Raw genomic sequence first — 238,931 nt, 5'->3', positions numbered from 1 at the left:
GCCAGATGTATGAAAACCTCAACTCTGCAACATTCAGGGTTCTAGCTTTTGGAAGATAATCTGTAAGAAGCCTATAGACTGGGACAAATTACTTCCTGGCAAAACAAGTCTTTGGGATCTGTTTCATGAACTAGAAAACCTGCAAGATTTCTGGGTGCTTGAGCAGGACTATGATATTCTTTAAATAATTAAGATAAATTAATAAATTTTTACATGAGACATTTAAACAAATCACAAGATAAATTAGATATATAATTCAATCAATGAATATCAATTATATCAAGAAAATAAAATACAGGCCAGGCGGTGGTGGCGCACGCCTTTAATCCCAGCACTCGGGAGGCAGAGGCAGGCGGATCTCTGGGAGTTTGAGGCCAGTCTGGTCTACAAGAGCTAGTTCCAGGACAGGCTCCAAAGCTACAGAGAGACCCTGTCTCGAAAAAACAAAAACAAAAAAAAAAAAAAAAAAAACAAAAAAAAAAGAAAAAGAAAATAAAATACAATGACTTATTTAATCATTTTAACACAGGAAGTAACAAGAGTGTAAAACAAACTATATAATAAATATTGTCCCATTCTGAAATAAACATATGATTAACTGAATTCAGAGAGGAATAAATAAGTCTTTCTTAGATGTTTTTCTCTCTTGTAGATGAGGTAATCATGTTTCACGTCTACTGCATTCCTGGCCATCACTTCTGGATGGCAGTCACACTCAACCCCAGGAAGAAAACCATACCAATCCCAACTCTAAACTCAGTCCCAACCCCAAGCCCATCCCCAACAACACTAACTCCAACCCCAACACCCACTCTAACCTGAACCCCCACCCCAACAGCAACCACACCTCAAACAAAAGCCTCAATTCCAACTCCAATCCAAACCCCTACTTGAACAATGACCAGAACCCAATCCCATCCCAACCCAAACTCCACCCTCAACCTGACCCCATTCCTCAACCTCAGCACCAACCAGGTCCCTGCTTTCATACTAACCCACATGCAATGCTCATCCTCCTCAAACCAACCCACTTTTACCTCAGACCAAACTCAAATTCTAATCCCCCACTTTAACCCCCTAAACTTAACCCCAACCCTAACTGTGACTCTATGCCCATCCTAATACCCAACCCAAACCCAATCTAAATTTCAAATTCAACCCCAGTATCTTTCCTGACACTAGCCCCAATCCCAACTTTAATACTGGCCAAACTCCAAACCAACCCTATACCCAGCTGAATACCAACCAAAGGTGTGCCCCAAATACAGTTCCAAATACAACTTCAATCCTAACTGTAACCTCAACTTCAACCATAATCCCCAAACTCAAACTCAAACCCAGCCACCACCATAACATTAATTAGAACCACAATTTTAAACCTAATGTCTTAATTAGGATTACTATTGCTGTGATGAGACACCGTGACTAAAGGCAACTTGGGGAGGAAAGGGTTGATTTCATTCACAGTTCCATGAAACAGTTCATCACGGCAGTGAGGGCAGAAACTCACACAGGGCAGGAACCTGGAGGTAGGAACTGGTATAGAGGCTAGAAATACACAATGGAAAAAACAGCATCTTTAATAAATGATGCTGGTCAATCTGGATGCCTGCATATAGAGGAATGCAAACAGACCCATATCTACCACCCTGCACAAAATTCAAGTCCAAGTGGATTAAAGACCTCAACAAAGATCCATATACACTGAACCTGACAGAAGAGAAAGTGGGGGATGGCCTTGGACTCATTGGCACAGGAGACAACTTTCTGAACAGAACACCAGTAGTATAGGGACCAAGATCAATAATTAATAGATGGGACCTCATGAAGCTGCAAAGCTTCCGTAAGGCAAAGGACACTGTCATTTGAATAAAACGACAGCCTACAGAATGAGGAAAGATTTTTGACCAGTTCCACATCCAATAGATAACTAATATCTAGAGGGTCTAGAAGACGCATAGATCTCCCTCGGAGAGGAAATAAAATAGATTTTTTTTTTTTGGGTGAACTGAGGGTACAGGAGCAACAGGAACCAGAGGATCAGGTGGGGAAGGTTATGGGAGATAGGGTTGAGGGAAAGAATTTGAGGAGAAACAGCTGGAATTGAGGGGCGTTTGGGGATGATCTGAAAACTTAGCACAGTGGAAACCTTATAAAATTATGAGGGTGATCCTAATGAGATCTCCTAATAACAGGGGCTATGGAGTATCAACTAGCCACCTCTTGTCACCAAATGAGGCTTCTGGTAGTGGGACTAGGTTGCATCTAGTTGAGTTGTTAACCAAGAAAGTCTCACGGAAATTCCCAAACAATCCAGGCTGTTGCTAAGACAATAGATTGCTCTCCTCAAACTGTCCACATTACTGAGGACAATACCCACAACTCAGTGAAGACAACTCAATGAACACAGAGAAGTTGATCTGGTGCTTATTTAGAACCTTCACCCCCATTTTAGTGTCATTGTTATTGGGAGGTATTCGGCATGCTAGCAAAGAGAAACAAACACCAACCCAGTCACAAAACATTTAACTTGCAATCTGTACACCTGCAAGATATGCTAGGGCAATAGTGACACAGAATGTATAGGAGAAACCTATCAATGTCTCGTTTGACTTAAAGCCCACTCCACAAGACAGAGCCCATACCCACCCTGGCTTGTGTGACCAAAAACCAAAGACAAGATAGTATAGAGACCAAGGGTAAAACCTAACACTACTTCTCTAAAAACTCACTTTGTAGACCAGGCTGGCCTCAGAATCACAGAGATCCACCTGCTTCTGCCTCCCGTGTGCTGGAATTAAAAGTGTGTGCTACCAAACCCAGGTTATTCATTCTTATAGTGGGAGGGGGCATGTGTGTCACAGAGAGCATGCACAGGGCAGAGAACAAACCATTTGACTCAGTTCTCTCCTGTAGTGTCTGTCACTCCAGCTCCAGAGGATCCAACACGTTCTTCTGGCCTCCAACCCCCCCACCTCTCTCTCTCTCTCTCTCTCTCTCTCTCTCTCTCTCTCTCTCTCTCACACACACACACACACACACACACACACAAGTACGTTCCAGAACAGCCAGTGCTATGCAAAGAAACCCTGTCTCGGAAAGCAGAAAAAAAAGGACACTATCCAACTTGTTGAGCTGCCTGCAGGCCGGGTTCCCAGCTTTTGTAAGCTGTCACCCATGCTGGAGGAGTAGGCTCTGGCAATGTAACTGTCTTTGAGTCGTTTCTGCTTCTATAAATAACCCCTCACTCATATGCCTGAGAGTAACTCCAACAGGACTCATGGTCCACCAAGTTGAACTTTGGTGGTTTCCACTCTTTGGTCTGTAGTGGACTCCCCATCTGGGATGAGTAGATTTGTGTGTTGTGTGTGGAAAAAATCTTGCCATACAAGATCACATCGATTCTTGAAAACAGTTGAGAAGTGGTGATTTACCAGAGCCCAGGAAATGAAGAGCATTTGTCATGTTCTGTTACCATCTTTGGGCATGCTGAGTTATGCTATAAAGGTATGCAGTTTTAATTTTGTTCCATATTACCTATCAAGATAAACTTTATTCCCTTTATTTTAAAAGGTCTGTATGAAAGTTTGATTTTGTATGTGTTTTAATTTGTTTTCAATTAGAGGATTTTCTTGAATTTAAAATCAAATGCATGCCAGGTGTTACGTCGCATGCCTTTAATCCCAGGACTAGGGAGTCAGAGGTGGATGGATCTTATAAGCCAGCCTGGTCTACACGGTGAGACCCTATCTAGAAATAAAAACTAAATTAAATTAAATGTGTTTATAGAGTCTCTAAGCCATGACTTAGTATGAAATACTGCTCAACCTAGCCTACCATTCCCTGAAACCCTGTTGGCTACACAAGCCAGGAACTTTCTTATTAGTGAAGATCCTAATCATGTGATGGGCAAGAAAAGTGTGTGTTCAGGCGTTAGCACCAAGCATGGGCAGGAACAGTGTGCATCCAGGCATTAGCATCAAGGACATCCTGGAAGTCATAACAGTTATGACTTTCTTAGTTTACGGATCCTGGAACAACATATTAATTACATTCTTGAAAAACGTTCGATTCCAGTAAAATTACACATTAAGCCATTTTCTAGGTGTTACTTTAAAAAATAACTATTTGTGGCAGCTTCTCCCAGGACGAAAACAAACCAATCATAACGTAGTAATATCATTTCCCTTCAAGGTCAGTGACTTTCCTACATATCAGGCCTCTTAGTGTGGTGTTTAAAATTTGCCAATATTATCTTTTGGAGGGGGGTGGTAGGTTGCCACTGTAATGGGCTTGCCTAAAAATTATAGAAAGTATACATTTTTTTTTTTTTTTTTGGTTTTTCGAGACAGGGTTTCTCTGTGGTTTTGGAGCCTGTCCTGGAACTAGCTCTTATAGACCTGGCTGGTCTCGAAGTCACAGAGATCTGCCTGCCTCTGCCTCCCGAGTGCTGGGATTAAAGACGTGGGCCACCACTGCCCGGCGAAAGTATACATTGTAAAGAAAGATTAGGGAGCTAAGAAAAAGAAAGGAAGAGATTGATTCCTGATTCACCCAGATGTAAACAAGCTTTTTCTGCCATGCCTTCTCTGTCACATTGGACTGTAGCCCCTTAGACCATAAGCCCAAGTTAATCCTTTCTCCGTTCAGTCATCTGATGGTGGTTGCTACTTCTTACCAGCCTGGGAGGGATGTGGATGTGACCCGACAAACTGACTGTGGTACTGTGCCCTCCAGCAGGGACCCAATGGTATCACCACACTCAATGACGAGCAAGCCTGTAATACCTGCATGCCAGAGGGAGACGAACCAGCCGGAATTTGGCTAGTCTCCAGGTATACCATGAAGCTATAAACTACTTGAACTATAGGCAAAAATGAAATTTTCACTGTGATTTAGGAATCAGCAAGTTAAACAATTTAAAAAACAGATTAAATCAAAGGTAAATTTTTGCCATAAGTACCAATGACAACTTTTTGGGGTTATACTGCTTTTGTCAGAGGCCTTATCCTGATGCCGAGATGAGGCTCTAGATGATTCAGTCTGTGGTCTGTAAAGACCAGTTCCATGACAGGTATCTTGGTGCCACACCCCCTGAGTGCGTGCGTGGATTTTCTTTTTTTTTTTTTTTTTTTTTTTTTTTTTGAGACAGGGTTTCTCTGTAGCTTTGGAGCCTGTCCTGGAACTAGCTCTGTAGACCAGGCTGGTCTCGAACTCACAGAGATCCGCCTGCCTCTGCCTCCCAAGTGCTGGGATTAAAGGCGTGCGCCACCACCGCCCGGCGCGTGCGTGGATTTTCAAGAGACAGTGTTCCAGGCTCATGTGAAAAGCTGTTCTTTCCCGTCAGCTTCCTCTACCCAGCTGGCAGTCACCGGAATGTCTGCTGAAGGTGACGGGCTGCTGTGGTATGTTGACAGGACGAATGATCAAGAGGTTATCCATCAAGTCTGAAAACGGAGCTCACCAAGCTAAGACCCTAAAAGAGAATGTTCCAGAAGATGGAAGAAATGCTGGCAAGAAAGTTAAAGTTGAGCAGAACAATGAGCCTGTACCAGCTCTAGTTCTGAGTCGGGGCACCTGATACTGTTTAAGAACAAAAAACAAAACAAAACAAAACAAAAAAACAAAACAAACAACAACAACAACAACAACAACAAAAAACCCGCCAAAATGAATTTTTAGGAGCCGCCGCGAAGCAGTTTGTAAAGAAACATGCTGCCACCTAGTGGCCCTGAACTGGCGCAGCACGCTTTGTACCTGCCAAGACTGAAAATGTACAGAGAGCTAGATGTCTTGTTTCTGACGGAAAGAAGATACAGTTTTGGCATTTGAGAACAAAGGCAAGAGTGATCAGGCAATGACAGAAGGGGCCATTTAATGGGAACCCTTAGCAGCATGAAAAGGCCCCATTAAGGGCAGCTCATTTGTGAATGCAATGGCTTGTCGACTGAACTTAGACTTTCTGGAGAGACTTGGTGGTGAAGGCACGGCTGTTAAGAGAGAGGACAATCTCAGGAGATCTTGTCCATTTCCCCTTTCCAGGGGGATCTATGTGTGTTTCTCTTAGGGTTCACTTTGTTACTTAACTTCTCTGGGGTCGTGGTCTTATGTACTACACATGCAGACATAGGGGCGTTCGTGAGCCCCTAACTGCTGGATTCGGTTTTAGTTCCCAGCGCATACAGAGGACTGCAAATCTCTACTCTTTCTGTGAGTTTGCCCCCAAATAAATAAACCTGTGTTATACTCCATTCTGGGCTAGTGTGGAACTATTTTACATCGCAACAAACATTGATGGAAAAATATCAATAAAGAACTGGCAAACCAAATCCAAGAACACATCAAAAAAATCATCCACCATGGCCCAGTTGGCTTCAGCCCAGAGATGCAGGGATGATTCGACATACGAAAATCTGTCAATGAAATTCATCATATAAACAAACTGAAGGAAAAAAAAAACCAACATATGATGATCTCATTAGATGCTGAAAAACCTTTGACAAAATACAACATCCCTTCATGATAAAGTCCTTTTTAAAATGTTTTTTTTAAACAAGGATTTATTTATCTATTTATTATGTACACAATATTCTGTCTGTGTGTATGTCTGCAGGAGGCCAGAAGAGGACACCAGATCTCATTACAGATAGTTGTGAGCCACCATGTGGTTGCTGGGAATTGAACTCAGGACCTTTGGAAGAGCAGGCAATGCTCTTAACCGCTGAGCCATCTGTCCAACCCCCATGATAAAGTTCTTGGAGATTCCAGCACTCGGGAGGCAGAGGCAGGCGGATCTCTGTGAGTTCAAGACCAGCCTGGTCTACAAGAGCTAGTTCCAGGACAGGCTCCAAAACCACAGAGAAACCCTGTCTTGAAAAACAAAAAAAACAAAAAAAACAAAAAAAAAAAAGTTCTTGGAGATAGAATGGATACAAAGAACATACCTAAACATAATAAAGGCAATATACAGCAAGCCAACAGCCAACATCAAACTAAATGGAGAGAAACTCCCAGCCTCCCAGCAATCCTACTGAAATCAGGAACAAGACAAGACCACAGACTGAATCATCTAGAACCTCATCTCAGGATCAGGATAAGGCCCTTGACAAAAGCAGTATAACCCAAAAAAGTTGTCATTGTACTTATGGCAAGAATTTACCTTTGATTTATGGAGAAATAATCTGCTTTTTAAATTGTTTAACTTGCTGATTCCATAATCAGCAGGTATTTCAATAAGGACATTCCCCATGTTTAAATTTCAGTTCCCCAAATTAGACCATTTAACACCCCATTTTTTAAAAAAGCATTGAACATCATAGAACAAAGAACAATACCAAAAAGATCTCTGGTGTTGAATGTCTCCTATCAGCAAGTACAACAACTGGTATTTCAAGGACTGCTCATTCAGTTTTTGTTTTTTTTTTTAACTTTTTAATTGATTTTTATTGAGCTCTATATTTTTATCTGCTCCCCTCCCTGCCTCTCCCCTCCCCCTTCAGCCCTCCCCCAAGGTACCCATGCTCCCAATTTACTCAGGAGATCTTGTCTTTTTCTACTTCCCATGTAGATTAGATCTATGTAAGTCTCTCTTAGGGTCCTCATTGTTGTCTAGGTTCTCTGGGATTGTGGTTTGTAGGCTGGCTTTCTTTGCTTTATGTTTAAAAACCACCTATGAGTAAGTACATGTGATAATTGTCTTTCTGTGTCTGGGTTACCTCACTCAAAATAATGTTTCCTAGCTCCATCCATTTTCCTGCAAGATTCAAGCTGTCGTTATTTTTTTCTGCTGTGTAGTACTTCATTGTGTAAATGTACCACATTTTCCTCATCCATTCTTCGGTCGAGGGGCATTTAGGTTGTTTACAGATTCTGGCTATGAAAAACAAGGTTGCTATGAACAGAGTCAGGCACATGTCCTTGTGGCACGATTGAGCATCCTTTGGATATATGTCTAAAAGTGGTATTACTGGGTCTTGAGGAAGGTTGTTTCCTAATTTTCTGAGAAATCGCCACACTGACATACAAAGGTGCTGTACCAGCTTGCATTCCCACCAGCAATGGATAATTGTTCCCTCTTCCCCACAACCTCTCCAGCATAAGTTGTCATCAGTGTTTTTGATCTTGGCCATTCTTATAGGTGTAAGATGGAATCTCAGAGTTGTTTTGATTTGCATTTCTCTGATGACTAAGGATGTTGAACATTTCCTTAAGTGTGTTTTAGCCATTTTAGATTCCTCTGTTGAGAGTTCTCTGTTTAGGTCTGTACTCCATTTATTTTTTTTATTGGATTATGTTGTTCTTTTGGTGTCCAATTTCTTGAGTTCTTTGTATATTTTAGATATCAGCCCTCTGTCTGTTGTGGGGTTGTTTAAATTCAGTTTACAATAGCAAGTGTTTCACACCAGCCTTAAATATGCATGTATGCAAATTTATATGTAATATGTTTGAAATATTGGCAGTTAGAAGGGCACAGGATATAAGAACACATTTTTATTAACATGAAATTATCTAGCAAGATTTATTGAATACCAAAAAATTAATAGTTCAGATTTATGTAAATCAGTGTTCACATGAATTCATTGTAAATTGTATGGATTTTACACCAAGTAAGCCTACTAATGAACATTTGATATGTAGTATTAGAACAATATATTTATTAAAATTTTTGTCTTAGTTCAAATTTCTATTGCTGTGAAGAGACACCATGACCATGGAAATTCTTATAAAGGAAAATATTTAATTGGGGCTAGCTTACAGTTCAGAGGTTTTAGTCCATTACTGTCATGAAGGGCTGCAGACATGGTGCTGGAGAAGGAGCTGAGGGTTCTCGTCTGGATCTGCAGGCAGCAGGCAGGAAGGAGAGACATTGGGCCTGTTCTGAGCATATGAAACCTCAAAGCTCACACCCAGTGACACACTTTCTCCAACAAGGCCACACCTCCTAATAGCACTACTCTTAGGTGACCAAGCATTTAAATATGTGAATCTGTGAGGACTATTCTGATTCAAACCACCACAATTTTCATAAAACTATCTTTTACGCACTTCAGATAAAATCATGCCATAGTCCCTTAGCATAGTTGCACTTTGCTCCCACAATGAATGACAGCTGTCGTTTGTACACATTTGCCATCTTCCTCTGCTGTAGGTCGGAAGTCCAGACTGGATTTCACAGGGCTGAAATCAAGGGCTGCATCCCCTCTGGGGGCTTTAGGGAAGAGTCCGGTCCTTTTTACTTCTAGCTTCTAGGACCTTCCCACAGTTCTTGAGCATAGCATCTATCCTCTGTCTCCAAAGCTGAAAACGATGCATGGAATCCTCATGTCACATCTTAATGGTCCTGCAAACTCAGCTGGGCAACTCCCTCACATTTTAGAACTCATAACCATAATTGTGCCCCTTGGGGTGGTATAAATAAGATGCCCCATCTCACCTGTTAAAATGGCTAAGATCAAAACCACAAGTGACAGCTCATGTTGGAAAGGATGTGGAGCAAGGGGAATTCTCCTCTTCCTCCTCTCCCTCCTCCTCCTCCTCCATTGCTGGTGGGAGTGCAAACTTGTACAGTCACTTTGGAAATCAATATGGCAGTTTCTCGGAAAACTGAGAATCAGGTCTACCTCAAAACTCAGCTATATCACACCTGGGCATATACTCAAAGGACACATATATCCACCCTTCCACAAGGACACTTTCTCAACTGTGCTCATAGCAACTTTATTCATAATAGAAATTGGAAACAACCTAGATGTCCCTCAACCAGAGAATGGATAAAGAAAATGTACATTTACACAATGAGAACTGTGAACCACATCAATGGCCAGCATGGCATGATCACCCTAAGGGTGCAGTTGCCCTTCACATACTTTACTTTAGCGGTAACCAGCTCTCCAGTTGGACTTAAGACTTGCTCAACAAGAGGGCAATCGTGCCTGGTACTGAAAGCCTCGCTAAGTAGGCTAGCGCTAGTGAAGTCATGATTATTGGAAGAGAATCTAAAACCACTAATTTAATAATTCAGTACAGTCTGTAGCAACAATCTATAAACATTTGTCCTTAAGCCACAGATAAGTGCAGTCTTCAGCCCTCACCAAATGAGCTTTCTTTGTGACAGATGGAGACCACTACAGAAAACCACAGCCAATCAGTATGCAGCTGTGAGCCCCAGTTCTGACTCTCAAGCTCAGGAAACACTGTGGAAGAAGGGGCAAGAAGATTGTTCAGAGCGGGTGGGAGGATCAGGTTGTTACCGTGAGTTGTGCCTTCTGTTTATGCCGGTGAAGTATCACCAACATGACTGCCCAAATGTGAGCTAAATGAGGACGGCAGTAATGGACACGCCTAAGTGGATGAGGACAAGCCCACAGGGCTCACTCAGCGCTCCACAAAGAACTGTAGGCAATGGAAGAAGGCTGGAAGTGGTCTTCCCCAGGGAAGAGCTCACCAATCGGCTGCCCGGTGCAAAATAGTCAGTCCTGGAAACACAAATAACACTGGACTGAACAGGTTATATTTAGGAATATATATATATATAGTATATATGTGTGTGTATATATGTTTATTCATATATATATGCATGCAATAACAATTATTCAAAAAAGAGGTAATGGATTTGAAGGAGAGTGAGAGGGGATATCTATGTGGGAGGCTTGGAGGGAAGAAAGGAAGGGAGAGATATAATCTAAAAAGGTGTGAGCTCCCAGCTGCTGGAGTCACCTTTTGATCTGCTTTCACTTCACTATCCTAGACTCTAACTCTCTGGAACGGTGTGCTGTGGTTTCTCCACCAGAGAGCCCAGTCTACGTGGTCTGTCTACCCACTTGCAGTCTTTCTATCTGTGAGTGTATCTATTCTTCCTTTCTTTAGCGCCCCAGTCAGGCCCAAGTCCTGGAGGTGAAGCATGACATCTTTATATATGAGATCATCATCAAATTAATATTAAATTCTATGGTCAGAAAATTTCCATAAGGGCACTAATATGCTGGAAAGCTAAACTATATACTTAATGTCTTATTGGAAAACTGTAACAGGATAAAGGGATTTAGCTAGAGTTCAAATGTGTCCATGTGGGCGTTCAAACAAATTTTGAACTAGCTTTTGTAAAATTAACAATTTCCCTTTTATTGACCCTTTCCTGGAACACAGCAGACTGACAAACTATCTGTTACATACATTTGGCACAGAAAGAAGACAGACTAGAAGGTGGCTATGTAGCTTTTATTCATGACATTTGAATCCTTAAGCTCACACAGAAATTTCATAAATATTCTTTAGATATATCTAGCTCTTCTAATTGATTTAATTATGTTAGCCTGTTTTCTTACAGCCAAATCCTTAGCTGAATCATAAATGGAATGGAAATATAGTTAACATTTTTCAGATGTACTTAAAAAGGAGGCAGGAAAACTTTGAAAGCAGAATACTAGAAGCTAGTAAAATAGCTCACTTCATTAAAAAAGATTCATCTTCTACATTACACATTTTTTTACATATTGAAAATTTTTACCCATATTTAATATTGCCCAGAGGAAAATAGCTTGTTATAAAATTTTTCTGCTAAACATTTTTAAAACCAGACAGGAATTACTAGTTTCTTCAAAACCAAAATAATCAAAGCCAGAATGACAATATTACCCAAATGATGTCTTTGCCATCTCTTGAAGACACGCTGCGTTCTTTTCCTCATGCCGAGGGATTATTGGAAGCTATGTGTTTTCACCCGTGATGATGAACTGACTAAGCGTGGACCAGCATAAATCAAATCCCTTAATGTTTTCCAGCTAAGGAAAATTCCAACCAAATCCAGTGTGTTATGATGAAGGATATTAAAAGCAGGGAGAAAGGAAACTTGGAATTGCTCAACATAACCTAGTTAGAGTTTCCTATGGTCAAAGGAAATAGATAAGAAAACCCAAAGATTTCTCTTATAGCCAAGTCTAGGGAAAACACAGCAGGGTCTGGAGAAGGCATGCGATAATGCTTATCAGATTCACAGTGTGCAGTGTCTATAACACAGACAGAGGGAGAGCTTTTGGGGTGGGGGAGGGAGCTTCTAGCTTAGTTCTTAGTGGGAGGATGGCAAAGCACCTGAGAGGAGCCACAACTGCATCGATTGAGAAGGCAGGCTGAAGGACCACTGGTCTTCGGACATTTCATGACCGTGCAAACGAAACTCTCATCACTTAGCATTTACTGATGCTGCTGTCCAGTCCCTGGACCTTCCTGACAGGCTGGAGCTCAAAGGGACTAGCTGGCTCGGGCTGGATGGAAAGTTTCCATGGCTGTGACGTCATGTGGGTCATACAGAGGGTTCTGTAGACCTTCTAAGCCTGGATACCAGTAAAAGGAGAGCAGGGTCTACCTGGGATGTTGCGGCATGTTTGGGGAATAGGAAGGATGAATTAGGGATCTCTCAAGTTCCTTCCATTCATCCTAACTCTGAGGAAAGAAATAAGAAAACATTCAAGGAAGAGAAGATCAACAGCCTAAGAAGCAGAAAAAGAATTGAGATCCGCAATTTAGTCTAGATTTAGGAAGAGCGTTGGTCCCTCTGTCACGATTTGGCTGAACACAGTAGGAAGTAAGAGGCAAAGGAGGCCTGGATGAGGGGCTTGGAGGTCACTGGGGGACAGAAATGGAAGAACTAAGGTTCTGTTTCTCCAGTGTGACCCCAGTTTAAACCGTTACCCCAGAAGGCAAATTGAAGATATCTCACTAGATGTTTGATATCAATATCTATTAGGACAAAAATGTAAGGCTTGTGACCGCAGAGTGTGCCTAGACTTGTGGATATGTTCTTTATTTCAAATTATCAAAATCTTAAAAAAAATCTGATTCCTAATCACCTCTTTTGGAGAGGCACAACCTGCTGTGAAAGTTAAGATGTTTGCCTCCCCCAAATAATTAGTAGTCACCTCACCCTCAACAAAAACATATGAGCAGTTGGATATGGTGGCACACACCTTTAATCCTAGCACTCAGGAAGCAGAGGCAGGATGATCCCTGTGAGTTCAAGGTCAGCCTGGTCTACACAATGAGTTTCAGGACATTCAGAACTATGTAAAGAGACACTGTCTCATAATACATGAGCTGAGCTCAATGAGGAAACTATGGGTCTGTCTGAATGGGAAATCACTAAAGGAAACACACACACACACACACACACACGCACACACGCACGGACTTTGCCTCTGGCTGGAGGATCATCACACGCCCATGAATCAGCATTCATATGTATTGTCTGCAAATGAAAAATTCCTGCTCCTTTTCATCTTAAGTGGAAAGGTTGGACTCCTTTTACACGTCTTCGTCTTCCATGGCAAGGGATTTAACATTGGGGTCAGGGGACCTCTGATAACACTAAGAAGTGAAGTAGACATGTGGAGCTTCATATTCTATAAATGGTGCGTGTATTGAATCCCAGAGCGTAACGACGAATTATGCAACTTGATTGGTCCAGGCAGCTAACCCTGAGCCCACTGATTAGTCTTCCATTGGACACTCACATTTTCTAACATGATGCAAGGAGGGTGTCTCATCATTGTGAACATTGTTACCCTCATCACTGTGAACATTGTTACCCTTATCACTGTGAACAATGTTACCCTCATCACTGTGAACATTGTTACCCTCATCACTGTGAACATTGTTACCCTCATCACTGCCTCCAGAATATGGGCACACCCCATAAACAAACCAGCGCTTATGTTCTTCAGGAATGCCAGTCACATACATTACTAAAGACAGAACACACACACATACACACACACACACACACACACACACACAGAGGAAATGATCATCTATCAATGGAAATGAAGACAGTGACACTTAGATAAAATGTGTAGTTCTTGATTACATCCTAGATTTTTTTTTAAAGGCAAATCAACGTCAAAGAATCTTCTGAGGCAGAATTTGAATATCCATTTCAGGCTCTTGGAGCTGATGCCACTGAAGACGGATAGGATAATGTCCTCATTACTAACAGGAGGGGTGACAGAGTATTTCAAAGCTTTATGATGACTGTAACTTGGTTTTGTGGTGAGAAAGAAACGAGGTGATACGCTAACACTTGCTGCACTTAAAGGATAGGGTGCTCGCAATCTTTCAACTGTGAACTTTCCTGAAGTTAAAACAAATGCAGAAAATCAGGAAGAAGAAGGTTAAAAGACAGAAGCAGGCCTGAGCTATCCCAGGGGCTGCAGGGATCGTCTGTTCACAATACAGACGTATGGAGGATAAGGTTAGGCCAAAGGCTTCAAAACAGCCCAAGAAGATTTTTCTTTAGAATCAGCCAAACAAAGTTTTTTGAAATATGAACACCTCATCCTTCTAAAAAGCAGAGCAATTGACTAGACTTTCCTCCAAGAGTGGACTAGTGCAATTAACAATACAAGCCAGAGAAAACCATTCTAAGAAGTTAAAAAAAAATGGATTTTTTAAGGTGGATAGAAATTTCACATACACAAATAACTGAGAGAAAATAATTAGGAATAAATGTCAAATGTTTTTAGTGTCAGGCTTCCTCATTGGCTAGGCACTACTGAAAAGCAGGCACTTATTCATCCTCTCACTGCATGAGCCCTGTAAGTTGTTCAAGGTACAAAGCAGCAGAGACCTCAAGGCCAAGGCTACCATTTCTCATTGTCACCATCCCGCACAGCCATGAACTGTGTTACTCTGTATTGCACAGGTCAGGGAGTCAGGGCTTTGTTTCTCTAGACCCTTAGCCAGATGCTTCTAGGCCTATCTTGGTCTCTAAAGGTTACTTCAGGAGAAAATAAAAAGTTCCTGTAGATCAGAGCAAGTCAATAACAAAAAGACGTTAGCAGTGTTGGGTTTCGTAAGACAGCATCCGCGAGACGGGAAGTAAGGGTTGTCCTAAACATGGTCCCATTATGTACTCCATATAGTCAGCCTTGTCATCATTAGGCAAAGATGCTATGCTCTCTAGGATTTTGTGGCAGTCACAGATGGCTTTAACATATTAGAGATACTAGGTAACATCAGATTAGCTTGGTCGTCTTCTGTTATTACATTAACTGCAAGAATACATTCATATCTACTTCCCTCCACCAACAGATACTTTATTAAAAATCAAACGTCATGGGAAGTATGAGTACTTCTTAGTCAAGCTGTCAGAACCACAGCTTTGTGAACGAATCAGAGAAGGCAACATTTCATTTCCTCAAGCTTCCAAAAGCAGGAGCTTGCACAGAGCGGTTGGTTATTCTGATGGCCGGAAGGACGCCTTGGCTTTGAGGAACACCTTAGCAACTGTAGCACACCTACTGCACAGAAATCAACTCTGTGTCTTCCTAGAACATAGAGATGGAAGGACAGTGGGCAAGAGAAAAACACACACACACACACGTGCACACACACGCACGCACACACGTACGCACACACAGAGTAGAGAATAGAGAGGAGATGAGAGAGAGGAGAGATTGAGGAAGAGATGGAGAGGGAATGGGGAGGACGGAGGGAAAACAGGAATAGAAGAAGGGAGACTAGGGAGGAGGGAAAATGTCGGCTGAGTTCAGAAGCTCTGGGGTCACGTTGGGAAGGCTACAGGTCAAGTGTATTGATCTACACGTACCAAATATCAACAGTCTTGTCACTGAAATCCTAACATTATAAAATGTCTGGTCAGCCAGGACTCCTCAATAAAGAACAAACACTGCACAAATCTGGCTCAAGGACCCCAGTGGTCATTTGTGACTTTAGTTCTCTCTTGTGGGAAATGGGAAAGTATATCTTTGCTGGACTGTGGCTACTAAAATCCATCCTGACCAGGGCAAACTGGTAACGCACCAGTTTATTTCCAGACTCTTCCCAGAGGTTAGCAGATGAATGGCCTGTCTGGGGCACAGATCATGCCCTCCATCAGATGGTCCCTGGTGAAACCGCCCACGAGGGAAATGCCATGGATGCTGCCAACAGAACTGCAGGCCCCTCCCAGCTTCAAGCCCCGTACAAGGTTAAGCCACAGGCCCAGAACCTGGGCCTGCAGGGACTCAAGGAGAGGTGGGACAGGAAAATGGTATTATATATGGGAGTCCCCAAATTTGATTGGTTCTTAGAAACATCAAAGACAGAGACGTTAGTCAAGAAGTCTGATAAGACATAAAGCAAAAAGAACAACCAAAAAACTCTCAGTCTCAAAACCTGAGTTCCAGTGAAGCCTAGGGGGCAGGCCACAGACATGCGTGACGTGGTTGGAAGTGCAGCGGCCGCTCCTGCACTATCCTCAGCCTAAGGGGTCAAGGCTGGTCCTTCATGCTGTGGTCTGCCTGGCCCACAGGCCCTGGCTAGCAGCACTTAGAGGGTTAAGAGCACACGAAGTGGATAGGAGACATCTTTTGGAAGTCCTTGTGGGGCTCCAGCTTTCCTGCTCCTGGAAGCAAGGATCATTTCAGCCAGAGAGGGCCACTTCCTGTCCCACGGGGACTCCTGGGAGAAACTGTTCCTTTCTTCCGGTAGATGAGGTGGGATGTTAGTGACACATCCTGGTTGTCATCTCTTTCTGGAAAGCAAGGAAAGAAGGGCTGTTAGGGGACAATAAACAGAGCAATGACAGAAATACACTGCGGCATTTCCCTGGAACCTTTAAACAGAAAGTGGCAAGCCCGAGCCATGTTCCATTTGGTCTGGTAGGCTTGAGTGTTCTCTCTCTCTCTCTCTCTCTCTCTCTCTCTCTCTCTCTCTCTCTCTCTCTCTCTCTCTCCCTCCCTCCATCCTTCTATCCCTCCTCATTTTCCTTCCTTCCCTTTCTCTCTTGAATTAAGGCTGTTTAAAATATTATACTCTCTTGTCACAAATCCAAGCGACTTGCTTTTTCTGAAAAGAAAAAAACAAAGCAAGACGTGGAGCCCCTGACCTCTTGGAATTGAAGCACAGCCTTCCTCTCTGGATAGAGAATGGCCTCCAGTGTCCATCCCCATCCCGTCCAGTTGTCTCTCCAGGGAGAGCCAAGAACAACTTGTCAACTGGTATGATAGCGGGTTTGGGTTGACATTTTTAGAATAGAAAGCACCTCCCATTTGACTACATTTCAATCACAGATGGAAAAAAACGAAGAATGTGATCATGTACAAGTAGAAAACAGCAAGGAAGAAGAAATGAAGGAATGCTGGAATCTGGTCTGCAGTCTACCTAGGCACATTCCTTGACTGGCTCTTCTGGGAACTTGGGATCCCAAATGGGTCATCCTTTCTCCTCCTTGAGACTCTGCATAGGCTGGCCTACTTCTATCTCGTTCCATTTCTACCTTCTTTACCTGGATGCCAGCCATTCCTCTTTCCAGTTCAGACATGGTGACATCCATTGGCTGAAAGACCTCATACCCACCTTTGGAGGTGGCCACGCCTTTCACCTGTGCACACCTTGACTGTGGTGCAGGGTGTACTGACTTTGGGTGGGCGGTAGTTTCAATGATAACGGCTCCCCTAGGATAACGTCCTTGAACACCTTGTCCCAGTTGCTGAAACTATTTGGGAAGGGTAAAGGGATGTGGATCTGTTGGAGAGGTGGTCCCACTATAATGAGAATCATTAAATGTCAGGAAGAAGACTCATCACATCTCCACACAGGCTTTCACCTGGGTTTGTATCCCCAATCTTTCTCACAATGCTGGCACAAGGGAGTTCTTTCTTCATCTTCGAGACCAGTGTGGGCTGCAGGACTGAAAGAGCCTTGAGCTTGTCAGCATTTGGGGAAGACAAGACTAAGGCATTTTAATTAGGTGGGGAAGTTCTGAGTTCCACTTGCTGCAGAATGGAATCAGCTGCTACATCTCCTGAATGCTGACCTGGGTCATCCCAGACAATAAAAGAGCAAACACCGGAGTCAAAGGAGTTAGCACGGGAGTGGCCTGGTGTTCAGAACACTGTTTGAAAACCATACAGACTGTGTGGTTAAAGAAATAATACACAGAGTTATCTAGGTACTTTCTCATTCTTTAATTACACACGAGCAATCTCATACTGCATGGCAGCCAGCAAACGAATCCATATGCAGAACTCCTGATGATCATCTCCTTGTGCTTACCAACTGAACCACGTTCTAGGGGACGGGGCTCATGTTCTCAAGGACTCCAGTCTCCGAAGGGGGAAGAAATGTGGTGGAGCCCAGGCTGAAACGTCACTGAAAGTATTGATTTACTGAGAAAGACATGGAGCATCGCTGGAACCGGGTTCAGGCATGTCGCAATCTCACTTTCGCCCCCTTGTCATCCACCCACCTGAATTCTAAGAGCATCTTGTCTTAAATGTCTGTTTGAGGGGACATCTTCTCTCAGTCCAGAACAAGAGGTAACCCTCTCGTCCCCCTTTAACAGTCACAGCACCCCTTTCCACCAGCGGGCTAGTCTATCGCCGACTTTGTTTCTGCCTCCTGGATCATCCCATCCAGGGTCCTAGAGACTCTGAGTGAGCAAGGCTGTGGCTGCTATGTGCTCTCGAGTGCCTGGGAATCCGGCTTCACCAAAGGCTTGCTCAGTCAAGCAATGCATAGGCCCCCAGTCTCTCCACCTGTAAGATGTAGTGTGATAATGGGTAGATCAGGGAAGTGTAAATGGGTTAATAGATGCACAGACTCAATACATAGTCATTTCCTCCTCTGACGGCTTTCTATAGAGATCGGGGCTCAGAAGCACAAACATGACAGCAGCCACTCCTTGCTGGCAGGAAGCGGCCTGGGGAAAGAGTTTTCCGTTAATAAATACCCTAATGTGGATATGAAGTTTAAAGGCAGGGGAGAGGTGAGATTGGCCTAGGGAGCTGGATGTGTGCTGGAGCAGAAAGCTCATGACCATAGCAGGGTGTGGACAACAAGAATAGACACACAGAGAGCCAGGCACCTGCAGCAAGGAAAGGAAATAACCCGAGAGAAGCGACTCCCGCCCCCAAATCTACTGTTCCCTTCCCAAGTTTCCAGAGACTCTTGAAACTGGGCACGGTGGTATACAACTGTAATCCCAACACTTGGGAGGCAGAAGCAGGAGGATTACGAATTTGAGGTTAGCCTGGGATATAAACACGCAAGGAAATGAAAACAAAACCATTAGTTCATGTATTTTGAGTTAGTATTTAATAACAGATGGTGCCGTTAGAGAGAGAGAGAGAGAGAGAGAGAGATTCCAAGGGTAAACCCGACTGCCGTTTTGTAACTAACCCTATACTTATTGGCAAGGGATCAGTGCTCCAAGGAAGAGAGGAAGGAACTTCCGATGAGTGCCCACGAAGTGCTCAGTGCTCCGGGGTGGCCTTGTCATGTGTACGCAGACACCTGAGAGGGAAGGGCAACTGTTGTTTGGTGGAGGAATCCTACTCTTGGAGCTGAAATGGCTTGGTCCAGGGGAACTGCAGCTTAACCAGGGGCAGGTGCTTCTAAAAGGCTCTCTTGCTCAAACCCATGTTCTGCGGGAAAACCTGCAACCCTGGCTGTGGCTTCAAGAGACACATGCGCACTGTGCTGACAAGGCCAGAGCGTTAGAAAGAAGATCGGCTTACAAAGCCACACGGAAAGGGGCAGGTGTGGGATTCAAACTGAAGCCAGGACTTTCCACACGACCAGGGGATTTAGCTTAAAGCCTCTGAGCCAGTAATAAATATGCATTGGAGTGATAACTTGGAAGTTAATTGACTCATATATTAATTATAGATGGCGGCAAGTTATTTCTGAATTTTTCACCTGACCCCATACCCCCACCCTTGGAGCTGCAATCCTGCAGCTTAGGCCAAACCAGGCTTTCGTGCCCCTTCCTGCCCTCTTCTCCCACCTTCCCCCAGAGCTTCCCGTAGTCCCATAGCTCCTTTGGATCATCATGGCTTTTGTGACACCATTCCCCAACCCTTTCCTGTGGATGAGATCCCTCCTTCTACAGCTCGGGTGTTCGGTTCTCGCCTTCTCTGAAAGCCCTGGTACCAGGCACTGAGTCTCTCCGCTGGCTTAGCCAGGCTAAGCCTCTGTCCCCGGTTGAGTGCAGTGATTTGACCCACTGAATGGCTCCATCCTCGCTGGTTTCCTTCCTGAGTCCTGGGGATGCCCACCAGGACTGGCTTTAGTGACACTGTCCTTTTCTCTCATCCATGGGAACGTGTCAAAACGCTAGCAGTACTTTTTCCTCAGCTAGACTGATATCAGTATGAATTAGTAGCTGCCATAGGGGGAAAAAAAGCGTTAAAACAATCACGCTTCTCAGAGTATGGACGCTTAAAACATGGAAGAGTTTCTGGAGAAAGTGGAGGGAGGGTATACACATTCAGAGAGCATACGGTCTTCTCCGAGACCTGTGACTCAGGCTGTGGAGAGTTAGTACTGGGCTTTTTCTCACCACAGTGTGAGTCCCAGCATGCAGAAGAAACGCTGAGATGTTCTTAAATTCCTCCATGGAAACCACGGTTGTGACCATAGTTGACCAGTTGGAAGACACTGTTCTTGCTACCACACTTAAAACGCGAGTTCGAGACTCACACTGGCGGAAGGAGAGAACTGACTCTTTCAAACTGTTCTCAGACCTCCACAAGCTCATATTTAATTTCTCAAAGTAGACTTTAAGGCTGTATTCTACTACTTTGCCACTTGGTGGCACCATCGAACTGTTTAAAGAACCGTTCTCCAGGCATGAACTTGGCTTTCCTCCACCAGCTAATTGGCAGGGTAAAGACATTCCTTCATTCCTTCCTCAAGGGGAGCGGGCTCAGCTCAGTATCTTCCACTCAGGGAACTCTTTTAAGGAGACGTCCCCATTGCTGGTCGTGCGGAATGTCACTGTATATAGCAGGCCGTCCAAACCTGCAGTATTGCTTAGGGTGGTTTCTTCAGGGGAGATTTTTCTGGCAAGTCTCTGGCAAGACACTCTATTTGGCTTGTTTAGGAAGAAAATCACAGCATTTGGAGGTTTGTGTGTTTGTTTATTGGCTCGGCTATTCCACTCCTGGGCACACGGATACAAGCACATTCCTGTTCAGTGCTGCTCTATTCACAAGAGCAAGGAAATGGAACCAGCCTAGAGGTGCGTTAACAGCTGAAGGGACATCGAAAATGTGGTGCATATATTGAAGTGGAATATTATTCGGCTGTAAAGGAAAATGGCATTTATGAAATTTGTAGAAAAATTGGTGGATTTGGGAATTAAGGTAGATGTCAGAAAGATAAAAACCGCATGTTATTTTTTCTTATACACAGCCTCTACATTATGTCCATATTATACCTTTTCATCTCATTCATTAATTGCTATCCCCTCCGACTCCCAAAAGCATGGGGATTAGAAACATTAGCCATCTTGAAAACCCCATTTGTGCCATGGGTATTCCCGCCCCTCCTTTATTGCCCATTGCTGCCCAGAGCTCTCTTCTAAGACTGACCTACTGTCTCCCTAAAGATGGTTCCTGGTCACATGCACTCATCCATACTAGTATTAGCCGGAGGGAGGCCATTCCTGTCTGCAAACAAGGGTAAGGGTGCATCTGACTATGTGAGACATTGGTGTTACAGCACCGCAGACAACAGGCAGATGTGATTTTGGATGCTATAAAATCAGACTAGACTTTCCCTTAGCCCCAAAGACTCAGAAGGCCTTGCTCTGCCTTGCAGCCATTGTAGCCATTGCAGTCACACTGCATCCAAGGGTAAGATGACGTGCTCTCTCCTCAGTTCCTGCTAGCTTCCTCAGCGGTACTGGCAGGGAGACACTGTGGAGGCCCAAACAGACATGAGTAGCCCGCACATCCCTTCTCTCCTTCCTGTGGGATGTACTAGCGACTTTGCACCCAGTCCACAAGGACCTCAGTATCTACATTCCTCGCATCATAGCAGCCCGGCACATGCGTGGTCTCCGCACTTGTTCCTTTAGTACTGAGATGCTCAGAACACTCCAGTTCATCCTTCCAAGCCCTGCTTAGAGTCTTTGAAGCTTCTAAGTCTAAGCCACCTGAATGGGAGACAGAGCAAGTCTCAAAAAGGAGAAGAGATCCCACAGTGAAGGAGAGGACGGGTCTCAGGGTTGCTAAGCAGGTTGCCGGAAAGCTGGCGAGAAATAAACAGAGAGCCAGTCAAATGTCAGCTGCCGGCTAGAGTGATATACGGCTAGAGTGATGTACGCAGAGAAAGAAAGAAGTTAAAAGTGAACAACCAAAACATAAAACACCCTACACAATCTCCCAGCCAGCTCCCGCCCAGGCTGGAGGCAGGCAGAGGCTTGGCGGTGGGACCACAGCTGTCCAAATGAGGCTGGCTTCCACTTCCTGTGGTGAGGATTTCTCTTCTCGCTTTTCAGAACCCAAGTAGCTGTGAAGACCAGGGGAAATAACATTGGTTTTTGGGCAAATGCCCTCGGTAGTTCCAGAAGCCAAGTTTTTCCCACCTCACTTATGGGAACACATGGGTAAGTCCATGGGACTTGCTTGTCCACCCTGCAGGGTGAGGTGTTTTCATGATACCAGTGAAAGCTGAAACACTGTAACCTGCCAGGGTGAATGTCTGTCATTTCCTTCTCTGAGCTCAGAGATCTTCCTTCTGGTCCCCAACCAGGCAGACTTTCTGGCAGGAAGCTTCCATTTAACTGCAGTCCAAATGATCAGCAGGTAATCCCAGATTATGGGGCCCACACATTTGCACACAACTATTTTTATAATGCAACTATGCCCATGGAACAAGAACTCGGAGAGGGAGAAAAAAAGTACTCTAGTAGGAAACTGACACTAGTCACTCTAACACATGTACATCTACACTCGCACACACACACACACACACGCACACACACAAATATACACACATACACACACGCACACACACAAACATACACACATACACGCACACACATACATGTACATACAAACACACGCACACACATACATGTACACACAAACACACACAAACATACATACACGCACACACATACACACGTGCACGCACACACACACATCACTTGGCAGACAGCGATGGGTGACGAGCAAAGCAGCCTAAGGAAGAAGGGGTGATGAAAAAGGACATGGCCAGCCAGCAAGCGTCTCGTGTCCTCACCAGGCGCATCTGTCTTTCCCTACGTGCCAGACACCCAGACACCGTCTGCGCTGTACAGCATCATGCAGGATGTCATGGTGTGTGGTCTTTATCCTACTCTGCAGAAGGAGCCGGGGGTCAGCATTTTGGCATAGTCACATACACAGTCATCAGGACAGCAAGTCTGAAACTTCTCCATCTGTCCCTCTCACGGGTCCATCGGCTGTATCCCCAGGCCTCACGCCTTCTGAATCACACACTTTCAGCAGAGCCTGAGTCAGTGGCCACCGCACCTCTGCACTAGCCACAGGGTGGGACCACTCCCAGGAAGCCCAAGGTCAGGCCTGCTCCCCTCCCTGGCAAGCATCCCAAAGTCTGAGATTGCTGAATAAATCAGGAGAACAGTCAGACTATAGAAATTAAAAAAATAAACAAAACCCAAATCCAAAATGCTCACAAGACTAGATGAGATGCAGCCAGTGTGTCAGAATTAAAAATGTCCCTTCTGGTGAGTTTGTAGGGATGTGGGTGGTGATGGAGCCAAACAAAGTCAAAATAGCAATGCAGCCGGCGAGAGCTCCCTGAGCAGAAAGGACAATATTTATTTCATTAATTCTGTTCCTAGCCACCCACATTACTGACACAGAGCGTGTTTCCTTTACACAAAGGTAGGTGTAAGCATGGACACATACATGCAGACCCTCAAATCCATACATACAGAAGAATGGACAGATAAACACACATACCCTCCACCCACCAAGAAAAGGTACTTATAGCCGATGCAAGAACGAAACTGCTTTTCTTTTCCCGAGCTCTATGCACATTAAAAAGACGTGACTTTATGTAAACACAGTCGGCGCTTGGTTTACACAGATTCACAGAAAGGAAGAGCTGCAGAATTTTGAAGCGCTCTCACGGAACCACAGGGTTATGTATGAGAACATGGCTGGGTGCCTCCTGCAAAAGACATGATGGCTACACCAGAGGAAGGGGGTCTTAGAATCCCGCAAAGGAAGGGAAGCCCTTGAGCGCCATGCCTGTGGTGGATGACCTAGGTCAGGTCAGGACTATGGAGAATCAGGAGATTAGCCTGGGGGTGTTGTTGAGGGATTATCTAGATTAGGTCATCTGAAGTGGGAGAACCCACCTGAATTGTGGGCAGCAACACCATTTCACGCACTGGCGTCTTGGGCTGAAGGAAAGGAAAAAGCCAGCTGAGCAGGAGAATCCATCACCCCCTGCTTCCTGACTGGGGGTGACTGCCATGTGCCCAGCCGCCCCAAACTCCCCCCACTACATGGTGGACTGCACCCTTGAACCCTCTTCTGTTAGGTGTTTTGTCACAGCGATAGGACAGTAACAAAGACACTGGGTCATGGCGTCATCACGCTCTGGCGTATGACGCCTTCACGTTCTGTTCTCAAGACCCTCCTCCACCCCCGCCCCCCACCCCTCAGACCCCTGAAGCACCAGAGTGCTTTGCGGCAGCATTCTTTCTAGCATTGTGACTTTCTCTGCAGATCAGCCCTCCTGGCTCTTCCACTGACTGAGACAATACTAACCCCTGACCAGGACAAGGCAGTGACCAGCCACGATCTTTGCTCTGAGCAATGCTATCTGTGACCCAGCCTAGCACATAAGCTACCCACTGTGGCTTTTACCTATGGCCTTCTCCCAATCCCATTTCCACTCGCTCAGTTTCCTCAGAGTTCCCTAGTGTTTATTTCTCCAGTCATAGCAAGAAGCCATCTTGGCTGTCTTGGAGCAGAGCAATACAGGGGTTGCAAGGTCTATCTATGTAGCAGTAATGGGGCCACTGACCCAGGTGAGGAGATCCTCGCCTGGGATCCTAGCTCGTATTCCTTCTCCCAGCTACAAGACTGCTAAACTCATTGGTCTTCACAAGCTGGACTTTGGTGAAATAGTGCTTTTGTTTGTCACTGGTTCCATTCTGGGATGACTGGACGTTCTGGTGTCTGTCACAAGTCTAGCTTCCTCCTCCCACACACTGCATTCACCCCCACAGCTGGATTGGCTCCTACAGATGCTCAAAAGGCCCCCATATTTTGAGGGGTGAAATAGATTAGATTTCTACACCGCTCAGTGTTCACCTATGGGGCCTCCCAGATCCCAGAAGCCAGACCTGGGCTTCTGTCATTGGCTTTCCATCAGCAACCAGAAAGACACCGGAAGCAGAATTCCATCCCCTAGGGGGGCAGCTGCAGGCACTAGGGTTTTCATGAATGGGATCAACTTTAGTGAACTTCAAGAAGCCCTGATCAGTCACTGCGGAAGTTTTCTGAACTTTGGGAGCACCGGTGCCTGGAGGAAGAGTTTACTTCACTTGGAAAAACAAAGAGTTTCAGAGAAGCCATCAGCCTCCTTGAAGGCATTACAGGACGGAACCTGCTAGAAGGTCATGAGACCTGTACCGGGTGGCTGATGAGACGTGGGGGAGGGGCCTCTGCCTTGGTGAGTTCCTAATTTGTGAAGTTGGCAGTTTCTTAGCAGGCCCATGCCTTTGGCTGGCGCAGTGTTGTTTAGACTAAGTAAAGAGGCCCAGAGCAAACTGAAAATTTTCATTTTAATAAAATACGATCATCAGCTACTTCTCAATTTGCAGTGGGGTTCTTTCCCAAAGAGCCTATCCTAACCTATAAACACGGTGAAAAGAACTTCACACACCTGACCTACTGAACATCTGGGTTAGCAACACAGTGGATCACAGAGGATGTGATCTGTGCCCTGTTGCTCACGCACGTGCAAGCACACACACACTTGTGCAGAGCTGAAGCTCCCATTGCCTAGCATCAAAAGAGAATAAATATATCATCAGCCTGCAAGAAGACCAAAGCTCAAAATTCTAAGTATGGTTTCTAGCATACAGTCACACAAATTCCAAGTATGCCGGTTTGATGAGTAGCAAATGCAATGTTTCAATCTCCCACAAGGGGCCTTTTGCATGTGTTTATGTGTGTGGTGTGTTGGCATGCTTGTGTTCATGTTTTGCATGTCTCTGCAGGCCTGAGGTGTCCTCATTTGTTCCCCACATTATATACTGAGATAAGGTCTCTTGCTGAAGCCGGAGCCAGCCGTCTTGACTAGAGTGGATGGATAGCCAGCGGCTCTGGGGAACCCGTTTCCACTTCTGTCTCCTGTGTGCTGGGATTACAGCCATCTGGCCCACCCTGTCTTTCTGTGGGCTGGATCTGAACTGCAGTCTTCACACTTCAGCAGCAAATGCTTTACTGAACAAAGGCTCCACCCTGGAGCCTTTAGAGCCAATCACCATTTGGTCTGACATTTGGGCACAGACTCTCCTCTCTGTGGGTGACTATTGGGCTATTTTATAGAGAAGCTGAGCTGGGACAGGTCAGTGACTTGTCTGAGGTTACATGGCTAGGACTTGGCAGAGCGAGAATTTAAACCCAGATCATCCAGAGCTTGTGGGTGGACAAGCCTTGGAAATCCGTTTTCCCTCTATATCAGGGACCAGAAAAATATGTGATCCAAATCCAGCTCATGTCTGCTTTCCCATGTCTACAATATAAGAACATGTTTAGTTTTTCAAATAGTAAAAAAATTAAAGGACTATTCCACAACATGTGATTATTATATGGAATTCAATTTTTTTTTTTTTTTTTTGGTTTTTCGAGACAGGGTTTCTCTGTGGTTTTGGAGCCTGTCCTGGAACTAGCTCTTGTAGACCAGGCTGGTCTCGAACTCACAGAGATCCGCCTGCCTCTGCCTCCCAAGTGCTGGGATTAAAGGCGTGCGCCACCAACGCCCGGCTGGAATTCAAATTTTTAAAGGATTTATTTATTTAGACATTTAAGGGGTTTGTCCGCATTCATGTAAATGCAACACTGCGTGTGTGTGTTGTATGCATGAAGGCTGGAAGAGAGTTAGGGATCCCCTGGAACTGGAGTTCCACAGTGGTGAGTTACCATGTGGGTGCTGGAGCTGAACCCCAGTCCTCTCAAAGAGCAGCCAGTGCTGTCAACAGCTGAGCCATCTCTCCAGCCCTTGGAACTCATGGAACCCAGCCATTCCTAGGTATCTGTGTGTGGTCTAAGACTGTATCCATGCCTCAGTAGCACAGTGGAATAGAGACAGAGACCACAAGACCATTACAGAAGATGCCCAAACTCCTTACCAGGTCATCACCATCCCCAAGGAGACTCTGTGGTTTTTAAAGTCCATAGGGTTATAAGTAGGTACCCAACTTGTCTTTTCAAAATTAGCCTGGCAATAAATATCCAACTAGTTCTCTTGTCTGCAGAGATCAGTGACGTCATCCCTGTAGGAACACACACCAGAAGCAGGAATGACCTAGACCTGTGTTTGTGGCCTGCAGGCATCTGTGGCTCCAAGAGTGTGGGACAGGCCCTATTCTCAGACTCACCATTAATGAACTATGAAAGTAAAATTAATTTTTCATGAAGGAAATGTGTTTTAAAGTGTTAAACAATTTTTACTTGTGGCTTTGTTCATTTTAAATTTTGATATTACAAGGCTAGAAGACTTGTTAATTACAAGGGCAGTGCGTGATTCTGAGGTCACTGTTTTACTCCATACAGAAGAGAGGAAGCTGGCAGCATCAAATGCTTCAGTCCAAGGGAGAAAGAAAGACATTCTTGATTTCCTCTCCATGTATTTCTTCAGCCCCCAACAAACAGCAGTAAGAATATAAATCATGGATTTTCTTTTTTTGAAGACAGGGTCTTTCTATGTGGGCCAGGCTGACCTTAAATGCTTGATCCTTCTGTCTCTGTCTCCTAAGTGCTCGAATTGTAAGAGTGTGCTTGCTACCTTAGGTCCTGAGGGGCCAGGGAGAGAGTTCAGTCAGTACAGTGCCTGCTGGGAAAGTGTGAAGACCCAAGGTCATGTCCCCAGCATCCAGGTAAAAAAAAATCTGGGTACGGTAGATTTGGAAGGATTGCGGTAGATTTGGAAGGATTGCGAATGGACCAGTGTAATCTTGGAGATCATTGGGCCAGCAGCCCCGCTGAATCAATGAGCTCCTGGTTCAGTGAGAAATCCTGCCCCAAAGGTGCCCCAAAGGTGGTGGGACTGAGGCCGGGCTGGAGACATGGCCAGTGTAGACAGCACAGGCTGCTCTTCCAGTCCTAGGGTCTACATGGTGATTCACAACATCTATAGCTCTGGATCCAGGGGACTTGATGCCCACTTCTGTCGTCTGCAAGCCCCAGACACACAGCTGGTGCACAGTCACACATGCAGGCAAAACAATCATAGGCATAAAATGATTACAAAAGTAATATGGAAAGAGATAAGGAAGACACACGTACCCTCACGTACATGCATACATACCCAGATGGTTATACATGACACATATGCACATATGTATACACACACTCACACTGAAACCTATTGATTTTGAAACAAGGTATTAAAGATGGGTATAATGATGGCTGTACAACAGTGAGCATGAATGGGTATAATGATGGCTGTACAACAGTGAGCATGAGCAATGAGTCTAACTGATTACACTGAACTATACATTTGAAAATAGTTAAGATGCTAAATGTTACCTGATGCGTGTTTTACCATAAAACACTTAAAATAGATATTAATTAAAAAAAACAATTCTCAAGTTTCTAAAAACTTTTTATATAAAGTTTCATTAGAAGAACCAAACAACAATATCCAGAGAAGGATTTGAAGCTTTGTTGCTAAAAGGTAAGCATGTTATGTGTGAATATGGTATATGTAGTGTATATATGTGTTTATGTCTAAGCACATTCTCAAGAAAATACTCACATTCCACCAATTCAATCCCCTCTCTCACTGTCTCCCATTTTAGGAATGCAATACAACAAGCACCCTTGCAGCAGCAGCAAAGAAACAACAATAATTAACTCCAATATCACACATCGGTGTCACCAGAAGAAATATCTGCAGCCCTGGGCCCCTATGAGGAGTCCTCTGCTGCACACGTGCAAAGGCTGCCGTAACCTGGAGGCGCAGAGTAGACCTAAGGAAAGTCAGGACCACAGTAGAAACCCAAGGCTAACATGGAACCGAGACACAGGCAGGTGTGCCAATCTCGGTGAAAGTTTTCCTCTTCAGTCTAGAGGCTGTAACATTAAAGCCGAGTGTGGATCTGGCCAAACATCTTTCTCTAATCCTATTTGCTAATGTTTTCCCAAGATTAATAAGATAAAATCCCTCAGCATGTGCTTTGAGTTGTTTGGTAATTTCCACCTGCTCCTCGGGGCAGACACGGCGCACTGCACGGGGCTTCTGAAGGCTCTACTGTCTGGAAAACACACAGCAACAACAGCTGCTTATGGCCTGGGACTGGTGGCGATGGGGGTCAGCTCTCTATGTGCCAATCAGCAACACTGGGCTTCTTAAGTGAAGCGGATGACAAAGGAACAGCGTGCTCCTTGTCCTCTGTCGTCTGCAGCAATAGAGTCACTGCAGATCGGCAGTGGGGCTCTGGCATGCGACGGGGCGGTGTGCAGCAGGTGCCAACTCCATCAAACAGCCATTGTCGTGTTTCATCTCAACCCTGTATCCTCGGCCATCATAAACCTTACACACACACACACACACACACACACATTTGAACATCTTCTTAGAAGTTATGTGTTTTCAAGGTAAGAGAAAACTCTAAAATTAACATTGTAAGTACAGATGCCACATACATATGGCCAAGTCACAACAGGACAGAACTTGTTTTGCAAACCACAGGCTCTTCTTTCGAGTTCAGTGTGCAAACTGTCATTCCTAGTTCAATCTGAGATTTAAAATTAGAATGACTACCTTCATGGGTGGCTGCTATCTAAAATTCTGGAACACTGACATAAAATGTTGCAGTCTCAATTTCCTTCGGTTTGGAAACAATGTGTCCATCGTGAATCGTCTAGAGTTGCGCTGGAAACAGAGTATACGGGAAAGGCAGTAACAACCTGTGTCATCGTGGGGCCGGAACCAGAGGAAATTTAGGCCTTGCCCCCCCAAGTCTAGGTGATTAATAATGATTTTAGCAACAGGTACCATTTCTCTGTATTAACCACTAAAGGATGTGGTTAACAGAAGAGGGAGAACCCTAACCTGGACTAAGGCGTCACACAGAGTGAAAGTGAGCCATGGTTTGGCTCAGCCTTACCATGTCCTATAAGATAACTTGAATGAGAAGGGCCCCTATGAGCTTTTATGTTTTAGGACTTGGTCCCCAGTTGGTGGAACTATTTGGGAAGCAGTAGGTGGCCTTATTGGAGGAGGTGTGTCACTAGGACTGGGCTTTGAGATGTAAAAAGTCTCATTCCCCTCCTTGCCTCAGAGTCAAGATGGGAGTTCTTAGCTGTTCCTTTGCTCCACCTAACTCTAACCCTTTGAAGGTGTAATTCAAATTAAATCCTTTCATTTATAAGTTGTCTTGATCATAATGTTTTATCACATCAATAGAAAATGGACTAAAACATGCTACCATTAAAAAAAAAACATTTTAATTACTTTTACACTTTCAAGCATGTCTCTAAAATCAGACCATGTTTACCGCTGTCTCCCAAGTCTCTCTCTTACGATCATATCTATTGTTTTTGTTGGTGACTGACTGGGAATAACCAGGGCCATCTGTGCAACCATGGGTTTGGAGCTGTCTTTGGAGAGTGGTGGGTTCATAAGCAAAGACCGTGATTCCCCCCTCCCAGAACCTATCAATAGTTAATAGTTCAGAGGTTAGGGGTAGGACCCAGCGAGCCCTTCCCTGACTGACTGTTAACGGGGCTGTCCTGTGGCCCAAGTGCAGGTCGCCACAGCTCTGAGGTAAAGAAGACAACGGCTGTAGGAAGTGCAGAGAACGGCCATTGAACCTGGTTTTTGGCTCTTGCATATTCCCTCCTATCCTGTTACTCTACCAGGAGATAAGGTAGAACCATTTGCATGTTCGCACAGTAGGACAGTTTACGCTGAAGGCAAAGGCCCTGAGTGCTCTCTTATTGTCGAGACTTGTACGCGGTAGGGGGGAACCTAGAGTAGGTGAGGTCCCAGAAGCTTCGAGGCCTGAGGACGTGAGGATAACTGCTGTTCACATAAGGAGACAGAAACACCAACTAGCTATCAACTAGACTAGGTATTGGGTGTAGGGTTGATCCTGAGGAAAGAGACAGAGAAAAGGAAAGTAAATCCAAGTTTGAAAACAAGAGAGACGGGACCAGACATCCATGAGGCCCTCCTCAGGCTCACATACCTTGCTGACCTCAGTTTTACTAAATTGGGAATAGTTGCTATTAGTTCTACAGTGAGAGGCAGGTACTACCTGCATTACAAAGACCTAGGAGCTTTTGAAAATCTAGAGTCATGACCAGCGATGTAGCTCAGTTGGCAGAGCTCTTGCCTAGCATGCATGAAGTCTAGGGTTCAGTCCCCTGCCTGATATCACTTGGGAGGTGGAGGCAGGAAGATCAGAAGTTCAAGCTCTTTCATGGTGATGTTAAGGGCAGATCCTTCAGTGGGCAGAGGGTTTGATACGTAAGTAGAATCTAAGCTGAGCATGGCAGTGAGGGTACCAGGAGACAGGCGGGTCCGAGGACTCACTGGCCAGTCTGTCTAGGCAAAATGGTAAGCTCCAGCTTTAGTGAAGGACCCTGTCTCAAGAAACAAGTCAGACAGTGACAGAGGGAGGCTGGACATTCACACACAGGTGCACCGGCACACGTGCCTCCCCTGTACTCTCACACAATATGACCCTCAGCTATCTAGGGAGTCGGATGCCAACTACACAGGCTACACGACATCCTGCCTCAAAAGCAAACCCAAAACCACCCAGGAAGGCGGCGTCACGAGCCCCATCTCTGGCCTACGGAGCCAGAACTTTTAACAGCAGCCCCATGCACCTATCCTTTATCCGCTTCGCAGGCACTCTTTTTTTTTTTTTTTTTTTTTTTTTTTTTTTTTTTTTGGTTTTTCGAGACAGGGTTTCTTTGTGGTTTTGGAGCCTGTCCTGGAACTAGCTCTTGTAGACCAGGCTGGTCTCGAACTCACAGAGATCCGCCTGCCTCTGCCTCCCGAGTGCTGGGATTAAAGGCGTGCGCCACCACCGCCCGGCTCTCCCCAGGCACTCTTACACAGGAAGTGGTCGAGAATCATCGCCCTCAGTCTCCCTGGTACCCCCACCCCTGAGGCTCCATGACAGCCATTACTAGGCGAGCTCTACTATGTCTGAGCCAGCCCCTGGAGATCCTGACCTAATAAACTGGAGATACTCCCAGGTGAGGGACAGTAGAGAGGCTCACAAATACTCGTAACTATTGCCAGAGGCCCAGGAGAACCGGCCTGTCAGCACCTGGACAGCTGGGGTGGATGAGAACTCTGGACTCAGGTCTTGGGACCATTGGGGCTGACAGAGAGCTGAGATGACGAGAGGCCTGACCAGAGTTTAGCATCCCCTGAAACTGCCCACAGAGGCCTTTCCAGCCAGGAGCCACAGGACCTGTCCATGGTGTCTGTTTTTAGCTCTAAACTATATATTTACATGAGGGCCTGAAGCTGAACAACACTGGAAACTTCATTGCCGGAGGGGTCCTCTAGTCTTTGGCTAACATATAAGCCATTTTTGTTATTATAACAAGCCCAAAACTGGAGGTTTCCTAGTTGTCCCTTGGAGATAAGTTTTTTTCCTGTCAAAACATTGTTCTTGTGAAAACTGAACTTTTAAAAAACAAGTTGGACGCGTTTACCGAGTATATTCTTAAAATAAAGTTGATTCAGGCATGTTTTATCTGCAGTAAAATGCTTCTATTTAAACACACAGTGTGATGAGTTTAGACAGATGTTTGTTCCCTATAAACATGCAGCCATGCCACAATTAAAACACTTCCATCATTCTTGAACATTCTGTTATGTCTGTGCAGTCAAACCGCTGGCCCCAGCTGTGGCCCCAACCAACCACTGATCTGTGACCCAGTGCTCTGCGTCAGCCTGTTCTGGAGTCTGATGTAAATGGCCTCAAACTATACGCCCTTTTGGTGTCTGGTTTTTTTTGCTCAGCACAATGATTTAAAGATCTACTGATAAGCATGAATTACCACCAGCGAATTTCCCTAACATCCACTGCCTCTTGGGCATCACAGGTAAGCATGCAGGCCAGTAGGATCGTCAGGACCCTACGTCAGTAGGAAGCACAGCATTCTGGAACGGAAAGCAGGTTACTGCAGAATGAATGGGAAGTGAGACAGCAAGTTCTTTACAAAAGCTGTGCTCGAGACTACAGGGAGATAACGGGAGTTCTAACTGAGCCGGAGGATTTCCAAAGCAATGGTGCTCGATGGGAGAAGAAAAGGAAAGGTAGGGGTCAAAAGTAGACATCACCGGCTTAAGAAATGCGATAGTTTAAAAACGTATCTGAAATTCCTCTCTTTAAGTGATGGGGCTTAAGCATGAGCTGGCCTTCATAATTCACTGCTGGGCAGCAAAGGGTGCACAGGCCACTTTCTCATCTCTGACACCAACCACGGTGGCTTTTGTCTTGGTTGCTCTATATAGGGGAAGAACAGTTGTTCCCAGGGAAATAACAATTAAACCAAGGCCTGCAGAATGAACAGGACATGGATCCTGAGGGACTTGCATGTACAACGAGTCATAGGTAAAAGCATGTGGCCCATGCAAAGGAATCTGGGAAATTCCTTTTGGAGTGATCCACACATCTCTTTCTTCATCCAAATCCAACCGCATACATTTATCTTTGTTTATGTTTCTAGTTACACTCAAAGTCCCAATGTTATGGGAATCTCTTCATACTAATGTGAACGGCTAATATCTGTTAGTACCACGTTCCAGTCCTATGAAATGGTTTGACTGTATATTTGACCTTTATGTGAAATATGACTTCATGGGAAGAGGTCCTCACATCTCACAGGGGGACCCATGGTAGTCCCTAGGTTAGGGACTCTCTGTAATCTTATCTTCATGGTTTTATTACAGTGGGGCAGATGACTGACGAGTGATGATCCAGAGTTATATTTCCATAAGTGAAACCTTTCTTCATGCAAGTCCCGAGTTGATATTCACTTGACACTTTTTCAAGCCAAGGAATCTAGCCTTATCTGGCTGGGAAATTTGAACCAGTGCCGATCACACAGAGAAGCCAGCATTTGGCAGGCTTGGGTATGGGCACTGAGCCAAACCGCCTATCCCGTTTTCATATAAATGTTGAAGATGATGAATTAATCCCCGCTGTGACTGACGTCTGCAGCAGTTCCCAACACCAAACAACACAGAACAGGAAAAGAAAAAAAGAAAAGAGAAGCAGTAACTGTTTGATGTCCCAGAAACCAATAGTACTCCCAATATTTTGAGCACTTCTCTGACAAGGGGGATTTGATGGAAGACCCAGGGAGAAATGCTGAGCACGTGGTTTTGAGTTTTATCTACAAACTGGAGAGAAGTAACTGAGCAAAAACAAACAGACCGTATTAGGAGCTTTGGAACTAAATGGAAACGGCTCCCTGCCGCAGCCTAGGAACAGTTCTGGGGACACTGGAAGCCACTGTGTAGGGAGGGGTAACAGTGGGCTGTAGCACGTTAGTGTTGAGGATAGAAGCTCCGAGTCAGTGATGCCGGACAGACTGCTTCACCGCTGGGACAGTCATGGCCAGAGTCACTGCACACATGTGACCTCGGATCTCTTGAAACAAGGGTGTTACAAGCAAGAATTTATTTTTAACTCTTTCGTTTAATTTTAGCTAAAGTCACCAGTGGCTTGTGACTACTATGTTGGTGACAACATCTAAAGAGCATTGCTCTTTAAAATCAGGAACTTCTAGCTCACCCTGGTTAGTTTCTATTGTCAACCTGACACATTCGAAAGTCACCAGGGATGTGACAGTCTCAACTGAGACATTGTTCAGATCTGACTGGCCTGTGGCTCATGTTTGTGAAGAGCTATCTTGATTAATAATTGACACAGGAGGGTCCAGTCCACTGTGGGCAGCGCCATCCCTAGGCAGGTGGGACTGGGCTGTATCAAAAAGCCAGCTAAGCATGAGCCAGGGAGTCACATTCTGGCATGGTCTCTGTTTCTTGCTTCCAGGTTCCTGCTTTGAATTCTTACCCTGACTTCCCTCAGTGCTGGACAGTTACTAGGAAGTACAAATGGAAATAAGCCCTTTTCTTCCTAAGTTGCTTTGGGTCCATGTTTTTATCACAGCAATAGAAAGGAAACCAGGGCAAGTTAGATGCATGATCCTAGTACTCAAGAGGCAGATGCAGGAAGACCATGAGTTCTAGGTCAGACTGAAGTGTAGAGTGAGACTCTAACTGAAAACAGCAAGAAGCCAGCAAGCCCACCCTGAGATTTTTCTTAAAGAATGAAGATATATCTTGTTTAATTATTACTCTGTGCTTGACTTGGTGGCTGACATGCGGCTGTCAGTTTGTTTGTTTATAAAGCTTATTAGCAGATATTCAGTAGAAGTTAGATCACATAAGACACTGGAGTTAGTATTCCCCACAGGGTCTCCATGGAGATGTATACCCACAAAGTGTTCTGTACCGAGCATGCATATTCGTGCATTAAAAAAAGCCAGCTCTGCAAACAGTTTCCTACTGTTCACCATGGAACCTCCATTTGGCATCCCTTAGATCGAGCAGCTTCTGCAAAATATACTTTGGGAGAGGCTGCAGTAGTCACAGTGGGACCGAGACGAAACCTCCTAGGTAGTTTCTAGGAGAAAGGGACCCTTGGTTTTCAATATAAACCCGCTGATCCAGTTTACTGGGTGGTGTAGAATATACCCTTTCCTAGCGCAAGCCAAAAGTAGTTGCTGACCCGTTTCCTTCCAGGGAACAGTGGCAGTGGGGCACGTGATTCCAGACACTGCCAGGCTGCTATCATGAACCGAGTAGGCCTATAGACCTGGAAGATCACTGGCAGCTGGGAAGCAGAAGAAACCACAAGCTAAAACAGAAGTAGTTACAAAAATGTATTAGTGTTTTAAAAGATTTTTTATTTTATATTTTAGGCCAAAAGGTTAGATACGGAGAATGTGCTGTGATTAGAATATCATCCTCCATACCAAGGATGCACTAATCCGAGATTTGAGGTACCGTGAACCAGGCCGGGTACGACTCCCGCAGGTAGGAAAGGAAAATATAAAGCATGAATCTGATTGACACTGGGGTAGAGACAGCTTCCTTAGTCACTCCTGGTTTTGTGTTTTGTAAATATTTGTTATTAGTAAAGAGGGTTAAGAATTAATGGCAAGGAAGAATAATGTCAGCAAATTTTTCCGTAGCTGTTGTCCATACACTTATGCTGAAATCCGATAAGCTTTGTAGAGGTCGAACCATGATTCGGATGAATTGTTTTCAACAAATCCCTGTTTGTTCTCTTTACAACTTGAAGTTGGAAAACAACAACAGAGGTCTTTTCAGAGCAAGTGGAGGAATCTGAACCTTTTATTTTCATTTAGTTTTAATTAACGTTAGTGGCCAGCCAGGAGAGAGGCCAACTCTGTTCTTGGTCCTGGCACCGAGGCTGGGTGAAGCTTCGGTCTTTGGTGCTGAGGTCTTAATGGCATAAAGCTTGATTTTTTTATTCTGATACATAAGTGATTCATGTTTGTAATAGAAAGCCTGGAAACCCCGAGGAATTATGTATAAGAAAGCTCTTTCTGTAGTTCTACTAAGAGAAGACCACAGCTGCCGACCTGGCGGCTACACTGACAGCTTCAGTGCCTGATGGGCTGAGGCAGGGAGACCCCAGATTTGCAGTCAGTCTAGGCTGCATAGCAAGACCCTGCCCCAAAAACAGAAACAAAAGTCTCCTTCAAAGCCAAACCCAAGTCTTTCAAGGCAAATAACAACGAGAGAACTACTTCACTTATTGCTGTATTGCCTTCTTCTTTATGGACATAAGGTTATTATTGACTCTGGAGTAGGGCTTCAGATCCTTCAAATCGGTTTTCATTGTTGAATACTATGTGCTATGTAAGTCTTCAGTTGGCATCATTTCGACTCTAACAAAATAATTTAGGTTGTAAAATAAATCAAACCACATCTCACCTATGATTTGATTAAAAACAGAACAATGTGATACTTCCCCACCTCACAACCAACCACCTACCATCCTACAAACCAGAACCCAAAGCTCCTGGACATCAATAGGGAAGAACTCATTGCTCTAGCAAAAATGTGTGAGTGATTCTGCACAATGCAATTAGTTGACAATAATTCTTTGCTATTTTTCAAAGACACACTTAAATAAATCTGCCAAAGTTCCTAAAATGATCCCTGGCAGGCACTCTGGCTCACCTCAGGGTACTTAGGCTGCCGTGAACACACTGATGTTACCCTGTAGACACACTCTCTCTCTCCTACATGAATCCACGGACACAGTGCATCATCTGAATTAGCAAAGTCTCATGAAGGCACACTCAGCTTTTCTATGGGCCAAGCACATCTCTCTGTTGCCATGATGAACTTCCAGGTACAACGAGGGAAGGTCATCTTGGACAAGAGATGGCAAGCCTGGTGGGACACAATGCCAAAGATCAGAATCTCAGTCTATCAAGCCTGGGCCACTCTAGAGTTGATGTCCTTTGAAAATGGGGAAACTGAGACCCAGAGGCATTACAAACCTCACCCAGGGTCGCACAAGTCATGAGGTAACACAAGAGTGGAAATGTCTCTCTACAGGCTGCAGCTCTTTCTTCTGCACTGGCTGTGTCCAAGGTTGAGCCATTCGGCTGGAAGTCCCGGAACCGCCTGACACGCGGCTGTCTGGAGGCTTCTGCCCAGATGATGCTCGGAAAGAAAGGATCCTTTGAGAAGCCCCACAATGGCTCTTCACCACCAGCTATTCAGGCAGCGCTTGGCTCACACCAAAGGCTCTGCTGCTCTTCACTCTGCTGACCTGATCTTGTGTTGCAGGTCAACCTTGGTTACCGGACCCAGCCAGGCTTCTCCAGGGGGAGTGGAAGCCTGACCTGGCCATCTCCTAGGGGAACGGGGTCAGTCCCTGAGTGGATCAAGATGAGACCCACTTCACGAGACAAGGCTTTCTACAACTTTGGTCCTCACATTATTTTTTCAAAGCTCCCACGTTAAAGTGGTAGTTTGGGTGCTGAAAACTATGACAGTGGTTAGGTAACAGGTATCTACCTAATGAGGACGGACTGAGTGATGAGCTTTGGTGTAACTCAATGTCAGTAATGAGGGATGGTGAAGCATGGGACCACATGTTCTCCCGTCTGAGGTAAAGGGTGAAGAGATGAAATCATACATATAATAGCTCAGCAGAGGGGCTGGTGAGATGACTCAGCAGGTGCGGGTACCTGCCACCAAGCCTGTCAGTCTGAGTTCGATCTCCGAACCCCAGATCGTAGAAGGAGAGAACCAGCTTCCTTAGACCAAGCTGTCCTGCAGCCTCCCCATGGGCCCTCTCTGGTCCCGTCCCATCAGACTCACAGAAGATGTGCTTTAGCAAGATCTTCAGCTGACTCCTCTATACAATGGAGTCTGAAACCAAGTCCTCATTTCGACGATTATTGTAATTCATGCATCCAGGATCAGGCTCTTAGACACCCATTTCAAAACACCACCCCGGGGAGCTTACGATGCACGTGGTGTGTGTGAACCACCTTCCTGATAACTGGAGATCTCCTGGCCCCAGCAGCTGGGGTAACCTTTGCTTTTTTGGCCTGCACCTCCAGGAGGCATCTTTAATGCCAGAGATAAGGAGTCCTGGTGAGCGACTAGGAGGGCCTTGCTTGTGTCAGGTCATTCAGGGGTCAGCAGGCACATTGGGATGAACTAACCCCCTCCTGCCTGTCACCAGCTTCTCACAGGAGCCTGTCAGCTCTTCAGTCACAGCACAGTGCTAACAGCCCTCTTTGAGTTTGCTTTTGTTTTTAGTGAAAGGCCATCAAAACCCTGTGCTCGCTCTTCTTGCTTGCTAATGATAATTCTGATTAGATCAATACTATCAGCTGACTCCCAGGGCAGCCAGGGCCAACGGCAACCTCCTTATCCAATCAAGGCCTGGCCCATTTCCCAATTACCAGCACCATTTAAGCTTCCTCTCCTACAACTGTGAACTTGCTTGAATTCGGTCATCTTCAGATGAGAAATGGATTATCTTGTCATTCCACCAGCCATCCCCTCCCCGTTGGACAGCAAGCAGAATGGCATGTGTTTCTCTGGGTTCCCAGGCTGCTGGCTGGCTGAGAGGCTCTGTTAGGTCTCAGCTGGGGCCATCAGGCAAGCTCTGGAGGTGGAAAGTCCTAATGGCCTTCACTAGTCTGGCCAGGGCAACCTCTTCCCAGTGTCAAAATTTCAAATTGATTTCCTACTCAGAGCCTGACAGGATGAACAATTGCCCCAGTTCGCTGCAGACCAAGGTTTTCCCAGGTCTTCCAGCACTCGGATAGAGAGGGCCGGCTACCTGGGGTCTGGGGCACCAGGACACTGAGGCGGGATGAGAGCATTCAACATTTCCCAGGTGAGTTCATCTGTCATCTGGGCAGAGAATGTCGAGGTGTTGTAGCCATTTTATTCTGTCAGGTCTATAGTTTAAACACACCCCTTCATGGCTCTGTATCTTAATTTGCTTTTATTCTCTATTATAAATCAGTCAGGATGAAGCTTTAGTCCCCATAAATGTGTTAAGTGCAATTATGAAATAAGGTGGTACCAGGGAGGAATGGCTCTATGTAATCCTTCGTAACAGAGGTACCTCATCCTTAAACGACTCTTCCCAAATTACAAACAAAAACCAAAAAACATTTCAAGTATTTATTATGTACCAAGCATGGGCAATTCAGGACTATATTTTATTTAGTAGCTGTCCTCACAGGACTGACAACCCAAGGGAGATACAGAAACAAAGACAGCTAACTATGTTTGCTCCGAGGCTACCTAAGGAATCACTAGGATGGATGAAAAGTCACGAGAATCAGGGAAGGGAGAAGTGGGGTTGTACTACTTACTGAGTACTAATTACTGTGAATTCATTATCTGACTTAATAGCTAACATTTCTTAAGTACTGACTGTGTGTTGCCTTAAGTACTGACTGTGTGTGCCTAATCTTTAATTTTTGTAATTCCATTATGGGGACTCCGTGAATGAGGAAAATGATGGCTTCAAAAACTGAGTGTCTTGTTAAAGGTTACAAGTTAGTAAGCGAAGGTTTGGGGTTCGAGCCCTGGGGTTGGGTCTTACGCTGGCTGTGTGTGATTCTGAGTGTCCTACCCTTGTGAGGTCCTGGACCCTCCACAGAAGCCATGTGCTAGATGCTCCGCTGGCACTGCTCCAGTGCGATCAGCTGACCCTTGTCACGGAAGGCTGTGCCCACCCATGGGAGATGGGAAGACCCAGGTGAGGCTCCAAGTTCCCCCCTGTGGAACGCTAAGCCTGACTCCCCCAATGGCCCACTGACGTTGGAGGACTTCTGGGAACGCTGCTGTTTTGAAGGAAATTGGCTGAACAAATGCTGTCCTTTGACCTCTTGCTGCACTACACTCTGAAGAATGCACGACCAGAATTTGAAGACAAAGTCCTGGTTATTCATCCTCTGGGGATGCAGAAGATACTCGTGATTGCATATTTTCTAGGCTTTGTTGTAAATGTCCGCCAAACACACCTCTCTTATATAAACCATAATATCTCAACAATTTGCTTTGAACATATAGAGTAGCTGGACTATCCAAAATAAAAATACACGGATTTGGGGGCAGTGAGATGTTTCAATGAGTACAGGCCTCTGCCACCAAGCTAGATGTCCTGATCCTGGGAGCCAGGATGAAAGGAGAGAACTGACTGCCACAGTTGTTCTCTGCCTCCCACATATGTGTGCACGTGTGTGCAGCTGCGTACAAAAACTAACACACATCTAAACATAAGCACACTCCCCCCACAATAAATAAGAGTAAGAAAATACTGTACCGATTGAAGCGTATTGATTTGATTGATATGCTAACTCTGATTATGTTACGTACTTTGCAACTCTGCAACATTAGACGTAGAGTCAGGTAATTCCAGCAACATCAACGAACACTAGGTCATGAGTGCCAAGCCACAGGTACAAACAACACTCTTAGTGATCTGCCCAGCAGATGAGCCTGGCACGATATAATTGCTATGGGTTCTTAGAATTATTTTATTCTATGTGTGTGGGTATTTCTCCTGCATATATGTCTGTGCACCGTGTGCATACTCAGTGCCCACAAAAGACAGAAGAGGTTGTCGAATTTCCTGGAACTGGTGTTGCAGACAGCTGTGAACTGCCGCGAAGGTGCTAGAAGTCAAACCCGGTCCTCTGGAAGAGCGGCCAGGGCTCTGAACAGCAGGGCTCTGAATAGCCCCTGTTGTTGCTATTTTGGGAAAAGGTTCTCTCTACAGCGCCTTGATTGGCCTGGAACTGACCATGTAGACTCAAAATTGCAGCAATCCTCCTGAGGATGCCTCTCGAGTGTTGGGATTACGGGCATGCATCACCACGCCTGGCCATCACGTGATCACTAGACTCATAAACATTCACGGTGTCCAGTCCTGTACAAACTTGGGGGGGGGCACCCACTACTTCTTCTCTTGTCACTTCTACTAACAGCTCCCAGTGAGAACAATCATGTTTTTTCTCCCAGGCCCCCAAAGAAGTTCTTTCTAGAATACTGACTTATTCAGAGTCTGGCTGGGAGGCTGCAAGACGGCTCCTGGCACTACCAGGTTCTCTGGCTCCTGGGGCCTTTCTTCAGGAACAGAATACAATGGAGAGAATTTAGATGGCAGAGAAAGACTTTCTCTCCTTGCTGATTTCCCCCACAGTAGCCTTTATGCTTCTGTGCACAAGGGAGAACTTGACGCTCAGCCCTGTCCATCTAACGTCTCTACGTTAACTAAGCATAAACTTCTGGTGGCCTCTGCGGACTTGTTCCTGTCTACCTGGGTGTGGCCCAGCCACAGCTGCTTTTGTGTCTCTTTACTCACAACCCCCCCCCCCACGTCCTTGACATTTTCTGAGATTAGCTTTATCAACAGTTTCCAGCGCTCACACTCCCGAGTTGTTTGCACAACCTTTTACTCTCGGGCTGGTTATTTACGCCCAGCAGTCTCGATACTGAACAAACTAGCAAACCCACCACCAACGCCTTTAGCCTTATTTTCACAGAAGTCCTACAGCGACGCTCAGAGATCACTTGGTGGCTGTCCCGAAAGCTTCCTGAGAACCCAATGGAAAGAAAGTGAAGATGACCACCTATTCTTTAGCCAACAACGTGAGGGACATCTCAACTGCATGCAAAGTAAACGGTTTGGTGTGTATTCCGGGGTGTAATTCTAGACCACGAATTAGACTCCTAATTCATAGCAGAAGATCCACCACCATTTTCTTCACTAGACATAGATACACTACATGTAGAGCTAATATGGCTTTCATTTTTTAATCTTTATTTTATTTTTGCATTTTGCTTCTTTAATCCCTGGGATCTTGCTGACCTCGAGAGGGACCCCCTCCCACACACACTAGTTAATACCTGAGAAAGCAAACTGTTGACTCACAGTTGTACACAGACACACAGACACAGCCAATATAAACCAGCCAGTCTAGAGCCCACAGCCAAGCACCTCCCACATTAGGCTGTCAGACCAATGACTGCAGGGCAAGTAACAGGCGGACTGAAGGGCCTGCGTGCCGGAGGCTGCTGAGATCCTTCAAATGAGTATACCTTACACCGGTTTGTCTGCCCGCTCTGGTTCCTCCCCATCTGCTGCTTCCCCACACAGTTGGGCTCAGCTCTTATTAGGAGGCTATGTGAATATAACACAGTATCTTTCTGGGCATAGTCATGTGAGCTGTTGATCTCAGATACCCAAATAATAATAAAACATCACTTCAATTGTGCAGACAAAGAAAGGAGGGGAAAGAGGAGGGCAGACACCTGGGCTCTTTTGGTCAACATTCAAAAAGACTCGGATAAAGCTTGTTTGGCCAACTGTATTTAGCAAAGCTACATTTTTAACTCTCTCAAGAAAAAAAAAACATGATTTTAATATAAAGTAATGTATCCTACTGGGTAGGGAGGGACTCACTAGCGTCACTGGGGCTACCTGTGAGAACAGCATCCACATTAAAGTGTACCTGTCACAAAGGTTTCGAGGGTCTTTGATCTCTCGAGCACATGCTAAAGCCAATGGTGAAAGGTACTTTTGAAGAAAATAAACACAGGGCACAGAGGGACAGCTCAGTGGTTAAAAGCACCTGCCGCTCTTTCAGGATTCAGGTTGGATTCCCAGCACCCACGTGGCAACTCACAACCACCTGTAACTCCAGTTCCAGGGGAATTGAGACCCTCCTCTGGCCTCCACAGGCACCCTACCGCTCACACGGTGCACTGTGCGTGCATATATGCAAGCAAAACACACATACACAAAACAAAAATAAATCTCTTTTAAAAACAATAGAACAAAAGCAGACTCCACTCATCCGTATTACAAAGCTAGAGCTTAATCTCAAATGTTCTTAATCGCAAATGATCTACCCATGATGACTTCACCCCAGGGGATTTGGGATAAGGAGCAAATTCCCTATGACACAGAACTCTTCCTTAGGACTTGCTTTTCTCGGTGTCTGACTTTGTGTGCCCAGCAGCCGTCAGGCAGCAGGTGTTCAATGATCATTTACTGACTAAAGAAAGTAATGTTTCTGAGCATCACTGTCACTAGTAGTGACAGACCACAGAAGTGGCTCAGTCCGGCGGTGGTAGTACACGCCTTTAATCCTAGCACTTGGGAGGAGGTAGAAACAGGCGAATCTCTGAGTTCAAGGCTAGCCTGGTCTACAGCTCAAGAGTTCCAGGACAGCCAGGGCTACATAGAGAGACCTTGCCTTGAAAAACCAAAAACCAGGGGGCTGGAGAGATGGCTCAGCAGTTAGTTAAGAGCACTGGCTGCTCTTCCAGAGGTCCTGAGTTCAATTCCCAGCAACCACATAGTGGCTCACAAGCATCTGTAATGAGATCTGGCGCCCTCTTCTGGCCTGCAGGTATATATGCAGACAGAACACTGTATACATAATGAATAAATATATCTTAAAAAAAAACACACCAAAAACCAAAAGAAAAAAAAGTGTCTCTATGATTTTAGAGTTGAGTATTAAATCTAGCTTCCTTGGCCCAAATCATTATATAGGAATAATATCAACACATTATCACCTCCCGGAGAGCAACTTCCGACATTTACATGGTTGCAGTAGACATTTTGATGCACTCTGGCTGGCCCTTTGATGATCACTGAACATTGTCTAACTCTGCAGCTCCCTCCTATCCCCCCCCCCCGCTTTCCATAGCTCTCACGTACTGCCGAGACACTTACCAAGGGCTCGAGCTCTTTGCGGTCTATGAGGTTCATTTCCGTGACGAAGTAATAGAAATGTTTGTAGCAGGTGTTGACATGCGCCTCTGCCCCCATCACAATGACCCGGTCAAAGTGGTGGATGTAGACATGGACGAAGACCCGAAACAGGCGGCACAGGATCTTCTTGCAGATCTGAAGGAAGTTCTTTGGGAAGGGCACACCTAGAGGAACAGAAAGAAAGATGTATGAAGACACTAGGAAGGGTCTTTTCGACCCTTATTTCCAAGAAAAGAAAAATGGTGGCTGGGGGCGGGGTGCTGCAGTGGGGAGGCGGAACTGGTACTCCTTACCACCAGAGAGGACCCCAAGGGAAAAAGTACTGTACCTGATTAAAGAGCACAAGTGGGTGGCTGCTCAACTCCAGTCACCAGTGGCCAGAGGAGAATGAAGGCTCACTTGGGATTTTTCAAGGTAATTTCAGAAGTCTGGAGTTTTATGTAAACCCGTTGCCTTTTAAGACGGCTAACAATTCATCAGAAGTTTTGAAAATTCCTGCCGTTAAAACAAAACATCTCTCTACCACTAGATGTACCTCACAAAGCTGCCCATTTACAAATTTCCATTCAAAGTGCGTTTCCCTTCCAAGGTGGACAATTCACAGACGGTGTGCGCCCCACTCCCTCCCCCCATCTCTTTGAGGGGCTATGTTTTCGTGATGCAGAGAGAGCAGGTGGCTGGAAGAGGCCCTCAAATTCCCCAGTCTGGTGACCAAAACTTCCAGCTGGGTGGAGGCAGCAAGCAGCAGACTGGCACCTCCCCTCTCCCTCTGAAAGCTACGCACACTCTTGCTGTTTACCCTGCCTTTAGTAGGAACCCAGCTGTAATGGACTTCAAAGTCAAACAGACTTTGCTTGAATTCCTACTCGCCTCCCACCCCCTTCCCAGCTCTATGACCAGGGCCAGTTATTTAACCTTTGGTTTCTCAGCTCTAAAGGAGGGGTCAGAGCAAGGCTTTTCTTGCTCTGCGGTGGGGAGGGTGTCACCGTGTGTAAGACTATCCTACAGTGCCTAGAATATAGCAGGAGCTCACAAATGGGGATGACCCTATCCCTCTGCATCCAGTCACTGTTATGAGGAAAATTTCCTTGTCCAGAAAAGACAGGTGAGATCACCAGCTTCCAGATCACTGTAGAGTTCTATCGTATGGATGCCCCAGGTCCTCAGAGCCTGCAGTCTGCTGTTCTCGCTCTACAGGAACCAGGGGCAGTTATCTGCCATGAGACGCTCTGTCAGGGGACTCTCCTGGTATCCTCCTCCCTCCAGGGCACAACAGGAGAGACAGAATCTGTCTGGCATCGGGTTGTGATGGAATCTGCCTCTCCAGGTCCCTTTGAGGATACCAGCTCTTCTTGAAAGTCAAAGTCAATGCATTGAACAAACTCAGGGAGAATGTGGGTGCAGTGTGGTGGCTGATCGATGTGGCAACAGGTGCTAGGATCCACGGATGAGGCAAACCCAGGGCAAAGACGGGGTGGGGGCAGCTACTTGAGTTTTAGAGCTTTCTCTGGTGAAATAGGGCCACTAAACTGCCACTGAATACCGAGAGAGAGCACCCAGAATCTTCCAAAGAGTATCCTACAGATATGACGGACTTCCTCTAAGACAAGTGAGGGAAGCTGCAGAAGACTGAATAAGCCATCATTCCCTGTAAGGTAGTTTAATTATTCCCATTTCACAGATGAGTAACGCAGAGGCTCTGAAGTATTGGCTATAGTCACACGACAGGGTGGCTGGGATCTCAAATTGGCCAAATTCTAAAACCCAAAGTACAGGTACCTTTGCAGTTTGACTTGCATTGAGACCCGTAGGAGACATAGCACTCAACGGCCCAGCATAATGAAGTATTTGAAATTTACTCTTCAACAGCACAGGGGCACAAACAAGCAAACAACGGATGACAGAGAGGGTAGGGCAGGAAGAAGTCCACGGCATCAGGAGATGCCATCCCAGGAACAGGTCAGCAATGGATACTTAGTTGCCAATGGGGAGGGGTGGTTTTGGAAGAACGGAGAACTTTGTAATGTAGAATAAGTTTGTCTAGCCTGTAGGGTAGAAAGAAAGAACGTGAACGCTGCATATTTTCCATAAGCTTTTCATGTGTATGTCTTGCCTAGAGACTAGTTTTACAAACGGTGGAAGTATTTCATACTTCGGTTCTACTTTTTAAAGTCTCTGGCACAAGGGAGGCAGGGAATGTATCAACCAAAGCAGATCAAGAAAGAATAGTGGTCTTGTTTCAGTAATACGTGAACTCAGCACTTCCTGTTTTAGAGAGGGGAAGGCCCACAGCAGAGATGGGAGCTTTTTTTGCCAGTCATTGTATAGTTTTGACATGGGATGCTGCGTGCTGTTTCTGAAAGAAGGGAGAACTTTGTAATGAAGAACATTGTCAAGCCTGTAGGGGAGGAAGAAAGAATTTGAAATTTCCTTTTCTTAATCATTAACTCTATTATTCTTTCAATCAAGGTTTCCAGCTGGTAAAAGAAAATTCAGTCACTGCATTCAATCAGAAAGGTATGTTGACAGTGTTCACCAGCAGTCTCCGCTGCAGCAGAGGCATGTATTAGGACAGGGATCGCCAGCAGTCTCCGCTGCAGCAGATGCATGTCTTAGGGCAGTGTTTACCAGGAGTCTCCGCTGCAGCAGATGCATGTCTTAGGGCAGGGATCACCAGCAGTCTCCGCTGCAGCAGATGCATGTCTTAGGACAATGTTCACCAGCAGTCTCCGCTGCAGCAGAGGCATGTCTTAGGGGTTTGGAGTTAAACTTTGACTTTATGATAACCCAGCCAAATGTGTAACAATCATTCTGAACAGGTAGATAAGAATTGAGATAGGAAATGAGAAAGATGGCTGGCAGATCTCCGTGACTTACAGCTGATAACTGAGTCTATCTCTCATCCTGTGACTCTCAGATTAAAGCCGGGAAATCTTAGGATTCCAAGAAGAGAACATACTCAGATGAGTGATCTATGAAGAAGCGACAGACAAAAACCCGGGACTTGGATGACCTTGGGTCCTCTGATGGATGACCTTGGGTCATGCGGTGTGCAGAGGTCTTCACAAATGGACCAGTACTGAAGCAGAATTAGTGAACCTAAAGTAGAGCTAGGATGAGCTCAGATTCCAGAATGAGAGGAGGAAGCATGTCCGGGCAGAGGTCAGGATCCAAGGCACTCACTCAGGAGGTTCCCAGCGGGACTCTGTTCCAGGCTGGGAAGGAGGCAGGCAGGCCAGAGAACTGGAGCAAGAGTGAGGTGGGTCTGAGGGCTGGGTGCTGACGAGACAGCTCTGCAGCCCTGGCTGCTGATCCAGAGGTCTTGGTACTCTGTCAGGAGCCAGCATCCAAACGAAGCCCTGCCTGGTTTATGAATTGTCTAACCACAACGTCAGATCTCCCGGCCACATTCAGAGAGAGAGCTAAACCTAGCACAGATTGTAACTTCTCGGGGGCCTCTGTGTGCAGACTTCCCTTTCATCTCTGACTTAGTAAATCTCTTCTCTCCCAAAGAAAATTAAATAAAAATTCCAGGAAATTCTGAGCTTTAACCCATTTTTTTCTTGCTTGCTTTTTCTTTCCTCTACCCTCCCTGCTACTAGTTCCTTTTCAGACTCTTCTAAAGAAAACCAAATTGTGGCTTGTGTGATCCCTCTTTTATAAACGAGAGAGAGAGAGAGAGAGAGAGAGAGAGAGAGAGAGAGAGAGAGAGCGCTTCAGAGAAGACAGAAGGCTGACAAAGGGTTTAAAGGTGGACAAGACCTAAACACAGTTTCGGAGCTATGAGATGTTCATTCTTTCCCCTGGTGAGAAAAGTCAACGCTTGGCAATGAGACTGTGGCTGTGGTCAGTGGTGGCTGAAACCTGGGCTCTGGAGGGGCAGAGCAGGAGAACCTGTCTCTGCAGACTTTAGAGAACTCTCTCCAAATATAAGTTCCGCAAGCAACCTGTTGATTCCTCCGCCCTTGTAGACACCTAGACAATGACTGTTCTTCCTTATGGCATCTGCTCTCTTTCTCTTGAGGTCTTCTTGTGCAAGTCACAGACCATAGCACAGTTATTAAGAATCCTGCTTTGGGACTATGCCTTACATAAAGACAGGGGCTGCATCAGTCTCCCCCACAGATGATTTGTTATTGCCCAGCATAGAGCCTGGGCAGGATGGCTATGAATTGTTTAAATGATTCTCCGGGCAGGGTGGAGCTCTTCTGCCATGCCTGACAGTGGCGTCAAAGCTTGGAAAGAGACAGGACCAACTCAGGGCTTCCAGAGCTTCCAGGACTTGAGACGAAAGGGGTTTGAACTCAAGTGTGCAAATTCTAGAGACCGTTGCTTTCCACCTTGCTGGGAAGCTTCACAAAGTTCTCACGGCTCCTTTGATCCCATCCAATTGGCAGGATCAAAGAAGCAAACTTGATAGAAGATGAAGGTGGAACACGGTAGCCTGGCTTTTATTTACTTCTCCAAACCTGCGTGTCGGGGCTAGGGCACTGGCTAAACATCTGGCTTGGACATCGATCGTACCTGTGTCAGATTCCAGCTGTGGAATCTTCATGCTGCTCACCTTGGGGCAGGCTATTTTAACTCCCAGGAGACTTAGTATCCTTAGCAGAGGGATGGTGACCCTGCCATGTGTGGTTGAAGCTCAGAGCAGGCAGACACAGAGAAGGCCCACGGTGATGGTGCCAGGTGGTCCAATTGCTATAGCCAACTTCTCCTTGTCACAGTTCAGATGCTATCAAGGGAGGCAAATGAACCAGGACAGGTGAAGATGCTCTTTCCCCAACAACAAAGCTTTTTCTGAAAAGCCAGTTTGGAAGAAAACTGATATGGGGGCGTACCATATGAACTGTCCAAGGAGCTTGTCATGAAACCTAACGCCCCAGTTGAACCCTTAGAGACCCCAATCTCATGTCAGTCACAACTAGAAATGTCCACCTTTCTCCTCGAAGCCACCCTGCAGGTTTGAGGGCATTTGTGCTATCCTTTTTGTCTTTGGAGTCCAGTAATAGGAGTGTGCACGTGAAAATCCCTCCACAAGTCATAAAAATCACTCATTCTTAATAGCTCACATAGAAAAACAATATCCCACACATGTGAGAAAAGAAAACAGACTTCTTCTGGCAGCAGCGCTGGGAACACACCATTTCCAGAATTCTTGCAAGACACAATGCCGCTGGATCAGGAAGGCGGGAGAAACGAGCACAGATGTTTCTTAAGACTCTGCATCCTCTCTTTGTTTACTCGCTTGCTCTTCCCACCCAGCCGCATTGCCCGGCCTCCCGAAAACAGTTCTCATTCTCATCCGCAGAAGCCTCCCATTCTCAGGATGCTCAGGCGCTCACGCAGCTGCAGGGACGGAGCTCTCTGAGCAGATGTTTTGTATTATCTCGGTGTGCGCCTCGAGAAAGTGTCTGTTCGCTCTGCCAAAGAAAACAATTGCGTGGAGCAAGACTTTGTTCTTCTGCCTAAAAAGAAAAAAACGTCCCCAAACAAGCTGACAGCTGCAAATGGTTAGAAAGAAACCGGCCACCCCTCGACTCTTCATGTCCCTTTCTCTCCCCTTCCCCAGCCCCTTTGTGTTGCCCTCTGGTCTCTCACAGTGGTTGGAGCCAAAGAAAGGGGAAGATTAACATGTGATTATATGTTTGAAACAGATTATTAATTCGTTCAGACATGCTATTTGCCAGGCATAGAAAGTACTGTTTCAGTCGTACAAAGGAGCAACTGTAAACACAGTACGCATCTTCCGCATCTCCAGCACCACTACCCAGCTACTGCAGGCTGCCCCTCACCCACACATGTCTCCTGGACGGTTGCCTCTGTTCTGGACTGTCACAGTATAGACACAGACCGGGGAAGATTCCAGAAAACTGAAGCACAGAAGTGATCGGAAGAAATGAAGGAAAGACGGAGGCAGGCAGGCAGGCAGGCTATTTCTAGGTAGCTTGGGAAAGGAGTGGTGGCCTAGGAATGTGATCTCAGCACACAAAAAGGATCAAGACCTTCTCTTGGATGTGATATTTGAGTACCCTCACAAATAAAATATCCTTTATTCACTAGGAGAGTCTTCCATTTTTGTGCGAAGGATCATCAATACCACACCTTGTCTAGGCGGTTTCCATTTCTAAACCCTTCGCCCCTCCCCCAGCTCATGCCACCAGCATTGCTACCTGCAGCACCTCCTGCAAGGTGCATGCAGCTCCCCTACCAGGCCCCCTTATTTTATTAGTGCAGCTCTCTCTCCACCTGGCAGGTGGGAAACCTTCCTAAGGGGCTAACCGGACCAAGACCTCTGTCCGTACAGAACTCTAAGGCCACTAGCTTCCTGCCTCCAGGGTGAAACCAAAGCTATTAAATGTGATTTTACACACATGCACCTCTCTATCTGCAGAGAGTCACCTCTGGATCTTACAGTCTGCAGTTCTACTGCAGCTCTTAGGAGCCAAGATTCTTCCGCTTGCGTCTGACTCCAGGCTTAGCTAGATTTCTTGCCACATACCAGAGTTTTGGTTTGGGGGCTTTGTGTTTTCTTTTGTAGACAATTAGTTTTATATCTACATGTCTGCCTGCATGTCAGTATGTACAGCACATGCATGCCTGGTATCCATGGGAGCCAACAGAGGGCAGTGGATCCTCTGGGATTGGAGATGACAGAAGGTGGCGAGACGCTGTTGAAAAAGCCAGGAACCGAACCTGAGTCCTCTTGCAAGAACATCAAATGCCCTTAACCACTGACCCATCTCTTCACCAGCAGCCCCCTTCAAGAATAGGTTTTAAAAAATTGAATGATGTGTATTCACAGTGGAGAGGGCACTAGAGAGCAGTGTCTGAGGAGTGCCATTGAGCTGGAGTTATAGGAAGCCGCGAGCCACCTCACGTAGGTGCTGAGACTCGCAACTGTTCTGTGCATGAGCAGCCCAGGCTCTTCACCTGTGAGCCAGCCCTGCAGTGCCCCGTGGATTGTTGTCTGGCTAACTCCCATTTGCTATACAAACTTCAACTAAAGTATTATTCCCTCCAGAATGTTCTCCCGGCTCACCCCACCCTCATCTAGTTGCCTAGCACCCTGTATTTCTCCCATGTTCGTACTTAACATAGTATCTTATATTGTCCCCACCCCCCACCTTTGGTTGCTCTTTTCCCTAGAAGACTACAACATTTGTAGCATCAGAGAATGTATCTGTTCACAGTTACATCTCTGTCAGCTACTGTAGCCAGCGTGCGATGATTCTCAGGAAGCATTCATTGAGGAAATACAAGTTATGATCCTCCTCCTCAAATTCACATGGTGAGTCTTCACTGTCCCCAAATGATAATATTGGCAGGGGATGGTGACAATAAGATCAGGAGAGAGGCAATTTCATAAATGGTCTTAGCCCCTCCCTAACCACCTTGGTGTAGCCGGGCATGGCGGTGCATGCCTTTAATGCCAGGCAGAGGCAGGCACATCTCTGAGTTCGAGGCCAGCTTGGTTTACCGAGTGAGTTCCAGGACAACTAGGGCTACATAGAAAAACCCTGTCTCAAAAAACAAAACAAAACAAAAAAACAAAAAACCAAAACAAAAAAAAATTAAACAAACAAAAAAAAAACAAACAACGAAAGAAAGAAATCCTCATGTGATGTCATAGCAGACCGCTCTGTGAACTAGGATCTCATCAGGTGTGCACGTGCGGTGCCAGGTTGCACTTCCCAGCCTCTAGAACTGTGAAAATGAAGACATGTTTCTTAGCCCCATTTTCAGGTATCTTTGCTTACTGCAGCCTGAGTGGTGAATGAGTAAAACAAGTGAACGAGAGGGCACGTAAGCGGGAGTGATATACAGGTAATGAACGCTTACTTCTGCAACCCCCAGCTTCGGCCCTCACCACAGCCTGAGAATTACCACTAATGAAAAAGCCCCTGGAAACTGCCACAGACATACATTGACCTTGTCACGTCCGAGGCAGTTGGCTGCAGTGAAAACTAATCCACAGTTCTCGCTCAGTAGTTTGGAGAAGCGTTTTCTCTCACTCAGCCTCTCCCTGTTAGTGAGGAGAGGCATTTCCTTCCACAAACCATGCTTCAGTTATATTCAAGTGCTTGTTTGTATCTGGACAGAAAAACCTCAACATGCGGAATTCCAGGGCTTCTAACGTTTGCAATAATACAGGATTGATTGACAAATAACCCGGGGACACATAGTGGCAGAGGGGAAGATGGGGGGGGTAACTAATTTTTGTAATTTATTTTGCAGTGTTAAGGACTAGACCCAGGGTCTTGGATGTGCTGAGAGAGTTTTATAAAACTGAAATATAATTTGACCTTCTAGGAAAGGGAGGAGGGTCCAGAAAGAACAGTGTGTAGGGCTTTCCAGACCCAAAAAACAAGAAGTTAGTCTGAAGTTGGAACATAACTATTGGGAATCTCTCTAGATGGAACTTAAGAAGGTTCAAGTTAGATGCATGGTACGCTGCACACACAGGCTGAGGGAGGCTGTGACTGTCCGGTGCACAGACTACAGTGCACACACAGGCTGATGGAAGTTCTTTCCCCCTAAGCAAGCAATGGTGCCATTTGTCTACACATGAGATCAATCAAGGTAAACAGGCAGGAACCAGAGGAAACCAAAGCTGCCCTCTCAGATCTGACTGGGCAATGACAACTGGCCCTCGTTCACGGGCTAAACTGTGTAATTTAACCAAGGGATTTTCTTGGATGTGTTTTGATCCAAGAGTTACATATTAAAAAATTCAAAGATTATAAAGGAACACTAGGAAAATGGGAGGCTGTAATAAGTGGAAGTGGTGTGGACTTTGATACCCAAAGGGAGAAGATCAGGAAATCTAGATTTTCCTGATGCCTTCTTATCATTAAGTGTTGGTTAATATTAAAAAAAAACTTTAAAATATTCCCAGTATTTTATTTATCATCATTTACTTTTATATATTTGATTCAGCCTGGTTAAGTATAAGCTTTTGACCCAATTTAAAAAAAAAATTAACACAGGGCTACACCAGTAATAATAGCATGCAGGACAGAGGCAGAAGATTACACCATGCTGGGTTCCACAGAAAAACCCTGCCAAAACAAACAAACAAAAACACCAACTCTTCTTGATTAATAAGGAACATGAGCTGCTTCTACAAGTGTTGTAGAATATTTAAGGCTGTAAAGATGTGTTACCTTTGTTATGCAGCATTTGTTTAAGGATGCGGAGATGTGTTGCTTTACCTGCCTAAGGCACCTGATTGGTCTAGCAAAAAGAAGAATGGCCAATAACTAGGCAGGGGACAGGTGGGGCTGATGGGCAAAGAGAAAGAGAGAGAGAGAGAGAAGAGAGAACAAGGGGGAAGAGAGGGAGACAGCTGGGGTTAATCAGGCAGCTGCCAGTCAGACAGACATGGAACAGGACAGACAGAACGAAAGGTAAATAACCCCAAGGCACAATGCAGATGAAGAGAAACAGATTAATTTAAGGTATAAGAGGTAGTGGGACAAGCACAAGACAAGGCCGGGCGTTCGTAACTAAGAACGAATCTCCGTGTCATGATTTGGGGCTAGCAGTCCAAGCGAAAGTCTTCTACATACACGTCTGTTGCCAATATATTTTCTAATACAAGGAACAGGGGACTCCACGAAGAAACAGAATGGCATAGGAACTGTAAAAGATGTCCTGGCACACTTTAAAGCACCAGAAAGAAGGGTGGTCCTCAGTAAGAACAGTGATGGATGGAGAGACCGTCAGGGACTGAGGGCACCTGCCAACTTGAGTTTGATTTCTTAGAACTCATGATGGTAAGAGAGAACCAACTCCTGGTGGTCTTCCTGTGACCTACACACACACACACACACTAATAATAATAATAATAATAATAATAATAATAATAATAATAATTCAGTTAGGGTATGTAAAAGAGACACAGGAGCCAAGGTATACTCTGACCAGCAAAATCAATATAGAAGCACTGGATTATAACCCAAGGTATAAAATAAACATCTCTAAGGCCATACTGATGTAATACACAGCTGAATAATAAATCAGGAGTTTGCAAAGTATCTGTGTTGCAAGAGTGGAAACAATCTATGCAGATGCTATCTGGAGGCAGAGGAGCCTGAGTGTGCTCCTGCAGAGTGTGGTCTGGATGGCGGACGACTTCACACATAGTCTGGTGGGCTATGAACTCAGTTAACGTCTCACTTTCTGATTCTTCAGCTGACAGACTAGAGCTGTGACGGGGATCAGTGTGTCTCAAACCACTTCCTACAGCACGAAGCGGCTGCTGATCTGGTAGGAGGCACAAGGGGTCCTCTCTTCATCCTTCCCTCTACCAACAGCCAATGTTGAAGTTGAGAAAGTTAAATTTGCAACCTCCTGGCCAAGGTAACGTCTAAGATACAAACAGAACTATCATTTTATGGCCCTGAAACTTAAGTAGATGGCTGTGGCCTCTCAGCACTGCTACCCAGCCCACGGTCACCCAGGGACAGCTAAACATTCCCCTAGTGGTAGAATCTTCCTGGGGCTAGAGTCCTCGGGCTAAGCTCTTGCTCTGCCAACAGACTGAGAAGCTGCTTCTATTTCCTGTTCGCTCTGAAATCCGACAAGAACTCCCAGAGAACCTGAAATTCTACTCCCCGCCTTTCTGAGACATGGATGCAGAGGTCTGGGTGGAACCTGTCACATCAATGTCTGGTTTCTAATAATATTAAATAACATTGCTTGTCAAGTATTGGCCCTGACCGTCCAGGACACTGAAAGATGATATTCAACTGTGAGGGCAGGTTTGAGGAGTGTTCCACAGCCTGAAGTCAGAAGCACTGGGTTCTCGGACCTGAGGGAGATGGTTCGGTTAGTAAAGGCTTGCTATGCAAGCACAAAGACTTGAGGTCCATCCCCAGGAAGCACGTAAAAAACAAACGGGAACAGAGAAACAGCTGTATGTGTCTGTCACACCAGGGCTAAGGAGTTGGAGACAGGCCAGAAAGACGAGCCAGATTTGCGAGCTCCAGGTTGTCAAAGACCCTTTCTCAAACACAAAACAAACAAACAAACAAACAACACGGAATGTGACTGAGGAAGATACCAGACTAGACCTTTGTCCCCAACACATGTATACTCTGCAACCCAGCTCACATTTGTGCATACACACACAGATGCACATGAACACATGTATATGTACATGCACACACACATATGCACGAGCAAGCTTATAATTCTGTTTTGCTCATTCCACCTTGAGAACCTTGAGCACATCCTCTCGGCTTTCTGAGTCCAGCTGTTCAGATGGGTGCAGAAGTGACATGGTGCGTGTGGACAGTGCAGCAGAGACCCTGGCTCTGTGGGTGTTACCTTGTTATTGTTGCTGCTGTTGGGGACTAGGTCAGTTCCTGTATTGTCCCTGGATGGCTTTACAATATGATGAGTAAGAAAAGAAGTAGGGGGAAAAAAAAAAAGAAAACCGGAGGAAAAAAAGTCAAGGCACGCAGTCACTCACAGCTGTGAAATGTGTGCTCCCTTGCTTCAGACTCCAGGCCAATTCTCTGTCTACACTTCCCTAACTAAAGCCCCAGGCACAACATAATACAGGGTGTGCTCCAGTCGGTGATTCCCAGGGCCCTGATTCACTGTTTCTCCCAGAAGCTAAAAAGGATATAGGGCTTTCAGGAAATCTGAGCCAAGGTCCCCCTCACCTCCCCTCCACTCCCATAGCTTTCGGCAGACAAGGAACACCTAACAAATCAATGCACATCACGAGTTTTTCTGTGCTGACTCAGACCGACAGCTCCTTGGCTCCTACCTGAGCAAAGAAAAGTCAAGACAGATTTCCCTGGACCTTGCGTTCCCGAGTCATGATTAAACCTGAAAAAATCGTGAGTCAGTAGTGAGAGGCAGCTCTCCAGCATGCCAGATGGAGCGCTCAGGCCTGGGGCTGGGCACCCCGAGCGACAGTGACAGTCACACAGAAGGTAAGCCCGGATGGATCCGTGCCTTTGAAACTACATCCTGCAAGTTTTACAATAGTGTTTCAGGGGTCTTCCAGAGATGCTGAAAATTTGGGGTCCTCTACCTGCCCACCTGCCCCCTCAAGCTATCTCTCCCTGACTTAGGTAGCCCTGGTCTATCTGTTCTCTGTTACCTTATGTGGAGGGCTGCCAGGACTCTTAATTTATTGATGTCTGTAAAGCCCTTGAGAATTTTTGAAGGCATTTTCTGCAGGACGGGCCCAGAAATTAAGCATGCAACGGCAGATGCCAATATTGATTGCCCTAATGGGCTCTGGCACAGGAAACACACTTAGAGTTAATTGCCGTCTGAACCCTTCTGAGCGAGCACAAGAGCTGGCCAGGCCTGGCACTTCCTCAAGCACCTACTTGCAGCTGCTGGGATAAAAGCCTAGCACCCTAGGGGGTGGATGCTGCCCATCAAACATCTTAGAGAAGGGTGCCTTGTGGCCTACACACAGCAAAGGAAGAAGGTTTTCAGGCATGTCTGGGGAGGTTTGCACACCATGAGCTGTGGACCCCCGGGTGTCTTCACAAAGTAGCAAGAAGCACACAGGCTGTCCACCTGCTGCCCTTCTTCAAGCGTGCACACGTTCACAGCATGGCGGTACCCAAGGGTGGAGTGCTTGCCTATGCCACCTCTCTTGTGACACCGCAGGCGCCCTCTGAATTTATTTATCTACAACCGCAAAGCAGCCACGCTCATTGCTCTTTGTGAGCGAAGTTCAGAAAGGAATGCATCTGGACAAAAGGAGAGGCATGCACTCAGTCATTTTTAAAGTCGCTGTGCTGTGTTGGCTACCTGACAAAGGAAGGCATTTCTGGTCATTTTCAGAAGTGAAGTCGTGATGAGTACCTGATTCATGGCTTCCTCCCCCCCCCCCCCCCCCCCCCCATTTTTCAAGACAGGATTTCTCTCTGCAGACCTGGCTGTCCTGGAATTCACTCTGTAGACCAGACTGCCTTGAATTCACAGAGATCCGCCTGCTTCTGCCTCCCGAGTGTTGGGATTAAAGGTGTGTACCACCACGGCCCAGCAATCTTGCCATTCTTACAGACACATCGGAGAAGACTAATTCCACAGGGCAGAAGAAATTTCTGGTAGCAACAGTTACCCATTTGGGCACCAGGTCTGGAAGTGACGCTTGTCAAACTGGAGCCAAAGCAGGCAGAAGGAGCTGCTTCACCCACAGTGCTGCCTTCTCAAGAGTAGCGTGAAGAATTGCTTCCTTTCAGTTGCTAGAATGTATAAATACCAGAAATGTCTATCCTTAGAGAGAATCACCACATGGAAGCTCTTTTCAAAGGAATTTAAAAATCTACGTGCATAGCACACAAGGGTCACAGGCAGCCCTGAGTTGGCTGTCATCACATTCATGATGGCCCTGAAGTCTCAGTCAGCCTGGGGTCCACCGATATTTTATTAGCTACAGGAATTACATTTTGAAGAAAGACATCAGCTTATCTTTTCCGGGGAGTAAGGCAGCAGACAAAGTATCAGCTCACAACTGGTACATCTCTCATCCGAGCGCACACTGTAGCCTCGCTCTTGGGGATACTGGGGTGCGGGGAGCGGAAGGCTCCTCCCTGCCCAGCCTTGTCCAGTCAACACACCTGCAGTTTCACAGCTGCTCGTGGCTGCCACTCCAAGACAGATGCTTGGGTTGGCTTCCCCACAATCTGGAAATAGCAGCAAAATGAGCCACAGTGCTTCTGGGTACCAAAAATACAATTACAAGCCTGGGAAAATGAATCATTGTCATTTAATGGAAATCTCTAGACTAAATGGGCTTGCTAACAAAAACTGAACTTGGATGCCGCCATAGGACGGAGCGAAAGGAAAGGGATGCATGAGAAGATGAACAACCCGTCATTTAAAGTATTTATTGCCAATGTATACCATGATTAGCAAAATTCTACAGGAATTCCTTTCTTCTTCTTTTCCTCTTCTTCTGCCTTCCTGTCCCCCCCCCCATCCCTCCTCTCCGCTATCTGGTTTTTACATAGTTAAGGTGCTTTCAAATTCACTATGTAGTTGAAGCTGACCCAGAACTCCTGATCCTCCTACGCTCATCTCCCAAGTGCTAGGATTATACATCTGTGCCACTAACCCCAGCTTTTTATGTGAAATTTCCACCGAAAGAATTTTTTATTGAAAGAATATTATAAATTCTTAAATATATTAAAGGATGAAAAATGACGAACCTTAACAGGCAAAATGTTTTACACACACTGCTGTAGCCCCCATCCCACAGTGTCTCTCGCCAGATGTCTACGTTCCCTTTGGAAACAGCAGAGGGAAGAGCCTGGACCAGAAACAGCTCTGCCACGTAACGACCTGTGTGATCTTGGGTAGCTCACTGTACCTCAGCAGCTTCATCTTTAAAATGTGATGACAACAGTTCCAAAGTCTTAGTGAGGACTGAATGAATATTTTTGAGACACTCACATAGTCTCATGTGCATTGGGGGGGCATGTTTAGAACCAGCCATAGCTCCCCAGGGCCTATAGCATCTCCTTCCCTGATTGTATGCAGACTTCACAGACATCCCTTGGGAAGCAAAGCATCTGCCCTGAGCAGCACAGACCCCAGAAGCCCCTTCAGCATGTTACTGCTTTTGAAGTAACCCTTGCCCCAAGATTTTCTTCCTCATTTAATGTACTGTCTTCCAGCCTCTCAGAGTGGACTTTGCAGGTGAATTTAATGCCATTTAAAATGTTAATCCAGGCCAGCAATTAACAAAACCCTATAATGTCCTGGTGATGGCATCTCTGGATTTAAATGTTCCTATGAGTGTTGCCTATGAGGGATTTGAGGACATCCTGGAGGAGGAAGAGACTAACAGGAGAATCTGACGAATGTCGTGCTAGCAATAGTTGAAGCGGCTCATGGGTGAGTGTGTGTGTGTGTGTGTGTGTGTGTGTGTGTGTGTGTGAATATGACATGCGCTCATGGTGGACCTGGGCAAAAGGAGACATACAGATAAATGCCATTCCACGAAGGGTCCCCAGTATGGCCCTCCAAGGAATCTGATGAAATAATTTTCTAGTTTATGTTTTAAGTGTTTTGTTTTCAAGCACTGTTTTATATTGTCACGTACTAGCCATTACAGCGACCCTATGAACACGATCTCTTCTTTCCATAAAAGGAAACCAAGTTTTGGGCAGTCATTTGCTGCACAAGACCCCAGCCTGTCAGTGCACAGGCGGAAATGGAAAAAAAGTCTCTGGGAATCCATAGTCCACACTGTATACGTCTATGCTAAGAGACTCTGCACACAGAACAACATAAAACACAGAAGAAAGACCTTAAGCAGTCAGAGTGGGTTGTGTTTGCCACTCTCCTTCTGCTCGAAATGCAGTTGGCCAGTCCAGGTTCATATCTGACTGCTAGAAGGGAAGAAAATAAAGGCTCTGTGAAATACTTGGTTCACTGATTCCTCCAGAAATGGTGCCTTTGCTGGGCAGGGGCAAGGGACTTTCTATACTGGAGCTTCTCTCAGAATGAGCTGGTCACTGTGTCCCCTGAAGGGATGCCCTCCTTCTTCAGCCGGTCTGCTGGACCAGACAGAGAGCAGTAGCCAAGAGTCCTGTCGTCAGGCCTCCTTCCTGGTAAGTCTGGCGAGTGGTTCTCCTGGAGGCGGTTTTGTTAGAGCTCACTTTATTAGTTACCACCAAGAGCTAATAAAACATGTCAGGAAGTCTCTGTGAGCTACAAAAACATTTCCAAAGGTCACTGCCAACACTCCGGACTTCAATGACTTTTTAAAGGGAAAGAAAACAAAAGCAGAGAGCTAGGATTTCAAAACACAGAGTAGGGACCACAAATGGGCTATAGGGGCTGACAGATCCACTCCACAGCAGCCCTCGAATGAGTCAAGTACAGGAGTCAGGAAGAAAAGATCCAAAAATCTCAGCGTGCCAGCAAGGACAGTGGGAAGGGAAAGCAGGACACACCAGTTTGATCACAAAAAAAGATACAGTCTCATCCGTTAGTATCCCTAGCGGGCTGTCTTCCAGACCTCTGCAGATCCCAAAGGCTGATGCTGTTCAAGTAACTTATGAAACAGCATCCCATCTTCACATATCCCATGAACATCCTCCTGTGTACTTCAAGTCACCCATATATTATATATAATGCAAAAGTTATGTAAATAGCTGTATTGTTTAAGGGGATATTTGTGTTTAAACAAGAGTACTTATTATTGTTCTGACCACATTCTCCTCCATGATTGGATGGATCTACTGATGCAGAAAGCTAATGTGTTTGTCTTGCTTACTTATATTTGGTTGGAAGGCATCTAATCAGTACCAGTTACATCTACTTACACTTCCATTGCCTACAATAGACTCTTTTTTTTTTAAAAGATTTATTTATTATGTATATAGTATTCTGCCTACATATATCCTATAGACCAGTGAGGGCACCAGATCTCATTACAGATGGTTGTGAGCCACCATGTGGTTGCTGGGAATTGAACTCAGGACCTCTGGAAGAGCAGTCAGTGCTCTTAACCTCTGAGCCACCTCTCCAGCCCCCTACAATAGACTCTTTTATGAGCGAACTATGTGGCACATAAGTGATTAATCTCAGATTCACCACAGTGTATCAGGCATTTTTCTTAATGTATGCTCTTTTATATTATAAAGGTAAATAAAGTTTAAAGCTTTTCATTTTATTTATGCATGTGGATGTTTTATCTGCGTGCCCATCTGTGTCTCTGCATGTGAGCACAGTGCCCGAGGACACCAGAAGAGGATGTTGGATCCACGGGGACAGTGGAAATTCACCCTATTTGTGTTGGGAGTTGAAGCTGGGTCCTCTGGAACAGGAGCCAGTGCTCTTCTCTGCTGATGACTGCAGCCCCACAATTTAATTTTTAAAAGTAGAAAAGCATAGAATGGAGAAAAAAAATCTTCCTAAAGTGTCCAGGATGTAGCATGTAATTTTAAAGACGGCGTATGGTTCGATGCCCATTGTTTATTTTTTGTGTCAGAAGCCATACAGGTGACTATGACCTGCACAGGGTGGGAGATACTGATAATCACTGAGCTTTCCATTGACCGTTGTCCAGAGAGCCCACAACAGAAGGTACAATATCATTTTTTTAATTCTGTATTATGATAAAATTGAGACTTGAAATTCATGCTTTGTTTTGGGGGTGATGGGAGGTCATCTGAGGATCCCAAAGTCTTACAGAAGCGTCAGGACCTCTGAATCGGGAGGTGACGGCCAAGGGATGCAAAGCTTCAGTTAGATAGGAGAACTCAGTTCCACAGGTCTGCTGCACCGCATGGTGGTCAGTAGTAATGGAGAACACACCTGAAATTCCTAACAGTTTCAGTAGTTTTCTCGCTTCGAAAATAGTAAGCATGAGGGTGACGGATGTGATAATTAGCTAGATGTAAGCATTTCACATATATGATGGTATATAATCAAATATATATAATTTTACTTGTTGATCAAATAATTAACTTAAAAAAGAGGTCCTGGTACTCGCTCCAGCAGCAATATACTAAAATTGGAATGATACAGAGAAGATTAGCATGGTCCCTGCACAAGGATGACACGCAAAGTCATCCATATTTTCAAAGATGAACATGGTATGTACTCACTCATACGTGGATACTAGCTGTAAAGCAAAGGATAAGGAGCCTATAGTCCCTGACCCTATAAATAAACAGCAAGGTAAACCCTAAGAAAAACATAGACAGCTCCACCTGGAAAGGGGAAATACAAAAGATCTGACAAAACCGGGAGCATGGGGGTAGGGTAGAAGAGAGGGCAGAGGGGGAGGAGGAGGGGAGAAGGAGAGGGTTGAGGAGAACTTGAGGGAACAGGATAGTTGAGTTGGAGGAAGGGCAGAGATGAGAGTAAGGAAAGAGATATCTTGATTGAGGGAGCCATTACAGGGCTAGCAAGAAACCTGGCTCTAGAGAAATTCCCAGGAATCCACAAGGATGACCCCAGCTAAGACCCTAAGCAGTAGAGGAGAGGGTGTCCAAACAGGCCTTGCCCTGTAGTCAGATTGATGAATATTGTAAAGGTCACTATAGAACCTTCATCCAGCAATTGATGGAAACAGAGACCTGCAGCGGAGCACTGGGCTGAGCTCCCAAAGTCCAGTTGAAGAGTGGGAGGAGTGAGAATATGAGCAAAGAGGTCAAGACCATGATGGGTTCACCCACTGAAACAGTTTTCCTGAGCAGTGTAAGCAGTTGGCAGCCCACCAACTCCAGCCGGACAGGGAAGGAACCAGCATAGGACCAAACCAAACTCTCTGAATGTGGGTGACAGTTGTATGGCTGGGGCAGACTGTGGGGCCACTGGCAGTGGCACCAGGATTTATCCCTGCTGCTTATACTGGCTTTTTTGAAACCCACTCTCTTTGGAAGGATACCTTGCTCAGCCTAGATATAGTGGGGAGGGTCTTGGACCTTCCCTAAAGCAATGTGCCTTACCCTCTCTGAGGAATGGATGGGGGCATAAGGGGAGGGAAGGGGAGAGAGTGGGAACTGGGATTGGTATGTAAAATGAAAAAGATTGTTTTTAAAAAAAGGAAAGAAAAGAAAAAAAAAAAAAAGGAGAGAGAAGAGGTCACTGTCCTAGACAGAGTGAGGTGGTTCTATTGGGTCCTGAGGCACACTGCACATGGCCATCTTCTGAAATTTATTTCAGACCTCAGCAGGGAATGAAAGTGACTCAGCAAATGCTGGGATTTAGTCAGTGACTGGAGACGCCATAGGGCAGAGCTGCTCCTTCCATTCCGCACCGCTCTCTTCTCTTTCTTCTCCCTGTCAGTGATTAAGATAGCAGAGGAATCCAAGAGCTTGGGCTGAAGCGGGGGTGAGCTCAGTGGTGTAGCCTGCGCTCAGCACGCTGCCCATGTCCAACCCTGGGTTTGATCCCCAGTAACAAAATCCGCTAGTCAGCTCCACCAGCTTCCTCCCTCTAGGTCCCCTCTGGCTGCATCTTCACACTGAGGATAGCACAGGGCCTGTCAGGGTCACTTGGAGGACGAAATGAGTGGGCACATGGAGAAGGCAGGTGTTTGCTGCATACTTGCAACATACTTGAGACCTTATCAACTCAGCTTGCTTTTCAGGCTCAATGAACGGTTTGCAAGGGCCCTTTAGGTGAGCTTTTTCATCACCGATTGTCTCCATGTGGGGCTGGTGTGAGAGGCTGTCCCGCACTGCGGGGTGTTTTATCATCTCTGTCTGGGCACGCTCCCAAAGGTGACAGAAAAAGTGTCCTTAGACAAGCTGCTCATTGCAAAGCCACTCTCGGCTGAGACTCTGGCTTTAGACCACTCTCTGATTGCTCATTAACGGCTCCACTTTTTCTGACAGGTCGTCCAGAGATAAATGTTATGGTACATTGCAGCCTGTGCGCTAGCTGAGTGGAAATTGCACCCCCCCACACACACACCCAGGAGGTGCCCTGCTGCCATCCTTGCTTCCTTGCTGAGAAACAGAAGCCAGTGTCACCCAGTGAGACAGAGACAGATGTGTCTCAAATGTCCCCCCATTTACCACCTGGAAAGTGGCGCACCACCCTCATCTGCGCCTTCTTCCTTGGCAGATAGATGATTTGACTCAGAGGGTTTCCCTGCCCAGAAAAAAAGAAGCCACCGGGAGCATGGTTCTGAGCCTCAGACATCTTCACAAAAACAAGACAGTAATTCCGACCTTATGGTTATTGTTCATAACTGGAGGATATGGCGAACATAAATATTCAGTGCAGAGTCTGGTATAGTACAGGTGTGCGGTCCTTCATCCTCCAGTCATAAGGAATCCCAGGGGGAGGGGCGTGACCTAATTAGAAAGCAAAGATGAGGATGCAAAGAGCTGAAGGGCGAGCCTGGCAGTACATAGAGAAGGTAGATCGCCACTGAGTTTGAGGCTAGCCTGCCCTATCTATCAAGTTCCAGGCTAGCCATGGCTACAAAGTGAGGATCTTGTCTTTAAAAACAAAACAAAACAAACAAAAAACTGAAGGGAGGCGAGGAGGAGGAGGAGGAGGAAGCTGCTTATACACCCCCCCCCCCCTTACAATTGAAGAATAGCTGGTCGGAGGAAGACGAGAGCATCTTGGAGGATCTTGATACTGACTGTGTAACATCCCAAATAAAGAACAAACAACCATCAATCACTGCGGTGTGTTTTTGAGGTGGTGTGTGGGTGATCTGAACTAAGATATCTGAGAGATCACTGGCGAGCTATTCAAAGCGTGCCTAAAATGTCTTCCACTTTCACCCCAGCCTCTATCCTTAGCTTTTCGCAAACGGAACGGTATGATTCTGCGGAGAGTCAACTGGTTTGCTTTTGCAAAATGGCAATCTCCTAGAGTTCCATCTAAATTTAGGGGAGGAAACGGACTCTTTAAAATATTTAAAATTCCTCAGTCGAGGTCAAATGATTTAGCCTTAGCTGTGGGAGAAAAACTGTAAGGCAAGCTGCGCCTGAAAGCCCACAGGAGATGGGTTATTATAATTGGCGAGAATTCCATTCTCCCTCGTCTTTCCTTCATACACCCAAGATGCAAATTTATAGAGCTCCCAAAAGACCCCACAGCCAAAGAGGCAGGTGCTTTATCTCAATTCCCAGCAGGACTCTGAATTAATCACGGGAGGAAGGTCCACCTCATCTGCTAATAAGCTACTGAATGAGACAGCATGGATATGTCACGCTGGGCAAGACAAGGGGGCGGGCTGTGCAGCACTAAGTGACAAGTGGGAATGCAGGCCAGGTCATTAGGATTGGGTGCCAGTGGGTACCTCCAGCTCATCCCTACCTGGCTTTCATGTTAGGGAAAAGCAAGAACTGGGGAGACAAGTTAGCCTCCCAGGAACTCAGCTGGGAGGCAAGTCACTGAAAAACTGCTCCAGAGTATTTTATTTGACAACTGTCTCTTCACTGATGGGCCCTGGAGAACCTTCTGGAAATCCAAAGCTTGGAAACTACCTTGTATGTTTTTTTTTAAAACCCATCCATCAGTCAGAAGGACAGGACAAACACTCCCAAATTTGTAGATTCAACCTTATCTCTTCCCCAAGTCTCAAGCTTCCCTTATTGACTGCCAACAGATCTGTCTCCATAGCATAAGCATATCCAGTTTATCATGTCCCGAAATGAAATCACATCTCTTGACTTAGTCACTCCCAGGTGTCAGGGTGACTCGTGCGTGGACTTGCTTTCCTAAGGACAGGTGTGAGACTGCTCGTGTCTTCAGGCTGTTTGCAGCATGAGCCTAACCTGAAGACGACTGTTACTGTGGATGGGAGGCATGGCCAGACGTCTGGGTGCAGGGACAGTCCTTCTAATGCTGCAGGAGGTGCGTCTCTATTCTACATAGGCACTTACTTCTCTCATCCGCTTTCTTTTGCTTATGGTTGCGATTTTGCCTTACCTGCTTAGGAACTTGTGTTTTAACTTATATGTGACAAGCAACTAATCTACTCACGCTGGATAAGTCCCGTGGCCTACTGTGAACAAGGCATGATACCTTAGAACAACGGTTCACAATGCATGAGTTGCAACTCCTTGGGGGTCACATATCAGATCTCCTGTGTATTAGATATTTACATTACACTCCATAACAGTAGCAAAATTACAGATATGAAGTTGCGATGCAATAATTTGACTCCTGGGGGTCACCACAGCCTGAGGAACAGTATTAAAGGGTTGCAGCTTTGGGAAGGTTGATCACTGCCAATGACAAGACAGAGCTGGGGCCAAGCAGCTGAAGGGTGGGGACTGAATGCTCTTCTCTTCCCATGGGCCATGTGACCTCACTTCTTCTGAGCCCCATTCCAGTCCCTGGAGGTCCTTTTTCCTCTTTCTCATTCCTTGAGACTAATTACTTCCCATAGGACTTGAAGGCAAGCCTTGAATGGCAATCTAAGCCTGGATTTAAATCACTTCCTAGGCCTAAGAGAGGACTCAACTCTTCTTCTGGGTGGCACATAAGCCACATGGCACAAGCCAACCTACTACTTGACCTGCCTCAGGCCAGGTTGGATGGGCTCTTAGGGACAGATGCCCTATCACCTGAGACTCTGAATAGACAAGCAGGCCATCTGGGAGGGCCCACTGTCTGCAAACAGTCTAAATATCTTTAGAAGCATATGTCCCCTTCACCCTACTGGGGAAACCTGCCATAGACACTTTTTCCTCACCCCTCACCTCTGGCAGTTCTCCCAGCCTTCCACTCTGTTAGCATCCAAGAACCATGCATAGCATATCCGGATGCCAAAAATTAAATCCTCTTTATATAGTAATGAGAAATTAAAACCATTAGAGGGACTTCAAAGCAAGGGACGCAAAAGCAAACATATGGGTAAACCACATGGTGAACGCAGAGCTCTGTCTTTCTGATACCAGACTCTGAAATACAAGCAACACAATACTTCCGGGAGGCAGGCTTCATTTCCACAATGACATCCCAGCACAGGTGGGCAGTGTGCTCTTCCAGCTTCCTCTGCTCCCTTCCAACAGCCTGGTCCCTAATGTGCAGGCACCGCTCTGGCTTCTGCCACCTTGTTCTCATGGCCCGCGAGAGTGCACCCAGATTCTGTTCCCGCTTTCTCATCTATCGAATGGAAATGATAAAACCCTGCAGAGTTCTTGGGGATATTATCAGTGAATTTATAAAGCATATATTCCTAGGTCTGGCATATGTGTGTTGTCAGTAAACAGGAACTACTAGATTGATTCACACGAGACTGATATTTTGGTAGATCAAACTAATATTATATATATGCTTTCCCTAGTAGAGGAATTAACATTTTTATTATTGTCATATATTTATGTATCTCCCCCACTAAAGAGTGAGCTCTTTGACATCAGGGATTCTGCTTGTCTTACTTCCCACACGGCCTCTGGCACAGATGTGGTAGATAGTAGGTATCGCACTATGTTTGTTGAATGAATGAATATTATGCTTTCAAGCTGATGATGATGGTGATGATGATAAAGCTGGTTTTCTTAGGTTTCTATTGCTGTGAAGAGGCACCATGACCACAGTCACTCTTATAAACAAAAAACATTTATTTGGGTGGCTTACAGTTCAGAGGTTCAGTCCATTATCATCGTGGTGGGACATGGCATCAATGCAGGCAGACATGGTGCAGAAGAAGGAACTAGGAGTTCTACATCTTTGATGCTCAGGCAACAGGAAGTGACCCAGGTGTCACACTGAGCAAAGCTTGAGCAAGAGAGACCTCAAAGCCTGCCCCACAGTGACACACTTCCTCCAACAAGGCCATGCCTCCTGCAACAAACCCACACCTCTATAATAGAGCTACTCCCTTTTAGGGAAATTTTCTTTTAAGCCACCACAGAGGTACATCTGGGGATAATTGCTGAAAATATTGTCCTTTATCTCATTGCCTGGTACACATTATCAAATAATTAACGTCTTAAGGGAACAGATAATCAATTGATTGAATACATTTTCAGGCAGTATATAGGAAGTCCAAAGAAACCATGAAGTCATGAAAATTGCTCTGGCCCTGGTTTGGGTTATTGTCATCAGCTTCATTTCCACCATCCCAGAAGGCTGTTGGGTGTTAGAGCTCCTTTAGTCCCACGGTCTTCCAGGTAAACCAAAGATGACATGGTGACAAGCCAGAACCGGAAAGAGCTGTGGTGTGGAGATCCAAGCCACTACAGTCTGCCCAGGAACAGCTGACAGCTGGCAACCGTGCAAGAGCCTTTGGGGGGGGGGACTCTTCTAAGCTACCGTGTGTGGTTCATGACACTCACCATGCTTTGTCCTATGGACCTGTGAGGCTCACTCCCTGAGTCTCTCACCAAGCATTCAAGAAGGGAGAACGGTCCTAAGAATAAAAGTAAATAAAAGATCCTGTCTATTGCTACCAGGGAACTAAGAGAGGCTTGTGAGCATGGATTAAACAAGAAGACAGAAATGTAAGGACAGGGGGCTGGAGAGATGGCTCAGAGGTTAAGAGCATTGCCTGCTCTTCCAAAGGTCCTGAGTTCAATTCCCAGCAACCACATGGTGACTCACAATCATCTGTAATGAGGCCTGGTGCCCCCTTCTGGCCTGCAATCATACATAATAAATAAATAAATAAATATTTTTTTAAAAAAAGAAATGTAAGGACAGAATTACGGTGAAAAGGGAAGGAATTAGTCCTTCTATAGGAACCGTTGACATTTCGACTCAGATATAAGGACAGGGGTGTCTAGTTTTGACAACACATGAGGAAGAGAACATCGTGGAAAGGTAAAACAATCATTTAAAAGAGAAGCATTTACTTTAAGCTACTTAAACTTGAGGGATTATAAATTTATACACACAAGGATAAGGGGGAAAGGAAAGAATTGCCGAGGCCCACAAATGCCCACTGAAGTTACCCCCACCACTGTTCAATGCATACTAGCCCCTACGGTATCTGACAGGTCAGGAAGAGACACGGTTAACCTGTACTCTGCCATCTGAGTTTAGACTTCAAAACAGAGGGTCGGATAACCAGACAGACGGAGGTTTTTGTGATTTCTCCCAGCAATGGAGCGGGTCTTTTCAACTCAAGCCACTGTTTACAGAAGCCTTCCCGCAGGATTATAATTACGGGGTTTGCTCAGCTACAAAGGCTCCGAGTCTTCCATCAAAGGAAGAGGAAACAAGTTACTCAAGCAAGCCCTTTCACACTTGCTGGTCAGCGGAAGTCTAGTGGCCTGCAGCAGCTTGAATGGCCAAAGCAAAACCACCTAGGTACACAGAGCTTGCCGGCTGAAGTTCTCATCTTACTAGTTCACTTGGAGAAGTGACGGTCTGGAGAGTTAACAAGTCTTGAGCTCCCACTGAATCACTTCACCCACCCACACAGACTTCCACTTGCTCCAGGGAACGCGGTAGGTCTCAACTCTCTTTAGATCAAGAAACAGGAGTCCATAGGACCTCAAAAAGAGACCATCTTGGCACTGGGAAGTTGGCAGAGGCTTCAGGGAGCATCTCTGGCAAGACAATGGGATCCTTAGGATTTTTGTTTTGTTTTGTTTTTTATGGGGGGCTGGAGAGATGGCTCAGTCAGTGGTTAAGAGCATTGACTGCTCTTTCAGAGGTCCTGAGTTCAATTCCCAGCAACCACATGGTGGCTCGCAATCATCTATAATGAGATCTGGTGCCTTCTTCTGGGCTGCAGGGACAGGTGTAGGCAGAACACTGTATACATATTAAATAAATAAATCTTTAATAATGTCTGTTTATGACCAATATTGCTTCCTTGCAACTTCATCCCTTCTCCCTCCCTTCCCACCTGGGGCATAACTGTGATACTCACACCCTACATTCTCTGATAATCTATTTCATCTCTGGGACTTAGGACCTGGGACCCAGCTGGATCCTGACTTCCCTCTTTGCTACCCTCACTGAGTACTCACAGACATTTTCATTTCTAGCAGTTACTGTTGGACAATGATCCTGGTACACAGTGCGACACCAACCGCTCAGTGACCATGGCACTTCTGAAAGAATACAGTGATCCGAGAGGAGACCCTGCTGGATTTCTATCTATCCCATGAAACCTCCGCAGAGAAATACAACACAGGTGACCGAGCGTCTGGAATCACAGATGTACGGTTTCTCAAACGACTCAGCAGGTTCTTCCAAGTTGACAAGGCAGAGAAACTGGGGATAAAATCATTATCTTCCTTCTCAAAGAAATCTGTTCCAGACCTTTCAACATCCATTCACTGGATATATAGGATTAAATTAGGACTTAGTCTTGGTTGATACAGAGTACCCCAAAATCTACATTTCTGCACCTGGATAGATGCATTTTACATCACTGTCTGAGCAGATGGAAAACAGAGCCTTGCCTTGACGTTAACTTCATTTTATCCCTGAAACATTAGCATTGCACTAACATTTAGGGTTAGATGAAGCTAATTTTCCCAGTAATAAAGTGGTAGCTATACCCACAGGCCCACCATCATCACTAGTCACTCACTAGTCTTGACTTAGCGTCCTTCATTCAGCAACCTCACTGTGCCTACTCTGGTTAAGGGCCTGCTGGCCGGGTAACTGAGAAGTTGAGACCAGTTTCCTGAATCCCTTCACTCAGCACTTCCTCCAGTACTGATGCCAAGGAGAGCACTGGCTCCAGGATGCACTTGGCTTAATGGATTTTTGTAGTATTTCCCCTTCCTTCCTGTGACAAAGCCCGAGTTTAGCATGAAAGCCGCCCGGTTTCCCGAACTAGTACGCTGAGTGTCTTTCGGAACTCCACCATGCTGAAGACCCTTGCTCACCGTGGACTTGCTTAGCCCCAAGTAACTCTGGCTGGTTTTGCATACGCAATCCTCATACAGCTTTGGAAGACAGCACTACTTTTCTTCCTGTGTTACAAGTGAGGCTATTAACTTAAGTCAGCTTACATAGGCAGGGAGTGGTGGGCTGGAGTTCATGCATTCAACAGATTTTAACTTCTTACTAAGGTCAGTCACAGTTCTAGGGATCAGGAAACATTCGTGAACAACATACCTAAAACATGTCCCCACAGGGCTTGATCCCAAAGCTGATTGTTAGATCTCAGCTCTTGAATCTCAGAGCTGCTGTTCCAACTGCGCAGAAAGAACTGCAGTAGTGTTTGAATATCTGGGGGCTGGGAAGATTATAGCGGTATATTATTTGTGTTTTATTTATTTATTTTTTTAAAAATTTATTTATTTGTAATTTATATACATTGGTGTTTTTGTCTGCATGTATGTCTGTGTGAGGTGTTGGATCCCCTGGAACTAGAGTTACAGACAGTTGTAAGCTGCCATGTGGGTGCTGGGAATTGAACTCGGGTCCTCTGGAAGAGCAGTCAGTGCTCTTAACCACTGAGCCATCTCTCCAGCCCCTTATTTGTGTTTTAATAAATAAAGCTTGCCTAAAGATCAGAGAGCAAAGCAGCCATACTAGTAGGTGATACAGGCCAGGGAGTAGTGGCACACACCTTTAATCCCAGGACTCAGGAGACACTCCAAGCCCAAAGTTCAAGGCCACCCTGGGCTACACACAACGAATCTGTTTGAAAGAGAAACAAGAGCTCACACAAAGGTGATCCCATCACTTGGGATCACATGCCCTTAAACCCAGCACGTGAGAGGTGGAGAGAAGCGATAGGGCTGGGCGGAGAGAGGAATATGAAGGGGAAGAGACAGGGACTCAGTGGAGTGTGGAGTCTGAAGTTGGTGGAGAACATCGCAGGATCACCCCTTTGTCTGAACCTTGGTAAGACCCTTCTAGAGGCTTGGCTGCTTTTCTTTTCTGATTTTCAGCTTGAACCCTAATACCATTCTCTGAGTTTTTATTATTCGTGTTACAGAAGGATGGCTCAGTGGGTAAAGTACACAAATTATGCCACTGTGAAGCCCCACACTTTAAGTGTCTCGAGCCCACAGAGAGCCAGATGCAGTAGTCCATGCCTGTAATCCCAGCGCTCCTGTGGCCTGAGGGGAAGTGCAGACAGGGGCTCCCTGTTTACAGGCCAGCTTGCCCAGGCTGCAAGGGCAGCAGCAAAACTCTTCCTCCAAGGTGGAAGGTAAAGTCCTATACCTGAGGTTTCCTCCAGCCTCCATATATACACTGTGGCGCATGCATGCCCATTCTCTCCCTCCCTCCCCCTCCCTCCTTCCCCTTTCCCTCCTCCCTCTCTCCTTCCTTTCCTCTCACTTTTACACACACACACACACACACACACACACAAAGTGAAAAGAATTTAAAGTAACTGCACTGAGATGCCAGTTCACATTTAGAAGGATAGCTGCAATGAAAAAAAAAAGGATAATAAATATTGGCGAAATTATGGAAACTGGAACCCTACGCATGGTATGTATAGTGACGTGACATGAAGAACGGCTTGGCGGTTCCTCAAAAATCAAATACAGAGGAACTGTAAGCTCTAATAATTCCACCTTTAGATATAAAGCCAAAAGAACTGCAAGTGGGGGCATGAACATATATCTGCATACCAAATATTCAACACAGATTTATCCCCAATTGCCTACAGGTGGAAATACTCAAGTGTCCATCGACAGATGAATGCACAAACAAAAGTCTGGTGTAGGTACACCGAAAATGTCACTCGGTCGTTAAAAGGAAAGACACGCTGACACCAGCTAGAACTTGGATGAACTTTGAAGTAACTACAGTTAGTAAAGTAAGCCAGACCCGAACGGGACAGACATGAGTCTTTATGTGCGGTGTCCAGAACATGTGCATTGTCTGCAGACAGAGCCTAGAACACAGCCAGGCGTGGAGGGGACAGGGCTAAGGCGTGATCATTTAGTGGATATTGGCTTTCGGTGAGGCGGTGATGAAAACACTCCAGGACTGGTGGAGACAGCTGAACCATGCTGCATTTGACGCCATGAATTACACCCCTAAAACAGCAAAAACTGTACACCTCATGTAAAATGTATTTTGCAATGAAATAAATGAAAAATTTGATAACAGATGAAATCATCCCGAGAACAAGCAATCAGCACGCAATCACAACTCTATAATGTCATTTAATTTAATAAAAATGAAATAAACATTTCTTCCCAAGATGGAAGACGAGGCTTCTGTAGTCTTAACCCATCCTTTAACAAGCAGGCCAATCTTTCACTTCTGATACAGTGGACAGTACATGTGTAGTGAACACAGCATGCTAAAGATGTATGGGGGGACACGGGAGTTAATAGAAATAAAATAGTAGCTTAAAAATGAGTTAGCCCTCTTTAGGGGCAGACACCAGAAGCAAGTAATAGCATTTCTGGTCTGTCTCCTATACCCCAGCTACAACCCAAGTGGTGGCCCAAGTAAGTGGCAGTCAGCTCTGGCAGAAGAAGGAAGTCCTGGGAGAGGAAAGGAACTTTGCTGGAGCTCCTTTGTCCCGTTCCCTAGCGGGAAGAAGCTCAAAGGAAATCCTGGCCCAGCAGAGAAGTGGGGAGCACATCGGAGGGTTTTCTTATCTCGGGAATGTTATCTTTATCTTGAGCTTGACTCTCTCTAGCACTCAGTTGGGTCACCTTGTGCTTTAAAGTCACACTATTACCTCAGGGTGCTGAGAAAGGCTCTCAAAATTCTTAATAAATAAGGGAAGACAGCCCCAACTGTGTTTTCCAAAGGATAGTAGGAAACCAAGAATGAAATTGCGTCTGGGCTGGTTCAGTAAAAGAACCAGTTTAGCTACACTGCTAGGTTTGTTTTCAAAACTTACTCTTGATTATTCTGAGCAGCATAGATTAGAGAAGGCAAGAGTGACCTCAAAATGTTAAAACTGCAGCTGTAAAGGTCCACAGTGTTCCAACAGAGGACTTCAGCAATGGCCATGAAGGGCCAGAGAGATTCTGTCTAACAGGTGTTAGTTAGCAAGGACAAGCAGTAGGATTTGAAGGTGGACTGGAAGTGGAGCGGGGTGAGAGAGGTATCAAGGGTGTTTCCAGGTTCTGGGCCTGAGGAACTGGGCACAAAGGCTCAGAGCTGCGGCTGGGAAGCTCTTTTTGAGAAGTGAGCTTGGCAAAAAGAGGAGGGGGCTCCTAGTCAATCCAGGCTTTGGCAAGTTCCCAAGGCTATTTGAAAACAGTTCTCAACAGTTTTGGTTGTTTTGAGGTTTCTCAATGAACAGGAGGGAAAGGTAAAAATCTGAGATGTGTTTTAAAGACTGAAATATGCGTTGGCTGGAGTTAGGTGTTCATTTAGTTTAGGAACAAAGAATTCCATATTTCTAAGCTGAATGTGTTTGTCTACCCTTACCGACAGGTGCCAACTTCAGCAAGCACTGCCAAAATGGTCAGAAGACCTTGAAGAACCATCATCAGAGTTCAGAGTACAAACATCTGTCTAAAGCCGGAATGCAGCTGAGGAGGGGGTGAGGGGTACGTATGAGCACCCATCTTAAGCTCAGGGCTGGTCAGTGGGATGACCTGAGGATTTCCCACAGGAGATGAGACTCACATCTCACTTCAGCGAAACTAACGGGAGAATTTGGTTTAAGCTGTCAGAGTCTTGAATAAAATGCAGTTTTTCTTGACTCCTACTCTTGAAGCTGTAGGCCCCATGGCCCCGGATTTAGCGATAAGGGGCCAGGTACACACGGTGGCTTTCAAAGTGCTGCCTCGCTACTTAAACCAAGCAACACAAACATTTGGAGAGGTCAGAAGTCAAAGGCCCATAGGCCTTCCAAGCAGCTGCATGTGGGAACTGCCACGCAGATCTTCAAAATGCTTATCCAAAATACAGACAGAGTCTGTGAGAGGCTGTCTGAGCTGTCTGCACTGTGGGTGCTGACTGCTTCTCAGTCAGCCCTCATTGTCAGCTACATTCAGAGAGTTGCTCCTTCAGTCCCGGTTGAGCTGGCCTAGGTGTGCTTCCATTAGATCAGCCCCACCGTCTCAGTGGGTGGGCGCATCCCTTGCAGTCCTGACTTCCTTGCTCATGTTCTCCCTCCTTCTGTTCTGCATCTGAACCTTAAAACACCATTTTTCAAAATCAGTGGCTGGGTCTGTATTCTCTGAGCTTTTTCTCTTATTATTTATTCATCTCTGAAATGTTCTTTTGTTCATGAAAGAAAAATGAATGTGATTAATTTTCGGTAGGCTTATTTTAAAAAAGAAGAACGTTGCATTGGATAGCGATTCAATATCACAGCAATTGTCTCCGATATGCCTGCAGAACACCATCGACTGTGTGAAAAAGATCGTCACTTTTCAATTCCAATGGAAAAGGTGCTGGCTGATTCAAACGGATTTGGCTGTGGCCTAAAAACTTGCATGCTTTGGGAATAACAACATAGGCATTTTGGGAGGGTAAAATATGTCCAACACCTGACTTGGTGACACTTCTTATAATTCTGCTGCTGTAGTGTGACTGAGATCAGCAGATGTGCTGCAGTTGTTAACAGAACCAAAGTGTCTTCTGCAGTCAAGACAGCTAAAGACGGATTTTATTTTGGGGTTTCCAGGCACTTTAAATATATCCTTCTGTATCTTGCCAACTATTTTCGGGGGAGCTGTGCCATTTAAGTTTTCCTTGTATGATGATCTTTGTGACAGGATGGATATTAATGGTGAATTCTGAGACTATGGATGACTTTGAAAAGACCAGACATGGAAGAGACGGTCTAGCACTGGTTGGCACACATCTACCACAAGTCCACTTGGCCTTTACTTTCCAGTAACAGAACCAACTAGCTTAGGCCAGAAGCCTTGTAATGGGGTTAAAAACTTAAATAATCAGCCTTGCAAATTAGTTTTCTTTGCCTTGAATCAATTTTTTTTTTTTTTTGTAAATTGACATTATATATCTATGTCCTGGTAAGTTTAGAAAACAATGGCTAATCACTTGTTATCTAGAAGGATGTTAGATACTAGATAAATCACCCCACACACAAGTAATGTAAGACTTCTGTATATCTAAGGTTTTAGTTTCAGCCAGAAAGAGTCCTGTCAGGATATTCACAAAGGGCCTTAGCCAACAAACACTTGTAGTACTCACTGGGTCTGGCAGCGGTCGGACTGGTGGCTCAGGGCCACCCATTCGACCTTTGTGAACCTTAGTTTCCTTATCACTAAGTTAAGGGGAAATCCTGTTCTGCTGACTTCACATTATAGCTACAGCCATCGAAAGGAAGGAAGAAACTGTGAAGTACCCCAAGCCATCCAGTCACCATTAATCAAACTACTGCAATTGAATATACTAACTTCTCCTGTTCCATAAACAGCTTTGACCCCCTCCGCCACACACACACACATTGTAAGACTATAGATTCTTTCTCTTTTTATTTTTATTGATTATTTATTTATTTAGGTTTTTTTTCGAGACAGGGTTTCTCTGTGGCTTTGGAGCCTGTCCTGGAACTAGCTCCTGTAGACCAGGCTGGCCTCGAACTCACAGAGATCCTCCTGCCTCTGCGTCCCGAGTGCTGGGATTAAAGGCGTGCGCCACCACTGCCCGGCTCTTTCTTTCTTTTTAAAAACTGCTGGTAGGACTGCCATTCTAAGTCAGCCTCCTCCGCTTCCCTGACCCTGGGAAACACACGAGGTACTCAATGAGGAGTATTAAAAGAGAAAAGAGGGTAAGCTGGGTTATGACTCTAAGTGCTGATCTCTTTAGGTGAGTCACAGCACTCGGCACCGTGGAGCAGCTTGTTTTCTGTCTGTTTTCACAACAGACGATACGCGCTGCTGACCCTTTCAAACATTCTGCCTTCTCGTGGCAGACACAACACTTTCTTAAAAGATTTTTTTAATGACACTGAGTCTGTGCTCATCAGATGAATATATCAGACATTTAACTAGACTGCTATAAGCCAAGTGCTTTCTAGGTGTTTTGTGGGTTTTAATCCACTTAGCCTGTATGACCATTATACACAGGAAATGGTAGGATGGCCAGTCTGAGGCGAAGAACCGACGACACAGAGAGGTCACGTTACGTTCTCAAGGTGACATAGTATCATCTGATGGAATTAGACACACATCTCCAGCCTCCTGACAGTTCATCATCATCCATACTGAATTAGCCTCCTGACATTCCCTGGGTTTATGAATGAAGAAAAATGAGGAAGGAGTACTTAGAACTGCTTCTGTGGTTTCTTACATACCCTAAGAGTGAAGCCAGTACATCTAAGAGAAAACGGATTGTGTTGGCTTAAAGGTTCATCTCAAACATCTCAGTAGCAAGAAATGAATAAAGCCAGGTCTTACGGCGTGCTGCACAGGGCAGAGGACTAACGTGGTTGAGCTTAAACTAGAGGAGGACAGATAGGGCAGGTCCACAGGGAGAGAGGCAGTTCAAATCAACGTTTTTGTTGCTTTTCCAGCTTCTCATTCCTCACTTTTTGTTTGTTTTTGCTTTTTAGAGACACTGTGCTGAGACTTTGAACATAGGGTCTCACCACATCCTTCTAGTAACTCTCAGGGGGTGATGTTAGCTACATCTTCATGTTCCTATGGAAACACAGAGGCTCACTGAGGCTGGAGCAGGGTTAGGATTTCAACCCAGGTTGGGACTATAGCCCACAGTTGGAATCTGTTGAATTTGATATAAAGCTACCTATCCTGAGTGGTGCGCAAACTCGATTTTCTCAGTGTCAACAAGTACCACACAGGAAGAGAAGAAAGCCGCATGTTGTTTTGTTTCCATTCTTGCTTGGCATAAGAGGGTAGGGAGGTATGTACTTTGAGGGGCAGGGAGTGGTGTTAGGGTGGAATACAGTTGTCCAAGCCTGAAATTGATTGAGATGTCACATATGTTAGCAGAGGTCTAAGCAGGTGACCAAACTGCTGTAGGGGACTTCTGAAACTAATCTGAGGATGTCACTGCCAAGACCCGCCATGGCATCTAGCTTACATCCAGGCAGCTGCTGCTCCTTCTCCAGACTCAGCTGCCAAGATGAGAACACACATGATGGTTTCCCCTGTCTCAACTCAGACTCACAAGGGAATGGGAGGCTGTCCAGGTTTACTGGGACTCCTTTTTCTCACTTGTTCTTCCCAGCATTCTTCTGCTTATATTTGGAGCAGCAGAAGAATAAACTTTCAGAGAGAGAGAGAGAGAGAGAGAGAGAGAGAGAGAGAGAGAGAGAGAGAGAGAGAGAAGTAAAGCCATTACAAGTACAGAGAGGTGGGGGAAAATGGAATAAGCAGGACACTTGATTTTGCTTACTTTTGCTTTCAGAGTCCCATGCTTGTGCAGGGAAGATGGAATTTGTAAGAAGACACCAGATGATCCTAGGTGCCGACTTTGGCAGAGGAGGTTAAGTTTGCCAGGAGCAAAGATAGAGTGAGGGCAATAGAGTCTCCTGGAGTAGAACACAGCATTCTAGGGCAGGGAGTGCAGAAAGCCCCAGGGCTCGATATCTCACTGCTGTGTAAAAGAAATTGGGGCCCTTCAGTGCTATCTCAAGACTGCTAGTCTCGTTTCTCCCTCAACCATGAGCGTGTTCACCTGGGTAAAAGAGAGTTAATGTCCAACAGCAGGAACATTTACAGTGCCCAGTGTGATACCAGTGCGGAAGCATCTCCAAAGAGCTTCTGGTTAAAACTGAGGGAAAGGGAAGGAAGGGCCAGCACTGGGGCACGGCTTCCCTTGCAGACAATTCCCCATGGCTAGTGTCAAGCATTCTTTAATAGTGACCAGTCTGAAGAGAGGTGTCTGCACAGACAAGCAGTCTTTTTATAGCTAGCTACGTCATAGCTTAGCTACTCTAATAGGGCTTTAAGGTCAACCCAAGCTGTCATGTCTTTTGGCAAATAAATGTATAAAAGCCACATTTCATAACACGTGTGACTCTTCTCTACTCTATCCCCGGTTCGAATGCATAAAAGGGATGTGCAGAATAATAAAAATTCAATTCCTGTTTCACCTGGTCTTTGATATGGTTGGCGCTTGTGTTGCGGCAATGGGAGGTGTGGTAGTCCTCACTGCTGCAACAAAATAACCGATGAAAGCAACTCCAGGAAGGAAGGTTAGCTTAGCTTACACTTCTACAGTACAGTTCTACAGTACAGTTCATCAGACAGCCGCAATAGAAGTTGAGGTTGTTGGTCATTGTATCCACAGACAGGAAGCGAAGAGAGATGAACAGCTGGTGCTCAGCTCCCACCCCCACGCCCCTTTATTCAGCCCAAGGATCCAGCATATGAAATGGAGCTACCTCTATTTAAGGGGGGTATTATCCCTCCTCACTTAAACTTTTATGATAAACTGGATATGTAACAGTGTCTTCCTTATCTTCCATCTTGGAGAAAAACTCTTTATAAGATATAGAATACAAAAAAGAGGTTAAACATCAGGATATTTTACGGTGAGATGTTTATTTACAAAGAGGTGAAACAACGGGATATTCTAAGAGGAAAATGAAACACTCTGTCCTGCAAGAAAGCAGTTTTCTAGATCTTGAAAACTGGAAGATTTTCAACTTAAGACAGCAAGTAAATAACTCAAAACAACTTCAGGAAGTCCCCGAGACAGACCTAATTCACTGGGTGCCCCTTTCTCCAACAGTATAGAAGTAATAAAAACTGCTGAGAAAACTCTCAGAGTTTCCAAGCCCAGTCTGGGAGAATCAGAGACCAGCTGAAGTGTCCAGAAGCAACCAAAGCCAACGGAGCCATCTGGGAAAGGCATTCCAGCTTACAGAACTGCCTGCAGGCTGTGCAGAAGTGTGCTCCAGGTCTCCAGCGTTGGTGAGCTGTCACCTGGGCTGCAATGGGCTTTGGCAGTGCAGCTGTCTTTGAGTCATTTCTGCTCCTGTGAGGAACCCTTGACCCATATTCCTACAAGCAACCCAAATAAAGCTCATGGTCCACCAAGCTGGGCTCCTTGGCTTGGAGGAATGGGTGTTTGTTTACACTCAGGAATAGTGCCCCACAGCAACACCCTCACAGATGTGCCCAGAAGTTTGCCTCCTAGGCAATTCTAGAACTGTCAGGTAGAAAACCATAACAGATAGATAATGGATGCCTTTAGAATGCCAGTCTACCTGTCCTAAGTTATTCTTCATCACGTCATGAGAAAGCCTCGCCTAGGCTGACCTACCTACCCTTTTGCTCTTTCTGATTCTGTCTTTGCTCCCCTTGGCACGGGTCATGCTCATATCAGGCTTGCTAACTCAGCCCACATTGCCTAAAATTGGTTGTTACCTCCATGGACCTGGTCAGAGCCCAGCTCAGCAGATGTAGCTCTACCAAATGGTTCTTAGCACATTTTTAAGTCCTGGTTTGGGTCGGTTTTACTACCACGTGGATGACAGTAGGCACAATGCCTCCTCTGATGCAGCCTCTGTCAACTGCGTATTTGTTCAGTTTGATTCTAGTCTGTCTGTACCTGCAGTATTTACTGAGGAGCTACCACAACCAGGCACTGTCAAAGGGACAAACCAATGGCTTTGCTATTAAGGGACATTTGATCTAACAACTCAAGTCATTGTTTCTTACATGTACTGGACATAGGGGGGTTCACCAGAAGGTAGTGTCAAAATTTACTGTCTTTCCTTGTCTGAGGTGGGGCTTCATACCACATTTTTAACAGTCTTCCAGTTGACCACAGTATAATCGTACTTGAAGTAGAAAGTAAGTAGGAAATTGCATGACCAGGTAGAGAGGTCAGGGAAACCAAGAGTCAAAGGATGAGACTTGGTCAGAACTGAACGGTCACATCTGTCTGGAGACATGGCGGGTAGCAGAGGCAAACGATAAACAAAGTGAAAACATTATTTCCACTCACTGAAGTCCTAAAACCCGAACCGAGGGAAGCATTTTATGATAATTTGCTGATATGACGTACTGATGGTGAATGATAACCTAGCAGAGATGATGGCTGCAGAGTGCATCCAAAACAGCTGGATATAAGGCACTGAGGTTCTCAGGGATGTCCAAGGCTTCCACGCTTGCCTCCTCAAGGAGACCATGGAAGCTAGGACGATGGGAATCAGTGTAGATAAAGAACTAACTGTGTGGGCTATTTGGCGCTCCTACGTAGACTGGTTCAAGTCCTGGGAGCTTTGCCAAACTAGGAAACAGCAAAAAGTCTTATGAATGTCAGGGCTGGGTCACCTGTTCCTTCATGGACTGGGACCCTACTAGTTAAATTTAAGTATATTAGATGAAGGAAATGAAACATAACAATCTGTTCTCTTTCAGGATTTTGTTCTAGATTCATATATGTATCAGGAACTCAAAGTAGGAAAATCTGTACAGGACAGCCATGATCTTTAGGAGGCATCTCCATTAAATCTGTGTCACGGATGTCATGACACATAGGGAAAGGCCCTGAGTAAGACTTCATAGACAACCAGGCTTGGTAGTACTTGACTGTAATTCCGATACTCAGGAAGCTTAGAGAGGAGGAGCGTGGGTTCTAGGCTATCATTGACTCAATAAGGAGTTTCAGGCCAGCTTGAGCTACATAGTGAGACTCTGTCTGAAAAATCAAGCCAGGGGGTGGAGAGATTGCTTGGTGGGCTGGAGTATTAATACACAGGCATGGTGAACTAAGTTTGGACCCCAGTACCCATGTAAGAAGAAGCCTGGTGTGAACATGGAGGTGTCTGTGACCCCAGCACTGTGAGAGATTAAGACAGGAGGATCACTGGGGCGTCTTGCCTGCTTGCCAACGACAGGTCCAATGAGAGACCCTGTGTCAAGGGAGTAAGATAGTGGGGAATAGCACATCATGTTCTTCTCTGGACTTTGTACAAATACATATACCTGCAGACACACGTGAGAATATAACACATACATTACACACACAGACATTCATATTTCCTCTCTTTACACACACACACACCCCAAACCAAAGTAAATAAAACCTCAACTCTTGGTATGGTTTACAACTCTTAAGACAACTCAAGGCAAATTACTTGAAAAGTCTAATCTAATTAAGACAAAGTATCAATACAAGCCACCACAGCCCAACACAGAAGTATGTCCACGGAGGAAGGTGGAGAGTAGCCGCTCATAGCTGACCGACATCAGCCAATATGTAACATTACAAGGAAGCATCAGAATGCGGGCAGACTATCCTAATAATATTCTAATCACAGAGCAATTCAGACTGAAAATTGGCAGAAAAAAAGCCACCTTAAAACCATGAAACAGAGTCAATTCTTAGAAACTAAATACAACTCATTTTCTTGGTTTGCTATGGTGCTTCGTTAGTCACAAGAGGAAGAGTCTGGGTGTGTCGCTGGAGAGTTAGGATCTGGGAAAGGGAGCAAGAGACTCTATGGCTGTTCACAGATGGGAATCTTAATACTGAGGGCTCTCGAGGAAGATACTCAGTCTCCGTTCAAGGTCATGAACTTGAGGCTTCATAGCACTGACTCCAACAGGATCACTCTGGATCAAGTACTCCTGCCAGGTAAAAAAGCACCAAGGCCTTTCCTAAGGATTATGGTGAACTTGGGAATTAGGGATGTGAGTAGAAAGATCAGAACCTGTTGCCCAGTAGTGATTCCCAAAAGGTTCTCTGGAGTCTTTTGTTCTAACAGTTTCCAGAAGAGTCCCTGAGGGTGTCAATTATGTGTTCACAGCTTCTCCGGGCTGGTACTTAAACTTACCAGCCCTTTTCACCTCCCTGGATTTAAGGAGACACATCCTCCGCCAGGTACACCTTTTCACAGCGAAGTCACGATGGCGAGGCTTCTGAGTTCCCAGGCAATCCTTCTGGTGCTGCAGATCTTAGGCAGCTTCTCAGGGGTTGCAACAAAGAAAGCGGACCCCAGAGGAAGGTGCTTTTGGAGCCTTTGATTTCAGACCATGTACCCACAGGCAGGAGGAACGAACGTCCCCAGTGAGGAAGGCCACCTCCCCTTGTGGAATCGTGGTGGGACGCACCCCACAACGTTGAGCAAGGCTATTTACTGGCACTATTTGAGATTCTTTGTTGCTATCTGAAATAATAATAATAATAATAATAATAATAATAATAATAATAATAATAAACAGACTTGGGAACATGGACACCGTATATCTCCATCTGTACCATCATACCATATTTTTTTTGTTTTTGTTTTTTGTTTTTCGAGACAGGGTTTCTCTATGGTTTTGGAGCATACCATATTTTTTACAGTTAAAATAAAAACCACCAAGCTGAGGCTGAGGCAAAGGCAGACTGTGTCCAGGTGGAATTCAAAAGAGATGGAACATTCCAAAGCGGTCATTGTGAAACCCTAAAGCTTGTCGAGCCGCTTTTCTTGCCTGCAGAGAATTTTTGTGGTTGTTAAGTATTTTCTGTGAACACAGGCGAGCGAGCTCCCGGTTTTTACCGAGGAAACGCTCACCTTCTGAACTTTCCCCTTCCCACCATTAACCTTGAGAGTTCTGTCGCGGTTTGTTAAGCTGCTTTCCAGGCTGCCAGGAAAAAGAGAATTTCCCGGTAATGGATCACATTTCACCTGATCCTCTTAAACCCCGACCAACTGGCTAGTGCTAATTCAGCCATTCCTTAAAAAGGTTCCTCCAGTTGGGAACAGCTGAGATTTTTGTAAAAACGATAGAAAAATTGACTCTGGAAATGGAAAAATTCTACTTTTTAAAAAAGGAACACATTTCTTAATTTAAAAAAAATTTTTTTTTTTTTGGCTTTGAAAGGCCATTCTCTATCTATTCTCCAGGGATGTGATACTAGTTAACCCTAAGATTTAAAAATATACAAACAAACCCCATGAGCCACATTCAGAGAATCAAAAGTTAAACAAACAGCATTATTTGTCTCACTTAACTAGAGATGTAATGCCGTCGGTTTGTTTTGGTGTTAAATCTCATTCCAACCACCTTCCAAGTCGGCCCAAGGCTTAATTACCAAAGTTGAAAGGACAGTGAGAAAGAAAATGGGGACTGAGGCCGAGGAACCCCTGGAGCTTCACGGGTATCCGAGGAGATCCAAGGCCATCAAGAGGAGAGATTAAGCACTTTCTAGAAAAACAAGGCCTCTCTAGGGAAGACCGGCTTGACCGCAAGTGACAGCAGGAACAGACTACTACAGAGAAAACACCAGACCACCAATAAATCCGGCTCAAAAAGCACAGCACAGGTGGGGGTGCTTGCACTGTATCCCCCACCCCCAACCCCCGTCCTGTCTTCAGCAGCGCCAGGTCTCTTTCTCCTCTCCTTCAGTGGGGTCTGGTACCACGGGAGGTATGAAGCTGGGAATCCAGGGATTCTGAAATGCAAAGCTCCGGAGACAGCCCCAGAGGGAGAAGAGAACATTCTTTCCCAAACGACACCAAGCAGATTTAACTAAATTTTTCATACATGAAAGGTCACTAAAGTTGTGCTTTTCCCATTAAAGGCTGTATACAACCAATCAACATGAGAGACACACACAGTCCCATGTACCAAGAGATCCCGGGCACGTTCAATGCCGCCGCCTCACACATCTGGCTTGCCAGTGCCATCGGGCTGCTGCTGCACACCCCCAGTGGGTGGGCATCACAGGGCAGCTAGGGTTAGAGCCCAGCCAAATGCACTTGTGAGGGCTGGGGAAATGAAACGCGATTTGGAAACAAAGGCAATGCTTAATAGCCATTAGGAATGAGATTCAGCAAAGCAAGCAACATCAGACAACCAGCCACGACTTTCAGAGAAATAAAACAGGAGTGGAGCAGAGAAGGGAGAAATTAATTAAAGAGAAGCAGGCAACCTGTCATTAGCGGAGTCAAAGAGAGCGTGGGCAAGGCAAGGTTTCGCTCTAATAGTCATTAATGTGACTGATTATGACCAACCAGCCAGAGAGGCGTGCTCACACAATTCTAACACCTGTCTGCCTTCCTCTCTTCACTTCCTCTGCTACCATCCTCCCTTCCCCTTCCCACTCCTCTTCTCCTCTTCTCCTTCTAACCCCCTCTCTCACCGAGTTTCTTTCCTGTGTGGCAGAGGCAGTAATAGCTCCATTGTAGGATCACTGCCATATGGCATGTTAGAATAGTTTGCAAAATTAAAAGTCCAACTAGCATTGCCATATTGGCAAAGCTTTTCTTTTCTAATTATTTATTTGTTGTGTGTGCCGCTCGCAAACACGTGCTCCACAACATGCACGTAGAGGTCAGAAGACAACTTTCAAGAGTTGTGTGGAGCCTGGGGACTGAACTCAGACGGCCAGGCAGCAAGTGCCTTTACAGGACGAACTGTGCTGCTTGCCCAAGCTTTTAATTGCATCCACTCCACCCCCGTTTCGAAAGAGCAATGTCCATGAGGAGCGCTTCAGCAAGGCCTCACCCAGTGTTCTTCACAGGGTAACCATCAGTGTGTCTCTTCAGCCAAGGTTGCGCCCCCTAACCCATGTCTCCCGCTCAGAGCGGGGCCTTCACTGGCAATCTTTCCCGGCAGGAGAAAGCCGGAACTGCGTGAGCTCTGCTATTCTAGTCTCATCCCCTTTCCTCTAAAACAGTTTGGGAAAAGGAGGTTCGCATGAGGTTCAAGTCAAAGCTCCGCATTATCCAGTATCCTTTGAGTCTTCACAAATGGTGTAGGAGTGTGTGTGTGTGTGTGTCTGTCTGTCTGTCTGTCTGTGTAGAGTGGGGGAGTGTTGAAAGGGGGGCAAACTTAAGGCTCCAAGAATGAAATAAAACGGGAATGGGAAAACCAAAATATTTTCCCAAGTCTACTGAAAACAGGAATTTCTCTCCAGTTACTTTCTCAATCTGTGTGGAAAACAGAGAAAGATGTCAGAGAGAAGATTTAGAAAGACTTTTTTATTTTTCTCTTTGAGAATACTGTCTTTCCTTCAGAAAAAGTAACATTTTCCTTTTAAAAGTATTTTTAATCGAAATTGCTGGTTTTCAACCAAGTGTCCTCAAAGATTTCAATCAGAAATCATTCCGTCCCCGTCCATCTCTTTCATCTCCAAACACATTTTTTTAACCTACCAGGCCCAAGCCATAGCTACTATCATCGCTTATCTTAAGCAGCAAGATGATTTTGCATACGGATTACAATCACCGTCAGAGGCTCAGTGCACACAGGGATGCAGAACACAGCACAGACGTCAGGGAGGGCCAGGGAGATGGCACAACAGGAAAGAACACTGGAGTTTTGATTTCTACCTTAAGTGAGAATTATTTCCCCATCTTTCGCAGAGCCTTGGATACTAAGTGAGCCTACAGACCACCACTCCTACCCTATAAGCTAATCAAGTCATAAAACTTCCCAGAAGCCAACAGCTAAGGAGGTACCATGGCGAACTGTCAGCCCCCTAGAAGTACTGTGACTTACAGACAGGGACGAAGCCTTTCTGTGCCCGCTGAAGGACACAGGAGTTGTCGTTTACAGTTTCAGGGCTGCTCTCTCCGGACTCTTTCTATCACACTTCTGCCTCTCATGTGGTTCTCAGAGGTGTCTGTTAAGTTTTCCAAAGATGCTATCTATGCTCTTCCCACTTCAGGGCCTTTGCAAGTGTGCCTCTTGATTTGCCCCAAATTCCACTCACTTTCCCTCCTATTTTACCTTAAACATCACTTCTGGGGTGTCCCTCTCCATTACATTGTGTGTGTGTGTGTGTGCATGTGTGTATGTGTGGGTATATCTGTGCCTTTTGTAACTGACACATGCATCTTCCTCTGGCAAACTTCTCTACTTCTATTTATCTATGTTCACTTGCCACTTTGTGCAAGGTGCGTGGAACATGTAGCCGGCGCTGGCTCTCGGCACTGAAAAGAAGGCATTCTTGCTCTCAGAAGCTTTCTCCTCCTGGGGTATCTTACTCCACCACAGGACCGCCGGGTCCATGAGGAGGCACGTTTGCTTTGTTTGCCCCAACCCCTGCGTTTAGCACCCTAGCTGGGTGGCTGCCACAGGTGAAACAGTAACTCTGCTGATGTGTAACTAGCCTTCTGAAGTTACTCTTGTGCAATGAGTACAGCTTCTCAGTCAGGCAACTCCTGCCACACAGCTGTGTTCCTAGGAAAAGATAATCGCTCAGGTTTCAGTTCCAATGCGTATCTGGTGTGTATGCATGTACAAGTTTGTGTGAGGACTCACATGCATATGAGTGCCCATGCACGCAGAGCCTAGAGGCTGATGTCAGGCACATGTGTGCAAATGTATACAGAGCCTAGAGGCTGATGTCAGGCACATGTGTGTCCATGTATGCAGATGCCAGAGGCTGATGTCAGGTATATGTGAGCACATGCATGCAGAGCCTAGAGGTTATGTCAGGCATATGTGTGTCCATGCATACAGAGCCTAGAGGTTATTGTCAGTTGTTTTCTTCAATCACTAACCACTTTGGTTCTTTAACTAAATCTTTTACATTTTATTTTATTATTTTGCATGCATAGGTGTTTTGCCTCTATGTATGTCTGTGCACCATGTGTGCTGTATCTCTAGAAGCCAGAAGAGAGTGTCTGTTACTGTTGTGAATAGCCACGTGGGTGATGGGAATCAAACCTGAGTCTTCTTGGAAGAGCAGCCAGTGCTCTTAACCACTGAGCAACTCTCTAGCTCTACCTTACGTTTTTGAGACAAGCACTCTCACTGAACCTAGAACCCACTGATTCAGCTAGATTAGCTGGACAGCAAACCCAGAGGTTCCCCTGTCCTCACCTCCAAGTTCTAGATTATAGGTACAAACAACCACACCAGGCTTTTTTATGTGAATGGTGGGGTCTTGGGTTCTCATGATTGTCTGACAAACACTTTACCAACTGAGCCCTCTCCCTAGCCCCTAATGAATTTAATTTTTTCATATGACTTTTATTAAGGAATTATTGATTATTTTGTCTGTCATTAGGAATAAAAATGAATAATGGTACAAGACAAATAATTCCATTGTGAAAAATAATATTAAGAAGGTTAGGAGCTAGAGGCAGAGCTCAGCAGGAGAATGATTGCCTCCAGGTGCAAGAGCCTGAGTTCATTCTCCAGCATCAGAACAGGAGAAGAAGGAGCTGAATGTAGTGGCTCATGACTGTAATTCCAGTACTCAGGTGGCTGAAACAGGAGGACTGCCATGAGTGACGTCAGCCTGAGCTATGTAGTAAATTTCAGGTTAGTTAAACCTGGGCTACACAGAGTCTCATTTTTTTTCTCCCAAACCAAACAAAAGAAATATGAGAAATAGAGAAATATACTAGAATATCCCATTATTCCCGTCAAAGACATGCTCTCCAAGGAAGAACAAGTTTGACTGAGACCGGAATTAAGAAGCAAGCCACCAGGGCTAGGGATGTAGTTGAGTTGGCAGAGTGCTTGCCGAACATGTAGGAAAGTTGGGGTTGAATTCTAGTACCACATAACTGGGTGGGTGCCTGGATTCCTAGCACTCAGAAAGTGAACATGGGAGAATCAGAAGTTCCAGGTCATCCTCTCAGTGCCTTAGTGACTTTCTGTTGCGACACTAAAACACTATGACCGAGGCACTTCAAAATAGAAAGCATTTAATTTGGGGCTAGTCTATGACTATTATGGCGGGGAGCATTGCGAGGCAGGCAGGTATGTCACTGGAGCAATAACTGAGAGCTCATATAGCAATCAATCACAAGCTCAAGACAGAGAGAGCTAACTGGAGATGGTGTTGGGGATGGTTTTGAAGCCTCATAGTCACGCACCTCCTCCAACAAGGCCAGGCCTCATAATCCTTCCCCAACTGGGGACTAAGTATTCAACCATACAAGTCTATGGGGCCAGTCTCATTCAAACCACTGCATTCAGTTACACAGCAGGTTTGAGGCCAGCTTGAGTTTTTTAAGACACTGTCAGGGGAAGGAGGAGAGGAAGAGAGGAAGAAAGAGGGAAGAGGGGAGGAGAAAGAGGAACAGCTACCTAGGAAAAGACACAGGCCCAAGCAAACCAGACATAAGAAATGGGACGTTCAAAAGTGTGAAAGTGGAAGTGGCAAGGAGGCCACGTGGTGGGGAAGGAGCAGGAAGAAGGCTAGGGTGGCTGGAATCTGGGAGGCAGGACGAGATGTTGCAGAGGACCACTAGGGAGCCTGCCCAGGAAGGGGTCAATAGGCCGAGATAAGGGTTTAGGGTTTTATTAGCTGCACTAGGAATATACTCAAGGTTTTTCTTTCTTTGTTTTTAAGCAGAGAATTAATTTGATCTGATCATGCATCAAAAATAGTTATTGGTTGTGTGGAAAATTAGCTCATGAGTTGTGCCCCTGTTGGCACTAAGACCTCTTAGAATCTCAAAGATATTTAATAAGGAAGTGAAATGAATCTGACGTTGAAAACGTGGCCTTTATTAAGGCATCGCCTCACTTTAGTTCCTCTTGGTATTTTCAAGCCACTGACAGCAACAGGTCATTTCCCATCTTTCCCAGACAGTAAAAGGGCCACAACTAGTTTCAACTTTATTTCTTTTATATAGTCTATTCATTGATGATACCATAGATGCGATCCATTTGACAGATATGTAAAGGAAAGACAGGAAACAGGGTGTTTCCAAAAAACCCCTTCCTCACTACAAAATGTGTAACACTGTCATCAGAGCTTGGCAATCTGAAGGTCACTGGGGCGTCTTACACCTGTCACACTCATTATTCAAGGAAGGCAGAGTCATCCTCGGGGGTCACATCTGCTTGTCTTACGTTTAACTCAGTTTATCTCCAAGAAGAGGGCTCTTGGGCTTGTTGGTGGTGTATCTGTTTCGTTAATGCCATTATAAATCTACTGTCGTGTCCTTAGTCTAGAACCTTCTTCAGGTAAACAGCGGCAGCTGCTGCTGCTGCATGGGAGAGAGGTTTCCATGGGAGGCAATAAGGAAGCCCTGACAGATCCAAGAGTGAGGTCAGGGCTAGGGCCGTCTTGACGGGAAGTGAATGAGGGAGCCAGAGTCGAGGTCAGGGCTAGGGGCCGTCTTGACGGGAAGTGAATGAGGGAGCCAGAGTCCATTGGGCAGAGTGCTGAGGCAGGGGGACAGAGTTTGGCTGAGAGTCAGTAGGGAGAGACTGGCAGTGAGGGGAGAGGCTGGGTCATGGGTCTAGACACCAAAAGTAGGCTTCCCAAACTAGGCGAATCTTTGATAAACCAAATGTCCCTGCTTATTTGATAATTTGCACAATTCGCTTTGAGAATGTCTCCTTGTCATCTTACCTGGAAAAGGCTAGAGTAGTTCCTATTTAGTTCCCGTTTCTTATGAGCCAGCAGAGTGCCACAGCAACCTGTCACCATCTAGTCACTGGACAACACCGGCCAGAAGAACATCGAGCTCCATCAGGGGACTGAGAAGTTACCTTAGCTTGAAAGCAGGAGACTGACCTTGCCTGTCTGCAGGGGCTTTGTTCTTCCAGGGTCTGTTTCTGGAGGCCTCACTGAGTTGTTGATATATATAGCTTCTACTGGGAGATACCCACAACAGCTTCTCTGGAGAACTACAATACTGTAGATCTCATTGCTGGTATGAGCTGGTAAGTATGCATTTTCTATGTGCAAAACCCAAGATACCTTAGTGTTTGGAGCTGCCTAAGGAAACAGTTGACCGGTTGAGCAGTCAGAAGAAAGGCAGACTGAGACGGGACATGGGGCTGAGGGCTAAAAGTCAGAGGCACTGAATTTTATCAGTTCTCTTGACTATGAGGCCACCGGCACTGTGTGTAGCTAGTGGGCACATCCTCACTGTTTGAAAAGCTACTGTCCTCACTTTGTCCTAACCAGTAAGATTTTTATCTTCAACCCCCTCCCCCCATACAATCAACTTAATAGCACATAAACAGCTATTGAACCGTGTGTTTCTCCTTATGAGTGGGAGGTTACATCCCTGAGAGAGGCCTCCTAGGTTCATCAGAGCCTGAGTAAAAGTCCATGTATTCAAGAAAAGCAAGAGCGCCAAGACATGACAAAGAAGCCCTTATCTTACCCATGCAGAGTTTCTTGTTCAAGGGCCCTAAGTTCAGTGTGAGACACTAACCCTATTTCTCAAGCTCCCCTTTTTTTCTTGCACGCTTCATGCAGCTGTCCTCTTCAGGTACTCTCTGTATTTGTTTGAGTATACAAAGGCATGTAAGTACACGTCAAGAATACTCATGGGCCAGATGTTCCTGGGAGAGCGAAAAAACCATGAGAGTGTTGGGCATTGTGACCCATACCTGGAATTCCAACATTCACGAGGAAGACTGGAAGATGATGAGTTCAAGGCCAGCCTGGACTATATCGAAAGTTCAAGGCCAACCTGGACTACTATATCGCAGCAAGTTCAAGTCCAGCCTGGGTACTCGGTGAGACTCTGTCTCAAAACAGAAGTGACAAAACAAAATCCAGCCAGCCAAACAAAAACTCCCCAGCGGAGTCTGAAAAACCTATGCCAGGCCTTTTAAAAAACCTCCTCGAGCCTCACTCGGGGCTCTCATTTGGAAAAGAGGCAAAAACTATTTTTCTTAAAATATTGGAGGAAAATCATTGAGCACTGAATAACATCTAATCCATAAGACACACTCAAGGGATGGTAGACATCATTACTGTGGCAAGTGGATAAAATGAAAGTGAACACAATCGTCTTAGCAAGACAAATGTAAGATAGGCCCCTGACACCAGCAATCCAAACACCTCTAATCGACAGACGGCATCCGTAAACCCCATTAAGAATGGTCTGTTTGGGGGGAAATGCCTATTCATCCGCCTGTAATAGTAAGCAATGCAGCCGTGTCTGTCTATCGCTGACAGTGTCTCCTGTTCATAGGGCCTGCTTAACGCTGAATTAAACAATCTGTGCCCATGAAGAGAGCAAGGTCGCAGTTAATCCCATAAGGCAAACGCTATACTTTCAAAGTGGGTTACGCTGATCTTGGCTGATGCTTGACATTCTACAAAAGTATGTGCTGTTTTACAACGAGAGAGACTCACGACCTCGCTGTCTCAGAAAGCTACCATAAATGTAAATACTTACTGCATAAAATTTGCAAGATGGCTAACAGTGGTGGTCTCTAGTGTACTCTCTAGTGTATAATACAGTAATTACACCACAGTAATGCCATTTAAATTTTAATATGCTTCCAACATGGACATCAAGTACCAGCGATTAGTGTCTAGTCAGGACTTCTCGGCTCATTAGGTTAGTATGGACGTGGCATAAAGGAAATCATAGAACTCGTATTTTTTTTTTTTTTTTTTTTTGGTTTTTCGAGACAGGGTTTCTCTGTGGTTTTGGAGCCTGTCCTGGAACTAGCTCTTGTAGACCAGGCTGGTCTCGAACTCACAGAGATCCGCCTGCCTCTGCCTCCCGAGTGCTGGGATTAAAGGCGTGCACCACCACCGCCTGGCCAGAACTCGTATTTTTTTTTCAGAGGTTAATTAGCATCTTTCTTTTTGTGGTCCAAAATAATGTCTGTGGTGGGGAGACACCATGATTGCACAGGTGAAAGGAAGTCAGCATGGCTGAGTGAGCACCACACAATGTTATGCCCATGAAAGGGCTCTTGAGTTAGTTTAGATTATTAGTGTGAAGCACTAACGTCACTGTTTAGCCTAGGACACACTGTGAGATCCTCAATGCAGTCTTAATGTATACTCACTCAGTCAGCACTGTCAAGCGTATACCAGGCAGGGGACGACCTTGCTTGCTTTATATACAGCTGGGACTCTCAAAGCACTGATCCTGGGAGGGCCTTTGTGGATGTTGTGCAGGAAAGTTTCTGTTCAGAATTGCTTCCCTTCTCCTTTCCTCTCATTGTTTCTGTATTCCTGAAAGAGGAACTCCTGAGGCCACCGCTATATAGCCTGGGAAGGAGACCTTGTGCTCTTGACTCTCCTGCCTCTCTCTCCTAAGAGCTGGGATGGCAGCTGGGCCACCATAGGCTTAGTTCAGGACGGCTTTCTATCTGAGTTGACGAGGTCCTGTTGCTTCTTATGTGGGTCCCTGAGGGTCCTTCCAGAGCCAAATCCCCCCTTTCCCACTACATATTTGGGGTAACCCTGCCTGGGATAAAAAACAGTATATCACAATAGACAGGACCACAGAAGTAGACAGGAAGACCGGACATGAAAGACTTTCGGTAAGTCAAATACTGTAACTCTTCCCGATTAAAAAAAAAAACATTTTGGGGGGAAGTAAACTTTTTTTTCATTAAAAAATTATTATATTGTATTACCATGCATATAATGGGCTTACTGTTTGTAGTGAATTAATGTTTTATTTCTAAACTTTTAAATTTTAATTTCTAATATGACAATTAATAAATATATATGTTAGTTAATATTTCTGAAATGGACCCAAATCTAGACATACCTGAATCTCAACTGAGAATTGTCTCCATCAGACTGAGTGTGGGCATGTCTGTAGAGCATTTTCTTAATGATTGATGTGGGAGCGCCCACCCCACTGTGGGTGGTGCCACTCCTGGGCAGGTGGTCCCGGACTGTGGAAGAAAACAAGCGGAACAAGCCACCAAGCAGTGCTCCCCAGTGGTCGCTGCCTCTTGACCACTTTGGCCTCCCTTGATGACGGACTGTGTAGCCTGTAAATCAGATAAACTCTTTCTGACCAAGTTACTTCTGGTCATCGTGTTCATCCCAGCAATAGGGAGCAAGCCAGGACAGCATAAAACCCACAAAATAGTTTAAGGATTTCCAGTTGGTTTTGAATGTATGAAGACATCTTGAGACAAAAACTGAGAAGGAATGTTCTGAATCTGTCTCATTTAAGTGTGTGTGGGTATTAAGATATGTGTGTGCCGCTGCATACATACAGGTGTCAGAGACCAACTTTCAAGAGTTAGTTCTCTCCTTCCACTGTAGTTTCTGGGGGCTGAACTCAGCTGCCAGGCTTGCACAGCAATGCTTTTATCCGCTAAGCCATCTCGGCTGTTCATCTGCCCCACCTGCCTGCCTCCCTTCCTCCCTCCCTCCCTCCCTCCTTCCCTCCCTCCCTCCCTCCTTCCACCCTTCCCTCACTTCCTTCTGCAGCATTACTCTCCTGCTTAGGCTGGCCTCAAGCACATAGGCATCCTCCTCAGCCTCTGGAATGTGAGAATACCAGGAACCACATTTAAATGTATAAAAATTCTGATCCCTTTTCCTGCTTCCATCTTCAGACTTTACTGCCACCCAAAATGATACCATGTATCATGTCTTCCCTATGTGCCAGTCATGCGCCTATCTGCCCCAAATCTCAAGACTCTTTGCCAAGGACAATGGGAGCCGTTGACGGGACACTTGAGAAGGACATCCAATGCTCCCACCCGCTCCCACTCTGGGCTCAAGAAATACAGCACTTTCTCCTTGGTTACGCATCCTGGTGAATGCACTTGCAGTATGCTCCTGGCATCTGCCGGGCTGTTTACACTCCTGGCTATAGTAATAATCTCTCTCCCTCTCTCAATCTACTGTAAGTGGTGGCTTCCTGTTCCTTTTGTCCATCAGTTTTAACATAGTGTAACTGTTTTGTCTCTTTGAACAAATTTGTGCACATTCTCCAAGTGAATTCTTTTTAATATACTATCTGGTGAGGGGTCTGTTCTCCTGCCTTAAATGTAAGCCTTAAGAAGTTGTGATATGCTGGGTGGAGGTGGTGCACATTTTTTATCCCAGCACTCGGGAGGCAGAGGCAGGAGGATCTCTGTGAGTTCTAGGCCAGCCTGGTCTACAGAGTGAGTTCCAGGACAACTAGGGCTGTTACACAGAGAAACCCTGTCTTGGGGGAAAGAAGTTATAAAGTTATGATATAATGGTTATTTTTGGTGGTCAACTTGACTACATCTACTATTAACTAAAACAATAACAACCAAAAAAATAGGGTACACCTGTAAGGGATTTCTGCTTAATTTGAAGTAGGAAGATCTACTTCTAAACTGGACTAAAGACAAATACCTTTAATCTGGGCCCTATCTTCTGCTGGAAGCCTATATAAGGAGATGGAAGAAGGAAGAGTTTGATCTTTGCCTGCTTGCCCTCGCCTTGCTAGCAAGTCCTTCATTTCACTGGCCTTAGAGCCAGCTTCTTTAGGATTACAGCTTATACTAAGACCAACTGAAACATCCAGCCAGTAGACTGAGCAACTTCTGGATTCTTAGACTTTCTGTTCATGTGATTGCTGGACTAGCTGGACCACAGCCTGTAAACATTTTAATAAACCCATATATATATATATACCTGTACGTACACACACACACACACACACACACACACACACACACACACTCATTCTATAAGTTCTGTTTCTCTGGAGAGCCCTGACTAATACAGGGGATTTCCTGGTCTGTAATTAATTCTAAACATAAAACCATGATGGAAAACATGTTGGTGTCATTACTATACATGAGTAAAAATTGAGGCTCGGGGAGAATGAATTTGTCTCACAGAGGTGGGTCTCAGACTCTACCCTGAGTCAGAATTACCTGGAAAACTTCAAAACACAGACCTCTTCTATACTACTTCCAGAAATTTCTGATTTAAGAAATCTAGGGTGGGGCATCACTTACTTTTCTTGAGAGTTCACAGGCAAAGCCAATGTTGCTGGTCTGGGGAGCCTGTCGGGGACCTCTGCCCTCGATGGTACAAATGGTGGGCAGTGAGCCACCGTATGCCAGATCTTTCCCCTGTACTTTATAGTAGAGTAGTTGACTAGCTCAACAGTGGGAAGGGGCCCTAACATGGCCACACACAACTCACTCTGAGATCGGAGCCCAGACGTGTACCCAACCATTCCTCCAGTTAGCTCTTATGGTTTCCAAGTTTTTCATTCTTCTTTTGCTAGTGTAATGCCCTCTCAAGCTTTAAAGATGCGCCATGATCTGGTACTGAAATTATCAGGGTGAAAGGGTGACAGACAGATCCAACTGTATTTGTCTTGTATTACTTTACAGATTTTCAACCCTGGTCCTTCTTACTAAGTAGTTAAAGTTAGTCCAGACAAGCACCATGAGTCCTGAATGTCCATCATTCTTTCGATATATTCTGTTATACACCTATTCTAAAACATACCTCCTCAGTTGCCTCAAGGACCAGGCACTAAGGTTTCAAGACTCAACTCCTGGGTCTTCGATAAGAAAATGACATTTCAGTTTGGCTTTAGTAGACCATGCCTGATCATGCCCAGAATTATCTTCACTTTGTTAGCCATAACAATAAGCTGGACTTCAGGGGTGCCTATGTATATATATATATATATATATATATATATATATATATATATATATATGCATGGTCTTTTTCCTGAGTTGTTAAATGGCCGTCCTTTAAAAGCAGGGACTGTATGCTTTGAGATATTGCTAATCAATGACAGTATTTCTCCCAAGTCTCATGTCAGAAAGGCCCATAAAAAGACTCTAAGAGAACAAAGCCCCCTGAGATACACACACCCCTCGTACCACTGGGTGTCTCTTTACGTAAGTGAAAATGTCCACTTTTTACTGTTCTCATCTTTGTGGCTGGTGAGAAGACAGAAGAAAGCAAACATAAACTACCCTATAGCCATGTGGTTTCATCAACCTCTGCATCTTTCTTTGAGTGCTTGGATGGAAGAAGGTGAATTCTTTCAACACAATCATGAAGGTTCTTCCAGGAGCATTTGTACGTTAGAGGCAGACATGGAAATGTGCATATAAAACCCCAGCTAGGAACGAAATGCTAGGAAGGAGGAGAGTGACATTACTTTGACCCCCTTTGTCTTTAAGTCACTGTGTCCTTTGAGCAAAGGAGCGCTATAATGTCACTGGATGCGGCTTTGTCGTTGGGCAAGTCTGGCTTTTCAGCCTGGGTCAACCATTTACTACAAAGGTAACTTTGGACACTTATCTATGTTTCTTCATTTGAAATGAGGACAAGGATAATTATTAACTAAGGCTGCTATGAAGATTAGAAAACATATAATGAAAGACTCAGCACACCAGTGGACCCAGATTAGGATAAATTAAATTTAATGTAATTATTGGTCAAATTTTGAAATTCCTGCCTTACATAAAAATGGAGTCTACTACCTTCAGCTGATATTGAAGTTTCAATTAAGTGAAATCCTAATGGATGTGGTTATATTTTCTCAGATTATTCTATGTCACAATCCTTACTTTTTCTTACATTGGAAAAGAAACAGAGAGACAAATTTCGGTAGACTTTTCCTTTATAACTAAGCAGTATAAACTACAGATACTCGGGGGTCATCTCTTTTCGTCACTCTGAGAGGGAACTTTGCCAAAGTTCATTCAACAGTGAACTCTCACACTAAGTGCTGAATACGCACCACGTCACACATTCTCAACACAAAGAGCGTCGGCTCCTACTGCTCCTTGCCAGGTGAAGAGGAAGGCGCAGGGGATGCTAGGACAAAAGGCGAGCCCCGAACCAGCATGCTACTTCTGGAATAAAAGCAAAGCGAACACACCCTGTGCTCCGACAGTGACTGCCCGCAGATGGTTTCCTAGGGAGCTGGAGTCTGTTGTTGAAATATTTGCTAGTATTTCTCTCCAGAGACATGCAAAGGCAGTTGAGTTGGCCTCTGGGTAGGCCTTTTTGTTTCCACCGAGAAAGCCAATAATGAACGGTGTCTCTGAAGGCCATCACAGGTGAACACTGGGTAGTTAACAACAGTTCCCAGCTCCCCCCTCGGCTCCTGGCGGCTGGGGCAGGTGTGGCAGTTGAGACGACTAGATGTCATCCTCAGGTATCATGGTGCCTGGGTCCCTTTGTGTTGCCTGCCACAGGCTGCTGCCATTTTGCATTAAGATTCCAGCACTTCAGCGGAATCAGAAGCCAGGGAGAACCTGCCGCTGCCAGCAGATCTACAGGACACAGGAAATGGAAGACAGAAGGAACTGCTGACTGTGGGCAGGCATTGCTCCCAGAATTCCTCACTGTCCTGCTGGTCACCTGGGCTGGATGCTGAGGAATGCCAAGAGCCCATGTTTCTTCAGAACAAACAACTCCAGTTTCTCTTTCCTTAAAGACACACATTCTAATTTCTAAAGGCATGAACTAAGAATCAATGAGACATAATACTAAAAGGAATTCATGTGCTAAAAGGATTCTTGACCAATTCTTGAAAATGGCTCAGCTGGTAAAAGCCTTGCTGCCAAGCCTGGGCACCTGAGTTTGGTCCCAGGAACCCACATGGTGGGAGGAGGAGAACCAGCAGCTGACCTCTGACTGCCACAGATGTATGGTATCACACACACACACACACACACACACACACACACACACACACACACACACACAGTCAGCCACCCATACACTCACAAATAAATAAATGAATGTAAAAAATGAAATATTAGCCCAGTCACAAAATAAATGCCACTTCCTCACAATTCTCAGGATGCTTCTTTCCTTTAATGTCCTCTGCCAATCAGGTTCCATTTCCACAGGAATAATTTTTTGACTAGTGGGCTACCTCATGCAAAACGTTCTTCTGTCTGCTGCCTCCTGTGAAACACGCCTGTGCCGGCTGGTTGTGGACGTTCCTGCCTCACGCTGTGCAAACCAAGAATAGCCATCCAGTCTCACAAATGTTTACCTTTGCATCTACTGTTTCCGTAGAACAAAGCAAAAGATGGATGATCAACCCCATGGCCAAATGCAAATGCTTGCGGGCAGCGAGGCGTTCGTACCCTGTGCTCTCTCACCTCCGTCTACCCCATGAGTCTGTTTGATCACTGAGACTGTGTGGTATCAAGGAAACTGACTTCCCAGCATCTCTTCTCCACTCCCAACAGCATGCCAGCTGTAGCAGGCTGCGTGCAACTGAATACCCCCAACGACTCTGTGACATGGGTGCTTTTCTGTCTAGTCTATCGACGAGAAAGCAGCTTTGGGGGACTTAACACTGGCTAGTGTAAGTTGCTAACATTTCAGGCAGCTCCATTCTCAAACTGGTTCATCTTTCTGTAGCATCACTGGACTAGAAGATGTAAGGAAAGCTTAGTCATGTAAATGGATAGAATTCTCAATTAGAGTTTGAAATTAGCACAATCCAAGCCCTACCTGCAGAGGCCCTCAAAGATAACATAACCCAGTGCACACACAGGTATTTTGAACACAAAGTCTGTCAGCCACTTGCCACAGATGGAAGCCTAGGGCAGGTTTACAATTTGACTTCTTTCAGAATGGCAGCCTCAATTGAGCCGCTATGCACTACCTAGAGGACAGGTGGGATGCTGGTGATGAGCAGAAGGGAGCCTTCTAGAGTCAGGGCCCTGCTGAGATGCCTTCCAACTTCAGGCTGACTCTCCATATCTCACTGATCTCCACAATGCAGCCTTGATTACTCCATCCAGCCAATGAACAACGGGGCAAAGGCAGCAGATGCGCAGATCCCCCACTCAGGTATGGCTTGAGTTTTAAGTCTCTGGCCTCCTCTTGGGTATCAGCTATCCATCCCATCTCCCTTCCCTGCTGGTGCCGAGATGTAACCGGGTGTCACCTCAGACATGGCCATTAAAATTACATAGCATAGGCAATAGAGAGCTCCGTGCGGTTCAGGTAATTAGCCCCGGTTTCCAGGCCCTCTGGGCTCTGTTTCCAGGCCCTCTGGGCTCCCTCTCTGGGTCTCCTAGCATACCCCTGGGGGGGGTGTTGGGGGGCATCTCTTGGGATTTGTTGAGTGGGGATGGTTATTTAACACTGTCCTCATTAGCTCAGCCACCAAGTCAGCCACAGTATCGGGTTCACTGTGTGGGGGGAGGGACTTGTAGCTCCACAACAGACCATCAGTTCTCCAAGGGCTGCTGGCCAGTTGCAGCAGAGTGCAGTCAGCTGTCTGTGCATGTTGTCCATGAACAGACAACTGAATAAACTTGGGTGGCAACAGAATCAATGGGGGGGGGGGCAATTTTTTTTAAAGGAATAGGATCTTCGAATGTCTATGTTAAAGCACTCAGTATAATCTACACAGACACAGAGCCCTGGGTGTCTTCAAGTTTCTCCCTGTGACCCGTGAGAGTCTGCCTCTGGGCATCCCCTAGAAGAACGCACTATAGTCAGGAGTAAGCCAGGGATGTTGCTGATTCTCGGCAAAGAACACTAACAGACATGAGGGGCTGGCATAGTTGAGAACATGGGTGCCCCAAATGTGTTCTGTATTGTTTTATGAAATACCGTGCGAGTTACTGATGCTTTTGAGTCTTAGTTTTCTCCTATGAGAAATGGCAATGATAGTCTAAGCCTTACTTAGTTTCCAGGTTAAATGACAGTGGACGCCAGAAGCAATATGTATTCAGAAAATGGCAGCTTTACTGCCATCCCCTCCCAACTAGCAAGTTCTTAGAGCCAAACAGTTTATTGGAGCCCAAAAGATTCATCTCGTAGCAAAGCTCTGGAAGCTCTTGCCCATTCACAAGCCTGTATGGGGGGAAACAGGATTCCACCATTGGCAGCGATTCGCCTGTAAAGCACAAACAAAGCCAACGGCCACAGACATGCTTTGACAGCGCTTAACCCCTCCTTCAGAGATGCAGTCCAAGCCTCTGTGCTGAGCACTGGCTTTGATGAGTAGACCTTCCTGGGTGTAAGGAGTGGGCTCCGCCCCTGCTTGTCCAGCGAACCTGCGCTCACATTCTGCTGAGGCTAACTAATTTGACACAGAACACGGGCAGATTTAGCACTCAGTTTTCTGGAAATCGAGAGGGAGACCCTGACTGGCGGCAATTTCTCCAGAAATTTAGGTGTTCTTCCCTGAAGCCAGGAGTTGCTCTGACTCCTGGAGTTTTCCAAAGGTTGGAGAGAAGCCCTTAAGGGTTTGAGATCCTCATCACATCAACAAAGACTGACAATGTCTGTAAATCTTGCTGAGTCTACAAGTCTCTATTATGATTATACAGATATTGTTCATAAACTGTCTAGCAATTTCCAGGCGTATGGATGATAGTTGCGGATATGGGAGGGAAGGAAAAGGAGAGGGGAGAAGAGGAAAGGAAAGCCAGTTAGCACAGGAATATCTTCAGTGTCCTTTATACCCCAGGTTCTAATGTGACCTCCCGCCCCCCAGCACTCCGCCACGTTGCCTCGGTTGATCCCTAAAAGAGCCTCACGAGGTCAGAATTATACCCTTGGTTCCCAAACAGAGAAATGGAAGTTTAGAGCTAGCACGACCCAGCAGCGCGTGAGCAGCAGAACGAGTTGATTAAAGCCAAGCAGTGCTTTCGAAAAGCAGGCTGCAAATACATCTCCCCCACACGTCCTGTCTTGTCCATGTCATACAGAACGACTTCAAAATCTGAAAACGCAAGCGAGACATCCAATAAGAAATGGAAGGTTAGAATGGAAATGTTAAACATAACTCTGACTTCTCAAATCCCAAGTCTGAGATGCTCATTGCTGCATATGTTTTTATTTATTTATTCTTGCCATGGTACATTGGAAAATGATGAAATCTTAGGTAGGAACTGAGCGAGACCATGGTGGCTCATGCCTTTGATCCCGGCACTCAGAGAAGGCAGGAAAACCAGGTGTTCCAGGTCAGCCTGGGCTGCACAGCAAATGTAGTCTCATGAAACAGGTGGTCAAGGGGATACAACTCTTTCCCCAATGCACTTAGAAAAATATACAGAGTGATTTGGAATAACTAGACATCTGGGCATTACGTAAATGGCTTGAGGACGTGGACTCTGTCTGCTTTGCTCTCAGGGTAACTGAAACAGGACTTGATCCCAGGCATGCACACACTAAGCACTCATGGAACAAACGAGCGAATGAGTAACAGCCAATTCGTCACGGGTCATTGTGGACCAAAGGATGAGCTGGCCTGTGGCCAGTCTCAGAATGGAACGCAGGGCATTTGCAGAACCTGATTGTATTTGCTAGACATCTTAGTGCTGACTTTTGTTTTCTTCTAAAAGAGCAAAAGCCAAAGCCAATCATTTTTAAATTAAAAAAAATTAATGAAATTTTCTCTATGCTAATCATCCTCCTAAAACTATTGGTTGAGAATCACCCAGTATGGGAACTAATGATATATTCTCTGAATGGTAGGGTATGGTAAGCATATAGAATTTTCGCCACCCTTGCTCACACTGACTTCGAAGTTAGGTATCATCTGTAACAGTTCAAAGAAAGTCCCTTAGACTCCTGACGACGAAGATGCAATAGTCACTCCATTGAGCTGTTGCAAGGACTACGTGAGATTAGCAGTGGCAGCTACAGTGCAGGCGCTGCAGACATGAATTTGCTTTCCCCCTAACTTTCACTAATCTTCCCTGCTGACTCCATTTATTCTAAAACTGTAGGTGTAGGTGAGATCATGCAATTGTGTCTTATGAACTCTTATTCCGCCTTTACAGAGACTTTTCCAAAACCCATGAGTCAGAGGGCTCTGTTGTCTGCTTTTGTCTGAGCATCAGCTCTCCGATGTTCAATCCTGTTATATAACAGGGAAGCAGGGAAGCTGGAACCAGAACAGAGAGGCGCTTTTGTAATTAGGCAACAGTGTTTCTTTTTAGTCTGTGGCTTTCTGTTTTCTGTTTGGGTTGTATCTTTAAGAAGTAGAATCAAAGGGAGGTGGTCCTTGCTTCTGCGGTTACTGCTCTCTTATAAGACTTCAGCAGAGACATCTGCTGGGTTCCCACCAACGGAGGCTGGAGGAGAGTTCAAGGGAGGGTGGAGGGGCCTGTGGCTGACGAGAGGCTGCATGTGTTTGTGTCCCCCATCTGAAAAAGCTTGACTTCTGGCAGCACGCGATCCTAATTAAACAGGAATCTAGCCGCAGACGAAAGGCTGGCTTTCTTCAGTTTTCAGTGGAGATCAACAGCTGTTTATATCCTTCAATACCTAACTAAGGGCGAAGCCGCCACATCTGTCGCTGCTTTCCGGTTCTACTTCCTTGGATCACAGTGGGGAGGTTAGTTTGAACCCTGCTTGGTTCCGGGGCAGGAACACTGACACGTGCCCAGGATTCTAATTCTCAGCAGATCGCTCCGTTTCTCATCCTCTCAGGATCAACTGTTTGCCTAAAGTTTTTTGTTATTTTATTTTATCCGGACACACATCTTGATCATTTCTGAGGGAAGACTCATAACAACACAAAGATCAAAAGCGAGGCAGTAGGATGACTTGGAAGGAGGATGACGGGGACACGGTGGAGTGCACTGGAGGAAGTACATCTTCTGAAACACAGCACAAATACTCCGCTAACACCTGAGAACAAACCTTGGCTAAGTAGGACGCCGACCAACACTCATGATGATGGTGGATGCTGGAGCTTTTCACTGACCCCTCGCTTGCCATGTTAGAAATGTTAGAGAATGAAGCCAGGCAGGAGAGAGCTTGCTTTGTACCGTGAGAACTGGTTTTGGTCTATATGTCAAAACAAAACAAAATAACCCAGAGTGATGGCACATGCTTATAATCCCAGTGCTGGAGAAGCAGAGATGGGTGAATACTTGAAGCTCATTGGCCCAACCAGCCTGGTCTAACTGGTGAATTCCAGGTCAAAAGAGATTATGTATTAAACAAAGGTAACCAGGACCCGAGGAGGGATGTCTCAGGTTGTTTTACAACACATGTGTGTGCGCGCATGCACATAGAATCACACATGCAGACATACACAAAAGAAATAAAGGAAGTGTCTTAGATTTTTCTTGCTATGAAGAGACACCATGACCATGGCAGCTCTTACAAAGGGAAGCATTTAACTGGGCTTAGCTTACAGTTTCAGAGGTTCAGTCCCTTATCATCATGGCAGGGAGCAAGGTGGCATGCAGGTAGACATGATGCTGGCTACACCTTGAGCAGGAAGGCAACAGGAAGTAGACTGTGACAGTGTGTGTGGGGGGGTGTCTTGAGCATAGGAAACCTCAAAGCCTGCCCCCACAGTGACATGTTTCCTTCAACAAAGCCACACCTCATCATAGTGTCATTCCCTATGAACTTATGGGACCAATTACATTCAAACTACCACAGAAAACCTCATGGAAACAAGCGCTAGGAAAACCAGAGGGGTGGGGTGGTGCTTTGAATAGGTATGGCTGGTTTGCTCAGCTGTTTTTGTTTTCTTCTTTAAAGATTCATTTATTTTATTTTATGTGTATGGGTATTTTGCCTGGATGTATCTGCAGAGTATATAATTTATGCACCACGTGCATTGCCTAGTGCCATGAATCCCCTGGAACTGGAGTTATAGACAGTTTGAACTGCCTTGTGGGTACTGGGAATTGAACCCAGGTCCTCTGGAAGATTATCCAGTGCTCTTAACTCCTGAGCCATCTCTCCAGTACCTCAGCTGCTTTCTTCTAGAACCCAGGAGCACCAGCCCAGGGGTGGCCCCACCCACATGAGTTGGGCCTGCCCACATCAATAACTGATTAAGAAAATGCCCTAAAGGCTTGTCTGCAGGTGATCTGATGGAGGTAGTTTCTTCATTGAAATTCCCTCCTCTCAGGTGACTCTAGTTTGTATCAAGTTGACAAAAAACTACCCAGTAGAGTGGACATTTCTCAGCAGAAGACATGTAAGTAACCGACAGGCATATGAAAAAGTAAGACATATGTTATTTATGTATTCAATCATCAAATATACAAATGGATGCCTGAATAAAAAAAATGTGGCAAATATACATAATGGAATATTTTTCAGTCTTTCAAAGGAAGGAAATCAGGCTGGAGAGATAGCCCAGTGGTAAAGAGCACCCACAGAGGACCCACATGGCGGCTCACAACCGCCCATAACTCCAGCTCCTGGGAGTCTGGCATTCTCTTAACACACATAAATAAAAATAAGGAAGTCTTAAAAGGCAATCTTAGCCAGGTGTGGTGACACACATTTATGATCCTACCACTTGGAAGGCTGAAGCAGTCTAGGCCAACTAAGGCTATAGAGTGAGTTCCAGGCCAACAGGCCTACACATGGGAACTTGTGCCAACTTTCTCTCTATCTCTCTTTCATCACTTACAATAATACGTATAAAATTTATGAATTGTGGACGAACTTAGTGGGGGCACACAAATGCAAATATCATACTATCTTGCTGCCCTATCAAAAGGCCAAGGCAGTTTCTTTATTCAACCAATGAAAGCAACACATAGACAGAAGAACCTCCTACATCACTATCTTACATGTAGAATCTAAAAATGCGGGGCTGGAGAGATGGCTCAGCGGTTAAAAGTATTGCCTGCTCTTCCAAAGGTCTTGAGTTCAATTCCCAGCAACCACATGGTGGCTCACAACCATCTGTAATGAGGTCTGGTGCCCTCTTCTGGCCTGCAGACAGAATATTGTATACATAATAAATAAATATTAAAAAAAATTAAAAAAAAAAAGAATCTAAAAATGCCTAGTTCGTAAGAACAGAGTAGAAAGGAAGTTACCAGGGACTAGCGAGAGATTTTATTCAAAGGATAGAAAATTTTAGCCAAAAAAGGAAAAAGAACAATTGTACAGTATAGTAACTATACTTTTTGTTGTCTGATGTTAAGTTACAGGTTTTAAAGTCACATTTAAGAAAATTATTATTATCATTATCATTATTATTGGCAGGGCTAAAGGTTTAAACCCAGGACCTTGGCCATGCTGAGCAAGTATTCCCCAAGATCAGGGAAACTGTGTTTTGAATATTTGAATAGAAACCCAGATAATGCTGACTAATCTATATAAGTTAATATTTCCTTAAAATTAAAAATGCTAGCTGTAAATAGTGGAACAAGCATCTAATCCCAGCATCAGGAGGGGAGCAGGTAGACCCCTGTGAGTTGGAGTCCAGCCTTGCCTACAAGTGTCAAACAGCCAGAATCACATAGAGACCCTGTCTAAACAATAAACACATGACACCTGTGAATGAATTCCATTTTAAGAGGAAGAATAAAGTGCCACGTCAAGCATGGAAACACACACACCGAAAACTCTTTTATCGGGGCCAGCAGGTAAAGGTGCTTTCCCACAAGGCTAGTAACCTGGTTCTCTTCTGGGATGCACTAGGCCGAAGGAGAGAACCAGTTCTTGCAAGTTGCACTCTGACCTACACACACACACACACACACACACACACACACACACACACACCTGGTATTTGCCTTTACATACACGCAGATAGACAAAGTGTTTAAAATAACACACTTTAAAGTACTCTTCTTGGAAATTCCTAAAATGCACATTGACATACTAAGAACCCTGTGCTGAAAGACAAATCCTCAGCTTCCTCTGAATTTCCTGAACTTGTTTTTTTCTCAGAAGGAATCCTGCTAAGACTCCTCAGAACACCGATGCTATGGAGCAAAGAGACAGATAATTCAATCTGTGTGCAAAATGATGAAGGAAACACCTTGAAAAGAAAGCGCTATTATTTTCTATGGGGAACACGGAGACATCCAGTACTCCCGAGAACACAGTCTAGAATCACCTGTGATGCTCTCCATTCCCCAAACAGATATCCAGAAGCTGCCTCCCTCTCAAGCAACCCAGGGGTGCTGTACTGAGATATTCGCTCTGCAGCTCAAAGTGGCCATGGCGGCAGTGCCCAGAGTTCGGAGTACCCTGAAGCCAACACCAGAAGGATGATACCAAATCATTCTTGCTATATTAGACACTCTGCACATGACATAACAGTTCCTCCTAGCACAAGCAGCCTCTCATAGTAAAATTAAAGTGCATGAAGATAAGAATGAAGGATTTCCCACCCTTCAGAGATGTGGAATACCTACCCAGGGGGGTTTCTGGGAAATTCCTAGGCAATACTGAACACCTCACCTCCTTTCTGGCAACAAGGGACAGGAGAGGAGAGCATGAAAGGACTAGACAAGTTAAGGCAAAGCCAGGACCCTGACAAACTGGTTTATGTGTTGAATACTTCAAGATGCACCATACAAAAAAAAAAAAAAAAAAAAAAAAAAAGTACCAATCAATTTATGTCCTTTTTTTCCAGTATAAACCTAATTATTTCCATACATCCCTTCTCAACTTGGGGACACCTCTCCATCTTCAAAGATTTCAACAGACTTTATCATGCGCTTCCATGTGCATACATCACGTACTACACACGTTTCTTTGTCCTCTCCCGATAGGACAGGTCATTCATCTTGGAAACGTCCGTGAGTGCCCATGCAGGCTCCTAGCTCTCTGCTAACAACTGGAGACATGGCAAAAGAAACAAGAGTTCTCATTCCTACTGCACCTTGGATGTGAAGCAATGAATTCCACACCCAGCCTGTCCATACACAGGAATCCAATAGCTAGCCATGCAAAGAGGAAGGAAAGGCTGAGTCCAAACCCTTATGTTGTATGGTTGATAGCACAAAACAAGCCGAAATATCTGCATTTCAAATGTTCCAGTCTGTCTGGCAGTTAAGAGAGTTAACAGTATAGCCTGGAAATGCAGTAACCGTGATTAGAAGAGAGGCAAATGCCAGGATCTTTATTTCCCCTGTGGGCTTGTTGCCCAACTAATTTGTAGATTTTTAGTCTTAAAAAGTTAATACCAGCCGGGCAGTGGTGGCACACGCCTTTAATCCCAGCACTCGGGAGGCAGAGGCAGGCGGATCTCTGTGAGTTCGAGACCAGCCTGGTCTACAAGAGCTAGTTCCAGGACAGGCTCCAAAACCACAGAGAAACCCTGTCTCGAAAAACCAAAAACCAAAAACAAAAAAAAAAAAAAAAAAAAAAAAAAAGTTAATACCAACAGTAGTCACATCCCAATCAATGCAACCTTGCACGTCAATTAGCCAAAAACCAAAAATCTTACCAGGCTGAGTAGAATCGGAGTCTAGCCCTAAGAAAGCCAAGAAGATCCTATCTAACATTTTCCTAACACTCTCAAGCATGTAGAATGTATACCACTGGACTCCATAAAAACACAAATAGACGGGCCGTGAATGACCTCCACCCAATTTAATCAGATTCATATGTATCAGATATATAGCTGATGGAATTTCGGGAAACATTGACGTGGGTGCGATATAGTATTCAAAGAGAGTGTAAGACTCATACTGTGAAAATTTTATCACCTCTGGACGGAATGGGACAAAATACCAAAAAACACACGTTAAAATTTTGAGGCACTCACCAACACATGTCGGAAATATGTCCTCATTGTTGATCTGGACTTCAATCCAATCCATGAGCAGGTTCATGTACTGGGGAGCTGGTAGTGCAGTTGGCTTCTTATACTTGAGGTCATCCTGCCACCGATACTCATACTTGGGACCCCCTGACATCACGGGGCAGGTCCGCTCAGTGCAGAACTCACAGATGGTGCCGTAGATGAGGTTGATGCGATTGAAGAAGTCCACCACGTGCACAGCCACCCAGTCATTCTGGTCCTCCCCGCTGGGTAACTGCACGGCTGCTCTCAGGTCCACACCCGAATTGAGGGATGCCTGAGCTCGTTTATGCAGCTCAAACCTCTGTGTGCCAGGTTCAAATTTCCTCTTGGGCCGGAAGGTCTTGTCCTTGTTGAACACCTGCTTCAAGGCTATAGACATGGTCTCCTCCTTGTCTTCCTTCCTTTTGCAGGAAGCAAAAAGGCACGCGGGACTTTTCAGTGAGAGATCACAGCCCAACAGAGTTTTCCACTGCCAGCCCTCAGGCCCCAGTCTTGCAGCCTGCAGTTTAACTCGATTTTAAATGGCTCCTTCCATCTTCCTCTTGAATGATCTCCAAGGGAACCTCATGTTCCTTCCTAAAGGCGGAAAAGAAAAGGGAACTTATGAGTGCTCAGTTTGCGTGTAAGAACTAACAAAGGCTTAGGGAAATTTCCACCTTGCACTCCTGGCTGTGCTTAGTTCCTATGGGTCTAGTATATGAATGCGGAGGTTAAGCTATTGCCCTGCGGGTTGCACTGGTACTGCGAGCTATGCAAACAACTAAAGAAGAAAGGGTGCTACCCTTTTGTTCTGTGTGGTCTCTGTCAAATCCTTGCTGGCACTTCTCTGATCCAAAGCTAAGGGCTTTTCCAAGGTGCCAAGAGTGTGTTGGGCAATGATTCAGTCCTATTGCATGTCTACTCCTTTTTGGAGACTAATGAGTAAGCATAGATTGTCTTTGACTTCACAAAGAGAGATGGTGGGGCCAGGTGGCTATCATACCAGGAGCCTAAAAGGAACCAGGAGTCTGCATCTGCTAGACCTGCAAGGAGTGATCAAAACAGTCATTTAAGCCCCTGTGGGTCATGTATAATGCAGTTGAGAAAGCTGAACTGCAGAACTGAGAGAGAGAGAGAGAGAGAGAGAGAGAGAGAGAGAGAGAGAGAGAGAGAGAGGGAGGGAGGGAGGGAGGGAGAATGAAAGGAACAAGGAGAGGGCAAAGAGAAAGAATAGGAGAGGGGAAGGAGGGGGAGGGGAGGGAAATGGGAGGAGGTGGAAATTTTTAATAAATAAATAAATTTAAAAAAAGAATAGGAGAGGGAAGGGGGAAAAGAGAGGAGGAAAAGGAGGGAAGAAGGAAGGGGGAGAAGGAAAGGAGGGAAGGAGGAGGAAGAGAAGGGAAGGAGGGAGAAGGAGAAGAGGAGGAGGAAGAAAGGAGGGAAAGGGAGAGGAGGGGGAAGAGGAGGAGGGAAGGAGGTAGCGGCTCCAGTGGCTATTGAAACAGAGAAACAAACAGAACACACGCCCAAGTTGCCATGGGGAGAACACAGGAAGAAAGAGGCTCCATTAGCTCCAGGCAATCTAGGAAACAGTCCCGTTTCTTACCTTTGAAATACATTTGTTCTCGCAGGATTGATCGAATAAATCGATTTTTAAATTCTGCTGACTTTAAGTTAGTGGTTCCTTTGCAAGGAGCCCTGACTATGACAGCCGCTGTCACCTCTACAACGCGCCATCCTTTATGTTCCTAATACCACTCCCAGGAGCCCTTTGGAACGGAGCTGTCCAGCAGAACTTGCTCTGGCAAGGTACATGTTAGATGCACTTGTGTTACAATGTGGCACCCACCATCCACATGCAGCCTTGAGTACTTGGATGTAAACAGTGTGACTAAGGAACGGAACTTTGTAATCTATCTTACTTTAATTAACTTGAATTTATTTGGCCGTGCATATCTAGTGGGTGAAAACTTGAAAGCCTAATGTTGTCCATTATTTCATTTGACTCTCAAAACTCTAGCAAAATCTACAGAGTCATGGAAGATGTGCAGACTCACAGCAAGTATTCTTCACGGATCCCTAGGTGACAGAATTACTGGCTAGACAATGTCCTGTGGCTAGCAGGAGGCACAGCTGGCACCAAATTTGGTTTGTTGGCCCCTTGTAAAGACACCTTCCATGCGATCCCATACCCTGTGCTGTGATGTATTTTATCCTGCCTTTCCTACCGGTTTATGAAGCTCCCTACCCAGAGCTCAGCCCCCGTTCCATTTTATACACACATTCCCCAGAAACTGCCAATAAAGGGTGGGTTGAGGTGAAGGCGGCCGTGTGGCCTTGACACAAAAGATTATAGTAGTTCCACTTGAGCCAAACCACAGCAAAGTGACCCCAGAGCTGAGGCCAGCATCAGAAGAGCCGGCACAGAATCTGTCGCAGAGGACTGGAGGACGAACTCTCTGAGCTGCCTCTTCACACCCAGAGGGGTTCCGGCACTTCCCACGTCTGAACATGACTTGTTAAGCCATCAACACAGGAATGAGCTCCTGAGATATCTTTTCGAAATTTTAAATTAGCATGCACAGTATTAGGTCCCATCATGGCATTTTTCAAACAAAATCAATTTCTGTTAACTCTCCCTGAGAGCTCAGATGCCCTCCCACAAGGTTTGCTCTCTGCTCAGCATAGCCATGGTCCTGCTGCCAGGTGCCTCTTCCTGTGTCACCCACAGCCCAGCACTCACATCCCTCTCTTCCCCCACCCTTTTCCTAACAGCTTTGCCCTGTAATGCCACATCTGGGAAGTGGAACTCTATTTTCCTTTCTCATGGCAGTAAGCATATGCTCCCTGCTCCCCCCCCCCCCACATACACACAAAAGATCCATGTGGAAAATAGCACGTGACACCCAGCCTGAGATCTTCTATGAAGTCATACTCCAAAATACTCTGGTCTATCAACTACATGGCTATCAACACAAAAGTCTTCAAACTCTAGAGTGCGGACAGGTGCAATTTCTTTTTAAATGAAAACCTTCTGATGGGGAAGAACTTAGGTAGGTGGGGGAAGACGGAACTGAATTCTGGGAGGAAGAAAGCAGAGTCGGGGAGACGCCATGGATCCGCTGCCAGAGTAAGACATGCTACCGAAACTTAGCCGGTAAGCCACTGCCATGTGGCGATACACAGATTGGCCAAGCAGTGGTTTAATGCATACAGTTTTTGTGTGGTTATTTTAGGGCTAATCTAGCTGGGCAGCCGGGACGAACAAGCGAGCCCTCCTCCAGCACTTTGCCCCTGCATGCACATGAAGCTTTCTCACTGCAGCGTTTTAAAAAATCCCACAGACATCCTCAGATGCATGTGGAGCACCTCATATCAACGACCAGAGGACGTGCAGAGCATGTGGAGAGCTGGTCTCCTGGCACTGAAGCCATACCATCACACATGCAGATGTGGGCAGATATGAGAATGCCTCTGCTGGTTTGATTTTTTTTTTTTTTTTATTTACAATGGAGTTGTTCTGAGGAGTTGGCCAGGTGAGTTTCCCACATGTAAAGACAAGGCCGGCCAATCGGGACGGATGAGAAAAGATCCATCACACCTCTGACCGCGAAATGAGCGCATCTTCCACATACTTTTCAAGGTCCCAGAGCTTTGTTGGTGTACACACCCAAGAGTTTTAAAGTACAAAGGATGGATGCACCCAGCCTTCCTTTCCAACCCCTGTCCGCGTGGAGACCCTGCCCACATTGTATTCTTCCATCCCATTCAATGGTGCAGCTATCCAGGCTTCTGATCTCAGACATTTGTGAAACTGTCTGGAGGATCAAAAGTTCAAGGCTAGCCTGACTAACTTAGCAAGTGCCTGTCTCAAAAGTTTTTATAAAACAAATGAAAGGTTAGAGATGTAACTCAGTGCCAGGGTACTTTCCCAACAAGTACAAAGCTCTGGGTTCAAGCCCCAGCACTGTTATAAAAACCAAACATAGTGCTTATTACACACTAAAATGGAGACCTGAGGTTATGTTTAAAGACAGGTAGACGCTTCAAGGTTTGTACTTCAGACAAGCTCCAAATGACATCAGATCTGCTGATCTGTACACAGACGTGACACTGAGTATCACAGATGGGGGTATGTTAAAAAAGAAGGCTCTCTGGCTTCCTCCAGACCAGCAGCAGATCTAAACCTGCATGTTAACAACATCTCAGAAAAAACGTGTGAAGCCCTAGGTAAGACATGGTGGGCTGGACCACTAAAGGGATGAAGACATAAGCTTGGTGTTGTGATTTTGCCAACAGTTTGTTCATATACAGAGTCTGCACTCGAGTGTGCATGTGTTGAGGAAGAGTGAGAAGACCCAAATGTTTTCAGCTCAGCAGCTTTGCATGTGGGGGATGGAGTACAGGGGGTGGGGGACATTCTGATCTGGGTAGGTCTGGACAGCAGACCATCAAGCACATTCAGGCCTCTGGGGAAACCATTGTGTGATATCACACAGAGAGTGGCTACTGCCACTGCAGCTGTATGCCAGAAGTTTCTTAGGCTAATAATGACATAGTGGTTATTCGCTGTCTTTGTCCAATGTCCAGAAAAAGGAAAAAAAAAAAAAAAAAGAGAAGGAACAAGCCATAAGTTTGAGCCCTGGAAAGTAACACTAAGAAAATTCAGCTATGAATAGCATCCATTGTAGTGCTAGTTTTCAATAAATATTTAAAGCCAACTGCTCATTAACTGAAAAACATTTACTAAGGCCCATTTATTTAGAAGACACAGGACTAGGGAGCAAGGGTGCAGAATTAATTAAAACTCGGCCTCCAACTATGAAGACCTCACAATTCAGTGTTCAATTTGGGGTCAGTCTAAACGTTTGCTTTTCGTACCCCAAAGTCTAAGACACAAATGTCCCAATGCCGTTCCTTCAGTGTGTCACTTGACTTAGGAATGAAGAGGGCACAAGGTCTCTGGAAATAGAAAAACAGAAATCCAAACAAAAAGCGTAAAACTGACAGCCACTCCATGTGTTCTCCATATTTTCTGCTTAATAGATCAACTTTAGCAATAAAACAAATGCCCAATAAAAATATGCAGAGAGAACTCTGCTGAGCTGTGGGGGGATGTTGACAAGGTAGCTAAGCAACGCTGGCAAGGAAATGGGGAAGGAAGTTCTTATTTTTCTTTTCTTATTGATGTCTTCTGCCACATTAGTTGAAAAATCAGAGTCCTTGCCAGGGATCAAGAAAGAAATGGAACAACTCTCCCACTGACTCCTAGGAAATGCACCTTCTCTAGCAGCAACCTCTTCTAAGGGGCCATCCCGGTGAAGCAGAAGGGTGAGAGTGACCGAAAGGAACAAAGCTGATTGATGCTATCAGTCAGAAGTAGATGGTGGGGGAGACATCTACGATGTCATCTCTGAGCTGGAGGGTGCCTCTGGGCATAACAACTGACTACAGACAAGCCACAAGAAAAATGCCCCAAACACCCCACACAGAGGAGGTACAATCTGGCTCTTGCCTTGTTGGGTTCTAAGAAGCTGGGATGGCGATGGGTACAGACTTCACGGAAGATTTGTTGAGCACAGGAGTAAACAACAGTGAGGAAAAAAAAAACATTTTGCACTAAACCAGAACCACAGAAGTTAAACCAAATTGCAGCTCCTGACTGGAGTATTTTAGGGATCAACCTCAGCCTGGGTAAGCTCACAGTCAGTGACTGGATTTGAATGTACCAGGGATGCTCTGTAGTGACATGCCAGTGTCTCCCTCAGGACAGGACACCTGTCCACTTACCTTTCTATGGCTCCTCCTGTCCTCACTGCTATTTGAAATTCTGTTGCAGAGTTAAAGAACAAGTCTGGCATCGCTCTACCAATATATTCTCCTCTCTGTGGCTGGACCAGTCTACAGAACTTTGCTCTTCCTCTGTCAGTACTGAGTAAATTAGGTTGTAAGTGGTGGTGGTAGTGGTGGTGGTGGTGATGGTGTGTGTGTGTGTGTGTGCACGAGTACACTTGTGTGCTTGGAGGTTTGAGAAGGATGTCAAGTGTCCTGCTTTATCATGCTCCATCTTATTTGAGAGAGTTTTCACTGAGCCTGGAATGAAGCTGTCACCCAGCAACCTCAGAGCCTGTCCTGTTTCCATCTCCTCACAGCACTGGGCTCTAGCATCCCAAACAATCAGACCGCTTTTGATTAGGGTGTCTTAGTTGTCTTACTATTCCTGTGATAAGATGAGATACCATGATCAAGGCAACCTACAAAAGAAAGTGGCTATTGGGGCTTACAGTTTCAGAGGGTCCATGGCAGCAGGCAGGCAAGTATGGTGCTGGAGTAGTAAGTAGCTGAGAACTCACACCTCGAGACACATCCATAAGGGGCGGATGGGATGGGATGCAGAAATCTTTTGAAACTTTTAAGTCTTCCCTTAGTGAGAAACCTGTTCCAACAAGACCACACCTTCTCACCCTTGCCAAACAATTCCACCAAATGGGGACCAAGTATTCAAATAGATGAGCCTATAGAGGCCATTGTCATTTACCACAATGAGTTCTGGGGATTTGAACTCAAGTCCTTACATCTTCACAGCAAGAATTCTTATTTCCTCAGCCACACACAGCCCTGTGTATTTATAAATGGATGTCGCCTGCTATTCGGAGGCTCCTCTAAAGGATGTGTTGGCTGATTTCTTTCTACGAACTTTTATGTATCCTTGCCTGAAAAGTAGCTTTGCTACCCCATCCCATCCCCAACACACCTTCCGAACTCAGTGCTGCTTCATCCATGCGTTTTGTTTGTTTGTTTGTTTGTTTGTTTTTGATTAGGAGAGAGAAACACTGATGCCTCTCTATTCTTTTCAAAGACATGCATGGCTTCAGAAACCAGTGTTTCTAGACACAGATGAATGAGTCAGAATGGGTGCAGCCCTGTATAAACCTGTCCCATGACTCTCATTGCCCATCATCCTCAGCTCTTCAATGGCCACTCATACTCCTTGACGTTTTCTCTGTTTATTTACTTGGTCAACAGTACAGACATTCTAACATTAAAAGTTTGAGTATCTCAAAAACGAATGTGTCATGTGCCACCAATGTTAATTGCTCACGTGCCACCAATGTCAAAGCATCAACGCTGTAACAGCAACAACAACCACAGGAGTGGGTCAGTGCAGGGCAGGTGGCTTAGAAACAACCCACAGTGCTGCAAATGATTCACCATTCCCCAGACTCAGAAACAGCACTGTTCAAAAGGGGACCCAGTGCTGAAAAGAGAAGGAATGAGATACAAGGAGAAGAGGTTCAACACACTGCACATCACAGTCCACAGAAGACAGAATTTTATCTATGTGAGTTCTTAAAGGCCTTGTGGATGCCGGGGGGAAGGGGGTGGAGGTGGGGGGGGGTAGCTGGGATTACCAGAAATAAGGATGATGGGGACTCTTTGGTCCAACCTTACATAAGCCTGATTACTGCAAAAGCTCAGTTGGCCATTTGGATTTTATAAAAGATATTCTGATAATTTTATTACACAGAGAGAGAGAGGGAGGGAGGGAGGGAGGGAGGGAGAGGAAGAGGGGAAGAGAGAGATTTTGAGACAGGGTCTCACTATGTAGCTCTGACTGGCCTCAAACTCAGAGCTCCACCTGCCTCTTCCTCCCACGTGCTAAGATTAAAGGAGTATACCACTATGCCCAGCACAGGTTATTTAATGTCTGCTGGTGGTTTGTTGTTGTTGCTGTTGTTGTCTGTATACATGTCTGCACACCACAAGAGGGCATCGGGTCCCACGGGACTTTGGTTATAGACAACTGTGAGTCGACCTGTGGGTGCTGGGAGTTGAACTCAGGGCCTCTTAGCCCTAATGATTTTATTATCATTTTAAAGAAAGTGAAAAAGACAAAAGTTTCAAGTTGGTAAAACCTGTTATATTATTTCCACACCTTTCGGTTCTCAGGAAAATACTCATTTTGTGACTTTAAAAAACACGTGACTTACAGGGCGGTGGTGGCGCACGCCTTTAATCCCAGCACTTAGGAGGCAGAGGCAGGTGAATCTCTGTGAGTTTGAGACCAGCCTGGTCTACAAGAGCTAGTTCCAGGACAGGCTCCAAAACCACAGAGAAACCCTGTCTCGAAAAACAAACAAACAAACAAACAAAAAAACCAAAACAAAAAAACCCACGTGACTTTAAAACACATTATCTATGTTGAGGAAAGTAGGAGGAAGATTAGCAAGTGTGGCGGGAAGATAAAGGTAATATAATGGCCGAAATAAAAAAATGAAGGTAGGCAAAAAATGTAAGCATTTTTACATTTTGAATTACAGGTATTTAGCCGGTAGCATGACAACTCAGAACCTCAACAGATGAGACGAAGTTTGCTGTCAACTATCATTTTCCTCTCTGTTTTTGAAACAAGGAATGACAGCTGTTTCTTGGAGAAGTATGGCTTTAGAGCAAAAACGTTCAGCCTTAAGAAAGTCAGTTCCTGTGACTGTCAACAGACATATTTACCCTCGGCCATGCTAAGTGAAGTTGAGTCTCAGGGGCTGGAAAAGTTTTATTCCTGGTTTGAGGGGAGCTGATGTGTGACATCTGGAACCACTGCAGGAGATCTTTGAAGGGGGCAGGGAAGCCAAAGCAGGCGGAAAGACTGGAAATTGGAAAATGCAGCTCTCATTTTCAAAAGAGCACAGCGCTCAGCTTGAAGGGGCAGGGGAGAGTTAAAACCGAGTTAAACTCTCAGCTACAACTTTGACAGTTCAACTTTGCATTCGCAGGCAAAGTTTCAAGGCAGTCAGGGCCATTGCAGGTTGGTGGGAGACTCGCGGAAGGTGTGTTCAGGTGTGTCCAACTTGCGGTCCACCTGAGACCACTCCAGCACAGTTAGGAGTCACAGCCTGGCACATTGTCGAGGGCAAGGATGTCTCACTGGATCAAAAGGTGAGACAGTCCCGGGAGTGGATTCTGCACATAGCAGGTACTTTTAAAAAGTGTTACTGTATCATCTGATTCACATCATGATGCGGATTTTCATGCAAAGTCAGGTGCTTAGGGAATCAAACAGACCCAGGGGTCTATCTTAGGATACTGATTCTACCGAATCACATCTCAGTGAGCAGCAGGCTCAGCCAGCATTGATTGACAACTTACTGGTTATTTTAACTGTCACAATCCAATGCACAGGCCTTATAATTAGTCCTATTTTACACTATTAAAAAAATGGGAAGACAAAATATGAAAACTTTATTGCACAAGCTGGGTGCAGTGACACACTTTTAATTCCAGCCCTTGGGAGGCAGAGACAAACTGATCTTGGGGAGTTCATCCCCTCCCTGTTCTATATAGAGAGCCCCAGGATAGCCAGGGCTGCCTACTGAAGCACTGACTTAAATGACAATCAACAACAACAACAAGAAACCACTGGTCTTTGACCCACAAGCCAGCTGGATGGTTCAAAAACAAAGAGAGCAGAGGAGCTCACTCCTGCTGGCTGGTGTCAGGGAAGGAGAGGGGAGAAGCAGGTGAGCCCTGCCTGCTGTCCTTCGCTGCACAGAAAAAAGAACTGCAGTCCTGAGTCAGCTGATCCTGAGTCAGCTGGCTCCGGCTTTGAACAAGGCGCCTTTTACCAGCTTCCGCTCTGCCTTTGTTAAAGATAATGGTGATATCTTTCAAGGTATTGTGGGAATTAAGAGCTCCTGTCTGCGGGAGCTCAAACACACGGAAACAGCTACGGCAGGCACAGTGACTGGCGCTGAGGGAGCTGCACCTTCAGACCCAGCACCTGGGAGGGATACGCGGTGCAGAAGGTGCTTCCGTGCAATGCAGGTGTACTCTGGGAAAGGCAGAAAGGCAATGGGGACCTGGAAAGGCTCGAAAGAAGAAATCAAATGCTTCCTTCTTGTTTGATTTGGGTGGGCTTTTAATTATCAGGCCAAGGGAAAGAATATTAATCTGAGCAAGATAACCTCAATATTCTCCTATACTTAAGATACATTTATGGGACTGGAAATGTGGTTTAGTTAAGAGCATATACTACTCTTGCAGAGGGCCTAGGTTCAGTACCTAACACTCAAAGCAGCAGGTGGTTCACGACTACCTGTAACTCCAGCTTCAGGGGAATGTAACACCTTCTGGCCTGCTCAGATACTTGTAGTGCACATGAATTCACACAAGCATACAGATATGCACATACATTAAATATATACTATAAATGTATATATTTAAAAAGCCCTCATTATGAGGGCTTTTCGGTATGTTTTGTCTGTAAGAAAATCTAGTGTGCATGGTTTATGGCATGGACTTGGGTATAGCAGGGCAAATTATACTTCTCCTGCCCTTCCACTAATCCTTCAAACACACTTCTGAGATCTTCACCTTTTTTGCACAGTGACATGCCGCACGTAACCATTAAGCACAACCCAGCTGCAACCTCCTGTTCCAGCAGGAACAACTTCCAGCACTGTCTACAAAGTTTCCGTTATCAGAAGAGAGGCCGTGCTGGAGGAAGAGGGCCACACAGCCTTAGAAACAGGAGCGAACAGACAGCGGCCGGCACTGCACTCTCTGATGCAAACAGGTAGGAAGCAGAGAAGCCTGAGCGAAAAGGGAGACAAATAATTCATGGGCCATCCACTCTAGCCTCCCGAACATGACCATAACAAGTAAAACAAGGAAGAAAACGGAGCCCAGCAGTAACTGGCAACCCCGTGACAACCACAAATGGCTGGGGGTGGGGTCAACACCCTAATTTCGGAGCCACGCAAAGATGCAGGCTGGCGTCCACCTGAGGTACCACTAGAGGTATCACAGTGTGTTTGGGGGAGAAAGCAGGTAAGGTTAGTAAAGACAGGCAAGCACCACGTAGAAATGCATTGACCCAGATTTCTCATGTTACGGGGTCTCAGGCTTCCTGACACGCAGGAGCGCCAGCCATCATCTAGTCTGTTCTCTGACTCATGCCCTGTAAGACTTCAGAATCTCAGCCTCCAATGCACAAAGTCTCAGACAGTACCAAGGGGCAGCATCCTTTGCTCACCTGAGGTGTTTATGAAGATGAACTTTCCCCCAAAGTCCACTGCCAGACCACCTCTGCCCTAGCGTTACCTCGGGGGAAGGTGTTTAGTTGCTGACTATGAGAATAACAAACTGGGCATGCTCAGTGACTCAGCCTTACTTTTCTTCCCCTCAGGAAATGTCTACCTTCAGGAAGTATGCTATTTCCTGCTGCCCAGTTCCTGACGCTGGCATCGAAGAAGCCACTGTGTCTGCCACTGCAAGGAGAGATATAGGTGCATGGGATTTGGGTTCCCAGGCTACAGATCCAGGGCTGTATTTTCTGCTTGATTTGTTCTAGTTTCAGTTGCTGTGATAAGCAGGGCCAGCAGGACCACGAAACAGTTCATTCGCCTCACTGGGTTACAGTCCATCATTGGAGGAAGCCAAGGGAGGAACCTTGAGGCAGAACTGAAGCAGACAGCTGAGGAACACTGTTCATTGGTCTGCTTCTTCTGGCTTACTCAGCTACCTTCCTTATACAACCCAGGACCACAATTGCAGAGATGGCCCCACCTAGAGTAACTAGCAGTTAAGAAAACGCTCCAGAGACCAATCTGATAGAGGCAGTTCTTCAGGGGCGGCTCCTTCACAGGTGTGTCAAGTTGGAAACATACTAACTGTGGTACTTCTGGAAGACATAAAGTTGAGGTCAAGTGTGTTGGTGCACACCTGCAATCCACGGGCTGCAGTGGCTGAGAGTTCAGCAGCAACCTGGTCTACATAGATAGCCCAGAAATAAAATAAGTAATAAATAATAACTAAAAAAAAATGGATATTTTGGTTTTTTTTTTAAATTGTTGTTGGTGGTGGTGATTAGTTTTTGCAGGACTGCGAAGGTCTATTTTTGCTATTCTGTAGTTTAAATTAGTTTACCATCTGCTTTTCTTACCAGCATCCTCAAAGTCAGGTGGAAAGAAACGGTATTCCTTGTCTATTGGGGGTCCCGGAGACTCCGTGTGAATCTCTACAGACTGGCTTGGCCACACAAACTTACCTGGTTCTCAGCAGAGACTTGGGACAAAACTCAGGGAGGACTTGACATTGTCATTTACTCGCCTGTGGAAGCTTGGTCGCCACCCAATAGGAGCACAGTTTTCCCACCAGTTAAGACCTGGTCACAGCGTGTGTTTATCCCAGCTGCTGCCCAGCTGCCAGCACACTGGGTGGGAACACCCAGAGTACCACTCAATCTGTGAGTCAACTCCAGGTCTCACAGGCCCATCTGATCCGGGACCTCCACTCAACAACCTGGTACTGGAAGGGACTGGGGAAACCTTTCAGCCGTCCAGGTAAGACCACTCCTCTGCTCTGCCTCAGTTTTCTCCAAACTCTCTCCGCTCCAGTCAGTGGTGAAGCGGGAGGCGGGAGGCAGAAGAAGAAAAAGGGATGGCTGGTGCGTGCTGCACGTATCCGGCTGGCAGCATTGTCTGGTCCACTGCACGTATCCGGCCGCAGCATCTGGTCCACGCACTCATGACTTCACACACCACTACACACTTCACTTCCTGTGGCCAGTCACTTCTTAGATAACTCTGACACAAGTACCTCACACGGGACAGCACAAACAGAACTCAAGAGCCTTTTGTGGTTCAACTATTTTTCTAAATAATTGCTGATCAAATACCAGGCAGATAAAGAGTTCTTTCTCCTGTCAACAGAACCACCCGCTCTCTTACTCCTGATTCACAGTCTACAAAAGAAAGCCTTTCAGAAAACAGACGCCTCCTGCAAAGACATGCTGTTTTTCAGGTCAGTGCAAATAGCTGCATATTTTCACGTTGCAACACAGGGTAAGAAGTCAACCCCTCCGGGCAAATGCATGGCTCAAGACTTGAAAAATACAGGAGAAGGGCTGGGAAACGGCTCCGTGGGTAAGAACACGTACAAGCACCAGGACCTTAGTTTGGATCTCCCAAACCCATGGAAAAGCCAGATATGGCCACACACACCGGCAACCTCATCTCTGGGGAGTAGGGCCAAGAGAGTTCATCACTCGGGGTCAGTGGCCAACTAGCCTAGCGGAAATAAAACACCAAGCAACAGGGAGCTAGCTCCTCCAGGTTCAGAAAGAGACCCTGTCTCGAGGAATCACGGCAAGAGCGGTAGAGCGGAACAGAGAGATAGCTCTCCTTCGGCCTTTCTGCCCAAGTGCACCACAACCCCATGCATCACACATGCACCAGCAAACCCTTAGGGTAGATCTTTGTATAGACTTTCTGTGGTGCTGTGGTGATTTCTATAGGGAGCCTGCCCCCTTTCCTCCTGCTACTTCTGTTACTGCAAAGCCCACTGTATGATTGGTTGCTCTCTGCTGGTTCTTACTGCTGCATCTGCCTTTCCTCCCATCCCTCCCCTGCACCTCTAAACAGCATCCTGATAGATACAGTCTCCCTGGAGCTCTGATCCTCCCACCCACTCCCACAAGAATGACAGGGAATTGTTAGTGATAAGATTTCACAACAGGAAGGTCTCTTGAAAACTTGTTTAATTCAATCCAACTTCTTCTTCTTCGTCGTCTTCTTCTTCTTCTTTTTTTAATTTTTTTTTTGTTTGTTTTTCGAGCCATGGTTTCTCTGTGTAACAGTCCTCACTGTCCTGAAACTCACTGTAGACCAGGCTGGCCTTGAGCTCACTGCCTCCCAAGTGCTGTTAAGGGTGTGCGCCACCACCGTCCAGTTCAGTACAACTTAATTTGTTTAAAATAAAACCAAATACACCTAATAACCAGAAGTGAATTTTTATGTGCCAGCAGTTATGACAGACCTGGGGCTGAGACTTTAAACTAGAGGCTAAATTCAGTGTTCTCGTTCTGCTTCTTCAACACTTAAGGGGAGGGTGAGGAATAACACCCCTCAAACTGCCCAGAGTGGCTTCTCCTTAGGTAAGAAGGTAAGCACCGATTGGCTGGCTGATTGATTGACTTAGAGATTAAAAACAAACAAACAAACACACACAAAAACTCTGATGGTTTTTAAGCCATTAAAGCAACATAGCTCCCCCCACTTCAAATGAAGTCATACAGAGGACATCTGGGCTATAAAGACGTATCAAAATTCTCCGCTCAGTCACGGCAGCAGAAAGTCCAGCCTCTCCCAGCTCTTACTCACACACCTCCAAGAACCGTGGAGTCCTCCGTTTTCCTCTGCCCTTGCCCAGCCTCCAAGGCCTGTGGAGTTTCTGCCTCCTATGAACGACCTATCTTCACCGCGGCTGTGAGGAAGCGGTTCCTGGCTGCTCAGCCCTGAGGACAGCCTGTGAGCTTTTCCTCTCCAGTAGACAGTTGAAACCATTCTCTTCTCTCACTCCCAGCTCCTCAAAGTGTTGTCCATATCTAATCAGAGCTCACCTGCGCTCCATCAATCCCCAACCATAAAAACACTTTCAGCCACGCCCTGCCTCTTGAGCAGACAGCAATTCTCTCTGGATCCTTCCATGAGCTGACTTTGTTCCTGGTCCCCCTTTCATTGCTAATTTTTAACCCTTGCTCCTCTGTAAATGTTTGTGCTTTGACTCTGTTCTTGAATTGTACTTTTCCCCAAGCCCTGACTCTACTTTGCTTTTTCCTCTTTCGCTTTTCTCTTCTTGACCTCTGAGGACTTTGATAGACAGTGGGAGCTGCTGAATTGAAAATCTGTAATCCTTGTTCACCCTGAAGCAACTTTCTACTAACAATCAAGTAAGTTTCCTTGGGTCTCTGTCTCTACAGCCTTCGAAATGCAGAGATCACCTGAGGTGCGTATTTATTTATTTTTAATATTTTATTTATTTATTATGCATACAATATTCTGTCTGTGTGTATGTCTGCAGGCCAGAAGAGGGCACCAGACCTCATTACAGATGGTTGTGAGCCACCATGTGGTTGCTGGGAATTGAACTCAGGATCTTTGGAAGAGCAGGCAATGCTCTTAACCTCTGAGCCATCTCTCCAGCCCCTGGAGGTGCGTATTTATTTATTTATTTGTTTGTTTGTTTGTTTTTTGTTTTGTTTTTCGAGACAGGGTTTCTCTGTGGTTTTGGAGCCTGTAGCTCTTGTAGACCAGGCTGGTCTCGAACTCACAGAGATCCGCCTGCCTCTGCCTCCCAAATGCTGGGATTAAAGGCGTGCGCCACCACCGCCCGGCTCTGGAGGTGCGTATTTAAAACGCAGCCGTCTTAGGTCCTCCGTCCCCTCTCTGAATGTACAGACTGGAACGTTTTCGTAGGTCAGGGGGCTGATACAGCAGGCCTGTGCCAACACTCAGACATCCAGGAGAACGGGCAGGACGAGAGTGCCGTAGGAGGACCGGAAGTTCCAAGAGAAAGAGTGACAGCTAAAGGTTATGGAGTGTGGGAGGGCTAACCTGAGCCACACTGAGAACTAAGTCTGGTCCCCCGCTGCTGGTACGTCACCTATATCACCCATGGCAGAGACAGCTCAGCCCTTTCTTGTCCTCTGCGTCTGCTGGTCCTTGATTTCCTACAGACTGGACGCCGTATTGTACTCCTGACAGCAGCATGTTGGGATTTGGTTCCCACAGCTGCTGGCTCAAGCTTATTACATCACATCATTAATCTTTGCCTAGATCCTCTTCAAAACAGAGCTAATGAAGTTACCTGCCCTGGTGTGTTCTGAGAGTTAACATCATCCCAGCAAAGCATTTGCCACAAAGGCAGGCAGCATAGGTTTCCCTTTCCCCTCTCTCAGGTAAGAGTCTGGGGCGAGTGTACCTCTTGGACGTCAGTGTTGCTCAGCCAAGATGGAAGATGGTAAGTGAAGGCCAGCAGCTGATCTGAAACACTGTAGGCAAGCAGCGCTCTCAGTAATTATAGAACAGGGCGAGCCACCTTGTTCCCCAACTGGGAAGAGGAACATCACTTTTCCTCTTCCACCCAGCTGGCTGACACCTCCCTTCAGCCAACCACAGTCAAGGAGCCAACCAGTGGTCCCCGGGGGCAGGAACACAGGCTAGGAGACTGCCTTGGCAACCCGGGGGAAGCTGCCGGGAGAGTTTGTGTTTACTGAACATTTGTGTTTATTATTGAAGACCAGGAATTCACACTCCCATGGCAGCACCAGCAAAGCAAGCTCATCCTGAGTCCCGGCATGCTTTTAAAAGGCGAACCATCTTCACTTTGATTTTCTTATGTAACCACGATGGGTAGACTTGCCAAAGAATGTTAAAAATAGGACCAAGGAAAAAAAATCAAAGAGAAAAAGTGCCTCACAGTTTCTACACTAACACTGGCATGGAAACTGTTGCCTCACAAAATCGAGGTGGGTACGAGATTCTTCATTGTCTAGGGGAGTTGTTTGGGGTTTTCTCCTTTATTCTTTGTTTTTCCCACACTACTTGTTGGTTACAAGTCAGGGTGCCACCACTCTTCTGAAAAACAATAAAGGCTGCAGGAGAAGAGAAACATCCTCAAAAGTCTCCAGAGGCCGCAGGAACTTTGCCAAGGGAAGTGTCTACTTCAGGGGAGCCACAAAAAAAAAGCTGCTGCAGAAACCAGACTCAGCCAAACCCTGCAGCGAGGACTTGCTTTGTTTTGGGTTCAAGCAAGAGTCCAGGAAACCACATGCATTGGCTTCTTTTCCATTTAAAAGTCTACACCCACCAATACCAGGTGATAAGGGCACCTGCTTTAGGGTACCCATTGTTTGTTCTGGAGGAGGTGAGAGGTTGCCCTGGAGAGCATCCAGCGCCTAGCAAGGAGATGCAGGCAAGCGCTAGGTACAGGTCCATCCTCTTCCAGCTCCTCTCCTCTCCTTCCCTAACCACTGCTCCTTCTCTCTCCAGAGTCTCAAAATGTAGCCCAGGCTGGCCTAGAACTCACCAATGATTTGCCTGCCCACCTCTGCTTCCCATGTGCTGGGATTAAAGGTAGGTGCCCCTATACCTGGCCTCCTCTTCTCTTTAAATGGTAATTCATCTTTTAAGAAAAACATCTCTGGAAAGATGTCATAGGTTTCCACAAAAATTAGGATGACTCAAGCCATTTTTGTTCCAATTTTAGTCAATAAAAGCCTCAAAGACCCAATATAAGCAAAAGTGAAGACTTCAGAGTGCCAGAAAGACAAACAAGACTGTCAGACTTGCATTAGAAAAAACAAAGTGTCTCAAAGCCACTTAAGCACATCTCAAATGCAGCTCTTTCCAGAACTGAGCAATATACAAGCATTTGCAAACATTTATATTTTAAATCAGATAGCTAGTCCCAGACGCTACAGATTTCTCAGATTCTAAGTGACTATACAATGAGCTGGTCTCTAGTTGATCCCTTCTGATACACCCTATTCCAGAGCAGCTTCTAGAAAATGACAAACATTGACAGAGCAGGGCAGCGTGGCCAAGGAGTCCTGATTTATTTCAGCTTTGAAAGGTTTCTACACTTGGCTTCTAGTTTCTTCAGGGAATGCAATCCACACGACTCAGCTTGCTGTCTGAATAAAGTGCATGCTTTTCTCATCTGGCAGAGTAATCTTGGGAAATGCTGAGGACAACCTGTCTTCGAGTCCGAGAGAGGCAACCCGGGGAGAGTCAGGTCATGCTGGGACACGAAGGGTTTAGGAAGCTTTGCTCTCTGGACACAGCTTACAGGACACAGACATGGAAGGGACAAGGTTCTAGTTTGTAGGGCACCTAGAAAGGAGTGGCTTTCTTTTGTTACTGAGGTCTCATTAGGTAGCACAGGCTGGTCTGGAACTTGCTGTGTCAACGGGGCTGGCACTATGTAGACCACGCTAGCTGTAAACACAGGGATTCACCTGCCTTTGCCTAAGGACTGGGATCAATGGTGTGAGCTGCCACAGCCAGTTGGAGTGGCTTTCTAAGCAATCACAGGAGAGATGAAATGACACCCTGAGACCTAGGTTTTTTTGTTTTTTGTTTTTTTTTTTTTTTGGTTTTTCAAGACAGGGTTTCTCTGTGGCTTTGGAGCCTGTCCTGGAACTTGCTCTGTAGACCAGGCTGGTCTCGAACTCATAGAGATCCGCCTGCCTCTGCCTCCCAAGTGCTGGGATTAAAGGCGTGCGCCACCACCATTGCTCGGTGAGACCTAGGTTTTTAAACTCAGCCTTATTAAAAGGAGCCACATGACCTTTTGGCTTGCAATGGCTGAACAGAGAAGTGGACTGCAAAGGCAGAATGTGTGGTAAATTGTAACTCCTCCACCTATGTTAATCCTTACACAGGGACTGTTGATGAAAGTCCCTATCAAGATGGTCCCCCAGCTTGATCAGAAGCTGTTCAATCCCTCCCAGCTCCATAACTTGCAGACAATAGGAAGGGGGAGAAAAGGCAGCTTGCGATTCACTTGGGAGGTTTTTAAGGTAGACCAAGCCCAAAGGTGGGGCGCATAACCTAATAGCCACAGTAAATAATATCCTTTGGTATTTACATACTAAAAGTCTTAATCCTGGATGTGGTAGTGTTTGGAGATGAGGTCTTTGGGAAGTAAGCATCTTACAAGGGATCCCCTTCATAAGTGGGACTGGCTCCCTTACAATAGGGACGCCAGAGAGCTCTGTTGCCTCCAAGAAGGCCCAGCTGAGAATGAAGCCATGTTATCATCCTAATCTTGGAAATATAGAATTAAATTTCTGTTGTCCATAAGTCATCGGGTTTAGTGCACTTCGCTATAGCAGAATGAACTACAGCCCATAGACATTTGGAATGATAATTCCCATTTTTAAGTATAGGGCGGAGATGTGTTTAACTTTTGAAAGCTACCTCAAATTGCATGGGAAGAAGACAGAGGAATTCTTACATTAATTTGTATTTCTCCCAACAATCTTGGAATAAACAAAAAACAGTAAAACTTAGTTTGTGACTTATGAGGAAACCCATGTACTCCAGGAAGCCCATGAGCCCCGAGGATTTAGCAGAGATGACTCAAGTGGTATTTCCCTTGACATCACAGGCCCACCTGACTCCCAGCCGGGCAGGCCGAATAAACCTAACCCAAAGCCGGTATACAAGTAAAGACAGGGATTTTATTTCATGGCCCAGTCCAGGTCATCATAACCCAGACTAGCTACGAGGATGACAAGGATGGTATGTACTGGTTGATACTTTTGTATCATACGACGCGTCACTATTTCCCATCCTAGAACATTTTGGAAGGGTGGGAAGAAGGAAGTCGAGATAATTGTGGTAAAGTCTGTAAAAGGCTGTTTCAAAATCTCTCCCTCTCCGAAAAGGAAATAGCAGGAAAAAATATTCAAACAAAATGAACTAGAAGTCTGCAATGAAGCTTTTGGAAAGAAAGGTGATATATACGAGGCTTTCACTTAAGACTTAGGGTTTTATAGATCTTAGGGTCACCTCAAACTTACTAGGGATGGCCTTGAGCTTCTGATCCTCCTGTCTCCACTTCCCAAGTGTTTACATTACAAATGCGGGCTACGGTGCCATCCAGATAAAATCTTAAAACGTGAATGTGTGCACGGTGGTGCACATACACATCTGTGTGTGTGTGTGTGTGTATGTGAGTCAGAGAACAACAGGTGTCTTCCTCAATTATTTCTCCACCATATTTTTTTTTTTTTTTTGAGACAAGGTCTCTCACCAAACCCGGAACTCACCATTTCTGCTCGATCAGCTGCCTGGGAGCCTCTGAGGCCTGCTTCCCTATGCTCTCCAGCACTATTATCAGAGGTGTGTACTGCCAGGTCCAGCTATTAACCGGGGGCTAGAGATCCGAATTCAGGTATTTATGACTATGCAGCATGCACTTTATCCTCAAAGCCATGTCCCTTATCCCTTAAAATGCTTTTGGCTCCCTCGGCAAACCTACCTATTGAAGACAAGTGTATAGGGTTATTGTTGCTAGCAGGTTTCTAAGATGGAACTCAGTGATCTGGGTCTCCAGTATCTACAACCTAGTGCAATCCTCTGCTTAGTGGGTGTGGACCGGTGGCTTCCTTCTGGTGACTGGAATACCAGCAAGACGAAACAATTCAATGATTGGGCTGTAAGAACTGTGGCTTCTGTTTGTTTAAATACTTTTCCACTCTTTCTTGCTTACTTTGAAAAAAAATTAGCTGTCATGTTGTGGTTCTACCAAGAAACTCACACGGCAATGGACCTACCAGTTACCGGGTAGTGAGGAACAGAGGCTGACTAGGAGTTGCGTCCTGCTGGCAACCGTTGAGAAAGCCAGACACAGCTTGACACTTTCTCTCAAGTGATCCTATACCCAAGAGTCAGCGAAGCTGTGCCGTCACTCTAGGCCTGCAGAAATTGTGAAATAACCAGGTGTCGCTGTTAAGCCACGAAGCTGAAGGGGCATTGTTTTCCTGAAGCAATAGATACACATACCTATTTAAGCTTCACTGATGACAGCCACTCACAAAGACAGAGATGACACAGAATACCCGCAGCGATACTGAAAGAAGTCCACAAACACTGGGGTGGGGAAGCGGGGGATAGTACAAAACAACATGCTACTTCTAAAACACTCCTGTGAATGCCAGACAAGCTCCTCACCCAGTTCCAGCCTCAGAAAGAATTCTATACCAGGACAGATTTATATATATATATGTGTGTGTGTGTGTGTGTGTGTGTGTGTGTATAAACACACACACACAGATGCTCATTCCTGATTCTCCTCCTTCACACTGCTTACCCAGTCCTTCTGTAAATTATATAGCCTACCTTTTAGTTGACATCACATCTCATGCTCTCATACCACCTACACAGGAACTACTCTCACATGAACCACCCCTCTCTGCCTTCCCTGATTCCAGGATAGACTTCTCTGTATTTGCCTTTCCTCTACCATGTATTTCCACATCAGGGAACTTTAGAAATCCAAGTGAAATCAGGCCACTGCCCTCTCTGAACCCTGAAAGGCTTCCCACCATAATCAGAATAAAAGTCAGAGCCGTTCTGTTAATTCACGAAGCCTGGTATACAGATCCTATCCCTGACCTCGCTCCTGCTTCTCCGGCTCGCCCATTATTCACTTGCCTCATCTTCACCGCCTTCTTCAATGTTTCCACAGCACATAAAATCTGCTATCACTGCAGGGCTCTGTTAGTTTGCTAGGGCTTCTGTAGCACAGCATCAAAAAGTACTTGGCTTCTAAACTGGAAAGGCACTGTCTCATTTATGGAAATCTGAAATCCGTGCATTGGCAAGACCGTGCTCTCTCTGACGGTGCCAGGGAACATCTGACCTGTGCCTCTCTCCTGGCTTATGCAGTGGGCTGGCAATCCCCAGTGTCCCATAGCTTGTAGACTCATTGCTCCAATCTCTAGTCTCATCTTCACCTGGTGTTCTTGTGAGCCTATATATCTTCAATCATCTCACTTCTTATGGAGACAGCTGTCGTTTGAGATTAAGGACTCATTCAACTCCAGTGGACCTCACTTCTATTTCTAAATAAAGTCACGTTCAGAGGTACTGCAGGTTAGTTTTTCACCGTGAATTGCAGGTGGGGAGCATAATCGGACCCATAACAAGAGCCTGTGCAATAACTGTTCCCTCTCCCTTAAAGGAAACCACAGTGTGGCTGCCACAGGAATGTGCCTTAGAGTCTTCTAACTGACAGGGAGCCTAAGGGCCAGGAACAGCTGCTGTGCCTCCCAGGGGCCACTCCTAGTGCATGACTTGGCATGGCGAGGACACCAAAGCAAAACTGCCTTGGAGAGAAGAGAACTCACCCAACAGGTGGCTTCAGCTCCAAGACACTCCAAAGCCTTGGCAAAATCTCAGGGCAGTACCACATGGGATGCTTCCACTCACTTTTCCCCTTCCCTTATGGCAGTATGTTGGATTCCCCAGTGTCCCCAAAGCTAGTTCCTCCTTTCCTCCCACGTTCAGACAGCACATTCAGGAGGACTTTGCACTTCATCGCACACTCTTTAAGAGTCACTTTGAAATTCTTGGTTAATATTTAAAAGGGGGTTTAACAGTTTCCTTTCACACTGGCCTCAGATCTTAACTAAGAGCTTGCTGTTGCAGTTTGAACATAAAAATTTCCCCAGAGGCTCATCTGTTTCAAACAGTTGGTCCTGAGCTGGTGGCTCTGTTTGGGAAGGTTGTGGATCCTTGAGGAGGTGGAGGTTGGATCGTCCGCCAGGCCCACTTTCCGTTCACTCTGTATTTCATGATTGCAGATGTAGGTAGCATGACTGGCCTCCCCTCCTGCGAGCATGCTTTCTTCGCCATGATGGACTGTATCCTCTTGAACCATGAGCCAAAATGAACCCTCCTGCTCTTACTGCTTCTGGCGTTACCACAGCAGTACAAGAAAAGAAAAACTCTCTTGCATTGTTAATCCCATCTTGGTGCCTCCTTCTTGGAGAACCTGAGCTAATCTCTCCAGTATCTGCATGATGCCTCATCTCCTTATGCAAGCCTTTGACTAAGGGTCCTTTGCCATCCAAAATAAAATACAGTCATCCAACCTGGTTCTTCTTGCTTCATTTCCATGACTTCATCTGATTTTATTACATTTTTACTTACTGATCCTTATGCCTTTCTTTCGAGGGGATCAAAAATTTTGAGTTGTTCGTGATTGCACCCTAACAACTATAGGAAAGCCAGGAACACTATAGGCAATTAATAGTTTGTGAATATGTTTACTTTATAAAGAAATAAATGTCAGACTCAATTCACCAGCATCCCCCTTCAATTCCAATCATATAAAATAGAACACAGGGAGGCCAGCATAAGAATGTACCTCATGGGTTGGAGAGATGGCTCAGAGGTTAAGAGCATTGCCTGCTCTTCCAAAGGTCCTGAGTTCAATTCCCAGCAACCACATGGTGGCTCACAACCATCTGTAATGGGGTCTGGTGCCCTCTTCTGGCCTGTAGGCATACACACAGACAGAATATTGTATACATAATAAATAAATAAATATATATTTTTTAAAAAAGAATGTACCTCATAAACTTGGAAAGTCAAAGTAGTAGGCCCGACTACTTTCAGCCCTGTGCTGAGACTGAAATTCCCAAGGGAGGCCAAGTGATATTGCCCTTAGCAGTGCAAGGAAAGCAGGCCTGAATGACAAAACTACACCATCAGAATTCTGGAAATCCATCTACATGGAAATAGAGTTAGAGAAACTACGATCGTCGCCCAGGAAGCAGGCTAAGTCTGTATTGTGTCTTGTCACAGTCTCATATTTAAATAAAAAGCATATCCAAAGAGTTTGAGGAGGTCATCTACCAAGCACCAAGCCAATGCCATGCATAAGCATGTCACCAAGATTTACACTGTTTAGATTGCACAAGAATCCCGAGCCAATACAACACCACAAAAATGTTCCCTGGACCAGGGAACCCCTTCGCAGAAGCAAGCTCACATTGCTTCGTAGGAATACTTCCTTCCATAGCTCAAAGTTCACGAGGCTCCCTCAGGACAAACCATCTCTACTAAACAAGTCAGACAAAGATCTGAAAAAGCCAGACGAGAAACCACATCCACGGTGAGCCATACAAATAGCACCCCACAAACTGAGGGCCGGAGAAAAGCCACCACCTGCAAGATCTACACACTAATAATGCTTACAACAAGTCTCTAACCAAAAAGAGAAAACCTAAGAAGCACTATGCTCGCTGAGAAAAGGAAAAAGAAGTAAATAGAAATCTTTCGTGTTTACATCTTTCTTTTTAAATATTTATTTATTTATTTATTATGTATACAATATTCTGTCTGTGTGTATGTCTGCAGGCCAGAAGAGGGCGCCAGACCTCATTACAGATGGTTGTGAGCCACCATGTGGTTGCCGGGAATTGAACTCAGGACCTTTGGAAGAGCAGGCAATCCTCTTAACCACTGAGCTATCTCTCCAGCCCCTCGTGTTTACATCTTTATTTGATTTGATTACATCTTACTTATTTGTGGGCAGTGGGGCTGCATTGGGGGCGATGTCAGTGAGTCAGTGCGTGGACATGTGTGGAGAGGAACAACATGAAAGTTATTTCTCTCCCTCTACACTAGGTTCCAAGGATTGATCTTAGGGTGGCAAGCAACTTTAGCAGCTGAGTCATCATGATAGCTTGTAAACAGAGTTTAAAAAATACAACACAAGCCAGGTATTGTAATCATAGCTGTACCCCTAGAGCACTGAGTCACTGAGATAGGAGTGTTGCTTTGAGTTTTAGGCTAGCCTGAGCTATGTAGGGAACTCCAGGCTACACACTGAAACCCTGTCTCAGAAATATAATAAACAAAGGAAAGAGAAAGAGGAAAAACACAATGTGATAAATTGCATGTTAGCTGCAGTTGAAAGAAAATCAATGTTGTGGAAGGCAGACCTGAGGAAAATAACTTTTCTTTTCCCTCTCTTCTTTCTTTCTTTCTTTCTTTCTTTCTTTCTTTCTTTCTTTCTTTCTTTCTTTCTTTCTTTCTTTCTCTTTCGCTCTCTCTCTCTTTCTCTGAGACAGGGTTTCTCTGTAGCTTTGAAGCCTGTCTGCCTCTGCCTCCCCAAGTGCTGGAATTAAAGACACGCTCTGCCGCCACCACCACCTGGCATGTGCACTGATTTTAGAAAAGAAGCTCTTGTAGGATTCTAAAGACACGGAGCCCAAAAACACAGGGAAAGTTAGGATTAGGGTTGGAAGCACAAATGGGAAGAATGTGATTCCCAGGATGTAAAGGTATAGATGACTTCAGAATTTAGAGGCTGGGAAACACGTGTTGTACCCATTAACAGCTGACAACCTTCCGAGTGCCTCTAAGGGAAAAACGACAAACCCAAGTGACGATAAGAAAACAGGAGAGGAGAAAAAACATCAGGAATTGTGGCGCAAATGTGAGGCATAAAAGATCCCGCAGAGCTGGGCGGTGGTGGCGCACGCCTTTAATCCCAGACAGGGTATCTCTGTGGTTTTGGAGCCTGTCCTGGAACTAGCTCTTGTAGACCAGGCTGGCCTCGAACTCCCAGAGATCCGCCTGCCTCTGCCTCCCGAGTGCTGGGATTAAAGGCGTGCGCCACCACCGCCCGGCTAGGAAATCTGATTTTTAAGCTATATTTTCCTTTAAAACACACACACACACAAACACACACACGGCAGGGACAAGAGGGGAAGAAAATTTTAAAAAATGTTAATAATTCAGTCCACAGACACAAGAAGATAAAGCTGAACAGACACACGGGGAAATGCACAGTAAGTAAAAGCTACAGAGAAACCCTGTCTCGAAAAAAAAAACAAAAAACAACAAACAAAACAAAAAAACCATCAAGATGAAAACAAAGAGTCAAATCAAAAGAACAGCCCTGGCGAACCTCCGCTACATGAATGGAAGCCATGTCTTCTGCTCAAGAGCCACCGGCGGCCTCACCCTGTAATTTCCACCCTGCTCAACCTTATCATTTGGCTGAGAGACCTAACATTACCAGATAGGAAAAATGCTGGATAATTCAAACGTAAAACACATGCAGCCCCGAGTGGTCACTCCAAACCTAAAATAATGTCTGGAGTTCCGCTTACTTCGACACTTCTCTGGGCCTTCCTGGATACCTGGACTTCGCAAGTTGTTCGGGAACACTCGTGATGTTAAAGGCACCCCACAAGCTGGGAAGCACGGGAAAGAGAAGGAAGACAGAGAAAAAGAGAAATGAGGAGGAGGAGGAGGCACGAACAAACACTTCTGCTTCTTACTTCAGAGCCCTGGGGAGGAACCAATGTTGCGGGAGCTGGCTAAGGCATCAGACAACCAAGACGATATTTACTTTTCTTCTGGTTTGATGGGGCTGCGGCTGGCAAGTGAAGCAGCCGGGGTGGGATTGGACCCTTTCATGTGCTAGGAGCTGCCTTGCCGTGGGCCTGCCTTAAACAGTGGCTCTGCCCAAGCAGGCATTTCAGTTCCGGGCGTCTTTCGGCTGAGCGCCGAGCTGCTCTGCACTTGTTCTCATCGCTGTTGTCTCTCGGTTCACTTCCGCTATTGTCTCTCGGTTCACTTCCGCGGTCTCATATCTGCCTACACGCCTCGCGCCCTACACTCTCCTCTCGTTTCCTTCTAATTTCGTGGGTCCAGAACCACTCTGGAAGTTGCACCTGTTCCCTCTTTTAATAGGCACAGCATGCATTTTTCACTAAATCCTAAAGTGACCTATATACCTTTACACCCTTTCGATGTGTGCCTCCAATCCTAACCCTAACTTCTCACCAATTTTCAGTCTATGTGCCTTTAGAACCCTACATGTTTTTATTTCTTCTTTATAAAGTTAATGCACAAGTTCATTTAACTATCTTTTACTTCCTTCTGTCTTAATTTTTTTATTTCAGTATTATACCTTTCTATATTTTTCTTTAAAATTGTATAACATTTTTTCATACATATATTTTGATCATATTCTGTCCCCTCCCCAAACACCTTGCAGATCATCCCACCTCCTTACCCAACCAACAACCCTACTTCATGTTCTCTGACTCTCCATCTCTTTCAAAAAACTAAACACAAAACAAAAAATGAAAAATAAAAATCAAAGCAAAACAAAACTGCACACACACACATGCATGCACGTGCACACATGCACAATAAAACAAAAATGCACACACGCATGCACACACACTCGCACAAAAACAATAACAAAAACCAAAAAACCATGGCATCTGTTTTATGTTGGCCACCCACTCCTCAGCGTGGGGTTTGCCCTGGAGTGTGAGCGATATCCCCAGTGTCACTCCATTGGAGAAAACGGATTTTCCTTTTCCAGTGGGTACCAATTGCAAACACCTTCTTATTTGAGGGTGGGATTTTGTCCACTTCCCTTCTCAGGGCTGGGGCTTTGTCTGATTTCAACCCGTTCAGGTCTTATGTCAAGTGTCACTGATCTCTGTGAATTCATATATGTATCAGTCCTGTTGTATTGGATGATATTTTTCCTTGGCATCATCCATCACCTCTAGCTCTTTTTGTTTTGGTTTTCAAGACAGGGTTGCTTTGTGTTGTGTAGCCTTGGCTGCTTGGATCTCACTCTACAGACAGGGCTGACTTCAAACTCACAGAGATCCGCCTGCTTCTGTGTACCCGAGTGCTGGGATTAAAGACATGCTGCCACCACCTCACTCCCTCCAGCTCTTGTGATCTTTCTTTTTCCCTTTCACATAGATCCCTGAGCCTTGGGGGAGGGGTTTGATGGAGACACCCCATTTAGACCTGAGTGCTCCAAAGTCTCTCACTCTCTGCACATTGTCTAGTTGTGGGTCTTTGTGTTGATTACCAGCTACTGCAAGCGGCTTCTCTGACGAGGGCTGAGTAAAGCACTAACCTATGTGTATAGCAACATGCTATTAGGAATCATTTTATTGCTATCTTCCTTCAGCACAATAATAGTATTTGGTTTTCCCCTAGGGTCTATGATCTATCTAGTCTCAGGTTCTTGGCCACTTTATTAGTCTCAAATATGGGTTCCATGTCATGGGCCTTAAACCAACCATAACCTTATGGTATGGCCAGACTCCTGAAGACACAACTTACTGAAGTCATTAAATACAAAGAAATCGAGCTGGTGCCCAACTAAAAGCTTCACCCCTACTGATCAGTGTCTGCAGTGCTAGAAGGTACTTTGCATGCTACCAGAGGAGAAAAGTGACCATCAACATCACCCAGTTACCAACTCTGAGACTTCCTGCGTGCAGGGCATACTGGCACAATAACAAACGTTACCGGAGTAACCAACCCCTTTTTGACCTTTCTGCATGCTTGCAGCAACTTTTTACAAGTCCTTTTATTTATTCGTGATGTATTTCTATTACATTAAAAACTTGATTTTGTGTATATGCGTGTGCACAAGCAGGCTGGTGTACACACTAGGACACTTGTGTGAAGGTCAGAATACAACTTGCAGGGGTCATTTCTTTCCTTCCACCATGTGGGTCTGAGGCATCGAACTCAAGTCGTTAGGCTTGATGGCACCTCTTTGCTTGGTGCACACATAAAGATTTGATGGGTTTAGGAGAGACTACTGTCTCTACAGTATAAGAAAAATACAGGGCCGGGTGGTGGTGGCGCACACACGCCTTTAATCTCAGCACTTGGGAGGCAGAGGCAGGTGGATCTCTGTGAATTCGAGGCCAGCCTGGTCTACAAGAGCTAGTTCCAGGACAGGAACCAAAAAGCTATGGAGAAATGTCTCGTAAATCCAAAAAAAAAAAAAAGAAAAGAAAAAAAAGAAAAATACCAGGAAATGTCCCAAGATTGAAGTAAATGTCTACAAATATATGATAATTACTTCTTTGCTAAATCTATTATTCAAAAATATTTTATTTTATATGAAAATAATTCACAGGATAATTTTCTTATTTTTAAGAACTCTCGATTGTATAACTCCTGAGAAATCTGAGCCAATCACAAATTGAATGAGATACTTACAGCCCAATGATTTCAAAAAGCAAATTGTAAACACGCTTTTTATTGCCCAAAGCAAAAATTGCATTTAATGTGGGGTGTGGGTAGATGCTGGTATGTTTGGAATGTGTGTGGGTAGAAGTGAACCTAGAGCCTCGGGAAGTCTCAAAGATCCGGTCTCCTTTGTGGTTTGAAGGTGCAGAGGAGCTAGAGAAAGTGGAGCAATGCCAGGCAATGTGAGATCATGGGATCATCATGGGATCATGGCGGAGGGGGTCCATGCTCAGCTGCTCAACCTCCGCGAAATCTTTAATAAAGTTACAAAGCCAAGAAAATACTATGCCGCTGGAAAAGGATCTGACTTTCAACCCAGTCCAAGTTCTAGAGGAAGGAGGGGCCGGCTTGATTTAAGGGCAAGGACAGAGAACAAAGGAGATCAGGGTAGGCGAGCTGAGCACTCAAGGCTCAAGCCAAGTTCTACCTTAGCTAGTGGGAAGCAGAAATGCCCCACGTGAGAAGTGTTAGTTTGTGCGCCGTGGGGACTGTCTCGGGAGTGGGCTGAAATCACAGATGAGAAGTCAGTCCTTCATGCATGCTTGTATATGATGTGGAGAAAGGTAGTTAAGGCTACGGAAGTTCAGTCATGGCAAACCCTGATCTAACAGAGCCTCCTAAGTTCCCTTGGAAGCCTCGTAGCCAGGTTCCTTCTACAGCTTCCGTGGACGCTTCCTAGCCAGGTTCCTTCTAGAGTTTCAGTGGAAGCCTCCTAGCCAGGTCCTTCCATTTAGGTTCCTTAAGCCTTACTCTAAAATCGAAACAAAGATGTAGGAGCAAAAAGACAAAGGAAATGAACTTTTCTCTCTTTGCACAACTGACTAGTGAGAAGGAGCTAGTGGAAAGGGCAGGCAAAGCTCCTCAATCTTCCTTCACCTGTGACACACACACACACACACACAGTGCGCGCGCGCACACACACACACACACACACAACCCTGAAGAAGCCAGAGAGAAAGTACTGCCATCCAAGCGTGGTGGACTCTCCCTCACCTTTCCACATTAGAGGGTCATGGAGAAGCCTCCCTGGGCAGCCATCCCAGGAACTTTCCCTCGAGGTTGCTCCAGGCGTCTGGCTGCTTTTCAGGCCAGGGCACAACTCCCAGCTCTGCACTTGCCCCAGGGCCCTAAACCTGACCGAACAAATCAACACCTCTTCCCGGCTTGCCTGCAGGTTAGTGTGGGCCTGCAATCTCACTCTTCCTCCTCCTTCTCCCGCCTACATTCTCACCTCAGAATCCTAGGCTTCCTCAGACTCTTTCTGTAGGTATCAGGCAGGGCTTCCCCAGGGTGCCATCAAATGAATTCTATGCACACAGTCAGGTTGAGGTACCTGATTTGGAAGTGGGCTCTGGGATATACAGTAACAGTGACCTTTACACCCTACCGAATGGAATGTGACTGTTAACCTTTAACCTTGCCAATGCAAGTCATCCGGGAAAATCAGCCTTGCTGTAGGTTTTTAAACAGAACACACATCTAAGTCCTCGGCTGGCGGTTTCTATTGCCAGACAGGCAGTTTCAGCTGGATGACTCAGGTGTTCAGTCCCACAGAGAGATAAATTATCAGTGACAATAAATTATCAGTGACAACAGAGCCAATCACTTGCACATATCTCTTACTGCATGGTAGTGACTTACTTAGTCTTCAGAATACCCATGTAGTATTACTATTATTCCCAGGTTATAGATAAGGAAACTGAGAAAGGTTACCCAATTTAGCCAAGATTGCTTAAACAGAAAGGAGGAGAAATGGGATTCGAACATTGCCAATCAGGTTCCACGCTACAGTTCCTGCTCGCCAACACCAAGGTCCACCGCTAACAAAGCCAATAGCTCTCCTCCCCCAATAGCAAGAGTTTCTGGTTTTGAACATCTGCCCTGGCTTACACTGCTAGATATTTACCCTCCCTGTGCCTCCCAACAGCCTGGTAGGAGAGAGATTAGGAAGCTGATCTGACAGATGCAGGAAAAGGGCTTGCTGAGGTTGGACGGTCCCCTTGAAGATCTGAGCTCTCCCTACAGCTTTCATTACCTACTTTCTTCCCAGGCCGCAAGGCACCCTCCCTGCCACTCTCCCAGCTAAGAGCTAGAGGTGTGCCCAGCACACACCCCTAAGCCTCAGCATTGCCTCCAGCAAATTCCATGCTCCTGGGAGGCCATGCCTCAGGGACTGAGCCTCTGGATCCATCCAGTGTAGACTCCCTTCTCTATACCCCACAACTCCTGCCTCAATTCAACTCTCTCCAGCACAAACAGCAGAGTTGCTGTGATACCAATTTTTTTCTCTGTGTTCTCTTTAGGTGCTTATTGAGTTGGAGGCATTGAGAATATATGGATTTTGTGATAGCAAAAGTATTAAGACAGTATCCAATAATATAATTACTCTATGTATAAAAATGCAGGGATACTTGCAGAGCACTTAAATGCGAACTCACTGAGTTGATAGATATGGCTTTTTTACATGAAGCTGTAAGACTTTAAGACAATCCTAAAGCCATTTTGACAATTCTGAATCCTCTCAGCCTCTTTGCCATAGTGCTTCCCCTCCTCTCCTGGGAACCAAGGACCTAACAGCTACACTCGCACATACTCAGTTCCTGAACAATTACCCATATACGTATGTTTTGGTTCAGTCCCCTGGGAAACGGGGTCAAAATGACCTCTTACCTCATCTGATCTGGCAACAGCTCTCCAGTCAATTATTGGTAATAGCCCTTTCGAATAAGCCAATCAGAATAGTCAAAGAACAACCCCCCCTTGCTTCTGTGGCCCCTTTAAAAGTAGATTGTACCAGCTATTCAGGGTCCCTCGGCTTCCCCAATGCTGGGGGACCCTGTCATGACAGAATTAATAAAATCCTCATGCTTTTGCATCGGCTGTGGTGTATGAGATGGTCTCTGGGGGCGACTCCTCCTCGGTGTTTGGACACTAGAGTCCAACAAAGCGTCAAAAATGTCCAATAAATTTCTCCAGTCAACACTTGTGGCCTGTTAGATCAGGCTAGGTTTGTTGAGATGAGCAAAACAGACAGAACTCTTTTCTTAATGGAGTTTATAGTCAAGCTGGGAAAAAAATTAAACATATACATGCTTGAACACATACGTATGCACATGATTTACAGCTACAAATTAGGCCATATGCTAAAAATGACAAGAGAAAGTGCTACAGCAGCGGACAAGGAGGCAGAAACTGGTTTTGATGGTGGTCTTGGAAATGTGTCTTTAAATTTAAAAAGAATTATTTTTAGTTATGTGCTTCTCTGTCTGTCTGTGAGTCTGTACATGTATGGATGGATGTCCATGGAGACCAGAGGTGTCAGATCCCTGAGAATTGGAGCTCAGACAGTTGTGAGGCACCAATGGAAGAGCTGGAAACTGAACTTGGGTTCTCTGCAAGAGTAGAGCATGCTGCTGGGCTATCTGTCCAGCCCCCAGGAAGGTTTCTTTGGGAGGATAATTTTCCATCAGGACTAAAGGTTTCAGGAAAATACTACCACAAGTAAGGCAAAGAGTGGAAGCGCTTTCCTGTGGACGCCTGACAAGTGGAACGTCTGAGACAGGGACCCTGAACTCTCCGGAAAGCCTGCAGCCTCAGCACCGTTCCTCCACCACCGCTCCGGCGCCTTCAGCATCTCCTGTTCCTGTCCGACACAGTAGCATCCTAAACGCGTGCCTAACGCTACAGTCAGCAAAGCACCCTCTGAAAGGGCTCCTAAGATGAAGGGTTAGCCACCACGTGGTGGAATGAATTAGCGAGACAAGACTAGATCATGAGAGTTCCGGTGGAATTAGTGGCTTAATCTACAGGGACATTAAAAATTTGGGAGGTGGCAGAAACTGTAGAAGATAGAGCCTTATGGGAAGAGATGAGTCCCTAGGGGTATGTCCTTGAGGAAGTATCTTGTGTCTGACCCTGTCTGCTCACTTTGCTTCCAGACTGGTATAGGGTAGGCAATCCTATCCACCCTTTCCACCACAGTTCAGAAACAAAGGAGACAGTGACCTTGAACTGAAGCCTTGGAGCCTTAGGCCAGATAAATCTTTCCTCCTCACAGCTGCTTCTCCCAAGTACTTTGTCACGGAGAACTGTCCAGCATGGCACGCTTACTTATCCACCAAAGCACTTACTTGCCACTATTAAAGATAACTCAAGCAGTTTTAAAAACATTGTGACTAATTACTATGGCCAATATTTTAATTTGGTAGTACCTTAAAAAGTGACAATCAACTTATGTTGTATCTATCTATCCATCTATCCATCTATCCATCTATCTATCTATCTATCTATCTATCTATCTATCTATCTATCTATCTATCATCTACTTTCTTTTCAATTCTGGGGATATATAGAATCCAGGGATTGTGCATACTTGGCAAAGGTTGTCCCACTGAACTCTATTCTCAGAACTAGCTCTCCTAATTTCACATATATATATGTGTGTATGTGTGTGTGTATGTGTATACATGTGTACACATTATATATATCTACACATACATATTATATATTTACATATAATATACACATTAAATATCTAAATATATATGTATATATATATAATCTATGCAGAGATATATGTGTTTTATGTGTGTGTGTGTGTGTGTGTGTGTGTGTGTGTGTAAAGCCACTTTTCTTCCAGGCAGCCATACTGGTGGCTTCCTATTATGTGGCATCCATGTGACGTAAAAATGAATGTGTTGACTGTATTTCTTTTTGCTTTTCCTAATCCCAAACTTTTCCTTGTGGTTTTCTTCCCCTGTCATTTAAGCTTTCTCAGCCATGCACGGCAATCCAGCAGAAGCTCTGTGAGCACAAGTGCTAGTAGTTCCCGACTGTGTTTACATTAACCGCTTGTGTATAAAAAAGGGAGTCCAACGCTTTTATACACATCAACGTTTTACTTAATTAAATGGATAAAGACTTTTCAAAAGAGATCTGGAACAAGCAAGTCTGGCAGTACTAGTAGTAGGAAATAAAATGGATTGCCGCTGACTAATTCAAACGCGATGCCCACTGACAGCACATGGAGGTAGCCTACACAAGGATGCTATCAGTGGGTTCGTCTCGTTTTTAATGAACACGCGGGAAGTCAGGCATCACTGAAGCTGGTCCTGAGACATCCGAACGTAGGAGTTTTGGTTAAAATTTTTACCTAGCATTCAGCACTCTGAGTGCTACCTAGTTTCTTGTTCCACATTAGGTCTGGTCTTGCAGAAGTGGGGACAAGAAACGCACACAGGACAGTGTGACTAACAGGTACTTTAAAAGTGTAATGCAAGAAAGAACATATGGATTTCTCATTAGTCCAAAAGATTAAAAAAAAAATAGGGCTTGCTTGACTGCGTGTTAAAGTCTAAAGAAGCACAGGGCAGCTAAAGAGTTCTTTGTGCTAGAACACAATGTTCTGTGTCCCAGGTTATCTTTTACTGGATTCCGGCCCAGCAAACAGTCTGGAGAGCTAGAGGAGCCGCTGGTCTGGGGATCAGGGAGCGTGCAGATTTCCCAATCAACACAGTAAAGACAGAGAGAGGTCTCATCTACCCAGAGATGTTTTTACATTCCAGGATCATAAAGCTAATGGCAGTGAGGCTGTGTAGGAACCCTTAGAAGACAGGGGTTTTCCTGTCTTGCGGTGGGCAGCTATGAATCAGAGCCCTGTGTGCAAAGAACTCACTCGGCCCGCATCCATCCCATGAAATATATGCGGGGTGCGGGTGGCTCCATGCAAGCGTGGTGGCATGCTTTCTGCTGGACTCGAGTCACAACTTGAATACATGTGACCTGCATTCCAGTGGTTTCCCACTAAAAGCTGCCTTGTCAGAGCTGTCCGACAACTGACCCTCAGACATCAAAGAGTGTGCAACTTGTCTTTTGTGTCTGCCTTCGAAGGGCCCCACACGGTGATAAACGCTCTGTATACTTTCTCACCTCCAGGCTATCTCACTTCACTCTGCCCGTGGAGTCTCCTAAAGGGTCGGGGCTCCTGCCTTCCCACCTTTCGGGTTTGTCATGACTTCTTAGGTGCGCCTGTTCCACTTCCACGGCTGACCATTTTTATTTCTAGAGTTCAAGAGAGACGGTCTATTGTACCAACTCGTCTGTGTGGTCAGAGATTTGCAAACCAGACCAGTGCCCATCCCTGTCAACACGGCGACAGCTCTGATGATCACTTCCCTCCTGTCTCCACCTCATGCTTGCCCTCCTGTCTTCTGCTCTATGATGTTCTGAGGTTACAAGTCTGCAAACCACTTTTCTGCCAGGCCGCCCTACCGATGGCTTCCTATTACGTGGCATCCATGGGAGGTAAAGGTGGGTGTGCTGACTGTATTTCTTTTTGCTTTTCCTAGTCCATCCTCCTCTTTTACTTGTGGGTTTTCTTCCCCTGTCATTTAAGCTTTCTCAGCTATGTGCAGAAACCCAGGGAAGTCTTCCGTGTGGCACTCCCTCACTCTGGGGCAGTTCTGAAGGCAGCTGGGGCCCTGAGCAGAGACAACTGTACCATACCCAGCAGTAGTCGATCCTGGGCTCTCACTGTCAAAAGCAATAACAGGGGTGGGAGTTGACCCCTTCCTTTTGAACATGCCTTGATTTTTTGCCCCATTCACACTGTGGGAAGAGAGACTCTATTGCTGATATAGAAGGCAGTGCAAACTGGAGGTGAGAAAGCATAAACTTTTCTAATTAGTAGATAAAAGGCAAACTGTGTGTGTGCGTGCGCTGGTGGGGTGGCCTTGGGGGTGGTTTGCAGAGCGCTAGAACCACACACAAGTTGAAGTTCACATCTTAGCTGTAGGTAGCCCCTGGAAAGGGAACTATCACAACCACAAAAGGAAAGACATTACATCCTTTTGCTCAGCAAGGCACTAAGGCGCAATATCTTCATGTGAGGAATTCCACCTATATAAGAATGTTTGGGTGAAGGCTTCACCCCAGCTCCTGGCATCCATATATCCAAAGAGTCTGGAATGTTCCAGTGGAAGTTCCACCCTAAGCCCCCTCCCCTGGAACTTGCCTCAGTAGAGACCCCATGCCTGAGAAAGTCCGCCGGATGATGACCCCTCCCCAGAGATACTCAAGACCACTCCCACAGGGTATTTAAACTGCCCCCCAGAGAACACATATGTGGTTTTCCAGTCTTCCCTTCCCATCTCCTCTCTGGGGGTAGGGGGGGCCTGTAAAGTCATCCAGGAGCGCTTATATCCACTAAACCTCGGCTTTTTCTAATTCAGATTGACTTGGTCTAATTTGGATTATTGTGTTGGTGGAGAGGCTTATTGAGATGCAGAAAGTTTTCAAAGAACAAACTATGTTCTCGCCATCATCAGGAGAGATGAATCTCTGAACTCAGGTAAGCTAAAAGAGAATAACTATAAAACTTGATATAAAGCTGGCGGTGGTGGCGGACGCCTTTAATCCCAGCACTTGGGAGGCAGAGGCAGGCGGATCTCTGTGAGTTCAAGACCAGCCTGGTCTACAAGAGCTAGTTCCAGGACAGGCTCCAAAACCACAGAGAAACCCTGTCTTGAAAAACAAAAACAAAAACAAAAAAACTTGATATCACATTCTTTATGGCTTATGGATTTGCTTAAATATTAAAAGAGTAGTAAATATATAGAAAGGGCTAGAAAGATTGCTCAGCTGTTAAAAGTACTTGTTGCTCTTCCAGAGGACCCAGGCTTGGTTCCCAGCATCCGTATGTTGGCTCACAACCATCTGTATTTCCAGTTTCAGAGGATCTGACACCCCTTTCTCACCTCTACTATCACCAGGCACACATACACACATGTAGGCAAAACACTCATACACATAAAAAATTTTTAAATCTAAAAAATTATGTATATGAAAACCAAGAACAGCAGCACATACCTCTAATTCCAACTATCTGAAAGGCCGAGGTAGGACTGGGAGTTCAAAGGTTAGCCTGGGCTACTTAAGCTCTATCATCTAAGTATCTATGTCTGTATGTATCTATCTGCCATCTGTCTGTCTGTCATTCTGTCTACCTATATCTACCATCTATCTGTCTGTCTATCATCTATCTAACAGATCAATGCTTCCTAACTATAAGGTAGATGTTAATGTTGGAGAAAAAAACATGGAAAAGAATGGGGTTACCCAGGAGAGAGAGAGGAAGAGAGAAACCTAAGTATATATGGCACACTATTTACCCCTGCCAGATGTGAGTGGTGAGCGTTCCTCTTCATCCCATACCATTTTCTAATCCTGTGTTGGAAACATTTCATGCTGCAGACGGTCATGCTTGCTTTGAGACTGGGAGAGTGGATGGGACTCTCTGGTTCACACCCCTTCCTTTAAGCTCTGGCAGATGAGACTGACAGAGAACATCATTTTTATGTAATTTTTTTACATGCACTGAAATTTATTGGTGGGGGGAGAGGGAGACAAGCACACGTTTGCTTCAAAAATTACTTGCAAACAATGAAGTCTGTCTTCTAGACTGAGCAGGCAGAGCGGTCTTTCTAAATCACAAACACAAGCAAAGGTTCAGCACGTGCTCCACAACCTTCACCGCACAGTTAGTTAAAGCACCCGGCCATAGCCTTTGGGGCCTCTCTTGATCTTGCCCCATTTATTTCTCTTTGAATTCAGCTCTCCAGTCATATATGCTCCCTGGGTACCCCAAGGCCATATTCTCTGACTCCAGGGCCTTGTGCATACTATTCCTGGCCTGTGTACTTCCTCCTCTGGTCCCTCCTGACCCTGCCTGTGGCTCTCTATTGCTCATTCTTCAGATCTGAGATTAGACAAGTTCTAGGGAAAACTGTCATTGCTTCCCTGCACACAGCTGAGGCATTCTACCTCTGGGCCTTCCTCTTTCATAACTTTTCTCAAGATGAAGGCCTGCTTTCTGATATTTCTTCTCTTTCCCTAAAAGAAAGCAAGATTGATGTTAGCGAGACTGTTATTTTATTGCCTGATGCTTGCCTAGGACATAGCATAAGCCTGGTACCCAGGGCCCTCTGGTGAAACATCTATTCATGAGTAGGGAAAGCCTGTGAATAAATGAGTGGATCGAGACATGGGACGAGCCAGCTTTCCTAGTCACTTCTAGGACAGTGTCAAGAGGCCAGTAGTCTATTATCTTCTGTTGAATATAAAAGCTGTACCGAAAGCCTTTCAACAAGTTTATGAACCCTTAATATGGTTACTTCCATTTAATTAATCAAACTCAGTAGGTCAACTTAAAATATCCGAGGAGGAAAGAAAATGCAGGACCAGGTGTCTTTGATATGGTTTCTAGTGCTGTGATAAAGCACCATGATGAAAAAACAGTGTAGGAAGGAAAGGGTTTATTTCATCTTAGAGTCTGTAGTTTATCCTCCAGGGAAGTTGGGCAAGAACTCAAGGCCAGAACCTGGAGGCAGGGAACTGCAGGAAGCACAGCCCCTGGAAGAATGCTGCTGGCTGGCTTGCTCCCCATTGCATTAGCCTATTTTCTCATACATCCCAGGACCTACATAGAGGACAAGGGATTGGGAGGTGGCACTACCCACAATGGACATCACCCACATCAATGTGTCCTACAGACTCCCTTACAGGCCAGTCTGTTGGGGGCCATTTTCTAAAGTGAGGTTCTCTTGACTCTAGCTGACATCACCACCAGTCAGCACACTAGGTGAAAGAACAATCTAACATTTTATGAACACATTAGAACAAACTAGCACGCTGCTTCTACCTGCCAGGGTAAAATGGCATGGCGCACGAGTTTCTGACTTCACTACACACTTTCTCTCTGTGCTTCCCAGACCAGCAGGACTCAAGTCCTCTTCTGCAAGGTCTCTGTGCAAACATAGTTTCACACAGTGTTTTTTTTTTTTTTTTAAATAACATCTGGCTCAATCCCCTTCAATCAGATTACCACCTGTGAGGGAACTGACTGAGGTCAGCTCCTTTAGTGAGCAAACACCGAACATTTACAATGTACTAGGGCTGTGGAAAAACAAAGAGCGAGATACAGATTGGTGTGACAAGGACATAGGGGACCGTGTTTATGTGGCCCTCCTCCCAAACTCATAAGAAAATACTGAAAGCATCATTCCTGCTTGCAGAGTTACGAGACAGCTCAAAGAGGAGGTAACTAATAACGGCTTGGAAGAGGGGGACTTCACCTTTCAATGGGAGGTAAGACTTCGAATTGGTCATTAGAGGTAACGGGAACTTGGTAGGGGCAAGGGAGAACAGAGAGTCAGAAGAAACAGCACATGCAAAGGCTGCAGCGTGTCAGGGGTGGGGAGGAAGAAGTGGCAGAGGTTTAGGCAAGTTCCATGGTTGCCCTAAGATTCTACAGATCAACATCTCCAAGCAGGTTTCTCCCAGGCCAGGATGGATTCTCATGCCTTTATCACCTGTAGCATGAAGACATGTGAAATATGAGTCATTTCTAATAAATGCCATCAAATGTTGGGGGGCAGTGAATGGAAGGTCAAAGGGAGGCCAGAAGTGTGCCTACAAAAGCAAATTAGAAGGAAAGGTACAGGGCTAAAGAGATGACTCGTTGGTAAGAACACTGGCTGCTTCTGAAGAAGACCTAGGTTCGGTTCCCAGCACCGACACAGTGGCTCACAGCCAGCTGTTGCTTCGGTTCCAGGGAATTTGACACCTTCTTCCAGTCTCCTCGGGCACTGTATATTGTGTGTGTGCGTGTGTGTACACGTGTGTGTGCGTGCACGCATGTGTGTGTGTGTGCGTGCAGACAAACCACTCACACTGTAAAATAAAAATATATAAATCTTTTTAAAGGAAGATTTAAAATAGACAACCAGAACAAAAAATTTTATCAAAGTACCATATAGTATACCATACGATCATTTTCTTAAATTTAGAAATGGACACATACCCGGGGGAGGAAGATAATAACAGGAATAATAATTCTGCATATGCCCTCAGTACAGGACTCACTTTTCAGATCCTTGCTCATAAAATTCAGTATTTCTTCATGAAAATAAGGTAATTCTACAGTGTAGACAAACTTAATATGCAATCTATAACTATAGCGAACAAGATACATCATAACTTCATTTGAGACTATCACAGTTGTCAAAATACAAATTAAACACCTTCATGATGTTGATGTGGCACCAGTTCCAGAGATTAGAGAAACTGAGATTGAGATAAACTGTGCTGCTTATTAAAGCGGAAAAAATGTCTCTCTCAGAAATCGTGGGAAACTTTGAAAATGTGCAAGCACAACTCAGGAGTGTGCAGGACCTGGGCTCACAATTACTGTGCCTGAATAAATGGTATTTTCTCTCTCCAACTGCTCCAACTGCTTCATTGTGGAGAGTGGGAGAAAGGACGTATACCTGTACCCATTATTCTTTATTCATATTCTAGATAAGAAAGCTCTCTCCTCCAGAATCAACATGGACTCTTCTTTCCTTCCTTCCTTTCTTCCTTCCTTCCTTCCTTCCTTTCTTTTTCTTTCTCTGTCTGTCTCTGTCTCTCTCTCTGTCTGTTTCTCTCTATCTCTCTCTCCTTCCTTTTTTTGAGACAGGGTTTCTCTGTGTAACAGTTCTTGCTGTCCTGCTTTGTAGACCAAGCTGACCTCGAACTCATAAAGATTCACCTGCCTCTGCCTCTCGAGTGCTGGAATTAAAGACATGCACCCCCACTGCTAGATGACATGTCCATTTTTCCATGTTGGGAGTGCCTTTTATATGATAGCTGTAGCGTACACCTTAAACTCCAATCTGAGACATTTAAACTGTCCTATTGGACAAGCAGGAAACAAAAGTGACTGCCAAACACTGTCAAGACAAGGAGGGACAGCCCTTCAGAATATCCTGCTTCACAGAAAAACCTACTGGATATGCTAGGCCTGTAGGCTGAAGATTGATGCCCCAACATTGCATAGGAACTAAGGGTCGCTGTTCAGGCAGCCAGTTGCTTCTATCATTTCTCACATTTTTTTTTTAAAGTCACTTGTTCGCACTTTCTGCTTACTCAGTTAATATTATTTCCTTCTTGAGTCTCTGGGGGGAGTTGAAGATTAGATAGCTATAGTTTACCAGATGCAGAAAGCAAGTTATGATGGAATGTAAATTAGGTATAAGACTTTGGACTCACCAAGACGTACTTATTGCCTGTATATATATTGTATATAGTTGTTGTACTTATTGTATATAGTTTTTCTTATATTAGTTATAGCTTTCCTTCTTTTATATTAGACAAAGAGGGGAAGTGTAGTGATATTTCATTTGTATTTTAATAAATAAAGCTTGCCTGAAGTTTAGAGAGTAAAACAGCCGCACAATCAGCCTTACAGAACAGGCAGTGGTGACACACATCTTTAATCCCAGCACTAGGGAGGAATATAAAATGGGGGAGACATCTCTCAGACTCAGTCTCATTCTGAGATTCCTGGAGGCAGGATCGCCATTTCAGACTGAGGCAGAGGTAAGAGTCAGTGGCAGGCTGTTTTGCTTCTTTGACCTTTGGGTTGAACCTCAATTTCTGTCTCTGGCTTTTATGAATAGTACTTTAGTTGGGAGACCCTTCTTATCTCCCCCAAGGGACTGCTACCCTGAGGTCAGATACTCCATTTAGGATACAAGTCAAGAAATGACTGAAGGAATGGGTCCATGGATGTGAGGCATGAAGTTCCAGAAAACAGCTGTTGGCTTTTGCATAAGAATATGAGTTCCAGCTTCATATTTTTCAATTACCAAACCAGCTCTGTGCACTACTGTGGCAGATGGGCAGGTTAATTGCCTTCTCACATGAACCAATCTGTTACGACTCACTCCCTAAATGATAAACCCATAAAATCAGCCCCACCTGAAATGAATCAGGGGAAACCTCAGCCAGAATCATACGACCTCCTAGTCAGTAATCTTCCCGAAGGTTTAGAGGCACCAGGAATGCCTGCTGACCTGCAGACAACACCAAAAGCACCTCCAGAGAACTGATGACCTCCAGAGTCGACGAGCAAGGGCCAGGCGTGGTGGTACTCAACCGGGATCCCACACTGAGGAGGTAGAGCCGGGTGGGTTTCCATGCATTCAAGGCCAGCCTGTTCTGCACAGGGAGCTCCACTCCATCTCAACAACCCCCAGACCCCACCCCAAAATCTTAGAAGCATCATCCATGAAAAAAAAAATCCACGTTTCATCAGAGGAACACTAGAAAACCCTTATCGTATCTGATCTAGCGGCGGAGCATGACTTCTGATGAAGAGGGCATTAAGGCTTAACTACTGGCCGAGTCCAGAGTCTCTCCTCCCACGGCTCTGCTCTTGCAAACTGGGACATCTGGAGAGTATGGTACTGATCTCTCAGCCTCTCCAGATAGGCTCAAAAGCTTAGATTTACAAGATAAACGCTGAAAATTAACTGACTCATCTCTCAACAGACGGTGACGACTTCAGTAAACATGACGCATCTATCTCATCTGCAACAGGAGACCGGGAACGATGAGTGTTTTTTAAACCTTCAGTTCTGTTTGAAACAAGCCACACCACACGGGCAGACATTAGTCGTTATGAGTAAAGGAATTTATTCACTCTGAACTCTCCCTAAAGCTCCTGGAGGACTTTAAAATCATCCATTAATGAAAGCTTTCAGCACCCCGGTGGCCTCATTATGCTGTTGTTATGAAGTCCTTATTTTCTTGATCCCAAGGGTTCTCATAGCCAATAGAGCTATTTCTGTTTATCCATACATGAGAGAAAACAAATGCTCATTCGAGCGATGGTTGAGATGGCCCCCACTCTTTCCACTCTTGTAAACATTTCCATAGCTGGCCATACTCTTATTTTCTTTTCCCTATTGTCCAAGAAACTCTAGCAAGTGGTTGGTTTTCTTCCTATAGGGAAAATACCTGCAAGGAAAGCAGGCTCAGGAAAGGCTATCTATCTAAGCTCCCTGTTTGGGGCCTCACACAGTGTCCAAAGGAGGTTCAGTCCCTAACAGCCTCTCTGGAGGGCACTTTGAAGTCCAAATACCCACCCCTTGAGCCACAAATTATTCTAAGAATCTTTTCTAAGAAAAAGCCATGGATTTCCACAAAACTTAGTTGCAGAACTTTATACACCAATTTGCCAAAATTTGTTGGACAAATTTGGAAAACACAAGCTTTCTTCCAAAAACCATGGACTACCCAAATAATAAATTTCTATAAGACATATAAAAACTTCAATGAAATGTCTTGATAGGAAAGTATTTATGATTTAGTATCACATACAAACAAGCACATGGTGATGCAAAGCAGGCTCTTCCCTACTCTGAGTTACTCTGTTTCAGTCTGACATTGAACAAAACCACAAGCGTGTTTGCGATAGCATGCTTGTGTTTCTGGCAGAGCACGCTTAGGAAAGCATGCCTAAAATTTCCTGGCTCCCTAAAAAATAGACGTTTCTCTGGGACTCAGTAGCAATTACTGCTTACTGCTAATGAGGGTGGTTTTTAAACTTCTTCTTTGTATGTTATTCAAATGTGGAAGTTTTACATTTTCTGCACTAAATATGTAAATATGTATGGGGAAGGAGTTCTGTCATCAGCAAGAAAGTAGTTTCCATACAGGTAGAACAAATTAATCACTAATTAGTAGGAAATGAATGGGATTAAATAACAGCGGTGAAGATGAAGTTAACTTACCATACACATTTGGCTTTCACTTCTTGCATTTAAATAAATTCTTCCCAATAGAATGTCTCCTAACTAGCTCCAATTTTTACCAGCTTGTTCTTTTCTGAATTGGTCCAATGAATCCTTGTAAATCAACGAAACTGCAAGAGGGACCAGGAATGAAAGGTGCAAAGGGAGCCGGCCTTGATGCTCTGCAACACCGAAGCCAGGAATATGAATGGAGGGAGCCTTAGGCAGAAGGATGGTGGCAGGGAGAAATGCCATTCAGATGACAGCTGCCGGCTGGCTCTCCCCGCACCGCACCGCCATTCTCCAGCTGCCCCCACCCCCTCCGCGGTGCCTTGATCCCCGGCCCGGAGGAAGGCTGCGGTGCAAGCGGCTTTCAAGGCGGTTCTCACACTCCAAAAGCACAGAGGATAAAAGGCTGCTGTGTTGAAAGCTTGTGCTCCACGGAATAACAACAGGGCTAAATGTGCTTAAAACTACGTTGCTACTTTTCCTATCAATCACAGCAAATGCCAAGCGGCTCCCCACTCTACTGGGAGGTTCAAGGGTGAGCATTGTTTAATTGGCTCTGGGAATCTTGTGAGCCTGCTAGACCTTTAATTAGAGGAGTCGCTGGATGGTGGCAGGATGCTTGTGTTAGGGAGGGGCAGACCGGTTCTGCCCTGCTCCTAGACGTTCGCAAATTCACCTTTGAACAAACTTAAAAGAATTCACTCGTACTAAATGAAAAATTCAAGGTAACAGTACCGCCTGCAGTTGCTCACAATTCTAGTCTCTTTGCATATGAATTAGATTTGATAGCAGTTCGGTTTTTCCAATTCAGAATTCCTTATCTAAGCCAAGAGGAGAAACTCTGAGCTAAGGAGAGAAATCATGATGCATTTAGCTGTCAGGTGGATAAAGAGGCTTTTGGTGTGGGCACAGGCACCTCTAAAATGGGGTCTGTGTGGGGAGCTCCAAGTCCGGCTTCCTTGTGATTCAACAAGAAAGCAAGCCTAGTAAAGCCCGCAGGCCCATGAAGCAAGCAGCACCGCGGAACCACGTTGCTTTCACAGTAAGCTCGACTTTGATGTGGCAACAATGCTACCAGATCAGTGAGACTGGGAGAAAATGGCCTTTCGTTACCTATGGCAACCTCTGTAGCCACAGGTTCAGTCCCCTGCGACCTAAGATGATCTTACTGAAGCCAAGATCTGTCACACCAAACACTGTCACAACCCGGCCACCGATTACTCTCAGTCATCTCTTTCCTATTCAAATACTTATTTTCAGATTTAATTTATTCCCCACCTCTCTCCTAGAGTCCAGGAATTAGACAACTAACTAACCCTCACCCCCCAAGGAAGCATTTTACCCCTGAATAATTAAAAAATTAAAGCATTTCCCACACTGGATTAAAAGTACACATTTGGGTATAGTTTTAAAAAATAAAGACTCTTCAGTCAATTGTGGATCATTGTGTGGATTCTAGTCCAGTGCCAGGAACATGGTATATCGGGTCAGGTGACCCATCTCTCCCCGGGTATACATCCAGGGCAGTCTCCCAACTCCCAATCAGACTGTAGCATTTGGGGCTTCAGAATCCTTTTTAATACATCCTCTCCAGGCAGTCATTACTGATGGGTCAGACATAGCTTGTCACAAGACCTCCAAACTCTCCAGCTACCAGTATGCTCAAACTAAATAAAAGTGCAGAAGGGGCCGGGCGGTGGTGGCGCACGCCTTTAATCCCAGCACTCGAGAGGCAGAGGCAGGCGGATCTCTGGGAGTTCGAGACCAGCCTGGTCTACAAGAGCTAGTTCCAGGACAGGCTCCAAAACCACAGAGAAACCCTGTCTCGAAAAACCAAAAAAAAAAAAAAAAAAAAAAAAAAAAAAGTGCAGAAGGAACAGCTACAGTCTTGTAAAAACAGCATCATGAGAACGTCAGTCGGCAAATCTCTTCTCTGCTGTTTAGACCAAGTGTTAAGATCGGCGACTATAGAACAATCTGGCAGAAGTCTGTGATAAATTCTTCTATCATCACCGCTGTCCCTCTGCAGCACCCTCAGCCATGCCACCCTCAGAGACGCCTTGACTCTTTGTGAATGGGAGCATGCCTTAAAGCCTGCATGCGAGTTGATCAGTCCCACCAAAGACCAGAAGGGCTGGACCCCAGGGCAGCGAAGAGGCAGCAGGGCACAGACCATGAATAAAGAGCTGAGGGAGAACAAGATGTAAAGAACAAGATGTATATAGGATCTAAAACCAAAAGGGGAAAGGAGGGCAGGGAGGTGGTAGAGAGAAGAAAAAAAAAAGCCAAAACACACCTTAAAAGACAGAAGGAAGGCCATAATGCCCCAACTGGCAGCCACTTCACGTTCTTGTCACCTCCTCTACTCTAACCTGGAGCCTAAGTGACGAAGTTGGGTAACATGTATGACCTGCACTTTCTCCTGAACCATGGCTTGGATGTAAATGTCTCCCACAGGCTCAGACATTTGAACACTGGGTTCTCATTGAAGACCCTGTCTGGAGAGCTGGAGGAGGTTTGGCCTTACTGAAGGAAGTATGTTATGTCACTGGAGGTGGGAGACATGGGCTCTCTGATTTTGGGTCTTGCCTTGACATGGGACAACTTTTCTAGGCCGTGTGAGCTTCAGAGCATCCTGTGCTTCAGTCAGTTTCTCCCTTGCCTAATTCTTTCTGCTGCTCTCATTTACCTGCTGGGTGTTGTTGCTGGGTGCTGTCCCTCCCTAGTAAACCACACACAAATCTCAGGGTCTCAGTATTCCTAGAGAACTGCAGTGCGATTACCAGAAACGAGGTACAACTAGGTACAACTGTGCCATGTTTACTGAGACCTCCATCACTTGGATCTTCCATCTTTAAGACTTGGGCATTCAGGCGATATGTGACCACACCGGCAGGTTGTGTCTCAGCCCCATTGTAACAGTGGTTCTTCTGGGTCTTTGTCTCTGCTGTTCTTGTGGTCCATAGTTCTGAGATGCATGTGTACAGTAACCACAGGGTATTTATTATGCTAAGAACTGAATGAAGTACAAACTCAGCAGCTAACTCCCTAGTCCACAAATCACTCATTGATATGAACAGCAGATGACACCATGGCCAATGACCATCTTGTCACTGCTTTCAAAGCATGTTAGTTACGGGACTGGCATTAGTCCTGACTGTCTGGGGAGTTAGAGAAAGGAAAAGAGGATTCCTCTGTTAGTGTTCCCTTCATGAGTGCCAGGAGCCTGACCAGGAGAAGGGCTGAGAAGGCTCCTAGGAGTGAGTTCTTTCATCCGCCAAAGGAATAACGGGACCTAAGGATGCTTGGTTTTTTTACTGATTCCATAACAAACTTCCATAAACATAGGCAACATGTTTTTTAAGTTTAATACATCAGAGTTCAGGACCTTAAAATAGGGCTGTGCTCCTCTTAGAGGCTGAGAAGAGGATCCATTTGCTCTCCTTTCCTTGCTGACGAAGGCTATGGGCATCTTTGACTTGTGGCCTAGCATCACACTAACCTCTGATTCCGTCACTATTCTGACTCTGATGACCTCCTATTTATAAAAACCTGGTAATTACAGCGGGCCCACCTTGATAACCCCAGACGACCATCTATCTACTTTGGTATCTTCACATGATCACATATGCAAAATCCCTCTGGCCATGCATGGGGCATACACTCAGGCTTGATGGATGAGAATGGGCAGCTTTGGTGGAATACCGTTCTGCCTTCCACACCCTATCAGCTTTTCCCAAATGGCTGATGCTCTCTGGACAATGTTCTGGATTTAACTGCAGGAAAGACAGACTGCTTGCCAGTATCTGTCTGCCTCTGAACCCTCTGGAAACGGGTAGGAGCAAAAGAATGACTTAGTGGTCAGCTTTTCCAGGGAGGGCATCTCAATACATTCAACCGTGGTTTCACTCTGCACTGGAAAATGCCGCAGTGCCCGAGTCTTTCGCTTGGATATGCACAGTTCCTACGAACATACCCAGGAGTTGGCGATTCTGTGCTATAAAGGAACCCTTTCTGGTTTGCTGAATTCGGGGTTCTCTAAATGTGCTTTCTTAAACTCCTGGACGCTATGGCAATGCTGCAATCGGTTACATTCCAACTCCGGACAGTGTCATGAAAACAGCTCATGGGACGTCTGCAGGCCTCTCAGTCCCCTGAAAAGTCAGTTTCCTGCCAGTCCATACCGCCCTGTGAGACCGGTTTCTTCTCTCACCAGCCCCCGGCTGCTGCATGGTGACTCACCTGAGCCAAGTGTGTGAAGTCACACTCTTCAGGTACCTCAGCACTGCCTGGAGATTCATTTCTGGGAAAAACTGTGCCTCCTGTCCCCACTCAGCCCCCTTCTCCTTGAATCTGGCTCTCAAAGCTAATTTAAAAAGTCAGGCGGGAAATGATGTGTCCCCAGAAAGACCCAGAAGCTTTCACCACCACCTCCCCATCAAATCAAATACTCGGGCAGATTGCCAAGTGAAACTGAGTCCCCCACAAAAAAATATTTCTTCTTTCAGAAAATGGATTGCTATTGTCAAAACAGATAAGAAGGCATTGCCTTGTGTTAGTGCAACCCAGACCGCAGCTGGGGTTTCTCCTGCAGTGGGATCCGGGCTCATCTGGTCTTTCTTAGGCACCATTTGAGGCATTGGAATAGCAGAACCTGAGTCAAAAAGAAACCCAGAAATCATTCATTTAATTTTCTTTTATAAGCCTGGAGCCTTCATTCACTACACCTAATTTAAGTGCTCTTAATTCAGGTTTTGCACATTTTATAATCATCATCTGTCTGCCCTTAAGGATCAGGTGACTTGCAGGCCTCACACAGATGGTGTGCCTTGACCCTGTGTCTGATTCCCTTCTCTCATCTGTCCAGATGTTTCATCACAGTAATAGTCCATACTTATTGCATGCATCCATATTCCATGTGGCAGGCGCTATGCCAAACCCCGTAATTACGTCACCTTATTTGTGCTTGCCTACAGTCCTGCAATATTGCGACTTTATAGGCACACTGCCATTTCCTGAATTTTACAGTATTTACTGGCACTGAGCGTGTGCCACCATTGACAATGTACTCAGCATCTTCTACTTTTACCCCCACTCCTCCAACTAAACGCTGTTAACCCTCTTTGGGATGGAAAAGAAGAGGCTTCCACATGGTAAGACACTGCCACGGTCACATAGCTAGTAGGTGGCAGGGCTGGAACCCAAAGACTGAGGAATCTTCTACTCATCTGTACATCTTCTTCTCTGCTTTCTTTCCAGCCAGTGACTCCCACTGCCTCCCAGTGGCTCTGGACATCTCTGAATTCACAGAGCATATGTGACAGGTCGTTTGTGACATTCTAAACAGAAGTTACCTTCTCTTTGCTGTTTCTTGTACTGTCTCTTGTACTACACATTCCTTAAGGATGTTATCTGTAGCATTCGCTCTGTAAATGCAAATACATCTAAAACAAATCTTCTATCCACTGGAACTTAAATGAAAATCTACTTTGTTTTGAGGCAGGGTCTCTCTGTGTAGCCACGGCATGTCGGAACTCCCTACGTAGATCAGGCAGGACTCAAACTCACTGGGATCCGTCTGCTTCTGTCTCTCCAATACTGGGATTAAATGTGTGTGCTACCCAGCTCAGCTGAAAAATTTGTTTTTGATAAAGGGTTCTCGGATCTCGGTGGTTTATTTGTAGAAGCAACTATTCAATGCTTTTCTTTTTTTTTTTTTTTTGGTTTTTTCGAGACAGGGTTTTTCTGTGGTTTTGGAGCCTGTCCTGGAACTCCCTTTGTAGACCAGGCTGGCCTCGAACTCACAGAGATCCGCCTGCCTCTGCCTCCCGAGTGCTGGGATTAAAGGCGTGCGCCACCACCGCCCGGCTTCAATGCTTTTCGATACAAGGCGTTAAACTGATAGTTTGTTTCTCAAACCTTTGCCTAGCAGCTACCATATGAGACAGCGTTTTATCGCAGCAATAGAAAAGTAACATAAGTCCGGCCTCTGAGAAGTTGCCCATGCTTCAGTGGATGGTCCCCCTCCAGTTACACGCAGGTGGCAATAAGTGGATTCAGTGGGGGAAAAGGAGCACATGGATAGCCAGAGCTACATACACGCACACACGCACGTGTACGCACGCACGCACGCACGCATGCACACACGCACATACACACACACACGCATGTACACACACACACACACACGCATGCGCACACGTACGCACAGAGCTTCCTGAGACTGAAACCCAGTGGGACAAACTCCCAATTCTGTAGCTCTGTGTCCGATGTTAGAGGGCTTAGATGGCTCTACCTCCAGCTTTGCTTCTGAAGTACACTTGTTTCTCTTAGGGTGGTTCTAGGCCCCAAATGCAGCTCTCCTTGGCAGATATTTCATGACTGGCTCTTGTAACATCTTGGGGTTTCTAATGTATTCCTGGCTTCATTTTCATATCTTCATGCAATGATCTCCCTGGGACTCCATGCAGGGACCCCCAGCCATTAGCCTGACCCTGACAGCTCTCCTTAATCCTTGGAGGAAGATTCTACCAACCCTTTTACCCTTTCATGCTTTGGGGGAGCAGAAAATACCTCAGGCCTTTCATTTTTACAAGTTGGAAGTTAGCTGGACAGAATCTTGCCCTGAGGGGACCACTCCCTTGATTCCATTTTGCATCATACTTTTTAAAACTTCTCTTCTCTTTCAGCATGAGCCTTGACTCCAGCATCAAGTTTCCTGGTGCTGCTTTTCCCCTCAAACCATACGTTTTGGATTTCTCTTTGCACCCCGTGCACTGCTTTCATTGTAGGGCTGCACAAGAATGATTGCTGATAACCACAACGCAGAGACAAGGCGAGGCTGTCTGGAAATCTCCTTCACCAAATCAGATCAGTTCATTACCTTTCAATTTAGCCTCAGACAGATTCTTAGGACATAGGCAAAAGGCAAACTCATTCTTTTCCCAAATATCACTAGAATAGTCTCTAGTCCAGTGGCTAACACTGTTTTCTTTTGAAACCTTGTGAGCCAGTCCTCTGCAATCTTCCTTGCTCCAGGCTCCTGCTAGGATAGTCAATCAAATGCCACTTACAGCGTCCAACCATTTATCTAGTCCAAAATCCCAAAGTATTTTACATTCCTCCAAAACCAGCAGGCTCAGGCCTGTCAGAGCAGTAGCTTACTCCCTGGTTATAGCTTCAGTTTTAGATCTAATAAAGACCTTCAGCAAAGATGCAGGATGTGAAATCAACATACATAACCAGGGCTTGGCCTTTGTTGACTCCCCGCAGGAGGCCTTATTCTTCCTGAGAAATAGGTGGGAAGTGGGATGGGGGTAGAAGGAGGAATGGGAGGAGGAATTGTGGTTGGTATCTAAAATGAATAAAAAAATAAATAAAAGATGTATCAATACATTAAAAAAGAACCAGTGACTTTTCTGTATACCAAATATAAACTTGCTGAGAAAGAAATCTAAGAAAAAAAATTCTATTTGCAAAAGCTTCAGAAATTCAAAACAAAACAGCATGACCAACAACAAAAATCATAGGAATAAACCTAAGCAAAGATTTATTAGAGGATCAACAGTGAAAAACGTTAAGATACTGGAAAAAGAAACTAAAGAGACATTGGAAAGCGCAAAGACTTCCTATGTTACAAGATTGGTAGAATTAATATCGCGAGAATGGCTATATTACCAAAAGTATATAAATTCTAAGCAATCCCCATCAAAATTCCACTGATGCTCTTCACCAAACTGTAAGGACAAAACTAATAAAACCGCCGGGCGGTGGTGGCGCACGCCTTTAATCCCAGCACTTGGGAGGCAGAGGCAGGTGGATCTCTGTGAGTTCGAGACCAGCCTGGTCTACAAGAGCTAGTTCCAGGACAGGCTCCAAAACCACAGAGAAACCCTGTCTCGAAAAACCAAAAAAACCAAAAAAAAAAAAAAAAAAAAACTAATAAAACCAACACGGAAGCACAAAGGATCCCAAAGGGCCAAGGCAACCCAAAGCAGAAACAGCACTGCTTCAGGAAGCACACTATCTGACCTCAAATTATACGAAAGCACCATAGTGACAACAGAAAGACCCAGAAAAAAAACCTACAGAGTCATTTCTGAGACACACAGCAAATGCATGCACCAGAAAGATGGCAGCCTCATCAACAAATGGTCCTGGGGGAGCTAGGTATCCGTATGCAGAAGAATAAAGTTAGATCCACATCTCTCCTTACCAAAAACCAAGCAACCAACAGACAAAAACAAAGCAAAACAAACAAACAAAAAAAAAAAACAATTGAAAATGAATCAAAGACCTTAATATAAACCCCAAATACTAAACTAGGGGGAAGACTTAGATACTGGCATCGGCAAGAACTTTCTAAGCAGAACTTCAGTAGCACAGCAAATGAGCCCAAGGGTCAATAAATGAGAAGTTTATGAAATTAAAAACTTCTTCATAGCAAAGGAAGCAATTGGCATGGTGAGAAGCTGGCCTACAGAACAGGAAAACACCTTACCTGTTGTATTCCTTATGGAGTGCCAATATCTGGAAAACTGTCAAAGTTTAGCATAACCAAGCACCCGGATCTTCAGATCGGTCAGCCGGTTTGTGAAAGAAGCAGACAGTTCACACAAGAAACACAAACAGCCACAGAGTGCTTTCTAAAATCCTTAGCTAACAGGGAAATGCGAGTAAAAACTCTCTTGTCATTCCACCACCCCTAAGGTAGAGCAGGCATCAAGAAGACAATGGAGACTGGAAAGATGGCTTAGAGGTTAGAGTGTGCATTGCTCTTCCAAAGATGTCAGTTCACTCCTCACCTAGCACTAATATGGGTGTGTCACAACTGCCCGTGATTCTGGTGTGTTTGGACTCCAAACAGCAGCCCCCTCACACAATTGAAAAAAAAAAAGTCAACTTGAAAAAGAAAACAAATGACGACAATGTTGGGAAATGAGACGAAAGGACAATGGGTGGGGTTGTAAGCTGATGGAGCCACAGCGGAAATCAGTGTCGAGGTGCCTCAATGAAGAAGTACAACTACCCTATGACCTAGTTTATGGTCATACATCCACAGTTCTACCGCTTAGCCTATGGCATACATACATCCACAGTCCTACCGCTTAGCCTATGGCATACATACACAGTCCTACCGCTTAGCCTATGGCATACATACATCCACAGTTCTACCGCTTAGCCTATGGCATACATACACAGTCCTACCACTTAGCCTATGGCATACATACATTCACAGTTCTACCGCTTAGCCTATGGCATACATCCACAGTTCTACCACTTAGCCTATGGCATACATCCACAGTCCTACCGCTTAGCCTATGGCATACATCCACAGTCCTACCGCTTAGCCTATGGCATACATACATCCACAGTCCTACTGCTTAGCCTATGGCATACATCCACAGTTCTACCGCTTAGCCTATGGCATACATCCACAGTCCTACTGCTTAGCCTATGGCAAACATCCACAGTTCTCCCGCTTAGCGACATGCTCTCCCAGCTATGTTTGTTGCTGTACTGCTCACAGTATGTAGGAAGCAGAAGCAGCCTACTGTCCATCAACAGCTGACGGATAATGAAAATAACATACAATGAAATTATGACATTTACTGGAAAACAGGTGGGACTAGAAATTATTGTATTAATCAAAGTACTCCAGACTCAGAAAGTCAAGGACCACATTTTTCCTATCGTATGTAGATTCTAGATATTAATTTTCATACGGGCATGTATGTGCGGGTACAGGTTATGAAGCTACAAATGGACCATGAAAGGGGAAAAGGGATCTTAAAGGAAGGGAGAGAGAACACGTGTGACACACCCTCCTCTACCTTAACTACACACTGCTTCTGGGCCTGCCTACAACTTATCTCTGCAGTAGGACGCCCAAAGTCCTTGTTACTCAAGGTCTGCCAAGCACAGACCTTGACGGACTCAGGGTCTTTGCTCTTCTCACAGGGTGCCAGTCCCTAATCCACCTGCCGCAGAAGGCAGAAGTGAATCCCAGCTACTCCCTGAAACCATGCACGAGAGGCCTCACAGGCATGAGGTTGGGTTCCACACACGGGTTCCAGCATCCTACTGATCTCATGAAGAAAGGCCCTGCACTGAACACAGAGAGAAGGGGCCCATTGTGTTTAAATAATTTGGTCTAAGCCAGGAAGATCGTAAAATTCTTTCTTACAAAAATGTTATTTTTGACAGGGGAGGGCTGTCATGCTATTAGGTGACAATTTTTTTTATTAAGAAAAACAGAGCATGACATATTCAAGACATTTTTACTTAAATAATAACAGTTTGACAGAGAACCACACAGACTAGTTTTGTGTGACTTCTGCCAAGTTATGCAAGCTTTTACAGCTGTGGTTTTTCAACTATTCAAATAGCCATCTTGCAGAATTTTTTTTGTTAGAATAATGCAAGCACACTAGCAGGGTTAGGGTTACTGAAAGTCCCTGCCCACCTGTCTCAGTCAGGGTGACTGTCGCTGTGACAAAACACCATGACCAAACGCAACTTGGAAAGGAAGATTTATTCTGCTTCACTTCTACATCACTGTTCATTGAAGAAGTCCGGGCAGGAACTCACACAGGAAGGAAACTGGAGGCAGGAGCTGATGCACAGGCTGTGGAGGGGAGCTGCTGATAGTTGCTCCCTATGCCTTGCCAGCTTGGTTTCTTACAGAACCCAGGACCAAAAGCCAGGGAATAACCCCAGCCACAAAGGCCTGGGCCCTCCCCATTTGTCACTAATTAAGAAAACGCTCTCCACGCCTTTGTACAGTCCGATCTTATGGAGGCATTTTCCCAGCTGAGGTTCCCTCCTCTCACTGACTCTAGCTTCTGTCAAGGTGACAGCCAGTACACCACCCCTACCTCTCTTTCTGACTGGGGCTCGGCATCACACCCAAGGTCTTGTGCATGAGCTATATGGCCATGGGGTTTAGCACTTTCCCCCCATTCATTCATTCCTTTCTTCTTAGTAACTTTATTATAATTATATTTAAATTGACAAAATGAAGCTGTATGTTTTTATCATTTATGGCTTATGCCACCCCAGACCTGAACCAGTCCATGTCCCTGTCCACATATTTTGCCTGCCAGGCCTTGGTAGAGATGGGCTAACAGTTTGCCAAGCTACTTTCTCCTTTCCCATCCAAGTAACTCACTCTCCTGGAACTCCTTGCACTCAGCTGTACGTTCTAGTCAAGGAGTGGTGGCTAGCCATGACCCACACTTTCTGGGGTATAACCTCGTGTAGCTCAGCCACGCACACTCACTCACGCTGCCTTTTCCCTTGATTTGACAAGCAAAAACTGGGCTATTGGGAAGGTGATGGAGCTACAAGACAGAGCGGCTCTATGTCTGATCGCTGCTTGGAGGAAAGCCAGCTGCAGCTCAGTTCCCTGCTCAGAACTCAGATGAGCCAGAACTGCTGCTGCGATGTTTGACGTGTTCTCCGTTTCAGAGTGATGTTTTTTTGTTTTGTTTTACAGTAGTTAGTAATGAAAATCCTGGGATTCTTGAAGAATATCCTAAGATTATTTATAAAAATAATTCGTCAGTGTGTCAAATCAGATCCCTGCTCTAAGACTAAGATTTCGCTGTAAAGTAGGTTTTATTGATTTATTTATAGATTTGCTTGTTTTCATCTTATGTGTATGAGGGTTCTGTTTGCACGTTGGTATGTGCGCTGGGCACACACCTGGTGCCCTTGAGCATCAGAAGAGGGTGTTAGGTCTCCTGGAAGTGCAGTTACAGACAGCTGTGAGCCACCACATGGGTCCTGGGAACTGAACTAGCCAGCGGTCCTCAGCAAGAGCAAGTGCTTCTCCCACTGAGCCACCTCTTTAGCCCCTGGAGACGAGGTGTTACTTCAGTTAGCCATTACAACATGCCAAAAGTTTAAGAAAGCAATGAGAGTTTGCTTAGAAATATGGAAACTTCATTTCAGTTGATGTCTCTATGACACAAGGAAAGCTGCTACAGCTTAACTTCAGGTAAACGGAAGTCCTGCCCCCTACAGAGAGTGAGCGTGACCTAGGGACAAGCACAGAGATGGTTTTGAGGTTTTCTTTTAAAATCAATTTTAAGAAAATTGTGTTGTTGGATATGCTCATTTATACTTAGTAACAAATAAGGATCATGTTCTTTTAAGACATTGTTTTTCTTGAGTTAATCTATATGGATGTTTTGCCTGCATGTATGCATGTACATCACACGTGTGCCTGGTGTCTGAGGAGGTCAGAACAGGGCAATGGATCTCCTGGACTGGAGTTACAGAGAGTTGTGAGCCTCCCTGTGGGTGCTGGGAATTGAACCTGGGTCCTCTGGATGGCTGAGTCGTCTCTCTGGCCTATGATCGATCATGTTCTTAACTTAAGCAATTATACGATTTCTTAATTGTGTGATTATATTCCATTATGATTTGAGGGTAGAATGTCATCCAGGGCTTAAGCACATCTCAAACATATTATTTAAATGTTAAAATATACAATCTATGCATTTATTTTGTCTTTATCTAAAAACTACACCAAAGGAATATTCACAGGAATTTAAACCTGAAGCCATACAGGAAGAAATTCAAATCCCAGCCCCAACCTAAGATCAATTAAGTAAATTATTTATGATAATGCCTAAAGTATAAGATACCAAATTTAACTTGAGGCCATCCAGCTAAAGATCCAAGGATACCTGAGAATTCTTTTGACTATTAAAAAATAGTAATGCTATTTGGTTAAGACCTTATTATCAAAGAAATAATAACAATCAATGGCCCTTCTAGAAACCGTCTATGGTGATCACAGATGTTTACTTGGACCAGACACCTCACAGGCAGCTTACTGAAAACATACCTCAAACTACACTCCCATCTTTATCTGAACCCCTCAGAGCTCACCTCGTCTACTAAAACATCTGTCCAATTTGACCACCTCGCTTCCATGCGTGCTCCAATTATCCTAACACTCAGCTCCTCAAATTATCTGTCTAAAATGCATGCCACACCATACCAGTAGCTCTCTTGTTCAAACTCATCCCACCTATCTACAATGGACTGTATTTGTCCTGCCATGCCCCACCCAATGCCAGCTATCCTGGTACCTGCCCCATTTTCTTCCTTCCCACCATCTACTCTCCTTTGCTTGAATCCCCCAACTTCTTTGCCCCAACGCCTTGACTTCCTCTCCTCTTTGCCCCCAATACTTCCTTTCAGCTCTTTACACGGCTGTCTGATGTCAAGACTCTTTGGGTCTTGGATACCGAAATGTACACTCTTAACTGCATGTCTCCTGGCAATATAAAACTGTCTGGGGCCCTTCACATGGCCCTTTCCACACTGAGCTTGACTCTTAAAAACAACAATACAGAATTGGTAATCCCAAAATGTATGTCAAAATTTCAGTAGTTACAGTATTTGGAGACATGAAACTATCCTGGCTTTGAACTTCAATTCATGCAACTTGTAAGGAAACAAGAGAGAGACAGACAGACAGACAACAGACAAACACCCACACACGACACCCACACACACACCACACACACCCAGAGAAAGATGGTGGTGGTGGGGGTATTGTTGCACCCAGGACTATTCCTTGAAAGGCACTCTTCACATCAAACCCAGGATGCCATGGAAGTCCAGAGTGCATTTCAGCTTTATTTACGGCCCCGACTCTCTGACAGGGTTGTGTTTTCCAGGTCTGACTAAATGGTAGAGACTAGTGCCTGCAAATTATTTCCTCCACAGTCCCCGGTGCCTCTAATGGGAAACGCAGGCTTGGCTCAGACTCTGGAAATGGAAGGGCGGTCTCTCCACACTAAGAGCCCTTGAGAATGCCAACGTGTGAGTACAGTTTTCCCTCCTTCAGATGACGAAGAAATGCTGAACTCCCTTCTACAGCTCAACATGAGAGAAACCACTGAGCCCCTGGGCAGAGACATCAGCTTACACAGAGCAAAGTTTCAAGAACCAACTCAGCCAAGTCCCTGGGGGTGGTGGACCCTACTGTAAGGAAGTCAAGGGAGGGATCTTCGCCTAGATGTCCCTCAGAGCTCTCTGGAAGGCCTCTAGAGAACATTCCTGCAAGAAAGCGGCACCAGCGAAAGCTTTGGCTTCTACTGAGTACCCAGCCTGGCTGCCTCTTTTGATTTGAGATACTGCAACCATTTTGACAGATTATATTTTCTCTTTGTTTGTGGGAAGCCCAGGGACAAATTTCAAACTCTCTGCGATAACAGCACTGGACTTTATGGCATGCACTCATACGTTCTGGTTATATCCCTGACTCCCTCTTATTTTCCCTCAAATCTTATTTCTTCGATTACTTTTTACTCCCTTGCATTCTGTATCACATCAAGCAGCTTCAAATCCTTTTAGGAATGAATCTGCTAATGCAGAGATACAGTGGACGTTAAAGAAAATTCATGGCCACCCCACTCTCTGAGAAGACAATGCGGCCTCTCAGACTCGGTTCTGAAGACTCCTTTGGTGGGTTACTACTCCAGTTACCTTGGGCAAGTTGCTTGGTAATTCAAAGCTCCCATTTCCTCCCTTCTAAATGGACAGCAATAATACCGAAGCTGGACAATGGCTATGAGAATTTTTCAGAACGTAGGTAAAAAGTTGGGAATATAGCTCAGTGGTTGAGTGCTCACTGAACAGCATGCAGCAGACCCCAGGTTTGGTTACCGGTACCATGACCGACTAAAATAGAGAACAAAGACACACACACACACACACACACACACAAAACCCAGGAAAATGTTAGGAATCCTTTATTACTATGAAAACCTGTACAGATTACACAGCAATCTGCTCATGTGTCCAAGGTTTTTGTTGTTTTGTTTTTTGTATTTTTTGTTGTTGTTGTTTATTTTTGGTTTTTCTAGACAGGGTTTCTCTGTGTAGCCCTGGTTGTCCTGGAACTCGCTCTGTAGAACAGGCTGGCCACACACACAGAGATCCGCCCGTCTGTGCCTCCCAAGTGCCGGGGCTAAAGGCTTCCGCCATGCACAGAGATCCACCTGCCTCTGCCTTCGGAGTACTGGGGCTAAAGGCGCCCGCCATGTTCTCAGACTATGAGCACTAGCACTGATGTGAACTGCTCCTTTAGCATCGTTTCCTCCAACAAACACTCATCACTCCCCAGTTTTGAAGCATAAACAGTTCTATTAAAAGTGTTGTTATTATATTTTTGGATGTGAGCCTAGCCTTTAATGGCTGAGCTATCTTTTCATACCAGGATAACCCAAACAATCCTGTACAATAAAGGAACTTTTAGAGGCATCACAATCCCTGACTTCAAACTCCACTACAGAGCTACAGTACTGAAAACAGCCTGGTATTGGCATAAGAACAGACAGGAGGACCAATGGAACCAAATAGAAGACCGGGATATTTATCCACACACCCTTCGAACACCTGATTTTTGACAAACAAGCAAAGATATAACGGAAAAAAGAACGCATATTTAACAAATGGTGCTGGCATAACTGGATATCAACGTGAAGAGGAATGAAAATAGATCCATATCTATTGCCATGCACAAACTCAAGTCCAAATGGATCAAAGACCTCAACATAAAACCAACAACACTGAATCTCATAGAAGAGAAAGTGGGAAGTACACTTGAACGCATTGGCACAGGAGACCACTTCCTAAGTATAACCCCAGTCACACAGACATAGAGAGCAACAATTAATAAATGGGCCCTCCTGAAACTGAGAAGCTTCTGTAAAGCAAAGGACACGGTCAACAAGACAAAACGGCAGCCTACAGAATAGGAAGAGATCTTTAACAACCTCACATCAGACAGAGAGCTGATCTCCAAAATATACAAAGAACTCAAGAAATTGGTCATCAAAAGAATAAATAATCCTTTAAAAAATGGGTACAGACCAAAACAGAGAACTCTCAACAGATGAATCTAAAATGGTTGAAAGTCACTTAAGGAAATGCTCAACATCCTTAGTCATCAGAGAAATGCAAATCAAAACAACTCTGAGATTTCTTCTTACACCTGTAAGAATGGCCAAGATCAAACACACTGATGACAGCTTATGCTGCTGGAAAGGATGTGGGGTAAAGGGAACACTCCCGCATTGCTGGGGGGGTGGGGTGAAAACTGGTACAGACACTTTAGATGTCAGTGTGGCAATTTTTCAGAAAATTAGGAAACAACCTACCTCAAGACCCAGCAATACCACTTTTGGGTATATATTCAAAGGATGCTCAATCATACCACAAGGACATGTGCTCAATTATGTTTATAGAAGCATTATTTGTCATAGCCAGAACCTGGAAACAATCTAAATGCCCCTCGACCAAAGAATGGATAAAGAAGATGTGGTACATTTACACAATGGAGTATTACACAGAGGAAAAAAAAGTGACTTGGAATTTGCAGGCAAATCGATAGATCTAGAAAACATATTGAGTGAAGTAACCCAGACTCAGAAAGATAAATATCATATGTACTCACTCATAAGTGGCTTTTAGACATAAAGCAAAGAAAAACTAGCCTACAATTCACAATCCCAGAGAACCTAGACAACAAAGAGGACCCTAAGAGTGACATACATGGATCTAAACTACATGGGAGCCAGGCGGTGGTGGTGCATGCCTTTAATCCCAGCACTCAGGAGGCAGAGGCAGGCAGATCTCTGTGAGTTTGAAACCAGCCTGGTCTACAAGAGCTAGTTCCAGGACAGGCTCCAAAACCACAGAGAAACCCTGTCTCGAAAAACCAAAAAAAAAAAAAAAACCAAAAAAAAACTACATGGGAAGTAAAAAAAGACAAGATCTCCTGAGTAAATTGGGAGTGTGGGGATCATGGGAGAGGGTAGAAGGGGAGCAGGGAGAAAGTGAAGGGAGTGGAGAAAAATATATAGTCAATAAAAACAATTAAAAAAAAGCTTATGGACATAAAAAAGTGTTATTAAACTTATCTGAAAATTAAAGTATACTCGAGCTAAAATACTACAATATACTTAATCCATATTCATTAAACATTTATGCACACTATATACTCAATGCATAATGAAAGCACTGTATGCATAATTTGCTGTATCTGATGATAATACAATAAAGAAAAAGAAAACAAGCAAATAAATGGATTTTGTGTATAGAAGAAAGTCTGGCAACACTCAGGCTGTTTCAGTAGATGACTTTGAGTCCAAACTGATATTTCTGTCATATCTCATAAATCTGATATCATGAGGTCTAGGAATCTGGGAAAATGAGTCTTAATTTATGCAATTCAAAATGTTGATAGAAATAAGAACTGAGAAGCCCTTGTGACAGTTGAAAGAGCTTGGGTAAGAACAGGAACAATCTGTAGTCTCTAGAATACCTGTTCTTTTATGGATGGGAGGGATCCTACCATATGCAGAGGCAGAAGAAAAGGAGATCCTTATACTATAGCGGGGAAACTTAGGTTGATGGAGTCAAGGGGAAGAGACCCTGGCTCAGCCCCACTTGACATCTAAATAGTACTGTGACCGTAAGCAAGTCATTTTACCCCTTCTCACCTCAAGGGTTTATGTCTGAATGCCTTCCATTGATATACTCCATGATTAAAAATCAGTGCTTCACCAGATAGTGGTGGTGCACATCTTTTATCCCTGCACACAGGAGGTGGAGGACATTGTGAGTTCGAGGCCAGCCTGGTCTACAGAGTGAGTTCCAGGATGGCCAAGGTTACACAGAGAAACCCTGTCCAGAAACCATCCCTGCCAAAAAAAGAGTCTGCTTCCATGTTACCTCAGGTCAGGAGTGTTGCCAGGAAGAAAAGAGCCCTTTCCCCACTCCTGCTGGGACCGAATTATCTCCAGACACTACTCCCAGCGCCACCGTTATTACAAGAATAAGAAGCTCTGTGATTTTGCATCAAATGATGCTGGGTTAAAGAAAGTGCCCTTGACTTTTTCTACAAAGTCACTTTGCTCTTCATTCACAACAAGAAACAGGACCAAAAGCAAGCCAACAGTAATTAAGAGAGGACGGTGCCTCATCTGTGGACCAAGCATCTTCCTGACCATTCCTCAGCCCACCTGCGGCATTTCTCCTCAACTCCCGGCACACTCAGATGTACATCCTCATTCAAGGGACCCACTGTGGGAAGGGAAAGGTTGTCCTGGTAGGTGCCACCCAGGGCACCCCCAGAGAAGACAACAGGGCAAGGAGGAAGTAGAGGGAGGCTATCCTGACAATGCCCGATCCAACGTCAACTTTATTAATGGTGCCTATTTATTTTCTTATACATTTACTCAACCACTGTAAATTTCTTTTGCCAAGGGTCACTGGCAAGATCACTCTTGTGCAGGAAGTTATAACGGTGCATTGTCTTCATCAGCGGTGCACAAGAGAACTGGTGTTGACAAGTCTAAAGAGCCTTCCAAGGAATGCTGTGACCAGTAATAGCTACTGAGAACATTGATGCAAAGGCTCGGTGGAGTGGAGGAAGGGTCTTTCTTTTGCTCATACAAGTGAATGTCTAACCAGACTTGAGAAACACAGGAAAACCCATGGTCCTTCTTATTCAACAAACAGTTGGTATTGTGATTACAAAACTGTGTAAGTCACATCTCTAGTCTGGAGGGGGAAGACATGAATCAACCAAAAAATCTGAACCCAAGATATCGCTGGAGTTACCAAAGTGTCTATGACTTAACTCGCCTTGGGCAATTCAAAGAAGGAGCATCAAAAATAGAAATGACACTTTGGCTGCCGTCTCTCATTCCTCAAACACCCATAGTACCCGTCTCATCCTCCTTCTCCCTAAACAGAAAGGAAATCAATGCCTAATGTCCCCATCATTGAACTATTTGTTCTGGGCTTCATCTTCAAGAAGAAATTTCAATCTCTGTTTTAAAACCATTACCTGCAGATGACACCAGGTAGTTCTAGAGATGAAGTGTCAATGCCCTCCCAATTTTGATAACCCTGTTGTAGCGATTTAAGAAGCAGAGGGTCTCCTAGCCCCACCTGCGGAGGTGGTCCGGATCTCTCAATTTCTGGGGTTCCCGCAGGCCATTCAAAAGGCAGCAACCAAGCAACAGCTGCTGCAGCTGCCATCATAAACCTGAGTTCAGACAGGAGAAAGACAGCCAAGGCCATGGAGCAGACTGATAACTACCATGTCCCGGGGAAGGGGGAGCATGATGAGAAGCCAAGCAGAGAGGTGCTTCCTGGTCTCACTCTTCCCAAAGGGATTGAATCTCATAATGTGTCAATATTGTGATTGGTATAGTAGTCATTGACCCCTTTCAAAGGGTGCAAGTGAAGAGCAGCAAAATCAAGGAAGGGACAGAGGATCCTGCGAGGGGCTGACGAGGAAGGGAGGCAGTGGGAATGATCCAGCAAAGTTCACGGAGTCGCTCTGAATAAACGCCGCCATACAGTCAGGCCTTAGTGTAAGGAAGCATACTGCCTTAAGGTTTAATTACTCCAAAACAACTGGAATACACTCATGCTCAGCCCCTGAGTAACAAGGATGATCAATAAGTTACCGAGTCTGGAAACTTGTTCTTTCATAGGAAGCAATAAATCTTCACAGGCCATGTGGCCCTACGGTAAACCCAAACTAGCTTGTCTCCCCTGAAATGTCTTATTTCTCCATTTGGTCAAACACATTCCATCTTGCTCATTAGTGTTAGCCTTATTATAATCGGAAGGGACTTCACGGAGTCGAGCTGATAACAAGATAACCATGGTGTTCCCTTTGGTGAAAACAGCGCCCCATACAAAACGACTTCAGAGCATGCTAGGAAATAAAGACAAGCATCGTGGGCGCAGCATTGGCACGTCAATGCACATCCTGCTGATGACAGAGGGGACAGAGATAGGAAACCAATGTTTCCTCAATAGCCTTTGCCGTGTTCAGGCTCTGAGGTGTAGTCAGATGGCCTCAACAAGGGACTGATGACCCAATAATGTTTCCTATCAGGGCAATTAGCAATTAATTGTGAGTGTGTCCTTTTTGGAGCAAGTAAGGTTGTTTCCATCTGTGCACAAGTGATGCCAGCATTGAGAAACAAAGCTAAGTGCAGCTCTCAAGAGACAGGGAGAAGGCAGAGGAGAGGGTTCATGAAGGAGGAGCGGCCTCCCTGAGCTCCCTCAGAGATCAATGGGAGCTCTCCTGGACAGTAAGGTTGCCAGATAAAAGAGAGAGAGCAAACTAAATTTGGATCTTAGTTCAGTGGAAGAAAGGGTTTTCTCTTCCTGCCGACATGTCTGAAATATTGCAGGTATAATTCCAAGATATATTTTTTATATTGCTATATAAATATAGCAGGTTTATTTGCTAAATCAGGCAAACCCGATGACCAGAGAGAGGAGGGCACAAGGCATGCCAACCACCTCTCCTCTTTGTCATGAGCACTATCAATATTAGCACAGATTGACATTTAAAAGCACCCAGAGAATGAGGTCCACCCACAAGTACATGCCTGTAACTGTAAGTTCTTTGACATCAGGTAGTAAGTACACTGTATTCCTCCTCCTACAGAACCTGGGTCATGAGTCACATGAGCCAAACCCTTCAAATGAAGTTCTGGATAAATAAGGATACAAGATGAATGGCAGAAAAGGGAGAGGACTTGAGAGAGAGAGCTTAAAAATAACGAAGCTACTCATAGTGGGGGTGGGGGGAAACCACAAAGAACTTCCCCATCTGTTAGAATCTTCTTCACCTATGGGAAGAAATGTCTTACCGCAGCAAGGCAGCTGCACGGCAGCTGAAGTGTCCTGAGCAAGCTGAACAAGTGCAAAGTACACCGAGCACCATACACACATAACTGAAGTAGATGAGCACCATACACACATAACATGAAGTATGTGAGCACCATAGTCCATAGAACTGGAGAGCTTGGAGAGGAAGATTTTAAATTAGAGATCAACACTTATACAACCGTTTACTTCAAAAACTGATAATTAAGGAAGGCAAGGCCTTGCAAAAGCCCCAAATGATAGGCAGCCCTACTTGGAGCTGCTTGAACTAGATGTTTTAGGTGGAAATTAGAGGAGCTGTGTAAGAAAGCAGGGTCCCTCAGAGGTGCTTTGCACTTTATTGACACTGTGCACTTGTGATCCCAGATGTTTGTAGATATGCACAAACGTGTTTCTGTGTAAAAAGCTACAAGATTGGGCAAGAGGGTGGAGAAATTAAGAGAAAACGATTATTGAGTCAAAGACAGTGCAGGTTTTGATCAGTGTCACCATTTTGTCCCCTGTGACAATCAAATGATTAAAATCAATGTATAATCTTATATAAAAGAGCCCCCTTTCCTAATTTTGTTTTTGGCAATCAGCCATGCAGAGAAACTGTCTGTGAAAGTAGAATTTCTATAGAGAGAGTACAGAGAGGAACATCTGCAATATTTCCTGCTTTCAAGAAGCCAGTCCATAAAAACCAAGTTTAAAAAAAAAGTCATCCACAATTAGGTTTTGTGCAATCAAATGATTAAGAAGAAATCTTAAGCCAGAATTTCAATCACAATCTGCTATTGCTATGGAATTGTAGTTCCTTTCCATTTCAATAGAAAACTCATCAATTTCCTTTCCTTTTTTTTTTTAAATAAGAAAATAAGCTAGGGTGTTTTTAAGTCACACTCTTTTACTTTTTTAAAGAAGATAACCCATTTGCTCAACCATAATCCAAAGATTATTTGTTCAAAAAAGTAAGCACCATTGATGACAGACTACCATCATAGCATGGTCATAGCAACATAGGTATGAGCTAGCTGGCTGAAATGGGTGACCTCCTACCCAAATGCCTTAGGGGTGAAAAAGAGGCAGAACAAACAAAATACTTTCCAGATTCCAGAACCACCAAGTAAGAAGGGAAGAGAATGAAGAAAGTTTTTAAGTACTATACCTAATCTAAATCTGTATCTAAACTGTATAAAAAAGAAACTGCATGACAACAGAGAAACTAATGAAGCAAAAAAAAAAAAAAAATCCCAAATACACACCCCATCATGAGACTGCTAAGATACAGGTATACGAAAGGCAACCCAGAGATGAATATAAAAAAAGGAAAGGATAGTTGTAAAATATTAATTTTTAATGTCAACAGAAAACTGAGCCAACCTCATCCTGTATTTTCTAAAGCTATGCTAAGTTGACAAACTCAGCTCGTCATCCTGTTTGAGATTCTGAAAAATTAAGAAAAAAAAAGAAAAAGGAAGGAAGGAAGGAAGGAAGGAAGGAAGGAAGGAAGGAAGGAAGGAAGGAAGGAAGAAAATATCAAAATACAAAAGCTTAATTTGTCAAGATTGGGAAAAGCTAAATTATGTTAATGCTAGTGAACTAGTCATCAGAAATCACAATCATTTGGTTAATGACTAATTCAACAAAAATAAAAATTTGACTATACAGTCAGGTACAAAAATCTATTCTTCAGAAGGATCATTATGCCTTTGATATGAGTTGAGTGATTTTTCCTCCCAGTGTTGGGAACTGTACTTGGGGTCTTACACATGTTTAGCAAACATCCTACAACTAAGCTACACCCTTCTTCAGGGCTGGGATGGGTCAGCTGGGAACCTGTAGTAATGCTTTGCTCACTTAAAAAAAAAATGCCTGGAGGCAAAAGACTGGGGAAATCTAAGAGAGAAATCTCCTCCCACTGAAGATAAACAGGTATAAAAGCCCTTGAAAGAGTAGGCAAAACATCACGATCAATCCTGGGTGTTATAGATTTTTTTACTTTGGGAGAAAAATCCTGAGGCACCAAGGCTGAGATGAGCCCACAGCGTTTATGGCCAGTGGTCCTTATGGCTCTGTTCATCATGCCCGTCCAGTCTCTGTGCTGTGTTTACCTGGACAGTGCAACCTTAAAAAGTGTGAGACTTCTGGGAAGCATCATCCAGTCTCCTCTAAAATGTCTAAAAGATATCCAGGATTTCGCGTTTCCTAAAGAAATTCTTCCACACATCCAGCATGTGGAACGGGACCTGAAGGAGGTCTTCTATCTTGCATCTATTCAGGCACTAAATATTTTCAGTCAGAATAGGTACTTCTCCCCTGTTTTAAGGGAGCACCTAGAACACATCGGGATGGCACTTTTTGAGCAAATGTGGCAAGCGCAGGACTGCTTCATGGATGAGAACAAGGAGGACAGTAAGACAGAACGCCCCCTACCGATGCACCTTCAGAGGGTATACCTGGAACTGAACAAGTATTTCATCAAAATCAAGAAGTTCCTGTGGGTTAAGAAATACAGTTTGTGTGCCTGGAAGATCGTCGGAGCGGAAATGAGAAGATGTTTCATGATATTTTACAACTTCAAAAAACTACTCAAAATACAATCGGGTATGTTTTCAGAATTGTAATTCCCTTTACAGTTCCCTGCTTGATCTTAAGCTCACCTGTGCTGTGTGTGACATGGCTGTGTCCTCAGTCAGACTGGCCCTCCACAGAATGTTTGCTGTCTCTGAGGCTTGACCTTGGCACATCAGCCACCTTCACCTCTTTAAGAAGAGGCAGCACTAGCCATGTTAATCAGCGCCTGGGTGACACCAGGAATTTTCTTAGAAAGTACTGAAGCCAGGTTGAAAGCAGCAGGGTTTCCTTTCCTTCTCTCTTCCACTTTCCTTTGGTCATTTTCTATTGGCTTTCCTCTAAGTACCATCTCAGAAAGTTACCAAGACAGTAGTTAGCAGATATTGAGCAGAGGAGGTTTGAAAAGGTGACCTTTCGACAAACCATCTCTCGGGCTACCAAGGCTGTTTATTCTATGAACGTTCACCACGTTAACAGCCTATACCCAATCTATAGACTCAAACCTTTCCTTTCTTATATCACCTGTTTTCTAGAGGGGAAATAAAATGTTGAGATCGTTTATCAGTTTGGTTTCTTTGAAATGATCCAGTTTAAAGAATGGTAAGTTGTTGTTCTAAAAGTATGGAAGTCCATAGTGAAATTTGGAAGGTTGAATCAGTTGATCATTAACTTCTTCCTTACTGCTTGAGAGCCTGTGATTCCAATGCAGCACATGCATCATGTCTGGAGTACATTGTTTGGTTTCTATATTTAAAGGTATAGGAAAGGCGGATGTAGCTCAGTGGTAGGCTGTACTTGTCTAGCATGGAGAAAACACTTTGATCGAATCATCAGAACTGCAGCAGGGGTCAGAGGAAGGCCTAGAAAATGCTGGAGACATTAGTGACAGTCTCTCCTAGTGGGTGGTTTCCTTCACCCGTGCACCTAGAGTGAATATCTAGAGTCACATTATAGGAGAATTTTGCATTCATGTTCGATTTCCCTAGTTGTAAAGTTACTTGCTGTCAGTTAAGTAAATTAGCCATTTCAATAACACTTGGTACTTTGACCACTTTTACCTTTTTAAAGTTACTTTGTATCCAGATTGCCTAGACTATTTACTCTTCTGTTTTTACTCACCATCTGACTAAATTAATTTTCTCTTCCTCCCCCCACCCCCCGCCATATTTTAGATCATTCATCTTCAGGCGAGAATTTAAACAGAAACTGACTGCTCAGATGCGCTCAGAAGTGTTAAGGCATGTTGCTAAACTCTCCAGACTCAAGACCTTCCAAGTGCAAAGTTCAAGATAGTATACTCAAGGAAAGTCCTTCGGTAAAACAAAAGACAAATTTCAGTGGAAAAGTGAGAAGAAATGTTAAATTAAAAACACAAAACAAGTATCGGGTGGCAGTGGTGCATGCCTTTAATCCCAGCACCCGGGAGGCAGAGGCAGGTGGATCTCTGTGAGTTTGAGGCCAGCCTGGTCTACAAGAGCTTGTTCCAGGACAGGCTCCAAAGCTACAGAAAAACCCTGTCTCAAAAAACCAAAAAAAAAAAAAAAAAAAAAGACAAAACAAGTTGCGGATTATGGTATTTAGGTTACCAGCAAAAGAATCAGACAATAAAACGAGCAATACAATCTATTCGGTGTAACAGCTCATCAATTATGCCATTTTAGACTGGATGGTGGCAGTGGGGAGGGAGGCAGGACATGCAACTGCAAAGCAACACACAGACACAGTATTTTCCATTCATTTCTCTGATGCCTTCGTCTGACCTCTATGAAGGCTCTCCCGAGATGGCAGAAGCTACTGAAGTAAAATATAGCTGCTGCCCTGCCCTGGCTGGGTTTGCTCTATGCCAGGGAAGAGAGCTGGCTAAGTGGGCTGGGAATGCAGTCCATTGGCAGAGAACAGGCACAGCTGTGTGAGGCGAGTCAGGACTGATTGTTTGACAGAGAGGGACAGAAAGAAGTTAGAGCCAGCCGGGCGGTGGTGGCGCACGCCTTTAATCCCAGCACTTGGGAGGCAGAGGCAGGCGGATCTCTGTGAGTTTGAGACCAGCCTGGTCTACAAGAGCTAGTTCCAGGACAGGCTCCAAAACCACAGAGAAACCCTGTCTCAAAAAACCAAAAAAAAAAAAAAAAAAGAAGTTAGAGCCACACTCTTTTCACGGAGTACATGTTATCAAAGGAGATCAATTGCACCAAAAAGTATAAGGACACAAACAAACATAAAGAAATGTTAGCAGACAATATAAAAAGGTTTTTTTCTCTCACTTTTGATTTACAAGGTGCTCAAGAAGGCAGCGATAAAATATTTCTTCCCATCAACAGGCCAGAAATGAAAGACAGTGCCAACCCCGAGGGTAAGAAGAGGGTAGCTTCTCTTATACATTGCTGGGGAGAGGATAAACTGGCACATGCTTACTATGGGCATTGATTGCAATCCTCAACAGCCCAAGAAGTGCACCAGCCCTGCTATGTCTCCAGAAACGTATTCCAAGGGAATAATTAGATAACACTGCTATTCACTGGAGCTTGACACACATAGTTTTTAACTTTTCACCTGTGAATTTTCTGTTTTTCCTCCAGTAAGTTTTTGGAGAAGTCTTTTGGTTCTAAAATTAAAGAATTACTGAGTACACTTATTTTCCTGTATAATGACTGGGTTTTGCTTCTTGGCAGAGTGGGGCCAAGTCCTGCCTTTAACTTTAATCATGCCTTCTGGTACTCCCGGAGCAAACAGAACCCAAGCAGGTCTTCAGCAGGTCCTGTTTCTTACTCTGTTGCTCCTGTTAAATTTCAGAGAAATTCACCTTGTGGGTCCCTACTTTTTTTTTTTGTTTTGTTTTGTTTTTTTTGTTTTTCGAGACAGGGTTTCTCTGTGGTTTTGGAGCCTATCCTGGAACTAGCTCTTGTAGACCAGGCTGGTCTCGAACTCACAGAGATCCGCCTGCCTCTGCCTCCCAAGTGCTGGGATTAAAGGCATGCGCCACCACCGCCCGGCGGCGGGTCCCTACCTTTATAAAACGTTTAGAGAGAGTTTTTAAGCACTTCAGAAAATTTGCTGGTTTTCTTTTCAGGGACCCACTGGCAAGATCTAGAAATCGCGGGGATTTCCCCACAGTCTCTTCTTGAGTTAACAATCTCTCAGAGAAAGTTAGCAAAGGGCAAACTAGACTTGCGCCGGGCCGAGAACTGTGAACCAGGACTGTGTGTATGCGGCTCTGTACAGAGCACTTGTTTAACATGCTGAGTCCCCACTCCGAGCAAGGGCGTCGGACAGGTTCATAGGTCACAGGGGGTCCCATTTAAAAACCTTCTTCCTCCTCTGAGTTGGAGAGAAGTCAAAACTTAGAAGCCAGAAAATCGCATCTCCTAGAAGGTCTAAGGTTGAGAACCCCACAGGAAAAACTGGTAACGGGACAACTACAAGGCTGGCAAGAAGCGTGGTTGCTACAGGTGTGTACAAACAGACCTGCTCTCGCCCATCCTCTCGAAACCGTTCTGGTTCTTGCCGGCTTTGGAAGGCAACTTTGCTCTTGCTAAGATTTCCTTCCTTCCTTCCCTTTTTAAAAAACTTTATATTTATTCTCTGTGTCTTTCACATTATGCGTCTCGATCCCATTCATCTCCGCGTCCCATCAACATTTCTTAATAAATAATCCACAGTCGCTAACAGCACTATGTCTAAGCACCTAATTAATTCCAGGGAAACTCGACTCCTACAGTCTAACAGGCGCCCCCTCTGGAGAACCAGGGCCTACCCCAAACCACCTGCTCTCAGGCCAGACCAGAGCTCTGGCCGCCTTTGCCATCAGTCCTGCGTAGTCTGGCCTGCTTTCTCTACATCGCTGAGAGAAATCTGGGACTTAAACTTGGAGCCGCAGATAAAGTCAGGAGTCCACGAACATTTCACAGCTAGTCGCGACACCACTATTTCCAGGCCGTCTTAAGCCTTCCCAGTTTATCTCAGTTTCCACTCATCCGTGATCAAGGGCCTGCCCCTGGAGAATCTGCCACCCCTGAACTGTCCGTCCCGATGAGGTGCTCTGCCCGCGCCCAACGCCCTGTTACGGGTCATCCACTCGCGCTTAGCTAGCCACTGGAAGTCCCTTGGACCCTCTCGCACATCTCCAGGCTTTCGAGAACTCTGCTTCCTCTCTCTTGACCGACACCCGTCTGGAATTCGTTGGGGATAAGATCTAAGAAATGCGCCCTGGGCCACAAGCAGCCTCAGAGGCGGAGTTAGGAACAACTTTCCCCCCGCCCTCTAACCGCAAACCCCGGGTGGGGCGGCCTAGCCCAGTCCCGATCCCCCTTCTTCCGCGGCGGGGATCCCTGACCCCGAGTCCGCGCAAAGGCCGGCGAGGAAGGCCCGCGAGCGGTCAAAGGGGCTTTCCTCTCCGCTGCAGCCCCACCAGATGTTAGAGGCGCAACAATAGTGAGACCGCGGAGAAACAAAAGGCCATTCACCGGAAAGATGAGACTGGCTCTGTCGCCGCGTCTCTGCGAGGAAGACTTACAGAGGGGTTTCAAAGGGGGTTGTGAGGGACCCCAAGTGGTCTAGCGCCTCTGCCACGCTCCAGGAGGCGGGAGCCACTCCTGACCACTAACCACTCAGCTCTGGGGGTCCATGCTGGGGAGGAGAAATCAAAGCAGAGATTTAGTTTTCACCTTCTCTAGTGCAGGAAAGGGAGGGGCTGCTATTCCAGATGTTTGACAGTTGTTGGCCCAAAAGTTGAGCAAGATTTATTTGTTCTTAAAGACCCTCCCTTCACGAGACATCAGTAGCCTGGGGACAACCCCAGACGGTGAACTGTAGCCCCACGCAGCCCCACGCTGCTCCGCGTCCCCCCTGCACAGATGCACTTTCGTAAAAAGTTTCTCTCCCCACCGCCTCAGGCCAACGCGCACTCTACCCGAATCTGGGATTCAGAAAGGGTTCGGGGTGAGATCTGCACCCGGAAAGGGGGTGGAGTGGGCGTTTTAAATCAAAGCCCAGGATCCCTGGTTAGGAATTGGACTCATGTTCCAGCCCGGGAAGTGCGTACCCGGAGGCATAGAGAAGCCAAGGAGCCCGCACCGGTCTAAACCAGACTCCAACCCCGGAAGCTCGCGGACGGGGGTTGAGGACCCGCGTCCGCGCGGTTGATCCGCCTGAGGTGTGCCCCGCACCTCGGTCCTCCTGGGTACAATCCGGAGCGGGAAGCTGCGGAACTGAGACGCCTGCCCGCTCTTGGAAGGGTTACTTACCGTGAGGTTTTAACCTTCAGCCTAGGGCCCTACTGTCTTCCTTCGCGCGGGTAGCTGCAGCTGGAGCGGGAGAAAAAGAGTGAGCTCCTCCGGCCGGAGCAGCGACACTTGGCAGATCCACGCGAGGGGTTTTCTGACCAGCACGCGCGACTCCAGACGCAGCCGCCGCCGCTCTGCTGCGGCCCCCACATGCACCAAGCGCGCCGCGCAGCCCGCCAGGGCGCCACTGAAGTTCATCGGCGCAGAGCGGCGTCCCCTGGCGGCCTCCTCTGGAAAGGCAGCTTCGTGGGCGCAAGCGGAGTGTTGCTGCCGTTTGGATCCTCTATCTCCACAAGAACCCGAGACAATGTGCAGTCTAAGTCTCTCTACTTTGATACGCTGGCCAGTGTAGGTAGAAAGATGCCAGACTAGAAATTATGTTTTCCTGGTTGGACTTTGTCAACTTGACACGAACCTAGGAAGAGGGAATCTTAATAGAGAAAAAACCTCCATAAGATAGCTTATTGGTAAGTCTGGCCAGCATTTTCTTGATTAATGATTGACGATTGACGTGGAAGGGCCCAGCCCACTGTGGGTGGTGTCAATTTGAGGCAGGTAGTCCTGGGGTGTCTAACAAAGAAGGTAGAGCAAGCCGTGAGAGGCGAGCCAAAGCCGCGTTCCTCCATGGCTTCTGCTTCAGTTCCTGTTTCCAGGTAACTGCCTTGAGTTCCTGTTCTGACTTCCCTTTATGACGGAGTATGATCAGAACGCATAAGCTGCATACACTCTCTCCTCTCTAAGCTGCTTTTGGTCCTGCTTTTTATTACATCAACAGAAACCCTAAGTAAAGTCCACAAAAACTTTTTTGAAGGCACCCAGAAAGGACCAAAGGATTTAATATTCTCCAAAATGTCTTGACTGTTGTAAAATGACTTGGACTGCCTGACACACCTTAGAAACTGCTTTAAATGGTTGAAAAAGAAATGCTTGGAAGTCATGCCTACCTCGCAAGGTGGTCGTTAGGAGTAAACCAGCTATTAAAAAGTATTCTTAGTTCAGGATAGATGTCTTCAAACATGAGCTGACTTTCTGAGAAAAAATAAAGTGAATTTGTTTATATGCCTTTATTCTCTTATAAAACATCTTAATGCATACTGATTGGGTAGTATCAAATGACTTGACTAGGTATTGTGTTCCATAATTCCTACTACACACACACACACATATATATATATATATCTTACATACATATACACACATATATATATACATATTCATATAAATGTGGAAATATGTGTATATACTATATATAATATCATATATACACACATTTATTATATACACATAATAGTTCCACCTCTCACTCTGACTAGCCTCTCCATCACAAACGTCTCTCTCTCTGTGTGATGCCTTTCTAGGCTCACACAAATGTTTGGGAAGCTCCAGCCACAGGGCCTTAGTACTTGCTAAGCGCTCTGCCTGGAATAGTCTTCTCAATTCCCTAGTCACATCACGGCCCAGAGACGACCTTTTCCCTCTGGTGCTTTACCCTGAGGCCTTCCATTCTCTACCCACACGCCCTGCCCCAGTTTTCTCCGTATAATGAATTGCCATCGGACACACTTTGTTCCCTCCTCATGTTAATTTTCTATGGAGAAAATAAGCCAGAAACTTAAAGGCTAAAAACAGCATGAGCAGGGTTGGAGAGACGGCTCAGTAGTTGCTACTCTTCCAGAGGACTGGAATTTGATTCCCAGTACCCACTACCAGCAGCTCACAATCACCCATAACTCCAGTTTCAGCAGATCAGACCCAGCCCCCTTCTGACCACACAGGCCCCTGCACGTGCACAGTGCACATAAACTCATGCAGGCACACATGCATGAACATTCATAATAAATCTTTTTTTAAAAAAAAAATATATATATAATCTTGTATGATGAAACATGGTCCAGCCAGGTTTCTCTCTTCATGGGAAGGTCAGCTGTTTAGCAAACTCAGTTCCATCTGCAACTGAATTCCCCTTTGCCACTGTAATGTGATATTGTCACAGGTTATAAACATACACTATGGCCGGGCAGTGGTGGTGCACACCTTTAATCCCAGCACTCGGGAGGCAGAGACAGGCAGATCTCTGTGAGTTCAAGGCCAGCCTGGTCTACAAGAGCTAGTTCCAGGACAGGCTCCAAAGCTACAGAGAAAGCCTGTCTCGAAAAACAAAAACAAACAAAAAACAAACCATACACTATGGAATTGGGGGGCACAATTGTGTCTATAAATACCAACTTACTTTTTTTTCCAGGAGAAGGGATGTAAACAGGGACTTTTGTCTGTCTTGTTCATTGCTATGTGCCTAGACTGTTTCACTTAGCGCGCAGGTCCTTTCAATGGACTGAATTCTGTCTCCTTGAAATGCATCTGCTGAAGACCCAGCTCTCAAGTGGAAGGGTTTGGAGATAAGGCTTGAGGACTGCATGGGTCATGAAGATGGGCAAGGCTCTAATACTGGATTAGTGGCAGAGGAAGGAAGACTAAGAGGAAGACTATGATGAACAGAAAGTGGTGGAGGAGCAACAGAGAGAGAGCAAGAGAGTGTTTTCTCCACCAAGCAAGGACACAGCAGGAAGGCAGCCATGTGCAAGCCACGAAGAGGCTCCTCACTAGGCATCAGCCTTGCTGCCTTCCAGACCCCAGCCTCCAGAACAGCTATCTCAGGATGTTGTCTTCCACCAGCTAGTCTATGGTGTTTTCATATGGCAGCCCAAGCAGGCGAACATAATACCCAATAAAAACTCATTAAGTCAGCCAGTGAAAACACTTGACTGTAAGCATGGCAATATCTAATCTCCACCACGCACCTGAAGTATGGCAAGTGTTTGTTAAGCACTTTACATGGAATGCTTCATTTGATTTTCACAAGCTATCTATATACTAGGTACAGGTGAGTGAGCATAGATTTAAAAATGGAGGTAAGTTGCCTGAGGTCAAGATTTAGAAGGCAGCAGAGACAGTCTTGGCAGTGAGGCTGAAGCAATGGCTGGAACCCTCACAGCTGCCTGCTACTATCATGAGGCAAGGGGGAGCCCTGGATCTTGTTCTAAAGGTGCTTATAATCTAGTAAGAATGACAAGGGAACACAGAAGCAGCAGAGCAAAGGAGACTATGAGGGGGTTAGGCTAGCCAAGAACCGTCTACGGAGCTTGGAAAAAGGGAATGGAAAGGCATAGGAAGGATCGTGCAGATCTTAGGGGTGGGGCAGTTGAGCTGAGCTTGGAAATGGGAGTCATTGGTTGGAGTTAAACAGAGATGGAGAAAGGCAGAAAAGAAATTGAACGATGCTCTGAGCCCAGTTATTTGGAGAACTGGTCATGTAGCTAAGTAAAAAGGATTGAATCCCAAATGACTGAAGACCAGAGCAGCGGTCACGAGATTTGGGAATGGTTAGTGGGGAAGAGTCACCTGGAGCAACTGCTAAAATGTGTTCTGAGGTGGTAACTCAAAAGATGAGAAGTCCAAGAGCAACATCAACTTCTTGCTGGGTAAATATTGTCAAAAGACATACCTGTCATTTTCAGTTTTTTTTTTTTTAAATTTTACATGTATGGGTGCATGTGTGTGTGTGTGTGTGTAGCACTCCTGGGACAGTTGGGATCCGTCATGTGGGTGCTGAGGATTGAGCCTGAGTCCCCTGGAACAGCAGACAATATACTTTACCACTGAGCCGTTACTCCAGCCTCTACTTCAGTCATTCTAAAAGGGTAGTTTTGGGCCCGTAATTTGGGGTTTAGAGCACAATTTGATATACCTTGGATTAGTGACTCTCAACCTTCCTAATATTGTGATCCTTTAATACAGCTCCTCATGTTGTGATGATCCCCAACCATAAAATTATTTTCATGCTACTTCATAACTGTAATTTTGCTACTGTTTGAATTATAATGTAAATATCTGATATGCAGGGTATCTGACATGTGACCCCGTGAAAGGGTCATTCGACCCCGCAAAGGGATTTTGACCCACAGGTTGAGAACCACGGCCTTAGATATATTATAAGGTCTGAAAAAAGCAACAGTTGGCAGTGACAGTTAACTGACCTATTTCTGACCTTTGGACAAGTGTTGGTTAGTTTTTATTGTAAACTTGACACATCCAACAGTCACCTGCCAAGAAATCTCAATATTATCTTGTGTCAGGAGCCGTGTCCCCCCAAAATTTACAGGAAGCACCGCTGCGAGGAGCTTTTGCAGAGGGCTTCACTTTCCAATTGTATTGAGAATAGTCTTATTGAGCAAGCCTATCTCACACCCTATCTCACACCCAAATTAACTGTTAATAGAGAGCCTCTGTTAAGGGAACCTGCCTTACATTCCAAACTATCTAGGCAACTAGGTGTGTCACCTTGTGACTTCCCGACCAAGGAATCGTGACCTGACTCATCGTAACCTCTCGGACTACGTGACGGGCGTGACGGGCGTGATGAGCGTGGACCACGTAGCAAGACCCCATGCCCCAGCCCCCCAAGCTCCCCATCCAGGGGCTATATAAGCTGTAACCATGACCCTAATAAACTGAGGCTTTGACAACATAAGCAGAGCCTCCTTTCTCTCATCAGCCCTTGCCTTTCAGGTGGTGCCTCTCCGTGACCCTGGAATAACTGGCCAGCCAGGCGGGTTACAAACCCTAGACAGAGTAACCCGTCGAGGCGGCTACAATCTTGATCAGATTGACCTGTGGCTGTGTCTATAAGAAACTGTCTTGACTGATGATTGACATGGGAGGACACTCTCCTCTGTGGGCGGCACCATTGCTAAGCAGGTGGGTCTGAGCTGTATAAGAAAGCTAGCCGAGCATGGCTCCAGTAAATGAGATAGTAAACATTGTTCCTCCACGGCATCTTCTTTAGTTCCTGCTTGAATTCCTGCCTTGAATTCCTTAGGTAATGGGCTGTGGTCAGGAAGTGCAAGCTGAAATTAAACTCTTCTCCAAGTTGATTTTGGTCATGGTATTTATCACAGCAAACGAAGACAAGTTAGCATAGCAAGCGTGAGTTCTATCGTTTCCTTTTCATGGAGAAAGAAACCAGGTGGGATGGTAAGTGACTTGCCCAACATGACGAGAAAGACTGGAACACTGCATCCAGCTCTTCTGCCCATGATTGCCCTATGAGTCTTCACATGTGAAGAGAACACAGATGTCTTAATTTGCAACATGGTCAGCCCTTGGATTGCTTCAGAGTCCTTTCTAGGTTTTACATAGAATATAACTAAGGAATTTGATACAGGGAGAGGACCCATGAATCTTAACTGCAAGCTCTTCCAGGAGAAGGAGAAGGAATGTGCTCACCTCACCTGAAAGATTCCAGAGACACGAGTGGTGTGGCCTTCAAGGGGTAGAGACCGGAGTTGTGAGCCGAACCTGGCTGGATCTCTAGCTAACTGAAACCACAAACTGATAATATTTTAGGTGGTTGTGTGGATTTAATGGCTTAGAACATGCTCAGCCATTGCCTGTCCCCTGATAGGTGCTCAAGAAATGTCACCAGCTCTTCTCAGCAAACGACTCATGCTTTCACATGTTCCAACGCACGTTCCAGGCACACTGAATCCAGAAGTTTCACCGTCCCTTGGGATGGCAATCTTCAACGATTGACAACAAAAAGAGAGCATCTTCAAGTCGTTTGGTGCAAGTTAAATAAATTTCCATGGCCTCAGCCCAGGTTATCTCTAACCTTTCCAGCTTGCGCATTTTTAACGAGAGGAATGACACACTGGCCTTCAATGGTGTGTGAGCAAAATCTGAGAGAGATTGTTACCAAACCATTGCCTTGCAGCTTCCCCCCAAAATAACAAAAAGTATTGGGAAAGGATCACCATGGCAACCTCCTAGCAGTCAGATGACAGCAGAGCAAACATAAAGAACATGCGTGCTTCATCACTGACTGGAGTGGACCTGTGGTCAAACTGCTTGAACAGCAGTTTTTATCATATATATGTTTGCTTAGAATTTAATTACCCAGTGTTGAGAGCATACTAATTGTAATTGTTTCGGGTGATTAAGAACAAACAGCAAGGCTTCTCAAGAAGGTTTAGCTCAAGCAGACAGAGCTCACAAATCTAGATGATTGCCTAGCAAGTATTCAGCAGCAAGGCCACACTTACGCCTTCTCTTCTTTCGCTCCGTTTTCAAGACCCTTGACTAATCACGAGGCTCAAGAGATTAATCTCCCTGTTTCACGGGAGCATCCGTGAGGGCAGAATTTATGGTAATGAACTCTGGGTTACGGAAATAAGTGTGCACGGCTCCTCCTAAGCCCTGAAGTAATGGCAGTGCAAGCACCAGGTAACGTATGCCTATTGTCATGTTCTGAAATGGCTTAAACGATTGATTTATATCACCTAACGCCTATTTTCTGCCAGCACAACTGTGAACATGTACCAATGACACCAGATGCCTACGGTCTGTGAGTGGTTTTTCTGCATCACTGGGAGCCAGTAATCACGGCAATATCCTGCGTACCCCACACTATCCCAACTCCTCCTCCATCGCCTCCCCCACCCACGGCTCCTGTCCACCCAGGCTTCTTAGCTATGACATAGGAGTATGGTGTGATTTTCCTTTAAAAATTCCTCCCTTTGAGGGGTGTGTGTGCCAGCCACCCCTCTTTTATGCTACCTTCAATTTCCCCATTCCTTAGCGTATTTTTGAAAGAACACACTGATACTCACTTCTTTTACTTCCCCCCTCCTTACATTACAAGTAGTTTAGTTGAATTGTGTGGAGGTCTATCAGCAGAATTACTCAGCTGACCCAAGGACTCTGGAGCAAGAAAACCTAAGTGGTATTTTATTTATTTATTTATTTATTTATTTATTTATTTATTTATTTATTTATTTATTATGTATACAATATTCTGTCTGTGTATGCCTGCAGGCCAGAAGAGGGCACCAGACCTCATTACAGATGGTTGTGAGCCACCATGTGGTTGCTGGGGATTGAACTCAGGACCCTTGGAAGAGCAGGCAATGCTCTTAACCTCTGAGCCATCTCTCTAGCCCCCTAAGTGGTTTTATTAGTTTATTTATTTATTTGTAAAACTATGGTTCTGCTTTTAGTTACTAAATTTTGTTGTTGTTTGTTTGATGCCCGGCTCATAAAGAACGCCTAATAAATCTTTTCCTAACTAGACTTAACTGGCAGATAAATTAATATCTACCACCAGAGGCTGGATTAAATATATTTAGTATAGTTTGACAATGGAACACTAAGCAGCCATTAAAAAGTATGAACAGCCACGTGTGGGGCATGTCTGTGGTAGAAGAATTTCTTGAACAGAGGAATTGGAGACCAACCCAGGCAACACAGTGAGACTTTGGTAGGTTTCGAATCCACATTGTCCCTCTTGGGCTCCCTAAGTTTGAACACGTAGTCCCCCATGGCGGTGCTGTTTGGGAAGGTCTCATTGCAGAAATAGGTCCCGATGGCCAGGTTGCACTTGTTTTGGTTTCTGGGCTCCTTCCTCTGCTTCTGGTTCATGAGTTCCTGGGCCTTTCACAGCATGCTCTTCTCCCCCATAGAGTCACTGTGCCTTCTCAGCCCCAAGAAGCTGCTCCTATCTTAGACTTTCTGTGTCAGGCGTTTTGTTCACAGTGACTAAGTAACTGAGATAGACCCTGGGTGAAACTAATTAATTAAAAAACAAACAAAACCACAAAGGGCTGGAGAGAGGACCCAGGTTCAGCTCACAACATCACGTGTTGCTCAGCTCACAACTGCCTGTGGCTGTAGACCTAGGGGGAGCTGGTTTTTGTGGGCACCAACACACATCACACACACAATAAATCTTAAGATTATACTACAAAATACTCAAGCTCCCCCCACCCCACCCCCAAAAATCAATGAATAAAAATCTAGTGAGCTGATAGTTGAGGCTCTGGGCATTTTTCTGGATACAAATCATACATCAAGAAAGTATGTTAGCGCCTTTAATCCCAGCACTCGGGAGGCAGAGGCAGGCGGATCTCTGGGAGTTCGAGGCCAGCCTGGTCTACAAAGGGAGTTCCAGGACGGGCTCCAAAGCTACAGAGAAACCCTGTCTCGAAAAACCAAAAAAAAAAAAAAAAGAAAGTATGTTAGGGCTGGAGAGATGGCTCAATGGTTAAGAGCATTGCCTGTTCTTCCAAAGGTCCTGATTTCAATTCCCAGCAACCACATGGTGGCTCACAACCATCTGTAATGATGTCTGGTGCCCTCTTCTGGCCTGCAGACATACACACAGACAGAATATTGTATATGTAATAAATAAATAAATATTAAAAAAAAAAAAGAAAGTATATTATTGCCGGGCGGTGGTGGTGCACGCCTTTAATCCCAGCACTTGGGAGGCAGAGGCAGGCGGATCTCTGGGAGTTCGAGACCAGCCTGGTCTACAAGAGCTAGTTTCAGGACAGGCTCCAAAACCACAGAGAAACCCTGTCTTGAAAAACCAAAAAAAAAAAAAAAAAAAAAAAAAGAAAGTATGTTATTATTAAGCAGCAAGTACTGTAGAACCTAGTTTTGCTATTTAAAAATGTTACATTGTTACTACATAGAAAAGGACTCGTACAGCTGGGTGGTGGTGACACATGCTTTTAGTCCTGGACCTTGGGAGGCAGAGGCAGTCAGATCCCTGTGAGTTCAAGGCCAGTCTCTAACAAGAGTGAGTTCCAGGACAGGCACCAAAGCTACAGAGAAACCCTGTCTCAAAAGACAAAAAGAAAAAAGAAAAGGACAAGTACATACACGATACTGATAAAAAGGTTTTTTTAGGTGATAGAAATAGGTAATTTTATTTTTTCTTCTGCTTCTTTACTTAAAAAAACTTTCAATTAGGGTTAGTTGTAACACCCGATTTTGTGTTACACCCTTGGTACAGTTTGCGCGCCACTGTACCATACGCAAGTCGGGCAAGGGCCTGGAGATTGAAAGAACACACAAAGAGACCTGGGTCATTTGAAAGGAGATCAGCGGAATGCCATTTACTCAACCTTGGGGAAATCCTTATATACCTAGCTGCTGCACCAGGATTTCCGCCCAGGCAGGTGGGAAATTACCATGCCAAAGATGGAGTCAACAATGCCCTACAGCTAATCACCAGGTGGGGGCAGGGGGAGCACAGGAACAAACAGAATGCTTAGCTAGCTAACCAGAATCTGTCCTCAAGATGCACCCCAGGAACAAGGGTAGACCGGGGCCCTACAGTTAGTGAGATGGTTCCGTAGAGGAATAGCAGCTGCCACCAAGTCTGATGGCCCAATGACCCGAAACCCATATAGTAAAAAGAGAGAACCAGCTCCTGCAGCTTGTCCTTTGACCTCCACATGTGTGCTATAGCACTGAACATGTGCATGCACGCTTGTGTGCTTATGAGTACACACACACACAGGAAATAAAAATGCAATTAAAAATCTTGAAAGTTTTAAAGTATACTTTTACAGTAGTTAATTTAAAAAGTCTCTATGAGATCATTTGGTTCAAGACATCTAGTACGAACTATCCTGATATGACATTTCCTGTTTCTCTTCCCAAAGCGCTGGTTACTTCTCGGAGGAGGGCACAGGGAAAGAGGGTGACACAGCCAGGCTTTGTTTGACACCAGATGAATGTGCTGACTACTCCCATTGTTCCAGAACAGCTCTGTTCAGAAGCGCAGGGCAGGCTACACTCAGTGCCTGGGTGGAACTCTGGGATTCTGCTGGCCCTGCAGAAGCTGTACATGAATCCCGCCTCCCCAGACTGGCGTGACCTTAGGGGCTGCCTTGGTGATTTCTGTTGCTCTAATATAACACCATGACCAAAAGCGACTTGGAGGGGGAGAGTTTGATTACACTTCCAGGTAACCCTTCTAGCACTGAAGGGAGTCAGGGCAAGAATGCAGGCAAGGTAGGAACCCAGAGGCTGGAACTGAAGCAGAAACCATGGAGGAACAGAGCTTACAGGCTTTGCTCCTCATGACTTGCTCAGTCTGCTTTCTGGTGGCACCCAGAGCCACCAGCCCAGCAGTGGAACTGCCAGTAGTGAGCTGGGCCCTCCCACATTATCGATTAAGAAAATGTACCACCGTATGCTTGGCCACAAGCCAATTCAATGGGTACATTGTATCAACTGAGGTTCTTGTTTCCAACATGACTTGTATCAAGTTGATATAAAACTGGCCAGCACAGGGTGACATTCTTATCAACCAGAGGTTTGTCAAGTCCTCTTCTCTCCCACCTCAAGCCGTGCCTCTTACTTTGTGTTAATGGCTGGTGTTCACTGTAACCCTTCCCTAGACCCCCTCCTGGCAGGAACATGCTGCCCCAGACTGCGCAGTGTGGCAAGCTGCAGCGACTTCAGGCCTTCCTCACTGTCTGCCACAATCCAGGTAGGACCAACTGAAGGAGCCCTCCCTTCTGGGTATTTATATCTCACCCATGGAGTTCACCGACCAAGAGTGGTGCACACTGGAGCTTTCCCCACCCTCCACCCTTCCCACCCCCTACCCCCCACCCCCCCCCATCCCCGCTCTCACATATAGGAAATCTACCACTACTATGGGAAAAGAAGAGACCAAGAGAAGCCACTGGAGTGTTAACGACTGTGGTGGTTTGAAAAACAATAATCCCCAAAGGGAGTGGCACTATTGGGAGGTGTGGCCTTGTCACAGGAAGTGCATCACTACGGGGGCGGGCTTTGAGGGCTCTTTTGCTCAAATTTCCCTCAGTGTGGCTTTCAGTCAAATTCCCATTGTCTGCAAGATGTAGGACTCTCAGCTCCAGAACCACATCTGCCTGCACCTGCTGTGCTCCCTGTTAGGATGATAATGGACTGAACCTCTGAAACTGTAAGCACGACACCCCAAATAAATGTTTTCTTTATATGAGTTGCTATGGTCATGGTGTCTCTTCTCAGCAATGGCTAAGACACTGCTGGAACTTCTATATCCAGCAGCGCCTGGGAACAGCTGAAAAGTCAACTATCCTGTGGTTTGGTTACTCTGAGTAGGATGCCGATGACTTGCTATGGAAAGAGTTCTACTACTATTAGCCTATAGGAGAAATCTCAAAACCATTGAGAGTTGGAAAGACCCCACCAGCCAACCCCAAGACCATCCACATCTATTGTAGTTCTAAAAGCTTTGTTGATGGAGGTAGAGAGCTAATGCGTATTGAGCATCTACCATGTGTCAGCGCCTGTGCTGGGCTTTGTCACCTACAATTTAATCTTCCCAATGACTTTGGAAGGTAGGATTTCGGGGGATTTGCTCAAGGTTTACCCTGCTGGTTGTTGGTGCTAAGGTTCATGACTTTGTGTCTTCACTCACCCACCAGCCCTGTAAGATCGCTAGGAGTGTTCCAGGAGTAGGGCTTGGTGGCGTAAACATCTTTGGGGCTTTGTACACAGCTTTCAACACATTTCTGATTCCAGGGCATTTTTGAAATGGCTGGCTTCCAGGATCTCGAGTGCATATCGGGTGTCATTTCACTGTCTGTTACAAGACTGTTTCCACAGCTGCAGAAGCTTGTTCAACCCAGGAGCAAGCAGAGTGGCAGCCATGGTGAGGTAGACTAACGCCCCCCAGGGACAATCAAGGGGGAAATCAAAGTCAGGCAGCAGACAAGGCATCGTTGCATTTCTTAAAGACCAAAGCAAAATTAGCGCCACTCGCATGAAATGGCCGCTTGCCAAACTCCTTCGAGACAAATGTATTCAGCCGAAAGCCTCAGTTTTTCCTGTGTTCCAGTCAGCCTAATCTCTCTCTCTCTCTCTCTCTCTCTCTCTCTCTCTCTCTCTCTCTCTCTCTCTCTCTCTCTCTCTCTCTCTCTCTCTCTTAGTTCCTAGAATTGCTTCCCAGATAAACAACCTGTCCTGGTTGCTTTGATGGGGAATCCAAATCAACAGACTCCTGGAAATAAACAGCATCCTGTGCTCTGACTAGAAAAGGAAGAGTTTGCTGCTGTGGGGCCCATTGGGAAACAAGCCCAGGTTCCGGAGAAGGCAGGCCCTGGAACCGGCGCCAGCTGCGAGCTGGGGACTCTTCTAAGAAATACTCCCTGCACAGAACTTCTTTGAGAAAACCCACTGTGTGGATTCAACATGCCTGGAAGGAAACAGAGCAGTGATGACTGTTTTCTCTTCAAGGGAATCTTCAACGGAAGCTCCCCAGATCCTGCTTGTTTTATGCTACCCAACAGTCTTGGCCAGCCCCTCGAGGAATCTCAGTTTCTGTCACTAGAAATAAGGACTGTGCTCCTCTTGAAGTTAGCTAGAAGAGGATTAGTTATCGTTGTCCACCTGGAAGGAAGCATAGCATATTAGGTTATGGTGTGGTCAGTGCAATTGTGACGTTTGGTCTTGAATGTCAACTTGATTGTATCAAGAGACTGGTACCAGTGAACTGTATCGGAGCCCACAAGACTAGACAGTAAATGTACAGCTGACAGAATCATAAAGGCAAACCCACGAGTGTACAGCTTATGGGACAACTTATGGGAAAACCATTTTACAGAGCTGCGAGAGAACACTTGTCTTTTGGAAAAGTTGCTGTCATATCTGTGGAAACCTTGTGAAGTCTTGATTCTTCCCTTTGAAATGGGATTCATTTCCAAAGCATCGCAGCAGTGCGACTTCTGTGTGGGCAATGGAGTGACCTTGTTCCATTCCCCCACGCCACGAGGCCTTGGAGTGGTGGCATTGACTGTTTGTTCTAGCAGGGAAATTTACATAGAGTCAGTCCCACAAAACTACCTGCTAAAGACCACAGAGAAATGTCTATAGAAGACAGGCACTGAGCAGGAAGGCAACATGCCCCACCTTTGCTAACCAACAAATCTGGGCGTCCCCAAAGCTCTCACAAAAGAGATTAGATGAGGAGAACGGGTGAATCCAGGATTCAGGGATGTTTAGTAACTTTGTCTAACGGTTTGGAATGTCAGGTACTTTCCTTAGAATGCTGGCTCTTTCCTGGGTCAGCCCCCCTGCTCTAGAGTACTGCTTTGTCAGGTTCTACCTGCCCTCTTTGTGATTTTGATATACATATTATTGTCCTTGCCTATGAAATTTTCCAATTATGTCTGTAAAAACTAGAAACCTTGTGGAGATCACCCAGTACTCTTCCTCTTCCTTTTCTTCTTGCTATTTCTTCTACTTCTTCCCCTTACTCTCCCTCATTCTTCTCCTTATTCTTCCCCTTATTTTTTTCTTCTCCATGCCCCTTCATTCCACTTTTCCCCCTCACATGAAAAATAAAGAAGATGCAGAGGTAACATTTTAGAGTTAATTTTTTTTATCCTCAGATCCTCTCCTGCCGTAGACATCCAATTCTGAGCCCTGAGGGAGTACTGAGGCTGGTATTCAAGCCCCCCCCCCAGAACTGTGTGTCTGTGGGGATATTTCTAGGGAGGGTTGATATTTAGGAAAGTAATTGGGGAGAAGAGAGAGAAGACCTGCTATACATGTGGATGGCATCTTCCAAGGGGCTGGACAGCAGTTGGAGGAAGGTGGCTTGCTGGTGAATTGCGAGCATGATCCTTCTCTGCGTCACAGTGTGCACGCTTGCTGTCACCGTCTGCTGCCGTCACATTCTAGCTGCTTTGAAGTGTGATGGGTCAACACCTGCAATTCTCCGGAGGGTTTCCATGCTGTCAGCACTGGCCTTGTATGGATGAAGGGTCCAGCGCTCGCTGGTTCTCCAGCATGCTGTTTGGAATTACTGAACTACCCAGCCCTCATTAGGTATATACACTTATGAAAGGTAAATGTAAAATTATCTGTAAGGGCCTAGCACCTGGCCATTATTCAGTACCCAAACAGTGTATATGTTGTTAACGTGACTATGATTTTTCTTCATACCTGAAATACACTGCAAAGATTTACCCCAATCTTTCCAACATTTATGGAACAGTGCAAATGCTTCAGAGGGTCCTAGCCTTTATGAAAAACAACTGTCTCTTTTCTCCAAATCTCCCCCAAGTTTTGGTCATCCTAAGACATGGAATTGGCAAAGTGCTTCCCACTTAAAAGGGAACTGAATACCCCTGAAAAGGGAGAGAATACTTTAAGGAGAGCTTTACAAATAAAATTATGATTGTACTTCTTATATAAGGCAAGTATTATTCTAGTAACTAAACTCAGTGTAAGTGCATTAGAACAGTATGGGCTTCATTAGAAAGAACACAATACCATAATGCTCGAAGAACTAGGACTGGGTATGCGGCTATTATGATCGTGTGGGCTCTGTTGGCCAAGTGTGTTATTACAGTTTCAATGGAACCATTATCTTGTTAACAGAGCACATGGTGAAACCTGCAGGGGCTTCCTGTGACTTCATGAGAGTGCTAGTTCCCTGGCTTTCCCTAGGGAACGCACAGGTCGTCATGCCCACGTCCAGCCCTCTCCACCCTGGCACTAGGCTGGCAAAGCCGGCATTTTCAGTGTCTGGCCATGAGCTTTTTTGTCCTGCTGTTGATGCCTCTGTCCCCTGCTCCCCCTTGTTCCCAGGCACTGACCCTTAGTTTTAGAAGGTGTTCATTATTTTTGCAGAATTGGGCCAGGGACTCTTAGTGTTCAGCAAGTGATTCAGCTCATGTAGGCCCTGGGGTTGTTTACATTCACAGGAGCTGCTATTGCAAAACCCCAGAGTTTATTTTATGTAGTGAGGTTATTTTTGCCAGATGAATTCATTTGGTCAAGTTATTTTTAAGATTTTTTTTTCTTAGTTCCCTAGAGAAGGGCTAGAGTCTAGGGGAAAAAAAAAAGAAAGAAAGCAGTGCCTATTTGATGGAAGTCAGAGACAAAGTCTTGCTGAAGAGGATCAAAGGTTCTTAGCACTGAGCAAAAACTCTTCTGTGCAGAGTGCTGGGAGAAAACACTGGTACCAGTTACAGTGGCTTGATTCTGATGCTTCCAGGGCTGTGCAAACGCATCTCAAACTGCTCCAACAGATGTGCGTGGGAGGAAGGTCAATTGGGTATTCATCCAGAAGGAACACTTAGGACAACCAACTTGCATGGCCACAATCAGCAGCAAGGAGACCACTGACAGCCAACAGGAAGGCAAGGCACAAAACTCACACCCCACCTGGGGCCAAAAGCCCAGAAATGACTCATCAAACTATGGTGTAAACACATGTAACAATTGATTCTCACATAGAAACTTCAACAATTTTATTTTTATTATTTTTAAAAAAGTGTACTGTGTGTGTGTGTGTGTGTGTGTGTGTGTGTGTGTATTTGCTGGGGAGATCCATAAATCCCTTGACTTGAGAGGCTAGGAAGATTTTGATTGAGATGAATAAGTGGTACATACAGAGTACTTACTCCCTTGTTCAGAACTTCCTGGGGATTTAGGGATGTACACAACAAGGGCTCAGTCATGTGCAGCTCACAGTCTGGAGGGAGACAGACACAGGACAACAGTGCACCACAATGAGTCAAGTGCCAAGCCGCAAGCAAAGAATGGAAAAAGAGCCCTGGGTGCAGGACCATTAGTTTATTAAGTATTTAGTCAGGTTATTATATACAACAGGCAATTAGGTATTAGAGGACATGAAATTTAAAGTCTAAATGTTCTACGTCCACTGTTGGGGAGGCTCTGGAAGATTCACCTAAGGTCAGTGCTGACGGACAGAAGAAACGCATGATAGTCTAGGTAGTGACATCAACACGTGAACATGTTAGTGACAGAGCAGGTGTGAGGGACTCTGGCCAGCCCAAGCACGGCGAGCATGGCAAGCATGGCTCTGGCAGGTGCGCCGTTCTCCCATCCCCTAGGCCTAGCTATAGACCATTAGGGTACATTCCTAAAGCTGACCAAGGTCTACCCCCTTATTTGGCCTCTTCCTTCTCCTGAGACTGACCACTAAAGTCTAGCAATCAAAAGCCCCCTTTGGTTCACCTAGTTAACATGCCTAATTAAAATTAAACACCTCACCCCAACACAGAATCTCCCCCTTTACCTTTATAAAAAGCCATTTGCCTGTGGCAGGTCTATCCGGAGGCAGTCCTTTGTCTCTGGGGGCTGGGGGCGGGGTAGCCCTGCTCCCTTTCCTTTGTCCCCTTTCCCTTCTCCCTCATTCCCAGTCCCCTTGACCACTGCATCCTAGTGCATTCTAACACAGACCTCCCCTCCTCTTCTTAGGAATCACACCTGCAAGGTCATTTGCAGCTGTTTTCTGCCTGAGACGGAAAACAGTCACTTTAAATTTTCTTTCTTGCTTAATAAAGGATCTCCCTGTGAAAACAGGTGTTTGGGTGTGGTTTGTGCCTAATCTGGGCTCAGGAGGGACCCCCCTCCACTGCCTCCCACTGTCCGGCTGGGCTTTGCGGAAGTCCCCTTCAGGCTACTCGGGAGAAAAACTACAAGTTCCTGGGTTCCGTGTGAATCAGGGAAGAGGAACAGTGAGAGAGTGCTGGCTCAGACACAGGCTTCAAGGATTATGGGCTTTATCTGGGTCAAAGGCAAACAACAACAACAACAAAACAGAAACAAAACAAAAACAAAAACAAAAACCAAGACAAACGAAGACAAAAAACAAAACAAAAAACTCCAGAACAAACAAACACACACAACTGAGTGCCGAGATCAGTGTTTTCTATTAGAAAGAGTATCCTAAGACTAGAGTGATGGCCCAGTGGGTACAATGTTTGCCTTGCAAGACTGATGACCTGAGTTTGAGACCCAGAACCTACACTGGGGGAAAAAGCTAGATGCAATTGTTTGCATCTGTAATCTCTGTGTTTCCACCACAACACAGGCGGCAGAGATGTGCTTATGAACCGGATATCTTCAGCTAGCTGATCTGGAGCGTGCAGAAACAAGAAACCTGCTTCACCAAGGTGGAAAGAATGAACCCCTAGAAGTAAGTAACCCTCTGAGCACTGCATGTGCACGGTGCTACGTGCACATCTATGTTCGGTTCTGTCTCTCCCATACTCGCATACACAAACAGCAATAGTAGTGGTAGGGATCATTACAACAGTCACCCTGCCTTCTGTGGAAAAAGAAATGGGTTATGGATTGGACAAGGCAGACAGGGAGGTTAGTAGGTGAAATTAAGGGCAAGCAGAAGGAAAGAAACTGCCAAGTTACTCAGGACAAATGACAGGATCCCGGCACTGGCAGGAGAGATGGAGAGTTGGGAGCACAGAAATTCTGCCCTCACGGCGAGCACTAGGGAACCAGAGATGTTAAACATGCAGACTGTCTCTTCAGCAGAAGAGACGTGCACCTTGTTTTCCACTCAGAAGCTTGGACTGGAGATGGCGAATAGCCTAGGTGGTCTATGGGCTCTCCCATGCTCCCACAAAGCGGGACAGGAGATACTAATCCAGGTCACCTCTGTGCTGTCTGTATGGCAACCGGCAACCAGGACCATAGACAGCTGGTAGCCCGGATGATCTCTGTGCTGTCTGTATGACCGAGATCACACCGGATCCTTCCCATGAAATAACACGTGGAGTTAATCTATAGCACCCATCTGCATGGGAGAGGTCACATGTACTTTGTAGTCGTGCCTTAAGCTTTATTGTGCACCTGGGATCAACTTGTCATCAGGAAACTTTTTTCCAAACTGTACTGTACTTCGATATACCTAAAATAAACTGCCCGGTGTCAGACTCTAGCAACTGAGTTGTGCTGAACTGGACTTCCTCCTCACCTCCCGTGGATTCTTACTCTGCTGGCCTAGTGTTTGCGGAGACCACCACATGGAGCACAGTGGACATACCTGAGAAACTGGAGGTCTCTGGATGCTACCCAACACACGGTCACTCACTTCTCCAGTGATCTTTTTTTTTTCCCCCTAAGGAAATGCTCCGCACTGTGCACTTGGCAGCAATTGGATCAGGCTAGCAAAATAATCTTGATACTGAGATATGTGTATTGCCTGGAGCCAAGGGAAAAGAATTGCTGTGATTTAACTATCAGACATAGGAACTGTACATTAGATTGCTTGATGACAATAATGATGCCAGTGACAGCCACTTGCAAAACAATGTTAGAGAGTACTTACTCTGTAGCAGTTACCTTGCAGGCATTCTGCATGCATTAGACCACTTAATCTTCAAGCTACCCTATGATGTAGGCTCTAATCTTTTTTTTTTTTTTTTTTTTTTTTTGGTTTTTGGTTTTTCGAGACAGGGTTTCTCTGTGGTTTTGGAGCCTGTCCTGGAACTAGCTCTTGTAGACCAGGCTGGCCTCGAACTCGAACTCACAGAGATCCGCCTGCCTCTGCCTCCGGAGTGCTGGGATTAAAGGCGTGTGCCACCACCGCCTGGCTAGGCTCTAGTCTTATTGGGACAGGAGAGAAAGGATACAGCACAGATTGCTTAAATACCTGCTTAAATCTCCGAGGAAGGAGAGCAACTTGAAAGTCTCATTTCCAGGGCCCCTACATTCAACAATTCTACTTGTCTATGATGACAAACAGAAACATCCCCCTCATATAACTCAGTTTGAACATCAATAATGACGTTCCCCGATTTGTTCTGGCATTCTTGAAGAAGTATAACCCAAAGGTTTCTACTTCACTTGGTCTCTAGAAAAGTCTTAGGAGGGGTACAAGAAGCAAAATGCTGTGCTTTTGCAGATTCCGGCTCCGAAGAATAGGAAAAGGAGAAAAAACAAACAATGGTGTCTTTAAACAATGAATGTTGTTTTCTTTTAGCCATGAGGGAATTTTAAAACTTGACAAACCCATTCAGTTTTCAAAGCATTCCACATTCCCCACCCACAAGCAAATGCCAGAAGGTGCCAGTTTGAGCCAACTCTGGGTTCAGGAACAATTTTTTAAATCCTGGATCAGATTTCTTCCAAATCCACACAGCACAGATGAATACTCCCATTGTCTCTAACTGGCCTGATGAAATGTGCTTAGCAATTTATCAACTAATTAATTAATTTAAAAAGAACACTTCAGCAAGAGGTGAGATAGTAAGGTACAAATGCAAATAAGAAAATGATAGGGCATTGCTATTTCAAAAAGATTATAATCATTGCCCAGGATCTTTGAAATTTTAGAGTTAGGTTTTGTTCAGTCTCAAATTCAATGAAGGATTTTCTGGGGGAGGGGAAAGCCTCTGATTACATAAAGAAAGCAATTTCCTCAATCTGAAGGAGAGTTTTCTTTTTGGAGATGAAAAAGGAAATGCTGATTACAATTACTATATTCAGTGAACTCCTGCTCACTGAAGTGCACCTTGTGCCCAGACCCAGGCAAGGCACTAAAACATAAAATGTGGAAAGTACAGGTCTCATTGTCTATCACATCTGGGGAGAAGGACAAGCAAAGGAACTGTGTAATGAAGTGACAAAAGAACACGTACTGGGAACCTGGGGAAGGAGGCTGGAGGGCTGAACCCACAGTGCTCCTGAGATTTTCAGACTTAGTCTGTAAGAGACGGAGAGCTGGTAACAAGAACAGGTAATCAGATGATATTAGAAAGATTGGGCTATTATCAATGAGAATGGGCTAGACGATAGAGAGGCATCAAAGGCAGACTGAGTTCCACTCTTCATAAAAATCATTCCAGAATGTTCTAATGTCTAATGTTTTCTGTTCTTCAATCCATTTTCCCTTGCCCTAAGGGATAAGCAATTGAGGAATTCTTTTTTTTTTTTTTAAAGATTGTAAGTGTGTTAATCCCAGCACTCGGGAGGCAGAGGCAGGTGGATCTCTGTGAGTTCGAGGCAAGCCTGGTCTACAAGAGCTAGTTCCAGGACAGGAACCAAAAGCTACAGAGAAACCCTGTCTCGAAAAAAAAAAAAGAAAAAAAAAGATTGTAAGTGTGTGTGTGTGTGTGTGTGTGTGTGTATACATGCACATGGGTGCCCACAGAAGCCAGAAGAGGGCACCAGATCGCCTAGCACTGGCTGCTGTGACTATTCTATGTGGGCGAGAGAGGCAGATTCCAGTCTTTCGCAAAATCAGCAAGAGTTCTTAAATCTGAGCCCTCTCTGCAGGCCCATATCTTCCTTTCTATAAGTGCTGTCCCATTTTTAGGCTTTTGAGGTTTCCCTAGTGTGTCATGATCAATAAAAACCCAGAGACAGATAGTGCGGTTCAGCTTGAAGGTCAGAAAAGCAAAACAGTCACTGTCTCTTACCTCGACCTCAGTCTGAAATGGTGATCCTGCCTCCAGGAATCCTCAGAATGAGTCTGCCTGAGAGCTGTTGTCAGGAGCCATTTTCCTAAAGATTATAGCAGGGACTATTGTCCTAGGGATGTTTGCGGGGAGCCCCACACCCAACTATCTTGAGAACTATCTGTTAGCAGAACCGGCCCCACATTCCAACTATCTGGAGAATTGTTTGTGGTTGGAATCACAAAAGGAACGATTCGCTTGCATAGAAAACACTAGGTGTGTTGACACGTGACCATTGCTGCCCCCTCAAGATCCCTTCCTGCCCTTGCCATGCCCCTGCCCCCATCCCAAGCCAAGTTCCTCATTCAAGGGCTGTATAAGCCACAACCATTTCGCTAATAAAGGGAGACCTTGACCACAGAATCTTGCTTGGTCTCCTTCCTGTCTCCCGCCCATGTTCTTTCAGATAGCGCCTCTTCAGACCCTGGAATAACTGGACCTGCTAGGTGGGTTTACAAGCTGTCTCCTTCTGTCTTATATTCCTCACTAGTGCTTGGATTAAAGGTGTGCACCACTACCACCTGGTTTCTGTGGCAAACTAGTGTGGCTACTGGGATTAAGGGTGTGTGTCACCACTCCCTGGTCTGTAAGGCTGACCAGAATGGCTGTTTTACTTTCTGATCTTCAGGCAAGCTTTATTTATTAAAAATACAAATGAAATATCACTATACCCCAATATACCAGGTCTAAATTTGAATTTCTCTGTAGTTAGAAGTACGCGTATGTATTTAGGTATATGTATTAGTTATGTTTCTATTGCTATGATAAAACACCATGACCAAGGCTGATTCTTCGACCACAGCTGGCTGGAACCACAGATTTTCTTTTTTAAATTCAAGATATCATTTGATTGGCCCTTGTCGAGTTTGTGATGTGCTTCCCTTTGAAACTTCACCAGCCAGGCTGCCATCATCTGCATTGCTTTCAGCATTATCTCCTAAATTCCTACAATAGCTCATTAAGTTCAGCACCCAAGGAACGGCTTTTCCAGCCCAAAGCTCCACAACCATCCCCTAAGCACCATGGTCAGGGGCAACATCCCATGAACCTGGTACCATTTTTTTCTTTGGTTTCTATTGCTATGATAGAACACTATAACCAAAAGCAACTTGGGGAGGAAAGGGTTTATTTGCCTTACATATCCTGGGTCACACTCCCTTAAAGGAAGTCAATGCAGGGACTTAAGGCAGGAACTTAAGCAGAAGCCACCACAGATCACTGCTTACTGGCTTGATCCCCACGGCTTTCTCAGCCTGCTCTCTTTCTCATCTGCCCAAGGGTGGTACAACCCATATGGGCCCTCACACGTCAATCATCGACCAAGAAAATGACCCACAGACTTGTCCACAGGCCTACTGATGGAGGGATTGTCTCAGTTGAGGTCCCTTTCCTAGGTAAACCTAGCTTGTATGAAGTTGACAAAATTCCATCCAAGACAGGTGTTTAAGTTTTAGGACAAGGGACCTAGCTGGAGGAACCGGGTCACTGGAGAGCCTGTTGCTAAAGGTGTATTTTGTCCTTGGCCCCTCCTGTCTGCAAGGAGATACACTGTAGAGGGTACAAGTGCTCACAGATAAGGACCGGAGAAACCAGGAATGTTAATCTCTCAGGGCTGTCTCCTCAAAGGAGGACTTGTATACCCGTTTCCCACCCAGAGGGCTGGGAGTGGATGTTAATCTCCTGGTGACTTTTGCTATCTGTAGGGCCAGGTCTCATCCAGACCCCTCAAAATGTTTATTTTATCCCAGACCCTTCCTCCCTACGTCATCTTTGCTTCAGTCAACAGAGACTGAACATGTAATTCATAGCCCGCTGACTTCCACACTATCTCCATCAGAGACCATGACAGATTCTAAGCCCGTAAGATACAGAAGCCATCTCCATGGTAGAGGACACATGTATGTTGCTAAAGAGTTTGGATGAAGTCATGGTTTAAGCTTTATTGTGCACATGGGATTGGGATAACAAGCTACCAGGAAACATTTTTCCAAAATTATACTATACTTAAATATGTCTAAAACAACCTGGCCTGGTGTCAGACTCACGCTGAACTGAGTTTCCTTCTCGCCTCAGTGGTTTGTTTCTCTACCAGCAGTAGAGCTTGCGGAGATCCTCAGAATGAAGAGATTTGTTCCTCTGTGCACTCCCGGGCTTGATGTTCTGTCTCCCATGGGTGTGGAAACAACAGACCAAGTGACTATGGACCCAGACAGGTATTTCCTTCTGTGAGTTGACTTTTCTCAGGGGTTCTGTCCCAGTGCCGGGATGTTGACTAACGGGGTATAAATTACTATGGCTACTACATGGGGGTTGGGGAGATGGATCTGGAACACAAGGACTACAGTTCAGATCCTCAGCATCCATATAAAAAGTGCTGGGCAGCACTTAGAAGCTGAAGACAGAAGACCCTTGGGATAAGCTATCTAGACTAACTGAATCTGCAAGCTTCAGGATTAGCAAAAGACTCAGTGTCAGTAAATAAAGTGGACAGTCGCTGAGGAAGAGATCCAATGTCAACTTGTCCTCCGCATGAATGTGCTGTTTGTGTATGCACATACTCAAACATTTATACCTACACGTGTGAACACACACACACACACCCCTAAAAATGCATCTTCCAGATGATCCATCAACCCATTTCTGGAGATATAACCAAAGGAAGGGAAATCGTACCAGAGATAAACTGCCTGCTGTGACACAATTCGCAGAGGCTAATAAATCCATATAGATGTTACTCTGGATATCAGTCTTGATGTCATTTGTCTAAGGGTTTCTATTCCTGTGAAGAGACACCATCACCATGGCAACTCTTTTTTTTTTTTTTTTTTTTTTTTTTTTTTTTTGGCTTTTCGAGACAGGGTTTCTCTGTGGTTTTGGAGCCTGTCCTGGAACTAGCTCTTGTAGACCAGGCTGGTCTCGAACTCACAGAGATCCGCCTGCCTCTGCCTCCCGAGTGCTGGGATTAAAGGCGTGCGCCACCACCGCCCGGCTTATGGCAACTCTTAAAAGGGAAAACATTTAATTGGGGTGGCTCGCTTACAGTTTCAGAGGTTCAGTCCATCATCATCACAGCAGGGGGCATGGTGGCGTGAAGGCAGACATGGTTCTGAAGAAGTAGCTGAGAGTCCTCCATCTCGCAGGAAACAGGAAGTGGACTGAGACGCTGAGTGATGCTTAAACAAAAGACCTCAAAGCCCTCTCCACAGTGACAAGTGTGTCATATGGCCATTAAGCAGAATTAAATCCTGTTATTTGCAGCAAGATGTATGGAAATGGATCTGGAAAATATCACGTTAAGAGAAATAACACACAAAGACAAGGACTGAGTGTTTTTTTTCACATGCAGACCTAGAGACTTACCAAAGGTAGAATTAACAGAAGCTGGAAAGAGTGGGGAGCAAGGACAAAAGGTTGCTTTTGACCACAGCATGCTCTGTGCAGGTAGAGAAACACTAGTGAGTTCGTACACAAAATTACTGCGTGCTAATGACAATTTAAAAGCTTACATTATAATAAAAAGTGGTTTTTAAAATGAGCCTCGGCAGAGCTCGAGAACACAGACTTGATTTCTCTTCAATGCCCTTCAATTTAACAATGCAGAGTACTCACTACAGGGAGGAACTTCGTTAGATGCTGCGTGCTCAGGAACGACCTTAACAGCTGGGGACAAAATCGAACGGGAGCAGTTATTGGCTGGGAGTCGAGCTTCAGCTTTCTCACATCTAAGATGACAGCTATGACGGTGGCAGACTGAGCCAGTCCTGGGGGAAGTGTTAATTGAGGCCAGTAACACTCCTCATTACTTCAAGCCCCACTCAGCAGACTGGGAGAGAGATGGATTTGTGCAATTCCACAACAGCTAGGGTGATGTGAGGGTGAGAGGTACTATTTTTCTGTTTAGCTTGCAGGATTTTCATATGGTTTTGCTTCCTAATTTGAGAATCCCGTACTCTTCCGCAGTGCTAGGAGCTAAGGCCAGGGCGTGCTGCGAGCACTCCAGCTCTGGGCTGCATGTCTAGCCCTCTTCTTTGAGACTCTCAATGCTGCGGCGAATCTCTCAGCTCCGCTGCTCTACTTCGGAATAGACGTTTTCTCTTGGAGTGAAAATGTCAATCTCATTTCTTGCTTTTCAAATAAAAGCGCCTGAATGTGCTTTGTTCAGCTTTTGTATTTTAAGTTGGACACCTGTACCAATCACTTAGAACAATTTCGTTTAGATTCTATTAGTATCACTGGAATAGGAATCTTACAAATGTGTGTGCACACGTGTGTATGGTCCATGTGTACACGGCAGGGACAAGCTGCAGGAGTTTCTTCCTTCCACCACGCAGGTCGGTGACTGAATTCAGGTTGTCACAGTTGGCAACAGGTACCCTAACCAACTGAACTATCTCTCCAACCTCCTCAGTAGGGATATTTCAAAGGAGAATTTAAGAATTAATTTGTGTGTGAAATATTAATGTATGATAGAAAAAAAATCAAGATTCAATACTGGAAGTTAAGAGGAAAGCTTGCTTTTTAGACAGGGTCCTGTAGCTTCATGCAGCTCAGGCTGGTCTTGAATTCACCACGTCTTTGAAGCTGTTGAATTTCCGATGCTCCTGCCCCAACCTCCCCAGTACTGGGATTACCAGCATGCACTATCATACTTGGCAGTTTTATTATTATTCTTTTAAATGTGACAGTCTCGCATCATTCATAAACTTTGAATATCTTCTTTGAAGAGAAAAGATTAAAAGCTAAGGTCTAGATTCAACATGATTGGCAGCACAATGGGAAGCTAATCCCACCCCCTCTCACAGCAGTATTTTCCCCCCGAATGAAGAACTAACACAGACAGAATTTCCAAAGTATTTTATTCAAAATTCCCCATCTAGGAGAAAGGATATATAACAGTGTTTACACATGCTTCAATAACTTATTTCACTGTACAACTTACATTCTCTGTAACAACGCAGTAAACCCGTGAAAGAAAACAACTAGCACTTAAATAAGACTCCTGTGTGCAACAATGAGCGCGGAACACTGAAGGGCGGGACCCACACATTTTACCACGGCTGAGCGGCTTGGAGTTCAGGAGCCAGCCTAGTCAGTGTGTGTTCAAAAACTGAGATGTCTACACTTTTCTGATCTGTAATATCAAAAACACTCTGACCTTTCAGAATAGAACTTTTTTTTCTTGATGAATTGGTGGGTGGGGAAAGAACTCTATTTTCATCCCTTTTGTAAAAAATAAATATATTCTCCCTTTTATGTTAATCCACAGTTTTAAATAAGATACTACTTGTGTTTATTCATACGTCTATGCTAACACTGCTCAAGTACAGTGCTCTGCTAATCAGCATTTCACAGCCAGCAAGACGCTCAAACATTACAGGAACAAAAAGAGACCACGGAGTTTGCCATAATAGCACCTAGAAAAATAGCACTGGGGGCAAATTTCTCCTGCTGTCCTTGTGATGCAGGCAACATGGCAAACACCACAGAATACAGACGGAAAACGGAAGGAACGAGGAGAGAAGCTTTCCTGATCTTGAGAGAAGATCTTACAGCAAACGGGTTCTCTGACGGATTTTACAGGGACTTCTAAGCCAGGCACATGGCAGACTGTGCACAGGGTAGTCAGATGGAGACGACTGAGCAGTGAAATCTGACCCTCCTCCAAGAAATTATATTTCCAAGACTGGGAAAGGCACAGGAGGTGCACATTTTAATTTGGCTCAAAAATAATGAAAATTAACTTTAAACTGTTGGCAACAATTACAAAAACAAAAATGTCACTTCCTTTGACAAAATTACAACAACAAACCAACAAAAAGCATACCACGGTTCACGACAGTCGGTGAGCACACATGACTGCGTGGCGTTTCTCTACAGACTTCATCTGAAGGACTAAGTCTACAAAGGAAGGTCTAACACTTGATTTCACCCAAAGCTCTGCTTTATCAACGCCTTCTTCCAAAACTAACCTGTAGTCAAGCTAAGCTCCTTTCTGCGGAACTGAAAACTTCCAAGGCTCCAATTTTCAGTCGCTGCAGAAGCATGTAACCCTACACACAAGGGGACACTGAGGGACAGACAGACAGACAACTCGCACTGTGTCTGTAAAGTTAACTAGGCTTTCACTGCGATACACGTGAACCATGAGTCATAAGGTTCAAAAACAACAGCAGTTATATCAAGTTTATATCCTACCATTCATATCTTTAAAAGACAGCAATAGTATTTAGGATAACCGTAAACATAAGTCCCTAAGAGAGTACATCTATTCTAGGAAAAGAGACATTCACTGTAACCTGCACCTAACGCCCTGTGCAGACCTCTAGTGACAAGTGTAGTGGGACTGGAGGAAGGGTGTGTTCACACCTCGGGGCTACTGCAACGGCATGCCTGGCCGTGACGAGACAGACACGGCAAACCACAAGTTTAAAAAGTCATTAGAACATCACGTTCTTGTACACTAGTGTAGAAAGGTCTCCCAAAGATGAAAGAGTGTAGGCCTGGCTTAATTTTCTCAGCTAGAGCCATTATTATGTTAAGATCGCCCTCTGCTGTTAAATCAAGATCTATCTTCAAGTTCCGAAGAGACTTAAAGGGCTTTTTCCCCTTCTGCCTATAAATAAAACAAAACAAAGAAACCAAACATTATAATACAGACATTGCTCAAAGGGGATGAAACAGAAACTCACAGCGCATAAAGGTTTTCTACAGAGGAGCTGACTCACGTGTCGTCCTCTATGTACTTGATCAGTGTCAAGGCTTTTCTGTGGAGAACAAGCAGGAACTGTGCGAGGAAGGTGCTCCTGAGAGACAGGCCAGGCTTCAGATGGAAGACCTGCGGGACACCAGAAATACAGTTCCGATACATTTGTATGCGGCAGCTTCCACGACGACGCTGACAGGATCTGACACTTGTCACCCAGTACAACCACCTCTTCCAACTCCCAAGGGCAGGGCTGTGGAGTGGCGATGGTCTGGAAACACTGACACTTGTCAAGATTTCCAATTTTAGCCGGGTGGTGGTGGCGCACGCCTTTAATCCCAGCACTTGGGAGGCAGAGGCAGGCGGATCTCTGTGAGTTCGAGACCAGCCTGGTCTACAGAGCTAGTTCCAGGACAGGCTCCAAAACCACAGAGAAATCCTGTCTCGAAAAACCAAAAAAAAAAAAAAAAAAGAAAGAAAAAAAGAGTTCCGATTTTACTGCTCAAAATGCACTGAGATTTTGCATTCTACACCAAAAAATATCCTTATTTTATTATGAGAAATCCTTCTATGAATTGTTTTGGGTTGTGTGAAGTGAGGATGAGGGGAATTTCATTTCAGCTCGACTACGGATTACCCTCTAACTCTGCACTGTCACACGTCACACAGACCCGGATCCAGACCTAGCCCTAGTTAACGTGAGGATCTCATTATCTAAGCCAGGTCTGGGATACAGGGCCTTGGCCTGGCTCCCAGAATGGTATTGTAACAAAGCTCTAGATACAGTTAGAAATAAGCCCCATGCAATCATCCTCCTTTCCAAATGTCTAACTCAGCAGAACATTTTAGAACTGAGACAATAGGGATGCTACGATTTAAACACAAGTCTACTAAGCTTTGATAACATTTTCAATTCAGTTAAGGCAAATAAAAGCACACCCCTCTTCAATGAAAAACCCCTTTAAGGTATAGATAGGGCAGTAGTTAAAACAATTACTGGAATGGGGAATGCTGTTTTTAACTGTTAATATACAGGCTATTTCCTATTAATAATTCAAAGGCAACTTCATTTACAGACTTCAGAAAGGGCTATAAACACTTTAATTCTTTGGTTCTTTGTATGTATTTTGTAGGCACGGTGGGACATAATTTAAAAGAAAACATGCAACATCACTTCCTCTGGCCATGGCTGGTGTCGTGTTTACCTGGTCCAGGAAGGCTTTCACTAGAGTATCTCTGTGTAAGACATCTTGGAAAATATTCCTAAAAAGAAACAGTCCAAACATTAAATGGTTATACAGAGCCAATTTCCATAACCTCTCACTCAAGTCAAAAAATTAATGTTTCATAAACAGATATGTAAGAATACAGATGTGAATATTTGGAATGTATACTTAGCTTGCATGAGCCCCCTGGGTTCAATATTCAGTGCACACAAAATGAATACACACACACACACAGATACATTTAAACTCAAGGGAACATTACTGGTGGTTTTTTCTAGTCAGCATAAGCTGAGTATATTCCAGGAAGTGCACATGCCTATCTGTCAATGAGTTTTATTTATTTATTTATTTATTTATTTATTAATTATGTGTACAATATTCTCTCTGTGTGCATGTATGTCTGCAGGCCAGAAGAGGGCACCTTATTACAGATGGTTGTGAGCCACCATGTGGTTGCCGGGAATTGAACTCAGGACCTTTGGAAGAGCAGGCAATGCTCTTAACCACTGAGCCATCTCTCCAGCCCCCTGTCAATGAGTTTTAGAACCCATCCCTTACAAACTGGGCTTATGTCAAGAGACTTACTTACTACCTGTAAACATGAGCCAGCACCCCAGTAAGTTACTACCTCAGCAATGGCTGGCGTGTAAAGTCCAGACAAAATGGCGAGTTGAAATGAGCTGTGTCAGCACGATCAGAGCAGACGCTAACAGAGAAGATTGGTTTTTCTCAGACCCCATTTCCTTTCATTGTTTCTCTTCCATTTTTCCTAGGCTACTGTGTTCATGTCAGAGTGAAAGTGTAACGTTTATTATGACAGTATGGATGAAAAGCAAGACTGAGACAGTAGAGATCATAATATGCCTGGATAGGAAGCGAGAGGAGGAGGGGAACACGCAGAAGGAAGTGGGAAGCACCGCAGGTTTCTTAGTCTTACGAGACAGTGAACCAAGCTAGAGAGAGAAACCAAGAAGGGGGAGCCAGGATTTCACAGCAGCACTGGGTACCAACAGCACCGTCACTGGGCTTCATGGACAGGTTAGGGCTCTGGTCCCCCACTTTCCAATTTCTGTTTTACTGAATAAAAATCTGGAAAAGCAAAGACTATCTCCAGGGCAAACAAATATTTTAACATATCTTTAGTGAATGCTTTTTTTTTTTTTTTTTTTTTTTGGTTTTTTGAGACAGGGTTTCTCTGTGGTTTTGGAGCCTGTCCTGGAACTAGCTCTTGTAGACCAGGCTGGTCTCGAACTAACAGAGATCCGCCTGCCTCTGCCTCCCGAGTGCTGGGATTAAAGGCATGCGCCACCACCGCCCGGCTTGCTTTTATCTTAAAAAGGTTAAAACTAAAATTTAATTAATTAGGGAGGTATCTCAGTGGTACAGCAACTAATTGCCCAGTATGTATGAATCCCTGAATTTGAACCCCCAAATCTCCCAGACTTAAAAGTGAATATTATTTAAAGCATGCTAAGTCTGTATTAATAGAAATTAAAATATAACTTCCTGGTTGGAAATATTTTTGACAATTTTATATTCGAAACATTTACTTAGAACTGGAAATAAAGTCATTCTAAAATCATGCTAGGATAGCTGACCAATTGCTTTTGTCAAATCTGCCAAAGAAACATTCAAAAACAAAAACACGAACAGGCTGCAGATCTATTTATGTCCACATTTTTTCTGAGAAGAGATTCTAAACAATCAAATAAAAAAACAAAACATAACAAGACAAAACAAAAAACAGAACCTCAGGCCCATTAGTTACGAGGAAGACGCTGGCACGCGGACTCGGTGAGAAGGCACGTTTTCCAAGACTGCCAGTATGTGAGCTAGTGAAAGGGAACTCAATTTGAGCAGGTCCTTTTCGGAAGCAATTCCTCTAACCTTTCAAAACAATTCAAAGAGCACAGGAGAGCTGAGAAAAAAGGGTTCTTCTACATGCTAGGAGCTCTGGGCATGACGCTCTCATCTACACGCTAGGAGCTCTGGGCATGATGTTCTCATCTACATGCTAGGAGCTCTGGGCATGACGCTTTCATCTACATGCTAAGAGCTCTGGGCATGACGCTCTCATCTACACGCTAGGAGCTCTGGGCATGACGCTCTCATCTACACGCTAGGAGCTCTGGGCATGACGCTCTCATCTACACGCTAGGAGCTCTGGGCATGACGCTCTCATCTACATGCTAGGAGCTCTGGGCATGACGCTCTCATCTGTGCAGTTTGCTGTGGCTACTGGTGCACCCCATGTTTCTCTTTCGGCTCTGTTTTCTTCTTCAGAGACACAAGATATACCCATTTGCTCCAAATTTACTGTTGCCTAAAACCCTTCAACCCACATAACCACAATTAGCATATTTTGAGTATATTCTAAGGACTATCCCGATTTTAAGCACTTCATTGATTCAAGAGAACAGAAATACCATATTGCAATTCTTTTTCAGGATTTAGAACATCATTTAAATACTTTCTTGAAGTTTTGAAATTCAAGATGATAGTTTTTCTTGTAATCAATAATTATTTCCTTTACTTTGCTGACCACATTTTCTGGTAAGAAAAAAATAGCAAAATGTACAAAGCAAAGGAAACAGGTGCTTTTTTCCCCCATATATATCAGCTGTTTTTTTTTTCTAGGTTTTATATTCATATCTAAGAAAAAAGGCTTAGAATTACTGCAGCTCAGCATACAAGAATGTTCAATGATCATTATACACTAAGCCACCAGCAGCAGGGGCTGCCATTTTCTGACTGATCATTCTTACCCCGGCACTTCGCTAAGTAACTAGGAGTTCAGTATATATTTACCAAGTGTTTACTTTTTGAGGAAATCTTAATCTGTATTACAGGAAATAATATTTTAAGAAATGGAGATTTAAGCCAGGTATGGTGGTACACACCTTTAATCTTAGAACTTGGGAGGCAGAGGCAGGTGAATCTCTGTGAGATTGGGGCTAGCCTGGTCTATATAGTGAGTTCCAGGCCAGTTCCTCTGAGTTCTCAGTGAGCTATATATATATATATCTCCCCAGTGAGAGTGTCTAAAAATAATAATAAAAATTTAAAAATAAAGAAAAATGTAGCTGATTAAATGCTTCTTCAGGCATCATTATGCTTGTCACGTCTTTCCTTTTAAGTACAACTTGCTTTGTTTGTACCCATAAATGACAGAAAGTTTCTGTTGTTTGACAATGACGTCCAAGGCCAAGTGTCACTTACAAATTGGGGGTGAAGCTCTCATCCGTGTAGATGATGGTGTCCTGAGCCATGTCCTCCTCTGAAGTTGCCCTCCAGAAGGCTGTCAGCTCTGATCTCATGTATCTGCGTTGATTATAGATATGCTCGTGACACGGTGGCATCTGCTTGACGGTATTGACATCCACATCAATGTGCGTGGTGGGATACGGGGCATACATAACTTGCCGGAAGGGTAGTACAAAGCTTCCCGTTGCATCCTGTCAGAACGAAGAGAAAGCTTACTGGCCACATGCCAAGTGAGAAGCCATTTTAAAAATAAGGTAATAATGATAATGGAGATGCATGCCCCTGCATATCTGGTATAAGGCCCTCTCAGAAATAACATTCAAGAGGTTACTATATAAAACTCCAGCCACTACAGTTTGTGCTCACAGTGAAAGAAGTGTACAGTGCACCATTTAAAAAGTGGGTCAGGACATGCCAAGTGTAATCAAACAGAGCGTGGCACAGAATACACACAGAAGGAAACGGCTACAAAGACCAGCGCCAATCGTTAACGTGATTACTTGCTGGTCTGTGAGGTTAGGACTGTCCTTCTTTCTCAGTTGTTTTATCCTTCCTGTATCTAAATGACTATGCACATAAATAGGAAAATACTTGCCCCTTTCTAGCTGTCCGGGCAGCCAGTTACCATGTAACCTAACCGCTGTGTATGTGATAACGTGCTAAGCGGTGTGAACAGAACGGAAGATAGAGACCGCTTAAGCCTTTCACTCTGAAAAGGCTAGAGTAATGACTGTCTCCCAAGGTATCTCTGGAAAGCTCTAGAGCTTAGCTTTGCTTGGCGAGCTCTCAGTGTTTCACTCAGTCACGGCTTTGCATTCCCTGGGCACATGGCACAGGGGCTCTGTCAGAAGTTACAGTACATAACTGAACAGGGGTACTTCATTGTGCCTTTATAGAGAATTAGTAAAATTGGGATTTGTAAAGTTTTTTTCAGTTCTGAGCTCACGGCAGGTGCATGATTTGAAATCCCAAAGCTGATTTTCATTTTGGGGATGAAACTGGAGATTGAAGTCAGGACCTTCAATTTTCTAAGGCAGCGTTCTCAACCTTTGAGGGTTGGGATCCTTTCATAAGGGTTGCGTATCAGATATTTTGCATATCAGATATTTACTTTACAATTCATAATAGTAGCAAAATTATAATTAGGAAGTAGCAATGAAAATAATTTTATGATTGGTCACCACAACATGATAAACTGTATTAAAGGGTTGCAACATTAGGAAGGCTGAGAACCACTCACTGGTCTAAGTAAACACCAACCACATCAATGAACTGTATCTCCAATCCCCAAAAGCTAGATTTTTATTCGTAAAAATTCAGTTTTTTAAAATATTTTTTAATTTTATGAACTTCATTATAAAAAATCTTGCAAGCATACAGCAATATGACATACCAAAATTAACCAGATCCAAAGTCTATACAAATCATGACTTCGTACATAGTAAGAATAGCTGTGAAGCCTCTCATTAAACTCCACCATTTCAGGATCAAATGTATTAAAACAAAAAATCCATGGCAGAATTAAAACTAGAAAAAATAGTTTTATAATGTCTTTCATAACTTGTGTTTATTACATGTATCCAGTCCTTTCTCATCCCCTTTATTTGTTACATTTAATTTTAAAATAAATATAATCCTTACACTCAGGAAGTTGAAGCAGGTGGATTACTGTGAGTTTAAGGTTAGTCTAACTTCAGACCAACTTGACATAAGCTAGAGTTATTAGAGTGGTTGGGTCACCAGAGAAAATGCCTCTGTAATACTGGGCGATAGGCAAGCCTGCTGGGCATTTTTTTATAAAAGAGATCCTGAGGGAGAGCCCAGTTCACTGTAGGCGGGGCCACCCCTGGGCCGGGAGCCCGACTTCTATGAAGAAACAGGCTGAGTGAGCCATGGAGAGCAGGCCATTAAGCAGCATTCTTCCATGGCCTCTGTATCAGCTGCTGCCTCGGGGTTCCTGCCCTGCCGGAGCTCCTGTCCTGACTTCCTTTGGTGATGAACGCAATGCGGAAGTATAAGCTAAGTAAGTCCGTTCCTCCAAGTGGCTTCGGTCATGGTGTTTCCTCACAGCAGTAGTAACCCTAACGAGGGCAGAAGTTGGTACCAGGAAGTCCAACTGGTACAGTTACAGTGCCAAGTAAGAGGCACCAGCCGGAAGGGCTGGGGCAGGGTTCCCCAGAAGGTGGGAGATGCTTTGAATTGGTGTCCGATTTATGGTACAGTTTCTCCCACAGTGAGGATCCACCAGTCCAGGAAACAAGGGATAGAAAAGAGAATATTTCCATCCACTATTACCGCTAGTGACCCACTAGGAATTTTTTTGCTTCCTATTTCTGTGATCTTAAGTTCTGTTGGCCTAGAAATTTTGGTTACTGAGGGAGTTCTCCTGCCAGGAGGCACAATGAACACTCCACCGAACTGGAAGCCAGATTCTCCCTGACCACTCTGGGCTTCCAATGCCCTTAAGTCATCAGGCTGAAAAGGAATAACAGTGTTAGGAGGGTTGGTTGATCCAGATTACCATAGAAAAATTGGATTGCTTCTCCACAACGGAGGTAAGGAGGATTATGTCTGGAGCACAGGAGATCCTTCAGTGTGGCTCTTGGTGCTACCATGTCCTGTAATTGAAGCTAATGGGAGACTACCACAGTGTAATCCAGGCAGGATGTTTTCGTTCCTCCATTTCTTTATAATGTCATATAACACCAATTAAAAGAATATCAATGGTTATCATGTTTAAGTTTGAGACACTACAAGAATGTTCCTCATGGAACATTGCCATCTCTTCTAAATTTACAATATGTTTACCGCTGTATGAGGGATAATAATAATGCATTTCTGATTGTATGTGGGATGGTTATATCATGTTTAGGTTGTTATGACCTGGTTATTGTTTTTATATGGAAATTAATCATGACATAAGAAGATATGGTTGTGTGTCAAGTTGACAAGGGGTGAACTTGTGATGGATACTTTTGGTTGTTAGTTTGATTACATTTGGAACTAAAATCCAAAAATGGAGGCACACCTGTGGGGTATTTTTGCTTAACTTGAAGTAACTTCTAATCCGAATCTTTGAGGTAGGAAGATATGCCTTTAATTCAGATCATTTGAACTAGGAAAAAACATGCCATTTAAGGCCATTTAAAAATTTAATTTCTCCCCCAAATTAATACCATTTTAAAATACATTCAATTCAGATCTTGAATCCAGCTCTAATCTGAGCCACACCTTCTGCTGGCAGCCTATAAAGGACACGGAAGAGGGAAGCTTTTGCTCTCGGCCTGCCTGCTCTCGCCTTGCTGGCAAGTCCATTCCTTCGCCGGCCTTAGAGCCTGCTTCTTTGGGGTTCCAGCATATACAAAGACCAGTTGAGGTATCCTGCTTCATGGACTGAGAAACTTCTGGATTCTTGGCTTTCTATTCACAGACCTCTATTGTGAATTAGCTGGACTGCATCCATAAGTCATTCTAATAAATTCTAGATAGATAGATAGATAGATAGATAGATAGATAGATAGATAGACAGACAGACAGAGATAGAAAGATAGATAGAGATAGAAAGATAGATAGATAGAGACAATGAGATTCATCCTATAAGTGTTGTTACCCTAGAGATCCCTGACTAATACACATCCACCCATCCACCCAATCAACACAGAACAATTGTATTTGCAGGGCACAGTGTGACATTTCAACACAGGTATACAGTGTATGATTTACTCATGGTGTCATACCTATCACCTCTGAAAGTTATCATTTCCTTTTGCAAGGAACATTCAAAATACCCCATATGAGATATTTTAAAAAATAAAACTGGAGTCGAGGCGATGGCTCAGTGGACAAACTGCTAATTGCTGTGCAAACAGGAGGCCCCAACCTATGTCAGGATCCTCAGTATATCTATAACAGCCGCTGCATCAGCCTGTGCCTATAACCCAATGTGGGGGTGTATGTGTGGGCAGGCAGATCTCAGGACCTCACGACCCAGCTAGTCTAGTCAAGTCATCCCAGGTTCAGTGAGAGACTGCCTAAAAAACACGGTGGAGAGTCACAGAGTCGGACCCCTGTATCAACCACTAACCTACACGTTCCCCCTCTTCCCACTTACCTTTCTCTCTCAAATAGAAAAATACAGTTGACTGTCACAGTTTTTCCATTTTGCTATGCTTACATCCTCAAGAACAACTATGAAAGAACCCTGCAGTGATCATGAAAAGCTATTTCTTTCTGGTTTTGTGTGTGTGTGTATGTTTGTGTATGTGTGTGTGTATGTATATATGTGTGTTTATACAAACACATATCTATGGATATAAGCGTGGTACACATTCATGTGTATATGAGTGTTCACGTGTTGAGTATACGTGTAGATGCATGTGCACATGTATGTTTGTATGCCTGCATGTGGAAAACTGAAGTTGATGTCTGGAATTTTCTATGGTTACTCTTGCACCTTATTTTTTTTTTTTTTTTGAGGTAGGGTCTTTCAACCAAATCCAGAGCTTCCTGAAAAAACAGTTATTTCTACTTCATTACTGAGAAAAGTGCTAATTTATATTTATCTGTTTTCCTTCTTGAAAATGAACCAAATTTAATAATAAAAAAAATGTAAGTACTAGAAACAGACATTTTACTACACAGCTAGTTCCAGGACAGGCTCCAAAGCCACAGAGAAACCCTGTCTCGAAAAACCAAAAAAAAAAAAAAAAAAGAAAAAAAAAGACATTTTAATTTTTAAAAATGAGTAAGTATGTACATACAGTACATATCCAAATCTCCTCAGTAAGAAAAGAAACATTACCATTTCAGAGGCTCAGTCTGATTCAAGCATATATTTAAAAAGAAAATACTGAGGCCAGACACATAGCTAGAGGGAACCAAGTGAAATAGAAATACTATCCCATGGGGCTTCATGGACGACACTAACTACAGAGCCAAGGACGTACACTCTGTGCTCAGAACTATCCAAAGAAACCTGCCCCCAGACAACAAAAACTATGGTACATTAAATGCTAACAACATGCCTTACAAAGATTCTCAGTACTTATTCCTAAAGTTCACTTTTACTTGTGGCTTCACAGGTGGTAAGGAATGGCAAGCATACCTTTAGCAGGCCTTGGACAAAGAGTCCCGATTCGTACTTAAAGGATGAGTCTGCTTCACATAGCCTGGAGCATTTCCTTTCTGCTGGAGTCAGAAAAAGGCACAACGTTCTCACTATCTAGAGAAGAAAAGATTTGGCGTTGAAATGTGAAGTTAAAAGACCACTGTTTGTTTATGGAAGAAACTTTAAATGGAAATTTTTGTTGCTGCCACTAAACCAGTTCCCAAGTAAGGAGCATCCCTTGGTTACCTGAACAGGCATGGTCAGAAGACGTACCGCTTACGGAGGGATGTTGGAGCCAGTTAAGTTTAGGAAGTAGTTGGTAAATCAACTGCATCTCAAAACTGGTTACATTTGAATAACTATGGTTGTTCTTTAAGTGAGCAATATTCAATTTATAAATTTATTTATATCAAATTGATTTGACCATGGAACCTTTATCTCAGTGAGAAATAACAACCTAATACATTAATTGACTTTACCTCTACCCATCAACAACCACTTTTCAAGTGAGCAAAGAGCTCTGGGAAACTCACTCCATGTGTTTAAACGAGGGCAGCACCTGTGATGCAAACGGACAAACTCGATTACAACGAACAAGAGGGACTGTCCACACCTTCCACAGAAAGAACTACTAAATTTCACTTGAAACAAGTGCACGTGGTGGGGGTTTAGAAGTCAGGGACAGCAAAAAGAGCTGGCGTAGAGCGGCATTACATGAAGAAAGCCATGTAAGTGCGACTGTGTGGGACTTGGACCACATCCAGAGACAGTTTGGGTTTTCAGCTAGAGTGCAACTTATCTCTCAAAATGAAAAGATGGACACAAGCTATTCACCTAAAAGAAGATGAAAAATGAAAAAACAACTGATAAATGAAGCCCAAACCATGGAGCCTTTCTCCCTTCATAACGCCAATCAAGATATCTGCCCTATGGAACTTAAGGCTTCCAGCATCTCAAGTGGAAAGCTACTTTTGGGGTCACACGTAACAGCCCCAAATGCCTTGATAAAATATAATGAGAGGTTTATTATTCTCTCATAAACGGTTGAATGAGAAACATAAGTGTGGCAAATTAAACTTCATATAAGTACACAGGATGGTTCACAAAAAAAATGATAACTCTATAAAGCAAATGCCATCCCTAACATGTAAAATTTTTGAAAAAGAAATGAGATTTGTTACAATTGATATAAATATATATTTATGTACCTTTAGTGACTATAAAGATAGCTGCACACTTTTAGCACTAACCTTGAGGAAATATCTGAGCACTTATCTTAGAATTCTTCCTATATGTGTGTCTTTTTTAGGGAGCTACCCTGAAAGATACCCTGAAAATGTAGACACACCTACATCCAAGCTGTTCAATTCTGTTCAATGCTATTCTTCCTATAACTTTCCTGTCAACAAGAAAATTGTTTCTGTGTTCCCCATTATGCCCACAATAATAAACTCATATATTTTGCACATCACCTCCAGAAGCTGAATGAATTATTTAACTTGCTCTTTTATATTATCTATCTCTGGATTCTCTCACATATTTGTTTTTTTGTTTTGTTTTTTGGTTTTTCGAGACAGGGTTTCTCTGTGGTTTTGGAGCCTGTCCTGGAACTCCCTTTGTAGACCAGGCTGGCCTCGAACTCACAGAGATCCGCCTGCCTCTGCCTCCCGAGTGCTGGGATTAAAGGCGTGCGCCACCACCGCCCGGCTCTCTCACATATTTGTCCTAAAGTTTATGTACTCACTCTCTACTTCCTGGTTCTATTTACCAATACAGTTTCCTAGTTGCTCACATACCCTGTAACAAATGGTTTAGTAGGTAAAGTCACACAAAACTAGATATCTCATTTAAAGGCCAGGCAAGGTAGTGCAGACTCTAATCTCAGTATTTGGGAAGAAGAGGCAAATGAACTGTGGGGAGTTTGAGACTAGCCTGGCCTACAGCCCAGACTATACAGTGAGACCCTATCGCAAAAAACAACAAAGAATAAACAAAAAACTCATTTAAAGGTTTTTTCTCAAAACAATTTATGATACAACCGAGAGTGATGAATTATCAAAATTAAAGTGGTAACTGAATTCTTACACATTTTACTATAGTCGTTTTTGCTAGAGGTATCAGAGTAATTTGGTAAAATTACATTGCCTCCTTATACTATGAGGCTATTTCAATTGCAAGCTAATATTTGAATGATAATTCATGACATGCTAGTAGTATTAAGTCCGATCTTATCTGAACTACAAAAGGAGTTACCTTATTTACTTTCTCCGCACTGCTGCCTACAACGACGGAACAGCCGCAGGTCTGCAGATGTGAGCTGATGGCACTGCGGGTTAACGGAAACATCACAGGATTACAACTCCACAAGGAGAAAATCCGTGAGCTTCCAATAGCACAGAACAGCCTTACCTACAAACACCAAAGCTATCAGTATAATGTCATCTTTTATTTGTGCAAAACTGCATTTTCCAGGGGCCTTTCACAGACTTCATATTACCTGAATCCTAAGACAACTCAGGGCTGGAGGGCACTTGCTGTTCTTGTAGAGAAGATCCATCACCCAAATGGTGACTCACAACTATCTATTTCCAAGGAACCCAAAGCCCTCTTCTGGCCTTCGCAGGTACCAGGCACAGGTACACATGTGCTCATACAGGTACTCATGCACATAAAATTAAATACATTTTACAGAAAAAATACACCAGTTAGTTAGTAAACACCATCATTTTATAGTAATTTCTTTAAAAACATATTTGAAAACAACATATGAATGGCTCACACCAGCACACTATATAGTGCTTCCAGTTGAAGCCGATAAGACCTTTTCTCCTAAAGACGCTCACACCAAGCATTGTGAACTTAAAGGAAGAGAATGTAGACCTAGAGGTAAATACTTATTTTAAAAAAATACTTGGGGCTGGAGAGATGGCTCAGAGGTTAAGAGCATTGCCTGCTCTTCCAAAGGTCCTGAGCTCAATTCCCAGCAACCACATGGTGGCTCACAACCATCTGTGATGGGGTCTGGTGCCCTCTTCTGGCCTGCAGGCATACACACAGACAGAATATTGTATACATAATAAATAAATAAATAAATAAAATACTTATTCGCTTCTCATTTTTACAAAAAAATGCTGGTGACAATCTGCAACTTGTGCAGCAAGGAGATCAGCACAGGAGATGGTCCCACGTGCCGAACACTCACTACTGCAGACGACACACAGGTGCTCAGGAAGTCCGGGCTGTTCCGCCTTCCACCCATCGCAGAGCAAATACAAATGGAAAGCAGTAGCTATGGTTACAGAGGGGCTGATGTGCCTGGCACTGTGCTAAGTGCCTCATTCAGTACTCACAAGGGACCTATACAACATCTGTTATTGGCAGGCGGTGGAGGTGCGTGCCTTTGGTCCCAGCACTCAACAGGCAGAGGCTGGTGGATCTCAGTGAATTTGAGGTCAGCCTGGTCTACAGAGCGAGTTCAGGACAGCCAGGACTGTTATATAGAGAAAACTTATCCAGGAAAACAAAACAAAACAAAAAATTAGACAAAAAAATAGCTGGTATCACTGTTCACATTTTATAGATAAGAAAACTGAGGTACAGCTTTGGGTGGCTTCACCAAGCTGACCCAGTTGTAACCCCCACAGTTGTAACTAGTCTGGTTCGAGAGTTCACACTCTTTAAGCACTAAATTCCACAGTTAGATAAAAAATACCAGTCCAAAATATTAATGATTTCTATTTCTAGACCTACAAAATTCACAAAAACTTATGATGCAACTCATTTGATAGCTTTCTATGGCTTTTTTTTTTTTTTTTTTTTTTAAAAATGAGAAATACAAGAAGAAACCAGACCCAAACAACAGGCCAGCACTTCTCTGCGTACTACGGGAACTCAGACTTGTTAGACTGCGGAAGAGGTCACATCAGAGATGTCACTACTGTATGTGCGAACACAATACACACGTGAGCAACAGTTCAAATGTGCAATGCTCTTTCTAAATAATTGGAGTAATAGTATTCTATTCATTTTTCCATTAAATCTCATCATGGGTGAGCATTAAGATTTTTATCTCCTTTACTAAGCATTCAGAAAAAGAAGTAAAATTCTTACTTGAGCAGAAAGCCTTCATGACAGCTGTCACCAATGTCGTCATCGTTGAGCACTGTATCAGCTATCTAAAAGGCACAGACACGCAATCAGTCTGTTTACAGCGGGGTGAGAGAACTCACAGGAGTGAGCGTGCTGACGTCTAGAGTCGACACAACACGGCACTCTCATTATGAGCATCAAGAACACCTATAAAACGGTGCTGTGCACGTACTTTTCAGAAGAACAAAGGGGAAAGTTGGCCAGGCAGGTTAAGCTATTTTTACAACGGGGCCCCTCTATCAGAATCAGGGGCCCAAGCTCAAGGACAAGTCAGCATTATGAACAGTGTCGAAAGACAGCTACACAGGGAAAATGTGTGACTGAAGTGTCCTCAACAAGTGATTAAAGGGCCGGGCGGTTTAATCCCAGCACTCGGAGACAGAGGCAGGTGGATCTCTGTGAGTTCGAGGCCAGCCTGCCTGGTCTAGAAGAGCTAGTTCCAGGACAGGAACCAAAAACTATGGAGAAACCCTGTCTCGAAAATAAAAAAAAAAAAATAAAAAAATAAAAAAAGGAAAAACAGAAAAACCCAAGTGATTAAAGAAACCGCTGAATGAGGAGCTGGAGGGATGGCTCAGTGCTTAAGAGCACAAGCTGTTCTTCCAGAGGACCTGAGTTCAATTCCTAGCACACACATGGGAGCTCACAGCCATCTGTAACTCCAGTGTCTTGGGGATCTGACACCCTCTTCTGGCCTCCAGGGCACTGTATGCAAATAGCACACAGGCAGACATGTAGGGAAAACACCCAAACACATAAAAAATAAAAAAGAAAATAGAGTAAGAGGCCCCCCCTCACAGCTTCATTGGCACACTTCTCTGTCCAAAAGCAATGTATGCAATACAGTTCCTTCTAGAAAAGCCTGGCACTTCCCCCTCTTCTAGGAAATACAAAATTAAACGTAAGTTTAATTTATCAGAACACAATTGAGTAAAAAAGCCTGTTTGGTCAGAAAATCCAGCATTTTCTGTATGCTTACTGGACTAAAGGTGATACTTCATGTGAACAGTAGTACAACAAAATTTACATTATTAAAACAAGAACATTACACACATATAGACACAGACACACACACACGCACACACAATCACTCTAGGGAATCCATAAAGGGACAGATAGAAGCCGATGGCAGTTACATCTATTTCTTCGGGAACACTGTGTGACTTCATAGATGCAAGCAGCTCCATCACAGGAATGACTTCCCCAGTAAGCATGGGAATGATACTCTGACCCTGTATCAAACATAACAAAGTGAAGGAAATCACTGTGTGGGTGAGCCAGGTAGTGAAACTGTTCCAAATGGACGCAGAGAGTAAAACACCCTCCAAGGAACTGCTCAGCACAGCCCCAGACAGGTCTACTACTCCAGAAACAACTGTCAAGTATTTTCATGCTCTTTAAACTTATTTTCATTCTTTCGGGAATAATTTCCTTCGGTGAGTATGAGCTATTTTTACTATCCCAGGCAAGGATTAAACGACAGTGTCACAACTAGGAATGGTCTCCTTTGGAGTTTAACCAAGACATACAAGCTCTTGTTGAAGGCCATCATTACATTTTCCTTTTAAAAAGTGAGAGAATTCAAGCATGAAAAGATGTTGAATCATTAGAAAGGAACCAGAAAGGCTCCTCTCAATATCCAACCTTCACATTCAATGACATGATCTACTCAAATGTATACTAAGTTACCACACAGAGTAAGAATCAGTAAGATGGAGATCTCCATGGAGAGCTTGCCAGACAGTGCTACCATTTATTGCATCTCTGAAACACCGCTTTAAAATTTCTATTTTCTGGCATCCAGTTTGCGGCATAACTGTCGTGTGTGACACAGGAGCGACACCACTTAGTTATGACCATCTCTCCCATCAGCCTTTGATCACCTAAATGAGATGCTGAAGCCGTCAAGTGCCTGTCCATCTCAGCTAAACATATTTTAAAATTATTAATCACTTATATTTACTTCAGTAATAAGTTTTCTTCATTCGCTCAGGTTTCATGAAATGATTATTTAAACCCCTCACATATATTTTAAAGTTAGAACCTGAAATTGAGGGCTGAGGATGATAAACCACTGAGTTAAGGATGAACAGCTGCCTGGCATGGATGAGGCGCTAGGTTTAATCCTCAACACACAAACAAAAATGCATTTTCAAATTCCCTTATCATGGAAGGTACTTAATTCCTTCGGGAAATTATCCTAATCTATAAATGTCTATGTAGATATGGACAGTTTTATTATTTCAAAAAAATTCATCTTACAGTGACCTCCAGAATAAACTACTCATGGTTTCTGTTTTTAAGAGTAATTGCTGAAACATCTGCTTATAAACACAATTAAGACAATGTACTGAACAATGTATGCTAAACCTCCTTCCCTGTTGAGTGACTTTGTCAGGGGACGGATAGAAGGCCCTGAGCTGGCAGGGCTGAAGCTGTTTCTGAGCGCTGTGCCATCCCGAAGCAGTAGCATAACTCACAACAGAGCTGTTGCGAGCACCTTATGTCAGCTGCTCAAACGGAAAACAGAAAAGGGAAGTTTTATGGGCTCAGGCATACATAGCACTCCAGATGTGGCCTCTTGGACATTCATTGTCACTATAAGTGAATGAACAGTCTCACTGGAGAGCAAGAAAAAACCCTTACAGGACAAATGCGGAAGAAACTGGCTCCTTGTGCTTCTCTAATTTGAACTTCTGCAGGACAATGTTTCCACTTAAAAATCTCTTTTATTCTCTGTGTACTTTCCTCCCATGGAAGGTGAGGACAACATTTTAAAGTAGAACCCTAAGAGCAGAAACTCAATCTAGTAAGTACAGGATTCTGGCTTTCAAAAACAAAATCTCACAAAAATGCAAAATTTTATTTGGTTCTAAATTTCCTGTGTTGAAATGACTCTCCCTTATTACTCCAGAAATACAGTTCAGAGGTCAGTGACAGTAACTTTATTTTTGGAGACCCTCTTACTGATCAGTAAGCAAGTAAAGATTAGACTTTTAATACTTTAGTGTCAGGTCTTGTCCCAGAATATTTCTTTCTTTTTTTTAAAAAAATATTTATTTATTTATTTATTATGTATACAATATTCTGTCTGTGTGTATGCCTGCAGGCCAGAAGAGGGCACCAGACCTCATTAAAGATGGTTGTGAGCCACCATGTGGTTGCTGGGAATTGAACTCAGGACCTTTGGAAGAGCAGGCAATGCTCTTAACCGCTGAGCCATCTCTCCAGCCCCTTCTTTCTTTTTTTTTTGTTTTTGTTTTTGAGAAAGGGTTTCTCTTGTAGCCCTGGCTGCCCTGGAATTTGCTTTGTAGAAAGCTGGCTTTGAGCTCAGAGATTCCCTTGCCTCTGCCTCCCCAGCGCTGGGATTGAGGGCCTGTGACACTACCGTCTGGCCCCTGAAAAGTTAGTGTTTACCATTCATAACAGTATAACACATATTTTTGTAAAGGTCATGTGTATATGTGTCCGTGTGTGTTGCTAGGTGTGGTGGTTTGAATAGGAATGGCCTCCAGAGTAGAGTCACGTTTGAATGCTTGCTCCATAGGGAGTGGCACAATTAGGAGGCGTGGCCTTCTGGAGTAAGTGTAGCCTTGTTGGAGGAAGTGTGTCACTGTGGAGGTGGGTTTTTTTTTTTTTTTTTGGTTTTTCGAGACAGGGTTTCTCTGTGGTTTTGGATCCTGTCCTGGAACTAGCTCTTGTAGACCAGGCTGGTCTCGAACTCACAGAGATCCGCCTGCCTCTGCCTCTGGAGGTGGGTTTTGAGGTCTAATATATGCTCACGCCCAGGGTGGCACAGAGTCTCCTGCTACCCGTTGATCAAAGAGTATGGTGGGCACACACCTTTAATCCCAGCATTCAGGAGGCGGAGGCAGGAGGGTCTCTGAGTTCAAGGCCAGCCTGGTCTACAGAGTGAGGTCCACAGTGTTGCACAGAGAAACCCTGTCTGGAAAAAACAGCAAAAAACAAAACCCAAAACAAACAACAACAACAAAAAAGATGTACAAGTCTTTGCCTGCACGCCACCTGCTGTAATAACAGACTGTGTCAGCCAGTCTCAAATAAACGTTCTCCTTTATAAGGTTGCTGTGGTCATGGTGTCTCTTCACAGCAACAGAAACCTGAAATAAGACACAAGGGATCCAACTGGGGACCACGCCATAGAGGACAGGTAAATATTCTACTACCATACTCTCAAACCCTCATAAAAAATGTGAAACAATTACTTTTTTCAAGTGCCATTCTGTTTCAGTCAAGCTAAGGAAAATGGGACAAAGGCCACGAGCCATGTTTAAAGACTGGAGTTCTACAAGGAGAAATCATGAGAGTGGGTGGCATGCAGGGTGATGGGAAGTAGCCCTTTTCCCACGGGGGTTCCCCTCGACACCCCTTCAGGGGAACTTGTCTGCCCCACACTGATAAGGTCTGCAGTGAACTTCTACCCGGGAAACCACTTCATCACAATCATGTTTTTAAAACTCCACTGTTGGTTCCCTACAGTCATTCAGAGCCACAGGATAAACATAGCATTCCCTAGAGTCAGGGTTACTGGAAGCCTGTGTGCTAAGAGGACAGAGGATATTACCAGCAAGTTTCAACAATGAAACAAATAAGTCTACCAGGGAATGCATATAGTCTGAGTTTTAAAACGGCCAAATAAGACTTTAAAGAAAACTGCCTGCAGCTGGGTCTGAACCCCTAGATAGATACCTCATACGCATGCTCACTCCCTTCACACAGCAGCTTCTTCTGTGAACACAGCTGCAGATGCCTTTTCAAACTTGAATCGCACAGGTCTGGATCTGATGGGGTCCCAGTGCTGAGGGGAAGTGGATGTAAGGCCACCCCTATCCCAGAGACTATCTTCAATTGATAACTGCCCACAAACGAAAAATTCACTTTCTCCAGAAGTTTCACTGGATAGGCAAATCAGTCGTAAAGCCAGGCCCCATGCCCAGCAGTAGATGGCCTGCACAAAACAAAGTCAGTGGCATCTTTGGAAGTTCTTTACTCATAATGCCATAGCAGGGCTTTTCCCCCCTTTATTACATATTATGGTTTCCAGTTTTGTGTTTTCAGTGGGATTTCTGCATATATAAATGTGCGTGTCTGTGTCTATATGTGAGTCTTTTTTTTTTTTTTTTTTTTAAAAGACTCATTTATTTATTTATTGTGTATACATACATGCCAGAAGAGGGCACCAAATCTCATTATAGATGGTTGTGAGCCACCATGTGGTTGCTGGGAATTGAACTCAGGACCTTTGGAAGAGCAGGCAATGCTCTTAACCTCTGAGCCATCTCTCCAGCCCCTATATGTGAGTCTTGAGCTTTTCCTTTTGTTCCTTATTTCTTCTATTTGTTTATCTTGCCCTAGTCTAGTTTGTTTTTAACTAATTTACTTCATTGTTATTATTACTATTATTATTTTAGAGGCCTATTTATATCCTAACGAGAGAGAGAGAAAGAATGGGTATGGATCTGGGTGGGTTGACAAGTGGGGAGGGTTCTGGGATGAGTTGAGGGAGGGAAAACCATAAGCAGAATAGATTATATTTTTAAAAATCTATTTTCAATAACTAACTAAATAAATCTCATATAATTTCATATAAATGATCTCAAACTTATTCTGGCAGATTGGAAAAGGGCGATCAAATATTAATTTATATAATTATCTCTTTTTTTTTTATTCAAGTCTTTAGATTTAGGCTGCAGAAATTTTATTCAGTTCACTCTACACAGCTTCACAAGACTTATTTGCTTTCAGCCTCCCTCTGTCAAGTGAACACATCTTTAGCTCCTTGACGGAAGGGCACACCCACTTCCTACAGATGTACGCAGTGGGGAGATGACATGACAGCATGTACAGTGTACTCTACCTGGTCTTCCATTCTTTCTGTGCCTTCCAACACAATTTTCTGGACATTTTCTTGTCTTTCCTAAGAAAAAGAAAATTTACTTTACCAAATCCATCTTGATGCTTGTTTATTTCTCAGTGCAGATAGGCTGTCATGTATATTTCACAGGGAAATCCTTTCTACTGTAGGTGGGGGAAAGATGGCGATGAAAAACTATGCCAACGAGTTCACGCTCTCACACACAACATAACACATAATCAAAGCATCTTTTATCCTCCAGTAGAGAGATGAGATAAACTGGCAGAGAAGAATCCACATAACACCTGCAGCTTCAAAAGAAAACAATTACACACGATTCAAGTCAAACGAGATCGACTTGCATCTGAGGAAGAGAGGAATGGCTGTTTCACTTTTGTTTATTTCTGGGACTGAATCTCACGAGGTAGACCAGGCTGGCAATGAACTCCAGACCTCTTGCCCGAGTCTTGAGCCGTGCGATTACTTGCCCGTGCTACTACCTGCTTTTCCAATCTGAATGACTTTCATTAAGTATGTCAGAAACAAGGACGTGGGTCTGCAGCAGGGGCAGAGAAAATCGGTCTTAAAAAAATGCTATTTCCCCTTCTAATAGGTTAGTGGTCTTATAAAATTAGTCATGCGTCCGTGGACTTTCAGGATGGTATTAAACTGGAAAGTAGGAAGGAGAATGGAGCTTTTTCTTTAGACATGCCAAAAATACACAGCAATGTAAATATCAAGAGAAAACAAGATTTAAACACTTCCATTAGCTAAATTTGCAAATTGAAAGAAATAATTCCCTAGAGTCCATGTGGTCTATGCTCAGTTTTACAAAACTGGGAACTTGGGAAAGCAACTTTGCTACAAAAGGCTGTGTGGCTGACAGCCTAGAAAAACCTTTAAACGTTTATGCTTTCACACAGTTGTAAGGAAAAGAAGTCACACAAGAAAAGGGAAACAAAAAGGACTTAGAGTCAAAGTTTCCAAAACGAATTCAGACTAAATGTTAATCCCTCTAAGCCTTAACTTTTCACTTGCAATGAAGAGGCACTATCACATCTTCTATTACTAACGTGAAGACCTTAGTCACGAGACCAGATCTCTCTGTATTCAGGAGACACAAAATAACCACTACCATCTGGTTTTAGCTGCATATAATTTTCAAAACGTAAATGTAAATGGACTAGAAAAACACTTTGGATTTCCAAGTTACCATGGACACGTAACAAGCCCTTACCTTGTGCATCCATATCCTTCCTTTCCGAATGATGTGTGTTAACCTGTCAACACACACTCTGTGCAGCGGGAGGTAGAAACTAAGCTCTGTCTGTGGAAGGATAATCGACAGTCCGTACGTGCTCCGATCTCCATTCCAGTTGCCATCGAAGATTAAAGAAACGATAATTACTCCTTTCTCAGATAAGACAAAAAACTTTACATCGATAGCCCCGCTCTCTGCATTTCGAAGAATTTCTCCATTTAGAGTGTGGTTGGCAAGAAAAGTTATTTCTCCATCACTGAGAAGTACCTGTTCTGTCTTTGGAGCCCAAATGTGTCTTACTCTAGGACCGAGAATGTTATCCCAGTAAGCAAAGGTAGCTGCCAGCAACGGGGATTCACCACGCAAAGCAATCTCTGTCTTGGCAACGGCGGGAGATGGTGGTGGGCAGATAGTCGACATCCCTGCATCCCAGTTCTCACATTCTCCAAATGCTCGCAAAAGCTAAACGGGAACACACAAAAACAGTGATCAGGTTCAGCATTTTAGAGATATCCATCCAAACCCCAACTGACTTAGAAAAATGTTATAACTAAAATAAAGAATAAGCCTTTATTATCTCCAAATACATAGCCTGCATACAATTCTAATGACTGGATATTTAGTCCGTAAACCATTTCAACTAAAGAAGAACCAAAGAGGAAGAGGAGTACCCTGCATAGGTGAATGGAACCTTACTTGCAAATAGGTCCAGTTAGATCCAGATGGTCCACACTGGAGCAGAATGGGTTCTATCTACTCCATGGCTGTTGGGCTTAAGAAGAGAGAGAGGGGAGGAGAGCGAGAGTGGAGAGCAGCAGGGGGAGAGGGACCGACCAAAGCAAAGCAGGCCAGTTGCAGGAAGGCAAAGGGCAGGAACTGGAATGTTGAGTCTGCAAGGCAAGAGTACCACGGATTACTGGTCACCACCAGATGTGGAAGAAACAAGGGGGTTTCCCTGAAGCCTTCAGAGGATCATGTTGCTGACAATCACTTAACACTGGCATTAAGCTTAGAGTTTATGGAACTGTGAGAGAACAAACCCTTGCTGTTTGTATTTTTGTTATAGTGTTCTTAGAAAAGTAATTATAAAACCTGACAGCAGAAATACCATAAAACAGCTAAAAAGATGGAAGATCAGAACATCAGAAGGAGAGCAAACAGCTCTGTCACTGTGGATGAACGCTGGCTACGAAGGTACCGAAGCCCAATACTACACTGAAACAGGGAGACAAGCAAACAAAGACGTTAGTTCAGAAGGCAGGAAAGCAATGTGAAGGGCTTCTAAGCAGTTAAACTGAGCTGAGTTTCAGTTATTCAGAACACAGAACAGGCAGACAGAAGCGCAAACCAGCTCACAGGCAAGCAAGAGCCAGGGGGCCACATATGGATCTTCTTAAACACACTGCTCTGGAAGAAGAAACTCTACATACTATCTGTATAGAATCAACCCATCCTTACAAGTACTCAAGTAAAGAAAGACATGTCATCAAAGATTTAAAGTGGAGAACACACTTATAACAAAATGGTAGGCTCTATATAGTCAGCAGTACAGGAGGGAGCTAATGGGTGATCTGCGATAAACCCATCTCTTTACCTGTGGGATTACTTTGGGAGTGAACATTTGATCTGTAGAAAACTGATGTCCATGTAAGTACGTTTACTTGAATGTTTACCTACTGGGCTGGCAAGACCGTTCAACAGTGATGGCGCCTGTATTCAACCCCTAAGATCCAAATGGCAGACGGGCACAACTAATCCCCATTCTCTCTCTCTGTTTCTCTCTCTCTCTTATCTACATTTTGTCAAGAGAGTTGAGAGTCTCATGCAAAGGAGTAACATCTATATTTAGAATGCTGAGGGAGTGTATTTTATCATATTGTGATTAGGCATACAGAACTTGGCAAACCAGTTAAGGAATCGTTTACTTGGAAGTTTTACATGTGCACTTTTAATTTCAGAAATTCACAGAGGTACTACTTATTTTTTAATATATGTCAATTTGACAGTCTGAAGAGACCACGTACTATATAAGATGTACAGCTTGTTTAAAATATTGAATATTTTGGATACAATTGGAAGAGTTAGTTTCAATGAGGGAATAGAGAAATGTAATTTGTGTTGAAACTGTAATGGCACTACTGTCCTCATTCATAGCAGCAAACTGACAAATTAACTGAACACATGACCATAAGATGATATTGCACATATACTTCTTTTCCATGCTTTCTTTTTGTTTGTTTAAAAAGGTGAATAATTCTAGGGCATTATTCCCAAATGAGAATAATGTGCATAGAAAAAAACTCCCCTTGAAAAATGTGACCACAAGTGTAATATATTCAGAAGAGGACCTTCCACAGTGCACAGCCTCTGCCCAAAGGCAATTCTTTTCCTCACTGACACTAAAATGTTCTCTTGTAAAAGAATGTTTTGGAATTGGGCACACATCTCAGTGGTGGAGCCCTTGCTTAGCATGTGCAAGGCCCTGGGTCCCATCCCCAGCACCGAAGAAAGAAAACATTTCATGTTTAAACATGTCCCACAGAACATACACTCCAGCAGAATTCAGGCAGAACTTCTGTAGACTACTAGCAATGAAGTTTTCAGAGATAAGGCCTTAAGAAATGTTAAAGTCCTCTCATTATACTTTTTCATTAGTTCAGAAATATTTTTATCTATCTAAAGCAGCAGTTTTCAACCTGTGGGCTGCAACCCCTTCAGGGTCGCAGACCCTACATATCAGATATTTACATTATGATTCACAGCAGGCAGCAGCAAAATTACAGTTATGAAGCAGTAATGAAGAAAATTTTATGGTTGGGGTCAGAACAACACAAGGAGCTGTAATTAAGTCACAGCGTTAGGAAGGCCGGGAGCCACTGCTCTAAAGGAACCTCCTCTGAACCAAGCACTATCTGATACTTGGTCTAAACCTTTGCCTGGAAAACTGTCTCCATCTTCTCCCCATATTTATATGCTAATTAAATCTACCTTCTTTTTTAAAAGGTGACTAATTCTAAGCACAACAGTACAATTCAAATATTTCACCACTAAACCGAAAAGAAAATCACTTCTTAAAGCAGGGTTGATCCTCAGAGCACACTCTTAAAGAATTATGGAAAAACTTTTAACCTGATTGTTAATTAAACTATTATCAGCCATTAATTTTATTCAGCCTTATTCCTAGTCTAATTATACAGAAAGGACTAAAGATCATGTTGGGCTGTTTAGCTTCAAATGTAGCCTGCCCCAAAATAGTACTTGCCTCTTACTATTGCCCCAGGGAATGAATATCTAAATTGTAGAGTACATATATGTGCGTATGTGTGTATACATGCTGTCCTTTTCTTTACATTTTATTTGCTATAAGGTGTAACTTACAAATTAGACACAAAAATATTATTAACAACAAAATATAACTATTAATAAAGCAGCAGAATACTAATGAACTCTATGAATGTGGCCTCTTTCTGAAATCTCTTATTAGATTTGCTGGCCTTCCCAATATAACAGGTGATGACACACACTGCATGACGTGCTGTGAGCGATGACGTGAGGGGAACGGCACAGGTCTTTCGGTACTGCTGACCTTCTGATGTGTCAGGAGATGATCTTGGATCACTGAGCTATGACAACCTGGTGGCTGGATGTCCAGAGCAGGAAATGGTTCAGAAGCTTTAACAGCTGAAAGGTCTCCTGTCCAATTCTTGTGGAAAAACGCTGTATTCGGAAGTTGCTGTTTCTTTTTAACTCACCCGTTTGTTGCTGCAGCCGTTATCGTCCTTTGGACGACTGTATGCTGACCTCCAGCCGAGCTCTGCATTCCGTAGTTCTGTCCTTTAATGCCTTCGTGATCTTATGTACACCGTTCTCATTGCACTTCTCTGTCTCCACTGCAGGCTGTTTCAGTTTCTTCTTCCCCTTCTGCTGATTAGTAAACACGTTCTTCTAATTCCTCATTTGTGAAAACCTCCCAGTAGCCTTTGGCATTTCCAGACATCAAGCAGGCTAGCAAAGCCTTCAGCAACCTGACTTGCAGCTTCTCTCTTACGTTCTGTTTTTCAAGTTTACGTCCATCCCTGCATCAGTGCACGGACCTTGTGAATGGCTTAGTGCCTGACTTCCAGAGAACTTTATGATTGATTTATTTTAATTGTGTTTATTTACTTATGAAGCACATTTATTCTTAGATATTTATTATTAATTATTATGTATACTTATTTAATTATATGTTTTGCCTGCATGTGCTTGCCTGGTGCCTGTGGAGGTACCTGGGTTCTCTGCAAGAGCAAGTGCTCCTAACCACTGAGCCATCTCTCCAGCCCCTTCAGAACTGTGGCTCAACTCTTTGAACAAGCCTACTGCTTCAGCACAGCGAGCTGTCAACAGCTAATCAGAACATGGCTTCCACCCACCCACACTCAACTTTTTAAAAGATATTAAATATTTATCGTGCACTGTGGTTATCATGTTGTAAAATGAATTCAACAGTAAGACCAGTGTAACTTTCATCCCTTCTTCACAATTTCCCAGAAGCTTCAATCTCACCATGGATTTCAGTTCATATCGGCATAGCCTCCTCCCCCCATTTATGGGGAGCACTTTCACCTTAAGAGAGGCACATCGTGGCTTCTCTTAGGCAAAGCCAAATTGCCAGTATCATTATCTCCTATGCCATGAAGCTATTATTAAGTAAAATAAGGGTTGCATACAAGTGACCTGGGAACTAACATGTCTACTGAGCGACTAGGGAGCAGGTGGTATATCCAGTGTTGATACAATGGCACAGACGTACAGGACGAAGGGATCAACCATGTCCTGGCAGGACAGAGCAGAAGGTGCAAAATAGCATCAGGCTGTTCAAAATAGCATGCTGCTTAGAACTCAGAAATTCTTTATTTCAAGAATGTAATATTTTTGGACTGTAGTTGAATGTAAATGAAATCATGAAAAAGGAGAAATTACTATAACCTAAAAAATGAAGTATTACAGAGAAGTAAAACTAGGGAAGCTGTAAGTATGATTTTACTAGCACTTGAAGTTAGCTTTGGCAAAAATCCATATACAACTGTGAGAAAAAAATTCAGTTTAAATTTAAAAAAAATTTTAAAAGACCACAGAGTCTTTTGAGAAGTTAGGATTCAAACTGAGTGAGATGGTGACTTGCCACTTTATAAACAGAACGCAGGGTTTACTAGGGCTTAACCAATACTTCCAAAAGTAATACCAGCATATTTACGGTAATAAGCACGTTAACAGTTAGCAGACAGGCACATTTGAGCTTTTTCTTTCTTTAAACAGCTACCTTTTTGTAGGCTGCATTTAGGAAGTTCTTGGCTTACTGCTGCTGTGAAGGGAATTATCCCACCACAAGGCTCTCAGTTCTGCTTTACTTCTCCCATAAAGAGAAGCCGGGCCAGCAAGCAGCCTCGTTAGCCAAAGAGGAACTACCCAAGGCCTCTGTAAAGGCAGTGGACTACTGGGAAGACCAGCCTTTGTCATTCTTTACACACTTATTTTCAATTTCAGTTCAGACTCACACGCTCACGACACGATGACTGCACCACTCTTCCGAGTTGCTCAGGCAGTAACCTAACATTGCTGAACTACTCAATTAACATGCGGCTCTAGGGAAGGCTCAAAAGATAAAATCTTACTCATTCAATCATTCTCTAAAGACAAATATTGGATGGTCAACATAGCCACGTAGACTATTTTACCAACTTCTTAAGTTATATTGACATTTCTCTCCTGGAACATTAAATCCTTGCTGAACAGTACGACCTGCAGTGCGGTCTTTGTTCTCGTTTTGTGTGGGATGAAATAAGAGCACGGTCCACTGTGAGGCAGTTTCCAACTAATTCAGAGTTTTCCCTCAGTGCCAGTGTTCAGTGAAGTGCTAGTCAGCAGTGTCTACTCAGCTAGTTAACAGACAACACTAGTTCCTCCTGATCTACAGGGTATTTTCTGAAGTTTCAGTACCTGTAGTAAACTTTAATCCAGAAATAGTAATGCCAATTTCCGGAAGAATGTGGCTTGCAGGTTTCAGCGACACATCGTGCCGTGCAGTGGGATGAAATCGTGTGCTGGCTGCTCTAAGGCTGTGAGTTTCCGATTCGTCCAGCACAGTCACGCTATCCATAATGTCTGCCACTAGTTACTTCTCTGCCCTCTTGGTTATCAGATCAGGTTCCAAGGACCGAAGTGCCTGCATCCAGGTGAGTCTTGTCTTACTCAACAGGGGTAAAAGTACAGTAAGGTACTTTGAAACTCAGAGATTACATTCATAGAGCTTTTATTACTGCACTGCTGCAATAACAACTACTTTGTTATTAGTTATTTTCATCTCTTACCGGGCCTAGTTTGCTAAACTTTACCATGTGCATGATATGTAAAGAGGGAAAAACACCCACAATCACACGATAGTATAGATAGGTGCTGCTATATACTGGGGGCCTTCTGGCATGTCCTCTTAAACACAGGGGACGATTACAATATTTCAAACATTCTGATTCCATATTATTATTAACATCCATGTATTAAGGTCTTTTGTTTCCGTGCTGTTTCTATATTATAAGTTTCCCAAGTTGATTAATGATCCTATCACAAAGTATTTTCCAGTCTCTTCTGGAGCCCTTTGTACAAAAGTAGTAAAAGTACTACTGAGACAGACTGTGTATCACTACTGGTGATGGAGAGAAACAGTGTGGGTAGGAATTTATCCACCTGCTGGGACAAAATTCTCCCGGAGCCTAATAATCCCTACATCAGAAAAAGCAATGTCTCCCGGGCTAAAGCACGATTTCCCTCCTCTTCCCTTTTTCCTCTCCTGGCCAGACAGACCCTGCGTGGGCAGACTTATAATCAGTGCGCTTCTCTCTGCAACTGATTACTATCAGTCAAGTGATGCCCAAGTCATAGTGGTCACTTCCTTTAATAAGTCTGTGCAACCGCGGAACTGTGAAGCAACCAGGTCATGTCCCACAGAAAAGGGGAACACCCTCTCTAGAGCTGCAGCCTACGTTACTGAGCATCGGCAGGCACTCCATGCAAACTTCTGAGAAATTCTGCCAACGTGCTGCCGGTCCCTACTCTATCCCACCCGCGCTTTCTCCTCCCGGGCGGGGACCCTCGGTAGATCCCAATGGGTCCCAGGACCGCCAGCGTTCTGGCTGATGCAGGGCCAGGCCCCTGGGGCCCAGGCATCTGGCAGTGGGGGCCGCGCCCGCGATATTCCCAGCGGGTTCCCGCAAGGGCCCGGGAGAAGCTCGGGGTTAGGGAATGCGGGCGGACAGTGTAGACGAGGCCCATCCCCATCCCCTCCGCGCCGCCGCGGCCCCCGCAACTCCAGGGTTCGCTCCGCTGCAAAGCCAAGACAGCTTTCGCTCAGGGGATAGGAAGGAATTCAGCCCGAAAAAGAAAAAAAAATCCCGCTGGACTTCAGCGCCGGCCGGCAAGCCGACCGAAGCAGCAGCCCCGCTCCGCCCGCGCGTCGCACTCACCCACTCGCCGATGCTGCGCCTCCACCGCCGGCGCAGGGACCACAACCGCAGCCTGCTCCGGGCCCCGCCCCGGGCCCGCCCCGGACACGCCCCTTTGCGTCCCCGCCCTCCAGCCCACCGGCCTCCCTGATTCCGCCGGGGTCTCTGCGGGCCTTCGCGATCTTCTCGTTTGTCTTTGGTCACGCTTGTGGAGTCAAGCTCTGAGCTGAGGCAACCGACACGCACCTCCCTCGCACAACCTCCCCGGGCTGTCTAGACACCACTCCCACAGAGAAGGAAAGGGCAACTGGGATGGCTGACACTACAGACGCCATATTTCACGTGGGCGGAACTTGTCTCTGCTTGACGCGCCTCTGCTTCCTAGCGGGACACCGTAAGTTCCGGCTTCGCGCTTTGCATTTGCTCTGCCAGTGCCTTGCGACGCCTGTGACAGCCTGCGCGGGCGGAGGCTGATTTGCGCTTTATATCTTTTCTCTCAAGCGCTGCTCAGGACGGATAGTGCCACCTGCCTTAGGGAAACCTGCTGGGCCCCAGAAAGCATACTTAGTGGTTTAAGTAGTTTTGGTTTTGGTCAGCAGGTAGTGAGTGCTCAACAAATATTTGATGAATGAGTGGATTTCTTTTCGGCCATATGACACAGTTAACTGCCAGACGCTCGTACCGCAACAAACACAATTTGGAATTCCTCCCCCACTGTGCGTAGTCACCACCCGTTCTTCTAAACGTCATTTTTGCTAAACTACACAATGCTTTTTTTTAAACTTGGGAAACCGCACGATGTGTTTCATCTTTTTGGTTTGTAAATGTTTTATGGTTATTCACTACAGATGAGTAGCGTTTAACATTTTTTTTTCAGCAGGTTGTTATTTACGGAACAAGACAGGGATTAAAAACAAAATACCTCTGAAGTCTACACCTTTCGTAAAAACAGACCCCCCTCGCCGGGTATTGCACGTCTTTTTAAATCCAGCAACAGCCGTCTATTAAGTTCTTACACTGTTTTGTATTATGCTCTTCAGTCTACGTAAAGAATTATACTTCATTTGTGTGTGGAGTTAAAAATGCATCTGAATACATAGAACCATGTTTGGAAGGCTGGGGTTAAGAGTGAGATGCTATAGGTCAAAGTGAATGAACTTGCTGTTAAGACAGACAAGTAAGACTAGCCACCTAATGAATAAGATGAGGAATATGTTTATACTATATCCCATACTGAAAAGTTACTATGTGGGTTTTAGCAACTCTGACTCTCTCTCCCCCTCTCTCTATCTCTCTGTCTGTCTGTCTGTCTGTCTGTCTGTCTCTCTCTCCTCTCTCTCCTCTCTCTCTCTCTCTCTCTCTCTCTCTCTCTCTCTCTCTCTCACACACACACACACACACACACACACGGTGTTCATTTGTTTGTCTGTAGTAACGCAAAGCTGTCAAAGTAATTCATTTGATTAGTTTTTGTGATTCCCGCTGGATGCAGAGGACATTTGTTTGGTGTCTGTTGAAGTAAGCCCTTCTCTTTTAAACTTGTCTGTGGTGATTAAAGCTAACACTGCCTTCAGAGTAAGACTAGAACTTGGATTAAGTGCCTGGGGAAAGAATACACCTCCCCAATTTTTCTTACTTCAAAATTTTGCCTGGAGACAAAAGTAAACCGTATTTATCAGATATTTGATTTTGTGTCTATCGGTCATAGAACAAGTATGTTTTATAACAAACAAACAAACACATACACAATAACAAACCAAGAAAGGATTGGAGATGAAACTCAGTGGGTAGAGGACTTGCCTAGCATGTGTGACTCCCTGGGTTGGTACCTAGCATAGTCCTCTTTCTCTCTCTCTCTCTCTCTGCCTTTCTCTCTAGAGAGAAATGACATACTGAGACATAAAACTCTGTATGATCAGCAGGGCGGTGGTGATACACGATTTTAATCCCAGCACTCTGGAGGTAGAGGCAGGTGGATCTATGTGAGTTTGAAGTCAGCCTGATCTGCGGAATGAGTTTCAGGACAGCCAGGGCTACATAGAGAAACTCTGTTTTGAAAAAAACAAAACAAAACAAAACAAAAAAAAAGAGAGAGAGAGAAAAAGAAAAGAAAAAAATTCTGTATGACCACAAGAAGTGAAATAAATCCTGATATGTTGTATAGGTCCTTTATACTGGGTGAAGATGTGTCACTGTGATTGGTTTACTACAAAGCTAAACAGCCAATAGCTAGGCAGGAGGTATAGGCAGGACTTCTGGACAGAGAGAACTCTGAAAAGAAGAAAGGCAGGATCACCAACAGACACAGAGGGAACAGACATACAGGAGAGGTAAAAGCCACAAATCATGTGGCAACACATAGATGAAGATAAATTGGTTAATTTAAGTTATAAGAGCTAATGGGACAAGTCTAAACTATAGGCCAAGCTTTTATAATTAAGAATAAGTCTCCATGTTATTATTTGGGAGCTGATGGTACCGGAGAAAAATCCACCAACAATGATAAAACTTACATTTTTTTTTCACTGTATTTTGTGACCAATGAATGGAAACCGTTATCTATGTCTGATGGAACAATTACTTAATCATTGGTACAGTAGCATAGTAGCTTATATATCTTTAATTGGGGTAAAATTTTAATAATCAGGAAGAAATTAAAAAGTATGTCTGCTGGCTCATAATTCTCTTGTTGCCTGAAGATGTAGCGTAGTCTATCACATATATTTACATCTTTTCTCCAGAGAAACACAGAGAAGATGATGCTAAATGTGCTGGGATGTAATCCTTGTTATTGGTGTGGGAGATTTTTAATCCTTAGTCTCTCAAACTTTCCAAATAAGCCACCTCAAATAGCTCTAGGCTCTAAGTCTTGCTATGGAATTTTATCTCCAGGGCTGAAAGTGTGGAGCATTTAGTAGAGGGCTTGCCTAGTCCAGACCTGGCGAGACAGCAAACAACTATAATCTGAGGCAGGAGGATTAGAAGTTCAAGGTCATTCTAGGCTACCTGCCAGGTAGATGGCTATCAGGATCTATTAAAGCAGAATAAGAATTTGGGCTCTGCAATCACAGCAAATGTAAGTAAGGTCTGTCCATTATCATTTGGACAGTCCTTTACTTCTTGGTGCCACAGTTTCTTCAGTGTTAGATTACTTCAGGTGGCTTAAAGGAAGGAATGAAAAACAGAATGAGAGAGAGGCCAGTCTGACCTTTCGGCAGGACTGCTTATTGGCAGGACTGTTTATTCATGGCAAGAGTGCGTTTTGTTACCCATGTGCGTGGATGGCAAAATGCCTACAGAGAAAGAATGACTGTGATCCTTTAATAGGGAAGGAAATGACTACCACAGGTACATTACATTCTTTCTGTAGTCTGTTCTTTCTGGTGCTGTCTTGCCTAGCTACAAAGGAAACTTGTAAGTGTAATCTTTTAGCAGGAAACAGCCACTCAAAAATAGAATGCCCAGTATTCTCTTGTTGTTGTTAGGGTTGTGTGCAATCAAGCAAGCTATGAATTTATTCCAGTACATTCTAGATGCGATGGCTCTACTTTCATTTTGGTAACTGCTACTCAGAGATAATAGATGTAATAATAAATGATTTGCAACTCTCTTATGCTGTGCACATACTTACAGTTCTAATAAATATGTCACAATGTAGAGAACCTTCTGGCTGCATCACAAATGCCAGTTGTCAGGAAGGCTCCTCTCCATCTTCTCGGCTAATGTGTTTCAGAAGTGTGATATGTATTGCTTCAGAGCCGAACCGAGGGCTTGCTGATTAGCTCCTACTTACCGAGATGACAGAAAATTAGATGTGAATGAGACTGGCAGGTGAACAATTTCAAGGCAGATACGGATGAAGAATATCGCTATATAAACCACACAGTTCATTTAATTTCTCTTAGGTAATGTAATTGTATGTGGTTGCCTTCCTTAATCATTGACGACTTAATAAATAGGCACTTTATGATACGTTGCTGTTTGTTGAAATATGACCGGGACAACACCCAAATAAGATACCTCCGGGTGGAACCTTAGTTTGTTGAGCCAGTGTGATGTAAGGATTTAGAAAAGACCAGGGAGTTTCCGTCTGGAGCCAACACTTTATAGTCCTAACAACACACAGTGTAGCTGCTGTGATGCAGGAAGGTCATTTGTCAATAAACAAACTGCCTTGGCCCATTTCTGTTCATGTATGCAGCACCCCAAGGTGCGCTTACCGGGAAGATTCTAGCCTACGTCCATCCTGGGTCAGAGCTTCATCGTGTCTGCTCTGGAGAGGAGAGCATGGCGTCTGTCTCTGAGAGGAGCTGCCTTGCATCTGAGCTCACTTCCTCTTCCTCCCAGCATTCTATTCTGTCTACTCCACCCACCTAAGGGGTAGCCTATCAAATGGGCCAAGGCAGTTTGTTTATTGACAAATGACCTTCCTGCATCATTTCCCTTTTTTCTGTTTA

The 238,931-nt window shown here is 44.7% G+C and overlaps 3 protein-coding genes and 2 pseudogenes across 5 annotated transcripts; 3 read left to right on the top strand and 2 right to left on the bottom strand.

Annotated features, from left to right (window-relative positions):
- The first annotated feature begins 4,765 nt into the window (after positions 1–4,765).
- On the top strand, positions 4,766–11,872 carry LOC130888279 (putative E3 ubiquitin-protein ligase UBR7; annotated as a pseudogene).
- On the bottom strand, positions 11,243–179,460 carry Mob3b (MOB kinase activator 3B). 3 transcript variants are annotated; one of them, XM_057790925.1, is made up of 4 exons: positions 179,277–179,460; positions 107,718–108,332; positions 44,342–44,544; positions 11,243–16,525 (listed from the first exon to the last, which is right to left on the bottom strand). In XM_057790925.1, exons 2-4 carry the CDS (start codon positions 108,133–108,135, stop codon positions 16,496–16,498), a joined length of 651 nt encoding a protein of 216 aa, XP_057646908.1. In that variant the 5' UTR covers positions 108,136–108,332; positions 179,277–179,460; the 3' UTR covers positions 11,243–16,495. The 3 variants fall into 3 exon arrangements, with proteins under 3 accessions (XP_057646908.1, XP_057646910.1, XP_057646909.1); XM_057790927.1 differs by having other exon boundaries at positions 11,243–16,521; XM_057790926.1 differs by lacking the exon at positions 179,277–179,460 and adding an exon at positions 150,745–150,817.
- On the top strand, positions 61,862–61,958 carry LOC130888301 (U6 spliceosomal RNA; annotated as a pseudogene).
- On the top strand, positions 173,496–177,851 carry Ifnk (interferon kappa). The gene is made up of 3 exons (XM_057791196.1): positions 173,496–174,066; positions 176,312–176,386; positions 177,733–177,851. The coding sequence occupies exons 1-3, from the start codon at positions 173,496–173,498 to the stop codon at positions 177,849–177,851; spliced, it is 765 nt and encodes a 254-aa protein (XP_057647179.1).
- Positions 179,461–204,256: 24,796 nt separating the features above from the next.
- On the bottom strand, positions 204,257–234,801 carry C9orf72 (C9orf72-SMCR8 complex subunit). The gene is made up of 11 exons (XM_057790961.1): positions 234,496–234,801; positions 226,973–227,458; positions 225,739–225,798; positions 220,997–221,092; positions 219,822–219,886; positions 217,965–218,037; positions 215,709–215,825; positions 210,560–210,795; positions 207,320–207,377; positions 206,137–206,246; positions 204,257–206,024 (listed from the first exon to the last, which is right to left on the bottom strand). Exons 2-11 carry the CDS (start codon positions 227,414–227,416, stop codon positions 205,838–205,840), a joined length of 1,446 nt encoding a protein of 481 aa, XP_057646944.1. The 5' UTR covers positions 227,417–227,458; positions 234,496–234,801; the 3' UTR covers positions 204,257–205,837.
- Between the last annotated feature and the right edge of the window lie 4,130 nt (positions 234,802–238,931).

The sequence above is a fragment of the Chionomys nivalis genome, chromosome 16 (assembly GCF_950005125.1).
Source record: "Chionomys nivalis chromosome 16, mChiNiv1.1, whole genome shotgun sequence".
NCBI classification, from domain to species: domain Eukaryota; kingdom Metazoa; phylum Chordata; class Mammalia; order Rodentia; family Cricetidae; genus Chionomys; species Chionomys nivalis.
Note: the sequence above shows the minus strand (reverse complement) of the source record. Positions and strands in the feature narration are given on the sequence as shown.

Coding starts and splice junctions, on each gene's coding strand:
- Mob3b (XM_057790925.1), bottom strand. CDS start 108,135: ATGTCTATAGCCTTGAAGCAGGTGTTCAACAAGGACAAGACCTTCCGG. Junction 44,545..107,717: donor CATATTTCCGACATGTGTTG/GTGAGTGCCTCA, acceptor CTGTTCCTCTAG/GTGTGCCCTTCCCAAAGAAC. Junction 16,526..44,341: donor GCAAAGAGCTCGAGCCCTTG/GTAAGTGTCTCG, acceptor CTTGCTTTCCAG/AAAGAGATGACAACCAGGAT.
- Ifnk (XM_057791196.1), top strand. CDS start 173,496: ATGAGCCCACAGCGTTTATGGCCAGTGGTCCTTATGGCTCTGTTCATC. Junction 174,067..176,311: donor ACTACTCAAAATACAATCGG/GTATGTTTTCAG, acceptor TTGATTTACAAG/GTGCTCAAGAAGGCAGCGAT. Junction 176,387..177,732: donor AGACAGTGCCAACCCCGAGG/GTAAGAAGAGGG, acceptor AATTAATTCCAG/GGAAACTCGACTCCTACAGT.
- C9orf72 (XM_057790961.1), bottom strand. CDS start 227,416: ATGTCGACTATCTGCCCACCACCATCTCCCGCCGTTGCCAAGACAGAG. Junction 215,826..217,964: donor GTGCGGAGAAAGTAAATAAG/GTAACTCCTTTT, acceptor TTTCTTCTCTAG/ATAGTGAGAACGTTGTGCCT. Junction 206,247..207,319: donor TGAAAGCCTTCCTGGACCAG/GTAAACACGACA, acceptor GGTGTCCCGCAG/GTCTTCCATCTGAAGCCTGG.